Here is a 280699-nt window from a genome sequence, read left to right on the forward strand (position 1 = left end):
TGCAGGGCTGGGAGCTGGGCTGCAGCCAGGATTGGGGCAGCGTGCGGGGCTGCCCGAGCTGCCCAGCGTGCGGAGGGGTGTCGCTTCTCCGCGTGTCGGCTCGGTGCTTCTCTTGAGCACAAAAATTTTTTCCCTGTTCCTACAAAATCTGCGCCTTTGTGATTAGCGAGGGCTTTGTGGATGGAAGCGACGTGAGAAACGCAGGGTTTGCAGCCGCGTACCGCTCAGACCCACGCAGAATGTGACCTTAATGTGATCCTTAAGTTGTGCAGCGCTAACGGTGGCACCGCTGCGTTTCATTCAGCCTGGGTGTGCACGCGCTTGTGCCCCCCGTGCCAAACCCAATTCCTTAGTGGGGGGGGGGCAAGCCTCCTTCCCCTGCCCAAACTGGCTGCGGAAGGGGAAGAAGGAAGGCGAGCTTTGCGTCCCCGTGCTGGGGGGGAATGCCCAAGCAGCCCCCCCTCCCAATTAAGCGCTCCTTTTAATTACCCCCCCCCCCATGACAAGGGGTCTCCCCGCCCCGAAGCGCCAGCAGCAGCCCCCCCCCGGCGCTGTCCCGGCGCACGGGGAGTGGTTTCCCCGCAAGTGGCCGCTATAGGCTGGGGCTGGGGCTGGGGCTCGCCTCGCCCCGCCCGGGGGGAGCCGGCCCTGGGCTTGGGGCTGCTGCCTTTGGGGTTTTGAGGCTGCTGGTTTTGGGTTTTTGGGGGCTGCGGCGCGGCCCCGAGCCGGGACTGGGCACCATGAGGCCGCCGCTCCCCCGGGGGCACGAGGTTGGTGGGGACCGGGGGGGGGGACAAGGGAGGGTTAGAGGGGGGGTTAGAGGGTACGGGGGGCTGAGGGGAAAGGGGGTTATGGGGTAGGGGGGTTAAAGCCGGGGGGCGCCGCCCGTGGGGGTCTCCCCGTGGCTGCAAAGTTCGCTCCCGGGGCTTGCAGGGGGCTTGCGGCGCCTTGGTGCGGGGGGGGTTGCAGCGGGGGGCGGTGGGGACAGGGCTCGGGACAGGGCTCGGGACTGCTCGGGACAGGGCTCGGGACACGGGTGGGGACCCGGGTGGGGACCCGGGTGGCCGCGCTGTCGCCTCCAGCTCCGGTGCCCGCCCGCATCGCCGCGCTCCTGCCCGGCTCGGGGCACATCTGGAGCCCCGAAACGCCTGGGAGCGGGCCCGGGACACGGCCGAGGCCGGCCCCGAGGTCCCGGGTGGGTTTTGGGGCCGTCGGGGCTGGCTGAGTCTCGCTCGTCCCGGCCGCGTTTGGGCTGCCCGAGGCCGGGGCTGGCGCCCACCGCGCCGGGGGAGCCACCGCGCCCTGCTCCCGGGCAGCCCGGAGGGGAGACGCCGATTCAAGGGGCTTGAATGGCCCAAAAAAATCCTATTTCCCCACCCCGTGCAGCCGCTGGTGTCTGACAGCGTGTGCCCGTGAGAGTGGCTCGCAGGTGACCGGGGACTTTCATCCCCGGGGATGGCTAGCGCGTCCCAAAGCCGGGCGGCTCCCGGCAGCACGCTTCTCCTCTGCCCAGGCTCAGCTCACGTGGGGAAGGCTGAAGGGTCTCGCTAAACCACCCGTGTGCACGTTCAATTTCGTCCAGGTACCTAGCATCCTCCTTCAGGACTACTGAGAGTTGGTTTCGAGGCTCTGGTCTGGAAAAAAAAAAACACCCCAGGGACTTCTCCTGGGCCCCCCTGGTGCTGTTTCGGCTGCGAGGAGCCCCAGCTCAGGGGCAGGGGGACACGGGCAGCTCTCGTGGCTGGGGAAGAGTTTCCCAGGATCAGAGCTGCCACTTTTAGCTGCTGAGGATATGGTTTTACGTATAAATAAATGAAGGACAAATTCCTAAGTCTGAGGTAGGTGATCTCTGCTGGTGAAATCACCCTGTTGTGGAGCGGCCTGCAATCACATGCCTCAGCTGGAAATTTTTACTACTTTTGCTAACAGCAGATTGTAAAGGCCTGTGTCAACTTGACTTTGTTATCCCCTGTAATTTATGAGGTGCTCTTTAGACTGCAGGTGTGTCTGCAGGAGAGGAAGGATCTGGTGTTTTAGTGGGTCTGTTCTCAGGACGTGATTTGAGAAACGTCTTCCTTGAAAATCTCTGCAAAGAAGTGTGGTCGTGCCCCCTTTATTTGCTAGGCATGGACCGAACTTGGTTTTTTCCACTTACTCTTTCTCTGCTAATTGATTTAAAGCAAGCCAGCAAACCTTCAGGGAAAGAAATATCAGGGGAAATAACACTCGCTGCCAGTACTGCCACAAATTGTGTTCCCGGGAAGTGGAATGGCAAAGTGAATGCCAGTCCCTGATGCTCATACAGCCTCCTGCATCGCTCTGCTCCGGCTCTGCCCAGCGAGCGGGCTGCGGGCAGCACCGCGCTGCCACCAGCGGCTCCCGTCTGCTGCCAGCTTTGCTGCAGACAGGTGGCTTTCCAGCTCCACACCAGCACGGCTGTTTTGAAGGAAGTCATTTAAAAGATAAGGATGATTTTAAAAACTGGTTTGAGTGGGAACCAGTGTTTTACCGGGGACCTACATCAGTCCCCGGGAAGCAATCTGAGCTTCTCCGGGCATTGGTTTGCCGGAGCGTCTTGTGGCAGCGGTTACCTGCTGCTTGTCGAGGCTTCTGCAGAGTGAGGAGGGCAGGAGCCAGCCCTTCACGCCATTTCCTCCCATTGTCTGACAACCCATGGTGTGTTTTTAACTTGCTCTCGCCTGTCCTGAGCTGTGAAAACTCCTGCAGGGACCGAAAGAGACTTGGTCACGGCTGGGGCTGACGGAAGCCGCGGTTTCATTCTTTTTGCCTCCCCTTCCCCAAACCTTGCCGAGCTTTTCTGCTGAAAAGAAGGCTGTTTTGGTATTTCGGGTGGTGTTCAGGTGCTGCTTGCCGCGCCGTTCCTGCGCCCTCTGGGACGTGGGATGTGCGAGGGGCTGGCACGCAGCCCAGCGGGTCTGTGTGTGCCCTGCTGCCGGGCGGCCCGAGCTGGCCCCGCCGAGCTGCAGGGTGGAGATGCGTGCAGACAGAAAATACATCCTTATATATTTATTACGTGTTATCTTATATATCTGCACGTAGTTTGTTTTTAACAGATATCTGGTTGGGCACCTCTGCCCTGCTGCTTGCTGCCAGGGCCCCGTGGGCGGCTGCCAGATGCCCGTACCAGCTCCCTGCGTGCAGGCACCCTGGAAAGCAGAGGGAGTGGGGGAAAAAAGCTCCGTTTCCCAGCTTTTCTCTCCAAAACACGCACCATGCTGTGCGTGTGTCTCCCACCCACTCGACACAGGGTGTCCAGGGTGGTGGGAGGCAGCCGATGCCCTCGTGGTAGGGGACACGTGCCCAGCCCCTGCCTCCCAGGGGGGCGTGGAGGAGGTAAAAGCATGGGTTTGCAGATCATAAATTGTGTTTTATATATATATATATATTTGTGCCTTCAGGATTCAGAGCTTTCTGTTTCCACACGATAATAGCAGGAGATATCTAATCGTTGGGGTCGGCACCGTGCAGTGCCACCACCGCCCCGAGCCCTTCGCTCAGCCCTGCTGCTGGTGCCCGTGTGCCGTGGTGGCGTTCAGCGCTCCCAGGCTGCCGGAGCAGATAAACAGCACGGGCTGGGGGTTAACGGAACGGGGCAGGCGTGGGGGAAGCTGGCTGGTGGCTGGTGCTCCCACGACGGGAGGGACTCCCTAAAAAAGGGGCCAGGAGGAGAGGGAGTCATTAAGCCAAGGACCTGCTGCTGCTGCGACACCAAGCATGCCGTGCCCATCCAGCGTGAAAACACAGCGTGCAGCCAGGGTTTGCTGCCGGAAAGGGGTGCAGGTGTTTAATATCGAGATAAGCTTGCTATCTTGGGGTGGTTATCGAGTCGTGTGCTGGCTTTATTGCCAAGAAAATATGTCGAAGAGTGGGGCTGGATGGGAGCATTGCAGGTCACAACCTGGCAGACCCGGCAGCATCTCCCAGGCGCACGTCCTGTGGCTGCACGGAGCCACGTTGGGCACGTGCGGCGTTCACACCTCGCTGCTCTCTGCCTGATCGCCTTCCTGCAGCCGTTCTCCTGCAGAGCCCTCCCTTTGTGCTCCGGGGACACAGCGCTGACCCTGTCGAGCTCCAGCAAATAAAACTGTGCGTTCCTCTGCTAGGATCTGACAGCAAGGTAGCCGGTTTGCTTTAGTTATCCTTGTGTAAGAGTGGCGTCTCTTCCGCCTCCTCCTTCCCTTCTTTTTGGCAGAGGAGGTGTGGATAAAATAAGAAATTGTCCACAGCCATAAGGAGCTGACTATCTAGGGAGAAAGTATGCAATAAAAAGGAGATGTGAACAGAGCTGGGGCGGGCAGTTCGCCGAAGAGAAGGGCGTCCGACCCTCCGTGTCCCACCGAGCAAGATGGGGGTTGGTACGGAAAGCGTCTGCGAGAGGAGGTGCGGAGCAGGGAGCTGGAGAAGACGAAAATCCTCCTTGCTATCTGCAGGTTTACCCAACAGAAAGAGGCTTTTTCCTTGGGCGTGGAGGCCTGTTTGCGTGGTGCTGACAGCAGTGAATATTCCTGGAGCAGGGAGCTACTCTCCCTGTTTGCACCTCTGGCGGTGGAACACAAACCGAGATGTGATTTCCTTGGCTGCGTTTTCCCCGCGCCAGCTGCGAGGGGGCCCGATTCCTGACTTATCTTTTTACTTCCGCCAGTGCAAAGTGAGGTGGGGGCTTTTTGGGTGAAATGGGACCAGTCTGCTGCTGGAGCTTTCCCCGGGCACCCCTGGGACCGGTGCTGCCCCCGGGGGGTCCTGCTTGGGGGGGACGCAGGGCACAGCGGCACCGCTCTTCTCCCGGCCGAGCCTCGCGGTGCGGGGGCACAGAAGGCAGCGTCAGGCAGACAAGATCCCCCAGCTCGGCGCCGTGATGCTCTCTGTCCAAGTCCTTGCAAGCGGATGATTCACATCCAGGTGTTGTTCCTGCCTACCCCGTGCTGCAGGAGCTTGCTTCTCGGCGCTTCTCGTACCGCTGGCGTGTCCCGAGGCTTCCCGTGCCTCCGGCCGCGTGGGTCACGGGCACGCAGGAATGACTCGGCACGGGGCCGCTTCCCGGAGGTCTGCCTGGTGAGATGGGCAGATGGCTTTTTAGTTGGAAAAGCTCACTTCTGACTGTTCCCCCCAGCCAGGACAAACCCTCTCGCGGGCACGCAGCGGCAGCCGCATCTCCTGGCGAAGCAGCTGCACCTCGCAGCGCCGGCGTGGTTCAGCGTGCGCCGGGCTGATGCTGGGTGGTAGCCTCCAGGGGTGCCCGTGGGAAAATTAAACCAGCGGCAGGGATTAACTGCCTGCTGCCGGTAACTTGGGGCGAGCTGGCCGTGGCAGTGGGTTGTCACCGTGCTGACTGGCTAAAGGCAGCCTCACTGCTTTTATTTTTTATTTTTTTAAGTTCTCTTTACACAAGCTTTGAGCATGGCACAGAAAGGTAAAATAAATGGATAGTTGGGGCGTGCACTGTCTCTTTATTCAAGTAAAATGCGCTCACAGGATGTGCTTGGCACTTCGGCACGCAGGACGTGCAGCTTGGTATTTCCTGGGTGCAGCCCGAGGCGCCCGCCGCTGCCCAGCTCTCCCGGTGAGCCCAGTGTTCACCCCTGGTGCAGCCGAAGGGCTGTGGAAGCGATCTGGCGAGCAGGCATCGCGTAGGCTTTTCAGACAGGATATTTTGGTCTCATTCCTCCTTTTCTAAGTGTCTATTTCTGTAGTCCCAACGAGATGTTCTGAAGTGTGTTTTTCCATGACAGAAGTTTCCTGCAAACTGACTTTTTGCAGGGGTCCCACCCAGCTGTAAGCCTCACCAGCGCAGAGCAGCGGATGAGTCATGGTGCCTCTTAAATTTCTGTGGTTAGACCTGATCCCACGGCGTTTTGGCAGCAGTTATGGCAAGCGAGCCATTTTGTTCCCTGGCACAAAGAACCAGCGAGATAGGAGCTGCTGTCTGAGGCCTGCTGGGCTTGGGTTTTTTTTTTCACCCCCCCCCCCCAAAAAAAAACCCTATTGCTTTATCTTTCTGCCAAACAGCCTGTTTTGTGTGCAGGAGGAATGCAAATGTCTGCAGCAACCTTTTGAAGCACTGCTGCTCCGGGAGGCAGTGAGGAAAAACCCGAGGAAAAATAGCGCTGAACCCGTGGCTCACTGTGCTGCCCAGCTCGGGCTGAGCTGCGCGGGGCTGAGCTCCTGCGTCGTAACCTCGGTGCTCCGACATCCCCCGGGATGGTTTGGAGCAGCTCTGTCCTGCTCCACCAAGGGATGAAGGCCTGGGGCAGCTCAGGCTGGGGGTGCTGGGGCAGGGGACGGGACAGGGACGAGCCGGGGCTCGGTGGGAGCTCGGGCATCGGCAGCATCTCCCGGTGCCTGGCCCTCAGCGCGCTGCTGCTCCGTCTCGGGGGAGGAATTTTTTGCTCCTGTTTCATTCTAAGGAAGCTGTCAGGGCTGTCGATACGTGTAAATGAGCTGCTTTGCATAAATTTGCAGATGTTTAGTTGTATTTCAGGGAGAAACAGAGGAGAGCTATTCCGTTCCTGCTGTTCTGCTTCTGCAAGTCGCGTCTTTGTGCGGAGCAGTCTGCTGTTGACTTCGCCTGTTTCTGATCGCAGTTCAACAGGTACTGATCGGCAAGTACCTCGAGGGCCCTGTGTACTGCGTGCTGGTACCATCCTGTGGGGTGCCGGACGTCTCCCAGGGAAGGGTTGCTTTGCGAAGCCCCCTGCGAAGTCCGGATGCGGCCCCTGCCCTCGGGGCTCAGCTCGCTGTCTCTTCCGGCTCCCTCTTGGCCTTTCCCCGCCAACCGTCTTCTCCTCGTGAACTCCAAGTTCTCAAATATTTGTTTTAGCTGTCCAGGGAGAGGGGAAATGCCGATCTTGGGAGGCGTTAGCATGAGCCCAGGTCTGCCCATGAAGCTGTTGATGCACGGTAGGAGACGTGTGGCTGGGGAAGGGAGGCCGAGCGCTGACGTCTCCCCGTGCTGGTGCTCGCTGCTGCCCGTGGCTTTTGGCAAGCAGCTGCTTGGGAAACGCAAACCGGGAGCGGGAGCGCCTCCATCTGCGGCCTCCTCAGCGTGTGGGCTGCCTGGGCACGTGGCACTGGGTGGCCTCGGCCTGGCGGTGGGAGCTGAGGCTGCTGAGCGCCGTAGCTTCAGGGGTGACGAGTGAAAGTCACCGAGGCTGGGGACCTCAGCTCGCTGTCGGATCTGTTAGTCGCGGTGCCTGCAGCTTCTTTAGAAGCTTTGCTCCAAAATGCCCCGCGTGCCGTGCCGCTGCTGGTGGCACCTTGTGCTGCTCGGTGCCGTGGTGCCCGCGGAAACCTCTCGTTACTTTGGGCAAGTCACTGGAAGGGTCAAAAACCCCTCCCAAATTAGCACCTCCGTATACTTTTGTGTGCGATTTTCAACAGCAGCGTGAGGAAAAAAAAAAAGGTGCCTGCTTAATGGAGACATGGGGATGAGCAGAACCCCTGGCGGTGCAGCTGGAACGGCGGCCGACAGATCCCACCGCGTCCCCCCGCACAGAAACCACAGCCAGGGCGCAGGGACTGCCTTGCACCGAGCCCCAAGCGCAGGCTGCCGCGTTTGGCCCGGGAGGAGCTACGCGAAGGGCTGTACGTGCTCGCATTTATCAGCGGTGACCCGAGCCTGCCCGGGGATGGGGGGGCCAGCTCCGAGCCCCCGAAATTCCCTGTGGAAATGCCGTCTGGCAGGTGGTGGTTGCTGGGCAAGGAGGCAACCAGAATAGCCGTGAGAGCTGCCTGGGACGTCAGCCGCGGGGATGTATACGTTTAGGTAATGAAAGTATGTCCTGCACGCGCATGACGTGCTCAGCTATATATATCGGGGCAGCAGAAATGCTCACCATCCCGGCTGCAGCTGTCCTCACCTCTGCTTATTGTCACTCCGAGAGTCCCTTGCACGATGCTGTCGCCCTGGCAAGCTCCTCGGCTTCAGGATTGTTATAAAGCTGTTACGGTCCCTTCCTCGTGCCAAGAGCCGCGCATCTGCCAGCGCTCTCAGGCACTGCATCCTTTGCCCTCCCGGCTCCATGCTCTGAAGCAGGTATTTTTGCTTCTCCCCCTTTTCTCCCAGCCTGGCCGCCCCGGGAAGGAGCCCTGCGGTGATTCCCCTCGCCCCAACACCGTGCTGCTGGGCTTGGGGTGCTGTGATCGTATTGGGGACGGACCCCACGGGATGGGGCACACCTGGTGGCCGGCTTCCCGCAGAGGTGGCGCTGCCCGAGCTGGGGCTGGGTGGGAGCCCCCGGCCAGGGCACGGGACACCCGTCCCCGTCACCACCAGCAAAAGTTGGCCCGGTGGGACTGAAAGCCTGGGTGCGGCCCCAGTGGTGAGACCAGGGGTTGCGAAACTCGCTGCGGGTTTGGGGTTGGGGTACGCGGGGCGGATCGCGCAGTGCATCAGCGTGAGCTCAGCAGCCGCTGCTCCTCCGCGAGTGCCGCCGTCTCCCTTTCATGTCGCCGTGCAGCAAAGCAAATAAAACGAGTCCTTGGGAAGGGCCGGACGCTTAGGCTGGTCCTGGGCGTGGGGAAAACCACAGCGCAGAGGGGTTTTGGGACCGTGGCAGAGGGTTAGTCACCCCGGGGATGGCCACTGCCTTACCTCACCGCTGCCCTTGGCCTCCCCCTGCTCTCCTGTTGCCTTTCCCCCGGCACACGCGCCGCGGGACGGGACGGGTGCTGCAGGAGGCAGCTCGGGGCTCTCAGCCACGGTGCAGCCCGGGCAGCGGGGATTTATGCAGGTGCCCGTGCTCCTGACGGGCACTCCAGGCGTCCCCCCGTGCTGCCGGACGCGTGGGTCCCCGTCACCTGGCGGTTCCCTTGGGCAGGCTCGGGGCTTGGCAGAAACCCTCGCGGAGAAGGCCGGCGGAGATCAATAACTCGCAGGCAGACGGCTGCGCTGCAGGCGTTGAACGGGAAACGCTGGCTGGCTCCTGCCTCCAGAGGGACTGCTGGTAAACGCAGGGGCTTGGCTTTCCGAGAGGAATTGGTTTGGAAGCAGTGTTTGGAAATATTTGGGGTTTTATCAGGAATGAGCCGGAGATAAGCGGCGTAGGTTGGGACCATGCCCGAACACGCTGCTTGCTGTTGATCCAGATCCCTTGCCGAGTCCTCCTCCGGCTCCAGGAGATCTTCCCGGGCTGGCAGCAATGCTTTAGCTCCTGTTCGGGGCTTGTTTGTGTGAGCCCAGTGGCCGGTGCTGGAGGGACCCCGAGGCCGGGGTCTGGCACCTGCCGAGGGACTGGGGCAGAAGCGAAGGAACCAGCGGGACGGGCTGGTGCCGGGGTGCTGGGGTTGGGCCGGGGCTGCGGGCCAGCCTGGCTCCTCCTGGCGGTATTTCTCCATTAAAGCCAATTTTAGGCTTAAAATGTGAGAAATTGGGAAATATTTACATGGAAAACCTTTCACCGCCAGGCAGGAACTGTTGAGGGCACGGTGCACAGGATTTCCTTGGCACCCAGCCTGGGCTCTCGGTGCCCGCATGGCACCCGGGCTCCTGGCGGCAGCAGCAGCAGCAGCAGGAAACCCAAGGCTCGAGTCGTTTTCCCCATTTCGGTGCCCTGTTTCAGCCCAAACCCATCCGTTTTGCAGTCGTGCACAGGGAGGCTCGCGTGGGTCCTGCTGCCGGTGGGACAGAGCCGAGTGTGGGAGCGGAGGTCGCTCTTAGCCCTTGCCAAGAGGTCGCCGTGCCGGGAGGGTGGCGTGAGAACCGGGAGGAGGGCAGCCGGCGGGACCAGAGCGCTTCTCGCCACGGGGACGGGAGGTGATGGAGAGCATCGAGGCCTGGGGGGCATCAGCAGGGGACGCCTGGTTTTGCTGCACGGGCTTTCTCCTTCCCAAGCGAGGCCTCGCTGGGTTTCCTAGGTCTGCGTGGTGCTCCTTACGGGGCAGTGGTTGAGCTTGTGGCAGATCTGCCACAGTTTTAAGAGAATACGCTCGGGCTGACCGAATTTTTGGTCGTCTGTGCTATTACCAGGTGCACACATCTTCACATCAGGACTGGAGTGCCTTCAAAGCATAGAACAATTTGTGAATATTTACTAATATATGCTAAATATGCAAAAATATACTAAAATATACTTTGTCTCCCAGTTTCCACGCATTTAAGGCCTGGCTTTTGCTCTCCTGTGCACCAAGCAGAATGACACTGTGTCTTTAGGGAAGGCTGAGATTATCTATGAACCCCTAAGTAATAAACCAGTTAAAAAGTGAAATGGCGAATAACAAAACGAGAGCTCAGGCCTGCAGAATAGCAGGACTGACAGCGCGTAGCTTGGGGTTTGCAACGTATTGACAAAGCATCGGGGGTTACCGTAGCTGATTTTTATTTTACAGTCAGTTTTCCTCTAGCTGAAGCCTTGATTCCTGGTGCGGTCACCGTCTCCAGTGCCTGCATTTCACTGGTTGAAGGGAAGTTTGGGGCCATCTCCCTGTTGTTCCCTTGCTGGCTCATTCTCCCCAGAGCTTTCCTTCACCCCTGACTGTTTGCTCTGGGTTTTCCCCTTCGCTCCCCCAGCTCTGTGCCGCAGCCTTCTGGCTGCGGGGATGCTGCGAGGTCCCCGGTCGGTGCTGCTCCGTACCAGTCTCTGCCCCATCTGTCCTGCTGACAGCAGCCTGCTGCACGTCTGCAGCCTGCTGGCGTGTTTTTTCCAAGGTCTTTTCCTTCTTGGGTAAAGTCCCGATCCCGACACCGATGTCGCACAGGTCAAGTGCTCTAATCCGGCACCGTACCTCCCTGCTGGCTGCCAGGCAGTGCCTCTTGGCCTGCCCCTCGTCTGCTGCGTCACTCTGATGGTTCCAGACCCCCTGACACCCCCGGGCTCCCTTCGTTTACCCCTTTTTTTTCCCTAACAAAGTGCTGCCCGTTTCCTATCCCAGATGGCAGCAGCCAAACACAAGCGTGTAGCCCTTGTTTCCAGGGCGTCTCATCCTATTTCTCCACCCTTCTGCAATTTGCCGCTATTCTTTGGGTTCTCCCTCTGCGCCCTTCGTACGATTGCAACCTAAAAGCTGGCAACATCGGCACATTTTATAGATGTGGCTTCTCCAGGGCATCAGCAGCGCGGGACAGACGGCGCTGGTTGCTGCAGCCCAGAGGGCAGCCCTGCAGGACCCGGTGCTTGGCACCGTTCCCGTGCTGCCCTCCCCGCCCGGGGGTGCCCTGTGCCGCTGCCCCTGCTCCTGGATTTTTGGCTGGGCTGTAGGCAAGCGGCATTTTTCCTCTCGAGCCCGTAACCTGGCTGTGATCGCCACGGGAGAGCCTTGCTGCTGGGGCTGACTCAGCTCCAACTGCGCTTGGACTCTGCTCTAACCCAGGGCTTATCTGACCAGCTGTGAAAACAGCTTAATTAAAAAAAAAAAAAAAGAAAGGGAATAATAAAAATCCTTAAGTTATGCGGCCCTGCTGTGGTCTTTAGCAAATAGCCACTTCACGCGCTGGTTAATTGTTTACCCATTAACTCGGTGGGTCAATTAATGTGGCGAGAGGAGCCCGGCTGTGCCTGGCACGGCGGGGAGGGAGGGCGCGCGCCCGGCCACGTGGGCACAGCACCCACGAAGTGCTTGGGGTGGTCTCCTCCTCGGGAGCATGCATTAAGTTGCCTTCAAGCAAATTCTTTTCGTGATAATAACATCAAATACGATCCATTTCCAAAGGTAAATGCAGGTGGAAGAGGTGCAAAGCAAGACGCTGCCCGATGTCCCCTCGCCCCGCGGCTAGGCACGGCCCCGCAGCCTGCGGGACGAGCGCCTGCACCTCGTGAGTCCCTGCAGCACGGCCTGGCTGGGTTCGAGCCTGTGGGCAGGCTGGCGTTGCCTTGCCGATTTTAGCTGATTTTAGCGTGGTTTTGGGCTTATGTGGTATCAGCCTTGTGTAGTAATGAAATTACGTACTTGTTTCAAGAGAAAACGAAGGATGTTCTCTCAAAAGCAGCTAAATATGTGAGTTACTGAGCTGTTATATTATTTCCAAATTACAGCATACCAGCCCTTTCTACGGAACTCATTCAATAATAATTGCATGGTGCTCTTTGCAGAGTTTAACATCAGAAGCATTGCAATTTTTTTTTAATAGTTCTTTCACACAACAAGAACTTTCCTGTGTATAAATGAGTGCCCTCGTACCGGCTTCTGTAAAGCGTTGCCCCTCTGTCCCATCCGTATATTTTCAGCACCGCTGTCAGGCTGTGACATTTATTGCTGAGCGGAGCAAAGTCCAAGGGGACTTTTTGTCACTTGGGTGCCCAGGAGCTGGAGTTTGGCCACGTGCAGGGACCAGCAGTCGGGTCCGCAGCTCCACGGCCGGCTGCAGAGTCTGCAGGAGGAGGAGGAGGAGGAGGAGGAAGCTGCTTTGCAAATACTCAAAAGCGCTGAAAGCTGGCGCCAGTGTTAGTGGACGTGCTTCATGCAGGCTGTTGAGCCTCCTGAGATGATGAAGCTGTCAGAGAGCGCGAGACACAAAGATGCCAGGGGAGAGCACGCAAGGTGCCTAGGGATAGAGGAATCTGACTAACGTGAGGAGTTTGTATCGCTAGCTCAATCGCAGGAGGACAACACTTGACAAAAATGCCTGCTGATTTTCTGTGAGCTTCCCCTCCGTGCAGCGTTGCGGGAATTGGGTCTGGGATGTGGCCAGACGTGACCGTGGTTTGTGCTTCTCCCCGTGCGCCTCTGTTCTTAGAGATGGCTGAAGCCAGCAGGCGAGTTGGTGCTGAGAATTCCTCGCTTTCAGTCTGAAGTCAGCGTGGGAAAGTACTTGTAACCCCCAACCACCCCCTGCAGGTTTCTGTAGTGGGAACGGGAAATATCGTGGGTTTTTTCATTTAAAATAGAAGTGTCCAAGTCTGTAGGCAGTGGTCACTGGCACTGGAGGAAATATTCTTTGGTAGCCTGAAGATGCCTTTGCTTTTTGGCTGTGGGTCTTGGGGTGTGCAATGGGTGGGTAAGACGAGGAGGGTTCGGGTGGACGCAGTGCCATGATCGGGGTGGCACTGACAGCCCTGCGCCTTCCTCCTCCCCAGCCCCCCGTGGCTCCGGCTCGTGGCGCTCTGAGATGTCCCTGAGGCCCGAAAGCCATGCAGCTACTTCAGCGCTGAAGAGGATCGCCGCAGACATGAGCAACATCATCGAGAGCCTGGACACCCGGGAGCTCCACTTCGAGGGGGAGGAGGTCGACTCGGAGGTGCTGAATGACCCAAAAGGTGCCGGTGAGTTCCCGTCCGCGTGGGTTTGGTAACGGAGCGTCTCCGCGGCGCTGGCCGTGGGCTGCCGTGCGTCGGGGCGCTGTGGTAACGCTCTGTGCTCCTTCCAGCCTGCATCCCCTTCTCCGCCATCTACCACACCTGCGGATTCAAGGAGCCGGGCACGCAGACGTACCTCACAGGATGCCCTGTGCGGGTGCGCGTGTTGGAGGTGGAGCGCTTCACTTCCACGAAGAAGGTCAGAACTTAAGCGAAAGACTTTTCTGGAGGCATTTCCACGGGGCTGTACAGACATGCTGTTTGTAGCTTAACTTCTGTGTGCGCTCGCTCAGGAGGGAAGGTTTCCTGTCTGATTTAAAACCTAACAAGTGGTGAGACACAGTGATCCTTAACTAAAACATAACGAGGGCTCTTCAGACAGGCAGCTGCAGGAGGAGGACTTAATTGCGTTGTTCGCCCACGCAGGTGCCAAGCCCGAACGTGTACACCATCGAGCTGACCCACGGAGAGTTCACATGGCAGGTGAAAAGGAAGTTCAAGCACTTCCAGGAGTTTCACAGGGAGCTGCTGCGGTACAAAGCCTTCGTGCGCATCCCCATCCCTACCAGGAGGTGAGTGCAAAGCCTGGCGGCTTTGGGAAGATGTGATTTTCTTTCTCCCAGCAGAATATTGGTGTGGCTTCGTGCGTCCCATTTGCTCTGCTGTGAGGGGGAGAGTGCAGAAGTTCGTGGTTAGCAGCCATAACCTCGTGGGGCGAGCATCTTTTGACGATTTGGGCTCCAGCTCATTGGCTTTTGAGCTGAATTTTCCTTGAAACTGAGGAAGGGTTGTGTTAATGCTGGTGGAGATTGTTGGCAGGATGTGGCTTGCTGCTGGTTTGGGATGGGCACAGGAGGCACGGAGGGTCCCCAGCATGGGGTGGTCAGCCCCGCATGGGCTAACCCTGGCGCTCAGGGAGTCATAAGGGGAGCTGTGGGGAGAGGTGTGGGTCAGCAAGAGCCCCCTGCTGCAGGGAAATGTGGGGAGAGGAGGTAGGGAAAGCTAAAACTATGAGGGGTTGTGGGCCGTGGGCAAGCCATGTGCTAAAAAGAGGGTTTAGGTTCCCTTTACTTAGCAGGGCAAAAGAGGACCCTGAAAAATCAAACTGATTTTTCTGTGTTATGTTTTCATTTGTGGGCCACTTGGAGCACACTGACTTCTTTGGCGAAACCACACTTCCTTTTTTTGCTTTCTTGACCACTCAACTCTTTGTTTCTTGAGAGTTGTCTGGGAAAAATAAAAGCTTTGCACAGGAACGGTTGTGTACTGAGGGGTGCGTGCCCTTGCAGCACTTAGACTCGACGCTGGGGTTTGTTCTTCCTTCCAGCCACACGGTGAGACGACAATCCATCAAAAGGGGAGAGCCGAGGCAGATGCCGAGCCTGCCGCACACAGCGGAGAGCACGGTGCGCGAGGAGCACTTCTCCAGCCGGAGGGTAAGCACCCGCTACCCAATAAAAACACTTTTATTACCATTGAAGACTTTCGCTTGACAAACTTAGGCCTTGGCAAGTCCGGCTTTGACCCCAAATCCTCCTCCGTGCCAAGAGGAGGAGGATGCTCCCAGGGTTAACGCGGGCGAAGGCTCCTCCACAGCTGAGGAAAACGACGATGCCCAGAGCGCTGGTTCCCCTGCTCCCACCTGCTCCAATTTAAAGATAGAAGGGGCAGCTCGCAGAATCAGGTTGCATGATGGAGGCAGCCCCTCCACCATCAAAATCCGAGTGATTTCAGTCCCGTCCCCCTCTGAAAGAGGAGATGACGATCAGGCTCTCGATGCCGAAATGGGTAATTTTAGCCGAGGCACACGTGTTCCGTGTAACTCCATCAGATGTTAACAGATGGGCCCCTCTGTGAAGAGGGTGGATATCTTCCTACCTCCTCACTGCAGCTTCGCTGTTTGCAGAAGCGAGCCTGCAGAAATGCGCTCCTTCACCCTGTGCTTATCGTTCCCCTTCCTGCTGGCGGCTCCCCCCTGGGCTTTCTGCCACTGCCGTCGCCAGCCCCAAGAGGTTTTGTCTCGTGGCTGCGCCGCGCAGATAACCCTCCCTGTGCGCTGGCATCGCTGCTGGGCAGGAAGTTTTAGGAGAGAGACGCTGGTTGAAAAGAGGAAGAAAAAGGTTTTCTAGATTCTCTTTTTCATTTTTTATTTTTAATCTTGCTTTTCCCTTTCACCAAGGGCACGCACACCACTGCGGCACGCCTGGGAAGGTCGCGTGCTGTGATGCCGGTGCTGCGAAGCACGGAAACCCCGGTGGTGTTTCCTTCTGGTTGGTTTCATGCCCCACAGGACTCTGCCCGGCTTCCCAGGCCTATGCAGCATAATTTCTTCTTTATCCAGCTCCCACAAGGTCTCTCTCCTGTGACAGTTTCTCCTCTTCTCCCCTGGGATGGGGAGGGCAGGTTGTCCAGCACCCGGTGGCCCAGGAACAGGGCAGCGCGGTCTCCGTGCTCCCCACCTCACCCCATTTGGTTAAATAAGTGCTCTCAGTTGCAGCCGAGGCTGTGTTTTCCCATGAAGCTAACCCCTGTGGGCCAGAAACACCAGGGACTGTTTTTGTGTTCAAAATTGCTCTGAAACTTGGGCTCAGTCGAGAAAATTGACCTCAGAAATTGCAGTGCAAAGCAGCAGGTCAGCTGGTGGAAGGTACAAGCCCGTGTCTGCGAACAATAAACAACCTGTAATCAAGTTGTTTATGCTGCTGAGCCCTAGTCTTCAGTGAGCACACGGTAATGCATTTATTTATCTATTCAAGCTGAAGAGTGGGTCTGATTTCCCGATAGCTTCCTGATGCCAGACAGTTGGATTCTTTTTTTCTCGAAAATTCCTGCATCCCGCCTAATGCTTCGATGTTTGAATTGCAGAAACAGCTGGAAGACTACTTGACAAAGATCCTAAAAATGCCGATGTACAGGAACTACCACGGAACAGTAAGTAGAAATTAGTTTGCTTCAATGGCAACACAATATTCTCCTTTTTTTCAAATATAGCTAGTTGAAAGAACATCTGCAGCTTTACCAGAAACACTCCGCAGCCATTGTGCAAGTGTTTTGGCTCGGCTGATTTCTGCCACGTGCATGCAGTACGATGAAAACCAGAGGAAAAGAGTGAAAAGGTGACTGAGAGGTCACTTAGAGCACAGGGATAACCTCCTGGAGGCAGGAGGCAGTTCAGGCCAGAAAGCTGATTGCATGTGTATAATATAGAGGATTTGTGCTTAATTCTGGGAAGAGTTTAAGATGACAGGCTGAAGTTTTAAGTACGTAAATAATAGGAGTCCAAACTAGAGGGGTAGTTATTTGAGATGTGTGTGTGCCCCGGGGGCAAGTTTCTCTCTGGTTTCTTTCTGTGCGGTTTCACTGGACCTGATGTTGTGGTTCTGAGCGATACCCGTTCACCTCTGTGGGTGTTTTGTCGCATCCAAAGAGACATGGCAGTTGGCTTACGGCCCCAGAACAGTCGTCTTTTTGAAACGGGAGATGTCAAATCCAACTTGTGGGCTATTATAAGCAAAAATAGTTCATTTCAAAGTTTCGTCCTCAAACGATTCTTCAGCAGTCCTCACCTGTCAGCTGCAGCTGTAACATTGCCCTGGCATGGTCATTTATTTCCCCTTTTCTTGGCTGCATAGAGATTGTGTCACTCGTCTTTTGCGTCACCAGCAAAGCCTGATGCATGCCATTTCTGAGTGAGGCGAAAACTGAGAACCCTTGTCTTTAAAACAAGGCAGAAATACAGACAAAATTTAGGACACCTGAAGCGACAAGTTCTTATTCCCATTTCTTTGTGTCTGCTGGGTAGAAATTCTGCTTTTGCAGGATTAGAAATAGGCAGAAATTCTCCTTTTGCAGGAATTTAGTCGTGTCGGGACCTTGTGCAGCTGGGAGCTGTGCCCGAGCGCTGCATGGCTCCTGTTGCAGAGCGGAGCACCGTTGGGTACCCGGGGCTAGGAGCTCACCCAGCGCCATCCGGCGTGCCCTGTGCAGCAAGGGGAGGTCTGTGCCCGCGGGCTGAGAGGAGCTGCTGGTTCCCGAGGGGTTCCTCCAGGGACAGGCAGCGGGGTTTAAGCTCAGAGCAGTCAGGGGCTGTTCACTCCGCACGCAGCAAATAGTCAGCTTTTGTTCTCGAGGCAATGTTGGGATAACTTGGCAATTTTGATCAGCAGCATATGCAGAGCGGGGGAGAGTTGTTCTACACTATTTATCCGTCTTGTCGGATGAGGCAGGCGGCGCTTTTACGGATATTTTGCAGAATCTCTGCGAACGGCTGCTCGTGTAAAAACACAGGGGGGCTGCTGACCCGGCTGGGGCTGGAGGCGGCGTGCCACGGAGGGGACGAGCGGTCCTCGCCTGGGCAGCTGCGGGGCCGTCCCCTCCTCCTGTGCTGAATCGCCCTTCTGTCCCCAGCCCCGGAGCCAGATGTCCCTTTGCACATCAATTCTCCGTTTATTGTTGGCTTTTGTTGGGCTTGGCTGCAGCAGAGCGCTCAGTGAGAACTTTGCTGCTAGCAGCAGTGGGTCCTGCATGGGGAGAAAGCGCAGGGAGCAAAATGTTTCCTTTACAACAGAACAAACCCCACCATTCTCTGCCTCGACCCTAAGCTGAAGATTTCTGGCATTTTCCTTGGAACCGTGCTTGTCCTCCTTAGAACAAAATGAGCACTTTGCTCTCCCTGTGGTCGGAGGAGTCTTTTGCCTGGCCGCTGACAAATGCTGCCACTGTTTTAGTCTTGGAGCACAATTTGACTCCTGGAAGTTCGTCTTTTTTTAAAGTCCTAAATTCTTTGTAATTCAGATGTGGAGCTGCGATGGCAAGCTGTGGGCAGCGTGATGTGCAGCTCATGTAAAGAGCCCGCTTGGGTTAATCACATCTCCCCGGAGACGTTTTTACATCCAGCGTGCACAGTTTGATGGATTCTCTTTTTGCTTCTTTTATTCCGTGTTTGTGGTTTGTTCCTCACTGCTTTACATACCGCTTCTCCAAGGACGTGGAGTGGTGGGTATCAACCCTGGTGGGTTGATAATTGGGTGCATGGTGAGCACGTAATGTTTCGGAGATCACAGATCCACTGTCCTGCCGAGGTGACTCCTGCAGGCTGGGGGAATAGAGCGGGTACTGAAGCATCCTCATGTAGAGCTGTACGGTGTCCCTTGCTTTGACTGACCAGCTCTGACCGATAAAACTGGCAGCCTTCTCATGTAAGACTTACAGCCTTCTCCCTTCATTTCTCATCTTTTGGTGTAGCAGAGTATTTCCTGTGCAGTTCATAATAGATCAGTAGAAACATTTTGTTTCTTAAAAAAACAGACTTCATAGCTTTCTTTTTTTTTTTTTCTTCCCCTTTTGGCTATGTGAGTTGTGATTAAATTCCGTGTTTTCTAGCCTTTTCCAAAGCCTTTTTATAGTACTTTCGGGTTGAAGTGCTTGAAGACAGTTACCATTAAAATGAACGCTGTGGAAATCTGAATGTTCACTGTCCGCGGGGGGAACTGGAAACTAGGGGAATATAGCCCAAATACGTTAGGGAACGGAGCCTGTGGGCTTGGTTGTACTCAATATAAAAAAGTATTAATTGGACTTTGCATCATTTTTTGGGTGAGCTGTGATAGCTGAAAGATGCCTCAGCTAAAGCAAAAGGAGCTTTGCTGACCCAGCACGTTACTGTGCGTCCAGCACGTTGTATGAGCCCCTGGAGGTGAGTGTGAAAGCCGGCCCCAGGTGCAGCAGCGCCGTGTAGGAGCCGCTCAGGCCTGTGGAAGTGGTGCTGCTTTGCCTCTGGTACGGCACTTGGACCTGCAGCCCTTTGCAAAGCCCCCCCAGCCCCTCAGGAATTTTGGTTGTTGGACCTGACCTTTAGCGCGCCCAATATTTTTTTGAATTTAGGCTTAGGCCAAGCCAGTTTTGTGTGTAAGGAATTGCTGGCGTCTTATTGCTGAGCGATGTTGTTCTGAACGCTGCTAGAATTTCGTTTTATTGCTAGCCGCAGCTGCTAATCAACTGTTTGTGCTTTTTCTTTAATGCACTAAATTAAAAACAAGAGTTTATATGAGAAAAACGGTGTGGAGCTACTGAATTCTGTCGAAATGCAGACATTTACGTGAAAGTTTGGCTTAAATAAATCAGATGTGCTTGACGTTGGTGGCTGAAAGCTGTGGCTCCTGCACCTTGCAGCTGGCTCTCCACCTTTCGCAGCCTGTCTTTCTGCAGCTGGTCGCTTGGGCCTGCCTATTTATTGTATTACTACGGCGATGTCATTGAAGCTGCATTCTCTGGGCCCCCATACCTCGAATACTCTGCTGCAGCCGGCTGAAAGCGGAGGGGGCAGCCGGGCCGCGCAGGCACTGAGCTGTGCGCGAGGTGAGAGCGCCTCGCTGCTCTGCCTTCCCCTCGGGGTTCTGCGGTCGGTTACGAGCACCTCGGGTGGAACAGTAAAAATAGCTGATGCGGTCGTAATAAATCATCCGATCAGGTATTTTCCACTGCACCAAGGAATTTTCCTTGTGACTGATGAGACTTTTTTTTTTTTTCAAACCAAGCCTGACCTGCTTGATACCGCTCTGCATAGAAATAGCCGTGGAGCACGAATAATTGCACGGATAAAGAGGACACCAGAAGGAAGGGGGCTGTGCAGGAGGACCATGGAAGCTGATGTGGGTGCTTGGTGTTCCTTGCCCAGCACAGCACCTAGGGTCAGGCTGGGCAGTCTCTATCGCCCTAACAGCCATTTTAAGGTCTCACAGACCGAAGAGCAGGTTTCTGTGCTGCCAGACCACCTTCCTTTCCTTTTCGTGGAGTAATACTTCAGTTTCTGCAAGTCCTGTCTCCTCCTGGCTCTTCTGCTCCTGCAAGGGCCGCTCTTTCAGCGCTCCTCAGACTGCTGCCAGCTTTCTGCTTGCCGCCAATGTTTTCAAAGGGTTTTGACGTTTGTGTGCTTTGGTTTTTGTGTGCCCGGTGTGAGAGAGACGTCCAGTTTTCTGGTTTGTCCCATGGGGAATGCCAGCGGCTTTCTGAAGAAGTGGAAATTAGATCCAGGGGAAGGAACCGGCCTGAAACTTTGCTTGGGACCTCTTGTGAGAGGCTGTGGGATGCGCTGCATTACAGCACCAGAGAACGAGGGCATGAATTTGGTTCCACTGAAAAGAGATCACTCGGTGTCCCTGAGCCGCTTGGAGGAGCACAGCAGATCCTTGGTGCTTCTCTGTGCCCGTGTGGTTGTGGTGGGAAGCTTGGGGAGGTCCGGGGGCACCAAAGGGTGGGGGGAAAGAAGGATCTCGTGTCCTCCTGCTGCTTCCGTGGGGCAGAGGTGGTTGTGCAGGGAAGGGAGCCTGAGCCAGGATAGACTGGACCTGCAGGACAGATTTCTGTCCCAGATTATCAGGTACTCAGAAGCCCTTCCGAGCGTGTTGGCGCCTGAGCTGCTGCGTGGCATGGGTGGGCACGGCCCGGAGCTGCCCTGCTGCCACCTCCTGTCCCACTTGGGGTCGGGGCCGTGGGTCGGGTGCTGGGCTTCGCTCCCGGCAGGCCTGGTTGCCAAAAAATGCAGTTAGAGGGTTCCCATGGGCTTGCTGCCTGGCGCCTGGCCAAAGGGGAGAGCAGCTCCCGCCCTTTCCCTGCCCTGCCCTTGGACGATTTTACACAATAATAAATTAAACCAAAGCCCAGGGGTGCAGGCAGGCCCCCCACCATGCAGGGCAGCTCCTCCGCAGCCACTGGAGAAGGATATCGGTAAATAGGGGGTGCCTGGGGGCGACCCTCTCCCCCTAGCAGGGCCAGGGCTAACAACGGGCAGACTGACAGGAATGTCCTGCTCTGCCAAGAAAAGCCTGCTCGGTCGAAATCGCCTGGCCGTCCTATTTTTAGAGCTGAATGTAATCATGGTGTGCTTTCTCCCCGGCTTTGCTTATCTTTACGTTCCTCTGCAACCTCTGCTGAGGCAGGAGGAGCTGGGAGGAGGCAGCTGATCCGGATCTGGGGTGTGCTGGTGAACCCGGTGGCGTGGTCCTCGGGTTTCCTAGCCCCGGGGCTCCCCTGGGACTCCTCCTGTCCCCACAGACCAGCAGGAGCTGTGCAGAACATGCTCAGCACCCCTTCCTGACGCTCTGCTTCGCTCTCCTGTCCCACCGCGGCTTGGCTGTGGGTTTTTGGCTCGTGGGGCTGGTTGGGACAGGGCCGTGAGGTGCTGTGGGGTGAAGGCTGAGCGAGAGAGACCTGCTGGAGCTCTCGGGGGATGCTCTTGGGCTGAGGAGCTGAACGCCCCCGTGGTGCGTGGTGGTGGGATGTGGGACTCGAAGGGAATAGGGCTGCCACCCCCAGGGATGTGTGCTTGTTCCCTTTGTGACTTTTCTGTGTGGTTTGCTGCAAGAAGGAGAGGATTCAGGCCGATAGCTAAGTTCACAGACCCCAAACAGCATCGAACTCAATTCTTTTCATCCAGTAATACAGGAGGGAGGAGAGCGCTTCTCCAAAGCACATTCAAAAAACAACCACCACCAAACAACTTTTCTTGGTCTTCCCGAAGCTGCTTAAGTTATGGAGGGTAACTCGTGCTGGGGCTCAGCTGTATGTTCTCTTGGTGATAAGTCTCTGTGATGAAGCACACTGTTTTGTGGATTTTGGAGTACGAAAGACGGAGGAATCTTTTTTTCTTTCCCCAGATGGAGTTCATTGGAGTAAGTCAGCTCTCATTCATCCACGACCTGGGACCAAAGGGCATGTGAGTTGTGAGCTGGTTTTTTTCCAAATTACGGTTCACCAAGAGCACGGCTTTATAAATAAATAGTGTTCACACTGATAGTTTTCCTTTCTCACTGATAACTGGGGAATATTTTACCATCTGGATATAAAAATGTATTAATGTTCAGATGGAAACACGACAACTTTGGGAAACAGTCTTGGGAGCAGGCTGCTCTGCGCAGCAGGGGCTGCAGCTCCCCAGCTGGGTCATGGGGATTCTCTCCTTCCCTCATGCAACCTTGTGTGTGCTGCAAAACACAAGAAATGGAGCCCCGCGTTTCTTAAATCTGCATCGCTTCCTTTTGGAGAGCTACTTCTGCCCTTGTTCTGGCTTTTGTGGCAGAGGTGCAGCCTGCTCGGGCACGGCTGGAGATGGCAGGAGCCATCCCTTGGGGGGGCTGGAGGGATGTGGTGGGCATCCGCCACCCGAGAGCTGCCCTGCGCCTCCAGGGGGCCGTGCCACCCCTCCTGACCGTGCTGCTGTCCCTGCAGGGAAGGTATGGTCATGAAACGCTCCGGGGGCCACCGCATACCGGGCCTGAACTGCTGCGGCCAAGGGAGGATGTGCTACCGCTGGTCCAAGAGGTACTGCTGCTGCCGGGCCTGAGGGGCGGCGTGCCGCGTGCTCCTCCGGCACACGAACCCTCCTGGGCCCTTTTCTCCCCAAAAGACCGTGAGATTCTTGCCTTTTTAGAAAAGCTACAGCTTTTCGGGTGAGAAGAGTCCATAGGTTGTCCGTGGAAGGGATGTGTTGCTCTGCAGGAGAAATGGGGTGTCCCACAGCCCCAGGCTGCCAGACACAGAGACCCTCACCTGGCCCCTGCCTGCCTTTCCCTTCCCAGGGGGAACATGGGCAGGTGAGGCCCGTGAGCCCTTCCTCGATTTACAAGTGATCACCTTCATTTCCTTGCCCAGGCCACTGTGTTTGGCTGATGGCTTTTTGGTACCTTTGCACTCCAATGCTGCTACCTAACCCCATGCATCAGAAAACCTTCAGATTCTGATATTAGGTGGGCTCCCCTCTCTTTGAAAGGACTCCTCTGCTTTGCTTCTCCGTGCTACTGGTGTGGGCAAGGCTTTGCTTTTGAAAACCCAGAGAGTACACACCCACCTTTTAGTGATTTTGTCTGTGAGAGCTTCCCCACATCATCACCTACCTTTGGCTTTCAGCATTGTGGAACCACGATGGGCTGGGGTTAGCTTACCTTAAATAATGCTCTTTTCCAACAAAACCTTACTGCATTCTTGTGAAGAAAAGGTCCGCCCCCCCCCCCCTTTTTTTTTTGTAGTATTTCCAGTATTTCTTAATGCAATTTCACAGAAGTTATCTGTAGTGATTTCACAAGGAGATAAGGATTTGACCTTCTTCCAGGTCAAATCATTAAGCTGTCTCCATTTTTTTCTCCTTTATGAAAAAAAAAAAAAAACCAACAAACACCTTTTCAGTTAACTCTTTGTTCTGTTATACAGAGATCAAGATTTAGGGGAGCTGTAGCACATTCAGTTTTGCCATCAATCTTGTTTCTCCTTTAGAACCTAAAAATGGGACGAGGGAAGTGTTTGGAGCGGGACTGTCCCTCAGCTGGGTGCGGAGTAACACCAGAGGGCACCGAATCCTCTCCCACGGCCTGCGGGGGCTGGCAGAGCGCGGGCATCAATAAATTAACAAGGGACACTTCCCAGGGAGGGTTATCGAAGTGAAGAACTGTAGGAAAAACTTGCTTTTATGTCTGACTTCTACAAGTAATTTCGTGATTTCTCAAATAGAGTACACCCTCAAATACATCCTCTACGTTTTGTTGGATAAGAGGAGGAAAGTAGTGAAAAATACCGGGGAGCACAGAAAGGCAAATGCTTGAAGCTGTGCTCAGCAGGGTTTGGGGAGTGAAGTTATGGGCCACGAGGGGATAGGGAGGGAGGACATTTTGGCACCATGTGTGAGGTCGTGCTGGGATAACTCAGGGCACTGAGAGAAAATGAAAATCATGGGGTCTGGAATTAGCCGAGGAGCTGGGACTTCCCAAAGGTAGGAGCGCTCCCACGTTGTGCAGCTGGGGCTGTTGCCGTGCCTGTTTGTGAGCGTGCACAGGAGCTAGGTCTCTTGGCTGAGACCTGTGTGGGACAGAGGGGGCCGGTTACCCCAGCTACGCGGCATGGAGAGAAAAATTTAGAAATGCCATTCACAGCAAAAACATGTTTTTCCCAGAGCTGCCTTCAGGCAACAGTATTTATGTAAAAGCTGCCGGTCATCTCCCGTCACGTGCTTCTAGCAGGGGGCCTGTTGCTTGGCAATAAAAGCTGTCCAAAACGCCTTGTTCACGTATCCTGATAGGAGTCAGAGTGATCCTGGCTTCATAATTAATACTGGAAACGTCAAATAGTTCCCATATTGCCTTGAGGGATGTACAGCCTGGATGTGAATTTGGGAAGCAAGGAGTCCTCCTTTCACCTTGCCAGGCTCCTGGCTGGGAAGTTTACCTGTGAGCAGGGAGATCCTCGTTGGGTGTGTTAGGTGTGAGTTTTCAAAGGCCTCTGTAAGAAGCAGTCATGCAAGTCACTAAAAATCCTTTATTGGAATGAGACTTGTTACCCGAGTTCATAACGTGGGCATTGGGCTTTTCAGCTTCCCTTAGGAGATCAGATGTGCCTCATTTTTGTGCTGCAGGGAATCCTTCACTAGCATCAGAGAGGTTGTTTCTCTCCTCCTCTCCGAGAGGATAATGAGGCCTGATTGCTGGTCTTTGCACAGTACACGGCCCCGATAAGACATGTTACCCTTCACTTACATGCCTTCCTCTCCCTGCTGAATGCTTTGCGCTCGTTGGGCCAGAAATACTTCATCCCTTTATTGGGAAGGCAGGAAGAAGCTCCCCCTCACCTCCCCCCGCCCCGCAGGTGGCTGGTGGTGAAGGACTCCTTCCTGCTCTACATGAAGCCGGACTCAGGCGCCATTGCCTTCGTGCTGCTGGTGGATAAGGAGTTCAACATCAAGATAGGCCAGAAAGAAACAGAAACCAAGTACGGCTTGCAGGTCGACAATCTCTCGAGGTGAGAAATCTAGACCTTTTTTTGTTTTGCTTTTGCTGTTTTAACAAAGAGTCGGTGGCGCCTCTCCTGGGCTTGGCAAGGTTTGTACCTGCAGGGTCCAGGACTGGTCGTTTCCATGCCTTAAAGAGGGCCTTGGTGTCTCAGCTGCACAGCCTGTCCCCAGGTTGTGCTCGGGCCTGAGGGCACAGTGCACGTGGAGCTGCACAGTCTGGTTTTGCAGCAATTACTTACGGTAATTTTCTAGGTCCTCTGTTCCTTTATGCTCCAAGCAAAGATGCATCGCGTTACATCCCAGGTAGAGAATTGCACAAAAGATATGCTAAGTGGGATAAAGAGCTATTTAATGTTTTCACGGTAGCATCCAGAATAAATTCATCGTGGAAAAAATACAGAATTAGCCACGCCCAACTTCCCTACGAGTTAAGCTGGCGCTATTCATTTAAATCTGTTTTATTATTATCATTATTACTGTCAGAGTGATGCTGTGATACTCCGTCGGAGCAGGTAAGTGCCGATGTATCTTTTTGCAAACAAAACATGAAAGCAAAGTCTCTTGCTACTCCTTTTAGCTTAACAAAACATGACCAATGCAGGTGTGCTTAGCAGCATGCACAGACAGCAAGAAGCTGCCCCTTTAAACGTCCGTGGCTGCAGCACCTGCCCCATATGTCGTCGGTTTTACAGGTCACTGATTCTGAAGTGCACCAGCTACCGGCATGCCCAGTGGTGGAGGCAGGGAATAGACGAATTCATTCGGAAGCACGGCAAGGACTTCCTCACGGAGCACCGGTTCGGGTCGTACGCGGCCGTGCAGGAGAACACGCTGGCCAAGTGGTGAGATGTGGGGGCGAGCTGCTGAGCGTATCGCGGTACCCGCTTGTGCACCAAGTGAAACCCAAGGAAAATTGTGTGGTTGGCAGAAGTACCAAGTGGCACTTAATAATCTGTTATTGTGCTGCTCCATTAAGCTAATAGCAGCCTGAAATCCCCCCGCATGTTGTCTTAATTCCTGAAATTAGGTTTGTGTTTGATTTTGGGAAGAGAATGTAAGTGGCATTAGCACAGAACCCCGTTGGTCTTCAGCTGTGAACTTTCTGTTTGATTAAGGTGGAGAGAAAAATAAATCCACGTGCTTTGCTTGTTTTTACAGGTATGTAAATGCTAAGTGCTACTTTGAAGATGTCGCAAATGCCATGGAAGCCGCTAAAGAAGAAATCTTCATCACAGATTGGTGGTTCGTACTTAGATATTTGGATTTTGACCAGCTGTCTCTCTTGGGACGCTCCCGACAATGCTGCAGTGCTGGGAGGCCTTACAGTATGGCAGCTAGCCGTGCGGCCAGATGGTTTGGCAGCACACCCAAACATCTCGTCGGGTTGTATTCAAAGGCCTTTTCAGGAGGGTTGGCAGCAAAAGCACATGCTTCAAATCAACAGCTTGGTTCTCTCCTTGCAAGGAAAGGCCTGAAATTTCAGGGAGGCACCGCCAGGTGCAAGTGTTGTGGTGTGTGTGGCTTCACTGGGAATGCACGGCGCTGTACACCCAAGGGACAAGAATTCCTTTCAGGGTGTAGGGGAACACAGACACTCAGATACCCCTGACGAGGGCAGTGCTCCTCCCATGTTATCCTGCAGAGGACCCTTCCTTTCTGCTTCTTGCTGTTTTGGGCAGCCTCACACCAGGGCTGAGAGCAACTGGGCTGGGTGCATTTTTGCTCTGCTCTTAAATGTGTCGGGCAACGGAGAGGGATTTCTGTAGTCCCTTCTCCAGGCTGTGCGGCTGCTGAAGGACCTGGCTCTGCCCACTTCTTCTCTAGCTATTCAGTATGTTTATGCAGTGCTCTGGTTCCTGTTTGAGACAGAAAAAGCGTGCTCGCACAGCCTCAGGGTAGGGCCACTTGGCCATGGCTGGTTGCTGCTGCCTGTGCCTTGCCTTGGTGGTGGGTCATGGGGGCCAGCCCGGCCCCTGGGGAGCTGCTTAGGCGTCCTCCCTAGCCATGGGCACCTCGCTGTGCTCCTCCTCTAGCTGAAAGACGATCCTCTTACCACTCGTCTGCTGCCTGTGGGAAGTGGGGGACTAGTTCTGAGGTGGCAGTCATGAGAAAACTAAACACAACGTTGGCACAACATTGGCAAAACTAAACACAACGTTGGCATTGACTGGGCTAAACGTCCCTAACATGACCACAGATAAACCCAGTGCTCCGTGTGCAACATCATGTAGCAAGGCAAGAGCACTGCGTTTCAGACCCTTTGTCTCTTAACGTTTTCTTCAGCAGCAGTCAATTGTTAACGTATCGTGGAACTGCAAAACTTACCTGAAACGTGGAGCTTAAGATAAAAATGTTGTTGCCAGAAGCATGCTTTTAGGGTAGCAATGTGCTTTAATCAAGCACAAGTTCCTGTGCTCTGCACAGAAGTGAAGAAGTGAAATTTTGTTGCCTCCCTTTGCAGGGGTTAGACAGGAATGCTGAATTCTTCCTTGTAACCCTCAAAGCTATGAATCACCAAATGTCTTGTTGCAATACCATATTGCTTTGTCTTTAGGCAGAAAGGAAAATTCAGCACAAATCTGTGCTATTCAGATAGCATAAGTTATCAGGAGAGCTGAAATCACACTTCTATTTGTTTTTTATATCTAGACATTTCTTTCTAATCTCACTTGTGTTTTTTTTCTTTGTGTTTTTCTTTCATAGATAGAGTGCAAGCTTCCCTGTTTGCACATCACTGTAAAATTTGGTCCCCTGGGTTATTGAATACTAAGATGAATGTGCTGGACATGTCCCCTGGCCTCTGTTATGCTCCGTTATTAAAAAACAAAGAGCTTGATATTGGAGAATGCATCATTCTGGGACATGAGCCTTCACATCCACTTAGATAAACTTTCTGATTTCTTTACTTCCCAAGCTGGTCATCTAGGCCAGGGCTTTGTTTGCAGACTACATACGCTGTGTTTTTCCACCCCTTTATTTTCTTAGGCTGAGCCCAGAGATCTTCATGAAACGGCCCGTTGTTGAAGGGAATCACTGGCGGCTGGACTGCATCCTCAAGCGCAAAGCAGTAAGTGAGCTCCAGCTGTCAGCCCCTGCACCCCCTCAGTGGAAGGTCCTGCTGGGACTGGGGCGTTTGCACCGTTTTTTTGGGTTTGGAAGAGCTTGGAGGCAGAAGGGTAGATCCTCTGATTGCTCCTTCCTGCCCTCAAGCTCATGTTGCTTCAGCTTTGCGTTGCGACTGCCCCAGCTCCTGGCAGGGTTGGAGAGCTGTTGTGCCCGGTGCTTTCCTTGTGGCATACGTAGCTTGGAGGTACGGGAAGGTGTCAGGACTTCCTGGTGGCTCTTGGTAGGCAGTTTGTACATTACAGAGCTGTGCAGATCCTGTATGTCAACACAGGGTATTTATTGAGTGTGCTGCTGCTTTCAGAGCTGAAGCTGTGAGATACCAGCAGCCTTCCAAGAGCAGGAGGGTGTCATTAGCCAAAGTCACCCAGGAACATCCAGAAGCTCGTGCTAACTCCCTGCAGCCTTCTCGTCCGGTTTCCTTACTCAATATATTGCATAGGTCCTTGCCACACCTAAACACCGAGGCACGGACATTATCACTGTTCTCCCACCACTCCTCACTGTAGTAAAGTACTGCTTCCTTACACTGACTCACATATAACCTGTGTCTCTCATGCTTTTCTTTGTTCCTGCCCACCCCTTTTGATATTCTCACGGCTCTTGTGGCCGCCACGAGGAGGAAGATTGGCTGTGCGTGCCCTGCCTGGCCCTTCTCACGTGGAGGCTCTGGCCGTGAGGGTCTTGGTGCATTGCTGTGGAGAAGGGACATGAGGAAAGGGCTTCAGCAAAGCACGTGGCTTGATTAGGATGAATGCTGTTTTGCAAAAAAGTGTACAGACGCAAACAGCATCACACTCCCCAGAGCTGGACTGTGGTGTTGAGCTTCTAAGGGAGGAGGTGATAAACATGACTCAGAGACTGCTATTTGCATTGCTGTGTTATCCTAGTTAATAAATGCTTGTGTACAGTAAGCAAATGCTTGTATAAACTGGAATTCTTGATAAGGCAGATCATTTTTTTTTTTTTTTGTTCTGCTTTAGTTTGTCCTCTGATTTTCTTCCTAGGTAGAACAGTTCAGACCTGCTGCTGACCTGGTGCCTTTCCTGGCACTGCCTCTAAGGGTTCCTGCGCAAAGCTCTGTGTGCTCACACCCCTTTTTGAGGAGCACTTGGAGACATGGGGAGAAACCCAGAACTAGTAGTTGTGGTTGCTTACTTTTTATTTTTTTTAACTCCCATTTTCATCTCTTATTTTGTTGTTGGCTATGCTCTGCTTTCAAAGAGCACATCTGGGTGGAGACTGCGGAGAGCACGTTTCATGGAGCCGAAAGAGCCAGTCAGAAAAGATCAGTGCAAGGTTCCTGTGAGCACAGGCTGCATTTCTGCTGTTCACCCAGCCCGTGGTCAGACCGCTGCTGGAGCTGGTAGTTTGCCCCACAAGAGCAGTGAGTCAGAAAGGGAGGCACAGCCAGGGAAGATTCTTGAACGTTGCTGTGTAGAAGGGCAGGAGTCCAGGTGGACGTGCTCAAATAGTCCTTGACTCCCTCCCCTCCCAACCCAGTCATCTTCCCAGGCCTCACCCACCCCCTGTTCCTAGAAAAAAAGAGGGGTTTGTGCCTGACATTAGGTGATTTGGAAGTAGACTTATTTTTTTGGCAAACGAAACGTGGCCACAGGGCATGCTCGCTGGAAGAATTTGGCTTTGTTTGTCGTGTCAACGTGGATTTTCCTGTGGCTATAAATACCTTGTAAGAGTCAGGAGCGTCTCGAGCTTAGCTCCTGGAAATACTTACCTGCTCTCTCGCTTGCAGCCTCTCTTTGATTCAGCAGGGCGGTCGGCAGGCTGCTGTCTAGGTAGGGATAAGGCTGTCTGTCTTTTATGCATATGTGGTGCTCCCTAGGAGAGCAGAATACCATCCGCAGTTTGGAGACTGCCCAAGCTCTCAGTAGCAGCTTTGTGGGAATAGGAACTTAAAAGGCTGTGGAAGGGTTTGACCCTTAGTTTAAACTGGCAAACTCCAAGGTTTGAAGCTCTTCTGATTTATGGCAGGTGAAGTCGTCCCAGTGTGTGACCACCATCTGCCGAGGGCCGGGAAGTACTTGGCAGTCCTGCCCGTGCTTTAGCATCGCCGTGTCCTTAGAAACCCTCACGCAGATCCCATCAGAATCACAAAAAGCACCAGCCTTTGAGTCCTGCTCATCGTATTCCAGGAACTTGCTTAGCCCTGCCAGCAGAAAGAGCTCGCTCGCTGGCGTCCGCTCGGCTGCATCTCCTCTGGGAGAGTGATGTCCGTGTGATACCCAGCTGCTAGCGCCCTGCGCGTGCTGTCAGCTGTGGGCAAACCTGAGGGCAACACGGAGCAGCGGAAAATTGGATGTCAGTGGATACCTGCAATACGTGGAGTGAATCACGTCTGCAAAATTTTGCCTCAAAGGCTGGTTAAAAGTAGCTGCTGTAAGCAAGACCTATCGGGAGGCTTTGGCGTGGCTCAGCTCCGCACATGAGTCAGGGTGCTGAGCCCTCCTCTGGAGGCTGAGCGGCTTTCCTGAGCGATGCAGGCCCGTGCCTGCCGTGGGATCTCGGGGTGGATCTGGAGGAATGCAAGCAGGAATGGGTAACCTCGGTCTGCCTTGCTGCCTGCAGGAACAACGTGCTTACTGCCTCTGCCTTTCCTCACTTGGGAAATGGGCTGTGCCACTGAAATATCTGCATGCCAGTATTTCTTTTTTATTTCTGACAGCAACAGGGAGTGAAGATTTTTGTTATGCTGTACAAAGAGGTGGAGCTTGCCCTAGGGATCAACAGCGAATACAGCAAGCGGACGCTCATGCATCTCCATCCAAACATAAAGGTAATTGCATGCCCGGCGTTGTGTGCAGGACATGTGTATCCGTTTGCTCTTGGCAGCTAGTGTTGCCCCTCGTGCATTTGGGTGTGAATTGGAAGAGCAGAGCTTCCCACCGTTACAGTGGGCACAGGCTGTGAAGACATACCCATAGCGTGCTTACCACATCTGAGCATGGCAACTTCATTTCTTCGGGTTATAATTGAACATAAAACTGCTTCGTTTACAAGTGCCAAAGCAGCTATTCACGTAATTCATGAGAAACTGATTTCGTATGACGGGTTTATGGGGTTACATCAAATAGAAAATCATGGTTTGAGAATGTTGCCTCATCAGCAGCCATGTTTGTACATAGATGACGAGAGTCAACACTGGGTGTTTACATTCCTGTCATAAATGACCATCATTGCCCTGCTATGTGCTGTCATGCTGCTGCTCTGCCACCGAGCAGAAAACAAACTGGCACATGAACCTGCAGCTAGGGCTAGGTCCCGTGTCTTTAAATTAGAGAGACATACATTTTAATAAGATATGTTATGCACGAGGGTGATGAACAAACGGCTAAAATAATAGATTGATTATCAGTTGATCGGTTGTCCCAGCAAAGCTTTAGTTCACCATCGTCTTCACAGCCAAACAGGAAGGTGTTGCGGGGAGGGAAGTGCTGGCTGCCCGGCAGCTTTGGGAGCAGCCAGGTAGAACTGCGCGGCTCCTGCCGCAGGACGTCAGTCTGATGGTTCTCCTCTGGCATTAAAAATAAAACTACATATCGTGTGCTCAGATAGAGAAGTGGCTTTGTCATAAACAAATGTCAAAAGAATGTCATAAACAAATGTCAAACAACTTGCTGATTTAAAAAAAAAAAAGGTGACTTCTCATTTCTCTTGTGTAGCAGCAACAACCAAAGAAGTGAGTCAGATCACCAATATGTTGTTTTCTTTCCTATCAGGTTCTGTATTTGGAAGCTCAGCTGTTACAGCTGTGCCAAGAGCATTGTTTTACTTGTAGAAACACGTTTCTTGACAACGATGCTTTTACGAACGCAGCGATGCTGCTGTAAATGTGACCTATCCCAACAGCACTAACCGTTGCTGCAGGGGAATACCCCATTTAGGACTCACAGCAGTCCGTGTGGATGCCTCTCTCAAATGTCCAGAGCTCTCCTCTTATCCTGAGCGGCCAAATACGCAGGGCTCTGCTCTGGCTGGAGGCGCAGCTGGGCAGTGGCGCTGAGCGTGGGTGCTGCTCCTGTCCCCAGGTGATGAGACACCCGGACCACGTGTCCTCCTCCGTGTACCTCTGGGCCCACCACGAGAAGCTCGTCATCGTCGACCAGTCGGTGGCCTTCGTGGGCGGCATCGACCTGGCGTACGGCCGGTGGGACGACGACGAGCACCGCCTGACCGACGTGGGCAGCGTGAAGCGGATGGGGGCGGTGAAGTCGGTGTCAACGGCCAACCTGGCAGTAAGTGAGCTCGCTCCAGCCCGCGGCTCTGCTGACACCTGCCCGTCAAAGGCTTGGTGGTGGGGATGAACGCGCCGCGTCCGCTTCAAAGCGCAGGGCTGGGTTTGGGAGGCTGAAGGAGGAGTAGCAATGGGAAGAAGGAAGTGTCTGAGCACCGAGTGACTCTTTGGGGTAGGTCCTGCCCAGCCCCTGCTAGGGCATGGAGATAGGAAATGCAGCTAGGGCTGGGTTTCCCGTGGAGCTTGGAGCAGCGCTCACAATTTGGAGGCTGTGCTCTTAGTAGAGCTTAGCTAAAAATGTACTGTAGGCACTCAGAGTGCTCCGAACTTTGGGATACTTGGGCCCTCAGCATTTGCCTCACTTGCTGAGCTTTCCTGCTAACCTGGGTACTTATGTGACAAGATATTAACTCTTAAAAACATAAATAAATAAAGAGGTCTCAGTGTGAGAATTACAAAGGGAGTAGCAACCCGAGTAAGTTTATGGGTAATTGACTGAGGAATACACTGCCAGTATTAATGGGGTTTCCTGCTCAGTGGCTCCTTGTACAGACGCTCTCCTTCAAAGCTGTTCATAACTCCCACCAAAGCAGATGTGAGCTGCAGCTTTGTCACGGAGCAAAACTTGGCTCATGGCTGTTTCTGAGCATTTCTGTGAATGATCGCCTGCAACTAGAGGGGAATGTGCTTGTACCTCACCTGCAGCAGTGTCCTCTGTCTTTTAAGTCCACAGCGGAGTCCTCTGAACACATCGCCCTGCAGTCTCAAGCCTCGTCCCCGGAAAGCCGTGTGTTCCAGAGGAATGCTGATGATGTCCCAGACTCGTCAAAAATGAAAGGGATAGGAAAATCCAAGAAGTTTTCAAGGTTCAGTATTTACAAGCATCTCCATAAGCATGGCATGCACCATGCTGATAGCGTCAGCAGCATAGACAGTGAATCAAGTAAGTGCTGTTTTTCATCTCAGCTTTACCCAAACGACATACATAAAGCGTGTGCGGAGGTGGGTGGGTGGGCGTACGTGCAGACTCACATAATTTCTAGGGTAATATGTTCTTTGTAAAGAAGGAAGGCTGATGAATTCTTTAACTATCAGAATAATAACTGTGTTTAGTCAATATGTAAATTCGTGTCACTGCAAAATATACAAAAAAAGTTCTAAGTGGATTTGCATCTAGCAGTTGTCATGAGCTGCCAGGTGACATGGTGCAGCGTACGTGATACCTAATGTTTGTAATGCTGGAAGATTTTTGTTCCTGCAAGGGAGAATTGAATCTTTTGTTTTTCAGTTTGTATTTATTATAAAAACTGCAGCATTTTCTGAGTATGATTATCCCCTCTCATTGGCTAGGGTAACTTAGGTTTGAATCATTCACTTAAATTATTCCCAATTTACCCACTTGATAGAGGTGAGAGACAATTCAGCAGTTGAATATTTGAATGCAGCTTTTAATTCCCCACATAAAAAGCAATTCCAAAGCTAAAATTACAAGGGTCAGAGTGACATTTATTCCATCACGGAGTTCTTCCTGAAATCTGTTGCTGGAAGTCCTTCACTCCTGACGCTGTAAATGCTCAAGGTGGGAACTTACCTGAGTTTTCATCACTCCTAGCAGTGTTTTCTCCTTCCCCTGGCTGGAGGAGGCTTTGCTGGAGCATAGTTTGGGTTGGTCACAGGATTGTTTGGTTGCTCAGGATGTATGCTGAGGTAGCAAAGTCATTGCTACGTGTTCGGTTTAAACCCAGCTGGGTCTTGAACTTGGTTCTTTGCATGTTGTCACTTGTAATTTCAGCAAACTGACAGCTCATTTGGACTTCTATCATGCAAGGTGTCATAAGGCAGGAGCAGGACCCGGTGTAGCAGAAGTGGATGTGCATTTTTGCCATAAATAGAGCATCTTGACTTTCTGCAGGTTACTGTAACTCCCCTAGGAGTCAACCGAATTTAATCCAGAGTTTAAAGCCCCACCTGAGAATGTTCCATCACCACACTGAATCCAAACAGGGGCTCGCTGAGCCTCAGGAGGGTAAGTGGAGGAAGGCAGAGGTGCAGCCCCCTTCAGGCTTCAGCTGCTGATGTTTTTGCATTGTAGCTACGGTGAGAGTTAGGTTGGGTGCCAGGATCAGCCTGTGCTGCTTCTTGTCTCATCCTTATCACCCCTCCAAAGACATCCTCACAGAAACGTCTTCTTCAGGTGTTTAAAAACCTGCAGCATAATACAAAAAAAAATCATTTAAAATTAATAATTTTTTTAATTGCACTAATGTCAGGGAACAGCTGAGAAACTAGCTCTGATTCTGGAATATGATTTTTTCAGCAGCTCTCTTCCCGTAAAGGAAGGGGCTTGTTACTGGAAATGGGGACTGCTGCATTGGATATTTCAAAGTGAGCCTAATGCAGGAGGGCAAACCCAGAGAGGGGAAAAACAGCAAGGTGGCAGCTGCCAGACCTATGCTTGGATGAAGAAGACTTGGGCCCCCGTTCTGGCTCTTACTAAAGCCTGTGAAAGCATCCTTGATTGAGAAAGGAGCTGGGTAGTCAGGAGCACTGAGCTGTTCTGATCTCTGGTCTCTGGACTGATGACAAAAGGTGCTGTTGAAAGGGCTTTCTAAATGCAGTACCCCATCTAGACACTGTTGAGTTTCAGTACAGAATGAGGAGCAGCTCTTCAACGCTTTCCTCTTAGTATCTCCCTGTAAGGCCTGAGTCGCCAATTTTAAAATGGTTATTACAGAGTAGTGGCATGTAACAAGGAACAGCTGCCTTTGCTTCCCGTGGAAATGGAGTGCAATCCCCACTGTGGTCACCTCATGCTCATTCATGAGTCGAAGTGCTGTCACCAAAGCTCAGGCCGTGAAGTGCATCTTGACTCGGCAGCATGCCCCATCCATCCCATCGGAGCGTGCAGGGGCAGCGATTCCCCAGCTCCACCTGGACTCTCACTACACTCGTGCTTCGTGCGGCGGCCGTGCTGCATGCCTCTGCATGGCGTTCCTGGCATGGCTCGGCTCGGCTCGGCAGCAGTCGTGACAGTGCTGGCAGGGCTTGCTTTGTGTACCCTGGGCTTAGTGCGTATTGGAAGGGGTTTGCTGTGGTTACTGGTGATGTGGTTGGGTTGGGAGAAGACTTCTGCGATGGACACGTTACTGTGTAATTGTGGCACCAGTGTCTGATACGCTAGGTGAAGGCTGCTCTCAGGCTAAGGAAATAATGCTAGTCAAATGTCTGTGGTATAAGCCCACATTGCTGGTTTGCTTAGGGGAAGGAAAAAGAGTTCACCCTGCACTCAGCATATGAGCTCTGGAAAAGAAATTTTGTTAGGAGGGGAATATCCCTGTCCTTGACATTTTAGACTATTTTTAATCACCATCAGTTTGGAATTCTAGATTCATTTGCCCAACATATCAAATTATATCAAAAGATGACATTGTTATCTGAAAAGCAAAAACAAAAACCAAACCACAATATTTAATGAGGAAACTTTTAAATCATTGCATTCTAGTTAATAAAGACTAGCTTATATTACAGGCAATACACCCTACTGTAGAGTGAAACTCAAACCATCTAGCAGAAAAGTTGGAGTTAGCATTGTAAAACACATTTGGTAGATGATATACGTGACATTATTGTACACAGATCCACTAAGGTCAGTCACAGCTGGGAGTGGACTCCCCCATGGTAACATTTAGGTGGAAAGACAAATAATTACGGGGTAATTTTTAGGCCCAGTGTAGAGAGAATTCAGCATTTTGGTTCCATAACACACTCAGATATATACAGCCTGTCCTGGTCATATAACAAATATTAAAATGGGAAGAAGAAATACTAAAATGCCTCTCTGAAAGCAACTGAAAGACTAGGGAGAAAATGGCCTCAGCTGACCGGGACTGGCAAGTCCCACCGGTGCTTTTCTGTGGGTCTGTCACCAGTGCTGTGCGAGGGACAGCCATGACTTTGGAGTGTGTGTTTTTGTTTTGTTTGCCCGTGGCAGATAAAGGATCCATCCGCAGCTTGAAGACGGGTGTTGGCGAGCTGCTCGGGGAAACCAGGTTCTGGCACGGCAAAGACTACTGCAACTTCGTCTTTAAAGACTGGGTTCAGCTTGACAAACCTTTTGCCGGTAAGTGCCTCTGGAAGTCATGAGACCGTTTGGGTTTGGCTGCTGGGAAGCAGCAGCAAAGCTCCCTTGGAAAGGGCCAGCTCTGCTCTGACGGTCCCTGGATGTGACTGTGGGTGACTGCACGGTGCGTCCAGATCAGCCTGCACAGCCCCTGGTGCCACGTCCCAGAGGGCTTTAGTTTGAGGAGGGGGATGCCGCGGTTTTCCCCGTTTGTGTCCTTTGTCTGAAGAGGTCCAAATGTGCTTTCCTGTCCCGCAGACTTCATTGACAGATACACCACCCCCAGGATGCCCTGGCATGACATCTCCTCCGTGGTGCACGGCAAAGCGGCGCGCGACGTGGCCCGGCACTTCATCCAGCGCTGGAACTTCACCAAGGTGGGGAGGGGGCGTTGCTGCTGGCAGCACGGCATGCAGCCCCGCTCAGCGTGCCTCGTCCACCTGCCCTCCACAGGCATGCTTGCTTTCGTTTGTGTGTTACTCTGCTCTGTTTCAGTCTCTTCAAGGACTTTTTCTTTTCTTTTTCCCCCCTGGCAGATCATGAAGCCCAAATACCGATCCCTGTCCTACCCATTCCTGTTGCCAAAGACTCAGCAAACTGCCAACGAACTGAAGTACCAGGTGCCTGAGGCTGTTCATGCCACCGTCCAGGTGGGTGCTGATGGTCTCCTGCTCATCTCCCCCTGAGAGAGCTTTCTCCATCTTGCCAGAAGGAAGTATCACCACTTAAAATTATAAAATGAAAAACTCCTACTTAATTTAGCTCGTGGCATAGGTGGTCAGATCTTCAATTACGATAGAATAATGCGACTCTTCAAAAAAAGATGCGTTAATTTATGCCTCCATCTTTGGGGATAAGAGGGCTGAACAGCATGTGGTACTCAAGTTATGGAAGCACCATGACTTTTACAGCTGTGTAGTTTTCTGGTTTGTTTTCTGCTGCTCTTCTTCTAATGCCCAGCATTTGGTTTTGTGTCCTGGGTGGGTCAGGGCTGGCCACTGAGTGCTTATCCCAGATTTTCTCAGAGATGTCTGCCAGGCTCCCAATGCCTTGTCCTGATGGGTCAGTTAAAGCCAAGGATTAAGAGGAGTCTCATGGCTGTTGCTTCCTATGTTGAACTTCATCTGCATTTTGTTATGTAGCCGCTAAGTCCTACGGGTCCTCTGCACACTCAGCCCAGTCTTGTTTCTGACAGTCATCCTCACAGTCAGGATTGCAAAGAGCTGTATTTAAAAGCTGTTAGCTATTTTTGGTGCAAATATTGAATACAAGCGTTAACCAGCAGAAACTTGTTGAGGAACAGAAAGCCAAAACAGTTACGCTGAAGCAGCAAGGCAATAGGGTGCCTCTGTGGACAAGAGATGCATGAAATAAAATGGCTTAGACCAAAACCAGGAAAAATGCATGCCTCTGCTGTTCGTAAGGAGTCGTCCACCCAGATGACAGCAGCGCTTGGGGAAGCTTGGTGTAACAAGATGCATTTTTCTGAGTCTGTGGGCTGCCAGGGCATTGTCTGTGCCTTGCCACGTGGTGTGAGGGGTGGCCAGCACGGGAGTGTGTGTCATCCTTGTCTCATGCAAACGGGTTTGAGCATTTCACATCAAATGCCAAAACAACGTTTGCAGCTTGTTGAGAAATGGTCTCACTCCAGGCATCATCATGCTTCTCTGTGGCTGCAATACCTCCCCGGCTGTGTCCGTGACACCAGCTTCTTTGGAAACTTGGCTCTCACGGAAGCAAGGGGGTTTGTTTCCCCAGAGCACACATTCGAACCTCAAGATAAGACTCAGCTTTTAAATGATGGGCCCCAAAGTTAGGCTCTGCTGATTGCAAAGCTGGAAGCAGCTCCCAGAGGAGAAACCACCCTGAGCACAGCCCCAGCTCTGACTTTCCTTGGGCCCCATGCCTCAGGGCTGCTGGCTGAGCGCATCAGCCCGTGGTGGAGGAGGAGGAGATGTGCATCGAGCCCCCAGTGCCAACACGGTGACTGCTGCCTGCCCTGGGTGCTAGCGCTACCTGGTGATGTGCAGCCTCGTCGCGATGTTTTGGGGGCATGGCAAGTAACTGGCAGTTCCAGGAAATTGCGGGCCGCTCTCACTGATGCTGCAAATAGAGAAAAGAGAGCAGGTTTGTCTTGTGAATTATTAATTTGAAACCACCTCGCTCATTTATAATTTATGCCCCGTTGCAGCTTTTAGAGGCCCCTCAGGGTCCTGATATTGAATCCTTTGTTCAGACACCAGCCAAGCCCACGTTATCCTGCCTTGGTGCTGGGTAGGGGCTGTACAGGCAAATGTCAGAGCAGAAGTTACTGCCCCGAGTGTCCCTGGGTGTGGGGTGGCTGTAGAATATCTGGCTGAGGGTTTTCTTGTTTCTGAGCCTGTCTGCAAATCTGTCTTCAATTGTGGGCAGATCAGAGGCAGAGAAAACACAAAGGATCTGTGGGGATTGCACTGGTACTGCTGGACTGCGCCGCTGACCTGTCGTCAACAGTCTCTGACCTCGTTGTACCATCTGGCTTTGCTCTCCTTTGCAGAGAGGAGCAGGAAAGTGCATTTTAGGGAGGGTTTTTAGAAGGCAGGGTGGGCAGGATCAGTGCTGGCAGAGCTCCCGCGTGGGCAGAGGGGCTGAGTGCAGCGCGTGGGCAGCGCCGTGGAGGTGTGGGCTGGGAGCTCAGGCACAATCCGTCATCCTCTCGCGTCTGAACTTTGGGGCTTTGCTCACAGTAACGCTGCGATTGCACACGGGTTTTGCAAGACTCAAAAGGCCTGCTGCCAAAGGCAGTGCCAGTTTGTTCCCTTCTCTATTTCCATTCTAGCGCTTGCAGTTATCAGCCAAAGATAGCGCTGCAGAAGACGTGGCGCGGTGAGGCAATATCCAGCTCGTGATGTAAGTGCAATGAAGATTTAGTGCCCTGTCCATGACCAAAGCCCACCACACCTCTTTGAAGTCTGCGGGAGAGCTTGCATTGTCCAGGATTTATGATTTAGCCCAGAGCAAGCTGAAAATTTATTACTCTTGTGTCAGTTAGAGGAGCTGGAGATGACAAACCTGGCACAGCACTTGGCACTGCTGTGTGAGATGTCGCTGAGGGGAGAGGAAGGAGAACGGAGCTCTTGGTGGTGGGGCTGCGAGTAGCTCACGACATTTTCTCCTGAGCAAAGCAGCGTAGGTTTAAAGCAGTTCATTTAAAGCACTCCGTCTGGAAAGGATGGGTCTCCAGGAGTGAGAGATGAAGCTGCACTGACTCTGCTGTGGTGCTTGGGGTGAGGGGTTGGCAGTGCCCAGCCTTCCCTGCTGGGTCGCTGCCCCAGCTGTTAGGGAAATTAATTGCCCCCCGAAGGCCCTCAGCTGGGCTACAGCCAGCAGCACACCTTTGGTGGTGGATGGCGACCACAAAGTAATAGCAGGGCTCCAGGCGAAGGTGTCAGACAGGGATGGTATTACGGAGCAAACCCAAAGCTGGAGCTGGACGTGGGGAAGGAAAAGAAATCTGCCGGAGGGATTTCCAGGAAAAAATGAGGCTGAGCCCCAGAAAAGGACAGTTTTTGTTTTGTTTTGTTTTGTTTTTTCACATACTCACACATTTCACAGGTCCACGCTGTTTGGATCTTGTCCTGCGTATGAATGAACTGCTGTGCTGCTCTGATGGCAGTTTTGCGATATTTTAAGGCTATCGTTTCCACGTTTTTATCTTGACAACATTTAAAGACTGAGGCTAATCAAGACTAATTACTGTCCCTGAGCACTACCGACACGTAATTAAAAACGACGTGTTCATCTTGGAGACCGTCGCTCGGGGCATGCCCTCACTGCTGGTCGCGCTGCGCCGGAGGCAGCTGTGGTGGCAGGGGGCTCGGGCTGCCACCAGGCTGCTGGACGCAGCCGAGGGCACGAGCAGATGAGCTGGCTCACGTTGGGTTGGTGCTGGTGCTATTGCAGGGGGAGAACGTGCCCTGGGGACCTTGCAGGATCCGCTTTAGAAGGGGATTTCCAGCACAAATAAATAAGTCAGGTTGGGCAGTTGGACTGCTATGAATGTTCAAAGTCGTATCGTCGCAAAGTGGGTGGCTGTTGCAAGAATTGTGTAGGAGAAATAAATGACCTCAGGTGCACGCGACAAAGATGTGGTCAGCATTATCAAGCTGGCTGAATAATTATGTACATTATTGTTAGGAATTATTACTGTAGGAAAAGGCTTTGACCCAGCTGGAGACCTCAGCTTTAAAAATAGCTGCAGAGGAGAGGTCACCGATCAGATATGCACCCCTAAAGCTTGGAAATTCAGATTGTTTTTAAAACAGCTTATTGTAAGACCTTAAGCAAGAGCAGGTCTTCTTTGCTACTTCTAATTCGTGTAGAGCTGCTTTGTTGGGAGAGAGGAACAAAGCGGCAACATGACAATGCACTTTTGTTTCTGTCCAGACATTATTAAACATTAATTCTGTTTTTAAGCTTCCTTTTCGCTTATTACAAATGGTGAATGTTGCACATATTGCCTTATTTAGTGAGATTCTGAGAGGCAGCAATGCCTCTGAAATAATTCAGTTGCAATGCTGTGCTGTCCTGCATGGGGCTGAGGCAAAAGTGTCGGTCTCTTGCTTTCCAGGTGATCCGTTCTGCTGCTGACTGGTCGGCCGGCATTAAATACCACGAGGAGTCCATCCACAACGCTTACATCAGCGTGATAGAGAACAGCAAGCACTACATCTACATAGAGGTGAGTGGAAAGGAGGGAAAGCAGCAGGATCCTGACGCTCTGAGCAAGGCTTGCAGCCACCAGGAGGGTGGTACTTCTTTTGAGGGTTGGTCTTCTCTGAATTTTGAGACCTGTGGATATTAATACAGAATGTGCTGTGAATTTTTGGGACTGCTTCCACCAACTTCAGACAAGGCTGATGTGTGTGTACCCTGGCAGCCTTCTGACTATAGGGTGGGAAAGCACACCTCTCCTTTACGAACCTCTTCGCAAAGCTGCCAGCAACTTCTGTGGCCTGTGCAGCAGTCTTCCTGCCCCCTGCATGGCCCCCGTGCACGCCCCAAGCCCCCACGCATGAGGCTGCTCCTGCATCCCTGCAGCCTGGAGCTGCAGGAGTCTCCTGTGCTGGAGAGACTCTCAGCCTTGGCTGACCAGAGACACGGATTCTCCTCTTTTCTTATTTTTTTTATTATCCTGTTGTTAAGTTGCTCTTTGTATGAACTGTCTGAACAGAGCGATCAATAAGGACCAATTCATTCCCCAAGCAAGCACAGACACACACATCATCTAATTAAAAAAAAAAAAAAAAAAAAGCATCCGTTCAGACAACACACAAAACACAGCGATCTTTAGTTGCTCTTTGTCTGAAAGTATGCAAATATTTATTTTGTGCATCTCTGGTATCCTGTGACAGTAGTTTTGCTTGTTTTTCCTGCAGAACCAGTTCTTTATTAGCTGTGCTGATGACAAAGTTGTCTGGAACAAGGTTGGCGATGCAATTGCTCAGAGGATTCTTAAAGCGCACAGGTAACCTCTTAACAACACAATGAAAGTCTGCCGGATGCATTTACGCAGTGTGGTTCAAAATAACATCTTAATGGACACCACACTACAATAGTTTTTCCAACACACAACCTGTGTGGGCAGACATCTACTTGCTTTTGCAGCAGTGAGATTCTTCAGTGGTTTCTGTGCTACCGTGCTACCAGGAAGGTTTTGGTTTTTGACCTACCCTGAAGCATATGTGTTTTGAGCGATGTAACTTGTTTGAAAAGCAAGTCGTTCATGCTCTGCAAAGGTCACACCTTTGCTGCAGAGCAAACCAGCCTTGGCCCGTATGGTAGGGCAAGTTAGTGGATGAGGAGGTTGAACTGGGACATGTGGGATGTGCCACTTACTTAAATTATCTGTAGAGAAGATTGCTTTTAAATTGGGGAAGCAAACACATGTCTAGGGTTTTACTGCAGGGTTCAGCTGTTGTTGGAACCACTTCTTCTGGTAAGTGCTGGAGGATATTTACAACCTGCAGCCACTGCAAGGGGACTGCAGCTTGTTCCTGGATGGATCAAACCCAGCTGCGTGTTAGGCACTCCTGTTGCATGAGAATTCCTAACCCCGTGCTGAAGTGAATACCACAGGCAGTGGCTTGTCGTCGCTTTGATCCTGGACCGCCTTGCTTAAGGTTGCTCTTCTGGAGCCTGTCTTTAAGATACATGTGTGTCGTAGTCTAAAACTGTGTCCTGGTCTTGCTGGGCTGATATAGAGAAAGCTCCCTGAACTGCTTTCTTTTACCTCTCACATGCTGCTGTGCCGTGCAATGATTGTTTTTTCCATGTAGCTGTGCAGAGCTCTGCGGGGCCTGCTTTCTCGGAGGTGCTCTCTGGAGTCTCAGAGATTTCACTCTCTTTGGTGCTTGCGCTTGGAAAGTCCCACTTGGGTAAAAGAGGCCAACCCCAGACAGACAGCAGCTCCTGCCTCTGAAACACCGCGGTAGCATCTGTAAGGCCACACGAATGCAATGAGACAGGCTTTATTCAGAGGTGCTGTGCGAGGATAAGCACTGTTCAGACTGGGAGAGCATGGGTGTTATCTGCTATGCCACTAACGACAGGGTGGAGTTGCCTGCGATCCCTGAGCAGCAATGCACAGCCCAAATAATTGAAGCAAGCTCAGGATGAAGGTGGATTTCCTCACCCAGGGTAAGTGAGGAGTCGTGCCAGTGCTGGGCAAGTTGTGAAGCAGTGGGAGCAGTGCAGTAGGAAGCTAGTCCCGTAACCATGGTCTGACCAGGCATCAGGGTGGGTCAGTCCAGAGAGCAGCTCCGTGCACTTTGGTGTCCCCCTGGATGGAAACCACTCTGGATTTTGTGCCTGTGGGAGTGGATTGCCACAGGCCTTTTTCAGCGATTGTTTTTAACAATGCTGCTGAGGTAGCAGCAAATTCCTCAGGTAATCTGAGAAGATTTTCCTCTTATATGAGGTTTCTGCGCAGGGAATCATTCTGTCCAGAAGTCAGAAAGTCTAATAAAAAAGGGGATTGTGCAGATTCTTCAGTGACACATTTTCAGATGCAAGGCTCAATTCACTTCTTTATTGTTCCAATTTTATGCCAACACCGTGCCGAATTAATGTTGGTGATTCCTCACCAAATACTGTGCACGCTCCCGAGTGCTTGGCATTGCCAAAGGTTAAAAGTAAAGGCAGTCCTAAACATTTTGTATGAGATGCACAACTTCCAAACTGCCAGGGGAAAGCGGCGTAGGTGACCCACAGGTGCTTAATGCTGCAGTAAGTTTTTTAGTCAAGCTTGTACTTTTCTTCCTCTCCTAGACTAAATATTTTGTAATGATGCAATTAATAACATTCTTTTCTGGGCTTCCTCCCTTTTTTATGGGTGGATCTTTAATTTCTTTAATAAACATGGTGCTTAGACAAACAAGCAGCTTTGTGCAGAAGGCTTTTGTCGCTGTATTGCCCTCGCAGTACAGACAGCCTCAGTCCCACAGCCATTTGTGCGGGTAGGGCCGCCTCGCCTGGGCCCGAGGTGCGCTGCCAAACGAAGGCCTGCTTGCGGGACGCCGCACAGCTGCGGGGAGGTGCTGGGGAAATGAAATAAAATTCCCTATGGTCGGAGGCCGCAGGCAGGGCAGGCTGGGGGAGCGCCCGGCGGGCCCTGCTCGCCACCTGGCGGCCTCCACCAGGCCTCCGTGGGTGCGGAGCCGCGCAACCAGGCCGCAGCGTGGTCTGCAGCCCCTCTGCCAGCACCCACCGAAACTCTTCTGGTGTTCCTAAAACCTGACAGTGTTCCTGACACCTAAAAGCCAGCATGGAGCGGGCACTTTGGGTCAGGTGTTGGCTTCCTGCCTGTCGTAGCTGTGGGGTCTCCGCTGCCGGGCGCCAGGCTGCGCCAGTAGCGGTGAGGCCCAGCCGTTGGGGTGCTCGGATGAACTTTCCCAGTGGCAGGCACAATCTGCAAAATAATTAGCGTGTCTGTCCCGTTGTGTGAAACGTGCTTTATCTTTGTCAGGTGATGAAGCCCCAAACCTGGAAATGCGTTTCACGCTTTGCTCCCTTACAATTTCTCTAGTAGCCTTGGACAGAAACCAAGCCAGTCAACACAGAGAAAGTGAGACCAAGCGGTAAAATTTGCAGGCTAACATTTTCCCCAAACTGTCCCTTCAGGGAAAACAAGCGTTTCCGAGTGTACGTGGTGATCCCGCTGCTGCCTGGCTTTGAAGGCGACATCTCGACTGGAGGGGGCAACGCGCTGCAGGCCATCATGCACTTCAACTACAGGTACCGCACGCTGCCTGCGGTGGTGGGGCCGCCAGAGACCCCCCCCAGTCCCTTCTGCATGATGTGGACAGCACATTGCTCGCCCCAGTATTGCAGGCTCCCCTCTACCCCTACACAAAACCCCAATTCCTGACCCATTAGCTGCTCCCTGCATGCACTGTGGTGCTGTAAAACACATTTCTTTTCCTTTCTGCTCATGAAAACAGTTTTTTCACCTTTGAGGTCTCCACCCTCCCGCCCAATGCTCTTGCTCTCCTATAAGCAACTTCTACTGTGGTTCCTCCCCAGGACTTCAGCTCTTTTATTTTTATTTTTTTAATGAGATATTGGCTGTGGCTTTTTCAGACCAGCCGTACTCACACAAACTCCATGCATTTTGCAGACATTCTGCATGGTTTGTTTTTTTTGAGGTCCCCTCACACCCAGCCCTGCGGCTCAGACTGTAGCAGCCCTGCTTCAGAAGGCAGAAGTGCTTCCCAGTTCATACGCTGATGGTACCAACTCTTTTAGGAAATGAGCAGTCCTTGATACATTACCATTTGTATGGAAGGAATGTGCGCTCTGTAAGCACCATGTTTCTTCTGCTTGCATGGGGTATTTAAAAAGCATCTGTGTTTGCAATTTACCTCCCTGGGTTCTGCTTCAGCATATGCCATTGACTCGAGACACAGTGGCGCTCACGGCTGCCTACCTTCTTTCCAGGACCATGTGCCGAGGAGAAAACTCGATCCTGGGCCAGCTGAAAGCAGAGGGTAAGAGCTGCATTCCTCTCTGTTATGGTCATAGGCTGCTGCTGTTGGATAGAGGCATCCGTAGCTGGGATCCTCCAGTTGCAGCATTAGGTAACCTGCAGCAGCCGGGAGCGCTGCAACCTCAAGTGATGGGGAGAGGCTCCCTGAAAGCTTCGCTGCCTCCTGCAAAATATAAATCGGGCAGCAAGGCCCTATCTGTAGCTCCTGGCTGGGCACAGCTTGTTCTTTTTACTGCTAGTAAAATGCATGCTAGTTGTAGTTGATGGGTCAGGTCTGGGTTGAGGCATCACGCTGGTGGGCAGCACTGCACATGATGAGCTGGCGAGCGACCTCAGCCTCTGCAGCACCCCAGCGCGGAGGTTCTTTAGGTCGTGTGAGCCTTGGCTGGCTTTCAGACCTTGTATTTGGACGCAGCCCCGATCCGGAGGAGGGAATGACCCCAGGGAGGAGCACGGCGCAGTTGCAGCTGCTCAGGATCCTGTTATTTGGAAAACGTCCTGAGCTGGGCCACACTGCTGGGAGCGGCGAGCCTGCAGCTGTACCGTGCCCCGGCACATCCCGGCCTGGTTTTGCCGAGGACAGACCTGCCTGATGGCAGCTCTGCTTTCCGTCCGTTTCCTCCAAGGGCACCCGCCTGGATGTGCTCTGGTGGGAATCGGCACCGTGAAAAATGGGTATCGCAAATGCAAGAGGCATCCGTAATGCTCGTTAGTTCTGGTGCTTTGTGTAAATCCGCACTGCAGACAATTACACGAGGACATATTTTCCATACTGTGCGTGGGCAAAACACCTGCTTATAACCTCCTTTCTGCAGGCCCTGCAGAAAAACAGTCGCAGAGTCCAGTTATTTTAAGGTGCTCGTATCAGTTGGGAGTACTTGCGTGCTGCATGAGGGAGGCTTGGGTTACTTCTCACCAAAGTGGTGTATCTGAGCAGGCAGCAGATCAGAGAGCCCACAGGTGTTTTTGAAAGTCTATTTTTAAACAAACATACTTCCAATACCTGCTTATGTGTTTTTGTAACACAAATTGCTAGAATTAATGCGTGCTGTTCAAACAGGGCTTTACATCAAGAGGATCTTTTTCTGCTCTCCTTCCCCCTCTCACGTCCCATTGGTTTTGTTCTCTCTTCGTTCGCAGTTGGAGATAAGTGGATCAACTACATTTCATTCTGTGGACTCCGAACATATGCAGAGTTGGAAGGAAAACTGGTCACCGAGCTCATCTACGTTCACAGCAAGCTGCTTATTGCTGATGACAACACGGTCATAATCGGTGAGCGGGGCGCTTGCGGGAGGGCCTGGTACCACTCCATCCACCGGGGTTTTTCCCTTAGCCACGTGCCCGGCGTGGGCTGCGATGCTGTGTGCTTTCCCGTGTTGTGAATTCTTTCTTGTGAAACATTTTACTGTTAAAAAACAAACTCATAAATTCATCAGGAGGGTGGTAGGTAGGAGGGAGAAAAGGATTTGGAAAGCTGTCGTTTAATTTGTTTTTCTAGAATGGCTTTAAATCCCCGTGTAGCAGTTAAGAGAATCCCAGTGCAGGGAATATTGTCCATCTGTCTTGTATCAAACTCTGCTCTAGCAGGAAGACTTGTGAGACTTGTCATCTGTTCCTTAAAGAACAGAATGTGCCGTGAAATTTGGACGGTTTGGACAACATGTGTCATTTATCAGCTCCGTTTCCTAAGAATGGGGAAATAGGTTCTAACAAGTAATAGCTATCATTTCGTGTCTCTGTTACCATATTTATTATGAGACCAGGAAGCAAAGACAGGAGACCTTGGGCTCCAAATTGCACATTGCAATAGAAAAGCAGAATTTGAGTCTGTTTCTTTAACAGAACCCTTTCCGATCTGTTATCTCAGCAACGAGAACTTTGCCAGAGAACAATTCCACACCAGATTTTGCAAGAGTTGAAATGCTCCCCTCACTCAAAGCAGCAGCTCAGCCCTTGTCTCGGATGACTCGTGCTTAAGTTTGCTCCTCTGTTACCCTCCCAGGGGTCAGCTCACGTCTCTGGAACGCCCAGCATCCTGGGGGTGGTTTTGTTCCTGGAGCAGGAGCAATGTTGTTGTGAGCGTGATGGCCCAGGGGCCTGAGACAGCTCCTTCCTTCTGTTCTCCAGGCCTGCGGGCTGAATTTTTTTACCGCACGTATATCCGTGCCATCTGGTGAGGTGATGGGGAGCCAGTGAGACTGCACTTACACCTAAAAAAGAGATGGAGGTGCATGGAAATAAAGTTCAGGAGAGGCTGTCAGGAGGTTAGAGCACTGAGGGAGCTTGGCTGGTGTTTCTTCTGGCAGTGTTAACTCCCCGTGAGAACGCTTAGTCGCAGGGAAGGCCAAATGGCTGACCGGTGTCTGGGGGCTCTTGTGGAGTTCAAGGCCGTGTCTGGACATTTTTTGTTGTTGGGTCATTTCCGTGGGTTACTGACCTGCTGGCTCCTGCCTCTGGAGAGGCAGAGGGGCTTCCAGGCCCCTGACTGCTGGTGCTTTACTGCACTGGCAGTGACTAAGTTCTCAACTCCCCCAAAATTCCTGCCTTCCAAATGCAAATGGCAAACTTCCCCTTGTTACATCACTAAAGGCGAGGGTATTTACACGGAGAGCCCTTGTGCATCAGTGAACTTGTCATCCAAACCCAGACCTTTGCAAGCTGCGACATCCTTCAGCAAAAGCATCCGGGAAGTTACAGAGAAACTCAGCTTTTGAAAATTTTGGCTCTGTCTTGGCTGTGATTTAACCTTCTTCCAAGCTTGAAGCCTGCAAAAATGTGGTCTTGCCTTTCCCCGCATCCTGTTTCAGTAAGGAAGCCCTCGGGTCGGGGTGAGCTCTGGCATCCCTTACTCCCAGAGCTCCTGCCCTGTGCAGCCTGAACCGTGGCGCTGAGCAGCGTGATGTAGGTGACACTCATGAAGCAGTTGTGTCAGTTTTTCTCTCCTCTCAAAAATAAGTGGAATTCACTCAGTCCAGCCCTCCACCTTTGCCTGGCACGGGAGGGGCTGTAACCTTGGTGCTGTCTTTGTGCTTTATCGCTTACATCAGGAGTGCTGGGGTGGGAAAGCAGCTAAAAATTAGGCTGGCAGCGGGTTAATGGTACGTAGCGAAGCCACAGCTGTGCCCCCATGGAGACGAAGGGTGCGGGTGCTGCAGGGCAGTGGGGGGGTCTCACATGGCGCTGGGGTGTCACTGTCGGTTGTTCCCCACCACCAGGCTCTGCCAACATCAACGACCGCAGCATGCTGGGCAAACGGGACAGCGAAATGGCCATCATCGTGCAGGACACCGAGACCGTGCCCTCGGTGATGGACGGGGAGGAGTACAGCGCCGGAAAGTTCGCCCAGTCCCTGCGGCTGCGCTGCTTCAGGTGGGGCGCGGGTGCCAGCCAGGGCGCGCTCAGGCTCACGCCTGGCCAAAGCCTTTAAAACCAAGGGAGCTGCTGCTGCTGTCTGTGCTGTAGCATCACCGGGCTGGGATCTAACCTAGCGTTCTGCTGCTGCGTTCCTAGAGCTAGGCTTTCTCCTGCCGTTCCCGTCCTCGGCTCGGCAGTTTGACTTACAAATCGTTTTGCTCAGGGATTTCTCTGGGAAAGCTCCTAAACAAGACAGTGATGTTTTGCCTCCAGATCCTGTTTTCACACTGCCTCAATTTTGGGTGGTGGTGTCTCTTCGTAATGGAAGTTTGTTCACTCAGAGCGACCATCTGGCTGACAACACAGCCGGTTTTTCATTAAGACCTTTTCCTCCTCCCCCCCTTCCCCTGTTTCCCATCTGCACAGAAAGAAAGGAGAAAATCAGGCAGCGTTAAGGCTGAGGACACTTTTCCTTTCTGGGCATGTCTCAAGACAGGGAGCGCCCGGAGCTTTGGCTTGGGCAGGCATCAGTCCCTTCCTCTTCTCTTCTCAGGGTTGTCCTCGGCGGCTCTGATCTCAATCCAGACCACCAGGATCCCGTCTGTGAGAGATTCTTCAAGGAGGTGTGGATCTCCACAGCAGCTCGCAACGCCACCATCTTCGATAAGGTGACGCCTTGTCCCCTCGCAGCCGGGAGGGCCAGGGCAGCAGGTCCATCTCCTGGGGTGGGTCAAATGAACAAGTAGGGTCAGTGAAATGCAGTAGCTGGGAACAAGAAACTGGGCTGCGTGCATCCTCGCATCACCCGGGTGTACTTCCTTACTTCTAGCTGGCCATAGCATAACTGGAGTCAAAACAATTTTTACTTCTGGTTTTTAATGACCTTTCGCAGTGATCAGAGAAAGCCCTGGGCTTTCCTCTCTGCATGCTCCAACCATGCCACAGACGGCAGCCATACCACAGATGCACCTTTTCCCTCCTCGCTCTCCAGGCTGTTAATTTAGTTGCTCCCATCCGGGCAAATATTTGTTGGATGTTTTGGTCTCTTTTGGAAAGCCCACGTCGCGGTGTTTGCCCTGTGCTGACCTGTCCCTTCTTTCTGTTTCGCTCAGGTGTTTCGATGCCTGCCCAGTGACCAGGTGAATAATTTAGCCCAGCTGCGTGACTTCATCAACAAACCAAAATTAGCAAATGATGATCCTGCAAAAGCAGCAGAAGAATTAAAAAAGATCCGTGGGTTTCTAGTGCAATTCCCCTTCCGCTTCCTGGAGGAAGAGTACTTGCTTCCCTCCGTCGGAACAAAGGAGTCCATGGTACCCATGGAGGTGTGGACTTAAGAAGATGTAGACTGCTTTACATTTTCAAGTCTGGTTCTTTAGAGACAAGTTGATGAACAATATGTGATTTCTGAAAGCTGTTCATTGCGAAGGGCGGCAAAAAAAGACCTCCACCAAGCTAATGTGCCTTTCTGAAGGATTTTGGTGGAGGAACTGCAAGCAAATCAACACTAGCAAAGGAGAAGAGGGGAAAGACTTGGAAATTATGGCAAAAAAAGAAGTTTCTTGTCTGAAGGAGTTACTTCTAAGACACGTTCCGAGCACCTTAAGGATGCAGGCCACTTCCTGGGATAGGAACCAAATCCTAACTGCTGTTGTTACCACTGCCAGCTGTGTACTGTGGTTGCGTACGTTCCGTGATCGTGCTGTGGCTGCGCAGGAGTCGTGGGCTGCGTGTGCTTTCTCAGGCTTTCAGGTACCCGTGCATCAGCTCGCCGGAGCCCCTCACCTCGCCTCGTACGCTGTCCGAGCCCTCGTGCAGCTCGCCACGAAGCGCTGCCTGGTGCTGGGGCTGTCCGACCATCTCAGCCTGCCAAGCACAGACATTTCATTGCTTAGATGGAAACATAACGAGCAATCTTTTATCAGAATCAGTATTTTGGTCTCTGCCCCCCTCTAGGTGGGGAAAAAATACTGTTTTTTTTTACTACCGCTAGAGCAATCAGCATGTCTTACACGTAGCATGGCACCGTGTAGGCCTTGGCAAAGGGCAGCCTCACTGGAGCTAGCTGAAGGTGCTGGAAGTCAGTGGCATTTTCTGGCCTTTACAGAAATGCAGCACATCGGTTTGTATAAACTGTGCCTGAAGGCTTTCTTCAAGAGAGAACCAAGTTTTAAACTAAAAGTCGTAGATCTCTGGAGCTGAAGGAGGACGAGGCGCTGAGTGTGATAGGGAACAGAGGCTCAAAAGCCACCATGGGCCACGCTAAGCTCTGTGCTCTGGGCCCTTTACTCATGCGTTTGTATATTACCCAGGTAGGCTTCTCTTTCTGTTCCTTTCCCTCGCCATTTAAAAGAAGGGAAAGGCCACTGAGCTACAGGTGAAGCCTCAGGCCGGCTGTGCTCACCCTGAGCTGACACATCACTTTGCAGACTGGGTGAAGGCAAGGGGAAGGGAAGATTTTAGCAAAACCTCATCTCTGATCTACTTTGTTACTACACCAGCCACAATCCTGAGCCTGGTCATGCAGGATGTCTCCTCAATACAGGTGGAACTCGGTTTCCAAGCTTTTTTGCACCTCACAGTATAGCGAAGCAGCGATTTTATTAGGCATCCCTGGGCAAAACACTACTGTCTTGGGCCAGGACGTGGCTTGGTGGGTGCCACCCTGGGCCTTTGCGCCGTCCTCCGTCCCACAGTGAGCTGCGCCTCCCAGTTTCATGTTCAGCACCAGCTGCAGTGCTGGGAGAGGCGCTCCCCAGCGGCACCACGTCAAACACTAAGAGAGCAGGCTGCTAGGAATGCCTAACGGGAGCCTGATCTGCAGAAGTGGGAGCTGAGCTCCTCTGCCGTGTGTGCAGCCAAGGACTGCCTTCGCTAGCAGGGCTTGGTTGAGGTCTGACCTGTGTTCCTACGGGTGCCCAGCCCTCCTCAGTCAAAAGCCCAGCTGATCTGCCATTTAATTCAGTTCATAATCAAGTTTCTTTTTTCTATTTTGACTCTGCCAACAGTCTCACCTGTTTTTAACTGGAGAGGAACCACACTGGTCACCCAGCTGTCCTCAAAACGTAGCTGGCACCACATTTTAGCTGATTGTCTTTTCTGCCTTCAGAAACCTAAATAGGCACCGGGTAATTCTGCATGCTGCATCGCCTGCGTAAGCAACGCACACCGACGTTTCTCCAGGCAGCCCAAGTTTTAGCCACTTCCTACAGTTCCCACTTTTTTATGCTTGTGTTTTGTAGATGCAATTGCAAATTACTCCTTTCTGTTTGGTGAATCTGTGGTCCGGTTAGCCTGTTGGGAGTGCATGGGCAGCAGTTTGTGTGATAATCTTTGATCCAAGGGACTGATGCTTTTGGCCGGCATGCTGCTAGCAGATAAGTACATTCCCTTGATTTTTTTCCCTTAAAAAAAAATCAACCTGGGGGTCACCCCCTGCAGAGCCAGAGCAATATGCCATGCCTCGACCATTTGCAATCAGAGGAGATCAAAGGTGTCTTGTTATTTCACATCAATGCTAGTTCAGAGCTTTTATCTCTTGATGTGTTTTTAGCTGGTTTAGTTTGAACAAAGCTGCTAACTTCAAACAATTATAGCCTGTCAGAACCATTCTAAGTCACACAGGTCTGTAGTCATAGTTGAAAAGGAAGCATTCAACCCCGCCACCATACACGTGAACCTTGCAGTATGAGGCTCCTGTCATCTTCTAAGTGCTCTTATTGTCCCCGTCCCCATATTAGCGAAGTTTCTTATAATTGTTAAATTATACTTAGATTGTCTTTTAAGGTGGCAGAAAACTACTGGGGCTTTGTAACTCGGGTGGTGTTAATGGAGTGCGGCTCTGCGGGCCCTGGACAGCTGATGGCACTGGATCGTTGTCCAGTGGATGCTCGGCTCTGCACCCTCGTGCTCAGAGCTGGCAGCGCCCCGTCTGTCCTCTGCTGCCCTCCTCAGAGAGCCGGAAGAGTTCTGTTTCTTATATTAAGAAGCCTGTGAGTTTTAACACCTCGAGAGAGTTGATTTCTGCACCCGAACAATCACTACTTGTCAGTCCTTAATGCCAGAGAGGTTTTGCTTTTCGTACCTTCAGACTGCAGAGGATGGCTCGCAGACATACAGTACTGTAACAAGTGATGTGGGTTCAAGCACTAGCAAGCCTGGAAACACAAACTGTTTCTTGTGGCATTTATTCCTTAGAACTGCACGAAATGAGAGATGTTTCTCCCAGGCTTCGGCTTTATTTTGTAGTTGAACCTGAGTACAACACTTCTTTTTTTTTTTAATTTATTCCTTAATATATGCCACTTCTGGAACTCACACTCAGTATTGTATCTTCGTTTTTAATTTTTTTAAATATTCTCGTATTTTAAAATATAGATACTGTTGTATACATGTTGGACTGGATAAATGTCTCACTGTAGAACTGATGCATGGTTTAAAACTGAGGGATAAATGTCATCCTATGTTAAGGACTTTACTAAAACTAATTTGTCAGAGAACTCGAGTGCTTCAGCTCCCGGTCTCAGCCTCAGCGTGCTGCTGCTGGACGTGCGTGGAGGCAGCCTTCTGTGGCCTGACCTTGTTTGCAGCTGACTGATGTGCTAACGGAGTCCCCAGGCTAGCAAGTGCATTTGTCAGCTCTTATCCCAAGCAGGTGCCTTTCGGCTAGCGCGAACACAGGACGTGTCTGTTGGCATTGCAGTGGGACGTCGCTTTTTCCAGTGGAAGTGCTTAGCGCAACCAGCAGGCGAGCAGCCCAAGCTGGCCGGCGCTGCTGCGGCAAACCTGCTCCCCACCCAGGGCAGCCACCGCCGAGTTCACCCGACCTGATGTTGCCTTTGCTGGATTAAACCCCAAACGCTCCGTTTTCATTTCTTTCGGTCAGGTTTCACAAAACAATTTCACAATCCTGGTGCTGGCCCTGGGGGGGACCTCAGGGTGGGTTTTGCCTAGCTAACGGTAATAAGTCATGGTATCTTTGTTCCTTCCAAGGAGACAGCCAGGCACAATCAAACTCTGACTTGGTTCGCTGTTATTTCGGTGTAACAGTTGCTCTGTGCACTCATAGCTGGGACACCCTGGGTTTGTAATCCGTGCACAGCAGCTGCATTTACGGACCGTGGAAAGCCGTCCGAACGGGCCTTTAGATGAACGCCTCTTCCTTCTCCTCCTGCCCAGTGGGAGGACCCAAATCTGAGTCCACCTCCGTCAGCTGCCGGGCTGCTGCTCTGCCTTCCCAGCACGAGGGACGCGGTCTGTGGGATGTGCTGGAGGCCGAGGCGAGGAGAGCAAGAGGCCTCCGAACCGGGTAGATGGTAGAGGCTGGCATCTCTTGGGTGGCCGCAAGACTCGAATGCACACACATTTTGTGGCGCTCGTGCTGCACGTTGCCTGGAATGGGCAGTCCCTGTCGCACAGCTGAGATCCTGCTGAAACCAGGAGCTTTGCAAAACTGAGGTTTAAACCAGGAGCATAACGCCATGGCAGTATAACGCCGTGGCGGCGTATCAAGTTAAACGTGTAGAATTAAGGTAAATCCAAGTGGAACACACACTGAAACTGTGTATCAGACCACTGAATGCAACGATCCTCTTTGGGTTTCTTTCTTTTTTTTTTTTTCCTGCCTGCTTTCTTGTTGTATTTTCAAATCTTTGTGATTATTCTGGTTTTAGTCTCCAACTGAGTTTTCATAAAGTGTCCTAGATGTAAATAATTAAATAACTTACCTTTTTCCTGACACTCGGGAAAAGAGAAAAAGTGCCAGAAGTCACAGTTCTGGGATTGTTTTTTTTCTAAATTGTGTCTCTAGCAAAACTAATCACCAAAATGAGAGCTTCCACTTCAGGTGTGAGTGCAGGTGTCCGTGCGTCTCTGCCTTCCAGTGGTGCCGTTGTGAACACTGACTATCCCTTCTGTGAAGGCTGCTGGAATTGAGTTTTGTACCCTTGTTTCTGCTGATGATTGCTTTCCTTTCCACTCGGTTTGTGTTTGGTAAATGAATGTGTATTAACGGACTGAAAATACAACAGACCATCATGTGTCAAAACACTCGGCTGCAGTCTCGTTCCTGCTTGTTTGGGGAATGCGGCCACATCTGGCCTGGGGGGCAAATTCTGTCCTTGCCTGGCATTGCTGCCCCAGCTGCTGAGCAGCAAGAGCTGATGGGAAAAGGCCCCAGCGTCCCCAGAAAAAAAAAATAAAAAAATAAAAATAAAAATAGGGCTGGACAGAGTCATTGGGGTTTTTCCAGGAGAGAGAAATTACTGAAGTAGAACAGCACAGAAATAAAATTGGACTTCTTGAAATAAGTAAATAAATAATCCTGTTTTAATAATCCAGAAGCATTATGAAAGGCACAGACAGAAACAGTCCGTCTCCAAAATAGAATTAACTTTCCACTGTCCCTTTTAACTTTCAGTAAAGGAAATTCAACATTGAGAGAGGAAAAAGCAGATTACTGTTGACCTCCAGGGGGAAAAGAGATGAATAAAGCATCGGTGGCATTTCCAAGCTCTCCTGCAAACTGAAAACATATTAACTTATCTGTTTCTTAGGCTTCCTCTCCCTCTTCAAATGCCAAAGGGCTCTCTGCATCTTCAAAACTTCCTGATCCGTTCTGCACCCTCGATAAATGCAATAAACCAAGCCGGGGGAGCTGGGGGCGTGCTGGTGAAGAGGGAAGGGCGGCTGCTGCCACCACCAGCTCCAGCAGCCTCTGCTGCCTCGCAGCTGGCTTGCTGCATCCCGCACCACGTCTTGCAGGTAGAGAGAGGTGGCCGCAGGAGGAGGTAGGTGGCAGCAGGCAGGCGTGGGGCTGGGCCCGGCAGTCACTGCCCACACTGCGGGCACGGCGCTAGCAGTAGCCACCGACAAAGCCGTGTTGTCTCCGTGCTTATCTCAGCGTGCAATTGGCCTGAAACCAGGCGTAGCTTTGAAGCGAGGGGGTTTAGGAGCTCGTACAGCTTTATGGCGAGGATCCAGCGTGACATCGGGGCCCCACAGGTGTGAGGGAGAGACAAAATTGGGCACCGTTTGCTGCTTTTGCTGTTTTCTCTCTCACACGCATAGGCATGCCATGTTTTCACTGGGCATGACTTCCCCCCCAACCATTAGCCCACTAAAATACAGGCAAAAGGCAGCTTACGGGGTACAGCTGGCATAAATTGCAAAGGGGAGGCACAGGTGAACTGCCTGCACCGAGGGCAACGGCAAAACTCCCTTTGACTTCCCTACAGCCACAGAGTTTGCTTGATGAAAGACTCGTGAAGCCTCTAATTTGGTCGCTCCTCGCTGAGCAGAAATGCAGCCCACACATGCCTCGAACAAAAAGAGCAATCACCGCTACGTTTAATAGACACACGCTTTCCAGGACAGCTTTCTCTAGCCGCTTGTGCCAAGACCGTTCCTGCCTCACCCCACAGGTAAGCCTCTGTGGCCAACGTGCCCGCAGATGTCCCAAGCCAGAGAGGGACAGGAAGAAATCCTGCCCCCCACACAAAGCAGGTCTGCTCTTTGGGCCCTTGTTAGCCATGTATTTATGCACTGAGCTCTCAATAAGTCGTCAACTTTTTGATTAGTGTCAGCCTTTTGCGTGTGTGAAATCACCAGCACCTTTTAGTTATTTTTGTAGAGGAGGAAAGCAGGGAAGAAATAAAAGGTTTTGTCAGACAGGTCCAAAGGCACCTAAAAAACCAGGTTTCTTCTCCCTGCTAAAAATCAGTCTGTTTTCGTTTCTCTGCAATTGTGTCAGCTCTTCAGATTCCCAAGTACATCTCTGAAGCACTGATGCGGTTGAGCAAAGGCTTTAAGAGCCTGAATCCCAACAGTAGCTTGAGTGAAATGCTCAATTTTTTTTATTGGAAAAATTAAAAGTGACAGTTTCAAAATTGGTTCCACTGCTCTGATTGATTGCTCAGAATGATTATGGTAAGATTTTCTACTGAGGCTCATGGCCGGGGTGGAAATTAAGTTGGAGAGAGGAGGGAGGAAAAAGTTCTTAAAAAAGAAGAAATTATTCTGCAAGGGAAACAGCTTATACCCAGGATCAACGATGAATAATCTCTCCATATTCAGCCTGATCTCGATAATTAAACATCCTGTTACCACTTGAGGACAAAGGAGGGGAAGACAGCGTTATCAGGGCCTCACAGGTTTCTGTTATCTGCAGCTCAGCAGTGCCCGGAGGAAGCGAGGAGTGGGGCATGTGCTGCTCAGCAGCCCTGTGGCGTGCTGCTCGTGGCCTTTCCCTGCGGCGTGTCTGTGCTGGGAGAGCTGTCCTGGGCCAAGCTGCGTGGCTGGATAAGGGTGAGGAGGGCCGGATCCTGTGGGGCGGATGGGCTCGGGGTCCTGGGTGAGGCTGCAGCGCTTGCCCGCAGCGACGAGGGCAGTGTGGGCACAAGGGAAACTCAGGCAAGAGCTCTTCAGCTGGAGGAACCACCAGGGCCACGTCCGTGGCTGCACCAGGTCTTCGGCACCCAAGGCCGCTCTGCACCATCTGGGCAGATGCCGTCCCACCTCCAGGGTCTTCATCTTTGTTTGGCCTTGCCAGGCCCTTGTACCTCCCCTTACACTCCTGCAAATGCTGCTTGTGGCACAGCTTCTCAGGTGCCTGCAGCCAGCCCCGGCCCCAGCTCCTGCCCAGGGTGCTGGAGCTGGGAGCAGGGCGAGCCCTCGCCCACCAGCCCTCGGGGAGGGTCTGCGCCCCTCGCTGCCTGCGCCAGGTCACGGTTCCTGAACTGAGTTATCATCCAGCCGGCGACCAAGCTTCCAGCCCCCCTCCTGCTCTGCTCCGGCTGTGCTGCCTTTGGTGTTTATCGCATTCCTCTGGTTTATCTCGCAAAACAGACACAAAAGTATTTATATTCTCTTTGCTGGGTTGGCATCCTGATTTTGTTCTCTACCAGCCCGGCATACATGGAGGGACCCCAGCCAGGCCTTGCAGGCTGGAACGCGAGTGTCGTATGTCCCTGGCACCAATGTAAAGTGCATCTTCATGAGAGGACTCGGTGTAATTGCCCAGCATCTTTTAATTTTCGCTTGAAAGATGGGTTTGGGACTTCACATTTCGGTGTTTCTTTATGTTTTAGGATTGCATGTTTTAGACATGTTTCCCTTTCAAATAGATGGATGGTTTATGAAATCGAACACAAAGCTGTGTAACTTCAGAAATATGAAGTAGGTGCTGTATATGGGATTAATTTTAAGCATAGCAATGGCTTTATTTGTGTGGAAAAGCCCCATTTTGGCTGATATCAGATGCGGAAGCGAGGAACTCCGGAAAGGAAGGCAGGCGTCGCCACAAGCCCGGCCCAGTGCGGCAGTCGAAGGCTGTTTATGAAGACAAACACGTTTATTACGCTAAAACCTGCCCGCGGAGGCACGGCTGGAGCTTTGCAGAGCCCCCCGGCCCTCCTCAGCGAGGCCCGGGCCCCCGCTGGCCTCTAGGGGGTGCTGCGGCCTAACGCAGCCGCGGCCTCGCGCAGCGCCGCACCCCGGGCCTGCCCCGGCCCCCCGGGGGCCGCAGCCCGGCGCCTCCCGGCCCCCCGCCCGCAGCCTCGGCCGTGCCCCCTGGGCCCTAAATACATCCCCCCGTCGGAAACGTGGCTCCCGAGGGGCAGCGCTAGCTCTCAGGCGGCTCGCTGCGATATATATCTCGGTGTTTTCTTGCAGGCCGTATCTGCGTGACATCAGTTGTGCGGGCTGAGAATGCTTACAAGCCTATTTCCTGCTGCAGGATGATCGCATTATGCACAATTACACACTCTAGGAATTTCTCCTGAGATCCAGATGGGTACAGGCTGGAGTGGCTGAGGAGCCAGCGCGTGTGCAGAATAATGAATCATTCATTGAAGCCTACACGCCAGCTCCAAGCTCTTGGGTTGCGCGCGAGTGTGTTGAACCGCGCTAGTGACTTATTACCCTAAAAAAGCCTGAATCATCTAAATCATTCCAAATTTGGTTTCCACTGTGTCCGTATACTTTCTGTGTCTCCCCATTTCATTATTATTATTTTTACCATAAGAGAAAGATTTACGCAGATATTACTTAAAATGCCTCGGCAGGAGCAGTCTCCCCGAGCCGAGACTTCAGAGACTTTTTTTTTCCCCAGTACAATCAAAATCCGGTTGTCAGTGTCCACATGGTTGCTGTCCTGAAACAAGTCTCAGACCAGTACTTGCTCCCAGTACATTACCGGTGGGGACGGCAGCCGCAGCAGGAGAGCTGTTAGGCAGTTGCACCGCAGCACCTTGCTGGGTCCCAGCACCCTGCGATGCTCAGGGACCCAGAAGCACATCATTTCTCTGCCCTGGAAATCTGACAGCCTTATATAGGGCAGAGCAGACTGCAAACATGGAGGTGATATTCATCCTCATGATGGGCAAGAACCTCACGTGCAGGATTTTTTTTCTACATACAAGTAAACTGATCACTTTCCTGCCCACTGTCAAATCCCTGTAGGAAAGCCGTGTGTTGCCATGTCACATGAAGGACATGCCTCACATACAGAGAAGATGAAATTCTGGGGCTGGAGCAGCAGACAGAAGAGCAGAGAGCCCAGGGGTCCTGCTGACCTTCCTGGAGAGGAAGAGCTGGGGCTGCAGCGCCAGGGACAGCGGTGCGGCACTCACCCACCCGCCTCCTGCTCCCTGAGCTGGGGCACCGTCACCGCCACAAACCGCCCTCCCGCTTGGCTCTGCTCTTTCAGGAGATCAGTCCGGTGCATGGCATGATGTCAAACGCTTACCTGAGATCCAGATATATTTTATTCACTGTTTGATCATTATCTGCCGGCTCAAAAGACCGGAGCATATTTGTTAGCTAAGGATTTCCTTTTAGGGAGCTGGCAGCAGATTACAGTGGCTGTGTCTGACGGTGTGTAATCTAAGCTGTCACCCACATTTCCAATATTTTACTGCTGGTAGGGCTACAGCAGGGCTGTAACTGAGGGGAGGTGTGGAGGCACAAGTCTCCTGCGACCATGCAGATCACATCTGCTGCATCTCCAAGTCCTCTGAATTTACCTTTGGTTTCTTTAATCCTCCCAAGGATCGTATTCTCAGACTTGCTTCCCTAAGGCAAAGATCTTCAGTTGCTTATCTCTTCTTAAATAAGAACTAAAAGTCATGTATAGATATGTGGTTCCAGGATCTGCAAAAATGCTGAATATAATGAGATAAATAAAATGAACTGGCTCTATCCCCTTGCCATAGTAACACTGCAACACACACTTGGAAGAACCCTGCCTCTTGCACAGGACAGCACGTTCTCCTTTCATTCCTTATAAGTCTGCAAAAAGAAGTTAATGTAGGGCTTAATGGTACACAGCCTTTTGCTAGATTTCTGATTTCAGCCATTTCCCTGTCCAGGTGGGTTAGCAGGTGCCCAGCATCTTGTTGATCAAACTGAAGCGAACATTTTCTAGCACTACATGAAGTAATGCCATTTTCACCCTCTAAGCTTCTTTCTCTCTGATTAAACAGTTGTTGCTTTTCTTGGTTTTACTGTGTTTAATCTCAACATTGGTATTAGGCTGATGCGCTCGTTATGTTCCCAGATTCCTTAATCTGTCAGAACCTGAAAATACAGCATACAGGCAATACTGGTAAAGGTGAGTGCGGCTGTTTTGCATGCCTGGAGAAAGCTGTTGTCTTACAGGTTTTTTCATTATCTTTAATAGGCAATTTTAGGTCAGCTGTGTCTTGACTCTTACACTAGATCATGTTAGAGACAGAAAACAAAGGCTGAAAGAGAGCCTGAGTGTTTCAGGAGCCCAAGTCCTATTTTCCAAAAGCAATGTGGGTTTTTAGCATTCAAAGTGCCATCGACTAGCAGGCAGACTAGCTCTCAATGCTCATTTTTGCAGAGGAAAAGCCTAATTCCCCTTCAGCAAACAGCCTGTGTCAGCTACGCCACTTGCAAAACTCATACTTTGCTGTGTATGTCATTGAGGTGCTCATCAGTTGATCAGCATGATTGCTCTTAAATCGCCAAATCCACCACCTGCCTATGTAGAGGATAGTGGATTTTCTGTTTGAATATGTCTACCTTCCTTCCTAATTTATTGTGTAAAGCACTGAAATCTTCTTTAGCAGCGAAGTAATCCGGAGATATTTTGCATAGAGCATGCATCTTGGTGGGGTGCTGTAGATCGGAAGGGTTTATCTCCACGGCGGTGTATGCAGCTCGCTGTTGTCTTAAGGCTTGAGGATTTCGCCGGTGGGCTCACCTCACCTACTGACCACCTGCCCTGAGACCTCTGATGCTGCTGCTCACCAGCAAATCCAGCTTGGCACCTTCCAAGTATCTCCACTGCACTCCGTTTTGGCTTCACATCACCATTAGCTGTGTCTCGCTCTGCCTCATCCGTCTCTGTGTCCCCTCACTGTGACAGCCTGGATCTGTGCCCTCAGCGGTCACCCTGCACGTCACGGCGGATTTGGTCCGTTCCCCCTTCATCAGTCAAGGCACATGCGGAGATTGTTACCTGCTTATTTTATTGATGTATCAGTTGTTTTACAGGAACACCTTTGACTTCATTTTGTGCTGGGCTGTCATTTATGCCAGGTAAGGAAAATTGCACGTTTTCAGCACTCAGGACTCTTTCTCTTCCAGATGTTTCTCCGTGTTCAGTGCATTGTGTATATGCTATTAAAAGTCAAGTGGTGTATAACGGATGGCAGGGAGTGAATCAGTTGGGGAAATACCCTCAGTTTCCCCCAGATGCTCTTGCAGCCTCCTCTCCAACCTTTCTTCATGGTGACTGATTTTTACAGGCCCCTTTGATGGGTACCAGAGAGGGAGACACTTACCATCAGAACAGGCTTCATCTCATCCAACAGATAGAGGCACAAAGATCCCTCCTGCCTCTGCCACTGCCCCAAGCCTTTCAGCTAGCTCCTGTTGCAGAGGCCGGTTTGGAAAAGCCGCAGTAGCCGTGCAGCATATAGACAAATGTCGTGCTAATAACTGGTATCAAGGATATGGTCCCACCTCCAGACTCTGCTATCAGCTGCAGAAGTATCAGATAAAGCAGAAACTTGAGCAATGCAGATTAAATTTGACCTGACCTTTTCTATAAACAGAGGAATAGAGAAGCTCCTGATGACTTGGTGCCTCGCTTCTCCAGAGCGTTGTTCTGGGCACAGCTGGAGCAGTGCCTGGGCTGTGTGGACAAAGAAATCTCTCTCCAGTTGCTGTCATCTGTGGTGTGCTTCTCCCCACTCACCACCGCCTGCTTTCAAAGACTGCAGTACCGCCGGTGCCAGGAGCTGCAAACTGAGAAGCACAAACTTCTGAAACCCGGAGATTAATTAAGTATATAACATCACTTTTAAAAATCTCTCCTTTAATATGCTGTCTGCTTTGAGCCTGTAGGGGCCAGAATTTCAAAGGAAATATTCCAGCTCTTCCTTCCCACTCCAGCACTCATTCACGGGGGAAATAGGGCCATCCATGTCTTTGTCGTTTGGTGTTGATCTGCCTTCCTTGTGAAGGCTTTTTCTCAGTGCCCCAGTTTCCTCCTGCTATCTAGTTCTCAGCTGATGGCTTCCTTGTGGTAACACATTTGTAAGGCCCAGGCTGTGAGCTCAGATGTGTGCAGGGATTCCCCCTGTCACAGTGGAGACAAGCCCGCTCCTTCCTGCTCTCTGAACTGAAGATGGAGTCATTCCACTGAGTGTGCAGCACATCTTTCATACACACTCATTTTCAAAACCACCTCACTTCCTGCCTGATGTTTTGGTACCGTTCCATTTCTCAGAAATCACGCACTAACACTAAGATCACCTTGTTCAAATAGACACGTTTTCTTTTGTTCTGTATAACTCTGGGCTGACCCAAGTGTTGGCCTTGCTTTTCTCACCCTGGCTGTCACTTCATTTCCAGGTCTGCGCTGACCGGCGGGCTGCTGCATAGCTAGGTGAACCCTTCCACCTTCGTCTTGGTTTTGCCCTCTGTTATCACCTGACACCTGTATTTCAAGGACTTTTTGTCCTGCTGTCATTGTTTGGAGTCCTGTTTGTCTTTCTTTGTGGCTTTCTGGAGGTATTTCTTGGTGGGGTGGTGTAATCTTCAAGGCCCTGAGGGATTAGCCATCCTTTCATGCCATGTTTGTGGCTGCATTAACTGCATTAGTCACTAGGCCACATGGCGGTGGTGAGGAGATGCCATGGCCATCCTGGCCGGTCTCCTGACTGGTTCTTCACCCCTTCGGAGACTTTTCCGTCTGTAGGTGGTGTTGATGACTTCAGCCGGGACTTGTAGGAGTGAAGGCTCTTCCATACTGCAGGCTGGGAAAGGCCTTCACAGGGCCACAAAGCAGACGTTGAAGGCCGCCTGCAGCTTTCTCTTGTGGCCTGTCAGTCCGAACACCTGAACTCTGTGGGATCTCCTGGGCCTGACAGCAGCCTGAAGACACTCTCCTGTTTTGCAGAAGACCTTCTTATGTAAAGGATGGACTTTGGTGGCTCCTTTCTGACAGGGTGCGGTGGTATTTGGGGGAGCCCTGATGGTGATGTTTCAGCACATCAGAATGTCTGATGTCTTTGAAACTCTCCATCCATTTCATAAAAGCACAGCATGTCTTGCCTGTAGTGAACATTTGGGTTACCTTTTTTAAGCTTTTCCTTGTTATGACAGGACCTAGAAACCTTTTTTTTTTTTTTTAAAGCCATTTTCATCTACTTCCAGGAGGAGTGCTTTCATAGACTGCCACATCTCCATGAAGGCATGAGGAAGTAAACACTTCTGAGAGAAAACTCCACATAAAGGCAACAGCAATTGGCTCAGACCCTGTCTTCCTACTCAGACACCACCACGTTAAGCACTACTCAGACGATTACTTTAAGTTGTTTTAAGTACCTCCGGTTGTTTTCTGACTGGTTTCTGCTTTGGTTATTGACTACGAGTGGGAAGCCTGAAATATCAGACTTGGAAAGTCTGTTCTGTGGTTTAACCTTTCTTTTTTCTTTTTTTTCTTCTTTTTTTTTTTCCTTCTTCTTCTTTTTGTATATAAAAGACTTTTACTTTTTGTGGGGAAAAACACTGAGTATTTGATATACCTGCAGAAAAGCAGAAGCATATCGAAGCATATTGCCGTTGTGGCTCTACCCCCTTTGCAAAACACTTTTCACAAGCCGTGCGGAAGACACCAAACATTAAAAAGGAATGAAAATCTGGAAAAATAAATACACTGAGGAGGATTTGGACCCCAGTTGCCTCCGTCCCGCAGGTGCACACGTGCCGTCAGGTCCCTGAGCACCCTGCGCACTGGGCTGCGGCCGAGGCCCTGTGGGACCTCCGCCTGCGCTGACTGCGATGCGCAGCTCCAGCTTTGTAACCCCTTTGCCGAGATGTCGAACCCTACCCACACCTCAGGACAGATTATCATTAAGAAAAAAACCTCACTGATCCTGAAATGTGTCTTAATTAACTCCCAGCAATTTGCATCTGACAAAAGATGGAGCCAGTTTCTCTTGTTCGGCTGATCTGTGCTTAATGCCAGATGGGGGTGGCTTCAGGTCAGGTGTTTCCCAGGCCTGGGGCTCCCTTTGGTCTGCAAGACAAGCCAAGATAGGAAAGAGAGAGCCTAAATACCGCTTGTCTTAGGGTAGCTCAGATCCAGACTGGTCAGCATAAATGACCATATCGGGAGGTTATGGTTATTTGGATTATTTTCATCAAAATAATTTTGATAAAAGGGTCTTGGAACCGGAGCAGATGTTCCGCCCCGTGGGCAGGGCTGCAGTCGTGGTGCCTGGGAGCAGCGGTGCTCCTGCTGCCGCGGGTGGGCACCGGAGCACGTCCCTGCTGAGCCGGGGGGCTGTGCTGTGCTGCCTCGTGCTGCAGGCTGTGCATACAGATGCTATCCTCGAGATCTCGGCAAAAAAAGGAGACATTGGTATTCCTCTGCGGGACTCTGGGAACACGGTTTGCTGGGGGCAAAGCTGCATTAGGTTTTCCGCAAGCAGTGCAAAAATGGGATTTCACTTCTGCACTACCTAAAAATCTCACCTTTGTGTTGAAGTTTCAGTATTCTTGTAAATAACGCAGCTGGCCTGGCTGCTGGGGGCTGTCAGGCTCCTGCCCCTGGGTGAGCACAGCCCTCAAGGGCAAGCAAAGGCAACTGCAGGGGAAGGGGCATAAAAGAAAGACTGAGCTGGTCCTCAGTGCCGCGTATTTTGGGGAGGAACACCAGCTTGGGTGTGCTGTGAGAGCACTGAGCTCCTGGAAGTGTACCATCTACTGCCTCTTGATCTGCAGTGCCCCAGGACTTTGCTATTTAAATGCACAGTGCTGTTCCCTGGTTATGAATCTCTGGAGGTAGTTTTTTTTGTTGTTCTTGTTGCTTTTTCCATAGAGCCTTTGCTCTTTTTCCATGTACTCCCCCATTGCAGTGATTACAGGGCTTTGTAGTTGAACAATGCTTAAGTGAGGGAGAGATTAACAATTTACAGTTGTTTTTTTTTTTTATATATATATATATAGCTATAGGAAAAATCCTGGCAGCAAGGTTCACACATGAAGTCCTGCTCAGCTCCAAGGATGCAATGGAAAAACGCTTCTCTCCCCCAGAGGAACCCGTATCAGCAGAAGAAGGACGAGCAATCAGTAAGATAATGAATCAGTCAAAGTGCATTTGGGAAGATCAGAAGGTAGGACACATGTAGCCATTCATTTCTGAGTTTCTTATAACACAGCTGCATGTTATCAAGTTAGCTTAAAATCCAATTATTATGCATTTCACAGTATTAATTTTTCAACATCCTCCATTCGGTTTGGGCAGAGTCCTCTAACTACTGCTTTACGTGGGCAGACATTGGGGTAACACAACTTGGATTTAGGGAATCAAAAAATTATGCTGTCAGTGGTCACAGAATCATTGGGAACATATGACCCATGTAGGATGGTGCAGTACATCACACGATGGGGCCCCAAACAGGTTCCAGACAAGCTTTCCTGTTTGTTTCTTTCTTTTTTGTTTTTTTCTTTTTTTTTTTTTTCCTCTAAATCTCTAGAGAAGGTTCCAAAACCTGAAGCATTTGGAGCTCCTGCTAATCGGACAAGGCCTTACATGTCATTTAGATTTACTAATTTTACACGTAACCCCACGATACAATTAACAGCGGTGGCACTGCCAGATGATTAAATCTGGTTTTATGCAGAGGTCAAATGAACTGGATAGTTTATACACGAGCCGATGCCCTTTAATGAACAAATCAAACCCACTGGCCTGACATTAGCCCTCCACTGCCAACAGCAGAGCGTTGGTTCATTACGGTGCTCGTTGCTCACCGGAGCTGACCAAGGCTGGGGACCGCCACCCGCAGGAAAAGCTGACATTTTCACACTGCTCCATTTTTCGGAATGGGGACAAAACGGCAAAAACAATGTCTTGCCACCAAACCGTCCCAGCAAGGCTGTGCATGTGGTGGAACAGAGGCTGGTGGAGCTGAGGTGGCAGGACACGTGCCCTCCTGCCCCGGCTCCTGCTCCATGAGATGTGCAGGAGACACAGCAGGGACCAGCAGCAGCTCCCGGGGGGACTCTGCCGGGCAGAAACACGATTTCATGTCACACTGACTCACACTGACAACATTTCAGGCTGATTCAACCGAGCGCTCGGTTTCGCACCGTAATGACTCCAGTTGCAAGGTTTTGTTTAGATGCTCCTGACAGAAAGAGGGTGTAGAGAGAGGCAGACGTACACCTCCTTGTGAGATAAAGTAACACCTCGGAAACTCCATTTTCTACAGAAAAAGCTTCCTGCAGCCTGGGAACGCGGCCCTCCCTGGGCCTTTCCATTCGCCTCCCGCTATCACTCACCGTGTGTCTTACGTTATTGTTACAGAAGGGTTCTCTGCGTTTTTGCCATCTTGACAGACAGAGGATAGATTGTAATTAAATCACAGCTTAGCTTGGGGCTCCACGTGCATGCACAGGATCAGGCCAATCTGTCTATTTGCAGGTCTGGAGGATATATTATTTTTTTTAAATCCTTATGTGTTTCACAAATTATACCTTGCGTTCATGGATGGGAAGCACATTAGAGAAAGCCAGCGTCCTCCCTCATCCTGTTCTTTGCATTTCTCTTCAGGAGAACAATGAAGGCAGTAGGAAGTCCCACACTGCTTTGTTACGAGTTCCCAAGCAGTTTTGCTTTCAGCTTCACAACTAGGAGCAAAGCATTGCAACATCCAGGTCTGACAGACACAGACAGCATCTGGTTCAAAAAAAAAACAAACAGCACCACCAAAGATTCACGGGGGTGCTCAGAGACAATGCGACAGCCCTCTGTTTTTTAAATGTGCGTTTATTTTATTCAGTTTACCATTTTGGTCAAATCTGGCTTTTTAAACGCGAGGACTAATGGCGGTGTGTGAAATTGGGGGGGTCACGAGTTATGGACTGGAAAAAGGGGCTGAAGCCAGGCATGCTGCTGGTGCTGCGCAGCCCTGCGCACGTCCGCTACCCACTGCTTCTCCACCAAAACCACCCCGTCCCGCCGAGGCCTCGCAGCCCTGAGAGCTGAAACGCTTCTGGGCTGCTCCCAGCCCGTATCAGCCGTGCCACCATCAGCACTAATGAAGATAACGAGACGTCGATGCAGCTCCTGCACCGCCAGCGGCAGGGCAGCAGCCTCGGCCCCTTTTTGTCCCTCTGTCCCTCGCAGCCCGTGGAGCAGAGCTGGTTGCAGGATGATTTATTGTTATTTTTTAATTCACAGAGCGCATCCCCAACCCAAAAGCGTAAGAAAACCCCGTCCGCCTGCCAGTTGACTCATGTGTAGGGTTTCCGCTTCCCAGATCTGCATATTGTAAGATCCTGACACAAGCCTGTGAGAGTTGATGTTGTAAGTACAGCTTCCATACGGTTTGCTCAAAGGCAACAGATTTTTTATACGTATATATTTATATATGGCACCTGGTTTGGCAGAAACCACATCCGAAAAAGGGAAGCAAGTAAAACAGAGGAAGCCGGCTACCTAGCCGCTGCTGCATGTGGAGGGGTTTTGGCCCCTTCCGAAGGCGGTACAGACGCGGTACCGGTGCTGAGCCAGGGGCTGACAGGTCTGCCGCTGCTCCGTGCCCCCCAGAGGCGTCCGTGGGGCCGTGACACGACCCCGCATCTCCCGTGGGGCCGCGACACGACGTGCCCAGGAGCCGCGCCGTGAGGCGCCCTCACAGGACCCCCCCCTCCCAAAACCTTCCCGGCGGACCGGCCGCCCCCCGTCTCCCCCCCCAGCCCCGCTCCCGGCTCCCGCTGCCCACCCAGCCCCCTCAGCCCCACACGCGGGGCCGGGGCTCGCCCGCCCCCTGCCCGCCCCCGGCCGCCGCCGCCGCCTCGCCGTGCCTGAGGGGCGGCTCCGGCGGCGCGCTGGGCCGGGAGGCGGCCATGCCGTGCGCCGCCGCCGCCGGAGCCGGAGCCGCAACCGGAGCCGGAGCCGCCGCCATCCCGGCGCAGCCCGCGGCGAGCCCTGCCCGCAGCCGCCGCCGCCGCCCCTAAGGCGAGGGGCGAGAGGGGCGAGGGGCGGCTTCTCCCTCGCCGGCGCCCCGCATGAGGGGAGGCGTTAAATAGCGCCAGCGCCGCGGCGGCCGCCACTGCCAGCTCGGGGGCGGCGGGGCCGCCTCGCCGGCGGCGGCGGCGGCGGCGGCAGCAGCGGAGGCAGCGGCGGAGGAAACATGGCGAGCGACTCGCCGGCACGGAGCCTGGACGAGATCGACCTCTCGGCGCTGCGGGTGAGGCGCGGGGCGAGTGTGAGTGTGAGTGAGTGTGTGAGTGAGTGTGTGTGTGAGTGTGAGTGAGAGACCCCGACACAGGCTGGGGGGCCGTGGGGCTGCGGGGGTGTCGGGCTGTGTGTGTGTGTGTGAGTGTGCACACGTGTGTGCGAGTGTGTGCGAGTGTGTGCGAGTGTGTGCGAGTGTGTGCGAGTGTGTACCGCCCTGCCCGCACATGGCTGGGTGTGCGTGTGCCCCTGCCTGCGCATAAACGTGCATGCGTGTGCCCCTGCACCTATATAAATGCACATGCATATACCCCTGCGTATGTATATGTGCCTGCGTACACCCTACACGTATGGAAATATGCATGCATAAAGCCCTGTATGTATATGTGTGTGCATCCATGTATCCCTGCACGTATAGAAATGTGCATGCTTATACCCCTGCCCATATATAAATGTGTGCATACACACAGGCACGTACATAAACGTGTGTGCAAATGCCCCTGCACGTATAGAAATGTGTGCGTACGCACCCACACGTACATAACTGTGTGTGCACGTCCCCTGCATGCATATAAATGTGTGTGCATGTCCCCTGCATGTATATAACTGTGTGTGCATATCCCCCGCCCGTACCTAAACGTGTGTGCCTGTCCCCCTGCCCGCACATAAATGCGTGTGCATATCTCCTGCACATACATAATGTGTGCGTATGCCCCTGCACGTACATAATACATATATAAGCGTGCACATGCAGACGGGTATGTATATATGTGTGTGCCTGCGTGTGCGTGCATCCGAACACACATGTAGGGCTGGATGTGTGTACGCAAGCGTGTGTACGCGTACCCACGGCTGCATGGCTGCGCGTACACCCGGGGTGTGTGTGCGGTGCCCCCAGCGCCGCCCGTCCCCCCCGGCTGGGTGGCAACGGGGACCACGGGCAGGTGGGGTGCTGCGGGGCGCTATGGGGGCGCGGGGCTGCTTGGGGTGGGGGCACCGCAGTGCTCCGGGCAGCCCGGACCCCCCCCAGTGCCCCCCTTCCCCGCCGGCGGGGCTGGGCAGCACGGCGTCTCGCCGCGCTCGATTAATAAATCATGTCGCACGCGTGCACGCGCGGACACACGGGCGCAGACGGAGCCGGGTGCCCGCGGGATGCGGGAGCGCGGATGCTCGGGGCTGCTCCCCACGCCCTGCTTTTCCCCGTCATCCACCCGCCGGGCCCCGCCGCCCTGCCTCCTCCCCGGCCCCCCTCGGAGATAACGCGCTCCTGCCGATGTACCCTTGAAATGTCGGGCTTGTCAAACGTGGCAGCCTCCGCGTGGGCTGGGGCCTGGTTGCCCCCCTACCCCCCGTCGTTTTTTTTCCCCTAAGTTCTTCCTTCTTTCCCCCCTTTCCTCTTCATCCCTTCGCTGTTAAGAGCAGCGAGCTGGTATCGAGGAGGGGGAGTCATCTGAAGAATGAGGAGCTACAGCGGGGCTGCTTCTCTCAACCTGCTGCCATAGATAAATAAATAAAATTAAGCAGAATCCACTGAAGACTAGCACAAGTGTATTTTTAGAAATATTATTTGCTTCAGTGCAAAAAAAAAAAAAAAAAAGCCTATCTTTATTCACTTGCCCTACTTTCTTCCTGGTGAGTTTCTGGTTGATTAATAGTGTAAATGATTGCTCAGCAGTACACCGCGCAGGCGAGGCTGTAGCAGGGCGACCATCCACAACCTGCAGACCTGGAGCTCTCCTTTCCCTTGCTAGGTGGAGGTGTTTTAGGAGGAGGGGTGCTGAAGGCGGTGGGGCTAATCCAGGAAAGCAGTGTCCTTTGGGAAGGGAAGGGGGCCCTCTTCCCCCCCACCCCCTGAAAATCAGTTTTTGTTTCATTTTTTAATGCATCTGCGTTAGGAACTCTTCTTGAAGCAGACCGCTAGCTCTTTTTAAAACTGTCCCCACGTGCTTAGTTCGTGGGTTTTTGTGGCTTTGTAATCGCAATGTTCTCGAGACACGGTCTGGGTTTTGGTTTTGGTTCAGAAGGAAACGTTCTCCCTCCAGCCCCGAGAGCCACCAGCAGCGCCCAGCCTGCTCGGGGTGCCCCGGGACAAGGGACGTGAAGCAGGGGCTGGTGGCACCGCTGCGGGTTGTTCCCCTGCCTGGCCCTGTGCAGAGCAGCTCGCTGGCACCGCCACCGAGGCTGGCAGGGCTTCACGGGGAGGCTCTTTCTGCAGGAAATGGATTTTTTCAGACTCCCATTATAAAATTAGAGTTAGGAAAAGTTGGCCGCGTCCGAGACGCAGAGGAGTGGCGTCCTGATGGGGAGAGACCTGTGAGGGCACTTTCCTTTGAATTATGAGAGATGTGTTGGTTTATAAGTGAGACAAGAATAGGGGCTTAATTTGCCAAGGAATAGATCTTCTTCTAAACTAAGCTCTTTTAGCACTTGGAATAATTGTTAAAGGTCGTAAATCCAGCAGATAGGGCAAGGAGCGTGAATCATTCCACAGGGTCTGAATCAGAAATCAATAGTAAATTTGCTGCCTGAGCACAAAACATGGCAGCGAGGAGTCATTCCACAAGCCTTGCGGAATTTGATTTATTAGAAAATAAGAGAAGTGTCACATCGCTGCCGTAGGTGAGCCTGGATGGAGGGGACGTTGCTCCTGCGCCTACGTGTTTGAGGGTGAGAGCTGGCTGTTGGAGCTGCCGGGAGCAGGTAGTGACTCAAAATTCGTTCTGAGTGGCGGGGAAAGGAAACGCTCGGGCTGCTTATCTCTGAGTTTGAGTCACCAAAATGTTCCAGGAGGCTGGCTTTTACGAACAACAACAAAGGCAGATGCAGAGAGGGGACCTCTGCCTGCCACTTCGCCCCGTACCGTGCCCCGGCTGCCTTGCCTCTTTCAGGGTATATTCCCAGGGCTCCGGCACAGCCCCAGCTGAGCGTGGCTTGGCTCTGGGGCAGGATTTGTAGAGGTAACAGAAGCCGGCACGCACTCGTGCCTCTGCCACACCGGAGTTTATCTCGGCCATACAACCGTGCTCCGCCGCAGCAGTGCATCTGCTCCGCGCGCGCGCTGCCGGCTCGGCCAGGAACAAAGCCCTGAATCCTGCTTAAAATGCGTGGCCTGGTGCATCTAGTAAGCGCACTTCTGGCTCGCTCCTGCCTTCTTTGCGACACGTTTCCATCAATCATTTTCTGCCATGCTTATTGCCATGGTACCCGAGTGTCCCCAGGTCAGCGCGGAGAAGCGAGCGTGCGGGGAAGGGCAGGGCGAAGCCTGCAGCGTCACAAGGATGCTCTTAAAATAGAGGTCTTCCGCTGGTGGCGCTGGTAATGAGCACGGCTAATGTTGCAGAAAACTGTAATTTAAAATGATGAGGCCATTGAACAGGTAGTGCTGCATATTACACTGACAAGGGGATAAGATAAACAGCGTTATAATGTTCTTTTGTCCGGGCTGGGAGGTGTTTTTGCTAGTCCACTCGGCATGTTTAATAGCCGAATGCCCTGGCGTTGCTGTTAGCAGAATAGTGATTAACAGGGGGATTCGCACAGGCTGTTGATGGCCGTGTTTGAGAACAGATCTTTGGAAGAAAAAGGGAACGGGTGTGAGTGGCGATGCCGTGGGCCGTGCTCCCTGGTGGTGAGCGCGCAGCTGAGCACAACGGCAGAGCAGTCAGAAGGACGGGGCTGGGCTTTTGGGCTCTCCGTGTTGTATTTTTTTAAGCGCGTGTCTCGGTGAATGCTGTCATCTCTTGCCGAAGCCTGTGGCCTTGATCCTGCTAAAATATCCAGGTCAATAGCTTTTCCTCCGCCACGTCCGCTTGCAGACGGCTGACGTGCTGGGGATGGCTGCGGGCGCTTCTGCAGCAGCAGCAGCAGCAGGAGGATGCCTTTGGGTGCTCGCTTGGAGCTGGCCCTCTGTCTGCCAGGCTGCAGGAACAGCCCCCTAAAAGGGGCTTAGGTGGTAAGGGGATGAGGGGAGAGCCTTTGTCAGTGAGCTGATGGCCCCCTGGGGTGGGACCAGCCAGGGGCTAGAGCCTAGGAACGGCTCACCTGGGCTTGGCTGAGGGTTTCCTACTCAACCAGCACCCTTTTTGGGGGAAGGAGCAATAGTTTCCTTCGCGTACCTGGTTGTTGCTTTGGTTTGGACTCATTAACAAAAACCAAGGCTTTGTTGTTTACTTCCGCAAAGTGCTGACCATGCACTCTCGGGAAACTGGATCCTGAAATCGTTAGTTGTTTTGGAAAGGCCTGGCCTTTAGTGCTCAGGCTTGGAGAGGAGACAGCGCAGAATTAAGGAGCCGGTGGGTATTAGCTGTTGCTGGGAGGAATTGGATGAAGCCCAAAAATGTCACTGCCGTTCCTTTAGCTTTGCTTTGTATAGAAGTGAATTTTCAGTGGCCATTTGTTTGCATTAGCTGATCATTGTCAATGAAGATAAAAGCCCTCATATTAAAAACAGCAAACAAACAAAAAAAAGCCCCAATATGCTGGCATTGTCCTGTTTCCAGGACTTCATCGGGTTATGGAATATTTCAGAATCATTAAAGATTTAGGAGAAGTTCTAATGGGGCGTAAGCACTGCAAGCCACTACTCGGGAGCATTATCTTTGCAGCATTTTGTTGGATTTCTTCTTCCAACGCCTTTTTAAAACATGTAGCTCAACAGAACTTAAGCAGCTTTTGCAAAGGTCACCTTCTTCCTAAATAGAAAGAGGAACAAATTTTACTAGAGATGACTTCTGGAGATTAAGAAAGGCATGTTTGTGGTGCGTTGTACATGGTATGCTACCATGCAAGATTTGGCACCTATCTTCAACAAATGTTTATATATAGATATATATATAGATAGATAGATATAGATATATATATCTGGGACTCCTGAGATTAGACCCTCTTGGAGGTCTTTCATCGCGAACTTCATCAGTGCCTGTGTAAGCTATGGACCTTGGGTATGGCCATGTTCATTGTAAATTTTGAGCCTCCCCCCTTTTTTTTAACGTAAGACCTTGGCTGCACGATACCCATCTCTGAATAAGGAGTGAAAATGTCCAGCTCCAAGCCCTTCTGCATCTCGCTTCCATTCCTCAAGCCAGGATTTTGGTAGTGGTGCAAACGACGTCTTCTGCCCATGACGCAATTCCTTGCGTGTGTGTTCATGGGAAGTTAAAACAAAACCGAAGCTGGCTTCTGCCTAATCTTCTTGCACGGGGCTGATTTTTTTTCCCATCTCGTGGAGCTGTGCAGCCCAGATGTTGCTCTTCTGCAGTTCTCCACGTTCAGCACTGGCACGGTGACAGGTTGGGTACTCTGCCTGGTCTTTGGAGTTCTTCCCCCACATGCAAGTGGATAAGCGGCTGGTGTTTCTAAAGGCACCGAGAGTCTCTGTTCTCACGAGTGTCTGTGTACTGGTCGGTTACCAAAACTAATAATTTGGGCTGCTTAAGCATGAATTCAGAGCAAAATGTGCCGTAGCAGGCTGGTGTATGAGTACGGGCATTTTGTTGAGTCAAGGTTTGAGGCAATGAAGAGGTAGGTATTTGATTGGTGTGTGCATGTCTAAAATAAAAAGCACCTGATTTCTATTCCATGCAAAAATGAGTGGTTAGAGGAGGCTTTCATCCCCGCTATGTGAAGGTAATTTTTATCTGCCAGACTCATAGTAGGGGTACTGGTACAGTTTATACAGGGTGAGGGGGGAAAACCGTTTCCATTGGATCAGTATGCAAATCTCCCAAAATTAATCACCCCACTGAGGAAGAGGCGTACTTGAAAGTCATTATTTACGTGGTGCCAGGTCATGCAAGAGCTACTGTCGCGCCCTGAGCTTGGACTCTGGGCTGCTCCCTGCAAACCCTCGCCTGCCTCCCTCTAACGCACCCGCAGCCGCTTTGCAACCCTGATTATGTGCCTCAGCAGGAGCCTCCGCCTCGGACCTGCAGAGCAAGGACGGAGTATCGATCCCCGTCTGACTCCTTCCTGCCCAAAATACAAACGGGGAGAACCCTGCCGGTTTTCCCAGCGTTACCCCCAAGGAAGAAGCCAAGAGCAGGCGGACGTTTGCGAGGGGCGGTGGGACGAGCCTCGGCTGGGTCTGCTTCCTCCCCCAGCTCTGTTCCTGCTGCATTCGCAGTGGGTTTGGTAAAAGCTGTTGTGTGCTGGCTTTCCGGTTTGTTGTCTGGGAAGGGGGAGGTTGGGGGGGGTTCAAGAATACTTCTGCAGCGCAGCTCCCACCTGGTGGGAGACGAATGCCCCTTTCCTTCCCCTCCGCTCTCGCCACCAGGCTCGGCAGGGACCAGGAGCTGGGCAGGGCAGGGCTGGGGGCCAGGGGCTTTGTGTGGCTTTTCCTTCCCCCTGGGTGGCTTCAGCCTGCTCTGCTCTGCGGGGCCCCTCGTTCCCCGGTGGCACCGCAGGGCCTCCGTCACACGAGGCTCGCTCACGCTCAGGCACCTCAGTTACCTCGCAGGCAGCCATTAAAGCCGTCCGTAGGCTGCAGGTCGAAAACCACTGGCCAAAGTCATCGCCAGCGCCATTAAATGAGGGGTTGTATTTACTATTTGTAAAGCAGCAGCGTTGATTTCCTTCCCCCCCGCCCCGTCCCCTCTCGTCACGTTGGACTGTGGCTGTACATGGAAACCGATGGGCTGCCTGCTCTGTTCTCTGGAAAACAATTTATATAAACGAGGCTTGATGTTCTGCATGTAAATCACTTATGATTTCTAATGGCGGATTGCCTAACGAACACAGCCATGGGAAAAAGGAGACTCCCCTCTGCCCATGTTCCCCCTCTGCGGTGGTCTCGAGAGGAATCCTGTGTGGGGCTGTGACCCCTTCCCACAGGGGCTGAGGATGCTCAGCATGGAGGGGCCAGTCCTGGGGTGCTCCCCCCCAAAGGCTTGGTGCTAGAAGGAGAGGCAAAGCAAGCACTGTTGGAAAACATCGGTGAGAAGCTTAATCAGACCTCGGTTACATCCCTCTGCACGCCTGATTTTATTTTGTAACGGCAAATGCTCTGAGAGTACAGCAAGCCATTTCCCTTTGATCTGGAATGTTGCTTTTCCCTGTTAATTTTCTGCCGTGCTTGCCAGAAGTTCAAGGTTCTGGATCGGTAGTAAATTATGGATGACTGTAATCAGGCAGCCAGCACTGGAGTATCCAGATGCGACTTGCGTAGCCGAGAACCAGCATTTCCTCCTCCTGCATTAGGTGAGCAAACACAGCATTTACTGCCCCGCGCTCAGCTGAGTTACCGTGAATTCAGGAGGAGGTCCACACTTTGTTCTGCTGCTGATAAGCAGGCCTGCCACAAAAAGTCTATCAGTATTAATGGCTTCGTGCAAACGCCACCCTCCTGCCTGTAGCCGAGACCTGAGCCATTCGCCTGGTCCCATCCTTCCTACGTACGTCCTGAAAGCTGCCATGGCCTCTGGCAAGCGCAGGAGCTGCTCTGTGCAGCAGCCTGTGAGCAGTGAGCCACTCTACTGAGTAAAGGCTGAGCAGTCTGAGTATAACATCCTCTTTGTTTTACATGCTGTCACTGCAGCAAGGGTGGGTGGATGTGTTTCTGTTCGTGTGAACGCACGTGTGGTTTTCAGCTCTGGAGTGCATGAAACCTTTTGTTACAGTTCTTGCCTGCTTCCTCCAGCAGTGTCATTTCAGAGTACGAAAGAAATAAATTGTTTAGCTCTTCTGAAAGCAACGCTTTTTAGAAGCCAAGGATATCGCAAAGGATGTATATTCCTTTATAAACTAACAAAGAATCCAAAATTTAATTTAGGTGGCTGACACTTCCCCCCCGTTCCCCCGCCTTTTAAAAATTCTCTGTGCTCCTAATTTTGAAACTCAGCAGGAAAAAGCCTCCTGCCAGCTGAGTCATGTGTTCAGTGCATGACAGAAGTGACTGTTTGGGACCATGCCCTTAATCTGCTGGATGGAGGCTTTAGGATGCGTTTGAGGCGGTAGAGCCTTTGCTGAGGAAGAGATCGCACAGCTTGAATCTAATAAAATGTGTCTAATAACTGCTGTAGTATGCTACAGAAATACAAGAGATCAAAGCTTCAGAGGCATTTATTTTCATAATTTGTGGGTCAGATCCTTGCAGGACTAATTGGGTGCTGTTTGATGTCCAGGCAACAATAGAAATCTCCCAGTAAATCAGAATACATTTGCCTTTTCCTTTCTCTTTCGTATGCAAGCATAAAAGCTTAATATGATTTAGAGATAAACTAGCGAAAGAGAAGTTGCAGATCTCCTTCCTGTCTCGCTGCCATGTTTTTCAGAAGCATTGCACTGTGGACCTGTGCAAATGGCACAGCCTGGGTGCCTGTGCTAGCTCCTCGCTGAAAACGAGGTACCCAGATAAAAGTCCTGGCTCCCCAGATGTCAAGTGCCACGCGTTGGTGGCCGATGTTGGTAATGGTAGATGTTTAGTGTGTCTGAAGCGTGGTCCCCTTTAGGATGCATGGTTTTACCCCAGCTTACATAAGCTGACCAAAAATGAATATGCAGCTGGGTTCTGTGGGCTAAAAGCAGCCAGATTTGGGGTGAAGGAAGGGGCATGGGAAAAGGAAGGGGGATTTATAGAGGAGAAAAGAAATGGCACCGAGAAGTCACTGTCTCTAGCAGAGCAAGTGAAATAAATTAGCTGTTAATCTTTCTTCAACGGAGACCAGGTGATGTTCAAGGCTAGCAGGTTTCCCTAGGGTCACAGGTGTCACCACACAGCTTGGAGATGGATGAGGTGAGGGAGTTTTCCTGTTTTTACTGTGGAAGAGGAAAGCACGGAGCCTGTCCGACACGTGGGCTGGGAGTGCTGCTCTTCCTAAGGCAAGGTTGTTGTTCCCGTCGCTTTGGGTGTTGCTTAATTAGCCATGGGCCTCTACTCAAATGAGAAACCTGGCTGGAAAGGAAGGGCCCTGCGCTTAAACCGTTGTGTTTTCTGTTTTATCCTCCTGCTAAATATTCATGGCAGGCGTTCCTAGGGGGACTTCCTTTGTGTGTCTGCAAATGCGTCTGTTTTGGGGGGAAAGAAATACGGGTGTGCAAAGAAACTGTTCCTGGAGTAAAACCAGAGGCCAAGGCAACAAAATTAAAAGGGCTTTAAATGCACTTTTTGGCTATGCAGACGGGCTGTCTTTGCTGCAATAAATCTTCAGCCTTTACGTATTGATTAGCCTCAGTAAATACCGTGATGACGCTGCCCTTCCTATTGCTATTCTGTGGGGATCAGCGTATTAGTGTGTTTGAAGAGGCTGTAATAGCTAAATGGGATTCCAGTAGCGAGAGCGGTTTACAAATGGTCTCCAAAGTGAATCTCCCAGCCAGTGCGACTATCCCTGCTCCCTGTTTGAGTGTTTTGCTGCTATAAATATCAACACGGAGTGCTCCACTGGTGACCAGGCTGGTAATGGCTGTGTTTTCAAATGGACAAACTGTGTTTTCCGAGCCAAGTGCCCTGAAGTGGCTGTGCCCGGCCCTGGCAGGGATGCTGAGGAATCTCCTCTGTCTTCTGATGCCCTGGTTGGGGAGCTCTGGTGGGCAAGTGGTGGGTGTGGGGGAGCAGGACTGGAGGGGAAGGGCTGGAGTTTCCTATAAGTTGAAGAACTGATTCAAAATCCAGCAAAACGTTGTAGAGCAAAACGTTTTGCCTGTCCGACTCCCTGAGCTGGTTCCCTGCAGGGTGAGGTGAGAGCCAGTGCTGGTGTGTGGGGTGTCTGAGGGTCCTGGTGGTGGGACCCGCGTGATGAGCTGCTCTAGCTGTCCGGGGGCTGCAGGCGTGGATTCCAAGACTCTCCTGATTCTGAAGAGGAGAGCGGGGCCTATCTCCTGAAGGCACCTGAAGGTGTCAAAATTCAGTACTGGAAATTGAGTACCATGAGCTCAACAAAGAGTCGCATTAGAGCATGGGGCTGCCCGGCTAGCCGTTGTCTGAAAATGGCTCCTCTTCTACCTGTTCTGCTCACGGCCTGTAGTAGATTCTTTAGTGTTCATGTGCAGCAGGGCATAGTTCAAAGTGGTTTTATTTGCTGGGCTTTGCCCCTGCCCTTGAGGCAGTGATGTGTGGCACCCCAGCCACTGGGCCAGCCCTGGCTTCTTATAAAATTGTCGTGATATAGTACAAAAAGAGCAGGAATGTGGAAGGAATGACAACCTGTTACACCTGTGGAGTGCTGGGAGGAGGGATGGAGAGCTGCTTGCTTTAGACGTTAGGTGCCGTAGCAGAAAACCCACCCAGAAGACTTTCCATTTGCAAGCCCAAGTTTTGGCACTACACCGCGGTGGAAGAGCTCTTCCAGACATAGTTTGGGCTGTAGGGTGAAAACCCAAGCTGCTCCTGAGACAGTAGATGGAAAGACAGGACGGAGAAAATGTAAAATTAGCATAACAATATACCTTTAATTCAACGTGAAGGAAATAATTGAAGAGTCGCTGTTGCTTATGATGGTGACCTCTGCCAAGATGACTCATCCCGCAATATAATATGAGTCACTTGTAATGATGGCCTGTTAAAGGAGAAAGTGCCAGGTCCCCCTAACTCCTTCATTGTGTGATATAAAAGCCAGGCCAAAGAAGAGCTTTCAGGATATTGTTTAAAAGTTGCTGATACTTAGAGCTTTGAAGCACTGGGCTCTTGGGGAGCCTTGGCATGAACCGGAAAAGGCCCTGAGGAGAAACACTGCTGCTTCTGTGGCCTCTGTTTAAAAGAGCCCCATGACACACTTCTCCTCCCTGCCCTCTGCGTAAATGCCGTGTTGCCAAAGGGTGGCAGCCCAGGTAGCTCGCCTTCCTGCCAAGGGCAGCCTGTGGGTGGGAGGAAGGTGGGTGGGCATTCACTTGTGCGATGAGCACGAAAAGCCTTGGACGCCTTTGCGAGGTCTGCCCGGCAAGGGCTTAGCGCGGGGATGGAGGCCTGGAGGGCGGCATGACGGCAAGGCCTGGAGGTCTGAGGGTGGAGCGGGATGGTAGGAACAAAACCCAAAATGGGGGAGAGGAGAGGCCAAGAGCTGGCCACCAGTGGTCGCGTCCTCGCCTGCAGTCAGGGCTTTGTCAGGTACAGCCTCCCTGTGGCCTCACCTCTGACATCTGCCAGATGGGTGCAGGATGAGTTTATGGCCACGTGCAATCTGAAGTACTTGCTGTTAATCATTTACTAGCTGACTTAAACGATTCCTTGTGTTGGACTCTTGCTTTTCCTCAATAAATAAGGTTTTACAAGTCCCAGAAGAAAGCGAGAGCCTGGCAGCAAGGTGTTGTGACCCTGGGCAGGAGCTCACCAAGAAACCATGGCCCTGGGAGGCCTTTCCTTAGGCTCTGCCCTGTCCTTTTCATGTGGCGGGGACACCTTGTTCCTGAGAAAGGGTTTCTAGCCTGTCAAAAGCCTGGTGGTTTCGTCTGATTTTTTCTAAGCTTTCAGTGAGGGGCTGTGGAGGAAGGCTGAGGCCCTGAGGAGGCGAGGAGGGCTGGGCCTGCCTGAAGGAGGAAAGCTTTGTACCCAGGAGTAGCTGTCAAGGCGGTCTGAGTATTCAGGAAGCATCCGAAGGACACTGAATGTGCAAGTGGTTGCGTTGCAGAAAATTGTTATCTAGTGCCTTAGCAACAGATCTCCCTGATAGAGGGAGGAACCTGAAAGGAAACTGCCAGTGCAGTGGCACCCAAGTCTTCCTTTTGTCTTGCTCCTTTGGTAACTGGTGTCCCCTTCTTTAACGAGGCCCCACCGTTAGCCCGGTGGTCCTGCTGCTGTGGCAGCTCTTGGGAGCTGTCATCGTGCCTCCCATACCATCCTTGTCAACTACAGATGATTCAGTTGTCATTTATGTCAGTTATCTACCTTATGGATAGGTAAACTATTGTGTCCCCCTCCCCTCTAAAATAAAACAAAAATAAAAAATTAAGCAATGTGGTGAACGTGGGAGACCTGGCCCAAGTTCGAAGCCAGGGTCACTTTCCTGAGAACCTTTCCTATGAAGTTGTAGTTTTAGTTTTGCCACGTCGTGTGATCTCTTCCATACTGTTGGTTTAAAGCAAAGTGCTGGCATGAGCACTGGCCAGCGGAGGAAATGTCCTCGAGAGAAGATGCAAGAGCCCTACTCATTATCAGACCCGAGTAAAACTGCTCCAAGCTAATCTGGCTGCCTAAAAATAGAAGTAGTAGTGGGGGAAGGACTGTCTTCTGTCTTGGTTTGCCCTTGGTTTTCGTGACATTTTGCTGCTCTATATTACGTGTTTTGCTGGGGAGACCGGGTGTCCTGGTCACACTGGAGCAGTTCCTGTGAGCATGTGTTCATGGCAAAAACCATCGGAGAGGAAGGCCCAGGAGCTCGTTCAGGGTTTAGCAGTTGACTCCGAGTGCAGTTATATTCAGGTTTACTCTCTCAGGTTCACAGCCTGTCTCTTGGTGTGATCTCAAAGCCTCCCCTGGGTGGCTCTGAAGAAGCGATGTGGCTGGAAGCAAGGCATGGGCTGGGCCCTGGTGCATCCCTGGTCATCCATCGTGTGTGCACCTCTCCAGGGCCATGCTGGAGGTCACAGCATCTGCTTTGCAGTGTCTAAATAGGAAAAAACAAAATCACTTAGGAAACTTAATTACTCTGTTACTGTTGTAAAGCATTTAAAACACAAGTTTCATAACTGCCTTGTGATAGCCTCGTTTATGTTCCTTTTCAGTATTATGCAAGCAGCTCACCTTGTGATTATGAAATAGTGAAATGTGCTTTCTAATACTCACCCTCTGTTTCTCAATGAGTTCATAAAACCTCTTCTGCTTTCCATTAATGATGGAACAATAGGACATTTTTCTTTTCTCTTTTAAAAGGAGCCGAGCCCTTTATTTTATTTTTTCCAAGTTCCTGGGCCAGCAGCTCCACTGAGACCTTGCTGTTCCTTGCGGTTAGACCAGAGCGGACGTACCTCCTGTCCTTCACCGCACCGTCTGCCACTTGGGGGGAAATAGGACGTTTGTGGATCCGTCTAGGAGGTCCTGCTGCTCTGGAGCAGTCCCAGCTAGTGCAGTGGCTGTGGCTGGCGCTAGTGCTGCTGGTGTGAGCTGCTTACAGTGTGAGCTGAGGCGAGTGGGAAAAGTGGGAGCGGGTCAGGATGGGGTGACTCTTTCCTCATCAGAAGACCTGAAATATTACCCTGCTTGTTCCCAGCCAGTTATTTTCCAACTGGAAGTTTCTATTAATACCAGAAGAAGCCCTTTCTGCATTTTAGTGCCCCACAAAGACCTCATAGCACTGAGGCAGGGCAGAGCAGGAGCCCTCTTGTGTGCGAGGCCCCGGGAGCTGGGGCTCTGGTCTTCATCTGCGGGAGCATCTGTGCCGGGTCTGGATTTACCCTATCTCCACATCCAGCTGTTGTAGGATAACAGCGATTTTTTTTTTCTTTTCCTGTAGAGGGAAAGAATTAAAATTTTTCCCTAAGCACAGATGGGAATGCAGCGCTGCTCAATTTGCCTGGGAGCACTGAGGAGGATGTCTCCCGGCTCAGCGGCCAGGGCTGCAGCTCCGCTCAGATTTACATCCACATCCGGAGACTCATAACTCTTTGCAGATGCTAATGAGGAGTTTACAGATAAGATCCCCTGTGAGGAAAGGAATGCGAGGATAGTCTTATACCAGGGGAAATCAAGGTGAGGGGGGGGGGGTCAAGCATCTTGTCTACATTCACTTACAGGCGCTGCAGCCCTGGCAGAGCAGGGAGTAGAAGTCAGACCTTCTGGCCTCTCATCCTGTGTTGTAGTCATTAAACTATGCTCTCCTAAGATTAGATAAGGTGTGTTTTCAATGCCAGCAAGAGTTGATGAGCAAATTCCTTCAATAAATGCTTTTCTTGTAGATTTGCGAACACAGAATGAGCTTTGGGACACTAGGGAAGGGAAAAAAACTTGCAGGTGTCAATTTTCAGGGAGGAAATCAGATGGGAAGATAACCAACAGGTCAGAGTTCTTGAAAGAAACAGCAAAAGTGAATTTGTGACCAAGACTAGCACACTAAAACAGGTAGGCACCAGTTATATAGAGAAACATAAGACCAGTGCTGGGACTTGGAGCAAGAGTGATGTGAAGCCAGCTCTTATGTCCTGAGCAGCTGTTACGGGGGACCAAGGTGCAGCCCTGTTACTGGCAGTAAATGCTTCAGAGCAGCCCTCAGTGGTGAGGATGGCACTCTGTGTCTCTTCCTGTTTTAGAGTAAGTGATGTGGGAAACCCACGATTCAATCTTGCTGCCGGCAGCCTGCCACGAGTTTTAATATTGCTTGACAATGTAGGGCTCTGACCGTGGTGAGACGTGGCGCAGGGGTTTGCTGCAGCCCTGAGATAGATGCTGACGTTAACAGGGTTTTGCCTCAGTATTGGGGTCCTGGTGGATCCAGTTGCAGAGCTCTGATTTTCTTACAGTGTGAACTGTAATAGTGTGGTTACCCAGACCTGGAGTGACAGTTTGGTCCTGGCTTCAGAGTGCCTGCAGTCTGCACAGGCACGGATGGCTGGACTAGTTTCCCAGCAGGAAGAAATACTCCTTTCCAATACATCGGGTGTTCGGAGGAGAAAAAGATTACCAGGGCATCTTGATTTCATAGTAATTTGTCTTCCTAGCTCTGGCTAGGGGCTGTAAGGCAGACTGGAGCTCAGGTTTGCTGGATCAGGTGAAGTGACACAGGTGGGTGCAGCAGACAGCTCTGCTAGGATTTAGGGTGGCCCTGCAGAGCACCGGCTTGCGGCTGTGTTGAACAAGGCTTGGAGTGCACAGAGGGCAGCCGATCGACTCGTTGAGGACATAACACGGAGAGGAGAGCTGCGTGCAGGGGGCAGAAGTGGTGTCTTGGGCGCTAACCTACAGAGCATTTGTAGTACTGCTTGTTTTACTGCCCGATGGAGTGTGTTGCTGCTGCTGCTGCTCTTGCACGGGTGTGATTTCTGGTTATGGGCACCCTTATCTGGTTCTGTAGCCATTAATTCTTCATCTTGCCCACGTGGACAGCTGTAAGTTACTTCATCTGGTTTTCTTATCAGCTCTGACGTTTATTGTGTAGAATTCAAATTATTCTAGGAACTATAAAAGAGGGGACGGAGCCTGGGAATTACAGGTAAAAAGTTGTTCCTCTTTCTGCACAGACCAGTGAGATTTAAATGGAGAGTGAAGAATCGCTACATTTGTCAAGCCAGGACTGAGCTCTTGATTGTGCATCACAACTAGAAAAAAAAAAAGCACATTTTCCTGAGATTTCCTGTCGTTCCTTACTTTGTGCAACATTATCGAAACGCTCCTTTCGGCCCTTTAAACCCATCGATGTGCTTGTGAAAGATTCAGAAACGCTCAGGCTGAGTTTGCCTCACCATCGGTGGGCTGCATCCTTTCTGCGTGGCTTTGGTCCTGCTTCCTCCGCGCTGAGTAACTTGCACTCCCCGCGAGCTCTGCTTCAAAGGGTATGCCACCCTCTGGGAGGCTGGCCCTCGCGGGCTCGCCGTTTCTTTTAACAGTAAGTATTTAAATGACATTGAGGCTGCTTATTGGAGCCTGCTGCTTTTTTAGTCATTAGCACCGCTGCGCAGAAAGAGCAGGCCTCCAGTAAGACCAGGCAGTGGCGGGGATGGCCAAGTGATGCTCAAGTGTGATCCTGCCGTGGAGTTGTCCAGCAGAAACGAAGCTGGCTTTGAGAGACCACCTCGAACGCTGTCCTGTGCAGTGATTCTGCCACCACGGGATGGTCTCTGAGCCTTCCTCGTGGCTGAGGAGAGGTGCCACGCGCTCTCCTTGCTTGGCGTGTCGAGGTCTGGCTGAAGTCTGGCCAGAATTACAAGAAATCATCACGACTAACATGGTGCTGGTGAAAAAAAGTTAATAGAGGTGAATAATGGCACAAGATACATGGGAATCAACATTTTCCTCCTTGGAGGCTGTAGACGTAATCCACTTAATATTCTGTGGAACACAAGATTAATTTTCTTCAGAATAATATATGTGAGGGCTTTTCTTCCCAGTTCGCTGGCAGAGGCACTGCCGCATTGCTGCAGCTGCGGGCAGGGAATTAGGGGGAAAGGATGCCGGCGACTTGCAGGGATCCAGAGGCAGCGAAATCTGGCTGGAGGAGATCGAGCTCCTCTCTCTGCTCCTCTCCCGAACACCTGGGCACGGAGCTGGTGCCTGCTGCATGTGGAGACCAGCCCCAGCCGTCACTTGTCCTCCTCCACGGTGTACCTGTGCCGTGGTTTAGGCTCGCTTTGCAGAGGTTCCTTTAAAATAACGATAAGCCAAAACCCCTGGTCGTCTTTTTCTTTCACGGGATGGAAAGAATGCAGCGACTTGCCAAGCCTAAAGAGGAGTAGATACAGGAGAAATAAATAAATCAAACTGATTTATTTTAAGTTGATTAATCTGATGTGTTTGTAGTTTTCTAAAATAAAATTTAGCCCTGGAGGTTTTCGCAAATCAAATAACAACAACAGCAATTAATTTAGAAGCAGTTGGGAGTGTTTCCCACCCCTTTGCACATCCCTACACCCACGTGATTAATTTCCCCGCTTATGGGCCCAATCCTGCTCGGGGTTGTGCAGCTGCCTCCTGCGGGATGGGGACGGGGGACTCGTAGAGCCGCCCCCTGTAGGGCAGGGACACCTGCGGGAGGGCTGGGCTGCTGCTGGGTGGCATTTCTCTGCTGAAAACCCAAGTGTTACGCACCTCCCCGCTCTGTTTTCCCATTTCGTGCAGGTCTTCAGCAGGCTGCTACCTGGGGTCGTGCTTGCAGGGCTTGCTTTGCTGCCGTGTGCGTTGTGCTGATGTTTGCGGCCTGCCTGCGTGGGCCGATAAATCTGCAGTCCTAGCAAAGAGCACTCTGCTCGCAGAGGCCAGGTAATGCCACGGCTCGCTCCAGGGAGGAGAGCTAGCAGAGAGCTCCCACGGCAGGGAACGTCACGGGGCTGTAAGATGGCAGGGAGCTGAACTGATCCCATAAAGCAGAAAGTGGTGCTTGGATGCACTGAGTGCCACGGCGACTTGTGGAGCAAAACCAGCTCAGACACATGCGAGAGGTCCTTCTGCTTCGCCTCGGCTGAAGCACTGCCGTAGTACACATAGCACGGGAACTACAGTGCAGTCCCTGCTCCCCGCCCCGTTTAGTAATGGGATTTAGAAGAAAAAGCAGCTCCCAGAGCCTACAGGAGCGTTTTACAACACGAGCCACCACGAAATACAAAAGTTTTGCTATGGGAAATACTTTACGACCTGGCAAAAAATTATTGTGAATCATTTCGGCGCGTGCGGATGGTCTGTGGCTGTCAGGCAGCTCTTCTGGCACGCGTCAGGCAGGATCTTGCTTCTCTTGCTGTGGGACCTCGTTCCCCCCAGTTCGAGTGAGGGTCTGTCAAGATCAGACGTTCGGGCTCCCTGGTGAGTCTGGCGTTACTCAACGGAGCCTGTGAAACGTAGGAAAAGGGTGCGAAGCCTTCCTCCCCCTCCCCTGCACCCTGTTAACTCCTCAGTGAGAAAGTTCTTTCTGGATTTGAGGTGTGTGACTTAACATATTCTTGACGTTTCTGATTTTTGTGTAACTTTGCCGTTTTGTCAAGACAATTCTATGACAGACGTGTCCATAATGCGTGTTTGGGGAGCTTGTGGAGCATCGTTGTGTTTTTTACGGTCTGCTGGCTGCATCTTGCAGACTTCAGCAGCTAGCGGGATGCTAAATAATGTGATGTGACTTGCACCCTGCTTTGTCCTTTTTTTGAAACAAAATGGGAGAGACGTTCCCCCATTTTGAGGTCTTCTTCTGACCTCAAGGAAGGAGCAAGGCTGCCTTTCCTTGACGAAGGCAATCGCAGATGTCCGAGCTCGGTGGCCTCCTGTGGAGGCTGCTAGGTCCAGACTCAGAAAGGTGCAGGCTGGCTCCCGAGCTGTCACCCCTGCAGACATCCCCAGGCAAACCCGCAAACAGGACTGGCTGTTGGAAACGCTGAATTTTGGCCTGCCTGCGAGAGAGGGCTCTCTGCTGTTGGTGCTGGGCTTGGCGGTGACCTCGCTTTTCAAACGTGCCTCTAGGAGCGGTGCGTTAAGAGGCTGCAGTTCCTGAAACAGCTGCTCTGGTAAGTAATTAAACCGGCTCCTCTGAGATCCCCCAAACCTTTGACAGCATTTGCTAGTAGGTAGCAATTTCAGCTTGATGCAAACATTCGCTGGCTGAGGTGAGACTCTTTATTTCTCAGAGGGATGAGATCTAAACATTTAGGAATAATATCTTATTGGTCTGAAACTGCAGATGAGTGACTTCCAGTGTGGAGAGTGTCCAGCTGCTGGGCTCTAATTGATGTCTTGCATCCTAAGAAGTGTGGCACAATACTAGCAGTGACTTCAGATCTTCTGGGGACTATAGGTATGATTTATAATTGGCTCTGTAGCTTTTTAGAGACTTTGAGCTTAGCCAGGCCTTTTATATATTGTCCTGCTGAAGTTGCGTGCTTGAATTAGGCATCTGTTGAATTGGTGCCTGTGCTGGGGCCGCATTCATCCGGCGCGGCGCTGAAAACGTCGGGGTTCGTTCAGCAGTGCTGCTTCCGCCCCGCTCTGCACTGATCGACTTGCAGCTCTTCTGCATGAACAGCTTCTGTGAGCCGGAGGGAGGGCTTGTCGTACGGCTGCCAACAATTGTGGAGGCCTTCCCGAGGATCCACAGGACGTGCCGTAAAGGTTTTGAAGTGAGAGAGGATCGGACTTGGTTTAGATTCGGGGAGAGTCAAGCTTCAAATGAAGAGTAAGCGGAAACGCCTTGTGTCAAGGGTCATTGACTATCGCCGTCAACATCTTACCCTGGTAAGACTTAGGGAGGTCAGATGTTGCTTCAAGTCAAAACCCACGGACTGTTGCTTAAGGGACATCAGGTGTGGGTGGAGGCACCTTGTGGCTGGTAACGCATGGCTCTGGCTTTTGTAGGAGTGCAGAAGAGGCTTGGACCCTTCTTGTCTTGGTTGGTGTACATGTGTATCTACCTCATGGGTGGCTTTTTGCTAGACTAGGCTATTGTAGCGTGCCCTCCTGGAGGAAGGTTAACTTCATGCATGTCAGTGTAGTCGTTGTTGTCCCTCAGTAGCATCTGTAGCACAACCTGGGCTGTGGGACCCATTACATACGGTGGTACAAACGCGTTATCTGCTTTGGTACCTCGTTGTTTCCAGGTCTGTACGTGTTCTTAGTGCCCACGTGGTTTGCGTTTAGGGAGGGTGTGCCAACTGGTCGCTTTTCCTTTTGACACAGTAGGAAGGAGAAATCGGGTGAGAAGAACTCTCATTTTGTGTGTGCAAGTGCTAGGCTGTAAGCAGGACATCTGGAAAAGGTCAGTGTATTGTAGCTTCGGTCATTTGGACCCAGTGGAACCACGTGGGACTGGACGGAGGGGTATGTGCGGGTGTGTAGGTGGATTTTTCCTGTTCTTCCTTCAGTAGAGTTGTTGGCTACACTTTTGGCTGGTAGCTACACCTGGGAGAGCTCGTGTGTGGTTTGGGTGGGCAAAGCACGGCGGTGACCCTCAGGGAGGGCTGGAGGGAGCAGCTCCTCGTGGGATGCTGGAGAGGAATGGCTCAGATGGGTTGGTACATGGGCTTCCCTCAGCTGTCAGGTGGAGAAACGCTTCTCCAGTTAATAGCTTAGCCTTCACAACAGTTTTCGTTATAGGAGTGTTGTTTCTTGCCTAACATCTTCACTTGAGATGTGGTGCTGGGTGTTCGGGGGTGAGGGAGGACAAACTGCTTCTTCAAAACGAAAACAAAACCCTCAGCAAGCTCCCTAGTGCTCATCCAAGTAGAGCAGCTTGTATCGCTTGAGTAGGCAGGAGGTAGATGGCATTGATGATGGCTTGTCTTGTGAGTCTCTGGATGGGTGGGCGAAGGAGGGGAAAAGTACCGAAGCTGGGAGAAGACGTGAGATTAGGCAGTCCCAGTGAGCGCTGCATAGCGCCTGGTAGTCCAGCGTGGTTCTGCTTCGTTACTTGGCTTATCACCAAAGCAAAATATCCCCCCAAATACCTGTGCGGCCTGTTGAGGTTTTTTTCACTGCTTTTATTAATGGGTGGGCTTAGGGGTACATCCGCGTGTTGGGAGCGCAATGATTGCAGCTCAAAATGGTAACATCGCCAACCTCTTTCTCTGGAAGTTCCCAGTAACTCAGTATTTTATTGCCTTGGCCTTTGCCTTCCTGCTTTGCTTGCTGTCGTCTGCAGCTATATAAGCAATCCTCTCCTGGCTTCTGCCCATCGTCATATTACTCAGAAGGTTGTTAACTAGAAGAGCCTTGGAGACGGAGACGACTAGTTTATTATTAAAAAGAAACTCTGTCCTCAAGTACTCCTCCAAACCCTCCGTTTTGCTCTAAACTGCATGCCGTTTGGGATAGCTTCCCCAGGGGGATGGGACCTTGTTCTGTCAGATCATACGAGCGCTTCAGTTCCTGCAAAATGAGTGTGGTAATGAGTTTGCAGAGGGAATACCAGTTGACTTCTTAGAGCTTGAGATTTTTCAGGTCCTGTTGTTGGGGAGATGTGCCTGGCTGCCCACAAAGCTTCTGACTTTGCTAACGTGAAGCGTGGCTTCACAGGGCACGGCGCAGCTTGGACGTGTGGTCCTGGGAAATTCAGTCTGTGCAGGTACTCAGTGTGTGAGCAGAAGGCTTGCTCCTTTGTTTCGTACCCTCATTACTCACAGGGATGTTTTGCATAATCAGAAGCACATTAGCCTTATGACAATTTTATGTGTCGAATTGCATTGCTGAAGGGCTTTTCTGTCTCTCCTGCCTTCTTAGGAAGGTCTTTTCTCATACTTTAACTTTATGAGCTTCCTCCCCTGGTTGGGGCTTGGTAGGGTAAGGCGGCTTGATGTTCTCTATGCAGTTGTGTGCAGGTACTGTGTCTTAAAACCACTTGTGCTGAGAGTACTGCTCACCGCAGTCACGCTGAGCTCCGTGGCGTGGGGATACGGCCCTCCTGCACACACTGCTGTGTGCTGTGATGCTGCCATTAGCTTACAAGAGCCGACCACTTGGGCAGGATGACCCTTGGGTATTTCCCAGTGCCAAAATGCCGTCCTGTGACTATGGGGACTCGTCTGAGCAGGGGCACCTGGATGCAGATGGAGCTCACCAGGTGTAGTGTTGAGGACAGCAAGTCAACTGCTCTGTAAACCTGCTTCGGGTTCTTGAAAATGCCCGATCAGTTTAATGGGAACTCCCGGTGAGGCTGTTTTATCAGGGAGCTGTAAGGCAGAGGCTCGTAAAGTCACGGTGTTTGGAAATGTTAGTTGCACGGGCTTTATTCGTAGTGGAGATGAAAAAACCCTCTCTTAGCGCCATGGCGTTGCATCAGCTAACTGGAGCCCGGGGATGCTCGTCGGCTACTAACCCATAATGGTGCATTTCTTTCAGTTACACAGAGCGTTTTTCTTCTCTAGGGTTATAACATTTGCTTAATGACTGGTTATCTCCATGATTTTTGGCTGGAAGTTGTCATTAGCTGCTCAGAATTGGGGGAATAAGTGCACAATGATTACAGAGGCTCTGATCTCTCATTTCCCCTCCTGTGCATTCGCAGCAATAGTGGTTTAATTGGTGTGCCCCTCGGTTCCCCATGAGCATCTCTCCCCTGTCTCCTCACATAACCCTTTCTGCTAAATACCTTCTCGTGTGCTGGAGGGGAGAAAAATTAGGCTCCTGCAAGGAGAAGAGGCGAGCTGGGCATGCAACCCGCAGACAAATGCTTCCATCCTTCCCCTCGTGTTTGTGGGCATCTGCCTGGCCGTGTTTAGGGACAGGTCACGAGCGATCCGCTAACTCTGTCTCTGCCACAGATGAGCACCTGCAGCCCTCAGCCCTTAGCTGGTGTAGCCCTGCACGTGGTCACTGCCGTTTGAAGTCTCCTGGTGGCTCCTGCGCTTCTCGGGCTCGCTGAAACACGGTGGTGCCGGCAGCGGTGCCGTCCTGCGGGGCCTGTGCTGAGCGGAGGCTTTTTAACGAATGTTCCTGCTGTGAGCCCAACTGCTGCTGGCCTCGCGCCGATAAGCCCTTCCGAAAGGATGCGTGTGCTGGTGCTGGAGTTTGGAGGCGTTCCGCTTTATCATCTGTATACAGAAGTCCCCTCTTCTGACAACGCAATGGTTTTAAATATACTGCTTATTGAAACGCAGGGGACGTTTTTCCATGGCATTACTGGAGAAGACTGCTCTTGCCTTGCTCCATGTCTCACACCGTTTTCAGCCACTCAGACTTTGATGCCACTGATTTTCGTGGGCGTTAGGTCAGGAGTGTAAGAATTCCCCCTCGAGCTTCCGCCTGTCCTGGCGCAGCTGCAGCAGTGGGGTCGGATCCTGGCGAGCAGCGCTCGGTGCCGGCCCGTCCTGGCCAGAGGATCCCCGGCTCTGCCCAGCCTTCACCACGGGTGCTGCTACCTAAATATTTCCTTTCCCGCCCCCAGCTGAGCGATCTTGCTGGGCGTTTTGTTGCTCTGGAAGAGCTTGGGGACCAGGCTCTTGCCGTGTGCTGGCAGGAGCACGGGGCCAGGGCAGGCAGCTGGAGCAGCGCGATGCGAGGCAGCCGTTCTCATCTGCAGGGCTTCAAATGAGCCTGCTCCAAAATCAGCCCTGCAGAGCACCCACCCACTGCAATGCCGGCGTGCTGGGGTCCCTGAAACACAGCCCCGAGTCGTGCTCGGCCTTGCCCCTGCCTTTCTGCCCCCTCCTTTGTTCCAGAGCTGGGAGGGGGAAGGAGGGACCAGCTCCTGCTGTCTGTACGCGGCTCTCAGCGGTGCTACGGCAATGCAAACCGTTTTCTGCCTGAAGCTCACGTAGGGCTGAAAATTATTCTTGGGTTTGTCTTAAACGCTGGTTCTCTTCCTCAATTTTAATAAGCGCATCTTCTTCCAGTAGCCCTAAATGATCAGCCACATCATGTCTATCTTTCCCTGTTATTTCTGAGCTGATTTTTTTACTGAAACGTTTAAACCAAATAAAAGAAAGAAGGAATCTATAGCCTTTGTGAGGACAGTGGGAGGAAACAGGCCACGGTACCTCTGCGGGCAGGGGCAGGCAGCCTGGGCAGCGTGAGCAGAGAGCCCCGGGGCCGCTGCCAGCAGCCGCGCAGCGCCCGTATCTGCAGCCCGGGCTATATTTGGTCTGAGATTGCTCCTGCCTGGCCGGGGTTGGTCCCCAGCCAGGCCTCTGCGCCCTGGGTTTCTTTTCCCCGGCTAGGTCCGAAGCCCCCGTGGAGCACGCCACCCCGGTTGCCTGCCTTCCGTGCCCATCCCCTGGGGCTCCGCAGGGGTGGCCGCGTCCCCCAGGTGCCGGGGTCAGCCCCCAGCGGCCCGTAAGGTGCGGAGCTCATCCCCGGGCGTGAGCCAGCTCAGCGGAAAGAAGGATTTCTCCCTGCCCTGTCCTCTGGGTGTGCTTCCTTGGGTGGCTGTTTGCAACGCGCTGCTCCTGGGCACGGGCACAGGCTGTCTGGGAGCAGCGCTGTCCCCCCCAGCGCCCGCTGCGTGGGTGAAAGCCGCGCGAGGAGGAGCAGCAGCAGCAGCAGCAGCAGCAGCAGCGCTGGGAGGAGCGAGCACCCTCCTCTCCCTCTGCGTTCCTGGCGTGTTGCTAGGGCTGCGCTCAAATCCTGCCTGTCCCCGCCAGCAGGAGCTGCGCCGTGGCTCCGCGAGCGGCCCCCGTTACCTTGACAATGCTTCCCCGTGGAAATGCGGGGAAGAAAGAAGCGTGGTGGTGGTGGTGGGGAGGCACGGCTGCCGTGTGCAGCCTGGCTCCGAGGTCCTGCGGCCGTGCTTCAAAGGAGCTGGGAGAAACCTGGCGGAGCTGGGTGGACGAGGGGTGGCCCCGGAGGGCAGCAGGGGGGACTCTTGGGTCTGAGGTTTGGGAAGCGCTCGGGAAACGTGTTAGACAAAATGGTTCTCGTTATCAGAAATGGCCAGCTGCTTCCTTCTCCAAGCCTCCTGATCATCTGCCCTAGGCACAGCTTTCTTCTCTCTTAATCTCCTAGTGAATATTCAAAAATAGATATACTTGTAGCACTTGAAAAGCCTCTTTCAGAGTTGTTTCAGCACTGCAGAGAATAACCCTAAGGAAAGAAATTCAAGAAATAAACAGCAGCTGCTGTCATCCCTCCCCTCCTCCTTACCCAGTTTGTTCAAACTCGGTGCACTGCTTCCCTTTCCCCATCTGCTTTTGGGGAGAGCTGCCCTTGGTCTGCTCTAGGAGGTGGATGGCAGCTTTGGGGTCCATTTTCATTTGGTTTTGCCCATACTGCTTCTCAGGGCTTTCAGCCCTGCAAATCACGAAGCCGCACCGATGGGGAAGATGTATGAAGGCAAGACGTGGTGTTCCTGAGTGTATGGGACATCTCCTGGGCTGGGAGAAAGGCAGCTCAGGCACGTCAGGCTCGGATTAACTTACTTGGGGCGCTACTAGACGTTGAAGCTAGCTTCTCAGCTGCTCACAAAGACCCAGTGTTTGACTTCAGGCCCAGACGTCGTTCTGAGTTGATCCCGGCTTTGTAATGAATGCAACCTCTCTTTCCATAACCTGGCACGGTGACGGAGGGCTTCCCTCGCCTGTCTCCCAAGGGATGCTTCTGAAGGCTGCTCTTCTTCCTCCTGTGGCAGCTAACCCGCCCGGCTGCCTGCTGTCAGACCGCAGGTACCTTTGCTCACTGGGCCTTCGAGTCATTTCGTAGCAGAAGTGATTCAAAACCCCGCAGAGCCTCCGAGTGCCGCCTGCAGCTTGGTGGCTTTTGGTGGCCCAAATGTCCTGTGAGGCCGGGTGAGAAGCAAGCAGGGAGGGAGGACACCCGTGGGTGGGCTGGAGGGGAGCAGAGCCCCGGGCACCGCCACGTGCCCACCTGGTTTGTCGGGGATCGCACGGACCCAGATGGAGCGGTGAGTGTGGGGAGAGGAGGAGGAGCAGAGAAGCATAAATAGAGCTTCTGGACGGGGAAAACCCGGCGAGGGGAGAAAATATCAGCACCGGTTTACTCTCCCCACCCTCCCTCATACCTCGTAGCGAATGTTGGCTTCGGGCAGTGCCGGTGTGTGCTCTGCTACGTGTGCACGTGTGTGACCGCTGCCTCGCCAGTGGGGCGAAGGGGTGTGCAGGGCTTCTGGGTGTGCTTTGGTGCCAGCTGACAGCTCTGTGTGTCCTCTTGTGCTCGTCGGACAGGCCAGAAAGTTAACGGCCAGGATGCGCCAGGCCTCAGGGCGAGCGACACAAACGCTGCTGGGACCTGGCCCTGCGGGGCTGGTGCGGGGCTGGCTCGCCACACGGGGTGGAGTAACGCCCCTGCTCGACATTACTGTGATGCTGCTGATCCCTGGGCTGTTAGAGAGCTTCAAAATGTTCAAAACGTTCTGCCAGAAAAACATCGGTCTCTCTTTATAGAATGCTTATTTTTTGAAGAATTAGAAGTACAGCTTATTAAATGCTTTTTCTTCCTTTTCTCCTAGGATCCTGCAGGAATCTTTGAGCTGGTAGAGCTTGTTGGCAATGGCACGTATGGGCAAGTCTATAAGGTAAGGCTAACGCCGGTGTCTGAAGTGATCCTGGTCGCCTTGGCCGTGTGCTGAACATGGGGCATCCCACTGCACCAGCCTCGTTAGGTTCCGGCAGTGTCAGGCCCGACAAAAACCTCGCTGGGCTTTGGCTTTTTGTCATGTGCTCGAGCTCTGCGCAGCACGTGGAGCTCCTACCATAGCAGTTTGTACTACTTCGGAAGCTGTCGCTAAAAAATGGATTGCTTTCTTTGCCTCTCCCCCCAGTCGCTTTTTAGGGATCCTGTGCTGAGGGAGGGAGCGGGGAGTCTGGGGTTTCACAGATAAATCTCTTCAGAAGAGCTGTGTCATGGTCCAGGAGCCTGCTCAGGCTGGTGCTCTGCCGGGACCGCGGGGCTATGGCACGCAGGCTGGCTGCCGCTTGCTGCTCGGCAGAAACCTGCTGCCGGAGGACAACCGCGGCGCTCAGTGGGTTTGCTTTCAAGCTCCTGCAAACGTCTGGCAGCGGCTCTCCAAATGGGAGCACAAAGGAGACCGTGGAGAACAAAATTATAAACCCGTGAGCTTCTTTCCTGAAACGTTTAAAGTGTCCGTCCTTTGCTAAAGCGCATCGCCTGTCCCGATCACCTCTTGGCATGAGGGAATTCCAGAATTTGTAATCCTGGTGTTTTTTTTTGTTGTGGATGATTCTTGTGGGGTTAGCAGGGGTTGAATTATTTTGGAGTCTGGGCTTATCTGCGCTTAATGTATGCTGTAAACATGTTTCTTGGCAAGTTGCACATGGAATTTGCTGAATATTTCAGGTCTGCTGGCAGATAGTAACCCCACGGGCCCCATTCTCCAAAGATTTGTGTGTGTGGGCACTAGATCTGTATTTACATTGCACTTGTGCGTGTGTGCACACAGAGATCCCGTTTGCCTGTCTTGCCCACGTTCCCGTTTGACAACAGAAAGGAGTATATCCACGTGCTCCGCCTTGGTCAGCGGGAAGGCACAACTCTCGCCTGTCACGCGGTGAAAGGCAGCGAGCTGGCCCTAACGAAGAGAAAAGGGTGCTTAGAAAGCCACCTGTCAGGAGCTATTTGTTCTGATCCTGGTCTCCCCATCCTCCCGCTGCCGCGGGCTAATTCCATCAATTCCACGACAGAAGGATTGAAGTGAACCGCGGGTGAACCGCAACTTCTGGGGTTGAAAACGTGTCAGTTTTTGAACTGGAATAAGTTGAAAACCAAACAAAACAGCCCCCCCTCTAGCCCCCTTCTTACCAAGGCTGTATTCCAGGAGCCTTCCCCTCGGTGCTCGCCCCGGGGCTGTGTTCCCCGCAGGACGGTGGTGGCCGTGGTGCCCTTGTTCGCTCTCGGGCGCGGAGGCCAGCCCCGGGAGCTGGGCTCGGACCTGTTTTTCTTCTCAGCCACTAAAATAATGGCAGAGGGTGACCTAATTTTAACTTAGGCACATTTCTAACAATCAGTGGAAACTATGCACCTTTAATGGCCTTTTGAAAGTGTCATGTTTTTGTGGAAAGCAGAAAAGGGAAATAAACTATCTAATGTTTGCTCTGCTCTCCGCACAGCTCCACTGCGCGTGTTTCCTGTTGCAGTGGTTTGTTTGGTGCCTCGATGTATGATCGTAAAGGGGGGGAGAACCATCCAGAAGCGTTCAGCTGTAGGCTTTTGGGGAGGTAATATATTCTGAACGCTCCCGTGTTTCTTTTTCTCCTTCTTGTACAAAGAAAATCCTCCTTTTCGCTGTTTTTAATGTGCCGGAGCAATCAGATTGTCCCGGTGTGATTCACTCGCTGGCAGTGCCAGGCAGGATGGTGACTGGGAGGGGGAAAGCTGCTGTCCAAACCCAATTAGTAAGTGTTGAGGTAGGAATTCAGGCTAAGGCTGAGTTCAGATTCTCTTAAATTGAAGTCTTGGAGTTGTATCCACTTTATAAACAGAAGAAGACTTTGATAGAAAGCATACATAACTGTTTATGGTGTCCCACCCTAAAACCTAGCACGGAAATAAGATCTCTGCGATTCTTTTCCTCCAGATACCACCGCTGTATTTATCTCTTAAAGCAAAACAAATGGATCGGTTTTCAAGACACTTAGACCTTCTGGCTCCCTTCTAAAAAAACACGTTTGAGGTTGCCCTTACCTAGGAGCAAAAGGTCTCCAAGCAGTCACATCCCCTGGACAGCTCAGAGGTCAACAGCAAGGCTGTTTGGGGTCCCCGGTGCTGGAAGGACCTGGTGTGGAGGTGCACAGCTCAAGGGAGAGGGCGCAGAGCCGTACATCGGTGCGACCCGAAGGCTGGGGAAGCCCTCATCAGGACCCGTCCTTCTGCCCCCCCTCTGGCCGCAACCAGCAGTAACTGCAGAGAGAATGAACGTTCCTTGCTCAGCAAGCTCTTGTGACTAGCTTGGGTTTTATTTTAACGAGAGACCGCGCTGGTGATGGTTTCTCTCTCTAATTGAATTGGAAGCTGTTCTTTATTTTCTAATAATCCTGCATCTAATGGTACGGATTGTGAATTGTCTTTGATAAAGGGCTGAGATCTTGCTAGCTCCAGTGCAAGGCATTGTTGCGCTATGGGATTTTTGTGTTCCTGGGTTTTTTTGAACGCTTAAAAGAAATGGCTAACAGATACACAGTGCTTTGGACTTCAGGGATTAAGCCGTTGCCTTGCTGTTTTTAGCAGGTAGCTGATGACTGGAAACAAAACTGTAAATGCAGAAGTCGCAAAGACTTTTGATAACGCTGTAGAGCATTATTGGAAGTGTGAGGGAAGGCATTTTGCGTTGCAGAATATTATTACTACCGTTCATCTCTGCTTTGCATTAGAGAGCAAGCAAAAAGGCCTTGCATACTGAGCATACTTACACTGCCTGAATAAATCACACCGTCGGGGCTGCAACTGCTGGCATGCCGACCACCACTGACCACGTGAGCTGAAAGGGAAATAACACCAGATTCCTCACAAACACCCTCCCAGCGGGTTGGTGCAAGGCTGGAGGAAGACATTCAGCGGGCTGGTTATCGTGCGCTGAATATGTCACAAAATAAAGCGATCCCCCCATGTTTTTAGGCAGCTGTTTTGGTCACTCCGGGAGTCCCCTGTCAACGTGCAGCAAGGTGGGAGCAAACTCCTGGAGCAAACTTGTGCTCAGCACCACTCGGGTACCCAGCATCACCACGGCAGGGTTCTGATGCCAGTCTTCTCAGCATTAAACCAAAAAATAAAAATCGGTAGGTAGGTCAGATGGTAACCATTAATGTTCTCATCTCACGTATGGTTTTACAGCGTTGAACAGGGAGGTGAATGACGCTAGGACTGCGTACTCCTGCAGCCTCCCAACCCCACCAGGAGGGCGACGGGTGCTAACACCAAGCGTGCTGGCTTTGCTGGGTGCGCTGGGGATGTGGCTCTCCGTTCGCAGCTTTAGGGAGGCTTTTATTTTACAGGGTACAAGATTTTATTTTACAGGGTACAAGATACGGCACTATGGGCTGGCTCCGTAACTGCACAATAACTATTGATTGTTTAATTAGCTGGTAAATGCCACATAATCGCTAAGCCGTTACACAGCCTCCTTCTGCGCTCTCATTCAGGGCGTGTGGGACTCATGGCCAGGGTCCCTGTGCACGCTCCTCCGCTGTCACGGGTGGCAGAAAGCAGCACTGGGGACACCGCGGGGTGCCACCGGCCATCACCTGGCCGCAGGGTGTCCCTGTCCCCGCCAGCCATCGCCGTGCCTTTGAGCACCAACATGGTAGCATCTGCTGGGAGGAAAAGTGTTTTGGAAGCTTAGGTTTGAAGCCCAGTTTTCATCCTGGTTTTTGCTTTCAGGCCCAAGCTAGGTGGCCGTTTGCCCCATATGGGGCAAAAGGATGAGGAAACGCATCCCAAGGTCTTCTGTCAGTTCTTTTATTCATTACCCAACTTGTGTTTGCCAGAACAGATTCATCTGGAGGTGAACCCCCGGTTCGGTCCAGTAGATGAAGATGTTGAGGTTCAGGGGTATGGGAAAGCGAAAGAAGTATTTTGAAATTCAAAAAGCCATGTGTGGCTGCCTCCTGGTGATGGTGTCCCTGAGTCTGCAGATGCCAAAAGAGCTAGGATAACGTGGTCCTGCCCTCCCTGGTGCTGGTTGTGTGCTTCCACGGTACCCAGCGCGTCCCCAGCTCTCTGTGCTCCCTGGGCACTGCTGTGCGTCCCCCTGCTGAATGAGTAGCTGGTGGATATGCTAAAGAAAGGCAAAGATTTTTTTTTTCTCTTCTTCTAAGCTTTTTGGAGGGGAGGTGTAAGAGAAGAACTCACGTGCAGGCTTGCTCCGTGTTCAGCCTGCCCGTGGTCTGGCTCAGCCCTGGTGGGAACAGAGACTCTGCAGGTTCCCAGGTCATTACTAGCAGTTCAAATAATTAGCTTGAGTCGAGAATGACATTAATTGTTTTTAATAATCAGTTGTTTTATTGTCTCTCTTTCTGAAAGACTGATGGTCAATAGTTTGATAATTAATCGCTGTTGCTTCTAGCCCAGTGGAAGAAGTTACCACGCTGCACAAAATTATCGTTTCCTGCGGATTGTTGCTGTAAAGAATTAATCCTAGCCGTGTACACAGCTTTTACGGCTGAGGGCCGACTGCTGGGACTTGCTCGAGAGGCCGTGCTGCACGCACGCAAGCTGCAGGCGCTGCTCCTGGGCTGATTGCTGCCGCTGTCCCCCTCCTCTGGGCGCCCGTCCTGCAGTCCCTGGTGCCCTGCAGCACCGGCACCCGCTGTCCTGGGGAACACAGAGCCCTGAGCTCCCTGCATCTCTGGCCCACAGCAGCCAGCTGTTGGGTTTGAACGGGCTCATTAAGCATTTGCCTTTTCCCACCTTCTCGTAACACCTGGTTCATTTCATTAAACTTGAGCCAGAGGTGTTTGTCTAGCACCGTATCCTTTGCGGTCCCTTTTTGGTTCCAGCCTCTTCTTCAGAGCCTGCTTTTGCTGCATGTGTGTGTGTAGCTGTCCCTTGGCACGCTCTGGTGGTCGCTGCAGATGAGGCAAATGTGTCAGGGTGTCAGCACTCTCTGGCTTGGGTCGTTCCCCAGCTTTCCATATAACAACTTGGGGCCTGCTCCATAGGGCTGAAACGGGAAAACTCCTTGCCTGTGCCTTGCTCGGAAAGCAGAGCAGATAAAGCAGGAAGGATCAGATGTGCCCCATCCAGGGCTCTTCTTTCCCTCGTATCAAGGCGGTTTTGGCGTGGCTGGGACCCTTCACACCCGTGTCCAGGTACGGGGTCACCCCGGGGGACGCCCGCCCCACGAGGCAGCTCTGCACCCTCAAGGTCACACAAGGGCTGTGTGACTGAGCATACGGCTGACAAGCTGCTGTATAATCCTTCCGTACCACAAGCATGGCATTACGTAGTGAGCCGTTGCTTCTGCTGGGATGGCTGCTTGTGTCGGGGAGCCCGACGGGGTCACCCCTTCTTATGGGGCCACCGGCTTGCGGGATGGTTTTTGTGCTTCAGTCGGTTCTTACTGGGCTGCGGGAAGGGGCTGGGCTGGCACGCTGATACGTGGTAACGCATGCCGGCTTTATCAGAGGGTGAAAAACAGTGACCTTGATTTATCAGCTTCCCTGTGATGTCGGATTATCTTTGGAAGAAAATGTCCTTCCCTTGCTGCCTCAAATTGTGTGTGCGTTTCTGAAACGGGGCCTGCTTTTGGCCACACGGGCAAGGAAGCCTGAACTGGAAAATGCTTAAAATGATGTTTCACTTAGGGGAAGAAAAAAAAAAAAGAAAAAAAGAAAGGCTTTGTTACCAGAGCAACTGGTACATCTTGTGCTGCTTCGTTTCTGTGAACCGCACAGAGCACCCTCCGCCCGCCCGCCCTCCCCGCAGGAGCCAGCCCCCACACACCTACACACCAATATGTCACGGTGACTTCTCGCCGCCTGAATAAGGGAAGGGAAAGGTGCTTCTTACACTGCGGCCGCTTACAAAAGGTGATTCAGAGTGTTCCTGCGTTAATTTATCGTTCCCCCCCCCCTCCCTGTTCATCTCCATCCCCTCCGCGGTCCGTGACGGGGCAGGGCGGGCGCGGTGCCCGTGGCGCTGGCCGCTCTCCTCGCGCTGCTGCGCGCTCTGCTTCGCTCAGCGCCGCGCAGCCTCGCAAGGCAAGAAGACATCCGCAGTGGCACGGGGGAAAAAAGCTCCCTTTGAAGACGCCAAGCCGAGCCAGCGGCGCCGCAGGACGTGGTGGCTGGCCTCGCGGGGCTTATCGGGTGCCAGGCGTGGGTTCAGGGGAGGGAGAGCCCTCTGCTCGTCTCGCTGGGGGTAGAGGATGCTCTGTGCAGGCAGGCGCCCTGCAGAGCTCTCGATCCAGCACCGTTTGGCCACAGGAACGACCAGACTAGGAGCTCAGACCTGTCTCGGCAGGACAGCAGGGGAAGGCAAGGGTGTAGATGCTCGTAGCGGTGTTTGGCAGTGAAATCTGTGACACCGTGCTGCCTGGAGGTCTCCACGCCTGCTGGGAGAACCTCGGTCTGTGGGGTGAGAGAGGTGTCCACTGCCCTTGCTTTGGGGCTGCTCTGGGGCTCGCTCAGTCCCTTCGCTTTGGGGCTGTTCCTGGGGATGTCCCTACAGGCACCGACCCGCATCGAGGGCACGGGGGGATGCTCAGAAAACAGGCAGCTTTTCCGAGCTGGGGGCGTGCCCTGCGCAAGCCTGGCTCTCCTGTTCGGGAGGTGCAGCTTCCCAGCCTGAGGCTTGCAGAGCTCTGGTCACTGACACCGCAGAGCAGTTCGTTACAGCAGCATGGCCACGGCCAGCGGGTGAGGTTTGGTTGCTGCAAGGCCTGGGTGGATTATAAAATAATTTCCTGTTACAATATGCTGATCCGATGGTAGCCCTGGGCTGCAGGGAGGCGAATGAGGAAGATCGCTGGAAGAAGAAGCTGGTGCACGCTGGTTGTTGTTGTTGACTCGTTCATGATATTTAATGAGTATCAGGTTAGTGATCTAGAGCCTGGTGTGGCGTACAGGAAGCCTAGTGCTGAGTCCTGCGGCTGCTAACTTCTCCACTGGCCTTTGCTGAATCACCTCTCTCCTCCTCTGCCCTGCCTGTGCCCAGCCCTCCCCTGGCATCAGGAGCAGTGCGGGTGCTCTGCGGGCAGCGGAGGCCACTTACAGGGAGCTGCTGTGTCAGGGGCAGTTGTTAACACCGTTTTGCAAGCACAGACTCAGGCATGAGGCTGGTTCAAGGGGAGCTGATGCAGCAGCCCCAGCACCAGCCAAGCAGCCAGACCACCCGTTTGGCTGCTGCCGGCAAGATGCACAGTGCCACCGTCTCCGTTAACAGCAAAGAAAACTCCTCTACACGATGTAAAGAAGCGCTGAAAATGCAAAGCAGGATCCTGGGGCTGGGTCAGGCTGCGTATCTGAGGCTTTCACAGTGGCCAGTGTTTGTTTTCGACGTTCCTTGCTTGTCCTTTTTTTGCATCTTTTCCGATGTGGACGCAGCCTGACTTGCAGCTGGCGCTGAAGGCCTGAAGCAGAGCGGTGCCGGAGGGGGGCCGGGTGGAGCTCAGCATCTCCTGGGTGCGCCGTGGAAGCTCGCCGCAGTGAGAAGCGTGGCTCTCGAAATCTGCAGTTTATTCTTAGGTTTACCTGGGAAGCCCTTTACACTAATTACCTAAAGATGGGAAGTGCCGAGCAAACATAGCCCGCTTCCAAATGGTGTGAGTTTTTTTTTTTTTTTTTTCCTCCCTCACATAAGAATGGCAGATTGGCGTAATATTTTTTGTTGTTGTTTAGGTCTTTTTAAGTTCTTATGTTTGAATTTGCTCGTGGAAGAGTGTGGCTGGGAGCTGGCTCCATCCCCACATCTCCAGCAAAGGCGCTGCCTTCGCTCCTGTCCCCGTCCCCATCCCACCCCGCTCCTCGGCGTGGGCAGCTGAGGAGGAGGAGGAAGAGGAGGAGGAGGAGGAAGGGGAGAAGGGCAGGGCTTCCAGCCCTGCTGCGCGTTGCAGGGGGTTCTCACAAAGGAGAAAAGAGAAGTAAGAAAGATAAAGCAATTAGCTGGAGGGGGTCTTGGGGAACCTGTGCGTTCGTTACAGTCCTGCGTGGGGCTCCGTGCGTGCTGGTGCTGTGCGTCCCGAGCTAGGGCAGCGTGTCTGGGCCCACCCTGCCAGCCCCACAGCCTGTGGCTGGTCCCTGCCCCAGTCACCTGCCTGGCTGGCCTTGACCAGAGACGTGGATGTTGATGTCCCGGGGTTATTTGTGTCCCACGCTTTATTTTCGAAGACTTTCTGATCCCCACTGGGTCGCGGCAGAGGTGTCTCCTTTGTGCTGCTGGTGCAGGCTGTGCCCCGCAGCGTAACCACAGTGCCGTGCCCTGCGTGGGTGCCGGGTACCCTTCCTCACCCTCTGCAGCCCCATCTCTTTTATAGGGGAGCTTGCAACCCGTGGCAGCGAGTTTCCAACACAAATAACCTTCTGCATAGTATTATTGTTATTGTTTTAATCCACTTTAAAACTGGATTTGAGAGCAAACGGTAGCTAAAGTGACCTGTGTGTGCGGGGGCAGAGAGGGCAGGGAGCTAATCCAGCACAGCACGCTCAAAACCGGGAGCTGCTGGGGGGAGAGACTTGCATAAAGGGCAGAGAATTGGATTTTAGATTCCCAGAGGTAATTTTTCAGAGCTGCCCACAGCCCCGCTCTGGAAGCTGTGCGGGCTTTGTTAGCTCTCCGCGGGCATTAAAGACCAGGAGGCAGAAGCACCTTCCCGGGCAGCGTGCTCCTCGTGCCGGAGCTCAGCCTTCGCCCCAGCCCTGTGCTCCTGCTCCATCGCATCGCCACGGAGGTCTTCTGCAGTCAGTGCTGGGTGGGATATTTCTTTTAATAAGTCTAGCTATTGAATTCCAAATAAACAAATAGTGTTAGCTCGTTACGGTTCTTCTACTCCCTTGAGAAGTGGTTATTAACAGGGTCAGCGTGAAGAAATGTATTTTCTGTTTGTCTTCGTAGTGTCTAGATCAGACGAGAGCAGGCTTAAACAGTACGACTGCTACGTTAAAAACATTCGCTCGTGGATGCCTCCTCATTAGTTAAAAGGTGTGATTCTTTCCTTGCAGGTTGCCATTGTGTTTTCGTTGAAACGGCTGTGGCGCAGTTGGTGCGGGAACTTCAGGGTGGTTCCTCCATCTGGGCACGACCACGGGGTGTCTGTGGGATGGGATGGGATGGGATGGGATGGGATGGGATGGGATGGGATGGGATGGGATGGGATGGGATGGGATGGGATGGGATGGGATGGGAGCCTCTAATGCTGAGCTCTCATCCAGGTCCTCCTGCAGAATCCCTGTTGTAATGGCAGATAATGGTTGCTGTGCCAGATGGAGGGCTGGAAAGGAAAGCCCGGAGCTTGTTCCAAGGCCTCTCCTTCTCCCTGTGTGTTTATCACTGATTTTTTTGGTGAGGACGTAACTCCTGGGGCTGTGAGTTCCCTCAACGGGTGGCTGCTGCCTTGCACAGGGCTTGTGATGGGCTCAGGGCTGCTGGGCCATGCCGGCTCGGTGCCTCGTGTGGCAGTGCTGGTTTGCATTTAAAGAAAAAAGTGATGTTTTTCAGGGGCTGTTGCTGAGGATGGGTTGGACGTGCGAACCTCAATGACAATGAAAGCAAATTTCAGCAGCCTTTTTTTTTTTTTCTTAACTTTAAACTCGACATGATGGATTCGTCCGTGGAGAGTCGGGACTGAGGAATGGCTGGGGTGAGCAGTCCTGCACTTACATCAGCCATGAATTAAGCCGGTTTGCATCACACCGAGGAGCAAAAGGAAAAGTGATTTATTGCAATGGAAGTTCATGGTCACAGTCCCATTTTTTCGTGGACTGCTCAGGTCTCTCTCCATGTTTTCCAGCATTGATGTCCATGTCCAGTCCTACTAGGTGTAATCCGAATATTTCACAGCCTCTGAATGACAAAGAAGAAAAAATTGTCTGAAGCCCGCTGGGGACCTGAGCCTTCACCAGTGGCGTGGCCTTCCGGTGGTGGCAGCGAGCGGAGGGGACGTGCTGGGGAGATGCCACCGCCTCTCCTGGTGGGGCTCCGGGGTCAGCCCCGCGCTGGCAGCGGGGAGGCACGGATGGGCAGCCACTAATCCCTCCAGCCCGCGCTCTCTTGGTGCCCTGCATCCCCTTTTGAAAAGATGGGATGTTTCTGCTCCAGCACGTCTTTCACTTGATAAGTCTTTATGCTAATACTTTCCTTGGTGTTGCAATTTGTCCCTGAGCAGAGCCATTAGTTGGGAATACGCCGCCTCATTAAGTGGCTAACTTGAGCATTCAGAAGTCTCCAGCCGACCTCCTCCCCTCGCAGCCTGGCAGATGAAAACCTCTCTAGTTTGAAGCTCTTACGGACAACTTGAAAGGCTGGAAACATATCTTCATGTCTTATGGCAGTAGGAATTCACATGTAATCAGCAATCAGCGTTTAAGAGAAATTGCAAATCCAGCCGGACTTGCCGTTACCCTCTGTTCGTTAGAGCGATTGTTATTACAGGCAAAGCCGGCAGGGCCGCGGGTGCTGGGTGGGAATGCCTTCATGTCCCGTGCTTCGGAGATCTTCTCTTTTGCACTTCAATTCAGCAGGGCCAGGATCGAGGCCAAAGCCTTTCTTCTGTACATAACTAATAGGAAGACAGCCGCTTCAGCAGAATTTCCGTGAATAGCCTGTTCCAGATGAGCTGTGAATTGTGTATCTGAACGCCGATAAGGCGAACCCAAGGGGTAGTTTGCAAGAGGAAATTGAAATCTTCTGTTGGAGGAGCGGGCTTCTGAAACGGAACACAAAACTGCACTTCGGGACTTTGCACAAATATTCCTTACCATAGTCACGGAACTGCCTAAAATGCAGAAAGCGTGATCCGTGGTGCTGAAGGGCAGCATCCCGCGGGCGAGCCCTACCAGTTGCACAGAAAATGCATCTGCTTCGAGTCCTGTAGGAGCCAAGCAGCAAGCCGGCCCCTCGAAAGCCAGCTGAACATGCTCTGGTGGTGCTTTTTTATCCTTGTTTGCTTTTTTTTTTTTTTTAAATTGATAAGGAGCAATCTGTAGGGATGGAGAACCTGGAGCATTTGCAGTGTGTTCGGAGTACTCCAAGCTGGATGAGCTGCTCAGCCAGGCTGTAGTGGGAAGGAGAGGGCCTGGCGGTGTCATTGTGGAAACCTTGTCTGTAGGGTTAAGCAGCAGCATTTGGGCCCGAGGTCTGCTCTGTCCGTGCTGGCACTGAGGGCGTGTTTCTGCACGCCGGCTGCCGTGCATTAAATGGATTTCCATGCGTGCTGCTACGCTCGCATGCCGGATTGTGCGGGGCACGGGGGTTTCACGTTACAGGTTTTTGCTCGAGGAGGGGCACCAGGGGTCCGGGAGAGGCTTTCTTCAAGTGGTGTGTTTCTCATCAGGCAGGCTGGCTCGGCCTTTTTGAATCATTCCAGTTTAGGTTTGCTGCAGAGTGCCCCCCGCACATGGGTTTGCCGGGGTTAGCACGCCCAGCCCGCAGAGTACCGCCGTGCAGCCAGGCTGCTGCCTTCCTGCTTTATGGCTAACTTGTGGTTTTATTTTTATTTATTCACTGCATCTGCCTATGTTAGCTGGGACTTGGCACGGCCGAGGAAAATCGGATCCTCTTTGAGTGCCTCAATGCCTTGAGTGTTGGTTTTTGTTCCCTTATTGGTGACCATTCACAACCTATTTTGGAAGGCACTCGAGAAGGAATCAGCTAATTATATCATTTAATAAAAGATGTGAGAATATCAATTTAGGGAGCGCCGGCAGTGTGGAGAAGCTGGGTCTGAAGAATGTGATTTCTGTTGCATGGGAAATATTAATCACGTCAGCTCCCGGGAGACAGGTCTGCCAGGAGGGTGGTTATGTTGGATGCACCGCTCATCTCTCTGAAATTAGGCTGTGTACAAGAACTAATAAAAGCAGAATAAAAGATTTCTAGCAGAAGGGATCAATAACTCGAAAGCATTTAAATTCAAAATTAGAAAAATGGGAACGGTTATGGGCAGGGAGAGCATATTAATAAAGGCAAACAAGTATTTGTTACTGCTGGTGTGAAATAAGATAATTTAAGAGAAATGTTCCAAGTGCCTTTTGTCACAGATAAAACCTTTTGTTAGATTTCCAAGCAAAATGGAGCTCGCAACTTTCAATTTCAGGGCTCTCAGATGATCAAAATACCGTGGGGCAGTCTGATCATATAATACCTTGCCGGAATGAGGTCATCAATAACTTTTGCCTGGGTGTGATTTACACAGTTGTCAGTGTCTGAATTGCCATAATATGTCTCTGCCTGGGAAAAATGCTGCATTTGGAGGAAAAAAAAAAAAAAACAAAGCAGTAGCTCTCTGGGTAGCTGGTTCTCTGCTAATAATGGATACAGAAGAGTGATTACTTGTGATCCATTCAAATAGAAATGCTCAGCGTCTAAAACTAGAGGCATGGAAGCTGTTACAAGGTCAAGCAGTGTCCTTTAAGGAGAAATAGGTGGTGAATACTGTCAGCTGCAGATAACACATCTGCAACATCGTGAAAAGTACATCTGAAATGAAGATTAAAGGTGCTTTGCACTCATACGGAGCTGGGGGGGTGGGGGGAGAGAAGATAGAGGCAGAGTGAGAAAAAAGAGGATTAGCTTTTGGTGGGTGACAGACGATAACTCTTGCAAGGAAGAGATTTAAGCCCCAAAGAGCTCGGTAACCTGGGGAATTATTAGAGGTTTCTGTAGCCGCCTCCAGCTGATGATCTTCAGCAGCTCTAAATGGTTTGGTTTTGCACCTCTCACCCCATGCATGTGTGCGCACGGTGTCTTCTGCCGCCCCGTATTGCGGGCCCTGGTCATCCACGCTCGCAGCCTGCTCTAATTTTAGATGCCCCAGTTTAAATAGAGGCAGAAAGGGAGCTGACCTTCAGCTGTGCTGCCAGGCCTCTTCCTTTTGCTGACATACCCTGCGGGTCAGGGCGCTGAGAGCTTCTGAGAATGAAGTCCTCATGTCTTGGCAGATGTTTGCAAGTGTCTGCCGCAGTAATGGGGGCAGAAAACTTTGCTGGAGATCCTGCAGTGAGATCCTAAGAGGAACTGGATCTCTTAGCTGGTGGATAGGAGCCAAAAGTAGCATTTCTTGATATTGTGAAGAGGGAGATACTGGAAATGCTGTCAGTCCCACCGTGCTGAGAAATGCCAGTTTGTGAAAATACGTTTTGGCAGCCTCTCCAAGGAGGAGAAGGACTCGACCCCTTACAGCCACAACAGTAGCTTCAGATGTGGAAACTTGTCTTCATATTCCCAACTTAGAGTGACCCCAAAGGAAAATAACTGCCCTGAAGCAGAGCGGGGGGGGCATGTGCATACCAGGTCCTTTGGACCTGGCGCTTCTCCTCTGCCTAGGGAAATCACCACAACCAAACAAAACCTGCACTTTTCCATTCAGATTGGGCTCCTCAATGCAAATCTCTGTCTTGCAAAAACATCCGAGAAGCCTAGGGTTTATTCCATAGTGGAAGACAAATATGTTTGCAGATCTCAAGTGTTCTGGGGAGCTGCTGGTGGTATCCTGGGGTTGCTCGTGCATAGGCTCGCTTCCTATGCGGCAAGACACGTGCTGATGCTGGAGTCCTCAGGTCTGTAAACACCCGGGCGGCTGGAGACCTCACTGGTGCCTGGTACACAGCTGACCTTTCATTTTGCTAGCAGAAAATGATGATTAACCTTGAGCTCAGCAGACTACACTTAAGATTGTGCACCCTAGCTGTTGGATAAAAATAGACACAGAAGCTGGAAGGGGGGAATATTGCATCTTTTAAAGATTATCTGTGTGCTATTAATGTACCAATGACCAGGTCTGATGCTGAACTTGTGGAAGCTTTTCCTGCATAAAAATAAGGAATATGGAGTACAACGACCTCCCAGGTGTTCATCCTTCTGGTAGGTAGCAAACCTCGCCTTCTCCAGCCGCTGACCTACTCAAACTAGTTTTATCAAAGGAGCATAGTGGCTGTTTATAACATAAAGCAAGCAGCAGAAAAATAAGCTACAGTGGTTTTCAGGATTCTGGTGCAAAATTCTTTCTGGATTTCCTGGCACTTAGTTATTAATGAGACATTTGTTCTGTTTGCTTAAAAACCTCCCAGCAGCTAGCACATGTGCGCTATGCAAATTATTTTCGGTCTGGTTAAATACTGTTTTTCTAGGAAGGGGAATAACTGACATTAGTAGAGGAAAAATAAGTAACATTAACCCTCTGTAGGTTGTTCCCTCATTAATTATTTTGGCCGTTTGGCTCTCGTGGCAGAATTGCGTGCTTTGCTGTTGTTAGCAGGCTGGAGGAGTTCGACAGCGATTTGGGACCTCTGCTTGAATAGTCACGTACCCCAAGTGCATACTTTGGGTGGCAGTGGTCCAGAAAACTGCCAGCGTCCTAATTAACACACTTTTTCAATGGACAATATTAATATTCATACTGTTATACTGTAAAATGAGTAATTTGAATAGACAGAATGTCGTGCACTCTCTTGATCTCTTGTGGATTAACCTACAAAAGGCCATTGGCACTCGTTCTTTCAGGCCTTAATGGGTACGAAGGCTTCTCATAAAATCATGCGAAGCTGAGGCGCCTAAAAACAGGTAGCAAATATAATGCATTGGATAGGGATGTTGATGTTTTGTTAGAGCAGCCACCGGGCTGTGAAGGAAAATGTTTGTAATAGATGAGCACCTTAGGATGATGGAGGAGGGAGGCAGCTCTCTGGGGTGACGGGTCCCACAACATCCATCTAAATGATGTCAGCAGAGCAGCAGTAATGGAGAGGTCCCCCAGCTGGGCCGGGGCTTAGAGGAGAGCAGTACTGAAAGGGAGAAAGCAAATATATGTTTGACTGGAAAACAAAGGACTTGGAAGGCCGGTCATGTTTTATTGATGCCCACCATTAGGGGCTACCACAAGATGTACTGCCGATTCTAGCGAAAGGAATGGAAGTGCAGCAAATACCATGAAAGAAAGCAGATTCCCCAGGAGGAGAAGGCGGAGGCAGTGCTGAAGTAGAAAACGATGTATTTAACAAACAGGCTAAGGGATGTGAGGATTGCAGGGTATGTTCAGGTAAGCACCCGCTAATTTACTGAGGTATCCAGCTGACTGCATTCACCTGGGATCCACGTCCCATCCATGCACAAACCGTCCTTTAACAGACACTTTCCGTCTCTCCCAAGATGTAGTTGACCTTGAGTCCCCAAGGAAGGAGAAGCTGGCTTCAGGGTCAGTATTGCGGAGAAACAGCTACTGAAAAATGAAGACTCAGCACATCTTCAGTTCAGCGTTCAGTATTGGGGGGACACGGCCTTCTCCCCCTGTCTGGGGGGAGAGAGCTTTCCAGTGGCCTACCCTCTAAAGAACCTTTGGTGGTGCAAATATGGGGTAGCGCCAAGGAGAGAGGCCCTTTGGTAGCAGATCTGTCTGCGGTCACTGCAAGGTTTGAGGTGTCACAGAGACACCGGTTTGCCTTCAGCAGCAGAGGCTGGAGAAGCCTACTTGAATGCAGAGTAGGGGGACGCTAACAAATGTTATTTTGATTCAAAACCCCTCAGTTTGGGCTCAGCTGAAGAATGAAATTACATTTAACAGAATCATGGGGGTACTTTTAGGAAGTGATCAGAGCAAGCTGCTGCTTCAAACCTGGTCCTGAAGATCGATCTTGTGCCACAAGGATCTGGGGGAGCTGTGGTGCCTTGGGAGGAATGTCTTGAACCTGCTCGCATCCTCTTCGGGATGTGTTTGTGTTCCCACAGCTACCAGCTGGAGACCCACAGCGGGGGCATTTAGTCTTGCTGGCTCTGTGAACTTGATTTAACAAAAAAATCTATAATAATTAAGGTGAAATGGCAAGAAAAAGAATGTCTTAAACCCGTGCCAGAGGTTAGTGCACAAAGGAACCCACTAGTGAGGTTTGAGACATCAGGCAGGCTTTGGCTGGGAGATAATGGAAAAATTAGAGGCTTTTAGAGCCTGGGTCAGTGTCATGAATCAAACACTAAAAACCTGCTGCTTTACTGCAGCTCTACAAGAACTATCAAGCCTCCTTAAAGGAGTTCCTATGACCAAGTGAGTGGAAAATAACGAGGCCTTGTGACATCCTGGGGCTGCAGCCCGGGTGGCCGTGGGGCAGCATCCCCGCCAGCTTTCGCTCTCCATCCCCTTGAGCAGAAGATACTTCAGCTAGCAGAGAAACCGCAAGCTGAAAAAGGGAGGGGAAAGAAAAAATATATTTTTTTTTTCTGAAGAAAAGGGAAGGCTTGATAAATGAGAGGCAGGAGGGCAGGGGCAGCGCTGGCGCAGTGCCGTGACTCATGCTGCTCCTCTCCTGACATGCACGCAGCGCTGCAGCATCGCCGCCTGTGTTTGGTTGGGTCTGAGCCCTTGCAGAGATGTTGTCCTCTGTGGGGTGTGGAGGTAACAGTGGTGGTGCTGAGGAAGGTGCCCAGAGCCAGGCAGGACAGATCCTCCTGCCATCCGCCTGTCCTTGCTGCCAGTTTGTAGAAGCACTGACGCTGTTCTTGCTGCTCTTACGCTTCCCGCTTTTGTGAAGTGCTTTCATTGTGACTGATTATTTTTGTATCTTTTGGAAAAAGTCCCAAAGAAGGCCTTAAAATAGAGAAATCGGGTAGATTTAAGTATTTTTGAGGGAAGCTGGGGAAGTATTCTGCAGCCTGTTCCACGGCCTCTTCACGTTTCCTGTGAGGTGACTAGCAACTTCTTTGTGAATAATTCCCCAACTACATTCAAAATATGGATGGTACGCATCCGTGTAGCTGCATACTATGAAGTCTTAAATGTGCTGACTGCTGGCACCCAGGGGTGTTTGTGTCCATCACAACACCAAGGCACGAGGCAGGACTTCTTGCTTTCGTTTTATCTCCTGTCTGACAGGGCTGGTGCTAGCCAGGTGAGGCTTGAAGGTCAAGTTTCAACTCCACCTGAACACTGCATGCTATTTTATTCAGCTGAGCTTTCCAGGGTTTACTGCTTCAGTCGCCAGGCTCAACCTGGTTTGAAAGTTTCCATGGAAATGATTTTTCCCCTATTTGCAGGAAGGACATTTTCTCCAAGATCCTTTGCTTTGATGATGGGGGAAGAAAGCTCTTATAACCCCACATTCAATATGATGGCTTCCTGATATCCTGACAGAAAGAACCTAACATTTTATTTTATATTTATTTTTTGTTTGCTTTGGTTTTAGTCTTGTCCCAGGCTGTGTGTATACTTGCAATAACAATCTTGGAGGTGTGTACTGTTCTTGTGCTTCGTTTTCCGTTCTGGGGCTCTGCTTTCTTTGTTTGGAATGTTTTTTTCTGTAGCAGGAGCTGCTTGTTTCCCAGCCGGCTCCTGTACCTTGGCACGAGGACAGCTAATGAGAGCTCTTCCAGTCTCCCCTTTCTCAACAAAATGTCTTTCCCTGCCTCTGTGTGGTGGCCCAAGGCCAAGCGTTTGTGCTCCATGAGCAATGCGGGAGCCCTCTTTGCGGGGCCTGCTAATGGGCAAGGCCTGCTGAGGTGACCGAGCCCTGGTCTGCTAGGCCGCGACTCGAGAGCACAGGAATGAGCTGCTTATTTCCTAACTGCTGTTATTTTGGCAGACTCTTCTTCCTTCCTGAGAGGCCTGAAAGCGACCTCTGCCCTGCTGCAGAGCGGCCAGGGAGTAGCGTGGATGCAAAGGCTGGGTCTTCAGCCAGGTCTCTGCTGTGCCTTGGGAGAGAAGCCTGGTACGGGCACTACCTTGAGCACTACCCTGATGTTAGGATTGGCCTGTCAAGATTATCGAAAGGTATTTCTTTTGAACAGAACAAGGTATCTGCTTGCAGCCACTGTTAACTTGAGCTCCCTGCACTTTTAAGGAATTTGGGGCTGGGTAGCGATGAGGCACCCAGCTTGGGATTCCCTCAGGAATGAGACCACCTCTGCCACGTGTATTGTGGCTATTTAATGACTACTAGCTCCATGTCGTCCGTGTGATTTACATGCTCCTAAGCGTATGGACAGCCCTTCTGAAACCAGGTGGGGCCGCTTGGGTGTCTAAGGGTGAGCGCTTTGGGAGTGTTTGTGCCTACGAGCCTGATCCAAGCCATGCTCCCCTTTGTTTCACTGGAGGTTTGTTTGGCTACCACATGGGCAGGAGACAAAATGACAGGTTTTTCTCTAACAAGACTGCATAGGTGCATAAGGCAGGGATGAACATATGGAGAGGAAGGCATCCTCCTCTGTTGGGCAGGTGGTGGGGTCTGGGTGGGTTCTGGGCATGGTGGTGGTGGAGCAGACCCTGCCAGCGGTGCTGCTGTGCGGATGGGGAGATGGTGCTGGAGGGGAAGCAGAAAATTCCGCAGTATTTTGTGTAAGATTCACTCCCCATTGCTGCTCCAGGACTAGTTGAGTGTGATGGAGAAGAGAAAGCCAGCAGATTGTTTCAAATTCCTTTCTTCTCTGGAGACAAGAGGGGGGAGGAAAGTCATTTTTAAGCCGTCAGGGCTGTATAAATTACCCAAGAGTGGTCGGCTAGGAGGGAGCATGGCGTGGGAAGGTGGAGGGGTTATTTCTGCAAGCACGGCTGCCCCCGTGCCGGGGTCCTGCTTCTCCTCCTTGCAGCCAACTGGGGTGCGTGGTGGCTGGGTGACCGCTGAATTGTGATGGGGACCATCACTCCCATCCCTGCCCAGCTCTGGGGGGACGGAACAGGTCTGGGAAGAAAGCAGGGCTGCATTACCTAAAGCAATTAACTTCCTTCATTCGGATCTTCCTTCAGCTCTGGGCCAGCATTTGCATTCATGGCCTTTTCTTCCCAGGTTGCTGCGAGATCTGTGCCGATGGGTCCTTTTTGGAGAATGCCTATAGCAGAAATGTGTTTTGTTATCCCTTGGAGCTGAAAGCCATAAAGAACAGAATGACTTTAATGAACAGACCTTGCAGAATCACCACCTTGAAGCTCTAGCCGCTCATGTGAATCAAAACCTGCTGAAAGTAGGTCATATAGTAAAAATGAATTAGGTTTACTTCACATTTTATTGACTCTGCCAGTTTTTCATTCATAGAGTCTTGTAGTCAGGAATATATCCTGCCTTTTTAATGCTAGGCTTGGGTAAAAAGGGCAAATACTGTTCTTTATTCTCACACTTTTAGCCTGCGTGATTGAGGTTGTCAAAGATGTGATGGATGCTCTTTCTCTTTGCCCTGTTTATTTATTATTTTATTCTTCATTAGAGAACTGCCTAAGCAATGACTAAGTTCCCATGTTAGGTTCACAAGTGGGAATTCAGGTCAGTCCAAAAAATGAATGCAACACCTAAATTCTTCTTAAAACTTCCATGAAGGATCAAAGTGGTGTCATGGTGACTGTGCAAGGTGGTGGATTGCCCTGCATTGCCCCTCATTTATGTGATTCACTTCGATTATCTAGGAAGAAGCACAAATAAAAATTTGGATGCTCGTTTTGTAGGCGTGGGCTCCTGCACGCAGAGGAGGAGCAGGGACCCAGCTGTGCCGAGGCATTTGTGGAGTCTGTAGCACGGATGCAGCAGCCTGTTGCAGTCCTGGGAGTCAGGCTGGCGTTTGCTATTTGTACCTGGGTTGCATTTATGGAGCTAGCGGTAGTTTGTCCCCTTCTTGTTAGTTTTGGCAGCGTGGGACTCCCGCAGCAGCGTGTTGCTTCCCAGAAACCCCTGAGGATGGGGCAGGGGGAAGCTGGTGGCTTTGGGCACTGAATAGACAAGTATGTGGGAACGGTGGGAGCAACACTGCGTTAATGTTACTGAAACGGCCGGCGGTAGTTACGTGGGAGTTCTTGGCTGATCCGCGCTGAATGCCCTCGCTGTCCCAGGGCCGTTGGTGTGGCACACCTGGCTGGGTGCAGTCCTGCTGTGGAGGTTTGTGCCTTGGAGGCTTTAGATAACCTCCGTGCTGTGGTTTCATTCCCCCTCCCCTTGGTAAGTGCAGGCAAACACAGGTTTTTTGCTTTTTCCCTTAGAGCTTAGGTTTGGAGGCCTTTGCAGCACTCAGCAAACACCACGGCTTGTGGACAGGCGTGCACGGTGTGGGACCGGAGCTGGGGGTAACAGCTCCTGGCTGCCTGGGGTTTCTTGGCCTGGTGCAAGTCCTTCCAACTCGATAGCTGCAGTGAGGACAGAGCTCAGCCCCTCTGCTTCGTAGCCACACAATCGTAAGAATTGTTTTATTTGTAACACTAAATGCATACTACCAAGTCTGTTTGAGGTGGAGCAGAGCAGCCCAAGGCCAGCGGGTAACGTGGGTGGGATAACCACGTGCAGGTGTGGCTGTGAGACCCCGGAATGAGTCAGCGCAGCAGAGGTTAGATGACTGCAGAAGGACTTCCACAAGGCCAGGTAACAGGGAACACACGCACGCCCCTGGTGCCACAGAAATACCGTGGGTACATCACCACCAGAACGAGCACCCACATTCCTGCAGGGAAAACCGGGGTGAACAAGGGGGCTGCTCTGGTGGCAAACAAACCCTGGAGATGTGCAGTGTCCCGGTGCGTATCGCAGCGGGGCTGTTGCTCCTCAGATAGGGCTGGGGGCAGACGTTCCCGGCCCGAGGCAGGAGGTCTGGCGAGGCTCTGCAGCGGCAGGCACGTGAATCGGAGCGTGTCTTCAGGTCGTGCTGGGAGGGGGAGTGAGAGCCCCAGCACAGTAACTCATTCTTCAGGAGGCTTGGCCAGCGTCCAGGGTGTCATGCAGCGAACCTCAGAGAACAGGAGGGATGGGTTGGAGCAGCAAAGGCTGGTGATGAATGGGGGCAGCGAGGACAAAGACTCTGTGCTTGGTGCCCATCACCAGCAGTGCTCGGGGCTGGCTGTGCTGGTCGTTTCTATCCCTTTTTGTAAGGTTAGAATTCATTTCCACGCTTTAGGAATGACAACGGAGGGTTTGATGACACAGTGGGTGTTATAACCCTGAAGTACTGCTGCGGAGCTGGCGATGAGGTAGGTCTCCGCCTCCACTGCTGGTGCGGTGGCTGGGTGCCTCCCGGGCCTCTGAACCGAGAATTAAATCCAGTAATTAGGATTCAGGAGCGTAAACAAGGGGGCACAGCTCTGTAAGCTTGTTTGACCATTTGGTTATAGCTTGCAGCAACTTCTTTCAACGTGACTTGTTGCGTGTAGGGAGGATGGCTTTCTGGTGGTAAAGAAGGAAAAGGAAGCTGGGGGCTAAATGTCCGCCGGCCGTAATCGAAGGCGGCTGCTCTGAGCGGTGCCCGTCATCCTGCGGCTGGGGGCGCGCTCCGTAAAACAAGAGCTGCGGGAGCTCACACCACGAGCAGGAGGATGGCACCGCGTGTCCTGCGGCGCTTGCTGTGAAGCCTTTGAGCAGCAGCAGGTCTGCCGCTCTTCCGTCAGTCCCTGCTGGTGCTCGCTCTCACTTGATGGGCTTTATTTCCCGTCAGACTTTGTCTGCCTTCGGTCTATGGTCGTTGGATGTTGTGGTCCTCCTCTGCCACGTTCTGCTGCTGGCTGGGGTTGGGTGTTCTCCTGGCGTTTCTACCGGGCTGGAACTGTCCGGCCTCAGCTTTAGCAAGAAGCTGGGAGGAAGAGAAGGATGGAGAGAAGGAAGAAAAGTCGTGGGATCCTGTGATGTAGAGTGTTCATGCGCTGCTCTTCATTTAAAACTTTTTTTTTTTTTTAAAGGAAGGCGCGTAATGACACAGACTGGAGATTTTATCCTGTGTTTAGGATTTCTAACGTAGCTAATGGCAAATCGGTGAATAAGGGTAGCTTCTCTAATGATTGATGACTTTTTTTTGTCCTGCCTTCCTGCCTCATCTGCCTGCTGTGGATGGTACATATTTTACGAGGGAACAAAATCCCTACTGATAAATTAGGATTTGTTTTGCAACCTTCTCTGCAGCTACAGCTAACTGCTTTGATCTCAGCTGCGGACCTTTAGCCAACAACAGAATATAAATCCTCTCCACCTATGGTTTCATAATTTGAAGAAATATAGCCTGCAACTGTCTGGGTAGGAAGTGAGAGTCCTCGCTGGTACCTCTGTGCCAGGGGGCCTGGGGAAGGCACAGCAGCGTACCAGTAGCCTCTGTGCTTTTAATTACAGCTGGAGCACCCCCACATTACCAAAGTCACAGCTTGAAAAAATTAAACTATTTTATCGTGGGTAATACAACGTGACCTACAGATGAAGGCCTGTAAGTAAACCACTCTCCTGCTCAAGAAGAGACCTTCATTGACTATTATGCGAGTAATAAATCTTTCATTTTCTCTTAAGAAACAGTAATTACAGAAGCTTCAGCTGTGGTGGGTATCTGCTGTGGACAATAAATGTCTGTCCTTCAGCACATCATCAGCATCTCGGTGATGGATGCTCGCGTGGACTGCAGCGTAGAGATAATATAACATGTTGTCGGCAGTGTGTACTGGCAGCCCTTGCTCTGAGCCTTGGGAGCACAGATTGGGATGGCGCTCCGTGTATCGAGGAACACATCTTGTTTGTCACACTGCCTTTTTTAACAGTTCCAGGGTATTTTTGCTGTCTGGCTCCTGGCTACTAGCAGTGAGCTCCAAGGAGATAAGCTTCGCTCTTCAGCAGGTACGAAGCTGCCTCAGCACTCCCAACAAAGACGGATGACCTCTTCCGTTGCTTCGCCAGCAAAATCTGAGCAAGAAACCCCAAGGGGATCCATGGGAGCTGTAATCCAGTTGCGCCGTGTGGAACTGGGTCATGGGAAGGGGAGGTGATGGGAGCCTGGAGCAACGCGAGGTCACGATCGGCTGTCCTGCGCCTTCAGCTCTAATGGGCACCAACTGTCCTAAAACAGTTGGGGATTGTTACGTGTAACAGAAGAGGAGATCAAAAAGGAATTATCTTAAATATACGTCTTCATTAGGGCTACGGTGGGCATCACTGGCGGGCAGGTCGGAGCTCTCCCTGGCATGGTACCTCGAGCTCTGCTGTCCCAGCCATGCCCGGGGCTGATGGCTGTGCCGTGCGTTGGCTCATGTTTGGCTGCTGGTTACGAGAGGTCTTGACTCGAGATATCGTGAACCTAACAGGGTAATGGGTGTGCGTGGACACAGCCAGGTGTTGGGGAAATCGGCCCAGTGTAACTCTCTGGAGTAATAGCTGAGAGCTGAACTTCTGCACGTGTTGTAGAAGGGCTTCTGGTGCTGGGTGGCTACCATCTGAACATGCAGCCTTGTAGGGATTCTTTTTATTTTGTATCACTCCTATTCATGCAGCTGGTGCTCGAACTGTGAGCTTTGCGGAGCTCTGGGAGGATTCTTTCTCTCAGGAGACAGCAGTTTGCCCATGGCATCGCTTGACTTCCAAAAATTGTCTTTAGGGTTAGCTCCTGATAGAAACTGTTGTGATAAGCTGGTCTTGAGCAGAAACAGAAAAATAATTGTGGTAAGGTCTGGATGAAAAGGGAAATGCTGCCAAAACCTCGCAAAGTGCAGGTTTTAAAAATGCGCTCTTCAGCATGGGTTTGTTGGCCACCAGGCTCCAGCGATGGTGGAGAACAAAGCACACACACAAAGGGTTCTTTGGCTTTAACAGTGGATTCCTTTTTAAAATTATTATTATTTTAAAGGAAAAAATGGATATTTCTGGACTCAAAATGCATCTAATCTTGAACTCTTTAACATAGACACCTTTGAGACAGACATAAAATTGGAAAGGATTGCAGAGAACTTCCTCTTTCAAGTAAGCCACTCCTGCAGATGGCCCTCCCGGGGAGAGCAGCGCAGCGGCGAGTCCCTGCGGGCCGCTCAGCCGAGGCACCCAGGACAAGCCGTGCCCCTGCAGCAGCCCTGCCTGGCCTGGGAGGATTGAGGGCAGCTTCAGCGACCGCTTGCAGAGCCGGACTCCGCGCCTGGATTTAGTGCTGAGGAAGATAAAAGGATAAAGGGATGGAGCTAGGTGAACTTGGCAGCTATTTTTAATTCTCAGATGGGTTCTTGAGAAAGCATTTCTTGAAAAGAATTACAGCCTCATTTTGATGGCTGAAGATCTGAAATTACCGACAGCGCTCACATTTTTTTCCCCCCGTCTCAGTGCTTTATAGCCCTGAGTCAGTTAGGTTGCAATGGAGAGACTTGCCTGCAGTCTGGAGAGGTGAAAGTTCTGTTTCGCAGGAGGCTCGGGTTGATCTGATTGCATTGTAGTCTTATTAATTACAGCACCCCTTTGATTCACTTACAAGGCAGACCGAGTCGGGGTCAGGGTATCAGGTTGTGTGTGCTGCCTGCTGGGGCTGCCAGCTCCCAGCACGGGCTTTTCCGTGCAGGGTTCGCATGCCTGAGACTTGAAACCATCTTGATAAACGTTTCAGGGATACGCGGGCCTCCGTCAGTGCTGCTGGGGGCTCTGCCAGGGTCTTATCTGTGGGTCTGGAGTTTTAAAAAGAGCGCAGTCAGGCAAGCAGATGCTGTGCTTTGACCCTGTGCTTTTCTCTCTCATTACCTCTCTTAGAGGCCGCTCTTAAGCTACTCTGCAGTTGGCATGCAAGAAAAACAGTAGTGGTTTGAGGAGAACACCAAAATAAGCAAATATCCAACTTTTGTCTCAAGTAGTAGCTACATTTCTTACTTCCCTTTCCTATACCTGTAAGGTATAGTTTCTGTTTTTTATTTATTTACTGATTTATTTACCTTCCCCTAAATGAAAGTAGCCATGCCAAGAGTACGCTGCGTCCTGCGGTGTCGGTGCTGGTTTCGCGGTGTGCTGTGCCCTTCCTCTGCTCGTCTGCTGGAGCTGGAGTCGGCGAGGCACCATTTCCTTGCTGTTAGTTTAAGTCCCAGGGTGAGCTGCGTTGCTCCCCACAAATAAGTGTAAATAACTTGCTGAGATGAGATCCTAAATAATTTACTTGTGGAGGAGCACTCTGTGTGCGCTCTGTGAAGCAGTGGTGAGGAGGGAAGTGGGACATTTCTGCACAGCGGCGCGTTAAAGAACAACATCTCCGCTTCTGTTTCAGTGATATGAACAAATCTGGCAGGTTGTCTTGATTTTTCTTCTACCTCATGGCCAGTGACTGGTCTGGTCCATGTCACATTATCCAATGTTTTTCTTCTGTCTGGAGCAAAATCTGGCCTTGCCTTTGTGGCTGGTGACAGAGGAGCTCCTGGCATTTCCTGAGCTGATTCAGTTCGTGCCATGCTGATGCATTTAGGATGACTGGGCTGCGGTGGTTTGGTAACGAACTGGGCATCTTTCTGAAAGGGCTTTCAGTAGTGAGTCCTTGTGACTTCTTTTTGCCGTTTAAGCAATTGAACTGTAGTCTTGAGAAGCCTTTGTTTGTGGAAAACTGAGCTTTTGGGGTTTCCTTGCTGCAGGGATTAGTCAGATAACGCCCAGCGGGCTGTAGCTTGAAAAGGTGCAGATTGATGTGGTTAAAGCCCAGGACTAGGACTCAAGAGCTGAATGTTCCTGCGGTGCACATATTTTCAGTATGATCTGCTGGCCTTTCCGTGCCGCCCTTGGCTCTCTGTAACACCATGAACACCGCACGTTGCTCACTTCACTCCATCTCTGGAACCATCGGTGCCAAACCCACCGTCTCCAGCCCATCCTCTCGTGCCCCTAGGGAGCTGCCCCGTGGGCAGCACGGAGCTTTGGGCACATCCTCAGGGGATGCAGGCAGTGGGGCCAGAGCTGTCCCCAGGCACCCAGGGGGACTGGGAGCAGTTCCTAGCACCAGAGCTCCATCCTTCACAGGAACCATCACCACATCCAGCTCAGCGCTTTGTTTCCCAGCCCCGACATACCGTGGCTGTGTTGCTCAATGCTTCACCTGCTAATTAACCAGCAGATCTTAAATAATCTTCACAAGCCCCCTCCCCTTCTGAGGCAGCTCAGCGAGCGTTGTTATCCCCGGTCACAGATGGGGAATTTGAGGTAATGAGGTTAACGGGCCGCCTGAGGCCGCAGAAAGGAGCTAATTCAGAGCGGGGCTCCCAGCTGGGCGGTTTCTGGCACACGCGTGTCACCAGCCCCGACCCCGTGCCATTCATACCTGCGGCACCGCGGGCTGCTTTCTGCGGGAGACACAGAGTCCTTTTTCAGCACAGCTCTGAAAGATGCTGTTTGTCTGGCCGAGCACCCGGGACGTGGCTGCGTCCTCACAGAGCGACTTCTGTACGGGTGGCTGCGTGTGCATCCCGGCCGCCCCGCTGCAGGGAGGCGGTGGTTCCGTGGAGACGGGGCTCGGGCAGGCTCTGCTCTGCTTTTTTCCCTTCCCTGCTGCAGCCGTGGGGATGTCAGCAGCGCTGCCACACGCGGTGGTGCCCCTGCCTTAGCGTGGTGCTGTGGTGGGCTCCTTGCCGGCAGCGGGCGGAAGGCGATCAAAGGCTTCGATTTGTAAGAAGCAGACGGACAGAAGGGACCACAAGTGGGATAGCTGCTCTTACATCCCCCTGAAGGAGAGAGCAATCCCTTCCTTGCTGCTCGTGGTAGCAGAGAGGCCAGGCTGTACCTGTATTGCAGCTGCAGATTGAAAAGTCGTGGGCAGATGAGGTTCCTAGATTGAAGAATGCCTCCTGGAATTCAGATACAGTCGCTCTATAACAGAGCGTTAAAATTTGATAGCCCTTGTTTTTATTGAAAGCCCGAATTTACAGCCAGTTGTCAGAGCGTGGTGGCGACCTGGCGGAGGTGCTGGAGGGTCACCGGGGTGGGTGGCAAAGCCACCAGCCGTTCCTCCTCTCCTCACTGCAGCGGTCTGTGCACACCTCTCGCTGCCCACAGCTGTGCTCTGGCAGACAGGGCGGCTCGGGGAGCTGTAGTTTGACCTGGAGGTGCCATGGGTGGCTTTCTGAGGGACGGCGTCCAAACGTGAAGGCCAGGAGGAGGGCCTCCCTCCTGACAGGGGGGACTTTGTGGGCCACTGCGCCTTCAGCAGTACCTTGTTGGTGCTCATTGCTTCTCTGTAGAGTTCAAAATGAGATTGCTGTAACCAGGTCTCTGCTGACACTTACGATGGAACGATGTCCTCTTGGTGACGGTGCTGCATGCAGGAGCCGTTGGAGCTGTGGATCCTGTCACACCTGACTTTTGGTGGTCCCCATTCAAAGATACCATTCTCCAAAATGAAACCTAAAAAGGGAGCAGGGCTCGAAGGGTCTTTTGGCTCTGAGAGTGCAGGGCTGAGCTCTGTCTGTCGGGATTTGGGATGAGCCCTGCTCCCTCCGTGGGCCCTCTCCAGCCCCCGGGCGGCCGTGCCCTGAGGTGGGCCCACGGGGGGTTGGAGCGGATGGAGGCCCTTCTGACCTCTGCCGTTGTGTGGGACTGAAAAACTAGAAGTTAGGCCGCTGTGGTTTTGTCAGCAGATGTGAGTAACACCGGCTGAGTGGAGAAAGTGCTCTTTTAACGCTTCTTTCCAGTCAGCTCCAGGCCTCGGCTGTGGGGGCCCAAACCCACAACTGGCAGCACCCACAGCGTGCGTGTTGGCAACCAGCATGACCCCAAAATGGAGGAAAACGGTTCCTGGCTGTGGCTCGCAGGGGGGTTGCAGGTTTCTCACCCCCTCCTTGCCGTGCCTGGGACTGAGACCAGGCAAAGGTGGCGATGCTCGGCCCCAGACAGGCCCAAACCACCCCAAAGTGGGGTTTCCAGGGCATGTGGGTGGCGTCTGCCCTGTGGGCAGTGTCTGTCCCCTCTGCTTAGGAGCCGGGCAGCGGCGGTACGCTGGGTGCGCTCAGCACGGATCATCTGGGCCGCTCGTTTCAGGGTTTATTATTTTTAGACGAAGCAGAATATGGGAATGTGCTGAGCCGGCTCCTAAGCCCTGCCAAAAAAAGAACATCCTTCAGGACTTGCTGTAGCTTCCAGCCCTGTCTCAACACACAAGCGATCTACCTGGAATTGTAAGTGCATAGGGCACATAAGGCTCTTGTAACACAGCCACTGGGTATGAAAGATATTTCAGGAGTATTAGAGGAGCTCTGTCTGAGCAAACACCAGGCTTAAAAAATAAAGCAGATGTTTTACACCCAGAAAAATGTGCAAGTCAGAGCTACTTCGCATTGTTCGGGACCAAATTACGCCAGCTGTGTTTGCATTGGGGTGCTTAGCACTTTGCTGGGCAGCAGCAAATCTCTGGATGAGAGCAGCGCCCAAAGCTGGGATCGTGGGGCGAGGGCAGGCAGAGCTGCTGCTCTCACCTTCCTGGGTTCTGGTGTGTGGGCTTCACTCCGTTTCACGAGCTAAACCTACCTGATCTGACTTCCTTTTCTGGCTGGGATGGGGCAGTGTGTAAGCATGGAAAGGGCATCTTTAGGAGCCACAGCCAGCTCGTTCCTTGAATTTGTGTCTGGGGGGGACGAAGTGCTCTAAACCGCTCCCTGCAGCGGTGTGCCGGCCGAGCGCGCGGCGGTGTGCCCGAAGCAGCTCCTGGTGTCTCTGCTTGCAGTGTGTCCACTCTCCCCTGCAGCCCAGCAGCAGGTCGGAGCAGTGATGGCAAATAGTTGGCTCGCCGTGAGGAATGCGAGGCTTTCCCAGGAGCGGGGCTGTGTGTGACGCACACCCCCAGCTATGCCGCTCTGTGCTCGGCCCTTGCAACCAGCAGATAAACTCACGGCTCAGAGTAAAGACAGACACCAGAAGCACACCCGAGAGTTATCTGGTGTGACATTATTGCCGTGATGAAGTACCCTACAAGGGCATTATCACATCATTTTGCTCCGTTATGAGGCAGCAACCGAGGGCTGTGTCGGGATGCAGCATTTTTGTACTGCACAGTGGGCTTAGTGGGAGATGATTCGTTCTTTCCCAGACTGATAAGTGGCACTGAAAGTTTTAAAGACCTGTAAAATTAGGAGTAAATTTAAAATGCCTGGAATAGAGGTAGCTTTCCTATGTAATATTTGTGTGTACATAGTAAGCAAAGTACTTGGAAGTTGTGCTTGTTGTAGCCATGATGAAGCGTGGGCAGAAGAAAAGCCAGGTTTGGAGAGAGGGAATGTCTCCTGCTACAACAACTCGTAGAGCTGAGAGAGCCTCCTGGGCACTAGGGCACGCTCGGTCCTTTCCTCAGTCCTGAAATAGATGAGGAAAATACTTGAAGCAGGGTAGAAAATGCTTCCAGCAGAGTGCTGCCTGCCTCAGACAGGCTCTGCGCCGGCGTGCCGGGGCAGCGGGGCTGTAAGGGGGAACGCTCCCCTTCTGCTGCATCCCGCGCCTCGGGGCAGGACTGACGGAATTCATCTACCTCCGTAATGAGATCTGAGGCCTTGGGTCACCACCGAGATCGCTGGGAAGGTGTTGGTGGGTGCGGGGACAGTGTGGGGACAGTGGTGCTGGTGTCCCCGCGCTGCTCCCGCACAGGACGACTTGCAGGTGGCCCTGGGAGGGGAGCGCTGGCTCTGTGAGCTCGGCTTTCTCCTTGGCTATCAGCGTTTCGCTTCCAGGAGTGAATGCTTTCTGCCAGAAAAATGTTCCCAGCTATATTTTTTTTTCCACTGGCTTTATGGAAACACTGCGCCTTTCTTCTCCTGGCTCCCCAGATGGTGCCTGCCCTTGCTGCGCGAACTGAATTCCCACTTAGTCACCCAGAGGCTGGTCAAGCGCTCTTGGTCAGAACTGGTTTACATTAGAAAAAAAACGAATATGCTTTCATGCAGATTAAAAGTTTATTTTCCATGGAGAGGCCTGGCTTTGCTCTCGGTTGCTTGGAGTGTGTGCCTCTTGAACCCAGGGCACACAAGTGCCACCCGGCTGACCCCTGTCCCCGCGGGCTGGGTGCACCCGGCCTGGGCTCCCCAACCTCACTGCCCAGGGTTTTTTAGTGAAGTGCTTCAGGATTTACCTTTTTACCTTTTGTTGTTGCTGGAAGTGGATCTACAGGAACGTTTGTGGGGTGTTTTTTTTTTTTTTTTTCAACCCATCTTTGCTCAGTACAAGGCTGGAATTGAGCATGAAGGTGAATTTCCCAAGGAAGTGAGGCTGCCGCACCCTCCAGGTCGATCGGTGAGACCCTCCCCTGCCCCAGCGCACAGAGATCTCCTGGCTGAGCCCAGCCACATGTGACAAAGAGCAGAGGTCTCGGGGTGGGTACTTCCAGCAGATTTTCCAAAGCCAGGTAATCAGAATAAATGAGACCCTTGTTACCGTTGCTGATGAGGGAACAGCTGCAAACACTAAACTCAATTAGATTATTGAACATCAAAGAATTAATATTTATGAGTCACAGAAAATAGGTTTCATAAACCGTGGTGCTTGCCTCTTTTTTTACCTTTCTAATCAACAAAATAGCTCTTTTATAAAAGATGCTTAAAGGGCCCTGCTTGCACCACTTATTTAACGGTTTGTAGTGAGCCTTGATGGGAAAGTGACCTAGTTCAGGTCCCCAGAGGCTGCTGCAATAAAAACGGTTATGAGCGAAATGCTCTTATCGCCATATGGCAGTTTCAGGCATTGCAGACATACGTGGTCTGTGAGCGTTTTGTCCAGAAATGGTGAGCTTTCTCTTAAATAAATACATACAGCAAAGCGCAAGAGGAGATGTTTCCATTATTAGTGTTCTTTCCCCTGAACTGGCTGCAAAATAACTCGGTTGCTAGAGCAGGGAGGTAGCAGCAAGCTCTTCCACCGACCGCATTTTGTTCTGCAGGCTGCCCTGGATAATGTGCTTTGGGGAGCTGAAATCCTCCGATGTAATAGAATCAGTTTTGCAGGTGCAGAGCACTTACTTTTTCCTTATAAGCCCAAGCCGAGATTTAATTGCTGCTCTTCAGAAGTGCAAAACAAGAGAATGTAATAATTAGAGCTGTCAGGGTGTCCTTTCTTTTATGCTGATGCTGACATTAGCTGGTTTAAAGCCTATTTTTAACCTCTGCAGCATTGAAGACTTTACTGTGTATTTTCAGTCTGAGTGTGTTTGTTTCAAACTTTGCAAATTTGAAGTAACCTAACCTGGAAAGGGTGAGGCTGGGCAGGGGTAAGACGAATAACTGGATCGAAAGAGGAAGGAAGGAGGAAAAATGAAGCAAATTAAATGCAAAGTATGCCCATAAATTATTTCCACTTCACTGTGGATTTTTTTTCTTTTTATGGGCCTGCAAAATCCTCTCTAACTGGATGCTAAAAAATCTCAAAACACAGAGCACTGAGAGCCTGGTAAGATAAATATTGTGTTTAACGTAGCTTCAGAGAATGCCCTGGATACTGCACACAGCAAGAGGACCATTTTTCTGCTTAAATAGCTATAGTTTCAGCAAAGTTCACCCCGTGACCCCTCTGGGGGTTATCCTGATGAGCCAGCATCTGCAATAGGAATGATGGAAACAAGGTAGTATGTGCCGTGCTGATTCAGCTCTTATATGTAAAGTGTGTGTCTGTATATCGAAGGGTGTCTACAGATAGCCATATAGAGGAGCTCCACGTTTGCTTCTCTAAAGGCTGGGGTTTGGGTTTTCTGCAGAGGGAAGAACTGCCCCGAAATCCCAGCGTGTATCGAAGACGGTGCAGCGGGATGGTGCGCAGCGTGTCAGCCTGCCCTTTAGGGCCCTTTCTTGCAGGAGAACACAGGAGGTGGTATTTCTGGCAGGATTTATTTTTTTCCAAATGTATTTTTTTTTTAAAAGTTTCTTGGCACAGGGCTCTAATTCTTCACTTGCCTGCTGGTTCCTTGCGTTGTACTACTGTTCCTGGCCCTTTCCTTATGCAAGTTTTTGACATCCAAAATATGGATTTCTAATCCTAAAATTACAACCTGCCCTTTCATAGCACTAAATCAGTTAGTTAATCTCCAAATAGTTCCCCTGCTCCTTGTTAGTCACTTTGCGCTATTAAACTCTCGGCCAAACCTTTATCCAGGCATTAAGGCGTGAATATTAAATATGCCGGCTGCTTTGCTAAGCCAGCTCTGATCCTGGAAACCCCAAATGTGGAAGGAGCAGCATTTTTATGAGCCAGCTGCTCTTGTCTTGTCCCTCACCTCTAACATCTGATGGTAGAGGCTTGGGTTGGCGACGTTTGTGGACTTAGGAGGGTGAAGTAGAGCAGAGGTTGCTGGATTTGGGTCTCTGACCACGTCCTGAGCCACCCCCCAAAAAGTGCACTTTTACACGTGGCGATCCTGACTCTCCTCATACGTGGGTGAAAATGAGACATGGTTGCTGTAAATCTGACCTGAGAGCAGAATTGGGGTCAGAAAGTTCTTCCCTTGAGGCTGGCCAAGGGCTGATTCATCATTTTTAGCCGTAGTTGCATCAGAACCAGGCTCCCCCCCAACAAACTCAGCTCCTGAGCCATCCCACGAGCTGTTTCTAGAAGCTCTCGAGTTGCAGTTATTTGGTCCCTGCCTTTTTTTGGAAGAGCAAACCGGGACCGTGCTATTGAGATTACTTATATTTTTCTCCCCCAGCACTTAGGAGGCAAGTGGGCATTTCTACAAGCACCAGCACTAACACACCTGGTTTTCTTTTTATTTATGTCCCTTGTTTGATTGAGTACTCCCCTAATAAATTAAGATTCTATCACGTCTGTTTATACCTAGACTCTCTCCCTCGGATTACTTTCCTGGCAGCACCCAGGCTGCGGTAACTGACTGGAGGCGCTGGCCAGCGGGGTTAAAAACTGGGAGCTAAACTGGAGAATGGCCGAGCCCGGCTTCATTCGCCACCCGGCTGCCTGTCGCTGCGGAGCTGGTGGGACGTAATTCTCTGTGATGCCTTTGAAGCCAGCTAACGGCATGAAAAGCCACAAGCAGACTAGTGGCACTGCTAAATTTTTTCTGCCTGAAACACTGGATTTATTTTCCCTGCTTTACAAGAGCTTTCAGTACGAGTGTGTCTGATGGCAGACTGGGCGGGCTCTGTCCCGTAACAGGGCTGAGAAAACAAGTTAGTAGGTCGACAGGTGTAATGAGAGCTTCTTCAGTATGTTAGCAAAATGCCAAATCCTGAAGAGATTGTAAGTCTTGCTAGAAACCAATCTTCAGCCTGAAACGCTGGGTCAGGCTCGGGGGTTTAGCAAAGCCAGGAAAATCGAGGCCTTGTGTGGCTGGTACCATGCGAGTGTCGCAGTCCAGCTAAGAGACCACTGCAATGCTCAGTCTATAAAAAAAATAAAATAAAAAAGTGAACCAGAACACAAGGGTTCGAACACCTTAGGACTGCAGTAACAAGTGAGTTCCCTGAAAGAATGGGAATCTACATTTGCGTATATGGTGAGAGGAGGGAGTTGTTTAACACTGGTGTGCCAGCAAGGCCAGGCCCCGCACAAGTTATTGCATACACAGATGTTCTCAGCCCACCTTTTGGCCCTTTCTTAGCAGCGTACCTATTCTCTCACAGGACAGGATGATTTGCAGCCTTGGAGTTGCCGTCTGTCCCTTTGCCGTTCACTACATCAGACGTGCTGTTGCCTTTCTGAATCGTCCCATGTTTCTGTGCATGCTTTTAGCTGGTTTTTGCTATTCTAATTTTCATTTCCTTCGTGCCCAGGTGCCACAACAGGAGAAGCAGGGTCGGGGAAAGGAGGAATTTGCTCTGTGAGGGTTTCGTGCTCTGGCCAGGGGCAGCCTCGCAGAGTTCCCCGTGCCCGTCCTTGGGGCACGTCCATCTCATCCGTGGGACCCCGCAGCCCAGCCCACGGTGCCGGCTGGGAGCTGCAGGGGAGAGGAAACGGGAAAAGCTGAGCGCAAGAAGGGGAGGAAGATGGAAAGAATGAAAATAAACAGGAGAGGGGAAACTAGGAGAAAAAAATGGGGACGGAGCAGGAAGGCAGCAAGGAATGGGAGGAAGCAGGGGCTCGCGGGGCTTCGAGAGCCGAAGAAAAGCAGCTGTCAGTGCAACGCTGCAGGAAGCCCGAACTTGTATTTTTAGGGACTTTATATAAATAATGGGTCTGGGGGAGGAGGGAGAGAAATGACTGCTCTTCCTACCGTCTGCTCCGCGAGTCTTTGTTTCGCTTCTGTTTTTCTTCCTCCCAGCCTCACGACGTGCTGAGCGGGGAAGAGGCGCTCGCAGCCCCAGCCCCGTCGTGCCAGCCGCATGTCTCGGGGTGCCAGCTGGGTGTCCCGGGGTGCCACCCGGGTGTCTTGGGGTGCCACCTGTCCCAGGGAGCCCCCCTGGGCTGCTGGCGGTGGAGGAGGGCCCGGCCTGTCTCCTGGAGAACTGCTTTGTTCACTCATTTGTTCAACAGCGGTTCTCCAAATCAGCAGGCTGGTGACGCGGGGCCAGGTTTGCTTTCTGCAGGAAGGTTGTCCTGTAGGTTTCTGAGTAAATGTTTGCACTTTAAGAGGCACTCATCTCTCAGCACAGAACAGGAGTGTAACCGCTGGTTAACTTGGTTTGCATGGACTTGTTCAGGAAAACGTGGTGCTTCCCTTGTTAGAAAGGACGATGGCTGCGTTTTTGACCTATTCATTAAGCTTTCGGAGGGAGAAATGGTTTCACGTTTCCTCGAAGTGGTTTCGGGCTGTCCAAGAGTTTCAGGGGAGACAAAGATCTGCTTTTCTGTTGTCATATCAGGTGTTTTTCATTTCTGCTTCCTGACGTCGTTTGTAGCAGAACTGGGACACGTTTACGTTAAAGCACAGCACTGCGCTTTGCCGATGTTTTGTCGAGGCAGGTTTTAGAAGCACTTACAGAAGGCTCTTCCCCTGTCCCCTATCTGTATGTGACACAGGACTGCGAGGATGGCTCCCATTTATCATCAACGTAAGCCTTTTCGGGAGGGATGGGTCCATCATTTCAGAACAGCTAAGTAACATAGGAGGCTGCTACAAATGGCACATCCCAAGCACAGGTAAGGAGCTTTCCGCAGTCTGTAAACGCTGCTGCAAGCTCTTACTCCCAACACCTCTCTTCCACGACCACAAAAGCCACCTCCCCATCAGCCTTTCCTGCAGGAGGCAGCCTGGCTTGGCCGTCATTCAGGTGAGCTCAGCAGCAGGGGCTGATCTCTCCAGGCAGCTCTGCGTCGGCACGGAGACGCTTTGTTCCCCCTCTGTTGCCATTTGTTTTCAGGGATTTGTTTGCTGCATCCCGTGCCTTTCTGGTCTGTTCACGTTTGTGCTTTGGGATCCTGAAGGGACCAGGAAAGACACTGCAGCAGGAATTTTGGGGGCTGCGTGTAGGACAGATAGTAGCTCGAGTTATTGAAATCTCTGGTTCTTCTTGATCCAAAAGATACCGGGAGCTGCAGCCTTCAGGGAATACTTCAGCTCATCTCTGAATGCAGGAATTTGGGAATCTGGAGGAGGGAAACAAAATGTGAAAAGCTCAAAAAAGAGAAGAAGAAAAAAAAAAAAAAGAGACTTACAGCACCTGTACCTAATCCAATTCAGAGATTTGTGTTTCAGAAGTTTTGATGAGGGCTCGTTCTTTTGTCTGAAATTGCTCATGTGCCTCCTTTGTTCGACGTGGCGGCGCTCACAGCTTGTAGGCAGCGCTGATGGGCCGTTACTTCTGCACTCGCCTCCTGTGCAGTCACTTGTGCTCCCGACGCTGCCGGTGACCGCGCTCCTCGGTCACGCCGCGGCTGCGAGTATTAGCCACAACGATTCCCTTGGAATTAAGTAGCCGGGACGGGTTTGCGATGGCATTGTGGTGGGCCTGGCTGGAGGCACCCGGAGTTACGCCTGGGTCAGCACGCCTGCCTGTCCGGAAGGCAGGGGCAGGGGCTGCAGGGGAGGGCCAGAAGACGTCCGTCCCGCGTGCGCTTTCCCCCAGCTTAATGCTTTCTCTCCTCACTTTAGCGTTTCTCCTGTGAGAATTGGCTTGTGCGATTTTTAATCCCCAAAGAGCTGGGCAGGAGAGGGAGGAGGAGGGTTAGAGACCAGAGTGGTGTGTCCTGAGCCACGTGGTGAGGAGCCCTTACGCCTGTCCTGGGGGGGCTTTGAAAGCTGGTTCTCTTAGGAACAGTGTTGGTGGCACAGTGTCACAAACACTGCGGGTGAGAATACTGTTAGGATACCCACAGAGTGGCCCCAAGTTTGCTGCCGTGTTAATCTAGTCCTTTTGCCGTTGTCTCCATTTGACGGAGAAGTCTCTCTCCCGGTTTCTGCCTCTGTGAGGGCGATGATCTGAACGCAGACAAGTCGGGCGTTGGGAGGGAGCAAAAGCGACCTGCCAGATTTGTGTTGTACGTGCCCTCCGCTGGCTGACCTGGTTTTGTATGAGTGAGTGGACGGCAGGGGAGCTTCAGAGGTGCGTTGGTCCTCCGCACTGTACCCCAAACACCGATTCTCTCGTGCACGGTCTGATATTAAGAGGGCACTCGGGTCTGCCTGTGTTCGTGCACAGCTCGGCAGGACTTGTAACGTGGTAGGAATCCGTCTCTCTCTCTCCCCATTTGCCGGTGCTGTGCTTTGCATGTTAAAAATGTGTATTCCTGTTCATTATGAACCCATCTTTGTGACACAAAATAAGCGTCTTGTAGAGGAGCTGTTGAGTTCAAAGGGACCTGCGTGCTATTTTGTGATGCGAGGGGACAAACGCCTTTCACGAGGGCCAAGGTTGAACCAGTGGAGAACGGGAGGAGGAGAAGGACCCGATGTAGAGACGTGGCCAGAGGTTCAAGTTCACAGCCTCCCGCGAGCTGCGAGCATCCTCTGCTTCTCACGGAGCCGAGCAGAGGCAGCCGGGGCCTGTGGTTAGCCTGCTGTAGTCTCCCAGCTGCCTTTGCCAGCTCATGGAAATATCAGAAATGAAAATAAAGCCCCGGGTAATATTCCTGTGGCCAGCACGTGGTGCCGAGCCGCAGCTGGGGTGAAGAATAGCAGGCAGTGTGACAGGGCAGGTTCTGCTCTGGGGGCAGAGGGGCAGGTTGCATTTATGATGGCTTTTATGCAGAAAAACGTGCGTTAAGGCTCTTTATCATTTCTATAGGCATTTTTGGTGCAGCTCGCCCCCTGCGTCGTTGGCTTCCCCTGGAATAGATGAATAGTAACTGGATGTCTTGGTTACAGCTCGGGTTGCAAGGGGTGAGAGGAGCTGGCTGGGAGGAAAGGAGCTTTCCTTGATCTCTGCACGGCAATGCTGCCTTTGATCCCGTGGACAAGAGCCTGTCGTCTCCTGAGCCCTCTACATCTCTATCTGGGCTCGTCTCTGCGCCCCGTGCTGGGGAGCTTCTGAAACAGCTTTTGCCAGCAGAAACTTGTGTCCTGCAAGAAGGGGGGCAGGAGGTGGGGTGGGTTCGGAGCGGGGCTTGAAGAGTAACTCTTCTGTGGGTTTGGAGCCAAACTGCCTCGAGACCCGGGAGCACCAGAAGGTCAAGAGCTGCGAGCACCCGGCATGGCTGGAGGTGGGAGCGGGGCTGGGGCTGGGGAAGGGGCCTGGCAGTGACGGTTCCCCGCGGCTGTCCCTCCCCGGTCCCCGTCTCTGTGCCTTCAGCTCTGCTTTCCTAACCCCTTTTGCAGGCGGAGGCACTTGGAAGGTGGTTTCTTTGGAGACGCCGCGCATCATCCTTGTGACTGAGGCGGGGGGAGCCAAGTGGCTTCGGTTCACCTCGGCGCTGGCAGCCGGCGCTGGGACCGCGGGCCGTTCGCACGCAGGGTTTTCATGTGATCCTCGCCAGCTCCTGCGCGAAAATCCTCTCTCTCTGTAAGGCTTCTCTGAGAAAAACATCTGCAAAAACACAGTCTCTCTGCGTGCAGAGCCACCTGCTCGAGCCCCAGAGAGGGGCTCAGTCCCGTGCTCTTTGTAGGCTGCTCCGTTCCCTTTGGATGCTCCGCAGGAATTAGGATACGCCGCGGGGTCCTGCCACATGTCCTCAGAAATCACGGAAATACTGCGAGTGCCGCCCGTTTCCTCCTGACGTGTCCCTCCTGTAAGTGGTTTAAAACGGCACGAGGAGATTTGACCGCTCTCTGGTTTTAATCAGGCTGGGCTGTTTTGAGCAGGAGCGAGAGAAATGAAAATAGGAGCTGAAAGCAGCTTGGCAAAGCAGACAGCACAGCGTGGTCAGGCCTGGTCGCTTGCAGGGGCGTCCTGAGCCCAAATCCGGGGGGGTGGCCGGGGCCAGCCTCTGCTGCCGCCCTTCTCCGTGCCCACGGAGGGGGCGACCGGAGCTCAGAGGTCTGCTCCGGAGGAGAAGTGTCGCACGTGTCGTGGGCACACGGAGAGGGCCCCGGCAGAGTGACGAGACCGGTCCTTTGTGTGAACAGAAATAACGTCATCTTTTGCCCTTCGTATTTCTGCAAGCGTTCTGTGATCTCTGACAAACGTTGGCAGCCCCCCATGCGAAGTTAGTAAACAGTGCTCCGCCGGCGTATGTCTGTGAGGCCAGGTCCGAAGCCTGCAGAAGCGTGAGTCATCCCCTGCACAAGAGCAGTTTTTAATTACAATTTCCAGCGCACTTTTTAAGCAGTCTCGTGGAAATGCTGTGTAGGAGCATTTGAATCACAAACGTAAAGGAATTGTTTTCCTTCGTCGTAAGGCTGTTGGGAAAACCAGAGGCTGTGCTATGGAAGAAATTCCAGAATTTGTCCCGTGCCGTTGTTTGAGAGCGTGCATCGTAGCAGAGTGCTGCCGCATGAGGGGGAACTGCTTTTTATTCCCAGATGTGCTTGCACGCTGTCTCTTGGGCCAGGTTTGGGAAGCTTTTTGCAACCTTTGATTGCATCGTGCTCAGGGGGTGGCTGCAGCGCGGCGTTCCCCTGTCACCGTGGGACGAAACGTGGCCACGGGAAGTCCCAAGGTTGAGCCTAGTTGGAGGGGAGCCGGGAATAGGGAGGTTCAGGTTGGAAATGAGGAGCCATTTCTTCTCAGGAAGGGCAGCCAGGCGTTGGGACGGGTTGCCCAGGGAGGTGGGGGAGTCACCGGCCCTGGGGGTGTTCAAGGCGAGGTTGGACGTGGTGCTTGGGGAACACGGTTCAGTGGGTGATGGTGGTGGGAGGGGGGTGGTTGGAGCAGGGGGTCTTGGGGGGCTTTTCCAACCTTAATGGTTCTGGGATTTTAGTGCCCAGCTGCTTGGCATGGGCTCAACGCCCCCTGGAGCACCTCAGGGCATGTTTCCCCTCGTTCCGTGGAGTTTATGGCCCTGTGGTGTGTTAAAATACACCTTATCTTCAGGCTGTAATACGAAGGGCATTTATACAGCCTGTCAAGCGCGCCAGAACTCCCCCCGGCTGCGGCTGTTGGGAGGAGCGGCCAGACTGGCAGCGGTTTATGTCTGTGGAAGCACGCGGGGAGGTCTCTCCCCACTCCTGCCGTGGGTTGGCTTTTAGGGAGCGCTGTGGCCCGCTTGGTTACGGATGCCCCAGGCCCGGCACCAAGCGGCAAAACAAACCGCGGTCTTGTCCTGCAGCCAGCTCTCACTGCTGGGAAAGGCCCTGAATTTTTAATCCGAGTCTGCCTCTAACATACTGGCTGCTCTTAGTGCTCAGCCGGCATCGATCCTGCTGGAGAAGGGTTAAAAGCTTGCAGCGGCTGCTGGCGGGGCGGCGTGTGGTCCTGGGTGTGTGGGCAGGGGCCGGGACCTGGAGGAGCTTATACAGCGTTATTTTATCGCTCTCTTTGCCTCAGCACAGCTGAACCGGCCGGCCGGTGCTTCGGTTCGGTGCCGCGCGTGGACTTGGCTCCTTCCTGATCCTCCCACAGCACGGCGTGATCTGCGCACGGTTTGGATGAGCTGTGGGTGAGGGTCCACGCAAGTGCGTTCAGATTTCCACCCAGATCTTTCTCCAGCCCAGTAACGGGCCGTCACCGCCTGCCGGTGCTCGGGAGCTGCAGGAGCTGTCTCTCTGCCTTGGTTCGCTTTGCGAGTAACAGCGAGAAAAATCCCTGGCCTGCAGGTGGTTCTTTTCAACGGCGCGGTACTGGTTGTGTCCATCGGTGTTATTTCTTTGTAAATAGGATGCTTAATAGCTGGAGAGCCCTCCTGCTTTGATAGCCAAATGTGGGCAGAGGCTGCAATGCCTGAAGTCCCTTAACTACCAAATAACAAAGTGCTGTGCCAGTGCTGGCCGCTCAGCACCAAAGGCCTTAGGGGCACTCGGGTCTTTCTGGCTTCCTCCCACTCCTTCCTGAGCTGTTTTATCCCCGTACAATCCCCAGAATGGGCTTAACCCTCCAGTGCTAATCCCAGGTCCTCCTGCTCTCCTTGCTATCAAACCTCCGCTGGAGGTGGGTGCGTGTGCCCGGGGGTCTCTTTGCTTTGCGGGGTCCTCTGTTGGCAGCTCCTTTCCTAGCGAACCCCTCGCACGCCGCTCTCTCCCTGTTGCAGAGCTGCTTTTGCTGCTTTTTGCAGAGAAACGGGGACCGCTGAGCAGCGGCTGTGCAGGGAGGAGTTCGTTTCGTGGGTCTGTCTGGGAAGGCAGGAAAAGGCCGTGGTCTGTCTGTAATATTTTGTAAGAGAAGAGCTTTGCCTAGCTGGTGCAAAGGTAGGAAATTCCTGCTGGAGAGGGAAAAGTGAGGCTTGGAAAGAGAAGCTGGAAAAGCAGCACAGTTTAATCTGCTGATCAGCTCTGTTGATCCTAACCTGCAGGCTGGCTCAGAAGGTAAGCCACAGCAGAGGCAGAAATCCCTTCGTTATCCCAAGCAAAGCAGTGAATGCATGTGTGACATACATGAAGGAAGTAAGGGGATGAAGGGTCTCAATGGCATTTCGTGGGCTCCCTTTTCCAGTAAGATGTTCTAAATTTTCCTCCCCAATCCCTGACTTGCTTGAAGCAGCCAGACGGCACAGAGCTCTCGCTGCAGCCCCGTGCAGAGGTGTTAGTATGGATATCACCTGCTGTTGCTTTAGCCGTGGCTGGGTCTCTTAAATCATGGCATAGGCACCGCAAAATGTTTATTGACTGCTGGCAGTAAGTGACCGGGAGCAGGCTAGGATGGACTGTAAGTTGTCACAGCTGCTCAGGGCAGACAAAAGCCCTGGAGGCAACTCTGGATAAAAGGGAGTGTGATGCCCATCTGCCTTTAAGTGTTTGAGGTCTAAAATTGATATTTGAGCTGACACGGAGAGAAATGTGCAACATGGGGTCTGCAGCATCTTGGGTTACAGAGTCCTTGGGATTAGGAGAGCACCTCGGCCCTTGACAGCAGTAGATGTGGGTTCCTTCTGTCATTCTTCCACATATTTTCGTAACACTGAGATCTAAAGTCACCCCAAGAGAGATACATGAAAGCTCCTCGCAGCTGGGGCATTTCATCCTAAGCCCTATGAAACCGAAGTACCTTTACCAACTCGCTCCTGTTATTTCTGCTGCTCACCTCTGGCACTGGGCACTCCCAGACAGGGACTTGGAGCCGTGCTTATGATTAATGAATGTACGAAGCCTTCGTGTACGAATCGGTTTAGAAGCCAGTCAGCCTTGCCACGTGGCCAGGAATCAAGGCGATGAGACCGTAGCTGATCCAAGTGCTACTGGGACTGGAGAGACTCAAATTTTTCTAGTCAATGGCTTGACTAGAGCTTCGTGTGAGGTAGCAGCTAGTGTCTCGGCTTCTGCCGTGCGCAATTAGCCTGTACCAACAATGGGACTGGACCTCATAAATTCACCCCCAATTTCTCCCGGCTTTGGGCTGTTAGTGTTGGTGCACAGGAGAACGTGATGGGTACGAGCTCAGGCACCTTTCAAAGCAAAAGGTGAGCTGTGCGGGCTGGGTGAGACGTGGAGCAGGAGGGGGTGAAATCGGTGAGAGCCTCGTTTAGCTGCCTTGCTGCCCTGCTGGGGCACGTGGCTATCAGACCCGGTGAGATCCAGGGTGGGACACAGGAGCTCATCCTGGGTCACCGTGCCTGCGGAGAAATGTAGGGCTATGGGGGCAGCACAGGCAGCTATGCTGTGCTACTGTGAGGTTTTAAAGGAAATACGAAGTAACAGAGGGGGTGGGAAAGCACGCTGGGCTGCTCAGGCAGCTTGGGTAATTCACGTGGACGTGGACACGGCCATTTTATGCCATCGGCAACTCAAACGTGAAGTGCAGTGGAAGCCCTTCATGGAAAACCATCCACCGCCATAGAGTTAAACTTCCTGGATTAAATGGTCAGGGGCAATCGTCAAGAATAGGTTTGGGCTTTCCTTCCGAGGCAGTTTTCCTTGCAGAGGGACAGCTAAAAGGTACGATCGGGGTTGTGTGAGGAGTTTCCCACTGGTGCCTGCACCGCTCTGTCACGGTGCCTGCATGGGGGCACCATGCCTCAGATGCTCCTGGTGCTCGGAGAGCCTGGGCCTCTCGCTGTGTGCAGGGTGCCCGGCTCTTTTCTGTATGGGTTTTCAGCATTCTGCCTCCCAGGCTGAGCCGTCAGCACCGGCCAGCTGTGAAATCACTCGTGGGTCACAGTCCAAAAAGACATCCTTTAGCAGAGCCGGAGCAGCGGCAGAATATTTTACAGTACTCTCCTCCAGCTACTTGCTGAGAGCTGTCATCCTTCCTTCTCTCATCTCTGTTGGATGCAGAGGAATTGGGAGCATGAGAATTAGTTATGTGCATGAAGGTCTGTCTGAACATAATTGCCACTGCCTGCAGTATCATTAACTTAAAAAAAAATAAATAAAAAATCGTAGGGATGTCAGTCAGCTTTCATAGCTGATACCTGAGCGTTACCTGGCTCCCCTGTGTCCCCTGCTACAGGCCCGTCTGTCCGTCCTCACGAGCGCTCAGGCTCGCAGGGGTGCTTCTCCCCGCCGTTGTTGTTGGTTGACAAACCACCTTGCACTTTACATGCCACCTCCAAAATTGGATCTTGCTACTATGAAACTAGAACCGGAGCCAAGCAGATGGCACTGAAGAGGTGTTTCAAGAAACCACATTTCCATCGGCATGTGTGGGGTTTTCTCTGCAAGGGCCATTTTTTTTTCCTCAGCCATGGTTTGCAAGAGCATTACTGATCTGGGGCCTGGACTAAAGAGCAGGTGAAACAAACGCAGTGCTGTTAAATGCTCGGTAAAGATAAATGGGAAATCAAAAGCCTGAAGAGACTAATGGGTACCTATGTGTGCCCGGAGTTTGGGAGGAATTGCAAGCCCTGGGAGGCAGCAGTGTGCTGTTGCAGGAATTAAGGCCTGTCTGCCCCGCAGCAGGGAGCCTGTTAGGAGCCATCAGTTTGGAAGGGACTGCTTTTTTTTTCTTCAAACGCAGAAGAAACAGCAGCAGGGTTGCTGAAGCACGTTTCGTGGCAGAAACCTTGCTGATGTCCCAGTGGATGCAGTGCTCCACCCGCCCCAAAAAAAACCCACACCTCATCCTTTTTAATCCACTTGTGTTTCCATCACGGGAAACAACAAAGATGAAGCTCCCGTTAGGATTTGCAATAAGCTGTGGCAGGTTTAATGTTTTTTTAAGAATATATGTGTGTGTTTACCTGAAGCTTTAAACTGCTTTCCGCATTAACATTCTGGACACTTGGGTGCTTTTGGGCCCTCCGGTGGCACCCAGGAGGTGGGAATAGCACGGGCTGTGCTGCCGGCACCCCGGGTAACTAACGAGCAGCCTGTTAATTATAGGAAAGGGCATAGAAAGCTGCCGGCTGCCCAGGGATATCCATCCCTGCTTGCTACAGCCCGGGCATGTCGTGGTGCCCCGCTACTTGTCAGGCCGTGAGGCCTTCGGAGGAGGCCGTGTCCTTCCCGGGCTGCCCTCCAGAGCTCGGGATCCTGAGGGGATCCAGGTGGTCCCGGCACACGCCGGAGCCCTGTGGGAAGCCCTCTTCCCTCCATGGTTCAGCGTTTCCCAGCTGGAAGGAGCAATCCGGTGCTGCTATCGGAGACGCGGCCTGCGCGCAAGGGTGCCTTGCGGGTCTCTTAAATGGAGATTTAATTTTAGTTATGAATACCGCAGCGCTGAATAGGCAGTGATATGAAACAGAAGCACAGTGGGGGTGTTAAAGGGTGGTAATAACATGGCTGTCATGAACTAATATTGCTGGGAACAGGCTGTACTGCCTTCTTCTAGCCGCAAAAATGTGTGCTCCCAGCATGGGGAGAGGCGCAGGAGCGGGGGGCGAGGGGCGGGCAGGCTGTGTGGCGCGGGGAGGTGAAGGCCTGGGGAGGCTGCGAGGGCTCCAGCGATAGCCGAATCCATCCCTGCCCTCCTCCGTTCCCCGGATGCTCCTTGGGCTCGCTGGAAAACCTCCTGCTGCCTCCTGTGAGGGGCCAGCTCTGTGGCTGCTTTCTTTTCACTCTTTTTTCTGTATTGCTCTTTGTTAGGAACATCTCTCCTTACTCCGTCGGCTAGGTTGCCTCAGTTTTCCATAGGCTACTCCTGAAACCTGATTTCTGTGTATTTGCTTCTTTGTTGCTGAACAAAGCAACATCTCTGCTCTCTCAAAGCAATCATCTCTGCTCCTGTCTGCTCCACGCTGTTACTCTCAGGCACCTCATCTTCCAGCCCAGACCTGCTCTTGTGGAGGCTTTGCTGTCCTTTAGGTGAGTGGGGTTTGTTCCTGGGCCCTGGCAAAGCCCTGCAAGATGCAGGAACGTCCTGCAGTCTGGTCTGCTGCAAGGTTTCCTTTGACCACGAAGTGCAGCTTTTCAAACCCTGCAGCTTCAAGCACTTGTGGACAAAATTTCTGCGGGGCGTCCCTTGTGTGGGTGGTGAAGCAGGTACACAGCCCCTTACTGCTTGCCAGTTTGCAGCGCCACAAAGGAGTGAGAGCGCTCTGAGCAGCTGCTTTCCCAGGGTGGGTATTAAAAGGGGTGAAACCACGTCTAGAAGAGCCATCTACAGAAACTTGCCATTCTGAAAGAATTCGGGATCTCTGAGCTGATGTAGGACCTGCTATGGTCATGGCTCTATCCGTGGAGGAGGGAAATGTCTCAGTTCTTCCTGAGCCAGAGGAAGGGCTGGTGTGTCCAGTCTCCTTTGCTTGAACCAGGAGAGAAGGGATGGCACAAATGCAAACTTTGGGCTAAGGGATGTGTTTCGTTATCGTCTTGCTCACCTATGTGCTGGAGAGTGTTATTTTTAGAGGTGAATAATATGCTAATTTAACAATTTAGCTCGGTAATCTAATAATCCTGCCTTCTTTACTTAACGTCAGCCCTATTGTGGAACTGCTGTAATGGAATTGCAGCTCTCCCAGCTGCACGGCCCCGATCAGAGCTTGAATTGATACAGCGGATTAGAAATACTTCAGTCCAAAGGTCGGCTTTGTTCGGTCAACACAGAGCATTGGCTTGGCCTTGTGCAATTAAAGATGTCTGGGCCAGGAGAGGATTTATGCCTCTCCAAGGGAAAACTCTGGTTGTTCGATCCAATCTGAAGTATTAATAAAAATGCCCAGCGTAAGGGAACAAAAAAAATAATCCACGATGTTTTTGTTTCTCTTTGATTTTTTTTGAACGTTTTCCAGGATTTTACTACTTAAAAGGTTGGAAAAGATGACAAATGTGAGGGAGGATCGGATATGAGTAAAACTTGTGCTTGTCCTGCTCAGTGAAAGTCTTCTGCTCTCTGAAAGCACCCCGTGGGGATGGCAGCAGCTTGGCTGGAGGGAAGGATTCATGCTCAAGCGAGCCACCAGCTTGCTGCAGGAGGTGCCTGGGCAATGGAGGAAGAGCTCTGAAAAGCCCCTTTGCCAGAAAATAATATGTAGAGTGATTACAAGCACTTTTTCATCTTTTTCATGCTTTTCCCATATTGTTGTCAAAATGTTTGAGATTTGTTACTTCTAGTCTGCAGCTCGGATTCATGAAAGCAATTTCAAGAGGTCGAATTTCCCCCACGTTCAAAGGAATTGCGTTGAATTAGTTGTGACCTTTAATGCCTTGGGTCGACAGGGTTGCTCTGAAAGCTGTTTGCGAAACTGAGCGATAATGGAGAGGTGGAAATCCATGAAATCGAAGGGAAATGCAGTGTCATTGTGGCTGCCTGTGTCATGGTCACGCTGTTTCTCTCAAAAAGGGCAGCACGAGCTCCCACTGAAAATGGCAGAAGTTTTCCTGGGGTGTTTTGTCACAAGGTAGTGAAACCAAACCGCATTCTGGCATGGGTGCAAGAGCTGCTCCCAAATCCACAGGGTGGTTGTGAGCCCACCCTGGCCTGAAATTCCCCTGCAAGTAGCTGAGGTTAAAGTACAAGCAAGAGCAATAGGGTTTGGCCTGTGATTGCTCTGATTAATTAAACAGATATTTTACTTCTGTTAAAATAAACACTTCCCATCCTATTAGATGACTCATTTCTCTTACGCTGACCTGATATTTAGAGTATCTGATGTTTTAATTACTTTCTCAAAGACGTGGATTTATTTCAGATAAGTTTTAAGAGATGTGTAAGCCAAGTGCAAAGCTGAGTACATAGTTTTTAAAAACAGCTTCTTTTAGAGAGTGATGAATTTTCATACTGGGAAAAGCCCGTTTTTCCATACATAAATATTTTAACCCCTTTAAACTATATGGAGTTTTTTGTTGTTGGTGTTGGTTTTTTCTGTGCACCCTCAAGATCCTTTTCAATGGGAAACTGAGAAGTATATAAGCGTGCCTCTACTTTGTAAAAACCAAGTGCGAGTCACGCTGGGTGCTATAAAATGGTCTAATTTAATGCAGGATGACAGTTCGGATGCACATCCAGCGCTTTGTAATTTCATTGTGAAGCATACTCTAGTGTTTGTCAACACGGGTGTATTTTAGCGGTGCTGACGCTTAAGTGAATTTACTGAATATAAACCCACAGTGCTATAAAACAGAAGCGATGATTCTTTCAGATATCATCCCATAAACGGCGAGCCCGCTCTCTAAATTTCCCCTTTATACTTAGCTGGGGAGCTCTGCAAGTTCCCTGTAAAACTGCTGCCTTGCTCCCTGCCTCCCTGCCCAGGGTCAGGCGGCGCTGGGGCGCCGCACGGTGTGATGCGCCCGGCCCCGCGGGATCTGCGTGAGCTGCCAGAGGAATCTCTGTTGGAAGGCAAGGTTCTCCCCGCTTCCTCGCAATTGCCGTGCAACTGGAGCAGAAGAGAGGCCGTGGTGGGCCTGGCACGCGCCGTCTGCCTCGCTTATCTTTGGGCATCCAGAGGAGGCGAAACCGAGGTTTCAGTCCCGAGGGCAGCGTACGTGTGCGTGCTGCGATTGCCAGCCGGAGGCCTGAGAAGTAGCAACAGGTCATAAAATTGTTGGGTAGCAGCCTCCTAGTCCTTCCCAGGCTTGTCACTAAGGTACACGTGCTTCCTGTGATAGCACTTCTCCCCGAAAAAAATGGCATGCAATTTTGGGTGTGTTGGTGCTAAAGGACCTTCATGCTAAAAGTCTTGGACTGAATCCCGAAATTGCCTTGAACTATGGGAAAACTAAAAAATTGGTAGGAGTGGGAGCAGAGACCCGTGTAAAGTTCTGGCCCATCACAGGAATGCTCCTCTGCAGAAGGGCTTGAATGCAGGAACGGAGCCTGGAAAGCTGCGAGTGCCCTCCTGCTGTACCAGCAAACCCCTTCGCAGTGTGCCTGCGGAAACAGGGCTAACGAAGGGTTGTCACAGGTGGTAAACGGCGTGGGAGCGTAGGAAAGTTAACTGGTGGTCTCTCACCTGGCAAAAACTCAGGTGTCCCACACCATCACAGTTGTAGGAGTGTCATTTTGCTGAGACTCTGTACGAAACAGAGTGTTCCTGGGTTGTCCTTCCTCAGCTGCAAGGGGTGACTCCGTGGTCCGTTCCCAGCAAGGCTGTCAACATCAGAATTTCCGAAGCGCCCTGTAAGAGCACCCTAATCCCACTTATTTTCATGTTTCCATGTAACGGGACTAATGGCATTGTAAAATGGCTGGATAGGAAGTGTTTGTCTTCAGAGCATTAAACCTGCAGCACGGTTACTCCATTAAATGCCTGCTGCGGGGATTATGCATGCGTGGGGGGTTTGGAGGCGGGGGGGGGGAAGCAGCCAGGGAGGACATCTCGAGCAGGAGGAAGCAGGAACTTCGCCTTTCACGAGAGAACGACAATTCTCTTTGTGTCCCACCGGTTTCAGCAGGTGGAGGTTCGTATATTTTGTTGGACAAATAGGAGCAGACAGTAGAAGTTACGTAAATAGAGTGGGATAAATCTCTGGGTACGGAACTGCAGGTGAAATTCATGCTTGTGCGAGCAAACTGCAAAAATCATCCTCTTTCTGCCCTTAAAGTTATGGACTTGAATTTTGGGCCAGGGTAGGCAGTTACTGCGTGCAAAGGCTGTTATTTAGGCCAGGGAGCTAACCCGCTGAGTCCGCCTTGGCAGCTTTGGTGCCTCCTTTTTTACCTTTGGAAAACTGGGCTGGCTCGGGAGGCTCCCTCCTGCCGCGCGTGCGAGACCGCTGTTGGACACTATCGCATCGAGGCAGCCTGGGGAGCGCCTCTGCCATGTTGTGCAGGCATCCCGAATGCTTGAGGACAAAAGGCACCACCCCCTGTGTCACAGCAAGTGGTCTTCCTCTGTTGGGTTGAGGCTGAGCCCCGCCTGGAGCCCCAGCACTCGAAGTGGCCTCTGCTGTTCGCCCGCACCCAGGTAGACCTCTCCCGTGGGCTTGGAGCAACCCCTGCCTGATTTAGTGCTCTCAAGTGAATATTGCTAGTTAGTAAATAGAAGCCTGAGTGCATCAGAGGGGTGTTTAAAGGCATTTAGCAATGTTCTCGTAACATGCTGGTCCATTACGTTTTATGGAGTGTGAGGGCCACAACCTTTGATGAAGTACTTCTGGTGCCTGCTTCGTTCACAGAAATTAGTCTTAATACTTGACACTATCAAGTTAGTGATAGTTGATATAACATTTTGAAAGCAATTAGGAGCACGAATTTATGCTCAGATGAATTTTAATTAAAAACCATTGCAGCTTTGAAGTTCACACTTGAATAATCTTGAGGATGAAATGTGGGTTTATACCCAAGTGAACCTTGACAGCAAATCCAGAGAGGTGAAAAACGCTTTAGTAGCTCATATTTCCTCTTATTTGTTTTACAGCATCCCAGTCATCCCAGTGTAACACAGTGCTGAATTTCTGGGGAAAGGAGCAGGGAGGTGTTGGAGAACAACTGGGCGCTGTACTGCAGGTGGCACCAGCAGCTGTCCTTCAAACCTTGGGGTGCCAGCGGTGCTTACTGTAAGCTGTCAACATGGGGCAGTGGAACTGCCTCCTGGAAATCTATCCTCCTTCCTCCTCTTGAACTTCTGGGTGCTCAGTTGCTGCCCTGTGTGAGAGGAGTTGGAGGTTGGTAAGCCTGCGCTGATGTCCAGAGGAGAAGACACGCAGGAGCTTGAGCCATGCGGCAGGACGCGGCTGGCGGTGCCACGGCTCAGATGCTGGGCTTTAGGAGGGTGACGGTCCTCTTGCATCTCGTTCTGCTGCGTATGAGCAGCTTGGGGCAGCTCACCTGGCACCAGCAAGTGGCTGCTGGGAATTGTCACAAGCCACCCCACCGTGTCCCCAGCCTCAGGTTTGGGCACAGACAGCCGTGGGGCCGGCCGGGTGCTGCCTGTTCCATCAGCGTGCTCCCTGCTGCTGCCAGCTCCTTCGCTCTCCTGCCAGAGGAAATCCCAACCTCAGCTTTGTATCTCACTGAGAAACTTGCATTTTCAGCCCCAGAAAAGCTAGTTCCTTCTTCTTCTTTTTTATTTTTTTGAAAGGTAGAAAGGAAAAGGCGTTTTTGTACCAGCTCCAACATCTATCCGCTCCGGATGACCCTCCAGAGGCGTGATGAGCCACTGTAGACACTCGTATGCAGAATTAAAAAGCTTCAACCAAGCGGGGGTGGGAGGGTCATCTGGAAGCGTTTGAGTATAAAGCCTACGATAAATAATATTCCAGGAGATAATGCTGCGGAAAAATCCAGAACAATGCAGGAAGACAAAGGAGGCAAGAAGCAACGCGTTACAGATTGCTGAGGAGCAGATCACCTCCCGTCCGCGCGCAGACGGCTGACGGAGGGCCGCTAGCGTACGTGATGGAGGAGGCAGGAGGTGGGGAGGGCGCGGGGAGGACAGGCGGCTGCAGCAATTGCCGAACCCCTCTCCCTGGGCTTCATTTCCTCCTGTCACCCCAAAATGTCGGAGGTGGTGTGGTCCGAGTGCTCGGAGTGATGGGTGGGTTTGGGTACCCCTGCTGAGGAGGATGCTGGTTGTCCTAAAGGCTGTGCCTCTGGGCAGCTGCGCGCTCTCCTGTGTCCCCAGGGGGAGCTCCCAAGCACGGAGGCGCCAAAATCACGGACAAATTTTCAAAATTGAAAGAGTTTCTCTTCAACGCCAGCATCTGCAGGCTTAGCTGTTTTAACCCCTGTCCTTGCTTTTGCGGGAGCAGAGCCAACCTCAGGAGCACATGGGTGTCGTGCAGTTGGGCTCACTTGGGTGGTTTTTAAGGGGGTTCTCTGCTCCGGCATTGCTTTAAACGAAAACGTCAGTAAGTTTTGATCAGTGGCTGGAGAGGTAAAAACCACATTATTACAGAAGCTTTCTGGCGCCTTTCTTGGTCAACCTTGCTATCCCAGTCCCCGTTCGCAGCTTCATTACAGCAGTGCAGAGTTCACGCTGGCCAATTTAGAACTTGCCACACGTTAATTATGAATTTCAACCTGCCTTTGGCTTCGGGAGCAATGGCACGCGTTGCTGACGAGCAGCCCGGCAGCTCCGCTCAGCTGCCTGCTCCAGCCCGGTTACTTTGGAAACAAAGCGCGGCAGCAGCAAGCCCCAATCCTGCCGGGGTAGGGGTGCTGGGGCTCGTGTTGCTTCCTTTTGGGCACGTGTGCCTGCTTCTGCATGGCCAACGCGCTGGATGTGGTTGGTGATTAATGCTGTCAAAAGGGCTTGTTGCTGGCATGAAATCTTTTAATACGTACAGTTCTCATGCTAATTTTATTCCCCTATTGTATCTATCGCTTTCATTTTCAGCGTCTCTCTCTAGCCTGTCTATGCTGTTTGCATCCGAATTATAAAACCAGAGAATGCCTACAGTTGTATGAAAATGAACCGTTTTTCTAAATTCAGTGAAACCATCCTATGTAGTAAGAAAGTGTCAATGCCGAACACCATATATTTCAAATTGAAGGCAAAGATTAATCGGTAATGAAGGGACAAGCGCTCACGCTGTGCAGAATGCGGCAGGGGAAGGTGGAAGAGGAGCTCAGGCCTGGCCCCGCAGTCTGTTCTTCTCCTGCGGGGTCATCGCGGAGTCACCGTCAGCATGCGCAGCTGCAACGAGAAACGCCCTGCAGAGATGGAGCTAAACAACCCATCCCTGCAGACAAACTACATGAAAAAGCAAATCTTTGTTACCAGTTCCCAGGCTAAATGCGTTCCACTTTGCCTGAGTTTTGCATGACTAAGTGTCCCTCATGGTTTACATTAACATAAATTTCAAAGTGTTTTATTTTGTTTTAGTAAATGTTTGCACAATATTAAGTTCTTACCTTCATCTGTAAACATTTGGGAGGTGTATGGGGCGTTGGTAGAGGGACGGGGCTGGGAGTTGGGGCATCCCCGTGTCTATTCTGAGCGCTGCCGTTGACTGGCTGGGTGACCCCGTGTGCTCGAGCCTCGCAGTTTCACAGCTTCAGCATTTACCAATCTGTGAAATAAAAAGGATGGCACCTGCTCTACTTGCAGGGCTGCTTGCAAAACTGAGCTTATTAATGTTTATAAAAGCCTGTGTAGGATCTCCGGGAGAAGGATGGTGTGGGCACCCGCGGCGGTGGGATTTCTGCTGGGGTACCCTGGCAGGGAGGAGCATCTGCACCCAAAACACCCGCACTGCCCAAGGGGGTGCCGTAAGGTCAGCCCCTGCTGGGTCTTCAGCAAGGGCCTAGGTGGCCTGGGCAGCTTTTTCAGTGACTTCTCTGCTGCTCTCTTCCATGTTATTTTTATTTACCTTCACTTTCAGTTCTTTTTTAAGATTTAAACTCACCCTGCAAAGTCACTAGCAGACGCTGGTTCGTCTTGAATTTGGGTTTAGCAGGCAGTGTCAGCCCTATAGCTACAACCTTGCTGCTATCCCGCTGCGAAAGGAAAGAGATGCTGTGCTGTCAGTCATGAAGACATCGCAGACAGGAGGGAGTTGCAGTCAGTGTCACCCCCCGGGTGTGTGCTGGAGCCACGTGGTGGCCTGCACCAGGGAGCCTCCACCTGGAAGGAGAAAACCCAGTGGAGAACCAGTGCTTGCAGTTGCAGCCCCAGTGCTGTGCTGCGGCTCCCAGTGCAACAGGTCCTGCTGCCGGCAGCCCGCTTTTCGCTGCACCGCAGATTGTGAAGAGCACAAGCAGGGTTAACTGGGAACATAAAAGAATACAGGCAGCTTGAACAAAGCCTGGTTTTGTGCAAAGATATGAGGTAGCCCTGAGTTTAAAATATATAACAAAGAAATCCTTGGACTGTTGAACCTTATACAGATTTTTCCCTTTGTTTGGCTCATGCAGAAGCCATTAAGACCCTGTAGCACCCATTTGAATTCAACCCTGGATTTCAGAACCGTTGACCTTAACGCTGTCTCATGAATTGCTGCATAGGGATACTGTATGATCACATGCTGTGCTTAAAGAGGTTCTGTGAGATGCATCATGGCAACACTAATATCTCTTTCTTCTGGCTGCACAGATAGGCAGAATGAAGTGTCGGTATGTCAAATGAGGCCAGGTGTGACTAGCGAATACATGACTTGAAATGCCATGAGTTGCTTCACCTTCTCCTTCCTCCATTTTATTGAGGAGTCGATGTTCTGTGATTGTGTTCCCCTATCCCCTGCTGCTGCTCCGTTGGCTTTAATTAAAGATTCAGTAAGTGTGGGCGCTTCCTGGCTGAGCAAACAAGGACGGATTTAGGGAGGATTTGTTTTTGCAGATCACGCTGTCTAAATAGGTGTTGTCTCTCCTTCCCATGGCTGTGTCAAAGGGATGCTTCAGCCGTGGCCCTGGGTGAGGAGGCTCAAGGAGGCGTGCTCAGGCCTGGATACGCTGCTGGGCTGATTTTATTTTATGTTGCACATTTTAAAATAAAGCTCTTCTCCTGTTGTTAGGACATGCGGTTGCTCAGGCCATATAAATTGCGTTATTAAATGAGTAAGGAGCCCTGCTGGGTGAATTGACTTCTTGGCGAAGGCATAAATCTGGAGCAAGTGACGCTGTGCTGCTCCCCAAAATGGTTCTGCAGCTGCGCCTGGGCCTGCGCTGAGCGGGCCGGGTCCCCGTGTGAGGGGCAGCCTGGCCGGAGGGGCCTGCCGTTAGGGTTGCCATTTAGGAAAAGCTCATTTTTTTCTCAGATGTTTCTGCCATTGGACAGCTCCGTGGCTTGTCCTCTCCCCGTGGTGTCCTTCGTGCATTAATTATAACTGTCGTGGGGCAGGAGTTGCTGTCCCTTGCATCCTCTGTGCAGTGTCTCACATGGCGAGGCCTTGGGGCACCCCTGTGGTGAGGAGTGGCTGGGAACACAAGGTCGCTTCACTCTGCCACCTCACTTCCAGTCATTTTTCCACGAGGATTAATGTAGTTGAACAGTTTCTTCCATGCTTTGCCAATTTTTCAGTTGTTTAAAAAAAGCAAGACTTTGTGTCCCCACACGAGGCTTCTGCTCCGTGCTGGATCTCCAGCATCTCCTGTAGATGGGCCCTGCATGCTTGGGGTCACTGCAGTGGCAAAGGAGCAAATCTGAACCTAAAGACTTCTGTGCACTGAGGCATTTACAAAAATAAATATTAATGGACAACGTATATAATGATTTGACGTCCTCTCTTGGTGTGAAGTGGTGACTTGCCTGGAGCCTTGCCTGGTGTTGGGGTTGGTCAGGCACCATGGTGGTGCCTGCAGTTGGTTCCTCCATGGTTGGTGGCGCCCATGGCCACGTCTGCCTTCCAAAGGCCTCCACACACAGGGTGTTCTTCAGCACCAAGCTGCTGTCTCTACAGTTAACTATACTGTCGGTGAAAGAAAATTCAGGAGGATTTTCCCAAGACTTATTGTTTCTGTTTGGAGGTTTTCAAGGATTTGTCCTGTGGGTGCACGCAGCCGTCAGGCTCAGGGTGGAAGTCCCTCGTGCCTCCAGCTGGGTGGTGGCTGTTGTGTGTCCCCAGGTCTGTGAGAGCTGGGGCTCAGCCAAGGACACGAGGGGACTGCAGTCAGCGTCGTAGAAGTACTTCAGTGTATTCCTGTAATCACAACTCCACTAGGCCATTTACAGCCGAGTCACGGGCTGTGCTCAGGAGAGGCCTGGAGCTCGTTTGCATGGCTGAGCATTGAAGGATATTTCCAGCAGTTGTTTGCCAGGAAAATACAACAAGCAATGAAGGCCCTTTACTAATTAATTGTAATGGCAGGAGGAATGGGTGGGAATTGCTTTCCCATCATGGCTGCTGTGAAGATGCTCTTGAAAAGGCAAAAAAAAGTGTGAAAGCTGCCAGAGCCAAGAGATTGTTTAAGGATATTGTTTGCTGTGAATGAAACATTGCCAGGCAAGCAAAATAAACAAACTTTTCTCTTTTCTTTTGCAGGGTCGTCATGTTAAAACAGGACAGCTTGCTGCTATTAAGGTTATGGACGTCACCGGGGTAATGTATCTTCCTCCTCCTGCATCGTTAAATTGCCAGATAAGAGGGGAAAGGGGACTGCATGTGATAACATGGGGGGTTGTGGAAGGCTTGTATTCCTGGGAAGCAAATACACTTTGAGATGATTTGGGATGTGCCATTAAGAGTTTGTGTTTTTAATAAATGTGGGAGAGGAAAACAAATCTGGAAGAGTTTTGAGATTAAGTATTTTTGTGCTGGAACAATGAAGCATCCTGTTCCAGCAGTGGCTCTTTTGAATGGATTAATAAAATCTAAAGAAAATTGTAGCCGCACGATTCTGGATTCATAAAATGTGTTGTTTTTTTTGAAATCCAAGTTTTTCACCAAAAACCTTCAATTCGCCAAAACTATGTGCAGGTATTATTTTGAATAACTTTATTATGCAAGTTAAAGTACTTCTTTTGTATCCTATTGATACAGAGAAAAAAATGCAGCAGCCTGGTTTCAGAAAAGTATCTCGTTTGCAATTTACATCAGATTAAGAGAACCAAGCATTTAAAAATCAGTAAACAAATAACAGGATTTAGGGGAAAAAATGGTTTTACCATTTCCCTACCGCCACAGAAGAAAAAATAAGTAGAATTGCTATGATCCCGAAAAGCCTAAACAGATGCATATAGGAAGGTCACATGAAAATGTTCTTTCTTGAATAAGATTTTAATAACAAGTACCATTCATCTAGTTTTTGTAGGAAGCAAGCTATAAGGGAATAGGCAGACCCATCAAGCATAGCGCTTTGGCACGAATGACTGTGAGAGTCCCACGAGGTAAAGTGTGAATTTACAACAAATTTAAGCTGAAAAATCAGAATCTACATTGGGGCCAAAGAGGGGCTTAAATTTGAGTCAGCACTTAGTTAAGTAGTTTTAAACTATTGTCACTTCAGAGGTGGGACCTCCAGGGCCTCTGAAGGAACGCCGCTAGCCCCTAGTCACTGCCAGAAAGCTGCTCAGGGTAGGACCGGGCTTGGGCAGGGCTGGCAATGACCACAGGGAAAACTGAGCAAGCCTGTGGCGTGCTAGAGGACTGACTGCGCTTCATCGCTGTCATGCTGAGGTCAGATCTAGAGCCAGATCTAGGGCCGTGTTCTCCAGCCACTGCAGGAGAAAACTCGCTGTTTTCTCTAGAGAGACTGCCACCACAGGGGGATGAGAAGACCCAGGGAGCTGGTGGTTTTTGGCACTGACAGCTCCTCAGTGCCTCCAGCATGGCTGAGCATCCAGTTGCTTTTCTGAACCAAAGAACTTCAGTAAAAAGAAAACCTCTGGGGCCTGATAAACCAGTACATTCCCTGGTTCCCCAGGCAAATGAAGACAAACTTGTTGAGTGCTTGAAGGAAAGAGGTGCTAATGCTCTTTCAGAATAGTCCCCAGGTGTTTCTTGTAACCCTTGGGTCAGTTCCTCACCCTCTGTGGTGCTTACAGTCTCCACGTTCTTGTCAGGGATATAATTGGAGGTCATTTATACAAGCTCCACTCCTTTTATTTTTTTTTCTTCCTCTTCACTCTTCTTCCCTGAATTCTCTCTGAAGAACTGTAATCATTAAGTCATTTTACATGATATTTTGGGAAGAAATCTGTGTTTCTGGCTTTGTTGTGTGACATCTGGTCAGGGAGCACTGGTCTTTAAGAGGAGCTGCATCTGCCGTTCAGCTGATCGTCAGGTCGTCTCGTCATCTGCTGGTTTGTAAAACTGAAGGCAGGATGAAGCAAGTGGGGGACAGAGGGGACGTACGGAGAGAAAGAAGTGACAGTCCTCCTGGTCCTTTTATAATAACACTCATCAACACCAAGGTGCTAACTACTGCTCCACAGCCTGTGAAATTACAGCTGTGCAATGTTTTCTAGAAAAACGTCCTCGTGGGCCTCCCGACAGGTCTAAGAGGTTGTGCTGGTGCATTACCGGAATAATGCAAGTATGGTTAAGCTTCAGAGCAATGTGGTACAAATGTAAATTGTGACATGAATTAAAATTTCAGTTTAGAAATGGTGGGCTGAAAAGATGTAATTTGTGAGGCCAAAGTCTCCAGTCCAGATTTTGTGTTCCCAGGCCTCTGGTGTCAATGACATACTACGAAAAGTGACTGTAAAAAAAAATAAAAAAAAAATAAAAAAAGGAAACTTAGGAGAGAGGATGGTCAGAAATGGGAGAAATGGGGTGTGAGGAAGTTCAACAGTGTAGCAAAGAGAAATTGGAGCCTGTGAAGTGCTGTCTCTTAGTGTCACTGTTTTGTTTTGTTTTTTTTCTTTCCCCCCCACTCCCATCCTAGGATGAAGAAGAAGAGATCAAACAAGAAATTAACATGTTAAAGAAGTATTCTCACCACCGAAATATCGCTACATATTATGGTGCTTTTATTAAAAAGAACCCACCGGGAATGGATGATCAGCTCTGGGTAAGTTGCTTTCTTTTCCTTGAAAATAGCTGGGTTTTAGCAAAACCATTTTCTCTGTGTTACCTACTTACCACCAACTGTATTACACAAAATACCTTATTTTGTGTTTTTTTTTTTTTTTTTGAAGTCATGACTTTGAAAAGGCTGTTCCTGCGCAGGAAAATGCTTCTCCGTTTTGCTTGTAAAGTCTTTGCAGACTGATGATTAAAAACATTTTTGTTCTGGATTGTCATTAACAGCACCTTTGTTATAATAATCAATTGAGAACTACTGTATCTTACAAAAATAAACAAATGCATCAAAAACAGTTGGAAGGAGAAGGGAGCTTTGCTGCGAAGATGGAGGCTGAGAGGCTGGGTGGGGGATGCTGCCGCTCCTGATTCCTGCCAGCTCTCGGCATTGCTTCTTGCGCTCCACGTTGCACAGAGGCAGCGCAGGGACATGAAGAGAAGGGGGATGGAGCAGGGAAGGCAGAAAGGTCTGGGGCTGCTCAGCCGTTTCAGAGATGATCGCCTCATATTGCTGAAGGGATAGAAGCTGCTTTGCCTCCCCATAAATCCTTGCCTGCCTCATCCTGTTGCTTCCCTTGCTAGTGGCTTCTCAGTTATTAACTCAGCATTGGTAGTCCTTGGAGGACGGCACAGAAATCTGCCATCTATTGCCAGGGGTTACAGGTGCGCTGTGCAGGATTTTCATTGCGCAGAGTGCTGCAGGTGGTGGAGCTGGCTGTAGCTGAGCGCGTTCAGGCCAGAGGAACCGGTGCCAGCCTTTTCTCAGGTTTGCCCAGTGCTGTACGTGTTTTCCCTTCGGTTCTGAGAAGGCAGCAATGTCCTCTTCGGTTTGAAGGAGGAGTCCTAAGGAGAAAGCTTATTTTGGCGTCTAAAGTCTTTCTGTGTCCAAAGAAGACTGCTGGAGCCCAAGTCTGCGGGAGTAACAGATACCCATGGTTCAGCTGGGAGGCAGCGGACGTACTGAAGAGACGATCCCTATGTTGAGTGTATTAAAAAGTTATGAATTAGTGTCAGCATCCAAAACCTCAGTTTTCATCCTTTTAAGAAACTGTTCCCAACGTCTTTCTCTGCGTCATGACAGAGTTAGCGCAGATTGTTGTTTTCATTAGTTTCCATATAACCCAGGCTTTGTCACAGGAAAAGGTTTGCACTGCAGTGGCTGCAGTTGATTGCCCCTGCGCCCACATGGCAGGGGGCTGTGGGTGCCAGGGAGGGTCACGGAGGACAAAAATGGCACCTGGGGCAAAAACGTCACCAGCGGGGTTCGGTGCCACTTTGATACCCGAGACATGCTGGTGTACACGGTTATTGAGGAGGCTTGGGGGCCTGGGCTGCAGGGGTTTTTATTACTTGGGTTCGTTGTGTGTTTTTTTTTTTTTGCTGTTGTTGTGGGAACTCTTGAAAAACATGTTCTTTGCAGTGGGCCTGGAATTCAGCGAAGAGAAAGCTGTCAAGCTGAGAAATGCCTTTTCATCCCGTGAAATTCCATTTGGCTTTAGCTGTTTTATAATCGGTGTCAAAAAAAAAAAAAAAAAGAAAAAGAAAGAAAAGAAGAAAAAAAAAAAAAAGAAAACCAACCCACAGCATTTCCCCTTGTGCTGCTGGAGTGCCTGGAGGAAAAAAAAAGCGCCGAGTGCGTGCCAAAAGCCCGAACAGACAGACAGGCACTCCCCGGGCTGCGCTCAGCCCCTGCGTGCAGGCAGCGGTGCAGCGCCTTCCTGCTGCCTGGGTCTGGGGTTAACGCAGCCTGAGTGGGGAAGTGGGTTATTTCATTCAGCCCTGGTTCAGAGAGTTCTTGGCGTATGCAAATGTTAGTAAAAATAATCTTTTTAAAATGATTTGCCCGGATGAGAGAATCCGGATTTCCTTTTCGACCCGCTACCTGTCAGCTCAAATTCTGCAGCCTTGCTTAGGGGGCTAACAAAGAAAACTGTTGCAAAAGCTGCTCTCCTTGCTTTGAGGAGTGCTGGCATGCGAGGTTTCAGCCCGTGCCTGGTGCTGGGCTGGTGGAGGCGTTCACGAGGAAGCTCCCTGGCTGCGGAGCAGAGGAGCGCTGGTGTCGCTGTGTTAAATAGCTGTTGTTTCAGCATCTGATTGAATTAGGACTTGTGCGAACTCTATCAGTCTTGCGGAGCAGATAAAGGCTTGTTTATTTTTCATTGGCCCTTTGTTGAAATAAAACGGTTTCTGATAATGCCCAAGTAATTCTTTTTATCGACATTCAGGAGGCTGATACGGAAATAAAAAACAGAGCGCTCTTTCAGCGGAGATTAAGATCTCTCAGAAACGCAGCAGGCTCCTGACATAAAGTATTGTCATCGCTTCTGCCGCATGCCTTGGTGATGAACAGGTCTCTTGGTGCTGCTGCTCCATTCAGGAGCAGCCACTCGCCCTGAAAGACGAGCTCAGTAACCGAGTGAGTTTTCCTGAAATCAGAGAGCCGCACAGGGCATATTTTACCAGACAACAATAGAGATGTGTATCACAAATCTGATACGTTAGTTAAAAAAAAAAAAAAAAAGGGAGGTAAAGGTCGTAGGGACAGCCTTTATGGAACATTAAAAACAAACCCAAGACCTCGTTCCTATCGTGGGTAAGGTGTTGCTTGGCAGTGCAAGGGGAGGGTGGGCTGCAGAAACGGAGGAAATAGCCCAGGGGATGGCGACAAGCTTGTTACCTTGCCCTTGCTCATCTCAGATGTGTAAGGTGTCGGCTGCCAGGCTGTGCAGGACCCAACCTTCCCTCTTTTGCCCTGCCTTCCTCCCTGGGGGCCAGCTGCTCCTCCCTCGGTGCCAGAGGGCACCCAGCAGGGACGTGCCTGGAGGCAGCGGCCAAAAAGGCTCCTTAGGGATGGCAGAAGCTGCTTCGTCCCCGTGTGCTAACACACCCCGTGCATCTGCAGGGCAAAATGGGTGCCGCTGTGCAGGATGTTTGCCCTCCCTCCTTGCCCTGCGCAGCGTGCCGTAGCCCTGCCACGCGTGCACAGCCCTGTCGGGCTCTGCTGCTGCTGGTGGCAGCCGAGGGCAGAGCCCGGCGGTCCCCAGGGCCAGCGGTGCTGCTGCCGGTGGGTCGCTTCCATGGCAACCTCGCTGGCACCGGGAGGCGGATTTGTCATGAAAAGGGAAAAAAAAAGCTGCTACTGGGCAGGCTTCAGCGTAGCTGCTGGTGGCACTGGGGGCCCTGCAGCCACCCGTGCAGGGGGACGGCCTCCCAGGGCATCTTCTGTAGTGGTTGATCTGGGGCAGCTCCCTCAGGAGAAGGAATTGGGGTGATTTAGGGCTGAATACCAAGTCAGGATGTCCTGACTGCAGCCACGCAACACGCAGGGCTGTTGCATAGTTGCAACGCTCTTTTTCACCGTGTGAAGCTGCAGGGGCCCGTTGGATTGCTGTGGGGCGATGCGAATGGGGTCACGCTGGGGATCTGGGGAGAAAACCTGGGGATGGTGAGGCTCCAGAGGGGGCTGTTAAATGGCGCAAGCATGTATGCTAGTCCATCGAATCCACTGGGTGAGACTGATCTTAATCTGCTTATGGGCACTGCAGAATATTTTGGGGTCGTTGATGATACCTTGCGTCACGGGAATTAAATCATTCCACATTTGACAGGAGGCAGTTTTTGGTTGAGCTGTAATTCTCTTTAGTCCCTCCAAACTCTGCAGCCAGCAAACGCATGGGGCCAAGGGACTGGGACATCTCCAGACCCCAGCCGAGAGCACGGCGGCCAGCAGAAAGCCTCTCTCCCATTTCCACTCGCACTCACAGTCTGTGCAGACGGTGCAAACGCCGCAAGACTACGAGCCCAGCTCATTTCCCTGCCGTCCCGAAGCGTTCAGCTGACTCAGGACGCCCGGCTGCCCTCTGGCTCCCCAAGGGACGAGATTTGCTTGTCCGGCCTCGAAGCGCAGGGCTACGCTGGCGGTGCCGAGCCAGGCACGTTATCACACGGAGACGGGCGAGAGCCGGCCGCGGAGCAGCCGCTGCCGCCACAGGGAGAGCACGGCGGCGCGGTGGGGCTGTGCTGGGTGCGCAGCCCGCTCCTGCTGCGGTGCCTGCACGGGCGATTAAAGCCTGCGCTTATCTTAGTTCAGCGTGCGTAACGGGGGAGGTTTTTTTTCTATGGAATATTTTAATCCGCGCTAAATACAAATTCAGTCGATGTCTCTGTTTCCGAAACGGGCGTCAGGTTTTCTGCTGAGCGACGAGGTGAGGGTTTTTGCATTTAATGCTCCGGCGTTGGCTCTGTCATTGCCACGAGGTGTGGGATAGGAGAACCTTTTACAGAGGAGCCTACTTGTGGGGTGAGAGGGGAAATTTTTGTGGCTGGGGCACAAAAGACTGCATCGCACCCGGTTTCTGCTTCTGCACCCAGCAGAGGGAAGGGTTTCCAGCAGCGTTTAGCCTGGGGGACTTGTGGGATTCTTTTCATTGACTTAAAAAAAAAAAAGGGAATCCAGATTGTCGGTGGGGTGAGAAGGAACACAAAAGGAATGGGCTTGCAGAGCAAAGGATCAGGATGACTTCCGTGGGTCCTTCTGGAGAGGCTGGAGCCGTCTGACATTAGCTGGACTGGGCTTTATGTACTGGAGAAGCTCGTGTTTGAGCCCTTTGGGGTGATGTGTAGTGGCAATGGGAGCAGAGGTCTTCGTGGACATTCCCAGTAGGGAGATGGTGGTGGTTGGGTTCGAAGCTGTGAAGGCTCCCTGAGCGATACGACAGAGATTTACAGCTGCTGCTTCTGATTCTGCCTCGCCTATGAATTTTGCTGTCACTCTGATGTGAAGAGCCAAGTAGATGCTAAATGAACTGTGTTTAAAAATACTTCCTCCATAAATGGCTTGCAGATTAAATTTCAGAAGATGATATTACCTTTATCCCATCTTGATGATAATTTTTAATTATGGTTAATAAAAATTCAATCTGCATTTCAAGTTTATTGTCTTACCCCATCATGACTCCATCCTTTAAGAAGATCAGCAATGATGCAAGTGTTTGCTGGGCAAAGCTCTCACCTGGAGGCATGGGGCTGGTGAGACAGTACCCGAGTAGAAGCACCATTTGAAGCCTTCCCTACGTGTGTACTAGTCTCTGTCCTAAAATGAGCTGGAACTTTTCTACCCTTTTCTTTTCTCCTGGAAGACTGTTTGTGGGTTTTCTACCTGCATATACCCATAAGGTGTTTGTGTAATGATCCTATGCCACTATCTGCCTTGTTGCTTAAATAATTCTTAAGTCATTCTGAAGATGACCCGATCATCTTATTAGTCCTGTCCGTATCTGCTCTAGTGAGCATTTATTGTTCTTGTGGGCAAAGTCTCACCTTGCCTAATGGTGTGACTCCTTATTCATCTTCTGTATTTTCTGTCTTTGGAGGCTGTGTAGTATGAACCATAACTGGGTCTTCAGTAGCATCCGTCCTTCTGATGATCAGCAGAAATTGTAGAATCATAAAATCACAGAACATCCTGAGTTGCAAGGGGCCCACAAGGATCACTGAGTCCAGCTCGTGGGTCCCCAGCGGTGACCCAGCAGTGCAAGAGGATCACGTTGCCACGAACCGCCGCAGCAGCACGCTTCCAGCTTCCCTCTCATTCCATACAAAACTTCTGGAAGTGGTGTTTTTTCAGTCCGGTGCCTGTCAGCTTGCCGCTGCAGACAGGAGTACGCTGACAGCCTCATTGTCTTTCTGCAGCTCTGTCTCTTGGAGCAGCGCTTACCGAAGTGCCTTGCTGTGAGCAACTCGTGCTGAGCCCCCTGGGCCCTGCCCGACTGGACCAGGAGGTGCCGGCGCTGCCTGCTGGCGCTGGATGCGTTCCTAGGGACGTTGTGGGACCGCGCAGCTCTTAAAAAGCTGAGTTGGAAACCCTCCCCCTGGGATTCTTTTTCCCTTTGTCTCTTATTTTAATCTCTCAGAGGTTTCACAATTGCAGATTTCAGATACATCAGCAGGCAGCTGCATTATTCACCTCGTGGTGCAAAATTCATCTTAGCTCTGTGGAAATGAGGGAGAGGACGGAGGACCGAGTGAGTTGCCAGCTCCATAAAGATAATCTGGCAGATTAATGGATGCACTGGCTACTTTAATGGTGTTTGTTCCATCTTCCTTTAAGTGTTGTGATTGCAATACGCAGCGTGCCATGCCCTTCCTCTTCCTTAGCTCTGACAAGCAGGTACGACGTGAGTGAGCCCGTCTGGCTGCAGAGGGAGAAGACAAAGGTGCAGTGCTTCTTAAACAAAATTCTTACCCAACCTCCCCCATCCTTTCCAGACAGCAAGGCCTCTTGCTGCAAGCCCCGGTGAGAACCTGTGGATGAATTCCCGTGGTAGGGGACCATCGGGTGTTGCAGGGAGAGGTCAGCCTTTTGGGTTGGAAGGAGTTTTTGGCTGGGTCAGCTATCCGGGGATTTCCTTTCAGGATTCGCCGCAGCGGTATCCCGAATGTTCGTGTAATCAGAACCACGTGCAGGTACTGATACTCCCCGGGTGTCAATCAGCCAAAAGGAAAAAAGACAGGAAAAGCGACGTTGGAACGAGTTGTTCCATTAATCCCCATTCAGGGAGTAATTAGTAAGCCAGGACCGAAGCCAAGTCGGGTGATCCAGCCTGACTGCTGCTCTCACGCGGCTGGGGTGGGAAGGCTGCAGGCGCCTTGCCTGTGCACGGGGCAGAGCCTGGCCAGTCACGCCTCTGCTTCTTGAAGCCAGTTTCCTGACGTAACAGGGATATGCAAGGAATTTTTCAGCTCTCGTTTTAGGAAGAGAAGAGAAATGTAATATCAACTAAAGATAGGAGCGTGGTCGAAGCGGTCTCTCAGCCAGCTAGGATATTTTCTGCTCAAGCGTTTTGTTTATAGTGGAGGTTTGTAGCAGTGCTCAGCCTGAATTTTGGGATTGTTTATTTATGACAGTCTTCTTAATCGCTGTGTTTGAGCAATTTGGTTGGGAGTAAACCTTTTGTTGTTCCTTTCTCTTGGCCCATGCTTTTAATGACGTGATGTCACTTGCTGGGAAAACGTTCAATACCATGTAAGCTGCATGCGATAAGAAACCTGAAACATGCACAAGGAAGAACCTGGCGAGGCATGACTTGTAAGGAGAGCAAGTATCTGTTAGAAGACAAGCTGATCTGATTGGAAGACGTGGTTTCACTTTGAGAGAAGCACATCATCAGGTCTTGGAGGAGGTTTGCTGTATGTTCGGGCTGGGCTCGTGTTCCCAGGCCCAGTGATGTCTCCTGCACACGCTGGGAATCTGTGATGGCCTTGGAAGGCAGACTCACATCCCGGGCTATTTTCGTATGTTTTATTTCCCATTTGCTCAATGACAAGATTAGGTTTGGGCCCGGGTTAGATTCTTGTATTTCTGTATTTGATATTAGGAAACTTTGTCAGTGGTACAGATGGTGGTGCCCAGCCTAATCTGAAGCAGCGCGCGCAGTAGGCCTCCGGCTGTCCCTGGGGAGCCTGCACAGCCAGCTTTGCCTCCAGAAAGGCGCCTGCTGAAAAGGTGGTCAAAGGCAGAGATCTGCTGCTAGAAAAAGTTGAAAAATACACCTGTTTTTTAAGGTTGCGGGAAGCTTTCAAACATGTCACATTGCTTTCACATTTTCAGGGTTGAAAAGTTTAAATGCAGGAGGCAGAGTCTTGCTCGTCTTGCTGTTTATACTAGAGACTGGTGATAGATCGTAAGTATAAAGTAGGGCATGCAAGAGCAGGAGCTGAGATTTCAAGGTTTCCGGTCGCCTCTGCTGCTTTTCAGCATTGAAGTGACTGCTGCTTCTTGTTCCCATCCTAGTGGAGAGCACCATGCCTTTCCAGCCTTCCAGCCTTTTATTGTTCCCTTTCTTAACCAAAGCCACATGGATTAAAAGTTGATAGGGTCGGGATTACGTGGTGGTGGCTCTGCATAGCACCGCCACGGCCCCGCAGCTGCGATGGCAGGGTTTCGCCGTTGGGTCAGGAGCCCAGAGGATGCTCTCAGGCTAATTGTGCTAATTGCCCTTCTCCTTCTTTTGGCAGCTGGTGATGGAGTTCTGCGGCGCGGGCTCCGTCACCGACCTCATCAAGAACACGAAGGGGAACACTTTGAAGGAGGAGTGGATTGCCTACATCTGCAGAGAGATTTTACGGGTATGTGTCCGGAGGGAGCTAAATGCCTTGTGCTGGTGGAGTGTTGCACTTGGTTCTCGGGGGACACGTGAAGCCCTTGGCTCTTGAGGCTCCGTGGCTGCCACGCTGCCATGGACTAGAGCTGCTTCGGTGCCGGTAGGCATGAATGATTCATGTGCTTGTATGATGCATAATGAATAAGCGCTAGTTAATGCCCTTTAGCTCTCTTAGTTCCCTGACTTTTAACCCTCTTTTCTCCTTCAACAAAAACATAATTTCCTTTAATATTAATAGGGCAAAGATTTATTTACAGTAGAATTATATTTTCAATTAACGGAAAGGTGAGGACTAATAAAATCGGTGGAAGTAGTCTGCATGATTAAAAAGCACCGTGTGCTTTATTAAATCCACATGTCTCTGGCTTTAATGAGGATGCTGCAGCTTTTATACCTGCAAGATAAATGTTTGATTGGAATGTCTTAAAATGGGCCACGCTGGAGTTTCACATACTGGGAGGTGGCACCTTCAGCAAAGGCTTGCTTTCATTTTCTGCAAATGAGGTCAGATTATGTGATTGTAATGGCTGCCCCGACATTAAAATCTAGAGCTCCACGAACTGAGGTTTTGTTCAGGAGAAGACAGAAATATCAGACACGTGAAGAAAACGGTAGAAGAGCCATTCAAAGAAAATGAGACGAAATGACTGCTCTGACAGCTCTCATCAGGCTGTCTCTGACACGGTTTCCGAGGCTCCTGCTGCTGTCCAGGGGTGACGCAGCATTTCCCTTTTGACCCTGGATGCCACCATCAGCGCCGACACTACCAGTCTGATGCGCAGAAGGAGCTGGCGCTGTAGCTAATCAGTTGTTGCACGGACATTTCTTCCAGTGTCAGGAAACCACAGTTGCACGGGCTTATTTTAAATGTATGAGCTCTGTGGGCCTACTTCTTAAAATAGTCTCTGTTAGTGAGTCAGAACCTAACCACTGAGTCACGTCCCAGGGCCACCATCAAGTGTCACCGCTCACATTTGGGCCCGCAAAGTGCAAGCTCCGCTCCGCTGTGGCCACGCGTTGAGTCAGTTGGTTGGCGACCTGCAGGCTGGGAGGTCTGTGGAGGGTTTCAGATCATAAAAATAGTGTTTCAGGGCGTAAAAGATTCCCACCTTTGCTGCAATCCACGTGGCTCGTTCTTGTTTCAGAAGTTGGGGGTCTGTTGTAATTCTGATGCGTGAGACTTGGTCCTGCCCTGTGGAAGGATTTGTTGAAATTGAGTGAAATTTTTGCTTTGCCTCCAGTGCACAAAGGAGCCTCTAACTGGGTATAATGTGGCTAAAAATTGAATGCAGCAGGGCTCCTCTACAGATCTAATCTGTTCCACAGTGTTGTCCCAAGGTAACAAGCAAAAAATGACTTATAACTACCAGCAGTGATAGCAGAAATTATTTTCTTCCTCAAATATGAATGTTTAATGTGAAATGTAAACCTAATGCAAAATTAGTTTCTAAAGAAATCCATATTTTATTCAGCTGGCAATATAGGTGGATGTTGCTTTGAAACTGAAATAATAAATGAATGAAATAAAAATGTAGGTTGCAAAAAGAAATTAATGAGCTAATAAAAAAGCACAACAGAAAAGCTCGTTTACCTTTAGCCTTTGAGACGGGCTTTTAATTTGAGCTATATCTCTATTAGGGATATGTGCAAGTTATAATACTTGTATTTGCATGGTAGCTTTTTCAGTACAAGCTTTCCTGTATATTGGAGCCCCATTTATTGGACCGATATAACAAAGAGAATTGGTTTTTTGGTTTCTGGATGATGGAAATACAGAAAGGAGACAAAAACATTCTATTATTTCTGCTGCTCAAATGGCTCCCTAGGGCAAGAAAGCACACGGGGAAAATTACGCCTAGAAATACGGAGGAATTTGGGTTAATGTGGGCTCCTGCAGAAACTGAAAGGTTGGTTTTAATCCCTGTAGAACTGACAGTCCCTGTCCCCTGCGACAGAGAGCACCCACTGCAGCACACAGAGGCAGCCCGTGGGCACTGCGCTTGCTGGGGATGTCCTCCCAGCGTGTAACACAGGGCAGTATTTTCAACACATGATAAACAAGTGTTCTCAGGTGCTTAACTCCAGCTGTGAGTCTTTCATTTCTGGACCATAATTGGTCGAGGAGGAATGTCAGAAAATAACATGCTTTGAACTTGGATTCCTCTAACCTTTTTCTGAATTCTCTAGGGCTTGAGTCATCTACACCAGCACAAAGTAATTCATCGAGACATTAAGGGACAGAATGTATTGCTGACAGAAAATGCAGAAGTTAAACTAGGTAAGAGTGGGTTAGAGCTCTTGGAAATTGCAAGTAGGCTTGCTGGAGAGAAGCAAAAAATTGGTAGAGCCTGTAAATGACTTGGAGAAATGGGATGGATCCTAAGAGCTACTGTGTGTTTTTTCTTGTGCCAGCCTCAATAACATGACCTTGGGTGTTGATCAAGTGCCATGCAATAAACTGTCAGTGATTGATGACCAAGTTCTGCATGCAAAGATCTTTCTTCAGTGGCATTTCTGTTATAGAGGTGGCTTGAGCAACTCTGCCATCAGATACGGGTTGAGCAATCATGACCATTTTTTCATGCCCCAGGTTGAAAATTTGCCTATGTGCATCCCTGGACGGTCTCAAAGCCTGTTTCCCCATTGCTTTGTAGTAGTGTCCTACAGGACAGTAATCAAATCAATTTAGTGTGACATAATCCAGATTTGTTTTCCAAGGCAACCTGTGGGAGAGAGCTTCATTTGCAAGAACTACTCCCAATTTTGTATGCAGCGTTAGTCACCCTTGAGACGACCCGTCATCCACATGGAGATCATACGGATGACAGCAGATCAGCACAGATGATGTGCTGATATCCTCAGTTGTCCAGCACCCATGTTATTAAAGCTGTCTTTGTGCGTTTTAATTTATGCTAGTGATGAAAGATCTCTTACACTGGGAAAGTGAGGTGGAAACCTTGTTTTACCATGTCTCTCCTCTCTCTTCACAGCAGAATAAAAACCCAGCTTAACAGATGGCACCACCAGCTCGTTTGGCTTTATGCTGGTGAAGATTCCCCTCCAAGGGGAAATTCTCCAGGGCAAATCTCCAACCATTATGTTGTGCAAAGTGAACTTAGTGGACCATAGAGTATTCTCTCATTGATTTGATTTCATCAGTTTTTGCTTCATTTTGCAGCTCTATGCTTGACATTTCCCTATGGGCCTTTGTCCTTAGCCCTCAGTTCCTTAAGCCTTGTGCATTTCTGCCGTTTGCAGCAAGAATTTAGGTAGAAAAATGAGGCTTCTACAAACATTTGGCAGGTTTTAATTCAAATGAAAAAGCATAGAACAAAGGCTGCTGCTTATTCATGTTTCTAACCCTGTTTCTCATTAGTATGAGGAGTTGTGATTTCTTTTCATTGCCTCCTGGCAAGGAGGAAGAGGCATAGGGTTTCTTACGAAACCTGGAGATCAGATGATCAGATTCATCTTTGGATGACCTCTGTTGATCTGTTGACCTCAGCAGAGATGAAACAGGAATGTCTCCAGCCATATTTTTCTCTCCTGACTATGCACTAATGTACTTTAATGTTTTACATTCACCAGAAGAACGTTGCTCAGGTTTGTCTCTGACCTCATGGTGCCCTGTTGTCTTTCTGATCCACAGTGGATTTTGGTGTCAGCGCTCAGCTGGACAGAACGGTGGGCAGGAGAAACACCTTCATTGGAACGCCTTACTGGATGGCCCCTGAGGTCATTGCTTGTGATGAAAATCCTGATGCCACTTACGACTTTAAGGTACTGAAACAAGCATCTTCGTACTCTTTTGTACATCATTACAGACGTAGTCTGTGCAAAGTCTAGCACATTCGCTACTAAGGTACTCAAGGGATTAAAGCAGCTGAGAGACTCAGAAGGAGTTTTCTCTGTGTGCTGTCTGACTTAGCAGTGCTTGAAATTAGAGTTTGTGATCATAAACACCTTGGTATGATCTCAGATTTTATGCCCTAGTACCATAAACTAGAGCAGTCAGGAAGTCAGTATATTCTCGCAGCTTTGCAAAGTACATTGACAGGCAGCGTAGTCTCCTCCTGCTTTCTGGCTGTTAGATTTTGAGAAGTGAATTCAGGTCCAACGCAAATCTTTGTTGTGCTGTTCACGTCTCAAAATTTACTGCGAGGAAGTATTTCCCCATGCTGAGAAAGGTGTCAGACTGAGGCTTCCTACCTGCTATTCTGCTTTTCAGTGCTGAATGTTTAAATACTACCATCAAACATGCTGTGTTTGCTCAGTTTATTCTGCAGAGAAGTCAGGTCAGGTTTAGAAAGGGCAAAATCACATCTTTTGGCCTGCAGGCAGGTATTCACGGGGAGATCTGAAGGTTGCCACACAATCAGACGTTCGGGGGTCTGACCTACTTTTCACATGTCTCTGTTGCCTGTTTAAAGTTTATTTTTGGATCAGTGGCATCACAACATTGCTGCTGAATTCAAACGTGGCAGAGAGGTATGTGCCACATAGCAGGTCGGCATGAGGGAGATGATTCCCACCTGCCCATTCAAACCCCAGCGAAGGCTGGTGTTTAAAGCAAGAAAAACTTACTATATTTTATCCCAGTTCTGCCTTACTGCAGGTTTCTGGACACACATCTGTAGGCATGTCCCTTGATTTTTGTCCCCTGTTTTTTCGAAGTGTCCAGAACTTGGTTTTCTAACTGCAAACAGCCTAAGGTTCATTGCACGTTCCCAGAGAGTAGAGAAAAACACTAAAACTTTTGGAGCTTTTGGAGGAGAAGCTGAAAGATATATACAGCTTGCTGTACCACTGTTTGTGCACATGCTGAGAGGTCGCTTTACAAAGTAATGTTTATAAAGGTCTTGGTGACCGTTCGGTATGGGGCTAGGTAGCTGCTTTTTAACAGTAGGATGTTGCCGTGTAATAGCACAACAGCCCACCATGGTGGTACAATTTAGAGGTCAATTACTGGCCTCTCAGAGAATTCTAAAGTAACCAAAAGGTGCTTTGGTATTTCATAGAACCCCAGACTGGTTTCGGTCACAAGGGACCTCAAAGCTCCTCCAGTCTCAACCCCCTGCCATGGGCAGGGCCCCCTCCCACCAGCCCAGGCTGCCCAAATCCCACCCAGCCTGGCCTTGAGCACTGCCGGGGATGGGGCAGCCCCAGCTTCTCTGGGAAACCTGTTCTAGTGCCTCACCACCCTCATAATAAAGAATTTCTTCCTAACATCTAATCTAAACCTACCCTCTTTTAGTTTAAAGCTGTTACCCCTGGTCCTGCCACTTCACTCCCTGACCACGAGTCCCTCCCCAGCTTCCCTGCAGGCCCCCTTTAGGCACCGGCAGGCCGCTGTAAGGTGTCCCCGGATCCTTTTCTCTTTGGACTGAACAATCCCAACTCTCTCAGCCTGTCTTCTTAGGAGCATTGCAGCCATTTCAGCCTATCAGTCAACTTTTGAACTGATGATTTTCCTGAGAGCAGCTCTCCAGTGTCAGTTCAGACTCAGGGTTACATAAACTGTTAATGATAAGGACATGTAGAAATAGTTTAACCTGCAATTATTTAATTTTCTTTGATTAACCAATTAAAACAGGCATTTCCTCAACTCCCATGATTGCTGTGCTCTGTAGCAGGGCCGAAGCCCGTGCTCCAGTCGTGGAAAAGAGAGCTGCACGTCCCGTCGTTTGGAGGGATGTGGGTTTGTGGTCCTTTTGTTTTACAAGGAAGGGTGATAACTTCATAGGCAACTTTTTACCCTCACAGATCCCTGAGGTTTTTCCTCTTTCCAGAACAAGGGGGCACTTAGTATGCCATTGACTGATGCACAAGGCCGGGACCAGAATGCCTCTGTTGTCCCTGAGGATCAAATGCTCGTAGTGGGCTGGCTGCTTTTGTCTCTGAAGTTGGCATTTATGGTTTTTCCTTGACTGGGGATATGAAACAGAAGGCTGATTGCTGCCGACACACTTACTGCAGGGTGTTTTTGGAGCTCGCGGCGATGTGGGAGCCGCTGGACATTAGTCTGTTCCCCAGATCGTGTCCCTGCACCTGATGCTCTTGCTTTGAAGTGGGGGGAAAAAAATGTAAATGGGGATTTTTTTAAAGGGATGCAAATCAGATGCTCAGATTTAGCCAACTGGCTTAAAATAGTGAATACAAAAGATGAGACTTATTGGGTGAAAAAAGGAATCCTCATAGGCTTAAGCTGTTGGACAAAAAGCCTCTGATCTCACTGCTTTCTCAGCCAGAAAGAGATGCCTGTGTAATCTATGGAAGGATGCAGTAAATGCCTCCTCACAAAAATAAACCACTTTAAAAAACAATAGATAGAAACCCCATGTTGCTGAACTTATTTGTTGGTTTTTGCCCCAGACAGTCTTCCTTTTTCTTTAGAGATATCTTGTCAATAAGCTTAGAATCAAAAAAAAAAAACAAACTTGCTTCCCTTCCCAAGTCAAGACAATACAAATATATTAGCGCTGTGGCTTTTTGCTGGGTGGACTGAAAAGCTTTTCAGACTCAAAGAGAAAAAAAAAGTTGAATTCCAGATCAGCATAAAATGCGTGCTTCCCACTGAGTTTTCTGCTTTCTCTCGGAGACTTAGAGAGGTGATAATCCCTTTCTGCGCTGCTCCAGTTTTAAGATCACTTGGCATCTTGCATATAATACTGGGCACCTCAATATGGAAAGACACACTAGGAATTTGGAAGGAGTTCAGCGGCAGCCAAAAGGAAGGGGTCATGCGTACTGAATCATGTGGAAAGACTGAGATAATTAAGTATGCAGCACAAATCCCAGCTGAGCAGAGACAAAGAATGGATGTGACTGTCCTGCGAAAGTGCTGCAAATGAGATTGGATAGAGAATTTTCAGGCAGGTACAAAGATGCGTAGCAAGAACTACTGGGACGGCATTCGCTATGGGAAAACTTGAGTCAAAAAGGAGGAAAAATGCCTTGAAACTGCAAATCCAGGTTGTCTCCCTGGGAGGGTGCATATGAGGAGGTGCTTGTGGTCCCCAGGGGTTCCTGCCCTGCAGGTCGCTCTGGCTCTGGCTGAGCTCTCGGTGCTTTGTGCTGGGAAAAACAGCCTTTCTTGGGCGTACCAATTTGTAGGATTAGAGGCTCGAGGCTCTCTGGAAAGGGCGGCTTTTGAAATGGAGAGAAGATCGAAGAGGGACTGCAGGGACATGGCAGGAAGCAGGGCGAAGGCAGAACAGGAGGTGAGGACTGGAGACAGCAGAGGGAGAGTGGAGGGCAGGGTCTGTCCTGCACTCGGACAAGTACCTGTTCAGTGGGTGCTCGTTTTTCTGCGTAGTTTGGCCAGTCTTCAAGAGACCTCTTTAAGCTTAGCCACATCAGCTGTGTGCATGGGGCTTCCCTGGGGGACCGCAGCTTCTGCCCTGGCCATTGCCCCTGTCCCATCTTGTCTTGTTCTGGTGTGGCAAAGCCCTCTCATTCAGCATGGCACTGACCCCGGCTTCGGCCTTACAGCTTTCACACCGGGCTCCCAGAGAAGCCATGGCTTCATCATGGCTCATTTTGGGGAGACGACCTGCTTGGTGAGACCTGTGGCCAGGCGAGGACTGGGGACAAAGCCATCGCTACCGGACCTGCTGGGAGAGCGGCCCCGTGCTCGTGGTCCGTGGCAGAGAGGGGAGAGAGGAAGGAGAAAGCTCCTTGGCTTCGCGTTAGCCGAGTGTGTGGTGCCAGCTGGCACCTCCTCCACCCCCAGGCCTGGAGATGTGTCAGGGACTGTGCTTCAGATGAAGGCACCAAAATTAGTCTGGGTTCTGTTCCCGACGCATCGGGTGCTGAGTTATGAATCATTAGGCAGCCCTATACATGGTGTCCAAAATAATGAATTAGCCACCTTCTGCCAACAAAAAACAAGTCGCAGCAGTGCCGTTAAGGAAGGTTCTCGTTTTCCCTTGCCCAAGCACACGCTGTCTCTTCCTCCTCTCCTGCCTGCGAGGGCTGAGCCATCCTTCGGGGCTCCTTACAGGACCGAGAGGTGTAGCTGTAGGGTTTCTTTTTCTCACCTGGGCTTTCCTACGGCGTGGCCTGGTGAGGAGTGGAGCTCGCCAGGGCTTTCTGGCAGGGGGCTGGGGATATAATTATTCCTGTTTGCAAGTGAGAAAACCGAAGGAAAAGGGATACAATCGTGCAATCAAAGGAGTTTTCCAAATAGCTGCGGTCTCTGTGCACTGATCATTCAGGAGACTCAACCAACCATGTGGGCTGAGGAAGGTTGGGAACAGAGTAAATGAAAGTGCCCGCTTCTCCTCCCACTGGCGAAATGCTGCTTTTCAAGCTTGTATTTAACGAGCAGTGCATGATTCAAGAGAGTGTCCTGAGGTATCTCAAGATACTTAATGTTTCTAATCTATTCCCGACAGCCTGTTTTCGGTGGCGCTGTAACAAATCCATTTCTGTATCATCCAGCTTTGAGCAGGGAGCCGACAGCCCCGCTTGTCCAGGACCCAGATTGATGCCGTGGGCTAAAAACACCCCTGGGATCAGGACATGGCTGTGATGGGGATTAAAGCCTGGCCGCTGCACTGCGTCCTTGTAGCTGGATGGTCAGGTCACAGGGCATGAAATTCCGAGCTTCGGCCTTGGCTCTGCCAAAGGCTCAGGAAAGCAGCTGGGATTTGTGCACGGGATGCTGTGTTTCAGCTCAGCCTCTCGGGAAGGGGGAGGCAGTCCTGGTCAGTGCAGGCAAGATGTCCCCATCCCTGTCTGCATGGGGGCACTGCTGGCTGCAGTCTGGGTTAAACATCCAGGCACCTTTCTGGCACCAAGAAGCACCTCCAGATGGTGGCAAGGTGCTGAGGGCTAGTTGTACATAAAACTGTCACCAAAATACTTACTGAAAGTTGTGGTTTTGACCTGTTACACAACAAAGACCTCACACAGGAAACCAGCGTAAGGATTTCATGCCAAACCATGCAGGTGACACTGAGCCAAGTACTCCCGTGCTGCTTCGGAGAGAAGTTTCACCGCTTACACTCCATGGCCATCAGTAGAAGCAGCCGTGATGCCCAGTGCTCGCTGCTCAGAAGCAGGGTCACTTGGGGCTGGTCTCCCCTCCTGCCCCTTGCCACTCTCTCTATCCATGGAGCAGGAAGGTGGTTTGTTGCTGGTTCACTGGGGATTTGGGGTTTCATCCATTGGGCTGTCACAGCCACGAGGGCATACTGGGACCTTTGGGGCACCAGCATCTCCCCAGGCAGCGTCCCCACCGTGGCCACTGGGAGCAGCACCCAGCAAGGTGGCTGCAGGGGTTGGCCGCGTCCCACGCCTGAACTGGTGTGGCATCCACCAAAAACTCTGCAAAGACATTGAAATAAAGCTGGGGATAAACAGCAGGGCTGGGAGTCTCCTCTAAAGCCCTAACAAACGGGCAGAGCATAAAAGATGAGCTCCTGTGCTGCGGGTCTGGGATCTGGCGGAGAAAACAGAGACCCAGCTCAATGGGACAGAGCTCTGGGGCTCGCTCGGTGCTCACTGTCGTGACAGTGCTCCACGGCATCACGTGTTTCCCTTTGCTTTGTTTTACAGAGTGACTTGTGGTCTTTGGGGATAACGGCCATCGAGATGGCGGAAGGCGCTCCCCGTAAGTAGATGCCTGGCTCTGCTTTAATTAACGCCTCTCGTAACTTGCTGGCATTAGCTGAGTGGCAGCCAGCACAGGGACCTGTGCGAGAAACACCGTGCAGGGAGTTTGCTGAGCAGCCTGGGCTGGGTGAAATGGAGTTTGCGGGGTCCAAGGCATGGTAGGAGAAAGCTGCCAGATCAGCGTGGCCCGGGGAATTGGAGCAGTGAGCAAAGGCACACAACCCCCGTGTGGCTCCTGCAACGTCACCTGAGCTTTTTGTGACTCAGTTTCCTCCCAGAAAAATGCAGATAATGAAGAAGGTGAAGGAAAGCAGTTAAAAGGCTGCTCCTCATCACTGGTATGCTACTGGCCACCAGTGCGGCACACTGGGTTTAGCTGGCACATCCACACCATTCATACTGCCTTAATTTTGGAGTGCCAGCTCTCTCCTTGGGAAGCCCACAGGGTCTGGGAGACACCAGGCCCTGTTTAATGCCTCTTCTTGCTCTTTGCAGCTCTCTGTGACATGCACCCCATGAGAGCCCTCTTCCTCATCCCCCGCAACCCAGCCCCGAGGTTGAAATCGAAGAAGTGGTGAGTCTCTTTCTCGGTCTTCAACGGTGGTAAAACGGGGGCAGGTTTGGGCCTGGGTCTCCCGTGGAGAGGTGTTTTGGTCTGCAGGAGTCACGGCTGTGAGGTGAGGAGAAGATAGCTGGGGAGGTAGCGAGGGAAATGCCTCTCACACTGCCCTTCCCAGCACCGAGACGGCTTTTCCAGGGCGCTTTGTACAGCTGAAACCAGATGACACCTCGCTTGGCTCCCCTTTCTTTCCAGTAAGGTTCCGTTTGCAAGTGGAAACATGCACCCGTGCCAGAAAAACGATAGTTTATCTTGAAGGCCCAGGAATGCGGAGATTTGTACTTAGTTTGGGCTTTATTTTAAAATTTTGGAGGAAAAAGTACATCACAGTTTTGTAAAAAAGCAGGGTATGCCAATAAAAACCCTTAGGAAAAATATTCCTGAAGCCCAGCAGATGTTGTTTTGTTACTGTATGTTCTGTACCGATGGAGCTGGAGTCCTTAAAAACACTCATCCTTGGTTCGCACTCTGCCTGCCTCAGGTTCAGCAACAGTTTTGTCAGGAGGGATCTGCCAGGCGTTAGAGAAACAACGCTGCCCCTTCCTCCCAGATAGGCTGAGATCAACGAGGAGAGTTTTGCTTTATTCCTTGAAATGATGCATGTTATCTTTTCGAAAACGTAAAGAAAAAGGCAGCAGAGTAATTGGCAGGAACTGAATAGACTTGGTGCCAAAGCAGGAGGTGTGCTGTTGCTGGGAGGGGAGAGGCATGGTGGGGGAGTTTTGGGGTCAGACCCCTAAAAACTCACCCAGGCTTTAGCAAGAGATGACTTCGTTTTGTCAGCCCCATCCTCAGACGTTCCAGTGCAAAACCAGGACAAGAGGGGCCTTTCCTCGCTACCTCTGCCAGAGGGTATCGAAGGTGCTCCCTCCTTGCACAGTGTTTTTAGTATGCCATTAGATAGAGAGCTGAGAAAACAGCTTAGGCACTTGTTTTCTGCCAGATCACCAGTCTCCTACTCCATTATGCTACACTGCTACAGCGCAAAATGGATTGTAAGACTTCAGAGTTTATTTTTCATACAAATATGCTGTTTATTCAGCAAAGGCTTTCTCAGCCTCCAGACAGAAGGCAGCTGACAAAAGCAGGCTTTGAGCAGACTATTTTCCCCATCTTCTTAAGGTAAAAACTGAACCGGGGTGGTCGTTATGTTTTATTTCCCCCTCAGTAAGTGCCTGAGATGCTTTGATGCGTTTTGCAGCAGCCAGGGTATTGCTCGACACCACCTTCCCCTCCTGTGTGTGGCAGGTGGCTCTCTCTCAGATTTCCGTGTCCTAAGCTTTGCTCCTCTGCTTGGTTGCACAGCTCAGCCCTGAGCAGCCCGAGCAGTTGGCTGTTTGAGCTCGGGCTTTGCTCGTGTCCTGTCCTTGACTCATTTCTCAGCCAGAGGTGTTGGGCCTGGTCAGGTTGGGGCCCAGAGCTCTGCAAGACGTATCAGGAGAGGAGATGCTTGACCAGGCTCTCACAGCGGCTCTCTAGCTGCCAGTGGGCTGTTTTTCAGAAAAACAAATCTCAAGAGAAAAACAAAATAGAGAAGGGTTCAGATCACACAGCCTGCCTGCCAGCTCCTCCTTTCTGCATCCTTCCTTTTTTCTTTGGGTCTGGGCTTGTTTTTGCTTCTGTGTGCGGCAACACATGAGAGTACCCAAGGTAGGAAGATCATCTTTTTTATGTAAAAGAGACAGTTAACAGACTGCAGCACCTCTGAGGATAATACGATGAAAGCAGCTGACAGGTAGCAGCAGCACAGGAGCTGCCCAATTGAAAATCCTAGAGAGGAAAATATTTTTATTGCTTGCTAGATCCTTGAACTTGCTTTTAAAGCATTGCTGTGCTCCTGTGAATTTAAAGACTCTTTGGTATCCTTTTCTCTTCCAATTAAAACCAGCCAGCAATGAAGCTTTATTTCCTTTCTCCTGCATTTCACAGGTAAAATCTACGTGAACTTTACTGATGCCATTACCATAAACACTTCCTAACCCTGCCTTATAGGAAATGACAAAACCTCTTTGTTAATGAAGTGATATTTGCACTGCAATAGCACTTTTCATCCAAGAAGCTGGAAAGCCTTTGCAAACATTGATTTAAGCTTTGCAAACCCCGGGAGCTGGAGGAGCGGCAGTGCGTGTGGCTGTGCAGATAGGCTGGCTTGCGCCGGGGGAGGCGATGAGCCGTGTGAAGGTGTCACCCTGAATCGGAGCCAGGGAGAAAGAAACCTCTTGTCTGCTGCCTTTTTGGGAAAGAGTGCCGAGCACCTGCAGGCTCCCGGGGCATTTTGTGCAATGCTGAGTTGGGTTTGATTCTAGCTGCTGCAGATGGAAACTTGTCACAACAGCTTGGTGAGGCGCAAGGTTGGTTCTTGGCTTAGCCAGCTGCCGACAGAGCCAGGCTGGGCACAGAGCTGTGTCCTGCATCCCTCTGCAAATACTGCATCGGAGCCCTAGGAGATGGACAAACCCATCGTTTGCTGAAGGATAATTTTTAAACTACTTCATCTCGACCACATCTGAGGGCACACTGGGCTGTGCGCCCATAACTGGAGCCTCTCTAGGTTCAGACTGAGAGGAGAATCATTTTTTAGAGGTGTGTTTTTAGAGCATCACATGGACATGCCCTTGTGGAATACACAGAGACACTGGGTTTCTTGAGGCAAGGTGCAGAAGGAAGATTGGCTCATTAATAAAGCTGGAGGGAGGATTTAATTGGATCCAGTAGTGTATTTTGTTTTTGCATCTCAATTTGTATGGATTAGCACTTAAAAGATAAATCACTTTTAGTCTGACAGCTTAAAAGTAAAATCCCTGAAAGCTTATTGTTTTATTTCTCAATGCAATTCTGTAGTATCTGTTGGCTTCTGACATTAATTTGCACTCATTTTCCCATTTGCTGAAGCAACATACAGCGTAGTGGCCTGTCAACATCCCTCTTGTAAATCCCTGTTCTCTTGGGTTTATTATGTGGCGAAATTAGTTCCAGCAAAACTTTCGATATGTAAAAACTTGAGACTAAGAGAAATTTGTTTATTAAAGATTTGGCTGAAATTGTTTTGGCTGAGATCGAATCTAACTGTTTGCTGGTGAGGAGGGGTCTCACCGAGCCGTGCTGTGGGAAGGGCACGTCCCATTCGCCTTGGGGACACTGGGGTATGGTGGACCCCAAGAGTTGGTGGGTCACTGTGGAGCAGTAACACCGTTAGGGCTCATCCAGCATCGCTCAGAGGTTCTGTGGGCCCTGAGCTTTAAGAAGCGATGTGATATTGGGTGGTCAAATCTTAAATAATAAATAAAAATGCTCAACCTAGCTTGTCCCACTGGTTTTCAGAAAGTTACATCTCTTGTAATGCAGCCCAGGGCCACAAAAGTCTGAGTAACAATCCTTTAAGGAATGGTATTTATGTCTGTATGTGTGGTCTCTTGATTCTTATCTGCACTTCAGAGGTCAAAGGGAAGGGAGGAGGAACATTTCCATGCATTTTGTTGGTTGCCAGTGATGCCATTTGGCTTTGGTCATTCCCCAGTTATACGGATGGTTCCCAGGATCAGCAGAATGGTGTTTTCCCCTAATCACACCTGCAAAACTGTAGATAACAGCATGCATGGGAAGAGTAGGAGAGGACAGAATGATAAACGTCACTTGTGATGGTGCAGCTTTGAGACCGTGCTAAGTGTCAACAGGGAAGTTGCCTGAATCCTCTCAGAAGGCTGCATCTGAGCAAGAGTAATGTAGCATCTGAGCAGTGTTCTCAAATACCCACAGGTTTCTCACTTTGTAATACAAGAATCGATGTTGTTAATTGTTGTTTGGTTTTTTTTTTTCCCCCTTATCTTCCTTTTCTGTCCTGGGCCAGGTCTAAAAAGTTTCAGTCCTTCATTGAGAGCTGCCTGGTGAAGAACCACAGCCAGAGACCAACCACGGAGCAGCTGATGAAGCACCCCTTCATCAGAGACCAGCCCAATGAAAGGCAGGTCCGCATCCAGCTCAAGGACCACATCGACAGGACTAAAAAGAAGCGAGGCGAGAAAGGTTAGTGGAGAAGCTTCTCTCCGGGCAGTCACTGACTTTTGCATGTCCTTGGAGATCCCTCATGTAGACCAAGGTCTATCAGTGCAGGAGAAGCATGTGGGTAGAAAGAGAAAGGTAAAAAAGGACCAGGCTGCTTGCAGTCTCAGTGTCAGTTTCCCTTACTCAGGTGGCTAAATTTCTTCCCAAACAGGTTGAGTTAAGTAGGCATGGTCGTCCTGTGTGAACCGTCTTGTTACGGTTGTAAGGTCCAATTATTTTGTTTGGTTTGATTCCTCTCAGTCATAACCAGAGCTGAAATGAAAATAAGTATCTGTAACAAAACAGGTGATGTTCATAAAGGCTACAGGTGATTGTCATTAGAGCTAATTGGTGTTTTTAAATCTTTTTTCTCTGATGAAAAATAGTGTCTTTTTTGTCCAGGTGGTAATTTCCACATGGAACATTTAAGCTTTGATTCATTAAAATGTGTGTATAAAACGTACGTGTGTGTACCTACATATAAACGTGTGGGAGGGAGAAACTGCTAAGCTGAATTTTCCCAGGTCCCTTACTTTAAGTCTGTTGATCTGCGTGACATTTTTGCTGCACTAGCGACGAGCAGAGTTGTGCAAATGAACATCCAGATAAGACCCTTGCCCCAAAGCAATTCCATTGACTAGCAGTAACCTATTAAACTGAATGTTTTCAGTGAACTCTCCAGGCCCTATCAAAGTCCTCTGAAAGGAAGATCAGATAGCTGAAGAAACTTGTTAAAGTACTCTGTTGCTTGTGAGCTGAATTTTAATTTGAGAGCTCATTTGTAGAATTCAACAAATTAATATATATTGCTATTTCCCTTCTTATTGGTAGCAATATTAATTTTTCATGTGTACCTTCCAGCCCCTTGTAATAGATTTCACTATAATCAAAACAATAAAGCTGGATCTTAGTGAAGTATTAAATGTGTTTAGTCTGGCAAATGAAGGTTGTACCCTAGAGATGGAGAGTAATTGGATAAACGCAAGCCTTTCTTTTACTATCATCCCCTTCATCTGATAAAGATGATATCCCAATAGAAATCACAGTGTGTAGCACAACATTGCAGTTGGGCTTTTATGTAGATGTCTTCATTGCCTGGAAAATATACGTGTTTGCATAGGAAGAGTGTATATTTAGGGAGAGAGAAGTTCTCACCTTCAGAGCAATAGTTAAACCCCACCTTCCATTGCCTGTGGTGCACCTCGCTTGCAAGAACTCTTCTGAAGAGGGTTTTTGCTGCATTGGGGTATATCTTTATTTTATGATTACTTTTCGTCTTTGCTTTGAGTTCGTGATTGCTGGAGGCTGTCGCCCACTGCAGCCAGGACTGCAGCCCTCTTTCTGGCATGCCGAGCATGAAAGGCGCCAGGGAGACCAATAAAGCTTTCCCGGCCTTGCAGCCCCCCTAACATCAGCAAGTGGACGGAAACAATGCTGGGTATTCTTTTTCGTGCCAGAAAAAAATGAGTTTTCTGTTCTCCCTCAGAGCTCTGGGGTTTTCAGCCATCAGAAAAACAGATGAGTCCAGTAAAGGGCACTGATAAGCAATTATGTTCCTAGATGAGACAGAGTACGAGTACAGTGGAAGTGAGGAGGAGGAGGAAGAGAATGACTCTGGAGAGCCCAGGTAAAAATTAACATTTTGTTTCTACCCTTGTGTCTCTTTAACTCTGTGTGAAGTTGGCTTGCATTACAGGCTCATATGAACTAGAAATGGAAAAAGGACAGTTTGATCACTGAGTCCCATTCCCTGGCAGAACAAAGTATATTCCCCCTGTTAGGTGGTGGGTGGGAATTAAGCTGATGCTGCAGATCACCTTGGCTGAAAGCCTGGGAAGAAGACCCGGATACCTCATTTGCTGTGGGACTGCAGTGCAGCCCGGTACTGTCACAGGAATGCGGCAGGTCCCCTTGGTATGCTGCGCCCTGGTAGGCAGCCCTGCTCCGTGCCATTAGAGCTGCTGTGCTCTCAGGGGTGACATGGGCAGGCAGGGTGGGATGGCGTGGGTACCAGGGCAGGGTGCCCATGGGATGCAGATCATCCGGGATGCATCAGCATCATCCCTTCCTGCTGTGAAACGTAGCATGGACTCTAGGTGCCCCCCGTTTACACCAGTCCTGTACCACTCTGGTTTGCCGTAGTGCTGTTTTCTTTCTCATACGATGTTTTCCCAACTGCTGCAGAAATTACCTCGTTAAATATATTGACCATAATTCAGCAGAGCCAGCACAGTCATATTGATGAGGAATTACACTCTTTTTTCTTACCCTGTATTTGCTAGTCTGGGTCTAGAAAGGCTCCTGCAGCTTTTTCTTCATGGGCTGCATGTGCAAAAGGCCTTGCTTGCACACATCAGCTTGTGGGATATAAAACTGGATGTGCAGAGCTCGCTGCTCAGCTTTCACGTGCAGAATCATTTGCTCACACACAGATGGGTATGCTCGCCTGAACTGTGCTGTAAGGAACTGCCCCTATGGGTATTTAGATGTGGAAAAATGTGGGGTGAAATTAAAGAAGCTTCTTGAAAATGTGCTTCCTTATATCCAAGTGTATCTGCCTCCCTGTTTCCATGCAACTTTTCACCATGAAACCTTCCCAGTGATGCTGCAAGCACAATAGATCTGGAACTTTCTTTTATGACATTTTTCAGTCTCATTGTAATTAGTATCAGATTATTCCATTATTTCCCTGAGATAATGTAGTATTTTAATAGCTGGCAATGATTCATGCTAAATGTGCTTTGTGAACAGCTAAATATAGTGCGTGCCACTGCAGCACAAGGGACTTTGGTGAGAAACTTACTGTAAAAGAAATCTTCAGCAAATAAATTGTCAGTGAGCTGTAAGTAGAGCAAGCATGCTCTGTGGTCTGGGCTGGCCTGCCAGGACATACGTCCACACATCTTGTCTTCTTCAGGGCTTCTATTTAAGAAGAAAAGAAAAAAAAAAGGAAGGGAGGGTGCTGAGATGTTGTGAAACTCATGTTCCACCTGGCACAGTGCCTCCTGCACTTCCCTGATGCTTGTGGCACCCCCTTCCCTCCATCCCTGCTGTCCGGGCATGCCTGGGTGCTTTGGGGGTGCACAGCCATGGGAGTGAGGGTCGCAACAGATGAATGCATGTGAAGAAGCCTTAAGGATGTGCATGGGACCTTCTGTGGTGCTTTTCTCCCGTGCAGCTCCATCCTAAACCTGCCTGGAGAGTCAACGCTGAGACGGGACTTCCTGCGGCTGCAGCTGGCCAACAAGGAGCGCTCGGAGGCGCTGCGGCGGCAGCAGCTGGAGCAGCAGCAGCGGGAGAACGAGGAGCACAAGCGGCAGCTGCTGGCCGAGCGGCAGAAGCGGATCGAGGAGCAGAAGGAGCAGAGGCGAAGGCTAGAGGAGGTAACTGGCCAGCCTTGAGCCGATACGGGGAGCTGAGCAGCGGGGTTTCTGGTAGCAGGTCCCGGTGGCTGCTTTCAGCCTGTTTGACAATCATTTCCTAACCTTTGTGGTTGGTAAACTCAGACGTTTTGTTACACTGAACAAAACCCCCTGTTCGTGCTTTTTGTGTACCTACCTCCAGCTGCTCTCCTCAGCACACGCGAGTGTTGCCAGCCCTTGTGGAGGTAACAGAGCTTGTTCTCTATGAGGAAACCCTTTAAATACCAACCTCAGAAGGGTTCCTGGGACTGCTGAGCACAGTTAGTCCTGTATCGGTGTGATAGCTGTACTCAGTCCACATGGGCAAAACTCAGGACAGATGTCTGTCACATTCATTGTCTTTATTTTTTGCTGTGGACCGGGGTACTTGGGAAGAAGCTGAAAAACTCCATTCACCCTTTCCCCACATCCATGCACCACTTATGTCCCATTTAATCCCTAATTTCAGCCTTGGTCCTTTTAGCCCTGCCAATTACAGTTTCTCTTTTGGGGGAGGAGCAGATGCCTGCCTGACTTGAGCAACGATCCCTGTGCCCCGAAGCATAAGATTTCATTACCCTTGTCTTAACATACCAGCTACAAATACGATTGGTCATAAAATTATCCACCCCATTTAAAATCCAGCTGCAGTATTTCACTGGGTGTCCCTGGGTGTTGGTGAGTGGCACGGCCTGGCTCTGTAAGGAAGTGCTCGCTTTTGGCTTTACTCACTGTTCCTGGGTTGTAAAAGTCCACAAAAGAATAAGGGGTTTTCTTTTGCTTGTAGTTTATTGATGTGGTTTTGGTCAAAGAGACCCATTGACTCACACAAGCTCATCCCAAACATCTGATTGAAGGCTTTATGTGTTAAGGGTGATTAAATTAGCTTTCTGAAGAGGTCACCAATATGTCTGAAAAAAGTCTTGCAGTAAATGGGCCAACAGAGCACCCGCCCCCTTAGTTTGACTGAGCCACAGCATCTGTTTTGTTTACCCTGGGTCTCCCTAGACTGGGTTCCTGTGGGCCGGGTAATGCCCCTGGGCTGGAAGCTTAGATGAGAAGGAATTTCAGGCAGCTGACTGCACGTGATGTGTGAGCAATGTGTGGCCCTCTGTCAAGGTGGTCCTGCTGTGGCTCTCTTTGAGGCGAAAACCAGCACTGGCTAAGCACAGGCTGAGCTTTTTTCAGTCTGGTAAATATGTAGGTCTGTCATGTTGTCAGTGTGCAGAGCGTTCTGTGTTCAATACGTTGCAAGTTAGGCTTTTCTTGCTTCCTGCACGGTTCACAAAGCTGGTGAGATGACAAGGTTTGCACATGCACGCACCCCGAAATCCTCTGCACCGATAAATGTTTATCTAAGGACTATCGTAAGGAAGCCTGGATCTGCCATTGTCAGAGTGTGCTTGCTGGAAGCAGTACAGAAGTGGAACAACAGCAGGATAAAAGCAGACACCAGATTAGCTGAAATCCTGTAATGAATACAATACTTGCCACTGTATTAATATGTTCTCTTCACATAGAAGAAAATTGTTCTCTCTCTTTGCCTGCGCTCCTCAGGCAGGTTTTGATGGAGGACTAATCCCCTCGCTAAGCTGGCAGCTCTGCCCCAGGCTGCCGAGGCACAGCCCCAGCCTGCTCTGCCCTTTCCCCCATGTCATTGCAAGCTAAAGCCACCATGGCCAGTATTTAAAATCAATGCCTCTGTTTCCAATGACTCTAACAGCCCCCTGGGCTCTTTGCCCATTACCTTCTTTCCAGCTGCCTTACAGTGTTCAGATCTAAATTGAAAGGGAGATTTCAGCTGGAGCAAAGCAGGCCACGAGAGAAAAGGTATTTTTGCTCTCCTGCTGTGTTGGACAACTGGGAAGGACAGTGGGATGGTAACTGAAAGGCATCCTCTGTCCGGCCCAGCACAGAGCCACCAGCACGATCAGTTAGGATTAGGACGGAGCAGGGAGCTGTGTGCTGGCAGCTGCGGTGTCCCCAGCAGCGTGGGCGTCCCCTCCACCCAGTGGCACTCACGTCCCAGGGCAGCCTGTCCTTGGTCAGACTGCTCCTGCCGCTAATTCTGGCACCAGCGATGGTTGTAGTTTGGTATTTACGTTCTCCCCAGACACTTCGGGGCGGTGTGCGCCTGGTGGCCGGGCAGAGGCTACCAGACGGTGGCTGTCACAGCTGTGCCGAATTCGGTATCGAGGTCAGTGCCCGGAGGCACCCAGCGCACTGCTGCTCTCTTGCTGCATTTCTGCTCCAGAGAGCAGCGCTGGTCCGGCTCAGTCTCATCACAGCGGTACCCGAACGCTTCGGCAGCAGCCAGGCGGTTTCCTTTTGGCCTCTCTGGCTCTTCTCACAGTAGCTTTGCACTAACTTTAGTTGTTGAGTCTCGGCTCTGGATTTATTCTGGTTAATGGGACCAGGGTTTCTTCTGTGATACTTCACGGTCTGACTAAGATGCGGTGTGGTCAGTGCCCATACCTCTAACGGGCAGCGCCGTACCCACAGATCTCTGGGAAGAGGGACCAGTGGAAGACTCAGATTACTACATTTTCAAAATAAAGCTGACCTTTAAAACCCAATAAAGCAGCTGGGACAAATAAACACTTGGAGCTGGTGGCTTTTGGGGTACCTAGGTCAGCCTGTTTAATCCTGCCAGACACGGTACCATGTTTATAGGAAGAGCTCCGACTCGTAGTAAAACACCACGGACGTGGTCAGGCTGACTGCGTGCGTCAGCTGGCCCCAAGTGCGGTACCAAAAGCTTTGACTTAGAAGGAGGTGAAGCTCAAAAATGCTCAGAGCTGACTTGTGCTGGAGATTGGCAGAAAGTCAGTGGATGCCCCGGGGCCAGGGGTGTGTGGTAAGGGTGCAGGCAGGGCTCCGCGGGGCTGCAGGGCCAAGGTTACAGGTGCTCCCCAGCTGCTCGCTTGTGCAGACTTGGGGGAGAGGCAGTTGCTCTGAATTACGGTGCAATTCCCAAGCCATTTTCCGGTTTAGATCAGAAATGTGTTGATCCAAAGTGTTGGGCCCAAAGTTGTTCTTCTAGAAGGAAAGCAAGCATGGCCGTAGGCAAAAGGGGGATGTGCTGAGGCTCATCTTCCCTGGATCACAGGGAGTAGGATTGCAGCTCGGTCATCCCTCATGCAGAAAGTTTGTTGTGTGATGAATTCAAACTGTGCATCAGAACTAACTGCAAGAACACAAAAATTAGGGAACTGAAGAGTATCGATAGATCAGAGAGCACTCAGGAAAGCAGTATTTGTGTAATGCAGAATGGCGAGTTGGCTTGAATGTATTTTAGTCTTTCCGTATATATATAGTCCCCTAATAGACTCTCCAGGTGTTGCCGGCACAGAACGAGCCTTGCTGCACCAGGTTTACCACCGAAACGCCAGCTGAGCTAGAGGAATAACACATGTCCTGGGCGGGAGCACTGGGGATACTGCGGGACAAATCTCTCCGCAGACCCCGTAGCAACAGTGGGCAAATGTTGTCAGGGGAGGTTTCATAACCTCATTTTTGTGTCGTGTTGTGGATTTTTTTTTCCTTTTAAGGCAGAAAACAAAGGTCAGATCTTTACAGGGAACGCACAAGGCAAATCTAAGCACCTTGCTGTTTACATGTGACATTTCAGCCAGCGCAGCTACAGAGCTGGAGGTTCAGTGGATAAAAACTTGCTGCAGCTCTGCTAGATGTTACCCATCTACTGCAAGTGCTTACAAAGCAATGCAAAAGGTTTCCAGAAATTAATTACAGGTAAACTTAGGCTAGCTACAATTCTGTTTATTGTTTTCTGGTGCATATGCAGGTGTCATACAGCTTGTAGGAACGTTTTCATTAGGACAACATTCTCATAGTAACAGGGTTCGTGGTAACATTGCAGTGATCCTGGCAGCAGCCAGCATGCCCGTATAGAAGGGAAGCTGTATTACAGCATCTCCTATAGTACAGGTGTGCACTAAGCCTTACATTTCTTTAGTTTTTTGTTTATAAAGCCTGCAGACCTCATAGTTTCTGAAGCACGAGCCTCTTCCTGCACACAGTCTCAGTCATGTTCCTTCACGATGAACCCAAACAAAACCTGCAGTGGTTCAGAGCGTATCCCATCCCCATTTGCGGTGGTAGGAAGTTCTGACCCAGTTTTTCTACCAGTGGAAAACACCTCTCTGTGCTCCAGTGCTTGGTGTGTCAGGGAAGATGATGTTCCAGGCACAGTCACTCTTTCCCTGGTGGCTTAGATAAATGAGCCTGTCACAACAACACAACCACCTAGAATATTTGTTTGCATTTGTTACTTGGAATTCCCCTTCCACTTCTTTGCTGCCTCATGCTCTGCTTGGGAGCAGCCACTGAGGTTTCTGAGAGCTGCATCTTGCGGGTGTTAGTGCCTCGCAGAGCCCGCGTGGTTCGTGGGGAGGCTTTAACCCTGAACAGCTCTCCCGTTGCTGCTCTTCCTAAACGCGTCCTGTACAGCAAAGAGAGCTTGCTCCTTTGAAGTCCTTGTTCCATGCCGGACCCCCAAGGGCCTTCCCACTGGGGGCTTTGCCTTCGTTTGTCTTCCCTCATCAATATTTAAAACCTGTCATTTCCTGTGCGGCACAAATAAGATCCCATTCTGGTTACAAGCATCTACATATAGCTTTACCTGCAGAGTTATATAAATGCAGCCCTAATTAATTGGTGCTCTTGCCTTGCATGAATAATAAATCTGGATAGTGTAAATACACACAGTAGTTGCAGGCTTGGAGAAACGTGGGAAGCGTGCGCTCACAGTGGGAGGGAGAGGGCAGAAAACGGGGAGAAAAGGAGGCAAATAGAGCTCTTTGAATCTTTCATTTCAATTTTCAACTGCATCTTGCAGATTTAAAGTCCTACTTCAGACAGGGTCCCCTGTCATCCTGCTGCTGGTGGGCACAGGAGCAGACAGGGGTGGAGGGGAGGTGGGTGCATCGCTGGGGGCTGAGGAGCAGCTGGCCCAGCTCCAAAAGACGGCGGCACCTGGGGGACTCAGTTCCCAGCTCCTGGCTTTGTCTAGGCTTTGAGGTGTGCAGGGGGCTGGCGGTGAGGTGTGTGCCTTTCAGGAGAGGCCAGAAACGGGGCCGGCTCACCGGGCGGTGGGGTGTGCGTTTGGCTGGAAGGATGGCAGTGCTCAGCTCCCTCCTGGGAACGGCATTTTCTGTTCTCTCTTGGAGGGAGTTGGCTTTGTGTGCCTCCTGGATAAAGACCAATCGGGTGATTTTTATCGGAGAAATAGCTGTGGCATTCAGTCCTCTGCCTCCTGCCAGCCAAGCCCAGCCTACACAACCATTATGCGTTTTATTCAGCAGCATGCTTTTTTAGCAAAAACATAAAAAATACAAAAAAAAATGCCCCTCCTCCCTCCCAAGCCAAACCAGTGTGATACAACTGCGGTTGTGAGCTCGGGTTAGGGTATATTCAACCCGTGCTCCGTGCTCCTCGGGGCCGTCTGAACGCATGGCAGCAGTGACCTCCACAGCATTCATTTGAGGAGGTCAGGCAGGAGCTGGTGAAGCTGGGAAATCCCGTGTGTCGCTGTTAGGTCCCGGTGCATCTCCTGTCTAGAATAGAGCTCAAAGCATAAAAACAGCCATACGTTGCTGCGCTCGACAAGGACATGCGTACGCGCAGAGTAACACATGCATCCCGTGGGTAGTGTGACAGCGCGCGTGGCGTGGGACACGACAGAGTCTGTAGCTGGCAGGTTATTTCAGGTTTAGTGCGATTTTCCTTCCCTGAGGCGAGTTAAGCAGCACTGATAAATATGGCTGTGGATGGCACTAAAGCTGTGCTGCAGCCCTAGTGTTAATCTGGAGGAAATCACCAGACACTGTGCAGGATCCCTGTGGATGTAACCTGTGGATGGAGAGGTGTGAGACAGGCGATGACTCCTTCATATATTGCAATGTGGGGGCATTTTTGTTAAAATACTCATCTATGTATAGATAGCTATCTATAAATACATAGCTACATATCTATATAGAGACATATCTGCAGATAGATGTCTCTGTAGATAACAGATACCAAATTCATCTATGTACACAGTGCAGGTTTACTGCACAGCACCAGTTTAAAGTACATGCGTTTTCACCTCCAGATAGCTCAGCCAGCTCCTTGGGCAGAGCCTCTGTAGTCAGCTGCCTGTTCCAGACCTCCGTGTGATCGAACTACCGTGCGGCATTTAAATCCCTCCAGTTCCTTCCTTGCCCTGGCAGTCTGCTCAGCTGCTGCGTGTCGGCAGTGGCAAAAATGTCCGGATGGAAAAAAAAAATGGGGAGGGGGGAAAAAGGCTGTGATTTATGCTTCAGTGGGCTGCCTCCCAGTGAGTGCTGCGTGTGCGTTACTGCACCCAGCGGATGAGTTACCAGATGAGTTAGGCGGTTGCAGTCCCTGCTGGCAGATATTTGCATTTGAGTGCCCTCTGCTGATGAGCCGGCTGTGGCGGTGCGGAGCAGCCTGCTGCCCCGTGGGTTTCATCCCTAGGGCAGTGCCCATGGCTCGCTCCCAAACCCCTGCTCCTAAGCAGGAGATGCCAGAGCACTTCGGGTGTCTGCAGGTCCCTGCCTTGGAGAAGATGCTTAGCAGAGGAGAAAAATCATGAGTCCCATTCTTTGTACCTTCACAAAGAAGGAAGGAAGGTCTGTCTCCCTCATGTAATCCACATCGGAAGCGTGGGTCACCCCAGAGCAGGTAGTAGATGATCGCCACCGCAAAACACCCCAGACTGCTGTTCACAAAGGCATTACAGAGCTGAGCAAGCAGGGACACATAAAATCATAGAATATCATGAGCTGTAAGGGACCCACAAGGATCATCGAGTCCGACTCCTGGCTCCACACAGGACCACCCAAAAATCAGCCCATGTGTCTGAGCACGTTGTCCAAATGCTGCTTGAGCTCTGACAGGCTCCATGCCTTGACCACGTCCCTGGAGAGCCTGTCCCAGTGCCTGACCACTCTCTGGGTGCAGAACCTTTCCCCAACCCCCAGCCTGACCCTCCCCTGTCCCAGCTGCATGCCGTTCCCTCGGGTCCTGTCGCTGTCCCCAGAGAGTAGAGCTCAGCGCCTGCCCCTCCGCTCCCCTCGTGAGGGAGCTGCAGGCCGCCATGAGGCCTCCCCTCGGCCTGCTCTGCTCTGGGCTGAGCAAACCAAGGGACTCAGCCGCTCCTCGTGCATCGTGCCCTCTAGGCCCTTCACCACCTCTGTGGCCCGCAGACCAGGAGTCCCAATCATGCTTGTTTTGTGTTTACAGGAGGCTCAGCCTGTTAATAGCTCATTATTTTCAGTAGGGCACGTGGCGAGCATGTATTCTCCCATGTCAGCGAGCAGAGTTGCAGGGGGATCGGAGCAGCACGTCCTTACAAAGCTGTATCGATTGCCGGGGAAGAGGCTGTAAATGTGTGAGCCCTTCTCATAAAAAGCAGTTTGATCTTCAAACAACTTGACTGAGAGCCTTATTTTTCTTAGTAGATAACATGACTGACAGGTAAGAATCAAGAAAAGGGAAAACCCTTGGATTTTGGGTCTTCTGTGTTAGGTTTTGACCTCAGCAAATAAAAGAGGGACGTGTTGCCGTCCCCGTGGGCTGTAGCTCTCCCAACAGCCCCCCTCAGGCCTCTCGGGTGGTTTTGGGCTGCAAGACGAGGGGACGCTCCTGCTGGCGCCGTGTGGCAGCTGACCTGTGCCTGTCCCCCCTGCAGCAGCAGAGGCGAGAGAAGGAGCTGCGCAAGCAGCAGGAGCGGGAGCAGCGGCGGCACTACGAGGAGCAGATGCGGCGGGAGGAGGAGCGGCGGCGCGCGGAGCACGAGCAGGTAATGCGGCGACCCGGGGCCGTCGGCCTCAACGTGCACACCTCTCAGTCTAATAAGATAAAAGGCCCATCTTCTCATAAGCACTTATATTTCTTTGCCGCTTTCACCACTTGAGAGTAAATTGCTTAATTGTCAGCGCTGCGTGTGTCGCTTCCCACTGTCCTAATTGATTTCTGTGTGGATCCACTTGTTGCCCGCAGGTTGGAGGCACTCGATGCAGGTTTTTCCCTTCCTCCCGTCCCTGGGGTGGGGTTCCGTGCTGCTCCCAGTTAATGTTTGCTGTTTCCCAGCAGTTTTAGCTCTTTTCCCTCAGAAGCCCCTTGTAGAGCGGTGGACGCCCTGGGCTCTTCGGGCAGGGTTGGAGGGTGCCCGGGCTGATGGATCAGTGTCAGCTCCCGGGTGGGATGGATCTGGGTGCCCACCTCGTGCCCCCGACAGGCTCTTCCTCTTGAGAAACACTGTCTCTTTCACCTTCTCTCTCTTTTTCCTTTGATCCTTGCTGCCATGCCTCCAGGAGTACATCAGGCGACAGTTAGAGGAGGAGCAGAGACAGTTAGAGATCCTGCAGCAGCAGTTGTTGCAGGAGCAAGCGCTACTTCTGGTAAATGGGAGGCCCTGTCCTCACTTGCTGCTTCCCGCCCGCATGCGCCCGTGCCCCCCGCATGCCTCCTGCCATGCCAAATGGCAGATGGCTCGTGTGTGCCAGTGGGCTGCGACAGGGACGCTGCTGCCACCCCAGCCCTGCCGCCAGCATGCCAAGCCCCCGCGTCCCCGTGCCATGCACGCCTCCCCGTGTGCCCGTGCCTGCGGCAGCGGTGTGCTTCGGCCTCCATTAGAGGCCACGGTCCGTCCCTGTTCATTGCCATGCCACTTCTGTGGCTGTTCGCAGCATGCTGGAGTGGGATGGAGCTGCAATGGCCGGGCAAACCCGTGCCGCGATGCGGGTTTTAATGGTTTGCGTGAAGGTTTGTGTTTTAATTCCCTCACAGGAATGCTTATGCTGTTTGCATTCTAGATGCTTTCTATTTAGTTGTTTTTTTTTTTAATTTAATTATTTTCTGAATGATCGTTTTTTTAATTCTGCTAGCTGTTACTCTCACTGTGTTTTCTTTTAATCCACAGGGATTATTATTTGTCTCTCTTCCTATTGAATTTATTTAGGGAAAAGCAAAACCCTCACACAAGCCCTTGCTTTTTAAACAGGCCCTTTCAAAAAGTGTTAGTGATTTAGTAATTAAACCTCACAGAGCCACAGGGATTCAGGGAGATCATACAGTTGGCTCTGCTCTGCAGCCGTTGCCACAAACAACAAATTAACCCTACAAAGTGCTCCACAAACTGGGCTTTGGCTGAGTTTTACATGAACTGATGGTGTTTGGTACCTCATTGCATTGATCCTTTGTTCTTCTCATCCAGAAAAATCTGGGTGAAATCAATAGCAACTTACAAGCCCCGTGAGAACATTATTTTATCTAATTGGCTTCTGTTTGGCCCTGGCCGAGGGATGTCAATGCTGACCTTCTGGTTCAGACGTGGATTTGAAGTCTCCCCCGGCAGCTTAGCAGTGATGTCCCTCTGCAGACCAAATTTCCACGTGCCTCATCTGCAGACTCTCAAAAGCCAAAAACCCCAAGGTGCCTCCCACCTTTCCTGGGGAGCACCACAGCCACCAAGGGACTTCGGTGGCCACATTCGCAAAGCGTGTCCCTGCCACCCTCCCACAAAGGAAGGGCAGGAGGTTCCCCAGGCCTCAGAGCAGGCTGGGCTGCTTGGTGAGCTCTTCCCCTGCATGGCTGCTCTGTGGCAACGGCTTGCACAGGTTTTTGTGCAGATGTCTGAGCCATCAGCAAGTTGTTTTTCTGGTGAGGCAGCGCTACCACCCTCCATTCCTATGTGGAAAATGGAGACAGAAATCTACCAGCTGCAAAGTGCCAGAGCTGGGATTAAAGCTCTGAATTTGTTGGCTACGTCCTCCCAGCTGCCTCTCCTCTGGGATGCTTTACAGCTTAGTCTCCAGAGTCTTTAGAATTAATGAGCTTTACCAGAAAACAGCTTGTCAGATACTTGGGCCCAATTTTCCATCCCAGCAGATAAACCTGCGGTTTGCTGTCCTGCGTTTACATGCTCGCCAGGCACCGTGCACCCGTGTCACTGTGCTTTCTTCTGGGTAGGAGTATAAGCGCAAGCAGCTGGAGGAGCAGCGGCAAGCGGAGCGGCTGCAGCGGCAGCTCCAGCAGGAGCGGGACTACCTGGTGTCCCTGCAGCAGCAGCAGCAGCAGCAGCGGCAGGACCAGAGGCCAGCGGAGAAGAAACCACTCTACCATTACAAAGAAGGGATAAATGCCAGTGAGAAACCAGCATGGGCCAAGGAGGTAGGCAAGAGCAAGGAGCACGGTGGTGCGTGTGTTTCCATGAGGGCTTGCAAGGAGGGGAAGTCTCCTGGAGAGATTCAGCCATAGCAGGGTACTTATGGACATGCCAAGAAGGAGCCCAGGAAATTCCTGTCCTTGCTCTGCTTGCCGCAGAGGGGGCAGCTGCCTGCCAATGCGGAGAGGTAGTTGTGCAGGGGTTCCTTGCTGAGTGCTAATTCAGCTTTCCATAATCAAACAGGGACCAGGCATCTTTTTCTCCCATGCCAAGGACTTTTTATCTATAGGGATTGCTTTTCTTTCATGATTTTCAGGAGTGCAAGCCACACTGCTGATTCTCTTTTTCTCCCCAACAAAAAGAAAGAATTGTTATAACAATTGTGAGATCTTGAATATTAATTATTGCCTGACTGAATAGTCTTGAAAAGATGAAGATGTGCATTGTCTGCAGTGTGGTTTCAGGATCATGTTGAAAACACTTTCTTTGTCCTTAATCTCTTTGTGGTGGTTCCAGTAAGACTGGTGCCCACTCTTGTTATTAATTTTTCTGAAGTTCTTTGGGTTTAGTCGGTTTAATTTTGTAACCCTACTCCTGGGCCAAAAGATCATTTAATAACCCGCCCATTCTTCTTACTGGGCAGGACCACTGCTCTGCTGCCAAGTGTTGGGAACCCTTTGGTCCTGGCAGAGGCGGTAAACTCTTAGCACCTCTTTATTCTCCCTTTGGTTCCTCCTTCATTCCCTTCTGATTTAGTCTTCAGAGTCTTTTGGTGGCAACCAAACATATTTCCACAGAGCTGCGGGATCATTCTCCAGCCTTTCATGTGGAAGAAGAGGCTTGGTTGGTGGACAAGATGTTCCTGCCTGAGGCCAGATGTGCCACACAACACAGCACTGAGCTGCCTCTGGTAGGAGAGGCTTCCACCTGGGTGGTGCCTGTACGGCTTTTTGTAAAACTGGGTCTCTCGTGTATCTGCAGTAGCGTTAAGAGTGAGTAGCAGGCAGGCAAAAGGGAGTAAACTCTGCCTTTCATTGCTTAGTTTTAAATAAATCATCTAGAACATTGCTGAAGTACCTCTGGCACTGTCATTGAAACTATAACAAAGATTTATAAAAAGGAATCTTATTCTTTATTTAGGATGAAGGAGCAAAGTGCTGGGTTTGGCTTTCAATTTCAAACACAAAGGCCCTCTTCTTTTATTCTGTGGCAGAGTTGTCTTTTTTTGATGTACCACTTGAAGAGGGGCGTTGGGAACTGTACAATGCAAATAAGAGTGTCAGAAGGTAGCCTCCTACCCTTTGCTGAAATCCTAGGAAAGACAAGGCTTCCTGTTGTTCTGGAACGTCTCCAGCCTCCGCCGATTAGCTGTCCAAACCATTTATTGTTCACCTGTGCCATTCTGTCCAGTTTCTAACAAAACGTTCAAAGAAATGATTGTGCCATCTTTATGCTCTTGGGAGCAGTAGTTTGATGTACTTGACAAAGCACCCTTGGGAACTCCCCCACACTACTCCTCTCTCCTCCATACCCTGCTTTATCTACTTCACACGGTCCCATTTTTAGCACAATTTAGCTACTTTGCTTGATCACCAAATCCGAGCTCTCCTTCTGCTCTGACCCTCTCCATTTTTCATACTTCTCTTTTATAAACTTATTTATCCACCTCACGGGTCTTCACGTGAACTTGGCTTTGATGACTCCAAGACCCTGCAGACATGGGATGAAGCATGAAGGTGACACTGTGGCTACTCACATTGCCGTTGTGCCTCAGCATATCCTCGTTAAGGGACTGGCCCGTTAATGAAGGCAGAGCTCTGGGTTAGGGGCTGGGCTGCAGCTCATCATTCGGAGCTTCCCAGGAGCACATTCTAGGGTTTCTCTTTTTATGCCACACAAAACAGTCTGATCAAAATAGTCCCCGCCAACATGTGTGGATGCGCATCCTCATCTGCTGTCCCTTCTTGTGAGTGGGAAGGCTTACCCACTGCAAGTTAACTTGGGGTGTAGCTTGAGTGCTGCCCCAGGTCCGGTCTGTTTACCCACATGAATCCCTTCTCATAATGAAGGACTAGCTGTGCCATTCCAGACATCGTGTTGGGACCCTCTGATCCAGCCAGGGACATCGCGTTAGCACTGTAAGCGGTACTATATTTAGCAGCTCTCTCCATTACTGCCTCTTCTGTTGCGGACCAGCATTTGCTGATCAAAGCGATGCAGATAACCAGGCCCAGCTTCTCAGTGACAAAGTACTGGCAGCTCGTTCAGCTGAAGGACAGTTTGGGGCAGATACGTGCCATGCATGGCCATGTGTAAAGGAGCAGCGGGGGGACACGTTCCCTGCAGCACAGGAAAGCACTCTGGGGGCTCGGCAGTGCCTCACAGGCCGGGCTGTTCCCTGCAGCAGCCAGCACACGTGAGCTCCTTCATCAGTCCCCGTGGCTTTTATAATTCTTTTGCTTTGAAGTTATGTGTTAAAACGTTAGCAGCTTTCCACTGGGACCTGCGCAAGAGCTGCTAGGGATGTTTTCCATTTGAGGGGAATCTTGAGTTATACACGAGATGGCTGGGGCTGGAGTGATGGATTCCTACAGAGCTCTGCGCTGCACAGTGTTGCTCTTTCCCCTCTCTGCTTAATGGTGAAATTGGTAAAGCTCCATGAAGCACAACCGGAGAGTCCCAAGAGCATCGTCTGCTGTGCTGGTGAAACCAAGTGCTAGCGAGGAGATGCTGGCAGTGGGAAAACCAAGTGCCTGTCTCCTTCACAGTATGCAGACATCCCCATTTCATTACTCTCCTGATGCCTCCCCGACGCAGGCTTTGAAGTCCTCCGTAATCAGCCGCGCATTATGGCCTGGCAGCCTGCCAGGGAGCTCCTGCTCCTTGTCAGTGGCATCATCTTTGGCTGCTGGTGTCCGTGCCAAGGCTGGGCTGATAAGCAGATTACTGGACCGAGCCTGCAACCTAGCGTTCATGCAGCTGCTTCCTTGTTCATAGGGAGTTCTCCTTCCCACCTTGATCTTCTGCTTGTCCTTGCATCCACTCCTGTGGGCATCTGAACTGAGTTCTGCACAGCCTCTGACTGCCAGTGGGCAGTGCCCGGGGGAAGCTATGAAGTCCTCTTGGTACACAGAGTCGCCCAGCTGGTCACAGTGGGCTAGAAAAGAAAGAGTCCATAACACAAATCTCTTACCTAAATTTTTCTCTGACTCCTGCTTGGCATCCGATAGAGGAGAAGATTCATTTTTATTAATATAATGGCTCTTTTGTTTCATGAATACTTACTTAACAATGAGCTGTGATTCTTCCCAAGCTAACTTGTTTCATGGCTTGCTTTTCAGCATGACATTGTAACTAGGAGAACTAAGACCTGCTAAGGGTATTTAACACATTAATGACATGTAAATGAAAATATATGTCAGATTTCTAGTTGAGATATCAAAAAATTCTGCATAGTGTATGCTGTGTGAATACCAATGCATACAGTCTAATTGCAGTGGTGCCCAGATTGCGTGTATATCTGGGCTACCTGAAACCACTCAATTTCCATCAAGATTAACTGAAAGCAGTGGGCTTTGTTTTTATTTCTGTATCAGTAATAGAGGGTTGTTTTTTTCCTTCTGTACATGACAAGATGCCAGACTCACTAAATCTAGATCAAAGGCAGCCATTTCCTGGCTGCCATGTTTATTCTTTTATTCAGATCAAACAAAAGCACTCCTTGTGGTGTTTATGGTGGTGAGGGAAAAGGGTCCCCTTGCTTAAAGACACATTTGTGAAGAAGCAAGAGCTTCTTCTCTAAAATGATCTCCTAGAAACACCTCTCTGAGGCATGCTGCCTTTTCTTGGAGCTTTATTTTTCCATTTCATATTCTGAAATGAATTATGCACTTAAAAAATACAAGTAGTCCTGCTGGAGTCTTTAAAACGCATTTATTGCACAATGCTGGGTAACGAGGATTCCCTAGTCATACAACACCCTGAAATATCTGAAGAGAATAGAGCTCCCTGTATGTTTGCATACCTTGGTTTTCAATTAGAAATGTCTCTTTACGGGGCTTTCTTATCCTTTAGAAGCTGGAGGTTCCTTTTAGGTTTCCTAATGGTATTGTTTGCTTACAGCAGAGGTCTCTGGAAGCTGAGCTGCGTTCAGCTTCTGGTGAATGTGGCAGGGCTGCAGGGACCCCTCTTGTGCCCGTTCAAAACTCGCAGTACCCTGTACAGCCATGCTGTTCAAATCAAAGCTGGGGTTTTCATATAAACCATGAAACCAGAATTCAGCAAATAAGCAGGAAAGCATCCTCTCCCTGGAAGCGAGGGCGGGTGGCTCTGCAGGGTGACCCACTCTCCTCCTCTCGTGCCACAGGTGGAGGAACGCTCCCGACTCAACCGTCAGAGCTCCCCGGCGATGCCACACAAGGTGGCCAACAGGATTTCTGACCCCAACCTGCCTCCTCGATCAGAGTCCTTTAGTATTAGCAGCGTGCAGCCAGCCCGGACCCCACCCCTGCTCAGACCCGTGGACCCACAGGTAATGGTGCTTCCCCCAGCAGGCGTCCGCACAGCACCCAGGATGCTGGGGTTGCTGGACAGGTAAAAGGAAAAGCATTGGATTAAAATAGTGTCTTGCTCCGTGGTTTCTCAGCCTTAAGCATATCTGTAAGAGCAGCATCTACATTCATGAGTGGGTTCCTCCTATCACCTCCATGTGTTAGAAACATCATGCTGGTTTATACCTTCCTTTGAAGCATCAGGTACTAGTTACTGCCAGAAACAAGCTGGAGGACCGAGAGGAACTGCTGGTCTGGTCCAGTGCAGCAGTCGCTCTCTTCCTCTTAGGATCTGTTTTATTAAAGGACTAAAACCCCAGTGTCTGGGACAAAAGACCTGGGACACTTTGATGCTGGGGATCATCAGAAAGAGGTTTTGCTTTCTTTGTCACTTTAATTCAAGGTTTTGTTTTGGTTTTCCATTGAGTTAACATCAGTCACAAACACATCTGGAAAAGGCATAGATCACCATGACCGTCACAGAGGAGGGGAATCGTTATTTAAAAGTGACCCCCAGTCACAAGGTCTGTAAGTAGGCTTCCACAGAATGTTTTTGGAGCATCAGTGCTGGCTCTGGGTCAGCCACTGGAAGTGCTCCTGCAGATCTGCAGACTCAAGCAGGCATTTCAGGAAGTACAGAGCCTTTGCTCCACATCCAGGTGGGCTTTCTGTAGGAAAATGTGTCCATTAAGTGCCATCCACATGTGGTATGTGCCCCTGTAGGTGAGCAGGACAACACCAACTTTAAACAAAATACCTACTGGAGAGCCCTTACAGCTCTTTTTTCCCAATGTATGTGCACTGTGTGTGCATCATAGCCATTGGGAAGTGGATAAAACCCCACTTCACAGACATCGCAGTAATGTCTCTGATGGACCAAACATTTCCTGATTCCTTTTTAAGTCTGAATTTTTTTTTCAACAGCCTTTTTGGTGACCTATATTGTCAACAGCTATAAAGGCTTTTGTTTGACAATAAAATACTAATGAAAAAGCTGCTTGAAACTCAGGCATGTAAATATATACGTGTATGCACGCCCACGTATAAATAGAAATATACGTAGAAATGTAATGTCTTCTCTGAAGTAAAAATTACAACTGCTGTATCAAGGAGAGAGTCACTGTAGGGTTCTCAGAAGAAGCTCTGATTTCATGAACTCCAATTTTGTGGATTTTTCAGATTGTCCAAAGGAAATGTCAGCATTCCTTTCACTCATAAGCCTTAGATCTGTAGAACTGATCTAAGGGTTCCTAGACCTGTAGAAACTCATGCTTCAAGATATTTTTTTAAGCCATCTATGCCTCAGAATTGCTGAAGATTTTTTTTAATTATTATTTATTATTGTTTCTTTTTTTTAATTATTATTTTTAACAAGGAAATTCCATGCCAAACATCATCAGCACAACCGTAGAGTTACAGGTATAGGAGCTTGACATTGAGCGCATGGCGGGCACAGCCTCGGGTGCACGGGGTGCGTGCGTGAGCTGGCCAGGGGGCACCCTGCCCTCACTCCTTCGGTGTTGCTGTGAGTAAATGCCATATCACAGTGCCTGTGTAGAGATGGTCAGAACTTGAAACGTGGCTCTGACTGCGGCATTGCTTGATTTTAAAGTTCTGAGCTGTGTGAGCATGATTTTTAATCGATCTTGCATTGAAGTGATACAAGTCAGAAGTTCCTGAAACCAAGGCAGTGCTGATCTCAAAACAAGGGGGCTTTTAATGCATCCAAAGTGCTAATCAGTTTTTTTTTCTAAAAATCAAATTTTTAAAATTTTTTTTGATTCACTTTTTTCCATTTTGTACTGATAGTTCTGTTTTGACTTGGTGCTTAGATTCCACATCTGGTCACTGTGAAATCCCAAGGAAGCTCCTTGTCTGGGTCTCAGTCACTGCATGAACAGCCTGCAAAGGGGATGGCTGGGTTTCAGGAGGCTCTGACGGTGACCTCTCACCGCACTGAGATGCCAAGGCAGAACTCGGACCCCACATCAGAAAACCCTCCTCTGCCCCCTCGCATTGAAAAGTTTGACCGAAGTTCTTGGTTACGGCAGGAGGAAGACATTCCACCAAAGGTAACACTATCGCTCCTCGCTTTCAGCACGTCAAAGAGGCAACCCCAGAGCTGGTCCCCGTAGGACGGGGCCGACACCGGTCCTCTTTGCTTCTCTCCTCCTGCTCTGCGCTCAGCACCTCTGGCCAAGCGTGTCCCCATGGCTCCATGGCGAGTACCAACCCTGGGAGCAGCTTCTGGGTGCATGCGCAGCGCTGCAAAACAGTGTTGCCCTCCAGCAAAGAAGGTTCTCGAGGCCGGACAGAGGCCAAAACAAATCAATTTCTCCTTTCCTTAGGAAAAAAAAAAAAACAACCTTCTGTTTAAATAGAATTATAGGAACATAAAATTTGTCATAATAAGACGTGTTCTTTTAGTTCAGTTTCGTGCCTCCAGTTGCAATCAATATTTGATGGAAGACTTGTAAGGGCTCCAGCAGCTCTATACCTTCATTGACATTATGGCAGCATCTGGCAGTACCTCTTTAATTAAGACTCTCCTGGACCAGTATTTCAATTGCATTGTTTATACACCTCCAGTTTGGATGAATTATAACTTCGCCATTAAAATGCCCCTCATAGTTAATCAGCTCTCAGCCTGGGAGGATTTTTCGAGAGACAAAAATTATTACAAATTGATTAGTTACAGTGAGGCAGATAATATTTGTCTGCGATTGAGAGGCAGTTTTTCTGTGCGTTAACAAGCAAGCAGCTTGCATTTTTTAAGAGAAAAATACCAGCTACCAGGTAAGCCTCTCTGTGCAGGGGACCCATTGTGGTGTGTCGCTTGATGGTAGTGATATTCCCATTCTGTCTGCCACCAAGGGTTAAGGTGCATCAGTGCTGAGCTCAGAGAAGCAAGCTGACAGCTCCAGGAGTTGTTTGCATGCTTTGCTCCTCAGTAGTGCAGAAGGGTGGCTGAGGTCTTTAACCTAATTTTGAAAAGTCTCTTGCAGTTTAAGACTGGCTAGATCGAAAACAGCAGTGTGTGGTGCTGCTTTTGCACTGAGTCTTCCAAGAACGGCATCTCTTCTAATTAAAAGTAATGTGCTAGTGAGTGGGACCGCAGCACCTGGTCCTTGCGAGGAGGGTGTTTCTGACACCACACGGAATTTCCCCCTGAGCTGAGGAAGGTACGGGCTGTGGGAAGGTCCCCACCTCGAAGGGTGTTTCACGCTTAGGGCTGGCGTGTTGGCAGTCGTGCACACGAGGAGTCTGACTTCACGTTTTACTGACTGAAACAACGTCGATGCGTTTCTAACCGGGAACAAAAGGATTGCCGTGTGAGATGGGGCCAGCTTTCTCTGTGGTCTGGGGTCTTGTTTCTGCCAGTGTTTGGGACTGGATGCTTCAGAGGAAGGTAACGGAAACTGCGGGGGTCCTGACTGCCGAGTAACCTGCCCAGAGGGGAGACGGCTTTTTAGTGAGATCAACTGCAGCTGGCTGTGCTGCACAATACAAAGCTCCTCTCTCCCTAAACCTTTTAACCTTGTCTAACGTTACTGTGTGTCTGTCCTCCAAAAAAATGCCTAATCCTTTTTGCCGAGCCCTTGGCCTCGTTGATGGCTGGTGTTGCACGGTGAGTATCGCCGTGCCTCCCACGCCAGCCTCCGGTGCTGGCTGATTTTCCACGTGGTGCTGCAGCGATGTCTGAGCTTCCAGGCGTGGGGATTGGTGGCCTGGCCCCATGTGCCTGGGTTTACATGCTGTAGCAAATGTAGGCTGTGGTTTGGGTTTCTGGAAGGTTCATTTGCTGTGAGCTGTCCTGCCTGGAGCATCTGGCAACCAGCAGGCTTGGCTCAGCTCAAAACAGGTTACATGGTTTGAATGAGAGCCTCAGGTGGCTCCGTTTGGACCTTTCTGCTACCAATCCTCTTGTTTGTCCAGCAGCCAACACTTTCTCTCTGATGGTGTGTGTCATGTCTGAACTAGAGACTCTAAAACCTCCACCATGGCTTCTGAGATGCACTTCGTTCTGAGTTTTACCTTAAAAGTGCCATTTCTGGGTTTTGTTAGGTGTGCACACGTATGTTCAACATTTAGAGAAGTCAGTTGACGGGGGGCAGCAGGGCTGCGGTGCTCATTGCTCCCTTCTGGCTCAGCCTGTGCCTTGTCAAAGCCGAGAGCTTGGTATTTTATAATTGCCATAAACATTGCATCTCTCAGCGGGAAATCGGTTATAAATCAGAGCTTATGGAACTGCCAAAGGCCGGTCTCTCAGATGTGTGGGTGATGGTGAACGTCTCCGTTCCTTCCAGGTGCCTCAACGAACCACTTCCATATCCCCGGCGCTGGCGAGGAAGAACTCCCCGGGCAACGGCAGCGCCCTGGGACCCAGGCTGGGCTCGCAGCCCATCCGGGCAAGGTAGGAACACCACGTGTGGCGGGCAACAGTGATCCTGGCATAAAACTGCCCGTGTTCCTCCTGGCATCACCTGGCCGGGAGCCTGAGCAGGTCCCACTGGGCTGGTAGGGTGCCTGCAGCATGGCTGGGTTTCAGCTTTCCCTTTGCCAGCTAGTGTAAAACAAGAGTTCTGCAATGCTTTTGTTGTAGCCGTGGAGAGCTGGGTTTGCATTCATTAGTATTTTGTGTCAGCACCAGAGTCTGTGAGTGCTTGGAGTCCCAGAGATATCGCTCCCTTTGAGCTGGCCTTAAGACGTTCCTAGGCGTTGTAGGGTTTGTAGCTGGATGCTGTGTCTGTTGCTGTGGGGTCAAACAGGAATTTGGCCATTCTCTTCAGTGAAAGCAGGTCCGGGCTCTCCAGAAATCACCTTTTGCTTGTAAAGAGACTTGTGCAGTTGTAAGCTAGTGGGGAGATCTCAGTGGTATGTACCACAAACTTCCTCCTACTCAGCTTTTCCAGATAGGAAAATTTTCCAAGGAGTGTGCAGGGGGACAGGCACTGGTACAGCTTGGTGAGAGCCAGTTCTTCCCTAGGTGTAGATCAAGGACTAAATTCCTTTTGGCCTCCTGGGACCAAGGCCTTTCCCATTTCCCATGCTAGTGATGTTAAAATGTGACTGGGAATGAGAGAGAAGTAATGACACTGTAGTTTCTTCCCCTCTTCCTCTTACCATCACCAGGTTTAGCTCAGGTATGTTTTTGTGTGTGAGTGCATTCCCTGGGGTCACACTCACAGTTTGAGGCAGGATGCTGCACTGCAGCAGCAGCCTGACCTCTTCCCTGTGCGTTAGGGAAGCCCGTGGCAGAGCTGTCCCTGACATGTTGAAAATGAGCAGGGAAGTTAAGAGGCTCTGCTCAGAATGGGATTGAAAAAACATGGCTTAGTCATGCAAGAGCTTGTCTGTGATTTGCAAAGTGGTGTAGGCAAATCTCTAAACATCAAACAGGAGAATCTCAGGATAAACGTGTTGCATGTAGCCTTGCGTGATGGAGCTCTTTGATTTCTTCTTCCTGTCTTGTCCTGTTAGGGTGAGGTCAGGAAGCAGACACGGGGATGGCTGTTGCCATATGCTGTTCACTGTAACCAGTTCTCAGCATATGTCTTTCTTTCCAGCTCAAAACCCACATTGTGCCTCAGCAAACTTGGGTACAGCAGGCATCAACTTAAAGTAGCTGGCAGGGCTAACAGAAGGAGAAAGCATCTTTTTTGTTGTTCTTTTCTTAAAATAAAGAAAAAAACATTCATGTCACGGATTTTTGTTCATCATCTATTGCTCAAGGCTGAAGCATTTTGAATTCTTGAAAATGTTGTTCTTTTAATTAGCTGCAGCCTGAAGGACAATTTAAAATGTGGCGTGATACTGGCCTGCATAGTCCTAGTATGTAATGGTATTGAAAGTAAAAGGGATAGCGCGAGACTGCGGGATTCAAGCTGAAGGTCACCTAATGTTTCCCTCAATCTCCCAGTCCTAGTCAGTACAGGTAAATACATTAGTTGCCAAAGTTTTAAAATACATTTTTTCATGAGTTAATTTAGCGAAGGACACGTCAGCTGTACAGCATGAGCTGGAAGCCTTCAGTTTGATGAAAATTGAAAATGATTAGGATGCTGCCCTCTCCATTAAACTAAGTAGTCGGTGAAATGATTTCACATTTCATTTCTCTCACACTAATGTACCATTTCTCCAATTTTCTTTTTAAAATACCTCTTCTATTTGCGCTTAATTCCTCCCATGCACAAATGTAAATGTATTAAAAATATTCTTTATATGTTACCCAATTGGAACAACTGGGGGGATATTTCCAGGCACGGATCGCTACTGCCTTGCTCTAATCATTTTAGTACCTGCCTGTGTCAATGGAAGATAACACTAGGTAGTGATTTTATATAATATTAATGCCAGACAACGTCCAAACAATTTTGCCAACAACCCAGTAATGGCAACGGGGCATTGCACAAATTTGCCCCATTCTGGTCATTCTCTGAACAGGTCTGAGTGATGCACTGTGCACACAGCACACACCTTGACCTTAACGTTCGGTGCCTCTGATTGCAAAGGCATTATGCATTGTGGCAGCAATACAGTGTGATCTTTATGTACACGTGGTCCTAATTAGGCTTGCTGGAGAACATTTTCTATACATCTTTAACAGGACTTTGAATTATAAGATCACTTAACAGGAATACTATAGAAAAACAAGTTGCATAACTCTGCGTGAGCATGTCTTCTGATGTCATCTCAGTGCCAAGTAAGAATTAGCTTCCTAAGGGCATCTGATACCCTGAGAGATATTAGTCACTCTTTGTGTATCAAGGACGCTTTTTATTCTAGACTTCTGTGTGTTCACAGGGGGGAAAGAAATCAAGGAGCAAAATGCCTGAAGTGGATAACTTATGCAAGTTTGAAGTGAAGCCATGAAAATTGGCAAGTGTGAATAAGTGGCAAAAGTAATCTGCAGCCTTGTTGCAAATTTGAGATACGTTCTTCACAATAAATATTTCTCTGGCTAGCAGCAATTTGCAGCTTCCTGATGTTATAATGAATATTGGTGGTTAATTCAGATAACTCCAGCATTGTACGTCTGCAGGCCGAAAGGGAGTTCCGAGCAAAGAATCTTTTCATTTTTGCCAAATCTGGCAAAAGAAGAGAATAAAATTGCTCTAGCCATTTTTTCTTCATGGCTGTTGTCCAGCCCCATGAAGATGTTGGATGCCTAATTCTGCATAGTCTCTCAGCTCCCCTGGATTTCAGTAAGGCTTGCAGGATCAGTGGCTTCTGAGGAGAAGACTTCAGCCCTGTCTTCCCCATCAGAAGAGGTGTCTTCTTACCGTGCAACTGTCCGTCAGTTGGGAAAGCCCTGAAGCCCCTGTGGCCTCAGCTGATGGTGGTTCTCTTTGTGCTCCTGCAGCAACCCGGACCTGAGGAGGACGGAGCCCATCATCGAGAGCCCGCTGCAGAGGACCAGCAGCGGCAGCTCCTCCAGCTCCAGCACCCCCAGCTCCCAGCCCAGCTCCCAGGGCGGCTCCCAGCCAGGCTCCCAGGCTGGCTCCAGCGAGCGCAACAGAGTCAGAGGTGAGGTGGCTTTTGCTGTAAGATGTCCCTTTATAAAGCAAAGGATTCATCACTTCTGATGTACTTGTGTGACCGACTTGCCCCCTGGAAAACAGAGATGCCAGCACTGCCTTCTGCCTGGAGCCTGCTGAAGGCTCTGCTGCATGCCCCTGGCAGCACAGTCGGCTCCTGTGCTCTGCTGAAATACTGCAGTGCCAAGTAATGTGTACAAAAGGAGACAGGGGTTATGCTGCAGGATGAAAAACAAGAATACCAGCTTTCTGTCTTCACTGACCCAAGCTGACATCTATGCCAGTTTCTTGGGATTGTGCTTCCACCCTGGGTGGGTGTATCTTTCTGGTTTTGTTGTGTTTTTTTTTTTTTTTTAATCTTCATTTTTGTGCAAAGCACAAGATGGGAGCAGAGGAATGAATTAGCCTGTAAGCAGCTTTCTCAAAAATGCTTTCAAAGGGGAACCAGGTTTACACTGAGTTTATGCTCCTAGCTGGGTTGTTTCCTATCATCACAGAGCCATTCTTCAAGATTTTCTGTTCCCTGGTTTAATCGCAGCTGGAGCTGCTAAAGCCCAGACAGCCCGTTTATCTGCATTTTGTCACAGCTCGGGAATATAAATTCACAGAACTGAAACACATTAAAACAAATGTGGCATCCATGCTTTGAATTTTTTATGACTTGACTGTAAGATGACATGTCTGTTGTTGAAATAATCACTTCTTTAGGTAGTCAGGAAAAGTAATTTATCACCAATTGTCTTTTTCTGTTTGCTTTTGCTTTTACTAATGAGGAATCCTGTGACAAATAATGTCCTAGCAATGTCAGGTGCTGCAGAGTTTATAATTTATAACACGCCCTGTTTTTTGCAGAGTGAATTTGTTTTCTTTGTAGAAAGAAGAAAGGCAGGAATGCTGGGAGCAGGCTGGGCTGGGCTGTAGCTTCCCTTGCTGTATGGAGGGAGACTTGTTGCAGTGACAGCCAGGCAGAGAGCAGCAGGAGGATTTTTCAAGACAACAGAAGCAAAACATAGCGAAACCTTATTAGTTAGACACAAAGTGCCAATTTGCAAGGCATCCAGGCTCTAGACATCCTTTTCTAGTTTTGCCAGGGTCTTCCTGCTTGTAACGGGCATTGCTTGTGCGGGCAGGAGGGTGATGGAGCTCCCTCTGCCCACCCATCGCGAGGGGCTGGGAGTGGTGCTGGTAGCAGGCACTTCCCCAAGCCAACCCGCGCTTGGCAGAGGTGGCTGTGGACGGTGCACACCCTTCGTATCCTTGACAGAGTTTTAATTTCCCCCTCTCTCTGTTTCCCTTTTGCCCAGGGAACGTCAAACCCGAAGGGTCACCCGTGCTCTCCCACGAGCCCCCTAAGATCAAGCAAGAAGACAACAGAGATGTGACGCGACCAAGCCGACCTGCTGTGAGTCTTAAATTATTTCCTGCGGGAATGTTGCCAGCCGGGTTGGCCAGGTGTCCATCCGGTGCAGTAGCACAGCCGTGGGGACCCCAAAAAAGAGGCTAGTACCACTGCTCCTCCAGCTGAGAGACTCAGAAGTGGCGGTATGACAAGAGCCTGTGGGAGGTTTGAATGCTTAAGAGAGTGCATGAGTTTGATCAGGAGCCCAGGTCTAGGGGAAAGCACTTAAGCCTGTGATTTCAAATACAGCAGATGCTTAAGCGCTTTGCTAGACTGGGCCCGGTGTTTGCCCGTGGCACATTGTTGTGTTCCGTACTGCATGGTGCCCCTGCAGCGGCCCGCAGGGATGCTCCTGGTCGGGAAGGCTGGGTGACCAGCCCTGAGAGCCTTCACAGCCTGCACACCAGCTGGGTGGTGGTGTCTGTACACTCATGTGTTACTACTGTTAGCAAAGGCCCAACAAAATCTCATCCGAAGTGTTTCTTTCTGATTTAACGTTGTTGATACTTGTACTTTAAAACTGCAGAGTCGACCTAATAACGAAATGAATTTCCACTGCTTCTCTTTTTTAATCTGTATTAATATTTTGTTGATGTTGTTTTCTCTTTACACTCCACAGCGTTGAGCTAACAATTCTAATTTTATTTCTAACCTGCTTGCCCTTCCTCTGGCTTTTTCCTGTCCTGATCTGTTTCCTCTGATGCTGATTAATCTTCCCTTACCCACAGAGCTATAAGAAAGCTATAGATGAGGTTAGTGATATCTTTTCTCAGCGGGTCATGCCAATGTGAGGTTGACTAGCTAGCGCTTAATATCAAACTGGGTTTTCTTTGCGCTGCCATTGAAAAAGGTGATAATGCAATCCCGGGTCAGATTGGAGATTGTGTTTCGGCACAGTGAGCCTGCCTGCGGGGAGGGAAGTGGCACTGGCAGTACCTTCGGCTTGCCCACGGGCTGCGTGAAACCCACTGACAGACCACGTGTGGGGGCCCTGGCAAGATGTGCATTAACATTCACACGCAGAGCAACTCCTGCTACTGTTGTTCCACGTTTTTAAAGAGAAAGACCAAGAGCAGAGTTTTCTTGGGTCAGCGGAGGTGATCCAGACAGACTGAACTGCACATCAGATTCTGCTCCCAGCTGCAGCCCACAGGAGCCCATTGATTTCAGTGGGCAGATCGAGCTAGATTTGAAACGCAATTTAGGGCACTTGGCAAGTAGAGGAAAACAGAGCAGTGAATACAGTGATTAATTCATTGTTACAAGGCAGACCATCAGCTCTATCGAGACAGCCAGCAGAGCTGCCTTGGTTTATACTAGCTGGGAATCTCTCCCTGCAGCGTAGGTGGTATCCAGCCACTGTAGGTGAATGTGTTTACTAAAAACAGGATAGGCAAGGACATTCATAATTACCCAGGCTGCACACAGCAACACACTTCGCTACCCCAAATTGCTGCCTTGCTTGCTGGGACCAGCTCCTGCCGGGTTCGCTCAGCTCGCTCCTCCTCTCTCCTCCACCACGTTCAGCGAGACTGAACGCAGAGCAAGCTGGTACCGCCTGCACAGGGTGCTCGCCAGCCCCTGGGCAGTGTTTGGGGCATTTTCTTCATTTTTACCATGTCGAGGTTCTCTTCTTTGTGTTTAAAAATACTGGTAGGAGGTGGAGGGGTGCCCTTGAGAGCACTGGTAGCAGCGGCCTGCTCTTTCCTTTAAAAAGAGTAAATAGAAGATAGGAAAGGGGAAAGGCAGCGTGCTGGTTAGTTAAGTTGTTCTTTTGGATACAACATGACCGATGCTTCGTGTTTAATGAGGTGCTTTGTTAAGAAAAAAGCACGTAAATCAGTGTCTGAAGAGAGGCAACATGCATGCTAAATTCAAGCTAAATGAGCTATGTGATTTTGGAAACCAATCTAACTTGATTCCAGCAAATATTAAATCTAAAGACATCTTGGCAATTAAACATAATTAAAGAGCACTGATACTTTTAACTTACGTATTATGCCACCTTCAATAACAACATTCCAAACACGTGTGGAGCTACATAGTGCTTTCTGGTTGTCAGATGGTTTTTGGTCCAAGAGCAACACAGTCGAGCCGTTTAATCCTACAAAGTGCTCATTATCCGGGAACATGATAGCATCAAAGCATTAACCGTCCTGCGGCAAAGCCTTAACTAGGAGCCGTGAGTTATCCGATGATATCGTCTGGGAGTACTGTTGCTATTATAACTTCCAAATTAGTTATTAAAAACTAATTAAGCTGATTTTTAAAATATTTGGCTATCTCCTAGCGATGACCAAGTTGGGCTGATAGGATATGGTCGTTCATCACCCTGGTGGCAGGATTTCAGCACGCCCATGTTTTTCAGCCCCGCAGAAGTGGCAGGCTTGGTGTGAGGCACTGCAGTCGTCACAGTGCTGCCGAATTGGAGCCTTTCTCTCCGAGCAATCTCACTCAGTTTAGTGGCAAGCTCTGCATTGGGCAGAGACATCTGGAGGACATCCCTGAATCCACGCTCTGCCATGCCCAGGCCTTGTGAGCAGCCCGAGGTGGTTTGCAGACATTTTTGGGGTGCACCACCGTCCCTTGCATGGGCAGGGAGAGCTGCCTCTATGCACATCGTGCCTTCAAACACGTTAGCAACGGAAGGTGCAAAAAAGAGGTAGTTTTCATAGTCCATCCCTCTGACTAGGAAGGATTTTGTGCTAGTCCTGTAACGCCACAGGTTCAAATGCAATTTTAAGAGGCTCTTACGCAGTCTTCCCTTAAAGTCCTTTTTAAACTGGTGAAGGCTTTAATCCAAATCAAAGGGAAGTGCTCAATATATGAGAGCATATTTTGTACTCTAAGCAGAGAGCATTGTTAAGCTGTTGAAATTTTCACTGATTCTTACTTAAGAAAAGAGACAATCATATCCTAGAAACTGCTACAGCATTAATTAATTAGTTGTCCTACCTGCAGGTTTGACTGTATTTCAATCCCAACATGTTGGCATAATAATAAACTCTGTACGCACCACATTCTCTCTTTAATCATGATAAAGAGCCTTTCCTTAGAGTTACAGAGAGCGTTTGGATTTGGAGAGGGATATGTAATATCTTTCACGGGCATCTGCTCTGAAGCATAGGTTATTCCTAATTTTTTAACTAGCCTCTTTTCACATGCTAATATTTGCAGTCACAATTGCAAAGCTTTCTGACGTTCATGGGAGTCTCTACATCAGTGGACTTTGAAGCACACCTTAATTTTATAATTTTATAATTAATATTCTTAAAACGACCAAAACCTGCTCTGGGTTCCCGGGGCCTCGTGGCCATGAGTGCCCAGAGCAGGTCAGGGCAGAGCTGGGAGCAGAAGGTGCGGCGCTCCGGCACAGTGCCGGCACAGCGCCGGCAGCGGGGACCCCCCTGCGGTGCCGTGTCGTTGATGTGACGGATCGGTTCTGAGCGCTCCTCATTTCCGCAGACCCAACTCGGTGCGGCTTGAGGGCAGATGTAAATGTCAATAAAGCATTTTGTTTGATTTGTGTGGAACTGGGGATAAATGATTACTCCACTTGAAGCAACAAGTGCTTCTTTTTAGAGTCTAATCCGAATGACACAACGAGCTTGTTATGTCCTTGAGATTAGCCAATAACCACAGTACAAATTGCTTGCAAAATATTACCGATTCGTGGCTAAAAATATGCTAGGTTTCCATCTCAGCAGTAGCATTTTTCATCATTTTCTTCACGTGTCGACGGGATAGATTTTAAGAACTGACTTTGCAACCGTAATTAATGTTGCCGTAATCGCCCTGCTGGAACGGTAAACTGGAAATGCGTGGCGTGCAGTAAAGAGAGAGTGTGGCCATAAGACGATTGTGGAATTTAGCATTTTTCAATGAGTTTCTTTCTCCCTAATCCTTTATCTCTGACCGAATGCACTGATGGCTACCTCGGTCACTAATATAGGGAGAAATGGTAAGACTGACAATTGCGATGCTTTGTTCGTCATGTGCATGTTTTGTGCAACAGAGTACTCTAACCCATTCTAATTAGAGCTCTCATGCTTTTTTGCCCTACTGCTTCCCCCTGCATTGCTATAAAAGCATGTAAGATAACAAAAAGTCTATTTTCTACACGGTGCCTGCAATGTTCCTTGTTTTTAAATAGCAGTGTCTATTTTCTATGACTGTCGGGTCTAAGGCCTCATCAAAGTCATGGTAAACTGAAAAATTATTGCTAGGTTTTGGGACTGCTCCCATCTTTTTCTTGTTTCAAGGCTTTTTCCCCCTAGCTTGTAGGCTGTCACATTTCACATAAAGTGCTTAATGGTTCCCGCTGAGGGATTTTTTTTTTTCTTTTAACGATTTCATTTTTATTTTATTTTTTCGATTGCGTGGCTGACTCAGAGCAATGACTCAGAAGTCTCGCTGAGCAGGGCGCTGCAGTGAGCCAGGCACCTCTCCTGGGTGCTCCTCACCGCCTCTCGGCAGCCACCTGACAGCGGAGACTCCTCACTGAAGCAGCTCTTGACTTGGGGATTGCACCACTCCATGGGAGATGCTGTCATTGCTTCCTTCCCAAATGCATTTATTACAGAATAAATACAATTCTGGGCTCTCTTTGAGAAGTTTGAAAGAGGAGAAAACCCTGCAGGAGAAATTCTCCAAGCCAATCTTTGAAATGATGTTGTTTTCCAGTTTACTATGATGGTGACTGAACTTCACCTTTTCCAACAAATATAATTTTGTCGTGTATATACATATAAGTGTGTGTATATATATGCACATACGCATTCCAAACAGAAAAAGAACAGGTTGGCTATTGATTTTTCAGTGAGCATAAATCAGTTTTGTTTTGTTTAATAAATGCTACATGCTACAAACATTGTCTTACATTTGTCTCATGTTTGTAATGACTCTGTAAAGCTATTTCTCGTTGCTCGTGCTGTTAGCATTGGCTTTTGAAGAGATGTGTGTGACGTTCTCCTCACTTTAGATATAATAGCCATCGATTTCTTGTTTTGTTGCCCCCATCCCCTTTAGGATCTGACGGCCTTAGCCAAAGAATTGAGGGAGCTGCGCATTGAAGAAACCAACCGCCCTCTGAAGAAGGTGACAGACTACTCTTCCTCCAGCGAGGAGTCGGAAAGCAGTGAAGAAGAGGAGGAGGACGGGGAAAACGAGACACATGATGGGACCGTGCCTGTCAGTGACATCCCGAGGCTTATGTAAGAAACTCTTTCTTTCAGGGAAAACCGTGAAACTGTATCGTTTGTTTATCTGGAGGAGCAGTAGCTGTGGTGTGGGGCATGTCCAAAGCATGTCGTTGTTCAGTGGCTGGCACTGGCAATGGTGTCGTGGTTGAACAGGATAATTTGCTCAGATGTGTCTTTTTCATGATCAGAATTAGAAATGTTTAATGAGGAAAGCTGAACTACGTAACCGTGCATTCAGTGAACTTGTATTCCAAGTTAATGGACCCGTTCCTGCTCGTAAGTGAGGCGGGTTTGTAGCCAGAGCGGACATACCTGACTTCATTCACACCATGGGTCCTGCCCACAGACCCGTGGGCTGGTTTGTTGAAGCTCTGTCTGCTCTTTAGCTTGGTCTTGTCCCAAATCAAGCCATAATGAAGTGCAGCGTTTGGTAACCTGACCCATGCCAACTGTTAGAGCCAGGTTTAGCACATAATAACCTGGAATTTTTGTCATTGCTTTCTGTCTTTGTCTCAGTCACTGTGCAGGCTAAAATGTTGAAACTAAGAAGTCAGCAGACTATAATAGTGCATTTGTCTCCCCGTTAGAGGTCATCAGACATTGGGCTTTTGAATATCTCAGCAGATGAGGAAGGAGGGAAGCGTAGCATCAACATACACAAAACAACTATCTTCATGCAGAGTGAGCTCACTGAGGCACCTCTCCCAGTGTTTTGCTGAACCAGCTCACTGGAGGCATTTCTCGTGGCTCTGTGTGGTAGCAGGGTTTGACTCCCTGCACTTCTGAATTCACAGAGGGGTTGCAGGAAGGCTTTAGGGGATTTTTAGCATGTTAATGACTTAATTTTCATTCTTTGTGCTAAATGAGGTGGATTATTGGTCAGTGGGGATGTACCTGACTTCATCCATGACTTGGTAGGGCTAGGAGCAGCAGGGAGACATCCAGGTCCATGTCATGCAGAGTGCCAAGCTCCAGGGTTGGAGCTTCCTCCCAGTAGAAGAAGAAAAACCAGAGCTCTTGAGTTTTGTCAGGGAAAGTCAACAGGGAGAGAGATGGTCATGAACATGCAGCAGTCAGACGGGCAGTCACACATGCATGAATGGGGCCTACGGCTACTCGCAGAAGAGGAGTTTAATGAGAAGTGGTTAATGAGGGACAGTTTACGCCTTTCGTCTCTGCAGATACCTTTTCTGTATTTGAAGACTGTGATGGTTCCCTTAAGATCCCTCTTCTCTGGGCTAGACAAGCCAGCTTTTGCTCATGTCATGGGATTTCTTGCAGGGTCACTTGCAAACTGCATGCCGCTAGAATTTGGGGCTGCAGTAACTGTTCATTCACTCATTGTGTGGTCTCAGAATTGGCATAACTTCTTTTTCCTCGGTTTTCTTTTTTTTTTCTAAAACTGGAATAATTATGTTACTTTCGCATTCCTTGGTGGTGTTTAAGTGCCAATGATAGGAAGGAGGTGCAAGCTCATTGCATGAAAAGTGCTGCAGAAGTATGGTGTGCTGTTGTTCGATTGGTCATATGTTTGACCATTCGGGCAAGGACGTGCTACAGAGTGAATTCGTAGTGATGGAGAACAACCAGTGTGTATGACTCTTAAATGCAAAGAAACAGGTGTGTCAGCAACAACTTCGTAACAGCTGTCAACATTTTCTGGCACACAGGCAGGACGGGGTAATCCAGGCGTGCTTTGTCATTTGCTTTTGGTTTTATTTGAATTATATTTAAGCAGCTCCCCTGTTCGTAATGTAACATAATAAAGTCATGGTGGGAGCTCACCACCTGCGACATGCACTCAGAAGCAATCCTAAAATTTAATACGTTTGAGAATAAAACCCAGTCTCTCTCCTGACATATGAGCATACAAATAAAGTCAGCACCTCCCAGCACTCCAGTATCTCTGGGGACTGGGTCCCGGGGAGGAGACTGGCAATGTTTCCATACAGAAGGTGTGCATCAAACAGCCAGTTAAACCCTCGAGTGGACTGATATCAAGCCCACGCTGTGAATTGCTTCTCCAGACAATTTGCTGTGATGTTACTGTAAAAACCAGCCTCTCTGGTGGTTGCTGTAGGAAGACAGGGTTGCTGTTTCACAAGGCGTAGCAGGGCTGGGTCAGACTGTGTCCCTGCCTGGGAGCACATCTGCCCCGAGTTCAGCTTGGCCACGTGTGGGTAGGCTGGAGGAGGAGGCGGTTCAGGGGCATCACTCAGTATCAGCCACAGATGGGGAATTGCTTCCCTGGTGGCTGGCAGGACGTGCCCCAGGCAAAAACCCATTCGGCAAGGAGAAAGCCAAAGCCTGATTGCTTCTCAGTATTAGCTTGAGTGACAGAGGCACCCTCATTAATGCTGGTATATCGCCAGCAAGTAAAGTGGATTTTTAGGAGAACCACAACCAGGTCTGCCTGTCACTGGAAGAATTATTCTTGTTTCCCGAAATCTTCTCTGAAAATGACAGTGTACATTCCTTGCCAGAGCGGGCACAGCCTTGGGATGATGATCTCTTTCTCCGAGTGGGTCTTTTTAACACAAGGAACCTGTAATTATTTTCTACCTCTCTGTCTCTCATTACTTCAAGGCTAAATCATGGGTTTTATGGCTACATTTTCACCTGCGTAATGGTGGAAAGCTACAGAACAGAATTTGTATGCCTGCCCGCACCTCCTCCAAGCTCCATCCACTTCACTGTCGCGTTGTGCCCCAGGGAGCCCTCAGCTCTGCCCAGGCAATGCCTGGTGGGGTGGGACCCCTACCCCTAGGTAGTGCCCCTGTGTGCTGAACGGAGCTGGGATGTGGAATTTGGACCCCGTAACCTGAAAAGCCAAAGCAAGCCCTCATTAAGCTTCTGATCTCGTCTTCAAAGCAGGTGGCAAAAACCCACCCTGTGTTTGTGAGAGTTGTTCTCTGGTGGGTTGGGTACTCCCAGACACAGCCTGTCTTTCAGGGGTTGAGTTGGTAGTAGTGGGGGTAATGCATCAACCTGAGCCTGATGCTTTGTTTCTGGCCACATAAATAATGTCCCCATACATTTAAGTAGATATATTTTCTAGCTTTCCTTCCCGTGAGATACAAAGCCTTGCCCTGTCTATAAATAATACTGTATTGGAGGATTTTTTGTCTAGTACAGCTAAGGAAATGCCTGTCACTAATGCTTTTCCATTCTGTCCTCAGACCAACAGGAATTTCTGGAAGCAATGAGCCGTACAACCTGGGAATGGTGACAACCCACGGTCTAGAAACTTCCCATGCAGATACGTTTAGCAATATTTCAAGGGAAGGGACTTTAATGGTGAGGGAGGTAAGTTGTAAAACAAATATTTCCATGGAGCATCTTCAGGAGGTTTTCCCCATGTAAGCACAACAACTAACAGTGCTGTGTATCCGGAACACAAAATGACTGAGTAAATTGTGCTCATTAGTGCTCTCGTAATGCAATTTACACTCTGAGCAAATGTGACAAGTGCAAATGTTTCTCAGAACTACAAACAGCAGTGAATAGTAATGCTGGGGCATGGTGGGGTGGATGTTCATATAAACGACTCTGCTGTAATCCCAAAATAGCTCCGAGCAACAGAAGTTGTCTTCAGTTTAGAGCACTTATTTGGAGTCTGGCCCAAAGTTTCCCCAGTGCTTCCCAACCTTTACCATCATACAAATGTCAGAGGCATTCAGCAGATGTGGTGCTTTTTGAGGCTTTTACCTGAAGCCCGGGGTTACAGGCAGCTGGTTCTGTTCGGGGAGGCAAAGTACGGCTGCTGTTGACCCCTGGACATTGCAGACGCTGCTGCTGCTGCTTTTCCAGTCAAAAGTCTTGATCCAGTGCATTTGCCAAATTCTCAGAGACCAAATCTCCCCCAGGTTGTCCCAACCTGCCCAGCTCCCAGGTGCTCAGGGAGCACAGAGCTAACAAAGCAGCATGGCTTGGGCATTTCTGAACAATGGTACTGAAGAAAAGAGGCAAAGGAAAGCATGTTCAGTTGGCAGTGGAAATTCTCCCCCAGTGTTTCTTATTTTCTTTTCCTGTAACATGCTGGTGATGCTGTTGGAAATGTAGCAGGTCTCCTGGAAAGGGCAGGAGGCTCTGCAAGGTAGTAAAACAGGGGAGTCATCCTCTGCTGGCATTAAAAGGAGGTGGATGGGAGAGGATAAAAAGGGAGGGGAGTTTGGAGAGGGCAATCATAAAGGAGGAACCTTTAGATCAGCTGCAAAGTAGGCTTACTTGGCTTTTTATTTCTTAATTCTATTTGTATAAAATACATACATAGGAAAAAAAATCAGTGTAATTTTGCAAGAAAGAAAAGTTAGCAAAGAAGTCACACAGTGTTTGCTGTCTTCCTCCGTGACTTCTGGAGCTGATGGGACATGCACAGCTCACCTGTTCCCTCATTGTCCTTTACCTGTTTGGAGCAGAGACCCCTGAAACTTGGTCAGCCCTGTGCACATCCCGGTAGCAGAAACAGTGAGGAGGTTGAGTAGGAATACAAGTCACTGTTCTAACAGGCAGGCGTTTCTGAAGTGAGCTTGGATTGTGTTGTAGCTGTAAGATACGTGCCACACCAGTGAAGTACTCTGATAAAACAGTGTTGCAGAAGGATTTAAAAGTCACAGGAAAGAAAACCAGCAGGGAAATCTCTTTTGGCAGGAGGGAGTGTGATAGGAAACCCAAACTGCAGCCTTGTGTGGGATGTTTGCTCTTTGTTCCTGACCGCAGCCATAGCAGCCAGAGGAAGGACTCACTGACCTCCGTGGGCTTCAGGCAATGGCTCATCTGCCGTGCTGCCCTGGCAGGGTGACAAGGTGTTTGAAGGTTGTGGTAACGGATGATCGAAAGATAGATGTTGTCAGAGCTGCTCAGTGAGTTGCCAGGCCTGTATCAGAGGGATTTTTCCACTAATCCCTGCAGATGGACAAGTCTCTAACAATTTCATTGGCGTGCTCCGGGTACGTGGATTCGTCAAATGGCAAATGCCTCAAAACAGTAGGCAGGGATGGGAGAAGTTACCTATCACCTGTCTCGTACAAGGTGGGGATGGAGAGAAAGGGCGAATGTGTTAGCGTGGCCGAGCGCTTGCTTGGTGTGTAGGCAGCTGCACTCGGTATTCACCCGAAAACGCCCCTGGAGGAAGCTTTTCTCTGCAGACAGGTAACTGCTGCTGGTGCTGCGGGGAACTTTGTGCTCAGAGCAAGATGTGAATAGCTCTGCTGCTGCAGGCGAGGGTAACGCTGCCGCTGTTCACTGCTGTTTTGGGTTACAGAAACATGCAAGGAGGACTGTGTTGGCATTTGCAGTCAGGCTACTCGCCGGTGTAGCTGTGAGAGCCGTTAAGGCTACTGCTGATCAAGGGGTCAGATTCTGCTGTCACCGTGGCTGGTGGCAGCGTGGGAGCGGAGCTGGCCATGGGGCTTGCACCATGGTGGCATGGGTGGAATCTGCCCGACATTCCTTTCCTAGAAATGACAACGATCAGGCTTCTCCTTTTGCTGTAATGTGGCTAATTACTCTGTATTGACTTTGTGATTAATCCCGTCTTTATTTCTCCTGGGGCGGGGGTTGGTTTGCTGCTTGCCAGATTGCATGGGGATGGAAACAGCAGAGAGGGTCCTTGTCCTGTGCTTGCTCAGGGAACTGGGGGACTGCAAAAAAAACTCGGTTTTGTTTTTTTTCTCTTCTTCTTCTCTTTTTTTTTTCTCCCCTTCTCTTTTCTTCCTCATGCTTTGTGTCTCTGCAGACCTCTGGTGAAAAAAAGCGTTCTGGCCACGCAGCCAGCAATGGCTTTGCAGGCCACATCAATCTCCCTGATCTGGTGCAGCAAAGCCACTCGCCTGCGGGCACACCGACCGAGGCCCTGGGGCGAGTCTCCACGCATGCGCAAGACATGGACTCGGTGCCTGAAGTAGGTGGTGGGGGCTCCTCCTTCTCCTCTGCGCTGCTTTAAACAAGTATTAACATCTCTGTCCCATCGAGGGCCCTTCCTGCTTCCTTCCCTGGCTTTCTTTGCTCTTCTCTCTCTTTGTTTCCAGTCCGTGTGGGTGAGTGTAGTGGAAATCCAAGGGAATCTGATGGGTTATTGGGATACGGGTCTGTGCCTGGTGGTAGGATTGTAAATCAGGCCTTACCTGAAGCCCACCAGCTGGAGTTCAGGTGAACGCTGCAAGCTGATGTGAAAGTCCTCATCTTCTGGTACATGGAAATGAAGCAAAATAGGAGAGCCAGTGATGCCATTAACTTCACCTGGGCCCAGTTTCTGCTTAGGCAATATTTGAGGCTTAACATGATCCAAAAGGTTAACAAAAAACAAAGCCAAAAAAAATCCATGTAGTTCTTCAGACTAGAAAACTTTGACACACCTTGAATTTTTACCGTGACTGTTTCCTGTCACAGTATTTTTCCCACATAGCTTTTTTAGGTGGACTTGATTGAAGATAAAGGTTGTACAAGGTCTAAAAAGTCCTAAAAATCACAAGATGTTTCACATAAGACAAGGGAATTGGTGTGTCTTGCTTACCAGAACCAGTTCTGGGAAACAGGCACATATTTCTTTGTTTTCCCATGAAAAATCAATCCAGTTGGTGCTGAATAAGCTATGTTATTTGTTTTTTCTTTTTGTCTTGTTGGATATACGATAATATTTCTGTCACCTTATCCTCTTTCACGGAGATGATGTGCTCACTTTACGGTTTACTTTTACTAGCAGCATAAAAACAGGAATGGCTTGGGACTGTGCGTTGATGCAGTGTAAGAACAGATGGTGCCTGACTTGACCTCCAGGTTTTACCCATTTCCTTGCTGCCTTCAAAAGCAGCGCTGAGACAGTTGGTCCTGAAGTGACACCTTCCAGAGCCACCCTGGAACTGCTTAAACACGAGCAGTTTGCAAGGCCTGGGTTTAAATATACTCATTTATGGGATACCGACCGAGAAAATCTTTTCCATTTCTGAAACTGCATTTTTAGGGCTGTCTGAGCAAGGAGTGGGTGGAAGTGGGGAGGTTTGGATTGGGTTCTTTAGGTGACTCACGGCGCTGCGAGCAAAACTCGCAGCCTGGCTGGCAGCAGCGTAAGCGTCTTGCTGGGGAGTTATCCCTTGTGCTGCTTGTACAGGGCGTTCCCATTTCTGGTGGGGTACCCTCACGGGTATCGCTGCCGGAGCGCCTGCGATGTGTCGGGACTGAGGAGGGTGGAAGGGACCGAGCACTATCGCACCCTGCAGCTTGGTGCTGTTTCTGTAAGCCAAGACAGAGGTTTAGAGTCAGCTGAACAGAACCTGGAGGAAGATGAGGTCTTAATATTTAAATAACGGGCTTGGAAGTTCTTAAAATGCCAGCTTCTTAGGAGAAGAGCTGCTGAGTCTGAGCAAAGAAGAAAAAATGCTTGGGGCATTGGAATGAGGGATTTCTTCGTAATTCATTTGTTGGAAAGCACCTAGCTCTCAGCTGGAAGGCATCCCTGAAAACACTGAAGTTGCTCCCTCTTTGAATTGTTGGTGTTTTATGGAAAAGATACCCAGCACAGGAAAAAAATGTGTATTTACCGGATATGAAAGAAGCACAGAGTAGCGAGTATATCTTGTGTGCACATACAAATATTTTGGCCATACAGTATAAGTAAATATGGTATCTGTTCCTGCAGCCATCTCTGCCTCAGGCTGCTAACTCCTTGCATGGGTCTCCGTTAGCATTTACTTTTTGGAAATCGTCCTGTTTCCATGGCAACACAGGGGCTGTTGCCAGGCCATGGGATGCGGATCGGGAGGGAAGCAGGAGGCGCAGCGCCGCGGTGGCAGGCGCAGTGCGGGGATGCTGGCTCACCCAAAATGTTCTCGGTGCCGCTGGGGAAGGACCAGGAGAGGCCGTTTGGGGCTATTTTGTCTGTGTGCCCCTTGTGACGCTTCAGCAAGGAGTCGGGGGGTTTCTCTCTTCCTTGTCTGGTGACCTGGCGGCTTGGAAGCTGAGCAAGGTGTATTTTAGGGAAGGAAAATGTCCTGAGGAATCAAAATGTGAAAGTCCTGCGGCTGCTGCAGTAAGATTTGATTTTTGCTGCTGTTAGAGCTCTTAATGTAGGTCCTTCCTACATTCCTTAAAACAAGGGACACCCTGAGTAAACACTGCAATAAGAAAAAGAAGCTGCTCAGCGAGGGGAGGAGATCGTGGCACTTTGACTCCCAAGAGAGGGATTTCATTTTGCTTGGGAGAAGGTCTTAGCCTTGTTTTCTGCCTTAACAAAGCGATGGCAAAAGCAAAGACAGCAGTGTGGCATTGGAGTTTGTTCCTTCCCAGCTTCCCTTAGCAAAGCATTGGCTCTGGCCATAGGCTCTGGCCTACGATACGTTCGGGGTCAGTTTTGCTGCCGTAGAAGTGGCCTTTTCTGCAGTTACACCTGAAGTGTTGTAGGCAATTTGAAATCCTTTATTGGGTTTGCAAGTAACCCATGAAAGACGTACACGTGACGTGTGGTGGACACCAGAGCTGGGGGGGATGGAGCAATGTGGGAGTGCCACTTCCCACATCCGTGCTCCCTGTCCCGTGCTGGAGGAACAGCACAGTGGGGTTTTCCCCAGAGCCGTCCTACAAATCTCTTTTGGGGCGGTCACATTGACAGGAAAAACAACCCCTTGCCTGCCTGACATCCCAGCCTGGGCATTCAAGGCAGGTGGGCTGCGAGCATAGAAATCGTTTTACCTGCCTTCACTTTTGCCTCTGACACTGCGGCTTCCCCGCTAACCAGTCTCCGGCTGTGCTGTGCTTCCACCTGCGAGCTGGGCCCGCGGCACCGGGGCCGGGCACTGCTCCCCGTGCCCTGCACTTCTTGTTTGCTGCTGCTCCAGAGGCATTCACAAATCTGGTGTCATGTTTTCACTGGTCACTTCTGGGGGAGGAGGATCCAAATGCTCAGAGAGCTCGTAAGGGGCGCTGCAGGGTCCGGCACTGTGCGCTCACCAGGAAGTCACACGCACACAGTGTTACTGGTATTTCTGTGCGCTGAGCTCTCTCTCTGCTGTTTGTTTTGCAGTATGGTATGGGAAGTAGCACCAAAGCCTCTTTTACCCCCTTTGTGGACACTAGAGTGTATCAGACCTCACCTACCGATGAAGATGAAGATGAGGATGAAGAGTCATCTGCTACTGGTAGGAGGCAATGTCACCAGTTTGAGAGGGGAGGGCCTCATGGGAACCAGGCTGTGGGGCCTGAATAACCCCATAGAACCTCTCAGATTTCACTTACCCTTGTCCAAAGATCATTTGAGTTTGTACCCTTGTGTTCTCCAATTTCCATCCAACTCCTTTGCTCCCCGGTGAAATCCCATCAGAAAGGTCAGAGAGAAGACAGGGAACAGCAGAAATCCACCCACCCCTTTCTGCCCAGGCACCTGGCAGAAATGTTCCTAGCAGAGTCAGGAGGTGGCAGTTGCTTCAGAAAGCTTGCACTTGCTCAGAATTCATTGAAAACGGATGGATGAGGGCAGGCAGGCAGAGGATAGGGCTGGTTATCTCAGTGGGCAGGGCAGGAGGTCAGGGGACATCACCTCTTAGGGCTTTGGTGTCGGTTCCAACCCATGAGAAACTACTGATGTTACCTCTCAGAACTAATGGCTTGTAACATAGTGATAACTTCCCCGTCAGAAGATAAAACAAGAATTTTCTTCCTCTAATCAGTCACACCTCCTTGTTTTGTTGTTTCCTTGTCAGCACTGTTCACCAGCGAGCTGCTCAGACAGGAGCAGGCCAAGCTGAACGAAGCCAGGAAGATCTCCGTGGTGAATGTGAACCCTACCAACATCCGCCCCCACAGTGACACCCCAGAGATAAGGAAGTACAAGAAGCGCTTCAACTCGGAGATACTCTGTGCTGCTTTGTGGGGTGAGCTCCTGGTCCCACTGTGCCCTCGGCAGAGCTTCTGGGGGCATGTGTCCCTGAGTCCCTTTGGTGTAAAAGTGATGCTCCTCGTCTGTGGGAATGCTGCCCTTAGTTGTGATTGTCATGGGGTGGTGGTGAATAATGAGCTGGGGGTGCAGTCCTCTGGCGGGCAGCAGCTGTGGCTCCACGTGCCCGTTGCTCTCCCCGTTTCAGGTGTAAATCTGCTGGTGGGCACAGAAAATGGCCTGATGCTGCTGGACCGAAGCGGGCAAGGGAAGGTGTACAACCTCATCAACAGACGGCGGTTCCAACAGATGGACGTACTCGAGGGCCTGAACGTCCTTGTAACAATATCAGGTACACCTCTCAGCCCATCGTTAACTTCTCGTCCATATTCCCCAGTTGATACTCACAATTCAGCTGCATTCGCTGCTCCCCAGCGAGGCTGTAGGCAGAACTGGGTGAGCAGAGCGCTGTTCCCAGGTTTCACTCTCCAAAGGGAGAGCCTTCCATGCCGGAGCTGAAAGGCTCATTTTGTGTAGCCATATCTGAGGTGTAAGAGCTGCGTTCCTGGCCCTGCAGTGCCTGGTTCTCTCTCTGTGAGCACCGATTTGTGCAAGCTGGGGTTTCCAGCCTGCAGTAAACAGCACCCAGATCGTACCGCATCAACCAGCAGTGTGGGAGACGAAGGCACAAGCAAAAATACAAAACCAACTATATTGCTATTTTAACTTCCTTTCGAAAAGAACTTAAATTTTATCTTAGTGAGATATATTGGTGAAAATAAGCACTGAAATCTCAAGGTTTTCCGTGCAAGCATGTTCTGCGCACCCATTGTGGCATACAGAGAGAGCAGAAGCCTGGGGCTGTCCCCAGGGCCGCGTGCCGCCCTGTTACTTCTTGCTGCCTCTTATGGCCGGGTTTCCTTTGCCAACAGGAAAGAAGAACAAGCTGCGCGTGTACTATCTGTCCTGGCTGAGAAACAGGATTTTACACAACGACCCCGAAGTTGAGAAGAAGCAGGGCTGGATCACGGTTGGGGACCTGGAAGGCTGCATCCACTACAAAGTTGGTGAGCGGCTGGGGCCACCGGCTTCAGTGGGAAAATGTCTGGAGGCATTATCTGTGTCCACTGCAGCTGTGAAACAAGCATCTGGGTGGTTTGCTCTCGCACTGAGATGGTGTGTTGTGTCCATAGCTCTGAGTCTGGAGAGGGTGATGCTAACTGGACTGCAGAGGGCTGGTTGCCTGCTCCACAGCACTGGACATTGGGAGTTCTTCTGTTGTAGCCGATGTGATAAAATGGCTTGTTGTTAAAAATCTTCCAGTTTATCTGATCAGTCACGTACTGCATATGTTACAGGCAAAAGATACTTGGAGTCTTTGGAGATTTTATTCTATAGTCTTAGATCTGATCTGATGATTCCTCTTAAAAGTATGGGCAGACCACAGCCACAAATAATTTTGATATTAATCTATATGTGTTAGGTGGATACTTTACCACAGGGGAACCAACAGAGAGAGAGCCCTAGAAGCTGTTTCTAGAGATAAATTATTCAGTCTCAAAGCAAAAGTGAATGATTTAAACTTTGGTTTTATTTTAATTTTAGTGAAATATGAAAGAATCAAGTTCTTGGTGATTGCCTTAAAGAATGCTGTAGAGATCTATGCTTGGGCTCCTAAACCATATCACAAGTTTATGGCATTTAAGGTACGTTTATCTGGTTACCAAAATACACTCTGTAGTTGCAAATACTCGAGATTTCTGTACTATGCAGAACAGAAAAGTGTCTTGCGTATGTAGTCCTCGGGGACCTGGGACCTGGGTGCAGTCTCCTGAGGGCCGATGAAGAGAAGCACCCGCAGCGATTCCTGACAGACTTGCTGCGAGGTGCCAGGCCTTTCAGATCTCAAGGACGCAAACAAAAGCACTCCTCAGAAACGTTATCATCATTGTACTTCCCCTGGCAGAGAGTTCTGAAACTCGTGGCTGAAGAGATGTGATACACACCGTTTATGGCTAAAAATTAGGCATTAATTCTAGCTTTTCCTGGGAGGCTTCACAGGGGAAGTTTGCAGAAAGCTCGCCAAATGTCCTTGAGTAAAATTAAGTTGGGGTTTTGGGTTGCTTTTCTTTTGTGTTTGTTTGCTTGCTTTAACTTCTGACTAATTTTCCACGTGTAATGTGAAAACGGGCTGGCATTATTTTCCATTTTTATTTTGCAAGGTCCTCTCCCCTCCTGCAATGTGGATTCTGTTTCAAGATAGAAATTCCAGGAGAATGACCCACTCTTTCTCTCCCTCTCTCTTTCTCTCCCTTTTCATCTACCTCAGTTTCCTTCAGTGAGACCTTTCTCCTACATAACCTGCCAACGGGTATTTTGTACTTAGTTCTTTAAAGCACTTTTCCTTCTAAGCTCTGTGCAGCAGCAAGTCACAAGGGGTAGTGCCTTCTGGAGACTTTCATGCTGAGTAATCTCATTTTGCATCCTTCCAGCACAAATGGGCTTATTCAGTATTAGGTCACATTTGCTTTCTCTGAACAAAAGCCAGAATAAATGGGCTCGGTGATACGAAGAGCTCAGCAGCAGTTAAGCAGCCTGGGATCCAGCCTCCATGGCTGCAGCTAGGATGCTGGTTAGCGCTCCTGCTGCTGCTTTTCCAGTCTGGGGGCTGAACTTTGCCTTGTAGGCAGGGATCTGTTGGGATAGCAGGAAATGGCACTCGCTAATTTTCCCTGTCAGGAGTCAGAGGGGTACTTGTGCAGGGAGCAATTCACCCTTTTCTCTCCCTGTGGGTTTTTCACCCTCCTGTTGAAGACCTAAGCCATGGAAGGACGTACTCTGTCCCAGCTTGGTCCATGCCAGGGAGCTGATCCCAGCATGTACCCAGCAGGTTAGCTTGAACAGGATAAAGGACGTTTAATTTTACTTGTTCTAGCTACGCAAACTGGAGCGGTGATACCCACCGAGAGGGGAGGTGGGTGCTCACAGCCGTTTGCAGACTTTGCTCGTTAGGCTGAGCAGCACCAGAACTGGGGGGGTCCCTGCATGCTGGCTGAGCTGCATGCTGATGTAAAACTGGGTCTCTGTCGCCTTCCTTCGGAGACCAAACTGTTGGGCTGGCCTCGTGCTCCTGGGGAAAAGCTGTGCTTGGCAAGGGTGAGCACCTACCTGCTCGGATGGCTGGAGTGAGTGGGTAATACCCCTGACGTGTATGACGTAGGAACAGAGGCAGGAATATAAATAATGACATGTTTAATAGGAAACACGTTCAAACAAATACAATTTCAAAACTGTACCAGTCTGCTGTAGGAATTTGTTGGTTTTCTGTGATACTCACTGAAAGGATTATAAAAGTCTTTTGCAGATCTCCAGCACAAACCGTTGCTTGTCGATCTCACTGTAGAAGAGGGTCAGAGACTCAAGGTTATCTTCGGATCACACACTGGTTTCCATGTGATTGATGTAGATTCTGGGAACTCTTATGATATCTATATACCATCTCACGTGAGTACATGGGGGAGTGCTGCTGCATGACTAACGCAGGTCACCAGCAAGGTTTGGCCGGGCTTTCGGTGTCTCAGAAATGCTGACCAGTCAGGGGACATCCTGCCGTGGGTATGACATTCTCCAGTGCCATCCTCACTGATAACTTGCTTAAAGAGGACGCAGAGGTATCACCTACTTATGTCCATTATTCACACAGGCCACTGCTGTCCTTGTGCCCAAGCAGTCAGGTGTAAGGTTGCCAGGTCTCACAGAAAGGAGAATCTGTCCTTAGGCTGCGTGGAGCAGTAGAGGAGCTCTTTGTAGGGCGAGATGCCATGAAACCCAAGTTCTTGGTTACTGGACAGCACAGACCCACCAAGGACTGGATGCCCAGTGCACTGTCCCCTGCATGGTGTAGCAGGTGTGCACACCAGCACTCTTCCTGCTGAGGCAGTGAGTTTGCCCAAGCAAGGGTTGCAGGATTAGGGTAGCCCAAATCTCAGTAAGATTGTAGGTTGAAGTCCCCGACTCCCAGGCAGCGCAGACTCACCACAGGTTCTCTCTCAGGCCCATTAGGCTATTTCAAGAAAGAACCAGTGCTACAAAAGATACTGTAGATAAGGATTCTCTTGTTGGCTTATTTAAGCTCCATCCATGCTGTTGTACCAACCGGCATGAGAAAGTGGCCTAGGAGAAATGGTGTTATTAATCGAGTCCAGGAACTGCTGAGTAGAGCAATAGAGCTTCTGCAAGAGCTGGCAAGAAACCTAGGAGAAATACGGGGGCAGTTTGGGACGGTTTTGTTTTCTTATCCATGGAAGGTCAGATGGGGGTGGAAAGTTACTGTTACTACCCTCAGGAAAGGGGAATATTTCCTCCCTAGAGCTACCTGTAAAATTCTGGGTTTATTTGCCTTAATTTGAATAGAAGATGGATTCATCAGCCAACAGTTGCTGATTTGTGTTACTGCCAAGTGTCAGCCGTCATTCTTGGGGGCGTATATGTTGTGATCTCTCTATAATTGCTGAACCTGTTTATCCTTGATGTCTAAGACAGTTTTGATGGTAGGGTAAACATGACAGTTTATTCCCCTTCAAGCTTATCTCTAAAAGCTGATGCCTGTTTGTTGAACGGAGTGAGGGTTTGTTCTCGGTGTGGTTTTGGGTTTTGTTTTTCTAAGGCTCTGCTCCCTTCCCCCTACCACTTTCTCCATTCAATGTAATTCTGACCCTTAGGGTTTATTTTAACTGCAGATTCAGGGCAATATTACTCCTCACGCCATTGTCATCCTGCCTAAAACAGACGGGATGGAGATGCTTGTGTGCTACGAGGATGAAGGCGTGTATGTGAACACCTATGGACGGATAACTAAAGATGTGGTGCTCCAGTGGGGAGAGATGCCTACTTCTGTGGGTAGGTCAACCCTTCCTCTTCACCTTCATAAAACACATACGATGTAAGATGCGGAGTCAAGGATGCTGAATTAGAGTCATTTGGGATTTTGTTTATCAAAGGAGATTTCTCTCAGCCAGTTAAGAGGTGCACTTGCTAAATTCCTACAGTTTGGTCCTGCACAGAAAAAGCAGGTGACTTCTTGAAGATTTTCGCTGTGTTTTATTGTAAGTATAAGCTGTTACATTGGTGGGATGCTGTGTTGACTGGAAGAGGTGCTGGGTGGAGAGCCATGAGAGCCTGAGTTGCCCTTCTGGCTGTGCTACTGCTTAGCTCCACAGGCTGTGCAGGCAGGTCACTGTCCAGCTCCTCGCCTGCAGAAAGCAGAAGTGTAACATCTTCTCTTTAAAGCACTCAGCGACTTCTGGATTAAAAGTGCTACTTAAAGGCTATTTAGCAGAGCTCTGTGATTCATCTGCGTAGACTTTGAGTAACAGCTGATGAGAGTTTTTCTGCCCATCGTGTAATATTTAGCTTAACACCCGTTGTAACATCTGCCAAACACTTCCTTTTGACAGCCTACATTCATTCCAATCAAATAATGGGCTGGGGAGAGAAAGCTATTGAAATCCGGTCAGTGGAGACAGGACATTTGGATGGAGTATTTATGCACAAGCGAGCTCAAAGGTTAAAGTTTCTATGTGAAAGAAATGATAAGGTAAGTCCACTTCAAAGCTTGTATCCGTGCTTTAAGCTACAACCAACTACTTTTAGACTTCGGGTCTAGTTTATCTTGGGGTTAATAAGTAATTAAGCTGAAGGTCCTGTTTAATAAACAGTACCCATAAACCCAGTCCCAATTAATTCTCTTCAGTGGATGTGGATCTCAGCCTGTGGTGGGAATCAGCAAGAATCAACAAGAACTCTTCCACCTCTAACTGAGGTCTCCGTTGACTTGGCTTGAATTTCTTTCAAGTGTTACATCAGAACATTAATTGTTGAGGCCACCAAATAAACTGCAAAAGTTGAGAAATGGTAGTGCTAAGGTTGTGTAAGTAACCCTAATTTGAACTTGGGTGTAGAGACATCGTGATGCATTTTTAGTTCTGTGATGATAAGCTATTTTCTCCATGGACCCCCATCTTTTTGTATGGACAACATTGATAAATATTGTTCTGGAGGGGCACCAGAGCTGCATGTCAAGTTGCATGGTTGTGCAGATTACCCTTGGCTTGGGTGTTGCTGAAGGAGGAAGGTGTGCAGGGAATGAGGGAAGAAGAAATGCCTGAAGGAAAAAGAGTATCTCGTGGAAGAGGTGGTTGAATGCTGAGATCTGGTTTCTGCAGTGATTTCTGCTGGTGGTATTTCCTCACGTCACAAGATTTCACCAAGATAAACCAGGGCCATGGAGCAGGGAATTCTTCTGTAAAGAGCACAAGCACGGAACACGTGAAGAAAGTGATTGCTGTGTCGCCAGAGCAGGGTTTAATAACATGCAATAAACAAGATTTGAGGCCGCAATTAGTTTATTTAATTGGCCTACCTGTTGCGTGAAGTTAAATTGGAACTCTGTGGAAAAAATGTATCCTTATCTTTTAATTGAAGTATATCGTGCAAAGTTGTCCACGAAGCTGAATTTTAGTTGTGTCCAAATATCTTTAGTTTTTTTCTTTTCCCCTTAACTTTTGAGAACTTGACTCTGTAGGTTTTATATTGTTTATTTAAATTGGTCTTTTTCTGTTTTGTTCCTATTGATTTTTTCCTTTTTTAAGAACACTGGGGGGAAAAAAAAGCACCTACATTTCTCTAAAATACTGTAACCAGCTGATCACTAGTGCATTTGAAATGCTTAAAACAGACGTTTCTCTTTCTGGGCAAGTGGCTAATAATGAAAGTCTTGCGAAGACTGAATGATTTTTTTGTTTTCAAAAAGGACTAAGTCTTCAGATACTTCAGCTGCAGCAGCTGAAGAAGTGTCCCCTTAAAATACTTGCAAATTACTTATTTTTTAAGACTTCCACTGTGGTCAAATGTTGGTGGATCCAGACAGAAGCACCAAAAGGCATATTTTCATAGACAGCCCTGATAGCTTTCTGTGCCTTGAAAATACTGAAGGAAAGGTTGAGTTTTCCCTGACGTAGCATTCAGAAGTAGCTGAAGTAATGTAACTTCTGCAAAGAAGAACGTTTCAAACCCAGGCAGATAACTACCGTGCAGAGTATTGACCCAAATGGTTAACGTTTAGCAGGATATAAAGCCCTGGAAGCAGTCATATTAATGTTGCATAATAAATGATGCCATGGCAGTGCTATGTGATAAACTTGGTATTTTTAAGGCTTTCCAAACCTTGCTCTCTGCAGTGGTGATAGCGAGGGAGGTTTTATTGCGGTGTTTACTAATAAGCAGTTGGGATTTGAGCCGAGCCTTGCTTGGGCTCGCTGGGCTGGCTCCTTCCTGGGCCGCACTGCTTTCGCTGGCAGCCGCTTCCCCGGGCTGGGCTCCACGCACAGCGAGCGCCCCTCGGGTCCGGCAGCTCCCACATCTCTGCCCATGTTTCTGCTGTCATCTGGAGAAAACAGCAGAGAGTTGGGTTTGGATGGAGCGGACTGCACGGGCTGTGGCTCAGCTCTTGCTTTCCTTGTTCACAAGACAATTAATAAACTCCTTTTGTACCCTAATAAAAATTACCAGTATTTAATACAGGGCGTTTTTGTCTCCAACCAGGTATTTTTCGCGTCGGTGAGATCCGGAGGAAGCAGCCAAGTGTTTTTCATGACCCTCAACAGAAACTCCATGATGAACTGGTAACAGAGGAGCACTTGGCACTTACCTCCGTGGCATTATTTCTAATTTAAAGGACATTAAACACGTGGACTAACACTGTAGAGGCTGATGCGGAGGGCCCTGAGGATCACCGCTCCCCACGCTCCCCCCGCCGGCGCAGCGCTGCCCCAGGGAGCGGCTCTGGGGGGCTCGGGCACGCGCGGCAGGGACGGGCGCTCGCGCTTGGAATAGGGAAACCGCCTCCCGAGGTCTCCTGATTACGCTGTGTTATAGTGGGTTATGAGTTTTCTTCTTCTTTTTTTTTTTTTTTTTAATTTTACTTTTTCTTTGTCCCCTACTTTGTAAGAACGGGGAAAGAAACAAGTGTCAAAAAGTCTGTTTTTAATTCTGTCTGCCTGCTAGCATCAAATATATAGTATGTTGTAAAGTTACCAATTAAATCTGGTGAGAGACAGCACAATAAATGTACCTTTTATCTTTGTGATGAAGGCCATAACCGTATAGCTGGGTAATTTTAGAAATCTTTTGCCTTCACCAACATTTACATGTTGCTTTTGGCAGCAACGGCTTAACGGATTTTTAAAGAAGAGAAAAATAATAGTTTTTTTTCCCCTCTTTTGGGAAATGGATTTTAAATGGCTAAGCTACTAGCCTTAGACTAATAAAAATCAGCTACCATTTTTGTCAAGTCTGTCAATCCATATTTCTATATGGATCTTCACCCAGTGCTGTGTCGTGATAGGGACAGTGGTGCCGTTTGCTGTTGCTCCGGATGCTGGCGGGAGAGGACGGCCGCCCGCCGCGGGGGCTCGCCTGCGGGCACCGGGACGGGGATGGAGGGGACCGGGCGCCGCGGGGGGGCCGTGGCCGCAGACGGCTCCCGGGGTGCCGCCGGCACCGGACCCGATGCCGAAGGCGTCGCGAGCTGCGGGTGCTCGTCCCTGGAGGCGACGGGGACGAACCGAGCCGCCCACCCTGCGCGTCGCTGCATTGGGCTTGTAAAGAGCTTAAACCTATATATATGTGTGTGGTTTCTTCGGCCAAGGGTCTGAATCTATACTCGTTTTCTGCCCCCTCCGCTCCCTACGAATTACCCAACATACAGTGGAAGACAACATCTGTGCCGAAATGTGTGTGTGTTTAGTTCAGGTTGAATCGTGTCCTTATAAACTCTGCTCAGTTGATTTACATTTTCAGTGCGTATCTGGGGTTTTCTTTCTCAGTAGCTGCAAGCATGGCCGCCTGTGGTATTGGGGTGTCGCATAACAAGGTCTGTGTTGCTGGTTTTTAACCTACCTCGTTTTGTTTTTGGTTTTGTTCTCTTTTTTTTTTTTTGGTTGGGTTTTTTTGTTTTGTTTCGTTTTGTTGTTTTGCTGTTGATCACAGCACTGTTACCTCCAGCGACATATAGAGAGCTTAACTGGCAATCTTGGTGTACTCAGTAACGATGGCTTTATTAAAAAATGATTAAATCAACAGGACCTGGTCAAACTCGAATCTTTATCCAGGGCAAAAGCGTTTGCTTGCCGGGGGGGTGCAGCGGTGGGGACGGGACGGGTCGGGTCGGGACGGGACAGGATGCCCGCAGCCCCGCGGGCAGCACGGCACGGCTCGGTGTGGACGTCGTCCTGGCGGGGGCAGCCTCCGGGGCAGCCTCGTGGGCACCGGGCACCCTCCTGCTGCCGGCCACGCGCCTCTGGTCCAGCGCAGCCCCACGAGCTGCAGTGACGGCCCTAATACCGCGGTGCTGGAACTAACCCCGTCGCAGACACTGATTGCCACCAGCTCTTTGTATTTTCACTGTGGTCGCTACCTTAAACCAGAGGGGTTTATTAAATTATGTCGCGAACTGATAACTCTCCTTTCCTCTTTATTTTGCTCTCCTCCTTGATGTGACTGGTTCAGAATACACGGCTTTAAATTATTTTTTTTTAATTGTGGGGTTTTGAGTACAGTTATGAAATAAAAAGGAATCGTTGTGTTTAAACATACAGTAGTTGGTGAATGTATTTTTTTGAAACCATGGAGTCACTTGAAACAGTCATAAGAAGCCAATATTAACACGGTCTTGTTTACACTGTGTACATGGACATAACAGATCAAAAGCGTTTCTGGTGCCAACTACAATAAAGCACGAACCTTCAACACGAAGCCATGCCTTTTAGATTTCTGTGAACAACAAGCGGGGTGTTAGCTGGTAGCAAGTCACCGGGCTCCAGTGGCTTCTCAGGGCTCTGAGCAGCGGTGCTGCTTTCCTGGAGGGGCTCAGGAAGCAGCGTTTTGGGGCAGGATGAGTACACAGGGGCCGGGGCATCCTGGAATAATGAGAAATAAAGTCAGTGTAATGTGAGATGCATTTGAGCCTGTTGCAGGTTTAAAGCGTTTCCAAACCTGTGTCAGAGCACGACTCAAGGCACGTTTCTCATTGCGAGGTGGTTTGGGGGTTGATATCACGCATGTGGGGACGGAAAGGGAACGCTCGAGGTGGCCCTAAACGTGCCCCTGGAGCCAGGCTGGTGGCTGGCTGAGGTTGTGGGGCTGCAGTTCTTGGGCTCACCCCTGGCCTCTCGGCCCCATGCAGCTGGTGCGGCGATTTGGGCACCGGGGCTGCGTAACGGGGGCAGCGCGAGCATGGCGAGGCCGGCAGGAGGCACCGTGCGGGCAGCACTCGCTGCCTCACTGCGAGACCCGGCAGAGTTTTGTTGGTTCAGAAATGAGGTGGCTGCTCAGGGAGCAGGATGCTGCCGCCACCGCTGCCACATCCCGGAGGTGTCTGCTGGCTGCCCACGTCCCCCTGCGGTGCTCTGACACTCTCTCCACCTCCAGACCCAGCCCAAGCGCTCGCCTTGCAAACTGCCACAGCCGCAGGTGATGTTATCTGGATGTGCCTGAAATCCTCCAGCGCGTAACGCTCTTGTGCAAACCTCCGGTGCGCCTCTCCCCATCGTGCTTTTATCTGGAAATCCACAGCCTTAGGAGCTGCGTCTTCCTGGTTTATTTTTTCTGCTTTGTTTGGTTTGCTTTTCACGTGAAAGCTGCCTCGGAATAAGCCAAAGACCACAGCAAGGGTGTGTCGGCCACCCCAGCCGCAGAGAAAGCCTCGCAGTCCGTGCTCTGAATTGCTTTCACTGATGTGAGAGCACGCTCAGCTGTTCAGCCTGACACAAACTTTAACCCAGGGCTTTTATCACATCCCATCGTGTTTGGCAGCACCACTAATTACAGTAGGCACGACATAGTAGGCAGCGGGGACGACGAAGTGGCGTGTTATCAGACGTGGTTCTTGCACCTTATTAATAAGCAATGCGCTGAGCAGCGGTGGGAGTGCTGCTGTTGGCAAATAACGCTGCGTGTGCCCAGCGTGCTGCGAGCGGACACACGAGCTTTTATCTGTGCATTTCGCGGGCCCAGTGCCCTCGTTCTCCGGCATCAGCCGACGCCGTTACTTCAGCGCTCAGAGGTGCAGCTCATTTTCCTCCTGCTCCTGCAGCTCCTGGGGCCGCCTTTCTTCCAGCACGGGCGGGCTGGGCTTGGGCACCTTGCGCCGGTAGCGGGAGCGCTGTGCGCCGGCAGGCGCTGAGCTGACAGCCCCGTGGGTTTGTGCGCTGCCCTGGGCTTTACACACTGGCCCTGGGTCTACACACCAGCTCTGGATTTATACAACAGCCCTGGGTTTACACACCGGCCCTGGGTTTGCACACCAACCAACCTTTCCCACCTGCAAGCCAGCCTTGAGCTGCCCCCTGCTAACCCGCGCAAGGCGACACGGCCACATCCAGAGCCCAGTTCAGAAAAACACACGGGCTGGGCTGTGACAGCGTCACCAGGAGCTAAACACGTGCGTTAATGGATTTAATTAAAGCTTTGCCCAGGGGCAAGTCTCTGGCGGCGGGCACCACAGCGCTGGGTACCCCAGCACCGCCCCGCTCTCTTTTTTTTGGTGTTTCCTGTCATCCACACCCCACCGGTGACCCTATCGCTTTCCTCACCTCACGCACCCCAAGCAGGGACGTGGGAGGGGGCTCAGCCCTGCAGTTTCCCGGGTCCCACAAAAGCTCGGCCCCTGCAGCCGGTGGGGCTGCAATCAATGCGCACAGGAATGCAGCGAACACTTTGCCCCGGGTTAAAGTTTTACTCTGAGACCAGAGCAAAGATTAGTGGTCTTTTTCTCCTCGTTTTTTTTTTTTTTTTCCTCTTCCTCCGTAGAAGGTGCATGTAGCGCCCATGTGAAGGCTGCCTGAGCGCCGTCGGTGACTCACTCGCCTTTCCTTGGCTGGCAGCTGTGAAAGCTCACCTGGGAGGCAGTGGAATTAATCACCTCCGGGGCTGAGTCAGGCCTTGGCGTGCCTCCGCTGGATGCTGCATCCATTGCCAGCTGATGATGGCAGTGCCCGCGCCCGAGACCAGCTCAGACCAGATTTTTGCATCGCTGTGCAAAGTTCGGCAAGTGCCCGCAGCAGGGCGGCGATACCCGACAGCATCGGCAGCACGGCGCACGAAAAGGGATGGCGTTGTGATGGTTTCTGGGCCGCTTTGCTGTGTTGTGTCCCCGTGCACGCCTACGGCACTCTCCTTCCCCGGCTGCCCGGGTGTACGGCTGCGCACCAGCAGGGCACGGCGGTGGCTGCAGGTCTGTGCCTGCGGAGAGAGACCCGCACGCATCTGGGTTTGCGTGTCCTCTGTGTGCACGTTATGCACGCACACAAAGCTATTTCAGAGCAGGTGCCAAGTGATGTTTAAATAAAGCACTCGTTTTCTAGCATCTTTGCTACACGTGCTGGAAAGGTTCCTTCTGGCTAAAGTTCAGCGAGGAGTTTGGGGGTTCGGCAAACGAATCCCCCGTGGAAGCCAAGACGGGTGCAGCACACCCAGAGCCCGGCTGCGGCACGTCCCCAAGCCCCCCGCACGCCACATCCCGGTGCCGCGGGGACGGCCAGAAATCAAAACTCAGCCTGCCGGCTGGATTTCCCAGGTCTCACCCCCTGTCTTCGGGGGGTGTCCCGTTCTTTCGTTTGTCCCCCCCCAAAATTTCAGGGGATTGGCAGTGACGGCTCTGGGCTGGTCAGACGGAGGATATAAGTGTTGGGAAGACGGGTTTCTCATTAACCCCGGAGGTGATATAGCCCCATCTCCCGCAGCACAAACCGCTTTGCTGCTCCCGCTGTCCCTCCTCCTGCACCGAGCCCTCGCCCCGCTCCGCAGCCCAGGACAGAGCCGGGAGGGCAGCGGAGGAGCCGAGGGATGGACAAGAAAAGCAAAATGCAAGCAGAGAAGGTAACCACGGCTCAGCACCGTCTGTGCACTGGAATTTCTGAGGGAAACCAGCACCCGGGGGTGGTATTTATTGCCCGCTAAGACCAAAACCAACAAAATTTTCCCCCTTAGTTATCTGGCCTGTGATGTTTGTGTACAGAGCAGGGGCAAAGGGGCCAAGGGATTATTTTCTGTTATTTTTAAGAACTTTGTCACCTTACGGGATAATTTCAACCGCGACGGAGGGAGAAGGTATTTGAAACGGGACTGCTGAAAAACAAAGTCTTGGCTGTTTTTTTTCCTAGCTGCTCTGCTCCAGCAGCGCTGCTGTGCCCCTTCCTGCTGCCGGCCCCCAGAAAGCCCCCAGGGACCAGCAGGGCGGTGGGCACGGGTCGCTGTATGTGGGGCAGCACCGCGTCCTGCCTGCCCCTGGGCTCTCCCTTCTCTTTGGGAGCCAGCTGGAGTGACCCCGAGGGCTCACCGGGATCCCGGGGGGGGGTCCTGGGGCAGGGCAGGGGCTGAGGCTGTTCTCTGCTCCCTCGGCAGCACCTCACGGGAACGCTGGTCCTCTCCGTCTTCACCGCGGTGCTGGGCTTCTTCCAGTACGGCTACAGCCTGGGCGTCATCAACGCGCCCCAGAAGGTAAGCGCCGAGCCGGGCTGCAGGGCTGGGGGCCTGGGTGTCACGAAAACACCCCAAAACACAGCCGGGGGGGGGGTTATAGACGTGAGCCGACGGCGTTTTTCCTCTTTGCAGGTGATAGAAGCCCACTACGCGCGCGTGCTGGGCATCGTCCCCCTGGACAGACAGGCCACCAACACCTCCGGGGAGGACGGCGCCATCCCCAGCACCATCCCCAGCACCATCCCCAGCACCATCCCCGGCACCGTCCCCGGCACAGAGGCTGGGGGCAGCGCTGAGGGGACGCTCGCGCCCCCCGAGGACCTCGCCGCCTCCCCGCACGTCCTCACCATGTACTGGTCCCTCTCCGTGTCCGTGTTCGCCATCGGCGGCATGGTCTCCTCCTTCACCGTGGGCTGGATCGGCGACCGGCTGGGGAGGTGAGAAGCAGCCCACCCCCCCCCGGTTTGAGGCATAAAGGGCATTTTTCAACCCCAATTTTTCCTGCGTGCCGGCCATGAGGCTCCGGTTTGCCCTCTAAAAAGGAGGCTGCAGCATTGCCCCACGCACCTGAGGGGGTCTCCATGGGGCGCCGGGGGGGGGTTGGAGGGCTGGGAGGCACCGGCTTCGTTTCCTCTGGTATTTATGGCTCTCTGTGAACGCAGAGCCCGGGGCTGGAAGTCGGCACCTGTCCTCCCTGCTCCCGAGCTCTCCCCAGGCAAGTCGCAGCACTCAAACCCCTCGCTAGGAATTTCAGACTTTAGGTAGAGTCGAAGCCTTTTTGTTTGTCTGTTTGTTTTTCTCCAGAAGATGGTTTCCTTCTTATAGAAATACCATTCATATTATTCTTCCTAATACAATGAAAAAAACCCTCAAACCTCCAAAATACCGCTCCAAACACCCCAGAGCTCTGGCTTACTAAAACCCTAAATTACCGGTCAGATGTTTTATTGCAACGCTTAGCGCCCAGAGCAGAAATCAACGAGCTGCCTTTACCGACTGCCTAATCCCACCTTTCTCTCTGTGGCAAAAAGCAAGAGGAAGGTATTTGGATAGGATTTCCCCCCGGCCCTATAGCGTGCTTTAGGCACCCCGACCGCCCCCCTGCTGCGTGTTCCCGTTGTCCTTTCCCCGTTGGCGCCGGCCGTCCCGCTGGCTCTGCCTTCCTGCGGCGGTGCCGGCGGGCTGGGGGGCGCAGGGACGAGCGGTGCCGCCTCCTTGCAGGGTGAAGGCCATGCTGGTGGTGAACGTCCTCTCCATCGTGGGCAACCTCCTCATGGGGCTGGCCAAATTCGGGCCGTCGCACATCCTCATCATCGCCGGGAGAGCGATCACGGGGCTGTACTGCGGTGAGTGCCCGCAGGGCAGGCTGTGACGCGAGGGTTTCTCACCTTTTGTAGCTTTTTTTTTTTTTTTTAAATATTTTTTTGAGTTCACGAGGGGTTTGGCAGGTGGCACTTTGCCTCTTCGCCCCGTGCCCGTCCTCCTCAACCCGGGACGTTCCCCAGGAGCACCTGGGTCAGCTCGGTCGCAAAATCGGCTCGGTTTACCTCGCGCCAGAAGGGAGCTGGGAGCAGCGCCTTAATGTCAAGGCTGGGTCTTGGTGGTGGCTGTCGTGCAGCGTGCTGTTAGTCACGCTGTTTGAAAGGTTCCCCGGACAACAGCACTATCTACAGCTGGGCTGCACTTAGTACAGGAGCTCCGCGGGTAGGGAGGAGAAGATATCGCGCAGATAATAGGGGATTATATCGGAATTAGCTCAGAAATACAGCTCGCTATCACTGTTGCTGGCATGTAAAGGCAGTCCTGCACTCTGACGGGTCAAGGAAAGACGGGAGAGAGCTCTTTGCTCCGTAATAACTGCTCCCAGCAGATCTCTGCTCCATGCTGGGCTGCCTGTGTTCACGTGCACAGCCCTCCTGGCCCCGCGGGAGGCAGGCAGGGCGGGAGGTGGGCTGTGGGACGTGGGACATGGGCTGTGGGACGCGGGATGTGGGACGTGGGACATGGGATGTGGGACGCGGGCTCCGTCCTCCCTCCCGGTTCGGGGAGAGGTTTCTGCTGACCGTGGAGCTGCCATCCCGGGGCGGTGACGCCTCGTGTGCTTCCTGCAGGACTCTCCTCCGGCCTCGTGCCCATGTACGTTAGCGAGGTCTCTCCCACCGCCCTCCGGGGAGCGCTGGGGACGCTGCATCAGCTGGCGATCGTCACGGGTATCCTCATCAGCCAGGTACGGAGGAGAAGGCAGACGAACAGTGAGGGTACTGCAGGGGTTAGGGATACCCCAGCGATACGCAGGGGAACCTTTGAGAAATCTCTCATAATTTCACCCCAAAACTGAAGGAGAGTGAAGCTGTTTGCCCTAACAGGGTTAAACTGCAGCCCCGAGCCAGAGGTGCGGATCTTCTCATGAAACAACAAGTACATCTGTCCTCTGCTAGGAAACTTTGGTACACATCTGCCCAGAGTCAGGCTGGATCCTGAACCCGAGATCCCTGGTATTTGGGAGCTCAGAAATGGCTTTATCAGGGAAGCAGGACACCACCACGGCAGGTGTCCCCGCCACGTGGCAGCACAGCACGTAAATGTGCCAGGGAACAACACCCCCAGAAAACGGCACAGCCACAAACCTCATCTAAGCTAACTTAGCCGAAGAGCGTGGCTTCCCAGTCTTTTCTGGAAAAACCTTGTGAAAAAGCTAGCAATGTAGGTCCTGCCTGCTGCTCTGGGGATGCAGAAATGGCTTTGCAAATAGTGGAAGGAAAAAGTTGGGCAGGCTTTGCTCAGGAAGCTCTCAGCTCCTCTCAAACCCGCCTCGATTATTCCAGGTGCTCGGGCTGGACTTCCTCCTCGGCAACGACGAGATGTGGCCCCTGCTCCTGGGGCTGTCCGGCATGGCCGCCCTGCTGCAGTTCTTCCTGCTCCTGCTGTGCCCTGAGAGCCCCAGATACCTTTACATCAAACTGGGGAAGGTGGAGGAGGCCAAAAAGAGTAAGACACAACCTCTGGGCTTGTCTGGGGCTGTTTTCACGCCGTCCGTGGTATTAAACACCCAGGGGAGAGCCTGGCTGAGCACTCACAGGTGTCCCTGGGTGCAGCTGCTCCTTACCATGCTACTCCCCTCCACCCGAGGGGCTGCATCTAGCAGGTGCAGAGTTTTCTGTTTCCACACTTCTGTTGGAAATCCCCGTGACTGTAATCACTCAGCAAACCCAGAGCGGTTCCTGCAGCAGCTCACACATCTCGCAGCGTGGCCGTGGCTGGTCCATAATAAATGGCTAATCTTTTTTTTCTCTTAAGGTCTGAAAAGGCTCAGAGGAAACTGTGACCCGATGAAAGAGATTGCCGAGATGGAGAAAGAAAAACAAGAAGCGGCGAGTGAGAAGAAAGTCTCCATCGGGCAGCTTTTCACCTCCTCGAAGTACCGGCAGGCTGTCATCGTGGCGCTGATGGTCCAGATATCCCAGCAGTTCTCAGGAATCAATGCGGTGAGCATCCCCAAAACCATTTATCTTTAAAGAAGTCCACATTTACCTCCCGTCCTTAACGTCCACAAGACAGGAATCGCCTTATTCTTTGAGAGGAGGGAGAGACCAGAGTCACTCCAACGTAGCAAGAGTCTTTTAAAATGCTTTTAAAGCTCAGTCCCATCAAGGTGTTTGCCCCCAGCACGTCGTGCTGGCGATCTGGCTTTCAAGATTAAACACAAGAGGAGGAAAAGTTTTAAATGTGCAAATGCCATAGTTCAGGAGGGGAATTTCAATGGGATTTTTAACTCCCCCATGTTTCTTTGAAAGTTTCAGCCTTAGTTATTGCACCGAACCCTTAAAATTTGAAAGATTGATTGCAATTAAATTGCTTCAAATCTCAGCCAAGCAAGAACAGTTCTTCCCTCGGGAGAACAAAAAGTTCCACCAGCCCTGTTACCTAATCCTTCATCCTAATGTGTTTTGATAGATCTTTTACTACTCCACAAACATTTTCGAGAGAGCCGGAGTTGACCAACCCGTTTATGCAACCATTGGCGTTGGAGTGGTGAACACAGTCTTCACTGTTATCTCTGTAAGTAAATATTTCTGCCCTAGATTACAAAAAACGGGTGAGCAGCAATTTGATTTTGAAATATGATTTTTATCCCGGGGCTGGGGTGCGGGGTCGCAGTTTTGCAGGGCCGACCCTGCACACCCTATGGGAAAATTCATTCCCTGGGCATTCCCTCATCTGGAAAATGAAGCCTTGACCCATGGCTCGTTGCTGCCAAACAGCACTGCTGAATGCCTCGTGAATGAAAGCTGCATTGCCTTGCTCGGGGAAGCTCGGGTAGCTCAGTGCTGCCCCAAAACCAAAGTGCCTTCGAGACACATTCTGCGGGCCCGATCTCCCCGAGGAGCAGGCAGGGGCTGGAGTAAAGCCAGCAGCTCGCAGTCTCTCTTATCTGTTTTCTTTCAATTTCTCATGCCTATGCACACAGCATCTGCATGATTGATATCTGAAGGTTATTCCACAGTAATAAAATAATAGAGCAATTCTCATCAGCTCTGGGCACTACTCTGTAGCAATAAAAGGGTGGCTCCAGTTTTCTTTGCCTTTCCCTCCACTTGTCTCTCTCTTGAGAGGATTAACACAATTCCAATCAGGAGATAATTATTTTTTAATGTGGCCATTAATATAGGAAGAGCAGGAAACGCCATTTCCCTCGTATTCCTAGAGAGCAGTACGGAGCAAAGGACCTTTGCACACAGTGAAGTGGGACTAGATGCACTGTAGAAATACAGTCCTAAAGGATCTTAGCCCACCCTACAGACGGCATTGGGGTGAAACTTTAGAGAAAGTCCATTGCAGGTCCCATGCAGAGGAGAAACCATGAGTGGTTATGGTGAAACAAGGCACGGAGGCTGTGCAGCTGGAGAAGGGCTGCCTCCAGCTCCGGCGGTCTCCTGCAGTCCCAGATCCACCCTGGGGACATGTGCTCTTTGCTTCTTTTGGCCATAAGCACTTTAAAAATTACCTGCATCTGTCAATGAATGACAGACCCCGACCAAAAGGCAGAACCACTGACGGCCATGCAGGTCTTGGCAAGGGAAGAAGGGAGGTGGAGGCTCGCCCGCTGCAGTTTCACAAGTTGGCAGGATGATCTGCCTCCGGCAGTGAGACCATCCCCTGGGAGCATCTGCTGTAACTGCCCAAAAAGGAGATGTCTGAGGTTGAGCTAATGGCCAAAGGTGTCCTTCAGAGTGGAGGGGAAGGAGCAGGCAGCCTCCTGATGTAGGGTATTTTAGGACAGGCCAGATTCCTTGTCCTTTGGAGCTACCTGCATCTCCCCATTGGGTGAAGTGATGGGTATAGATGCAGGGAAAAAAACAAGTCCATAGCCAGCAATACATGTGTAGGAGCAGTGGGCAGTCCTGAGAGCCTGGAAACCCTTAGCTCTGTGTATACAGGCTTTCACCTTGCCCTGGGCAGGGCGACTGCTCGGTCTGGCTCCCTACCAGCTACCAGCAGAGGTTCTGGAGCTTGGAAACCAGCACAAGAATCTGTACGTGAGCTAAAAGAGCAGGACTGCATGGTGGTGGTTGTAACAGGCTGTTTGCTGCTAACGGACCTGGTGGAAGCTCCCGGGAGCAGGGCTGCTGGAGGCTGACCGGCTGCGTGTGTTTCTCCAGGTGTTCCTGGTGGAGAAGGCAGGCAGGCGCTCCCTGTTCCTGGCTGGCCTGATGGGCATGCTGATGAGCGCCGTGGCCATGACGGTTGGACTCGCGCTCCTGGTAAGGCTCGCTCCTCACTTTATCTCTGTGGCTTGCAAACAAGAGAAGACAAACCAGCCCTCAAGGGGAAAGCTTTGAAGCTTCTTCTCATAGACGCTTGGAAGACATTTGTCCTCAGAAGGGACAACGTGGCCATAGCTGGAGCTGTCTCTGATGAGGGCAGTGCCTGGGGGCATCGCACTTTGTCCCCTGCAGTCCCACCACACACGCAGTCAGCAGGAGCACAAATGTTTATAGTCTCAATGACACATATCCCGCCCGTGCTTGTCTGAATAGGGGGAAATTTCCGAAAAATAAAGTTAATAAATTAGCGATAACTAATGAGAGTCGTGCTGGGGCCGTTAACACCGAGCGCATCCTCTTGCAGAGCCAGTTCGCCTGGATGAGCTACGTCAGCATGATCGCCATCTTCCTCTTCGTCATCTTCTTCGAGGTGGGGCCTGGGCCCATCCCCTGGTTTATCGTAGCCGAGCTGTTCAGCCAAGGCCCGCGCCCTGCCGCCATCGCCATCGCCGGCTTCTGCAACTGGGCCTGCAACTTCATCGTGGGGATGTGCTTCCAGTACATTGCGGTAAGAAACCCCGGTAAAATGGTACAAATACGTGCTGGGCATGAGTCTGCTGCTGGATGAGGGCCCAAGGGCAGGCTACTGGGGTGTGCACCTGTCCCCCGGGTCTCCAAGTCCTCTGGGGTGGGGTGACAAGAAGCCAGCCGTGGTGCTGACGGCCATGTCCCTGGTCTCACTTGCCCCACTGCAGGACCTGTGTGGACCGTACGTGTTTGTCATCTTCGCCGTCCTGCTTCTGGTCTTCCTCCTCTTTGCCTTCCTCAAAGTACCCGAGACGAAGGGGAAGTCGTTCGAGGAGATCGCGGCCGTGTTCCGCCGCAAGAAGCTCCCGGCCAAGTCCATGACCGAGCTGGAAGAGCTGCGAGGCGGCGAGGTGGCGTAGGCACGGCCACGCAGGCAGGAAGGAGGGACGGAGCCTGGGCTTCCTTCAGGCGCAGCGGGAAACACTGGGCAAAAGTCTCACTTCACACAAACCTCGCAGGCGGCAGCCCGGGGGGACTTCTGACTGCTGCCGCCTGCACCCTCCAGCCACAGGTGCCAACCTGGCGCTTTGCTCTGAAACCATCGGCGCAGCTGGGCTCAGGAAGAGCCGGGGAAAGCACGGGAGGAACACGTTACACGTGCGTCCCCACGCCCCGCCGCGTGCTGAGGCGATGGCCTTACTAACTGGGAAAGCACTGCATCGAGCAGGGCCCTCGCCCGGCTGGAACGAAGGGAAGAGGGGTGGGGTGATGCTGAAGTGTCATGCCTTCACCTTTTCTTCTCATGCTTGCCGTTTCCTCCTGCCGAGTGAGCTGAAGCCTTGAGAAACCACCTGTGAGGCAGCGGTGCTGGCGGCACAGCACCCACGGTGCTGAGGGACGCAGGCCCCGTGGGGCCGGGGCAGCCATGGCTGCTCTGGGCAGCCTGGGGCTGGGCCTCCCCTCCCTTGCTGCCCTCCTTCCCCACCCTCTGCACCCATCTTCCTGTCATAATGTACGGTGCTCAGGCCAACCGTAACCGCTAACGGGACCCCGAAGGGTAAATGGCTCCTGCCCCACTAACTGGGAGGTGCCCCCTGACGTGCCCCCTGCTTGGCACCACCGGGGTCTCGCTGGCTGGCTGTGCTTCACCAAAGACAGCGTGTGAGAGGGAGCTCGCTGTGTTTCTGTAGCCTTGTTCGTGCTCATTTTGCTTCTGTGTGAGAGAATTCTAGGTGACAAAATCAAACTGCGAGGATTTTCCTTCCTTTTGGGGGGATATGTTGGAATCAGGGTAGAAGCCTGCTCTCTGCTCGAGCTTTTAAGGTTTGCACGTTCCCTGTTGTGATACCCGGCTACTTCCTAGCAAGCTCCTTAGGACAGACACCCAGTATTTATTTAAAGAGAAGGCACCAGCACTGCTGGGTCACCGTGAGCTCACAGCAACTGCGAGTGCCACGGTGGCCATGGTGTAACAGAAGATCAAAGATGAAGAAAGGCACGAGAAGCGATGGGCCAAGGAGGACCACAGCTGGCTGCCGTGGCTTTGGTTTCAGGCAAGAAGGTTCATGGGCCTGAACTTCCTTCCTGTGTATACCTTGCCCTCTTGGCATTAAGACCCTAAGGCAAGTTTTGGTTCCTTCTGAGCAACTGGAGTGCGGGCACGAGGTTCCCCTGGCCCAGCAGCTGGCCCTGTGTGCATACTGGAGCAAGGAGATTTCACCGGAGGCTTTCCTGGGATGCCTGCAATAACAGCAGTTTTCTATGTCTGTTACATAAAGGCGGCAATGAACAACATCTGTGGCATCTGTTGGCTTGTGCTGTTGGTTTTTTTCCCGTCCGTACATCCCAGCCGTATGTCCAGCTCCAGATGGGAGGTGTTTTGCTGGCAGGGTGCGTTTGCTCCACAGGCAGCAATTGCTGCGCAAGCCCTCTGCTGTTAAACACTGCTCTGCTTGCACGGAGCCTGGGGCAGCTTCACAGCTGGTGCTGTGCCTCTGCAGGGGGAGCCTGTGGGAGGGATGGGGCTCGAGGTGTGTTTGCCTCACCATTAGGGCAGGTGGAAGGGGCAGCAGCGGCAGGGAAGGCCCCACATGGCACCCACCACCCCCAAACGTCCCCGCTCAGCCCTCCTCAGCCTGCCAGTCCCTACAAGTAGAAGCAGCCTTCCTAGAGGGCAAACGGCTCAAGCCATGGCTGTACAGGTAGTTTGGTGTGAGAATGGCTGGCCAAACATGTTTTGGTACACTTCTGCTGAGCTTTGTCCTGATGCCTGAGGAGCACCAGTCAGCGATGGGTTGGATTCAGAACTAATAACCCAGCGGTGTGGGCTCATTAACTGAGCAACGCTCTGAGCCGGGCAGGCTGCATTTTCCTGCGTATCACTAAATGAATGCCAGCAGAAAGCCTGATTTGCCTATTGTTATGTTGCACATACAGGCTTTCTCTCCTCATTTTAGCCTGCACTCTGAGCTTTTGGCTGAGGTACAGCCCAGACCGGGTAGCTTGCCACGGGAGCCTCAGCACTAGCAGGCACCACACGCCAGCAAGTTCCTCCCGCCCAGCTGCTTTTCCATGGCCCGCTGCCGGTGTGCTGGGCCTCCTGCAGGCTAACGGGACGCTCCCTCGCTCGGTCGTGCTGAGTTTCAGCCACGAGGAAGGGAAACGAGTCTTCTTCCAGGCTGGAACCCCCACGGGGCATCCTCTCTCACCTTCTCAGGCCACAACTGGACAACGTGCCTTGGTGCATTTTGCTGTTCTCATTCATTCACCTGTATAGCCCCCTAGAGACAACGCTTTGCTCGACCTGGGATGTTTCAAATTAATTCTGCTAATGGTTGTGTTGTCCGTGGGGCAGGCAGCAGCCTGGGAGAGGGTGCACAGAGCTGGGTGCTGCTAAATGCTTCGGCAATCCCTGTCCTCACCAGGGCTGCTGGGGACGGATGAAGCTGATACACCGGCCTGAGCTGTCACACTGTGCTTTTACCATGCATGGCAATGCAGGGAAGGGTCAGAGGAGTTTGTTCAGTTCTGCAGCCGTGTCTACGTCTGTCTTGTCCCATCAGGCTGTAATTAGCATTTTATCTACCCTTGCTTACATGCGAGTTCCAGCTGAAACTTGCTCTGATGACACAGCTTGTTCAATCATTATTTTTATCTCTGTTACAGTTTTATTAAGCTGCTAATCATTAAGGTTTAAAAGACCAAGTCATACTTATTAGCTAAATGGTCATTGCACTTTAGTTAACATGCAAAGTATGTTCCCATCCTGTAGTTAGCTAATAATGCAATATAATTAATAGCCCCTGAGAAAGCATCTTGTCAGCAAGAGCTTTGACAGTGTTTTCCTAATGTGCTAAGATGACAGCCATTAAGACTTTTCTGTTGTGTCAGATAAATGGCTAACAATATCTACTTTCCCACTCTCTAGGCGTAATTTAAAAATTAGTTTGACTTCCCTAATCCAATAAGCTCAGGACATTTGGCTCCATTAACACTTTCCACGCTAATTTATCACAGATTTTTCTGCCTCACTTCAGCTTGTTTTTCACCGCTGAGCAGAGGCACCCTCCCCCTGCTGAGCCGAACGGCTGAGGATGATGAAGCTGAACCAAGAGCTACATGTTCAGGGCACCGGGCTTTAGGGTCCGATGTATTTTCTGAGGTGCTCTGTGTCTTTCTCTTTTGCTGAGACCTATCGGTGCTGAGGAACCACGAGGCAGGACAGCAGGTCTGGCTCCAGCAGCACACGTAGAGATGAAATTTAATTTAAGTGCCGTGCTCGAGAGTTTCACTAAAGCACCGCTGGCAGGTTTTGCCCAGAGGCACCCGTGAGCAGCAGTGCTGGAAGAGAACTGTCCTCCCCCGCAGGATGGCAATAAATCCTGGCTGTAACTCAGCGGGTTTTAAATCTTACAGGCTGTAGGCATAACTACAGACCAGGCGTTTGTGCAGTGCCTTGCATTGCCCCCTTTACTCGCTCCGGGGACTACGCAATGCAGCAGGGCTCCCCGGTCATGGGTCGGCTATCCCGTGGCAGTGCTGCGTCAGCCGCAGGAGGAGGGAACAGCTGGACTTGCAGCGCCTTTTCCCCCTTCCTGGTGCAAGTTACAGCTGGTTCCAGCCAGCTCGGTGTCCCTGGCACTGTCACACCGCTCGGCTCTTATCTGCAGCGTGTGCCCGGGGTGATTCAGCCGGCGGCTGCACACACACACCTCGCCTGATCACACCGTGCAGCTGCGCTGGAGGCTGCACAAGTCAGGAGCGAGCACAGAGCGGGCAGAGGCACTGCTGCGGTAGTTTTTACGCATCCCACGGCCTGCAGCCCCTAATAGCTGTAGGAACCGTCTAGCATCCCAGAACCCTGTTCTCAAGGCCAATGCAAAGCGGGATGAGTCACTGGTTCGATCTTTGTAGGAAGCAGAAGGTGAACATGGGATTAAAGCCGTGCCTGGAGCAGAGCGGGATGCCTATGGCAAGGTCACTGCAGAGGCTCTTTCATCTGGTTCAGGCTGCACGGAGAGATTGTATTTAGGAACACAGAGGGGCTGCTGAGCCTGGCATCACCCTCTACAGGGTGCGGATCATCAGTGCGCCCCAGCCCCTTTTTTGTCCTCCTAGTGCCGGCTGCCCCCAGAAGCCAACATGAATCATCATCCCCAGCAGCCAGGACATGACTGTGCGATCCCAGGTAAGACAGCTCAGCAGTTAGAACCAGAGACGCTTGCTAAAGTTGCAGTAGGGTTGTGTTTACATTGCTTTGCTCGCGACCTGTTACTTCTCATCTTGCAGCATGACCTAAGTCTTGCTGAGCGAGCCTCTCGCTGCTTCACCATGAAGCTTACATAACTGAGAAAAGATACACCTCGCTCATTTTAACCTTTCCAAAAGCTCTTTGATAATTTCTGCTGTGCAATTTATATAAAGACGTGGACAGAGGAGACGAAGATTGGTAACATACAAAAGAAAAGATGTGGTCCAGCTGTGCAGTGTTCTAAGCACACATGCACAAAAGGAAAGGAAATACGTTTAAACATGAAAGGCATGATATTTACAAATATGCTTTGAAATCCAATTGCTATTGTTGCACGGAAAATGGGATAATCACATTAGTACAATCAAGAAACTCTTTATTTTCTAATAACTGTTGATCCGAACAAAGGAGAGATATCTGCAAGCAATGACTGGTGCATCTGATTTCCAGTTTTCTTTAACTGAATCTCTGATAAAGACTGCCTTGGAATATTTGTTTTGTGTCTCAAAAATATGTATCAACTACAGTTGCACCTCAGCAAAAAAAACTAGGCTTAGTACAGAAGATCTCTCAGATCACCTAAAATGAATCTGTTAATTGCAGAAAATCAACCAATTTTATGCCATGAACCATTGAGAAAATAAATTATTGTTAGTGCTTAGCCCCAGTCTGCTCCAAAACGGGCTCAAAAGAGTTGGGAGGTCTCTCATAAAGTATTTTATCACAAGATAAAATGCCCTCGAGCACGTGCAACTAGTCGTACACTTGTAGGTAAGCATACACACACCGTGAATGTAAAAACATCTTAACGCAACAGCTCAGACACTGCTTATCAACTGACACAGAAGAAAAATGGGCAGTTCCCCGGGGTAATGTGTATCATCTCCAGAGCTAGGCTGCATGAGACAGCATCCACTGCCCGCCCTGGTAACAGAAGAGAGCCCGCGCCCCAACGTGCTAGGAGGCCCGTGTAAATAAGAGTCACACCTATCTCCTTGGGTACACACTGTACAAATTGAAGTGGGATCTATTCACGGGTTGTCATCAATTAAATAAAAAACACTTCAGAAACTGCTGAGGAACTGATTAAAAACGTGGAGTTAAAACGCATCAGAGAGGATAAACTCGGGATCTTGTGGCAGAAAGAGCAGAGCAGCAAACTAGCTGACGGTGCCAGCTGCAGGGACCAGCTCTGACAATGCTGCCACCCACACATCACCATTTTTCTGGGTTTTTCACTGTTCTGTTTGTGTGGTGTTTAAAGTAAGGTATCCGTGTTGCCCCAGGCAGGACTGGGCCCCACACCGCTCTTCCAACAGCAACTCCACAGAAAGGTCTTTGGGTGAATTTAGTCAAATAGCTAAAAGTATTACAGAATATGACTTGGAGTTTGTGTGTGTGTGTGTTTAATTTTTTTAATAACCATTTGGCCTTGTTTTGCTCGGGATCCATCTGTCTCTGTGTGGCTGCGTTCGTCGCCGCACTTGGGAACGTCTCTCCCCTGACAGCAGAGCAGGATTGATGTCGGAGGCTAACGAGGGCTGTGCTATTAATGCTGTAGATGATGGGCAGGACACCTTGCACAGAGCCATCTGAGCCTTATGTTAATTAAAACAAGCTTTCATCATTGCTCTTAGACAGTTTCAAGTCCTTTTGACTGACTACGCAGTGCTTGCAAAATGCTTTTGTTTCTGATTATTTTCTGACAGTAAAGGAGAGACGTTAAACTGACAAATGACCTTTGCATCGGCTGTTAAACACATTTCTCGAGCAGACTTTGGGAACACCCGTTCCTTCCCTGGCTTGCTAAAGCCTCATTGTGTGCCCCAGGGGCTGCCCGAGAGCCCTGCAGCAGGAAGATGGTGGCAGAAAAGCCACGGCCTGAGCTGACTGGATCAGATACAGGGTGACAGGAATGAACACCCCCAGATGGCCCTGCTAGGCCTGGTACCACACCCTTGCACTTAAACCTGTTTTGTTTTGTTTTATTTTGAAAGCAGCCTTCATTACAGAGGGAATGGCCTCACGTTGCGCCAGGGGAGGTTCAGGTTGGAAACGAGGAGCCATTTCTTCTCAGGAAGAGCAGCCAGGCGTTGGGACGGGTTGCCCAGGGAGGTGGGGGTGTCACCGTCCCTGGGGGTGTTCAAGGAGAGGCTGGACGTGGTGCTTGGGGACACGGTTCAGTGGTTGATGGTGGTGGGAGGGGGGCGGTTGGAGCAGGGGGTCTTGGAGGGCTTTTCCAACCTTAATGGTTCTGGGATTCTGTGATTCTATGATATTCGGCCTTTATTACTAGTATATATTATATTCAGCCTGTATTATTAGTGTATAAATTATGTGTTACAATGCTAATTATTTAAATTATATAAATGTAATTATATGATACTATATTATATTACAACTTCCTATACTATTCCTGTGTAATAGTCCTAATGCAATTAACAATACACAGAGCAGCAGCAACCCCACACAACACACGACGGCCACACCACCCACGCAATACCAACACATTTCACACCAACATCACGTTCGGTACCAGCGGTACGTTTAATTAAGCCAGTATCACGTTCAATTACAGCGATATATTTAATTCAGCCAGTGTCACGTTCGGTTACAGCGATGTATTTAATTAAGCAGCGCCGCGTTTACGGCTAACACCACCGCCCGTAACCCGCCTCACGGCAGGACGCGGCGGCGCCTCAGCGCCCCGTCAGGCCGCCGGGGCGGCAAGGGGGGGGGGCGTGGCTTCGCCCTCAGGCCCCGCCCGTGTGGGCGGGGCCTGAGGGCGAAGCCACGCCCCCCTCCGTCGGGCGCGGGGCGGGCGGAAGCGGGGCGGAAGCGGGGCGGAAGCGGGCGGGGGGGGGGCGGGGCGAGGTGCGCGCGCTGCCCGCCGCCCTTCCCGCCGCAGTGCTCGGGCGCGTGTGCGCGGCGCCCTGCCCCCGCCCGGCCCCGGCCCCGACAGGTAACGGACGCCCCCTGTAACCCCCCCGCCCCCCTTATAACCCCCCCACATAACCCTCCCCTCTGCCCGTCCCCTTCCCCATCGCCCTCCCGGGGCTAACGGCTGCGGCCGGCGGGCGGTTGGGCCGTGGCGGGGGAGGACCGGGAGGGGATAACGGGGGGGTGCCGGGGGTTAGCGAGGGGGGTGCGGGGGGGGGGGGTACAGAGGGGTGCGGGGGGGGGTGCGGGCACGTGGCGCCGCCCCACCGGGGCACGTGGCGCCGCCATGGCGCTGCCCCCCCCCCCCCCCCAACCCGGTCCCGGTGTCCCCGTTCGGTGCCGACGCCCCCCGTTCCCCCCCCCCCCCCCCCCCCCCCTTCCCCGCAGCCCGCCGCCATGGCCGACGAGCTGGACTTCACCACGGGCGACGCCGGCGCCTCGTCCACCTACCCCATGCAGTGCTCGGCGCTGCGCAAGAACGGCTTCGTGGTGCTCAAGGGGCGCCCCTGCAAGATCGTCGAGATGTCCACCTCCAAGACGGGCAAGCACGGCCACGCCAAGGTGAGCGCTTCCCCGGCGCACACCCCCCCCCCCCCAAAAACCGCAGGGCTTTGGGGACGGGGCAGCACCGTTGGGCGTAATGGGCTTGGGCTCGTTCCCTCCGTGCCAGCGCCCTGAAATGAGTTAGCGGGCTGGTGAGACGTGGCGGGGTCGTGCTGCTCTGCCCCAGCCCCGGCAGAGCCCCGCGGTGCCGGAGGCAGGCCCGCCGAGCCGAGCAGCACGCCCGCGGGAGGTGCCCCCGCTCCCTTACATAACGCCAGGCACGCAGCCGCTGCCTCGCCGGGCCTCCACGGCCCTGTTTTGCCACCCTGCCGTGCCGCCGCTGCTTCCCTTTCCTCGGCGCGGAGCACGTCCCCCCTCCCGCGTCCCTCCCGGTGGGGACGTGAGGGCTGCGGGCCTGTGCAGCAGCGTGACTTCGTGGTGGGTGTGAGGCTTCGTGGCGGGGATCGAGAGTTCAAAAAGAACCAGGCTTGTTAAAAGTCAAAAGCTGGAGCTCTCACTACCAAGCGCTTACCATTTTTTTGCGCTTTCTCCCTCCCTTTGCCTTTTTTGGCTCGTTTTATTAGGCTCTCCTGTATTCTTAGATATTGAAACCGTTGCAAAAGTGAAAGGAGCTGGGGAGAGGAGCCGATAACCCAGTAATCCAAGTGCGAGCTGTAGCGGACTGCCAGGGGAGTGGGAGCTGCTTTAATCTCAGTGCATGGCCTCCTCTTCTGTTCTCCTTACCCCTCACGTTGTCTCTGTTCTGTTTCTCTGAACAGCTAGAGCCTGAAAGAAATATTCTTTTAACAGTCCTGTACCATGCTGCACTTTAGCTTGTATCGTAGGACTTGGGTAGGCCATGGCTGTGTGAGATAACTCACTGGGTGATCTTCTGTAATGGGCTGCGAAGGGATATCTGAGGCCTTCTCTCAGGGCCTGGGCTGCTCTCATACAGCAAGCAGCGGGTTTAGGCAGAATTTTGTCTGTTTCATGTGATCTCTTTAAAAAAATAAAAATTAAAAAAAGAAACGTGCGTGGGACAAGTGGTACTGATGGCAGTGCAATCTTGCTTCTCTAGGACAAAAGGTGACCGATCTCATTTCTGTTTTCTTGTAGGTCCATTTGGTTGGTATCGATATCTTCAATGGTAAGAAATACGAAGATATTTGCCCATCGACTCATAACATGGATGTTCCAAACATCAAGAGGAATGATTACCAAGTGAGTTAATAGTCACTGTGTCCTCCCACACGTTGAAAAGCGTAAAACTCCCAATACCACAAGTAAACTATCTTCACCCCCAAATTGTCTGTCAATTAGTAAGGTACTGTTGCCAGAAGATAGAGAACTAATGGTTTGGCACACTTGGCTGTCTCAGTGGGGCATTGCTGCGCCAGTAGCATTTACTGAACTGTTGGAGCTCACTGGATGGGAGAGCTGCTCCCTGTACCACCAGCCTCATGCAGCAGTCTTTAGAAATGATAGGTAACAGCTGTAATTTGGAACAGCATTTCTTCTAGTTGATATTGTAAGGTCACTTTTCTATTCTTTGAGATACTGGCGTCCTTTAGAGAGAGGTTCCCCTACTATTAGGTACTATTGCTATCTAAAGGATGACTAGTATTTCACATAAATGTGAATTTAAGCATATATTAGCATTCACAATTTCACCCTTACATAGGTGAATCAACAAAACACTCTTAAGCCATGTCTGATGCCAGTACTAACTTGCTGTGGTGCTATCTGCTTCTTGTGCAGGAGCTGGCTTTAGCTGAGCTCAAGTACTTTCGGTAATCTCTGAAATGCATATGTATGGAGGGAATTTGACAGGCTTCTGTAACACTTCCTGTGATACAGACAGTACGCTCTTAAAAGCGGCTTAATTCAGGTTGAGTTGTCATGTCTCAGCCATCTTCCCTTTGTCTTGGGAGTAGTGGGGTAGTTCTGGTTGGGAGCTGGTACATCCCGATCGGTGGGAAAGCTGCAGTTGCTCAACAAAGCCAAAGTTCAGAGTGTTAGCAGCTCTTCAGAACAGTTGATTCGGTTAAAACACGATGAGCCTGTCTTGGGGCTCAGAGCTTCCAAGGGGTTGTTTGTGTGATCTTGGTGGTCTTTCTCTCATGTTCTTGGGCCCTTAGTGCTACTGAAATTCTTGCTGGTTTTCAGACTTGTTAGGGCTGCCTTTTGGATTTACTGTAATGTGTTACAGGTACCCTAACCTGCTCTGTCAAAAGAGCTCTTCCTTTAGCTCAGGCTTTCAATCTGGTTGAATACAGCATTATAACAGTGGTCTAGAGTCTAGGGGATGTTCCCTTATTTATTCCTTGGCCTGTAAAATAAATGATAGTATCTCATTGTACAAATGAAGGTATTGGAGTTTACAGTTCAACAATTACGTACTTGCTACACCTTCTAAAAGCAATGCTGTTCAGAGAACACCGTTCCAGTTATTGCTTCTAATTTGCAAATGTAAAAAGCTGATCTGGTGACCTGGAAGCAGGCATCTTGTAAATCACAAGGAAGAGTTTTGCAGTGCCCTACATACTAGGAAATAACCAGCAGGGTTCTGGTGATTTAATCTGTTGTTTAAATTGACTTGAATTATTTTTTTTTAACTGTTACACTAATTCTTTAGTACTGAGGTTGTAACAGTTAGCTGTGCCTTCTGCTTATCTTCGGCTGTTGCTTGCTAGTGCGCACTAATGTTAAACTTCCTAAAAATGAACTTCTCTTCACAGCTGATAGGTATTCAGGACGGCTATCTCTCCCTGCTGACAGAAAGTGGTGAAGTTCGTGAGGATCTAAAGTTGCCAGAAGGTGATCTGGGCAAAGAAATTGAAGGAAAGTTCAATGCCAATGAAGATGTGCAGGTACAGAACAAAGCAGACGACAAGAGCTGTGGTTAATTGCACTTGACTGTACAATGAAGAACTCATATTCTAATATCAACTGTTTGTATCTGTTCATGAAGAGAGGGTTAGAAGTATGGGAATCGGTCCTTTGAGATGCAGAAGGACTTCTGTGTTGGAGCAGTCGATAAGGCACCGAAACCCGTCTGAGTTGACAGTGAAGTGATATGGGGGTTTTGAACGTCTAGATAAATCCTAACAGTGCTGTCCACGCAGTGTAAATTGGAGCTTCCACTCCTTGTATAAAGCTTTGATGTAATCTGGGCTATAGAAACAGCTTAAAGCTGAAAAACAAGCCTTGATGTGCTTAGGTCTTGCACTAGAAAGGTCTAGCTTGTTTGGAAGGAAATAGTTTAGTACCCTTCAGATGTCAAAAGCTTTAATGCTGGCTCTTTTGCTGAAAGCAACTTTGTTTTGATTATAAAACTACAATAGTCTCATCTGCTAATTTTGCCAGCTTCAGCATCCTTTCTTCTCAAATGAGAGATGGGATAGATGATAGTGTGAATGTCTGTAACTTTTAGGAGCAGCTCTTCTGTCAAGGGTTGGAACTCACCTGCTTGTCTTTTTCTTCCAGATATCCGTCATAAGTGCAATGAATGAAGAATGTGCTGTAGCCATAAAGCCTTGCAAATAAAGAGGATCGCCAGCCCCGGGCAACTGCTCAGGTCTGGACAAACCACAGATCTTTAAATTTGGTTCTGATTGTCACCAAAGCTCTGGCCTTCACAAGCAACCTCATTTCTTTTTTGAATTGTTAAAAAGCAGTGCTGGATTCTGGATTAGTGTTGCAGGCTAACTGGCAGTTTTCAAAATCACTGAGACTTTAATTTCCTAATTGTAACTATTTTAACATTCCTGTGGGTTTCGGCTATGGATCTAAGAAACCAATCAGGTGTTACTAGTGGATATATTTTTATTTGCTTGAGCAAAACAGTGTTTGTCTGTATGAACAGACAAAATTCAGTATTCAGGGGCTTTTAGATAAGCTAGTAGGTATCTAGGATTATAAAGTGACCTAGAGCACAAATAGTATTTTTCTTGACATGTTTAGATAGAACTGACAATAAAAGTAGCAATTTTTTTTTTAAGCTTAAGTATTTTGTGGATTGGGACTCTTGCAGAACTGTAGGTGCCAATCACAAATTTTAGACCAAGAAACTCAAGTGATCAAAAATGCCAGCTGGCTTGACCAAGCCCCAGTGGCCATGTGCAACTTAACTGTATTACCTCTGTATTCTTCTTTGCCAACTCGTTGGCTTATTGTAATGTTAAAATGGTGTCAAAGCCTACCTGTGGTTTAGGCAGGCAGTTGGAGTATAGGGTAGATAAGACATAGATAGGTCAAGGGGACACAAAGGTGAGAATGGATGCTAAAGCTATAGACTTTCACTCGAGGCCTTTGTCAGACTTGAAAAAAAAAAATAGAAAAATGCAGTTCAATTGCTTTCCTTTATTGTATTTATCTTAAACTATAAAAGGGTGACAAACTCCATGGGAATCTGTTGCAGTGCTTCCAGCTTTAGGTTTTAATCTTCAGGTTCAGACCATATTTTTGTAGCACAAGGACCACATGTTTTTCAAAAAGTGGGACAAATTGTAGCATCGAGCCTAAACTAAATGCATGTGATTCTTTTTTAAAAAAAAAGAGTAGAATTATTGTATTTTCAAAATATAGACTTGACAGACAATACTGAACAACCGTGGCTTAACTATAAAAGTAAATTGCTACATAGTTTAGAAAGCTCCTATCCATAGGAGCTGAGTCATTAAAACACATGCATGCCTCTAACTATTTAGTAGCTTAATAGGCAAACATAAAGCTTTTCAGAACTAGTCACGGAAGGATAACTAGCCTACTCCTGTTTATGGCATTCGACTTCAATTCTAAGACTTACTGACTCTTCAGGAGTGGGAAACTTCTTAGCCCATGGCTCAAACCTCCCCTCACAGTGGGTAAACTGTTTCGTGGACTTGCCTTAAGCTTCAGCAGCTATTAGCAGATGGAGGAGAACTTGTAAACACACTGCATGCTGCCCTGGGCAGCCTGCGCGATTCAAACTCTATTGGCGGTGAAAGTCAGACTTCACACTGCTGTTAACCGCTTAAAATGTTTTTGGTTTAATAGTATGTACTCTAATCCCCAAAGGGCTCACGGCAACTGTCCTGAACAGCCCTCGTATGTAGTGTGATAGGGCTTAGCAAGCCTCAGAAGCCTAACATAGGTGGCAAAAACATGTCAGGTCATAGACCTCTTACGACAGGGAGAGCAGTTCAATGAAGGTAAAGACAGCAATAAACAAACATACTCCGGTAATAAAGCACAGTTACCTGGGACACCTGGCAGAAGTAGGATACTGCTGCATGCTCTTGCCTAGCACAATGCACGTTGCAGGTGAACTCTACAAATAGCGCCTTGACTGAAGTGATAAGAGTTTTTTTAAAAAAAAGCTGTGGAAGCAAGAGATTGAAAGGAATTCATGGTGGTTTCTAAGGACATGCTTAAGAGTTGAAGGTAGTCTGCGCTATGTTCCTTTCTGCCTCTCCATCATACTGGTATCTGAGGGACAGGCTTTGTATGGTTTGGAGGAGACTAAACCATTGATTGTGGTCTTAATAGCAGGCTGATCTCTGTGATCAGCTGTCACACGGGAAGTCAGAGGTTGCTGTGTCATACTAAGGCAAGCTCTAATGCTGTTGCTGTGCTATAAATGCTTCTAAAAATGCTTGAAGTCTACGAGACTTGGATTTGCTCTCATTCTGGTGGGGCTTTAGTCCACTTTCAGGTGCCGGTCAGTCCCCGGAAACCTTCTTGGAAGACAGGTATTTGATACCACTGGCCCACAGTCTAGGTATTTAATTAGACTGTAAGTTTTCTGGGCTGTTTCTTAACCTGTTTCTACAAGTGGGCTTCTGGTCTGAATGGAGTTTTCAGGTACTGCAGCAATCTAAAGATCCAGGTTTTATGACCTCCAGCTTGCTGGAAGAGCCCTCCTTGGGACTTAAGGATGTCCTATTGCAACCTTCAGTTCTGCAAGACTTAAATGATTCAGTACTTCAGTATAGGTTTGTTCTTATATACTTAGTTGTCTTTTGTGAAGCACTTCAAACACTACGGAAGTGCGTAGCATTGGTTTGTCATGCATGAAGTTTCTCATAGGTAATAATACATAAGCATGAGTCTTAAGTATAATCTCCAAGTTTCAGTAAGGTTGAACGTTGCTTCTAAATTAGAACAAATCTTTGAGACTTTTTTTTTCCAAGGTGTCTGTCTGCTGTCAGAATAATTTGCAACAAAGTTTGCTTGTGATCAGTAGTCCATCTAGATGTGTATTTGTAAGATTCCTAACCAAATGCTTAGGGAAACTCCTCTTTCATAGCTTTACTTTAAAACAAACGTTATCCATCTACTTGTTTTGTAGTACTGTCTTTAACATCTTAAAACAAATTATGTCAAAACGGAAAGCTATAAGCTGCTGCAATTGCTTAAAATAAAGGTTGAGAAGACTAGGAAGCAAAGCAAAGTATTTCCACTCCAAATAATGATGCATTTTTTTATGGCTCCAATCCATTGAGTTTCTCATGCTACTTTACAGAATTGGAAAGACTGCAGTGTTTCCTGCCTCAAATGTTGGCACATAATATTTCAAGATTTCAATAGATCCTTCTACTTTTTTGCTTATAATGGTGGTTTTTCAACTAGGCTCTTGCTAGTTGAGCCATGTTCTCAGGGCTGTTTTTTTTTAAGGAGTTAGCTGAACTTCATTGTTTTAATGTAACTGCTTTCAAGCCTCTTGCAGGTTTTTCTAACCCATAACGTACCAAGAAACGGTGCACAGTCTGTAGCTTCACAATACAGGTAATTTTACAGAATCTGTAAAGAAGTCAAATTTGTTGACAGTTGAAACTCTTATGGTTACTGCAGGTCAGTCTCACAGAATTCAAAATTCAATAAAATCCCACTTTTTTTGGTTAATTAGAATGTAGTTTGTTACAGTAGAATAAACTTCAGGATAAAAAGACCTCGTAAAGGATATGTCGTGCATCTCACGCTGGGAAGCCACCGAAGGCGCGGGCTCCTGCGGGTGTCGTGGAGCGCGGAGGAGCGTGCAGCAGCTCGGCGCGCCGGGATCCTCGGAGCCTCTTCGCCGCCTGCGGGTCCGGCCCTATGGTGTCTGGCTCTGGGAGTAACTCGCCGTGTGAGCTTAGAGCCGCTGAGCTGATCTAAATGTTTGCTGTGTATCACTGAAACCCCTGTTCTCGGTCCTTGTGCTGTGTGTTGTAACTGTGCCCCGGCGCGAGCCTGGGGAGGCGTCCCCTGGTTGCAGGGGACCCAAGCCCTGTCAGAGCCGTCACCCGAGGGAACGTTGGTCCCTGTGGTGCCGGCTCCACGCGTGTTTGTTTTAGCAGATGCGTTGTTTTATACCGCACCAACGAGGTGAAAAATGTCGGTGTCTGTTTTGCTCCAGAAATAATAAAAGATCTCGGTGTTGTGGGGGAGCTGAGCCGTGCTTGCCCTTATGGGGCGGTGTGTGAGGTGGGGAGCTTATGGTTATGGGGTCTGTTGGGCAGGGTCTGTTGGTTTGGGTGAGGGTTGGGTGGTGGTTCCGTGGTGTTTGCAGCTTTTCTGTCAGGCGCCCATTCGGCGCCCTCCTTGTCGCTGCTGGCCGGCCCCTGTGCTTGCCGGGTGACGAACACTGTTTTTTTTAACGCTCGAGCAGCTCGGCCTAGAATTGTACGAGAGGAAGAAACGCTGTCGTTCCTGTTCCTACTGACAATTACTGACAATAAAGAGGTGACTCGCTGCGCTCAGCCTCTGACTCCTCTGTGAGGGGGGTATGGGGGGGGGGGGGGGGGGGGGTGCGGGGACACCACCTGAGGGGCCGCGCCCAGCCCCGCCCTCCCAGCATCCCCCGGCCGCGCAGACGCGCCGTGCCGAGCTGCGTGCTACGTCACGACGTCGGGCCGGCTATAAAAGGCGGGAGCGGAAGCGGCGCCGGCCTTTCGGCGGCAGGCCGCGGCGGCGGCAGCATGGGAGCGGTGAGCGGCGGGGGTGGGGGGGGAGCTGAGGGTCGCGGCGTGCTCGCTGACGTCGTTACTGAGTTTTTATTTTTTTATTGTTTTTTAGCAAAAGGACAGGAAGGCTAAGAAGGCGACGTGGAAATTCTGCCTCGACTTGACCCACCCTGTCGAAGATGGGATCTTCGATTCCGGGAACTTTGTAAGTGGCGAAGGCCTGGGCCTGCGGGGCGGCTGGGGGCTGGGGAGTCGCAAATCAACGTTTCTTTAATTAATCGGCGGGTTTCGAAAGGTTCCTGGGCTTAAGCTTAGTTTATAGACTTTTTTTTTTTTTTAACCTATCCATTGATTTTAAATTGAACCCTTTCTTCATGTGGGTGTTTTTACAGTGTGCAATTCAAAATAAATAAATAAATTTTACTGCGTTATGGACGTTTACTATGGTCATTTTTAACGTTGCTCCATGGCTAGGGTCCCTTCCCTAGTTCATACCTAGGGTGCCATTCCCTAGTGTTCTGTTTCTTCTCTGCTGTTGAAACAGGAACAGTTCCTAAAGGAGAAGGTTAAGGTCAATGGAAAAACGGGAAACTTGGGAAACACCGTTCACATTGAGCGTTTGAAGAACAAGATCACGGTGACATCTGAGAAGCAGTTTTCTAAAAGGTCTGTCTCAACTACTGTCTGTGGGTTTTGAACAGTGATCTGTTGGATCTGACGCATTTTTAATGTGTACAGAGAAGGTGTTAGCTTAGATCTTTGTAACACACGTTGGTATTAGTGAAAGACAGTTCCAACGGACTTACAAGATCAGGTATTAAAACACGTTTCTTAAAGTTTAGGGCTTCACTGCAAATCAGTGTTTCTCTAATACAGACTTACTGGTATGGAGAGGCTTTATATAGCTTGTTAACAGTGTAACGAGGAAAGATATGCTTTAAAAATCATAGCTGAATTCATGTGATGGGTGCCTGTTTATTAATTAATTAGTTGTATGGATGGTGAGACACTGGCCCAGGCTGCCCAGAGAAGCTGTGGATGCTCCATTCCTGAAGGTGTTCGGGTTGGATGGGCTTTGGGCAGCCCGGGCTGGTGGGAGGGGGCCCTGCCTGTGCCATAACGATTCTAAAAGGTATGTGTGCACAGTATGTGTTGTGGCAAGAGAACCCCTGAAGTCAAATGAGGCCTTGATCTGCTTAGTGTGCTAGGGCACGCAGTAGATCACTACATTGATTTAGGGGTACAGTTCCTTCCCCACACCCTCATTTCTTTTCTTCTGATACCGATGCCCCAGTATCTATTGCATTAAACATGGTTTAGAGCTATTTCTTAGTAGTCTGGAGTTACTGGCATTGAGCTATTCGGTCAAAATGCAACAAATAATAAGTTTTTATATTATCAGGAATGAAGATGTAGGTTTATTATCTATTACACGTGATAATTTTTGATTTCTTGATACAATTAGTGTGTTGAGTTACTCCCTGAAAAATTCAGCATGTAAAAGTGTCGTTGTTGCCCCGATAGACCATGTCTTGGGTGGAGTTCAAATTGCAGTCAGGATTGCGAAATGACAAAGTTCTAACGTATAATTAATGTTTCTAAGGTACCTGAAATACCTCACAAAGAAGTACCTCAAGAAGAACAACCTTCGTGACTGGCTTCGTGTGGTTGCATCTGACAAGGAGACGTATGAGCTACGCTACTTCCAAATCAGTCAAGATGAAGAAGGATCAGAATCTGAGGAATGATGTAGCTTACCTTTATACTTACTACAGTGTACAAAAAAGATAGAACATCTATTTATGAGAACACTTAACTTATTCGTGAATAAAGATTTTGTACTCTGTTGGACGGAGTGTGGATAGTTTTCAAGCCTTTTTCTTAAATTATAATTACGGGACAGCAGGGGGAATCATTTGATCTGCAGTTGTATTTCTATTGCTAGAAGTGAGGGCTATTCAGCATGGCATCAATGGAAGTCCAGGTGGAAAAGCAGAACTGAGCCCTTCACCCAGTCAAAATGTAGGACATCATTGTTTAATCATACTTGTACAAAACATGCTAGAGCTTTTTGAGTAAAAGTGCCAGCTGTTTGTTTAACTTAATGTGGAGTCGATGCAATATTTAATAAAAGTATATTTTTAATTATTAAAAAAAACTTGCATGTTTTAACAGAGCAAGACTTTATTTCCATGTGATTTATCTAAATCATTAATTGGTTGTCAAATTCCTATGTCTAACCACAAGTAAAATGGGAATATAACAAATAAATACAAATCTCACTAACAAATCTTGTAACTGACATGTAAGGAGATAAGAGACAAATCTCATTAACCAGCACCTACCTAAAACAAATATTAAAGGAAGAAATGAAATGTGCTTTAATGTCAGTGAGTGACACCATTAAATCCATATAGGTATTTCTACTTTGATGATCACGTGTTTTATGGTTCTTATATTTGAATTCTGGGACTATTTGTTTAATCCTAGTGTAAGTAGCTTCTGCATTGGAACTAAATCACTCCAGATTTTAGGAACCAGTTCATCAGTTCATGTTTATTATAAAGAGAAATTTGATTATTTTTCACTACCAAAAAAAGTGCTTGTGAGCCTGCAGTTGCACGTTCATTTCTATGAAGCTGGGAGTAGGCTTCTTGTGGTGGTAATTAGAATGATTAATTGGGTTCCAGTGCAACGTTGAATTTACTCACAGGCTGTTAGGAGGCAGCCAGTTCCTTTGGATCAGCCATGTAGAGTGGGCTTTCAAACACCTAAAGGCAGAAACGATGGGGTTAGGTAGAGTTCACTGTGGAATTAGTAACGCCACATTTGTTTAGTGTAAGATAGGGATGCATATGGGCTGTAATACCAAACTTTCTGCTTGAACAAGTTTGCTAGTTTAAGCTGAAGCCTGCCTACTGAATTGTTTAATTTCCTCATGAATTTTTGATTATTCCAGCATTCTTTTTGCAGGCAAACCTTTAAGACAGACTAGAGAGTTGCCAAAGCACAAAGCAATGTATTAACAGCCGCACGACACCCTCTGGTGCTACCTAAATGTAAATGAAAAGTACAGAAGGGGAGATAAATGTCGTCAAAGGCCTTGGGGTCTCGTTTGTCATTTTTCAATTTGCTTGAACAGCTGTTCCTGAAGCAGGGCCAAGGGAGATAAGAGAATGCAGCAGCTGAACCACAGCTACTTGGGTAATCGCTATTTTGTTGTTTCTTCTATTCATTTTTCTGTTTTAGAACCAGCAGAAATAAGGGAGCAGGGTATGCCGCTGGCTGCAGTGCTAATTATTTCATTGCTCGTGCATGCAGAGCTTTACTTCAGTGGAAACACCTGAAAAAAACACCTGAAGTCCTGCCCCTGATCTAGGGAACTGGATCATACCAGAGTGCTGCTTTGGAATTTCTTTTCAGAGAAAATGGCACAAGCCAGCAGCAAGCGTGTCACCTGGGGTGTCTGCTGCTCCGAGGGAAGTGTTGCTGCTGATGCTTTGAGCACAAAGCTTACCTTTCCAGCACCGATGGCTGTTCCAGGTGCTGAGGCTGCAGACTGCCAGCTTCCAGGCACTCTTCTCTCGAGGCTTCTGTGTTGAATAAACGTAGACTTAAAACTGGAGGAGTCTAGAATACTGTTTATCACGGCCCTTTAAATACATACTGCTCCTTTGCTTCCTGCAAAGCAAATAGCCGTGAACCGCTTCACATTAGGCATGTAATCCTCTCTGTTGATTTTGAAGCACCTGAAGGTGGCCATGTGCTTTCTTTACTGGAAATCCCAAAGGCTGTTAATGCTTTTTAAAAGTGGTTATAGGATTGGAAGCTATGCTGAAGCAGCAGCATTGTTTTGTTTTTTTTTTATAGTCAAGCTGCAAATATTTGAGAAAAAAAAACAACACAACCACGGTTTGTTTTCTTTGCTGCACTAAGTTAGTTAAGCAACAAATACCGTGACTAACAGTTGTATTTCAAAATACATCTCCACCTGTTTTTTCAGAGTTGTGCTTTTATGTGACAGTACACCCTTTAAAGTGGGCTGACACAACAAAACTGTTCTGATTAAATGTAACAACCACAAACAAAATCAAAGCTAATAGGATCATGCTGCCTTGTTATCTTTCCGTCCTTTTAAAGCAGTGTGTAGTTACGCAGCCCAACAGACACACATTATCATTAGACAAAAGACAGGAAAACAACACCTGGGATTTGGAGCAAGGCAATTTATTTCATGGCTAGCTTTTGAGGAAAACCGCCAAAGTGCTTGTGAGAGTTGTATTAGTCACCGAGCTTACCTGCAGTGAGGATGGAGTCTGGGAACTCCTTTTCTTCCTTGGGGTTTCATGGGGGAAAAAAAACAAAACACAAAACAAACAAACAAAAAAAAAACCTGAATTGCACAGACAAGAAGACAACCTTAGAAAAACCTGGAAATTGATGATTTTTTTTCATAATTTCACCCGTTTCACAGCTGAAGAGGCCAGGTATGATGCAGGTGGCAGGCCAGGAAGCAGAGCCTGTTGTTGTTCACATAAGGAAGCTCATTAAAATAATCCAGATTAGAATCACATCTAGCTTTAAAAAAATAAAAAACACAATATAAAAAAAAAATCCACGTTTTAATGTCTGTCCCCTGGCAGCACACAAGTCTGAGCATGGCAGCTCTGCTGCACTGGCTCAGCGGCCGGGGAGCTGCCAGGTGTTGTTTCCAGCTGGACCCTGCTGCTAAATGGCCAATTCTGGTCTTTGTTGTGAAAGGGAGAGGAGCCCGAGCAGCTTGAAAAGCCCTCGGCCTGCAGCTTGGGAGTGCAATTGCACCGTAAGTCTTAAATGGCTTTAATTTAGATGAAATTATACGAATGTTACATATGTAATTTTCACCCCCCGTTCCTTCAAGATAAACATTTCCCCCTTTCATTTCTCAAAAAATGTTTCTGCTGGGCTCTTCCAAATAAAACCGGTTTAGGAGAGACCTCCCGCACGTGGAAAATTTCAGTGTTTGGCAAATAAAAAAGTGGAGTGGAGATTTCTAAGAGAAAGAGCTAAGCAGCTGTTGCCAGAGCAGCGGTAGCAGCTCCATGTAAGTTATTTATATGTGAGCATATAGAGATTTTTTATCTCTAGTGCAGCAAAACTCTCATTGACTTCCATTAAAAAAAAAAAAAGGAGAAAAAAAACAATCACCAAACCTAACTACTATTAGTAAAAGTTACTTCTAGATGTCCTTGCATTCCTGTATGCTTTCTGCCCACTTGCCCTTTTGGCCCATCAGAAATTATCTTTAATCATACATCCTAAAGTAGTAAGGTCAGAAATGGAGGTAACTAATAGCAGGAAATGTCTGGAAATGTGCTGGGGCACTACTGCGTATAGTACAGCCAGCATTTGGCAGGTACTAACGGTGGCACAGACTCAACATATTCACGTAACATCAGCGAAAAGTAATTAGAAACAGAGAGGCCCATGGAAAAACAAATAATAATAGCTTCAATGTACCCAGCGGCAGGAAATGAGCCTCGGTGGAGGGGGTGATCTGATTACGCCGAATATAGACAAAAACACGGATAAAATGTTTCTTTTTAAGGACCAAAACAAAAGGAAGATATCGCATCGCGGGGATCAGATGGGCCGAAAGCCTCCTCGCGCTGCCGCGTTGGGTTTCCTCTGGCAGCCCTGGGCTCTGCCCTCACAGCAGCACACAAATACGGGCTGGAGAAGTGCTCGCCCCAAGGAAGGGTTGGTTTTCCAGCGGGTGCCCAGGCACAGCGCCCTGCATCCCGTGGTGGAGGGAACTGGGGACCGCCAGGGAGGTGGTGGTGAGCATCTGCTGCGTTTGGAAACCGCTTCCACATCGCCTCTGTCCCTATCGATACGGCTTCCCAGCACACGCTTCCCCTGGGGCACGCACGTTTTGGGCAGGATGCTCGCACAAAACCACTTCTAGGTTTGTGCTGAAACCACAGCTGATACCTGAGCCCTAGCTCCTGCTAGAGCCGTTTCTTGAGAGAAATGCTGCTGCAGAGCACAAAGCAGAGGTGAGAGGAGTGATAAAGGGGGCAAAAGGGTCAGAAACATGCCCTGGAACAGCCCCAAGGCAGGTGACACCCCCAGGCAGAGGGCAGGGTGCTGCCTCCAGGCCCCCTCCAGCCTTAAATCTGCACCAGTGCCTCTTGGCACCCGAATCCCTGTGCTCCGGGGCCTCTTAAGCTCACAAAGCACCGAGGAGCCACCAGCTGGGAAGGATTTGTAGTTGCTGTCCATCCAAGCTGCATTTAAATAAGCAATTAACAGAGAAATGCTTTAATACTCTGTTAACAAATCTTTTTCAATTGAGTAGTTTAACTTGGCAAGACAGTTTAAACACTCCCTCCCCACAACAGCAAGTACCACGTGTGATACAAGTCTCGGTTGTGTTACAGTGCTCTTGTCTTTATGTTAGGGTTTTGGTGGTGATTTTAAACGGGATCATGTGGTTTTTTTTGTTTGTTTGTTTGTTTTTTCCTGGTCCTATGGTGCGCACATTGGAGCACTGAGAAGCTCCAGTGCCCTGCACACCAGCCGCCCCTCCTGGTGCCAAAGCCAACAACAGCATTACTTGGGACAGGATGAGGAAAGGCAGCACTGAATAATACATACAAGGTGTGCCAATTTTGGAATCGGGAGCAGGTGGCTGAAATCCTTCGTTTTGGTACAGAAGGGCAAGGCGCACTTCTCCAGCCTGCAGCCCCTGCCTGCTCCTCTCGGCCAGCAGAGATAAGGGGGTGCTCAGAAGTCCCTGTTCCCAGCTCTGTAACATTTTCCTGCAAAAATGTATTCATCAGCCCTCCTCCTTCCAGCTCGTTTAGAAAATATTTACACTGCTGGCAGATAACGAGCTCGAAGATAGCGATGGTTTTTGCTGATGCAGCGGGCCGGGAGCTGCAGAGCTTCCAGGCCTTTCCCCGTCACCCGTTCCCCGTCCCAGCCTGGGGTGCTGGGGCCCTGGGGAGGGCACGAGCCCCCCCATGGCACCTGGCTTTGGGCACGGTGTGGGGCTGGCAGAAACGATGTGCAGAGCTGTGGGTGGTCAGAAAGGGCTGGCCGAAAGGGGGTGGTCAGAGGGACGCCCAAAGCAGGAGGGAGCTGCCACCAGCACGCCGCAGGCCCCACCATTTCCTGCACCTCGAGGTGTGGGATTGGAGGCATTGATAGGGACAGGGATCAAGTCCTCTTTTCTCTGGGTAGTCTCAGGAATGGGGATGCTGCTGTAGAGCACAGCAGGGACCGCTGACCCTCCAGAGGCACAGCACGCTGTCCTCTGCGCCTCAGCCAGGCTCGCCGCAAGAAAGCTCTTCACGAGCTGCGCTGCTGAGGCACAGCGCTCGAGAGCCACGGAAGGGCACGAAAATTCATGATATTGGCTTAAAAACCATTGCATATTGAAATATTTTTCACTCCTCCACAATTTAAGGAGTAGTATTTCCTAACTCTTCTTGGCAGGAGAGATAGAAATGAATTCAGATTTTAAACCCAGGCAGCAGTTTCAGGAAACCATGTCATTCCAAGGGCTGAAGCTCTGAGCAAAACACATGGTAAAAAAACAGTGTTGGGCTCTGTGCGGGGTCTTGGACCCCAGGACCCCCTCAGCAGGGTCAGGAACAGCAGGAAGCACATCGGCCATACCCATGGGCTGGCAGCAGCCCCTGCTCAGGATTTCCCCAAGCCAGGGTTAGTACCTGTGTGTTTAACATGCTAAATTCCTTTCCTACCATACACATGTCCAATTATTTCTTCAAACACCAGTTATTGCCAGGCTTGCAGTTCTTAAAAAGCAGGCGTATATCTGCAAAGCCAGCAGAAGATGGAGCCAAATTAACCAGCTATGCCAGGGAAAGATCAGTGCTGCTCTGCTGCGGGTCGCATCTGCCTGAGGGTGGCCGGCCCCGGCTGCACCCCTGTGCTTCTTGAACCCCACTCATGGGGCAGCACAGCAAGCACTGGGTCGGGCCCTGACATCCTTGTTAGTGGGGGGAAAAATAACTATGTTTTTCTGAAATATTAGTGCCTTTAAGTAAAGCAGTCTGGAGCCTCGTTGTGGACTGAGGGGATGCACAGAAGCTAAAAGAAATCCTGTGGAAGTGATGGCAAAACACCATCAGCCGCTCTGAAAACCCACGCTGGAAAGCTCTAGGGGGATCTGTTTTTCCTCCCACAAACACAATAAAGAGGCACAGAGCGGCTGATGTTTTTGCAGGTGCAGAATTATCTGTTGAGGAAGCAAGCTGCAGAATTTGCGGTGTAAAGCTGCAGCTTCTGTGCTCACCTGGAGCAGGGAGCCTGCTTCTCCCGGTGACTGAAAAATCAATCAATCCCATGAAATCAGAAGCCAAGCAAAAACCAAACAAGCTAACAACAACAAAAACAGCTTTTGTTCCAGAAGAGCTCATAATGAGAGCCCTCCCAGTGCAAACGCTGGCCCTTGGGTAGCATCAGACTGACATGGGATGGGTGAGCAGCGCACAAAGGAGATGCAGTGGGAAATCCATGCAAGGCAGAGCACTGAGTTAAGTCATGGCTTTCCCTGATATTTGGGAGAGCTCTGTGGTTTATCTTTTAATTTGAAATTCATAGCATGAGGGTTTATCTGAGCTTGGAGGCAGGGGTTAAGCAGCGCTGCACTCATTTTTCACAAAACTTCCCCGGGGGTTTGACAACGTATCTGATGCACTCCTCGTGTTGGGCTGTGATAAAGGCAGAGCTTGCTTCCGACACGTAAAGCGAGCAGCAAGCTCTGTCCCTACTGCACTGGGAGGAGATCGGGTCTTCCCCGAGAGAGCTACGGCTGTGCCCTGCCCAGGACCCCCCGGCGCAGGCAGGACATGACCCAAATCCTCAGCTCCCCTGGGCAGGTGGTGCAGGCTCAGTCCCAGCAGCAGCTCAAACCCAGGACACCTCATCCTCATCCAGCTGTGCCAAAATGTTGTCCCAGCACACTCTGACGGAGAGGAGATGCTGATCAAGGCACTCAGGCCCGCCTGGGAGCCATTGTTCTCTCATTCTGCCAGCAGATCTGCCAAAAAAAAAAAGGTGGGCTTGAAACATACAGGTTCAATCAGAGATCAGCCCAGCCCAAGGTAAGCGAAACCACAAAAACCAGAGGTGTGCCCGGCGGTGAAATATCCCTCGTAATAACAGCATGGTTGTCACTGAGCTCCCTGCGCTGGTCCAGAGCAACTACAACTAAATTCATTGTTCTCAGGTAACCGGTGGATTTGATATCTCGGTAATACAGTAACAGGACCTGATGGACCTAAAATGTGCTCAGATCAACTTGACCAAGGGCCAGAAGGGGACCAGCTCCTCGCTGGGCAGCCACCGTGGCACGGTTGTGCCAGCTGCTCTGCTTATTGCAGGCGCAGCAGCTCGCTCAGCTTTTACACATCCCTTGTAACTGACTGCTCTGGACTGCTCACCGCCAGGTGAAAAGGCAGGGAAAGCATCCAGGTCTCCAGCAAAGAACAACATGATGAACACCTTGCAAGTGTCCCTGTGCAGTGTTGGGGGGAAACTCATTAAAAACGGTAAGGTGAATGCACAATTATGGAAAGCGTGACTTGCCCAGCTGGTGCACGTTGGTCCAGCTGTGCACAATGTACTTTCTCAGCTGAGTGCTTTTTCCATAACTGGTTTACATTTCCCTAGGTATTTTTCTTAACTGACTCTAAGAATGAAGGTGTCGGTATGTGCATGCACATCCACTTGTACGTTCACATTCCTCTTTTGCTATTATTTTTAGGGAAGGGCATTGATGTCACCCTGTAGATATTATTCACAATACCCTGAGGCCCAAATACTGAAGCTTAAATGCTTCAGGACCCACCTATTAAAGAGTCTGCACTTGGATTTTACTTCACTACAGAAGCGGAAGCCAGCAGGATGCTCCAGCTTGCTTGCTGAAGTAGCTGCCCCCAAATTCTGCCTTTATGGGAAAGAGTGCTAGCACAACCCAGCAGCAAATGATGGATCTCCAGGACCTCAAGCTGGGGAATTGGGCTGACAGGCAATTTCTTGACTCATTAACCAAAATGAAAACCTTCCTCTGAAACTCCAATTTTGATAAAGTGTTTACACAAACCATTGAAATTTCCTCCCAGATCTGTTTCTCTGGGCAGTTTGTCTCACTGGTTAGAGATTAATATTTTTCCTAAAATTTTAAGTGCCCAGCAGACCCAGGAGCAGCTTCTTCTGGACAAGGAGGAGAAAAGAGGAATCCGGTGATCTGGAGAGGCTGGTCCAAGTCTTTCTGCATCCCAGGAGTCCTCCAGCCTCAAGCACCACACCAGGATAACACACAGGAATTGTACATTGACTTTTACTTTGAGCTGGGAAAGAGGTAAACACCAGCTCTTGTTTACAACAGGGATATTTAAAATATTGTGCTGAACATAAGTTCATGCCACTCTCCTCTGATCCCGAATCCAAGGGACCAGGACGAATGAAAGACGGCTGATAACCCAGCAAATTAAATTTCCTAATGACCCTTGTGCCTTGTGCCTTCCCTCAAGGTCCCCAGCAGCACAACGTAGGTGGCAGCATTAACATGTACAAACAAATAGGCACAGTGAATTAAAAAGCATTGCCCTGATGAGGGAATATTTGCTCTAATTTCTTTTGCAGGCACTTAGCAAAAGCAGAACTGGAAGTAAAAGGGAGAGCACCCAGCCAAAGCAATACGAAAATGGAGTCTCTGGCAGCCCCTGAGATGCGCACTTTTAACGCAATTAGAGCACGGGGTGGATGACAAACCTGGGACCTGATGTGGCCAAACTCCAGCTCTGTTTTTTTTTACACTTTGAAAGACGTATTGGGATGTCTGCACTCCTTATCTCTCCTTCCAGCCAGGGTGTGCCATGAAAAACCACAGAGCAAAGACGCATGCCCTCACTGCCAGCGGCAAACGGTGCCTGGTCACAGTGGAGCTCACTGGTGGCCCCCAGGGGAACTTGGTGGTGGATCTGCAGCCAGCGGGGTCCCGACACCCTGCAAGGCATGGCCAGGCTGCCCCACCATTCCCAACCACCCCTACAGCCCTTCCCATCCCTATTGCACTGCAATATCCCAGGAAGAGAGGGTCCCAGAGCAGCCTCCTTGCCAGCCACATGCCGGAGATACCTCCAGCACCTCCACCACCACCCAACACTCATTGGAGTGAGATGAGCTACAAAAACATACTAAAAAGACAACATATGCAACAGTCTGGACACGCCAGACAGCGCCAGAGGACGGAGAGCATCTTTAGCCCAGGCTCACCACCTCTGTGCCCGTGCCAGCCGTGCCGGTGGTTCAGGCTGCAGCGCTGAGCACAATCTGTTCCACAAGCGGCTGGAAAATATATTGCAGCTGTGATGGGAATGGATTTTTCTTTTCTTCTTCACCTACTGTGAAATATGAATCGAGAATTCATTAGCTATGAACTGCTGCAAATAATGTTGTTCTTTAAATATTCAGTAGTCTCCTGGCTCCAAAGCACCTTGGTTAACTAGACGGAGCAGAGGGTTTTTTCATTTTTTAAAATGTCCCGGAAAGGATCATTAGAAACGACTTTTACAGTTTCTTTCAGAGGCTTTTTATTTCCATTTGCAGACTCTAAGTGGAGATGTGGAGAGCGAATCTGCTGTGGCGTTGGGTGCCGGACCCATGGAGACCCAAAGAGGCCTACAGGGACCCACAGGGACCTGGGGCGGGAGAGGTGACGGAGCAAGGCACACGACCCAGGGACCAGGTAGACCACAACTCTTCAACTTGCAGAACAATTTATTTTCAAGGGCTTTGAACAACAGCTTGGAGGGGTAACATGGTTGGAGGAGTGACATTTCACAGGTACTCAAAAGACAAGCTGCAATCCCCTTTCTCCTGGATTTCGATTGAAGTTTAGAGGCCAAAAAGCTCCAGGTGTTTAACATCCCTCAACAGGCAAGAAGCCATGAGCTGAAAATTAGGAAGAAACCTGTGAGTTTGTCTTCAAACCCATAAAGATCTTCAAAGCTGTTAAAGACGCGGTCGCCCTGGGCAAAAGAGGGACTTCCACCTCACTTGATCTTTTTGTCTGGCAAATCTTTGCCATGTGGAGAGCTGATAAAGTTTATGTGGCCATGTTTCATGTCTCATGAAAAATCCTTTGGGTAGAAAAATTTGTCTTTTGGTAGAAAAAAAGCACTTCTGCCTCCAAAAAATCTTTGAAGCCAACTAATTACAAAGAAGTTTCAAGTTAATCCAGAAACAATTTGCATTTTGGTTTTTAAGGTTTTTCAGCTCTTTTCAAAAGGAAGATACCAACATAAGATGAATATTCATATCATGATGGGTATTTATTTCTGCTGGCATGGTACCTTCATGCCAATCTTTTGAAAATGGTAAATAAATCCCTGCCTGGAGAGCTTACCATGAGGAAAGAGGGATCCTAAAGGAAAAGCTGACAGCAGAAAACAATAAAAATGACTTTTTTTTTCTTTTTTTTTTTTAACCTGACATTTTCCTGTGAAAAATCTCTTTAAGTGTGAAAGCAACTCAAGAAAGTCAGTTCCTGCTGAGAAGCTATCCCACCCGTGCTGGAGTAGGCCATGGGCATCACTGTGGTGCTCAGCTGCCTGCTCCAGCTCTGCTGCCTTCCCTCCCTTCTGAACTGCCCTTCAGAGAGGCTTTTTCTTTTTCTTTTTCTTTTTCTTTTTCTTTTTCTTTTTTTCTTTTTCTTTTTCTTTTTCTTTTTCTTTTTCTTTTTCTTTTTCTTTTTCTTTTTCTTTTTCTTTTTCTTTTTCTTTTTCTTTTTCTTTTTCTTTTTCTTTTTCTTTCTTTTTCTTTTTCTTTTTCTTTTTCTTTTTCTTTTTCTTTTTCTTTTTCTTTTTCTTTTTCTTTTTCTTTTTCTTTTTCTTTTTCTTTTTCTTTTTCTTTTTCTTTTTCTTTTTCTTTTTCTTTTTCTTTTTCTTTTTCTTTTTCTTTTTCTTTTTCTTTTCTTTTTCCTTTTTCCCCATCAAAGGGCACCAGAGACCACCAGCACCAGGGCTGAGCCTGGGATCCCACAACAACTCACCCTCGGGCATCCTGCCGGCGTGCACCATGCACCTCCAGTAGGGCAGGACCAGCATCTTTTAAACAAAACCCATCTCCCTCATACACATTCACAGCCAGCAGCCACAGCAGATGCTGCACCCCCATATAGGTAGCGAAGGGGAGGTCTGGGCAGCAGCTTTGTGCCTGCAGATGCCAGGCTGGTGGTGCCTCCTCCTTCTGGCTGGCCCCGCCGGAGGGGAATGATGGATTTTACAGCATCGCAGCCAGATCCGCAGTCACAGCTGACAGCGCGGGGGAAGGCCTTACTGCTGACTCTGTGTAAGCTTGGAAAGATTCATAGTAATTATCTTTCCTTAAGAAAATAGTTGAATTAATCCTTCTGCTAGGGTTGCAGTTAGTTTCCAGTCAACTGGGGCTTTCAGAAAGCAAATAAGGCTGTCTGGCATCATTTTTCAAAGCCATTCATAGCCAGGTTTTTCCAGCATCCCATCGGATTTTCAGAACAAAATAAATCAGATTTCAGAAGCACTCAGTGGGTGCTGCTGGGTGCTGCAGAAAATGAGGCCGTTGTCTCGGTGCCTCAGAGAAAAGCAGCAGCTGTGCTAGGTTAATGCTTGGACTCGACGATCTCAGAGGTCTTTTCCAACCTAAATGATCCCACGATGCTGTGATCCTCTGATTTTGCATGGACCTAGCGTGTTGGGGATGGATGGAATTGTGGAATGGATGCCAAACACGTGCTTTCCTGGGGTTTAAGTTGCATTTTCTTTTCTGAAATGATCCATTTATAGCTCCGAATGTGAAGTGATAAATCTGGGAAGAGAGCAAGAGAATCCAAAACTGGATGAAATTTCATGAGACGGTTCCTAAGCACCGCCGTGCTGCTGATGCCAACAGAACTCTGCTCTGAGCCTCAGGGAGAGATGTGCAGGCACTGCATTTTGCAGCACGCTGAAGGCAGACCTCAGGACACAGCAAAGGTTGGGTGACGGGGGCTGGTGATGGAGATAATAAGGAAAACCCTCAACTATTCACACGGAAATGCCGTCTGTGAAAGGCTGTAGAACTAGCTCTCACAAAAATCGCTCAATTTTCTGCACTACAGCTTAGTGTAAATCAATGCAATCAGTGAGGACGAAACAGAAATACTACCTGGAAGACCTCTTTAACCTCTGAATGCCAGGCTCACATGTCAGCCATGCAGAGGGTTCTTCTTTGCAGCGGTTACGCAGATAATTAAGTGGGTTAACTAATGGCTGGCTGTGGGTATACACACATAAACCCACATTTAGAAAGCAGTTTATGTATTTAAGCTTCTCTCTTTGCCACCATGTAATGGTGTTTCACCCACGGAGGGGAGAGAACCCGGGTGGGTGATCAGGATCCAGGTCGGGTCTTTGTGTATATTCAGCTCAAAGAGTAGAAGGCTGAGGAAAGATGTTCCTGCTGTTTATAAGTATATAAGGAATAACAGCAGGAAAATAAAATAATTAAGCCAAGAAGAACTAATGGGAATGAGCTGGCCATAAATAATTTAGGATGGAAATGAGAAGAAGGTTCATACCGTTAGAGAAAATTTCCATAAAAACATCAATTCTTGCCTCCAATTAGTCTAGTCTATTTTGGACAAAGCCGGAGTGCCTGGGAGAGGCTATTCCGGCCCGAGATAACACGGACACGGCGCCTCTGTTTTGCAGGGAAATCTGCTGGCGGGAGGAGGCTCGGGTTTGCGGGAGCTGCTGGTTGTGGCCCGTGTCCCTGACCCTTTGATACGATGCTGCGGGGGCCGGGCTTTCCTGCGGGGCTTATCGGGGCTGAGGCTCCAAGGACAGCACGGCGAGAGAGGAGCCAAGCATGGTGATATCATGGAGTGATTCCTGAGCATTTAGCTACAGGGCTGGTGTCTGTGCTCAGGGGCTGCGAATAGATGCCGCGGACAAATGCCAGGAGAAGGAGAGTTTCAATTTTCCTTGCACAGCTGCTGCTGCTGAACAGCTTTGCAGCTTGGCCTGTGCTGAGGGCTAGCTCTGGACACAAAATCCTTGCACGGTTTCTGAGCGGTCTCAGCTTCCAGCCACCTCACAGCAGGGCCACGGCCCAGGGGCTGCACCCGGTGGCTGGAGGCAGGCACACCGGGGAGACAGAGGAAAACCAGGCATTGCATCCTGTTAGGACCCAAGGAGTGCCAGAAATACTTGCTCGGTCTCACCTCCCCACCCGGCCCAAGGTGCTGGGTGTGCAGTGCATGCAGTGTCTGCAGCAGGACTTCCACCTCGGGGAAAGCTCTGCAGTACAGACCACCACATGGGCTCCTGTATTCCTCCATGCTACAGCAGGCATTAATTCATTAATTAATGTGCTCATGCAAAATATGCTGGAGAACCGTGTGAGGAGAGACTGTCAGCCAAAACAGAAGAAAAGTGGGAGATGTCTCTAATTACATGCATTTATTCAGCCAAAGTGTGCTCTGGTCGGGTCATTAACTGCACAGAGCCACTCAACCTGCAGTCTGGTGTTCAGAGGTCTCAAACGTCCCAGGTGTCCTCGTGCCAGAGGAACCTTGCAGCCCCTGCATCAATCTCTCTTCCATCTCCTCATCACCACCGCAATGACGAGCCTCTTCTCACGGCTTGCAGCCTCCTGCCAGACCCCTCAGGCTTCCCACGTCCCTGTCTGCGTAGCTGCAGAACATGTGCAGGGAGCCCAAAGCCTCCCCTACCTCACACACCGCTATGCAGGTGGGAACATGGTCCTGCGAGAGGGGGCTGAGCAGCGCCAGCCTCGGCTCCCTCCCGCGTGGGGAAGAGAAATCGGAGTTGAAGGGCCTGCCCCAGGCTGGCTGCCTCGGCACCACGTGGGAGCCCGTCTCAGGCTACACAAAACCCGATTCTTTAGTGTAGCAGTGGCGCGTGGCTGATAAAATAACAGCCGGGAGCCCCCACGGAGCCCAGCACTGTGTGTCCTGCAGGACTGCAATCACAGATTTCCCTTTAGTGGCACTAAAATCAGTACCCCCAGTCACCTCCCATCAATACTGAGGTGCGGTTGGCATCCAGAGAGAAGAAAACAGAGGAAAATCACTGAAATAAAGCCACCACCCCCTTATTCTTTAAATAACATCTTTCTTTTTTTTTTTTCTTTTTAATTACTATTTTTCATGCAGAATATTAAAAAAAAACCAACTGTGGAGCATCACAGTCTTAAGCAGTGACCCGACTGCTGAGAGCCACAGGGCAGCCTGCTTCTGTTCCCCCCCCCCCAGAGACAGAGACCAAATTGTGGGCAGAAAGCTGCCGGCATTTGGTGAGCAAATGTACTCTGTGGTTATTTCGGCCAACAAAATTATAATCCTCTTAACGACTGATCCAAAAATAGGCTACCACCTTTGGGGAGAGGCAAAAAAAAATTCATCCTGCTGCTGGGGTTGCTCCCAGCCCCCTCCTCAGCTTCGCTCTGCTTTCCAAAATGTTGAGATGTGTTGGCAATGCCCGGCTGCGAGGGTTCAGCCCGGAGGTAACGGGGGCAGGAGATATAAATACGTGTGGTGGCCGTCGGTCCCCCGCCAGCCAGGGCACCTCGGGACAGCGCTTCTCTCGTTGGGTTTAAGGCCACAGGATTGCCTGGGGCTCTAAGGCAAGAAAAACTGTCTTAGACAGACTGAAAATATTAGAACTGAGTTGTCTGAATATGTTAAATGCGTTAGCTAATTATATCATACAGCGCAGCATTAAAATACTTTAAATGCAGCCTATAAGGCCGCGTACTAGTCTGGATTCCCAAAGCAACACATCTTTTCCAGTCTCAGAACAAAACCTATCTACAACAGACGTTGGCACTAGCACAGAGCCTAAGACTACTCAAACCACTGCTGAGACCTCCTGTATCTTCCCCACAACCACTCTCCGGTGTCTGCAATTTAACGGGGCCCATCACGGCGCGGGACTGATGGGTTTCACTTCTGCCTCCAGCCGGCTGCCTTCGCAGAATTACAAATATGTTCCTCCTCGTGCTCTGCATTTCCATTTTGAGCTCAAACCAACTTGCGTGTACCAAAAAGGAAAGGCGTTTTAGATCCTCACCGTGCAAACGGAGCTCGCTTTGCCAAAGGGGAATTGTTAATATGGGCTGCAGGGAGATTGTCACCACAGACTCAGCTTTGCAGAGCCCCGCAGGAGCTTCAAAGCAGTCACGCACGGGTCAGGCACGAAATGAGAAAGGAAACCTGAAAGCTGTCAATATTCCGAGAGGGAATGAAAGGAGAAAAGATCACTGGAGAGGATGGAGAGATACATCCCTTGTAAAAAAGAGCAGACACTCACTGGCAGTGAGTACAGAGCAGGGACACACAAACCACATTTGGAGCCAGTTCGGTGCACCAAATTAAAGAAGGGGAAAAAAAAAAAAAAAAGCACGTCTGACTGCAAACAGCTCACTCAGCTACAGACACCTGGATGAGGTCAGCATCAGCTCTGCCCCCCCTGCTGTCCTTTTTCTCTAATAAACCTGTTTTCTGAGCGCTGCGGTGCTGGTGCTCTGCTGGCAGCCCGCACGCCCGAGCTCCAAGGGGCTACTTGCTGGCTGGTTCTTCACAGTCCCTTTGCGAGTTTAATTAAAGCTTTCCATTTTTTGATGCGAGTAACGGAGTTGCTAATTAACTGCCAAAAATTATAGCGAGGAGCCAACATCTGCTGTGCAGCTACCTCGGTGCTCATCAGCTTCACAGGGTGATTTTGGCAGGGGGGAGCCACAGCGGGGTATGGGGAGGGTGGAAAAAAAAATCCAGCCACTGTTGGAAACACTAGCAGCCTGGGGGGCAAACTTGGTTCTCTAGGCTGGATTTCACAGGAGGGAATGCAATCTAAGTACATATATTGGATAATTGGGTAATCCACATATATAATAATTGGATATCCCAAATGGAGGGCCACCCAAAGCACCAAGCGCTATCTGCTCTTTGCAGCCTCTCCAAATGCAGGGGAGGCACTTCCACTTTTTCTGGTTCCTCCGTAACTCTGTTTCTTAGAGACAAATAACTAAAAAAAACCAGTATCTGATGCTCTCATTTTTTGTAGGGGGTTTATTTCTGACGTAAGGGACAGCAACAAGACTGAAGGATGCTCCAAAACCCTGTGGGGTACAGGGAGATGTGCAGTTGGCAAAAGGCCCCTCGAAATGTGCCATCTTTGTAAGACTGGTGCTAATTTGCTGTTTTTTTCTTCTTAACTGGACGTGGTCCTCAGGACAGGGGAGGAAGGGCGCTAATGGTTACCGAAGTGCTGGTGCTTGCGGAGCGTTTCAGGGGTGAGCTGCAGCCAGGCTGGGGGAGGCTTTTAATTAAGCCATGTCCCTAAATGGCCAACCTTGATGAAATACCAGAAGGTGGAGCACGAGATGATGAAGCAAGTGATTCAGGAGAGGTGTGCGCAGTGTAACCAGTGGCATTACTCCACCGACTGTCCTTAACTCACCGACAGAGCTACTGAGATACCTTCAAGCAGAGAAGAAGGGTGCTCAAAATCTCTCATTTCTCTTTTCCCCTGGGCTCTGACCACCTCCTGTGGCCTCCTCCAGGGAGCCAGGGCTTCAGGACAAACTTCTGGAGCAAAAGCAAGCCTTGTCCTACAAGAGGCTCAACTGAGCACCGTAGATGTGCTGCTCAGCTCTCTTCAGCTGTCGTTGCAGGGCTGCGACGTGTTGTTTGTGCTTTGCCCACTAAGTGGAGCTGGGGACTCTGCCATGCTTCCCCTCCCGTGCACGACATGGATTTTCCTCCCAGGACGAAGTGGCAGAGCCATCGGGAGGCTCCCAGCCTTGGGGACACGGCGGTGGAGACCTGGTTATGGGTGCTGAGGCCAGGCAACATGGGAAGACAAGGATGATGGTATGTTGCTTGCTTTCCATCACCACGTGAAGGGCATCGGTTTGGGTTATTCCCCCCTTTTTCTGAACGGAGGATGTGTTTCTGAACACGATCCATTTAGCCCTGTGCCTGTGAACATCCTCACTTTCAGAGGGTGAGGAGTGCCAGAGTTTCCTGCTTTAACACTTTCCTGCTTTAGCTTTAATTAAAAAATTCCATTTAAAAAATAACAACAACAACAACAACAATAATAATAATAATAAATCTAGAGGTACTGAAATAAATGTCTATGAACACAGGCACTTTTCAGGCACAGTCACAGAACCTCCTCATAACTTGATCCTTTGTTTTTTGTTTTATCTTTTTAATACAAACCACCCAAAACCATGTATGCTACGATACAGCAGGTCAGTTACCAAAACATTCTTATTATCTGCCACAAAGATCAACTCAACCGTTAAGAGAGACTATTTGCTTCACTAGAGGACATCAAACACCCGTACAGGCTCACAGATTCCCGGTGAGACTTCCCCGTGAGGGGGGAAGAGCAGCTTCCTCAATTCCTGCGCTCACCACCACCCTTCCTGCTGCCAACGACCACGTCACAGAAAACCTCAGAGGAGAGCAGAGCACGTCCCTGGAGAAAACAGAGGACATGGAGATCAACCAGGATAAAATTACAGCTTTACAAAATTCATTGCATTATCCTGCAATGGAAAGATAATTAGGAAATTGTTTTTTAGACTAATGATTCATATCTAGCTGGGCAGAAGCTGTGTCAGGAACAGGACTTTAATTTAACCTAATAGTGCAGTACCCAGAAGTGGTTTGCAAAATTTCTGTGCCCAGGAATCAGATACTCCCCGTGTGCTGGCACTCCCCTGCCACCCCTCTCCCTAAATCACTGTCTCAGACAAGGGCATTTGGGAATTACCTGCACAGCGTGGACGGCGTTTAATTATCCCTAACGCTGTTTGCAGTGAGGCAGGTTCAAACTGAGGTAGCTGGGACAGTGAGATTATTTTCCACGAACTGGATTAAGATTCTTTAAGACTCGTTTTGTTACAGTATGATCATCTAATGGATGAGGCTGGATGAAATCTGTAAGACCACTGAAATGTTATATTGGGATAAGGGCTGGTCCACATGGTGCCCCCACAGGGAACTCCATATTGTCTCCAAAAAAACTTCCAATGTTGCTTTGGATGTTGGAGTTTCTTGCTGAATGTCCCCTTCCTGGCAGTCAAGCTTGTCGGACAACATCAAGCATTTCTATTTGATTATAACAGGCCTTGCCCTATATTAAAGGGAATTATTACAGTCAAGTTATGTCAGCACATTGACGGTGTTGGCTGAAATAATTTGTAAAACAAATGTATTTATGCAGCACATATGTCTTATGGTTATCCCTGCAGGGATTTTCTTTGCACACAAAATATTTTGTTGGCAAAAATTTACAATTCCTCATGGAAATATTGTTCATGGAAATCATACTTTTGCCATGTGATATGACAGAGATATGTTACCTATTGCTGCTTGTCAACATGTGGATGAAGAGCACACGGAGTAAATAGCTGTTTCTCAGCTATGAATCAAAATGCGCTTGTTTTTCAGTGATCACTGTGCAGGTTTTTTTTGGCAAACGATGGACTCTGTTTAACATGCAATGAATTTAACGAATGTAATGAATTTAGAAGCATTTAATGAACTCAAGATTTCATCTTTTTCCCTTCCTTTGCTTCCCAGACTTCAGAGCTGCTCAGGATCATGTTGAGACTTATAACGGGAGCTCCTTCCTTGATAGTGGTCTGGACCAATGCACAGGGCACGAGTGGTGCCTCCAAGGATAGCCAGACCCTTGCAAAACAAGTCCATCCTAAAACACAACAGACATCTGCCAAACGTTATGTGCTTAAGTAAACTAAAATGAGAAATATCCTTATAGCCTTTTAATCTACAGGACGGAAAAGGGGAGAAGGTTTATATAATGGAAAATTTGCTGATATATTGAAACATATTGTCGTTATTGCTTTATTGCCAGTTATCACATGGCTCTTATCAGCACTTCCCCTTGGTAAATGAATCAACCCTTCCTCGACACAGCCCTGGGATGGGAGCGCAGAGCCGCGGGCAGGCCAGGGGAAGCCCGTCCTGCCGGGGACCCGCCAGCGGGGATGCAGCACTGCCCTTAGTAAAAACCTTAAAAATCAACGCTGCCCTTAATAAATACCTTAATAAATACCTTAATAAATACTGGTGAGAGAGTCAGGGCATATAAACATGCTGCTTCTGCTGGCGGGCTGCACTTGGGTGAGTACAGGGAAGAAATATTTACGTGCACTTGAAGGGGATGCTTGTGGTTAAATCTCCTCGTACAACACACACAGAGCAACACAACGCTGGGCTAAACTTCCACTGGGAGCCCAGGCCTGTACCAGGTGGCTGAAAAGTCCCTTCGCTGCCCCCCTTCCCTGGCTGCTTGCAGGCAGGCTGGCGGTACCTCTCCTGTAGACACAGTTTCTATAGCAACGTCACTTTTACCACATAAGAGGACCCACCAGATTAAAACAGCCGCCTTCAGGTAATTAAAATACATGAAATTTCTCTGTTATTTACATTTCTGCCGGCGAGGAGCCACAATACGCGATTCAAACCAGGACGCTGAGGGTCTCTGAGAGCGAGCAAACAAGGAATAAAGCTGTCAGTGTTTGTCTCGCACAAAGTGGGGGCTTGTCCGCGGCCGCAGGCCTCGCGCACACAACGCCTCCCAGTTCGGCGCACGCAGCGCAGAGAAGGGCAAGCTGGGCAAGCTGGGATTTGCATCCAGAGCCGGTGCCAGAGGGCTGGCATGAATGGCCCGGTTTGTTTTCTAGAGAGGCAGCTTTCAAGAGAAGACATAATGCACTGGGTAAGAGCCTTACCCCCGGCGTCCCCCTCAGCACGGCACCGAGGGGAGGGTTCCCAGGTGACCGCAGCCGGACACCGGCGGTCACCTCGGCCTTGCAGGCAGCACTGCTCCGGTGTGCTGGGCAAAAACCATTCCTCATGACAAGGCGAGAGGGCTGGATTAAACACCCTTCCCCTTCGTGATGGTAAAAGCAAAGACGGGGTGATTCAGACAGCTGAATTTCAGGCCGCCCCGCGGTGAGGCTCGCTGCAGCACCGCAGCATTTTTGTGTGGCTTCCAACGCACTGGAGTGGGAAAGCCCTTCTCCAATTAAATACTTCCTTGGTGCGTTTTAGAATCTTTCTTTCTAATTAGTGCACAACTTGAGTGGCTGCTGGGGAAGCGTTCTTGTTTGGAAATATCGGGAATATTAAATCCAATGTTGTTGTGAACCGTGTGCCTGATCGCTCCACTTCTTGTCAGCTCCACAGTTAGCGACTGGAGGAGCGAGGACTTCAGTCTTACTGCATACGAGGCAACTTCTTCATCCCTGTTTTGAGACGCAGCGTTCCAGCAGCAGTTTTAGCATTTATTCTCCAACATTTGGCGAGCTACCACCACATAGACCCCTGGTAGATAAAGCAAAAGAGCATTTAGATGCAGATATGGCTGTGCTCAGCCTTTCTCTGAGCTTTGTAGCAGTTTCCCTTGGAGCAGCCAAGCAGAGCAGCCCACCCCCTCAGAGGTGAGATTCGATCCATGCAGACCCACCACATGGAGCCACATTGCAAGCTTCTTTGCCAGACTTTATAACTGCGAACATTTTTCTAAAGTTAGCAGCGAGCTAACCTCCGTTATTTGGTATTAAACGCGGTGGCCAACTAGGTGTGAGGTGGCACAGCAATTAAAACCTGGGCACACAGGAGACAGATAGGGCTGGTGAGGTGCCACCAAAAGCGTGCCAGCCCCTGGAAGCCCAGCTCGGCCCCTGGACTGTGCTGTCCCAGGGTCCCAGTGTAAATAACCAGTGGAGTCCATGTCTGACATCGCCGTGGCCTTGCAGTGATCTTTTCATTTTCTTGGCATATCTTTAAAGAGATGCATTTGTTTTTAGGAAGATGAAATGGAAATACATTTTAATGAAAAAGGAGTAGAGAAGTGATTACACAGAAGGAAAGCAAACCAACCGTGCTATGTCTGGCAGGTTTCCTCAGCCTTTGAATTAGCTGGTTATCTCTTGATTAAAAAAAAAAAAAAAAGAAACACCAACAAAGAACTGGGAGACAAGACAACATCCATAAAACAAAGCTATAACTGCAGCCAACACCCTTTTCTCATCTGACAAACATGCTGATTTGGAGCAGGTGTAGGTGCTACTGTGAGCTGTGATGAGGGGCGACCGCACGCCAGGCTCTGGGCTGCTCACTGCCCCCTGCCAGGGCAGGGGCTTTGCTCCTGGCGGTCAGGGTGTCTGTCCCTCACTGCAGCCTGAGCTGCAGGCTAAACCTCAAAGCAAATGACTCACATGAAAAGGTGGCAGCCTACGGGATCAAATGTCCACCTGAATATAAAACATTTCTACATGACCAGAAAGAAATACGATAAGCTATGTGTTTGGAGGAGGAGGAGGATGCCAGGAACTGCGTGTTCCGTTCCTCACTGCCCTAAGACCTTTGGCTCATCCGTAAATCCTCTGAGTGGGCTCTGACGACTTTTCATGCTGCTACAGAAGTCATTACCCAAGCCTGATGCCTGGTAGCTCCGACCTGCAGCGACCACAAAACAAGCGAACACCCTCCTACAGCCCGTGGGCACAGGGCAGGCCCACTCAGACTCACAAGAAGCATCTGATCGCTGTTCTGGTGGGGAAATTAACCAGCAGCAAGGACCTGCATGTGCCCACAAGGCTGTGGTGACCTGGCTGTGGAGGCAGCCACCCCCACCAAGGGACCCCGATCAGGCTCTGAGCTGTACCTCGTGAGCCTCTTCCAGTTGTTCCTAAAGCATTACCTACCTCAGGGCTCAGCCTTACCGGCATTTACAATGCAAACCTTACCTGCTCGGAGATACTTGGATTAAAACTGCAAACCGTTCATTTTCCAGACATTAAATTTCAGTATAAAACTGCAAACCCCATTATGAAAACTACCCGTTCCCTACAACAGCCGAGCAGCGCGCTCTAATGCTGCTGGCACACGTTCCTCCCAGGCTACACCTCCTCGTCCCACGCCGAGCCGTGACACCGCCACAAAAGCAGGAATTAACAGAGCTGCTGCAGGCGAGAAACATGCTCAGCTGGGAACTTGCTGAGGAGGGTGGACATAAAACGTGCCATTCTCTGAGTATTTGGAAGAGGACGTCCCTGTGGTCCTGCAGCAGCACCTCGGTCAGCAGGGTGGGTGTCAGTACACCTTGTCCCTGTTGTTGCTCCCAGCCCTGTCCCTTCGTGTGGGGGGCGAGGGGTGGATGTAGGGTGGCTTCATGTCATAGCACAGCGGGATGGGGCTGCCTGTGGCCGCAGGCAGGTTCCTGGGGCTGGCAGGGGACAGCAGCACATCCCAAAGGCACGGCCTCTCAGCTGCCCCAGCCAAATGCCCTGCGCTGGCGTGAGCTGCAGGTATTCCCGCAGAAACACCCCGGATTAGACATGACTCAGGGGATGATTCAGGCACCCGAGCACAAGTGTGTAGTGACTCAGCTCTCGATTCATTATTCTGGCCGTACCCTATCTGGTGAAAGTTAATGTGAAGGTCGTTTTGAATGAAATCAGGCATCTTTCTCCTGATGGTTACTGGCTTTGACACTTTCCTACAAATTTGGTGTGTGTTTGTTTTCTGATAATGCAATGACATCGCACAGCTTCTCTGAAGCAAAGCCCGGCTTATTTATCCATACAAGTACCTCGGTCAGAAGCAGGGAGTTAAAACCGAGGAGGTTCCTGCTCTGCCTTAGCATTTCCCTCGAGGTTAGGCATGACCGCTTTATTCCCATTATCCCACGTCTCGTGCCCAGGGTTTGTGTGCCTTCGTGCTCTCCTCCTGGAGTGCCTGCGCATCAGCTGCCTTATTCAAACCAGCTTTGAATTCCTGTATTTTTCACCTCTCTCAACAAGGGACACCAGTCCCTAACTAAAAAAGTTAGGTAGCCTTTCATGCCTCTGTTACACATTAAGTAGCAGTGGAAAAGAAACTCTATCTTGTAGCAAGCAACACAAACAAAGCACCATGTAAAGGTTCTGAACATATCATTAATATCTTCTATTTATTTTATTTTATTTTTTATTAAAGCTGGACTCAATCCATCAACGTCACAGCTCTGAAAGAAGCCCCTGTAAACAACAGTTCAGCTGGGCCTTTGCTGAGACACAGCTAATTTTATACCTCATCAGAAGGACTGCATTTCACTCCCCAAAATAATTTTAATCCTGTTCCTAATTCGCCTACAGTAACACTCAAAAGTGATTATAGTTGCACAACACGAAGTAATCAAGTTTAAGCATTGTACATAACGCTCAGCAGTTTCTGCCCAAGGCAGAACATACCATCAACAAATTCGTTAGCAGGGTTGCCCTTTGGAGACTATCCGTGGATTTTCTGTTGACAGAAGTATTTCCTTTATTCCCATGGTATTTGCCCAATGTATCTCCTGGAACACCAAAAGAAAAGGACGATAAAGAGGCTGCCTTCATAGCCCTTCATACACAACTCAGGGTTTGTATGAGGCCCTCTGGGCCTTTTTGCTTTGCTTTTCAACTCATCTCAACTAACTTACTTTGGGTCAGATCCAGAAGTCCTCACTGAGGCAAAAATTCACCGCCTCCAAAAGACCAGATCTTGACAGAAGTCTCAGCTCCCAGTAAGCAGACGGCCAAGTCAATCAGGCTACCTCTCTGCTAATCAATTAAAAGTGCCTGGGACTCTTTCCTTGGGTGGTGGCCAGCTGGCAGGGGATGAGCCGTGCCCATAGCCATTAACTCCCTCCACCTGCAGAACGAAGGGGCAGGGTCTCTGACCCACGCTGATGCCTGCAAGACCAGGGACTGCTGCTGGCATGGCCCAAAAGCATGGGGAGATGGCTCCTGGAGCCGAGCAGCACCAGGACTGGCCTCCTGCGTGTGGGTAGGGATGAGTAATGCCCCGCTCAATTTCCTTAATGCGGCTCGGTGTCCTTTATGCAGTGGCAGAGGTTCGTGTTTCAGTCTGTACAGGGAGACCTGTATGGGAGAGAGGACGGCCAAGGCCGGGGGGTTCAAACCACTGTTATTCGGCTTCTTGCTGATGCCAGTTTAGGGACTCGTGTGGTGTATGGGCTTCCCCAGGACCTGCACGTTGCTGTCTTCTGGCCGCGTTGCATTTGCTCTTCGCGCAGCCGCACGCTGCGGTCTGCCCAACGCAGCCTTTGGCAAAGCTCACACCCACGGGTTGCAGCCAGCAGCCAGGGGCTGTGGCAGATAAAACTGAAGGAACTGAAGTGCTTTATTTATCAATCATGTTCTGCCGTGGCACAGCCCTTCAGGGGTTCATCAAGCACAGAACGGAGCAGGGACAGGAGGTCGAGCAGTGTCACTAGACAAGGAAGGCAGGAACAATTTCTGTGTTGGAGCTCTCAACAGAAGAGTAACTGCAAGGAGGGGAGGAGAGGTGGGCTAACAGCTCAGCAGTGTCTCCAGAAGTTCTGTATCATTTTCCTTCACTCTGGGGAGCTGTGGTGGACGAGCCCACCGTTCATGTCCACCCCCTGTTAAAGCTCTAGAGTCACTGCCGGAGATGCCGCTCTGGCATGGAAGCGGAAGGATGGTGACCCCTTTCTGATACACGAAGGCTGGGCTGAAAAACCCTGCTGGCAAAAATCACAGAAAAAGGCGAGTGTTAAGGATCCAGGCAAGGAGAAGCCACATGAAATTGGTACTTCGTAACATAAAACCTGAAAATGGAACAAAACACATCCCAGTGCTCTGCTGTTATGCAGTGCAAATAAATTGTTTCTGCAAGAGAAGTGTTGTTGGTTTTATTTTGTGTGTGTGTGATTTTGTTTTCCAAGCCAAAAGAAAAGCAGAGCAGGGACGAACCAAAATTCAGTTTTCTTCAGCAATATAAGGCTCCAGCATCGTGCTCCAACATCATTTCAACCATTTATAAACAAAAGCGAAACCTTTAACACTCATTTTGCTTTTCTCGTAGGTGTTTTAAAGACCAGAGGGTCCCGATGCATCAGTCTCTCCACAAGCATCATTGAGTTTAACCCCAAAAGCCCCCCTTGGGAGCACCAGAGCCGGAGATTAGTTACAAGGGTGGGGAGTTACAGGGATGGTGAAATAGGTGCCGAAGTCCAGGCTGAAGAGTGGTGTATCCCCAGGTGCTGGCCATCAGTTCCTCGCTGACATTGATGCAATGTGCCCGTTGATTTTGCTGCTGGAGCAAACATGAGTCAAGACTTTGTCTAGCCACAAGCTTTGGGAGGTTTCATACAAGGAGAGCAGTTTTAGGGGCAATTCCTAGTGCATGCTGTGGACCTACCTTTCCCTTAGCTCCTCCAGTGGGTGCTGGGGTGGGAGCACAAGGATGGCACCCATTACAAATTAAGAAAAAAAAATGAAGCTGTGGGAGCTGCTGGAAATGCTGCAGCTGGGAGGGGAACAAGAACTGGATCGGAGTTGTTCCCCTGCCCAGAAGCAATTTAGCACTGACTGGTCACAATTTATTAATTTAATTTTATAAATTTGCTCCTTGCCATTAGATGTTACTTCTTCTGCCAAAAAATGACTTCTCTTTGCCAACTCCTCCTTGTAGTCTGTGACCTCGTTTCTCCCAGGGAAAGGAAGCCGTGGTGGATAAAAGCACTGCAGATTTACTAGATAATTGAAATCATCACAGAAAATAGTGTTATGTGATCTAGATTTTGCCTTGAAAGCATCAAAGACATGCATATTTACAGCATTAAAAAAAAAAAAGTGAGCTTTTTTTTAAAAAATAAAAAAAAATCTTGGACTAGGCTTTTAATTTCAAAATGTGAGTCAGCCCTCGCTCGTGGTGGGTGCTAGGCTGGCGCTGAGGGGCTCTGACCTGAGAGCAGCGATGCAGTTTTTCTCCCACAGTTACAAATGGGTCACAGCTCTGTTCTGGGAAGATCCCTGCAATATGGAGAAGGATGGAGGGAGCTGTTGAACCTCTGTCAAGCCTCTGGATGCCAACAGAAGTGCAAGTGTGAGCCATTTCTTCAGGTGGATTTGGTGATGGCAATGTGTACCCCCAGAGAACGCAGCCGAGCCGTATCGCTTCCCCGAGCACATTTCATGCGGACCACAAAAGGGAACATTCGCTTACAAAGCACTTGCTTTAAAGCCAACTCCTGAGTTTTTAATTTATTGAGTATCCGTTCCGCTCGACTGAAACTTCAGCGGTCTTCCTCTGCCAGAGCTAATATTTTAAACTGCATACTTTAACATCATTTGCATAACTTTTCCAAAACATGTTATTACTGTCCACGTCCTCCTGTTTTACATCCTGTTTAATCCCAAGGTCAAGGAACTCAGTAGGAGCCCCTGGATTTTTCTGGGCTTTGGACAAGAATTTACGGACCCAGCAAGAGAAAGCTGCCAGCGACACGCTGCATCCACCACGGCTCTCGCCTCTGTCCTGCGCACACCGCACACCTGACAGCAGGACTGCTTGTGGTTTGTTTTTATTCACTCTCTGCCATGTATTTTAAACTTTTACCCTTGCTCAAAATGCCAGTGATTACGCTTGCAACATTCCTTTGTACTGTCTGTAATGGCTACAGCAAAGTCTTCAGTCAAAACCTGAGTAACATCTAAAATGTTTTTTCTAAAACTATCTTTTCCATAGGAGTAAAGATGTTACGGGGAAGATATCTACAAGCACAACAGGCTTTCTGCTCAAGAAGCTGCAGGAAATGAAGGCTGTACAAACAGGAACCACTTACCTGTGAGCTACAAGAACAGAGACACGAAGAGGGGCCCTAGTCAAAGCCTGGCGGAGTTCATGGAAATGCTCCCTTGGGCTCCTCTGAGCCGAAGCCCACCTCAGCTCAGAGTGAGGGGGTCTCATCCCGATCCTGCTTGGGAAAAACCCACCAGGTTCATTTACATCCACCTGTACAACCTGGGCTTCCTCCCCCTGCCCGCAGCCAGGGCTTCGGGGCAGGAGCCCACGTGCGTTTCTCTCTCGGTCTTTGCTAGGGTTGGCCAAGGTGAAAAGCAGGAGAACGCCTCGGCCACCTCGCGGGCTCCCAGCCAGCATCGCTTCCACATAGGCACCTGTCTTTCAGCACTGTTGTCATGAAAAAGGAGGGTTTTCCTGCATGTCTTCTGCCTGCCCAACCCCATAGCA

At 50.4% G+C, this 280699-nt stretch overlaps 5 protein-coding genes and 2 long non-coding RNA genes across 12 annotated transcripts in view; 5 read left to right on the plus strand and 2 right to left on the minus strand.

The window, feature by feature from the left end:
- The first annotated feature begins 612 nt into the window (after positions 1–612).
- Positions 613–54943, plus strand: PLD1 (phospholipase D1). Its single transcript, XM_048059580.2, has 27 exons — positions 613–770; positions 13029–13214; positions 13319–13446; positions 13674–13819; positions 14575–14683; positions 16113–16178; positions 21902–21960; positions 22473–22565; positions 24876–25028; positions 25713–25862; positions 26179–26262; positions 28006–28087; positions 30827–30937; positions 32190–32396; positions 33122–33338; positions 34308–34421; positions 36387–36515; positions 36774–36892; positions 37052–37165; positions 41125–41235; positions 41933–42021; positions 44676–44789; positions 45492–45541; positions 46681–46815; positions 48759–48912; positions 49451–49565; positions 50010–54943. The coding sequence occupies exons 2-27, from the start codon at positions 13061–13063 to the stop codon at positions 50232–50234; spliced, it is 3228 nt and encodes a 1075-aa protein (XP_047915537.1). The 5' UTR covers positions 613–770; positions 13029–13060; the 3' UTR covers positions 50235–54943.
- A 13339-nt stretch (positions 54944–68282) lies between these two features.
- On the plus strand, positions 68283–225216 carry TNIK (TRAF2 and NCK interacting kinase). 5 transcript variants are annotated; one of them, XM_013174722.3, is made up of 32 exons: positions 68286–68633; positions 94066–94131; positions 148494–148550; positions 150841–150966; positions 158994–159104; positions 161327–161417; positions 162789–162919; positions 168701–168755; positions 169253–169331; positions 173224–173399; positions 174978–175044; positions 176596–176800; positions 184533–184643; positions 185158–185244; positions 186815–187015; positions 191377–191541; positions 193393–193632; positions 195868–195974; positions 198924–199087; positions 200403–200500; positions 205526–205710; positions 208878–209004; positions 211436–211600; positions 214715–214829; positions 215391–215561; positions 215772–215915; positions 216496–216630; positions 217169–217269; positions 218918–219067; positions 220303–220462; positions 221020–221159; positions 223166–225216. In XM_013174722.3, the coding sequence occupies exons 1-32, from the start codon at positions 68577–68579 to the stop codon at positions 223247–223249; spliced, it is 4071 nt and encodes a 1356-aa protein (XP_013030176.2). In that variant the 5' UTR covers positions 68286–68576; the 3' UTR covers positions 223250–225216. The 5 variants fall into 5 exon arrangements, with proteins under 5 accessions (XP_066858087.1, XP_066858088.1, XP_013030177.2 ...); XM_067001986.1 differs by lacking the exon at positions 221020–221159 and having other exon boundaries at positions 68283–68633; XM_067001987.1 differs by lacking the exon at positions 211436–211600 and having other exon boundaries at positions 68285–68633.
- Positions 225217–228264: 3048 nt separating this feature from the next.
- SLC2A2 (solute carrier family 2 member 2) lies at positions 228265–237198 on the plus strand. The gene is made up of 11 exons (XM_048059337.2): positions 228265–228499; positions 229025–229120; positions 229235–229539; positions 230324–230448; positions 231214–231329; positions 231928–232090; positions 232400–232587; positions 233057–233161; positions 234763–234864; positions 235232–235435; positions 235623–237198. The coding sequence occupies exons 1-11, from the start codon at positions 228467–228469 to the stop codon at positions 235812–235814; spliced, it is 1629 nt and encodes a 542-aa protein (XP_047915294.2). The 5' UTR covers positions 228265–228466; the 3' UTR covers positions 235815–237198.
- Positions 237199–242948: 5750 nt separating this feature from the next.
- EIF5A2 (eukaryotic translation initiation factor 5A2) lies at positions 242949–251037 on the plus strand. The gene is made up of 5 exons (XM_067002077.1): positions 242949–243107; positions 243473–243646; positions 244745–244849; positions 246367–246498; positions 247115–251037. Exons 2-5 carry the CDS (start codon positions 243482–243484, stop codon positions 247172–247174), a joined length of 462 nt encoding a protein of 153 aa, XP_066858178.1. The 5' UTR covers positions 242949–243107; positions 243473–243481; the 3' UTR covers positions 247175–251037.
- Positions 251038–251480: 443 nt separating this feature from the next.
- Positions 251481–253409, plus strand: RPL22L1 (ribosomal protein L22 like 1). The gene is made up of 4 exons (XM_013174718.3): positions 251481–251577; positions 251666–251758; positions 252098–252219; positions 253157–253409. The coding sequence occupies exons 1-4, from the start codon at positions 251569–251571 to the stop codon at positions 253299–253301; spliced, it is 369 nt and encodes a 122-aa protein (XP_013030172.1). The 5' UTR covers positions 251481–251568; the 3' UTR covers positions 253302–253409.
- Positions 253410–270546: 17137 nt separating this feature from the next.
- LOC106031991 (uncharacterized) lies at positions 270547–277751 on the minus strand. Of its 2 annotated transcripts, XR_001204575.3 has the most exons (4): positions 277122–277751; positions 276892–276995; positions 273385–273979; positions 270547–271100 (listed from the first exon to the last, which is right to left on the minus strand). It is a non-coding gene; the product is annotated as an uncharacterized lncRNA (long non-coding RNA). The 2 variants fall into 2 exon arrangements; XR_010833545.1 differs by having other exon boundaries at positions 276892–277751.
- Positions 277752–279401: 1650 nt separating this feature from the next.
- The window catches only part of LOC125182276 (uncharacterized), an 8275-nt gene continuing 6977 nt past the window's right edge, over positions 279402–280699 (minus strand). Inside the window, exon 3 of the long non-coding RNA XR_007161711.2 lies at positions 279402–280699. This exon is cut by the window's right edge and continues 553 nt beyond it. This is a non-coding gene — a long non-coding RNA (uncharacterized lncRNA).

This window comes from Anser cygnoides, chromosome 9 (assembly GCF_040182565.1).
Source record: "Anser cygnoides isolate HZ-2024a breed goose chromosome 9, Taihu_goose_T2T_genome, whole genome shotgun sequence".
NCBI classification, from domain to species: Eukaryota; Metazoa; Chordata; class Aves; order Anseriformes; family Anatidae; genus Anser; species Anser cygnoides.

Coding starts and splice junctions, on each gene's coding strand:
- TNIK (XM_013174722.3), top strand. CDS start 68,577: ATGGCGAGCGACTCGCCGGCACGGAGCCTGGACGAGATCGACCTCTCG. Junction 94,132..148,493: donor CGTATGGGCAAGTCTATAAG/GTAAGGCTAACG, acceptor TTTCTTTTGCAG/GGTCGTCATGTTAAAACAGG. Junction 219,068..220,302: donor ATATCTATATACCATCTCAC/GTGAGTACATGG, acceptor TTTTAACTGCAG/ATTCAGGGCAATATTACTCC.
- PLD1 (XM_048059580.2), top strand. CDS start 13,061: ATGTCCCTGAGGCCCGAAAGCCATGCAGCTACTTCAGCGCTGAAGAGG. Junction 21,961..22,472: donor GACCTGGGACCAAAGGGCAT/GTGAGTTGTGAG, acceptor CTGTCCCTGCAG/GGAAGGTATGGTCATGAAAC. Junction 32,397..33,121: donor TGTCAACGGCCAACCTGGCA/GTAAGTGAGCTC, acceptor CTGTCTTTTAAG/TCCACAGCGGAGTCCTCTGA.
- SLC2A2 (XM_048059337.2), top strand. CDS start 228,467: ATGGACAAGAAAAGCAAAATGCAAGCAGAGAAG. Junction 228,500..229,024: donor GCAAAATGCAAGCAGAGAAG/GTAACCACGGCT, acceptor CTCCCTCGGCAG/CACCTCACGGGAACGCTGGT. Junction 234,865..235,231: donor CGGTTGGACTCGCGCTCCTG/GTAAGGCTCGCT, acceptor ATCCTCTTGCAG/AGCCAGTTCGCCTGGATGAG.
- RPL22L1 (XM_013174718.3), top strand. Junction 251,759..252,097: donor TCTTCGATTCCGGGAACTTT/GTAAGTGGCGAA, acceptor CTGTTGAAACAG/GAACAGTTCCTAAAGGAGAA. Junction 252,220..253,156: donor GAGAAGCAGTTTTCTAAAAG/GTCTGTCTCAAC, acceptor AATGTTTCTAAG/GTACCTGAAATACCTCACAA.
- EIF5A2 (XM_067002077.1), top strand. CDS start 243,482: ATGGCCGACGAGCTGGACTTCACCACGGGCGACGCCGGCGCCTCGTCC. Junction 243,647..244,744: donor GCAAGCACGGCCACGCCAAG/GTGAGCGCTTCC, acceptor GTTTTCTTGTAG/GTCCATTTGGTTGGTATCGA. Junction 244,850..246,366: donor TCAAGAGGAATGATTACCAA/GTGAGTTAATAG, acceptor TTCTCTTCACAG/CTGATAGGTATTCAGGACGG.